Source organism: Podarcis pityusensis, assembly GCF_964106645.2.
Source record: "Podarcis pityusensis genome assembly, chromosome: 12".
Classification (NCBI taxonomy): domain Eukaryota; kingdom Metazoa; phylum Chordata; class Lepidosauria; order Squamata; family Lacertidae; genus Podarcis; species Podarcis pityusensis.
Window position 1 is genome coordinate 9673848 of NC_138037.1, and position 210391 is coordinate 9884238.

At 42.7% G+C, this 210391-nt stretch overlaps 5 protein-coding genes and 3 long non-coding RNA genes across 19 annotated transcripts; 5 read left to right on the forward strand and 3 right to left on the reverse strand.

Moving 5' to 3' along the window:
* Nucleotides 1–14047: 14047 nt before the first annotated feature.
* On the reverse strand, nucleotides 14048–48784 carry TTC21A (tetratricopeptide repeat domain 21A). Of its 2 annotated transcripts, XM_080973989.1 has the most exons (29): nucleotides 48660–48784; nucleotides 47456–47585; nucleotides 47001–47114; nucleotides 46289–46455; nucleotides 44883–45005; nucleotides 43798–43955; nucleotides 42701–42785; nucleotides 42211–42309; nucleotides 41704–41899; nucleotides 40286–40383; nucleotides 38918–39115; nucleotides 37882–38011; nucleotides 36375–36532; nucleotides 35833–36045; nucleotides 34304–34542; nucleotides 32543–32615; nucleotides 32169–32279; nucleotides 30520–30658; nucleotides 29362–29468; nucleotides 28833–29021; nucleotides 28095–28205; nucleotides 26826–26907; nucleotides 26406–26556; nucleotides 18573–18737; nucleotides 16745–16940; nucleotides 15584–15808; nucleotides 15326–15446; nucleotides 14727–14794; nucleotides 14048–14224 (listed from the first exon to the last, which is right to left on the reverse strand). In XM_080973989.1, the coding sequence occupies exons 1-29, from the start codon at nucleotides 48684–48686 to the stop codon at nucleotides 14147–14149; spliced, it is 3951 nt and encodes a 1316-aa protein (XP_080830115.1). In that variant the 5' UTR covers nucleotides 48687–48784; the 3' UTR covers nucleotides 14048–14146. The 2 variants fall into 2 exon arrangements, with proteins under 2 accessions (XP_080830115.1, XP_080830116.1); XM_080973990.1 differs by lacking the exon at nucleotides 18573–18737.
* LOC308459199 lies at nucleotides 14768–19150 on the forward strand. 2 transcript variants are annotated; one of them, XR_013977890.1, is made up of 3 exons: nucleotides 14768–14814; nucleotides 15893–16019; nucleotides 18854–19150. It is a non-coding gene; the product is annotated as an uncharacterized lncRNA (long non-coding RNA). The 2 variants fall into 2 exon arrangements; XR_013977891.1 differs by lacking the exon at nucleotides 18854–19150 and having other exon boundaries at nucleotides 15893–16027.
* On the forward strand, nucleotides 29447–30133 carry LOC308459184. The gene is made up of 2 exons (XR_013977866.1): nucleotides 29447–29586; nucleotides 29966–30133. It is a non-coding gene; the product is annotated as an uncharacterized lncRNA (long non-coding RNA).
* On the forward strand, nucleotides 41465–147710 carry LOC308459007 (sodium channel protein type 5 subunit alpha-like). Of its 3 annotated transcripts, XM_080973970.1 has the most exons (27): nucleotides 41465–41538; nucleotides 100646–104973; nucleotides 106187–106303; nucleotides 108809–108900; nucleotides 109443–109571; nucleotides 111348–111439; nucleotides 112244–112444; nucleotides 114054–114117; nucleotides 116489–116639; nucleotides 119488–119682; nucleotides 122201–122386; nucleotides 122797–122899; nucleotides 125590–125819; nucleotides 126531–126689; nucleotides 127619–128014; nucleotides 129492–129872; nucleotides 130165–130269; nucleotides 133681–133789; nucleotides 134639–134793; nucleotides 137157–137330; nucleotides 137965–138096; nucleotides 138756–138995; nucleotides 139976–140032; nucleotides 142017–142158; nucleotides 143171–143271; nucleotides 144653–144923; nucleotides 145482–147710. In XM_080973970.1, the coding sequence occupies exons 2-27, from the start codon at nucleotides 104707–104709 to the stop codon at nucleotides 146621–146623; spliced, it is 5391 nt and encodes a 1796-aa protein (XP_080830096.1). In that variant the 5' UTR covers nucleotides 41465–41538; nucleotides 100646–104706; the 3' UTR covers nucleotides 146624–147710. The 3 variants fall into 3 exon arrangements, with proteins under 3 accessions (XP_080830096.1, XP_080830098.1, XP_080830097.1); XM_080973972.1 differs by lacking the exons at nucleotides 41465–41538; nucleotides 100646–104973; nucleotides 106187–106303 and having other exon boundaries at nucleotides 107305–108900; XM_080973971.1 differs by lacking the exons at nucleotides 41465–41538; nucleotides 100646–104973; nucleotides 106187–106303 and having other exon boundaries at nucleotides 108794–109571.
* Nucleotides 48982–65301, forward strand: GORASP1 (golgi reassembly stacking protein 1). Of its 2 annotated transcripts, XM_080974200.1 has the most exons (9): nucleotides 48982–49193; nucleotides 55174–55254; nucleotides 57126–57329; nucleotides 57952–58038; nucleotides 59247–59377; nucleotides 61401–61545; nucleotides 61999–62134; nucleotides 62690–62839; nucleotides 63863–65301. In XM_080974200.1, exons 1-9 carry the CDS (start codon nucleotides 49131–49133, stop codon nucleotides 64132–64134), a joined length of 1269 nt encoding a protein of 422 aa, XP_080830326.1. In that variant the 5' UTR covers nucleotides 48982–49130; the 3' UTR covers nucleotides 64135–65301. The 2 variants fall into 2 exon arrangements, with proteins under 2 accessions (XP_080830326.1, XP_080830327.1); XM_080974201.1 differs by lacking the exon at nucleotides 48982–49193 and having other exon boundaries at nucleotides 57133–57329.
* WDR48 (WD repeat domain 48) lies at nucleotides 66693–96808 on the reverse strand. Its single transcript, XM_080974085.1, has 19 exons — nucleotides 96635–96808; nucleotides 87799–87939; nucleotides 86110–86188; nucleotides 85525–85607; nucleotides 85126–85255; nucleotides 84053–84141; nucleotides 82174–82275; nucleotides 81510–81734; nucleotides 80255–80329; nucleotides 79264–79366; nucleotides 78541–78638; nucleotides 77430–77537; nucleotides 75504–75600; nucleotides 74410–74505; nucleotides 73319–73424; nucleotides 71559–71646; nucleotides 70963–71039; nucleotides 70656–70848; nucleotides 66693–68967 (listed from the first exon to the last, which is right to left on the reverse strand). The coding sequence occupies exons 1-19, from the start codon at nucleotides 96680–96682 to the stop codon at nucleotides 68872–68874; spliced, it is 2034 nt and encodes a 677-aa protein (XP_080830211.1). The 5' UTR covers nucleotides 96683–96808; the 3' UTR covers nucleotides 66693–68871.
* On the reverse strand, nucleotides 137926–174595 carry LOC308459194. 4 transcript variants are annotated; one of them, XR_013977883.1, is made up of 4 exons: nucleotides 174273–174595; nucleotides 172777–172965; nucleotides 172006–172172; nucleotides 137926–137974 (listed from the first exon to the last, which is right to left on the reverse strand). It is a non-coding gene; the product is annotated as an uncharacterized lncRNA (long non-coding RNA). The 4 variants fall into 4 exon arrangements; XR_013977884.1 differs by lacking the exon at nucleotides 174273–174595 and adding an exon at nucleotides 173906–174009 and having other exon boundaries at nucleotides 137960–137974; XR_013977885.1 differs by lacking the exon at nucleotides 174273–174595 and adding an exon at nucleotides 173906–174009 and having other exon boundaries at nucleotides 137960–137974; nucleotides 172772–172965.
* On the forward strand, nucleotides 174145–209741 carry LOC308459006 (sodium channel protein type 5 subunit alpha-like). 4 transcript variants are annotated; one of them, XM_080973966.1, is made up of 24 exons: nucleotides 174145–174244; nucleotides 177231–177322; nucleotides 180188–180427; nucleotides 182007–182070; nucleotides 182757–182898; nucleotides 183693–183890; nucleotides 184469–184648; nucleotides 185909–186310; nucleotides 187215–187341; nucleotides 188691–188929; nucleotides 189822–190031; nucleotides 190675–191028; nucleotides 192365–192814; nucleotides 194196–194330; nucleotides 195108–195228; nucleotides 196093–196247; nucleotides 198673–198846; nucleotides 199108–199230; nucleotides 200599–200883; nucleotides 201760–201813; nucleotides 204346–204483; nucleotides 205942–206046; nucleotides 206683–206953; nucleotides 207805–209723. In XM_080973966.1, exons 2-24 carry the CDS (start codon nucleotides 177253–177255, stop codon nucleotides 209034–209036), a joined length of 5469 nt encoding a protein of 1822 aa, XP_080830092.1. In that variant the 5' UTR covers nucleotides 174145–174244; nucleotides 177231–177252; the 3' UTR covers nucleotides 209037–209723. The 4 variants fall into 4 exon arrangements, with proteins under 4 accessions (XP_080830092.1, XP_080830094.1, XP_080830095.1 ...); XM_080973968.1 differs by having other exon boundaries at nucleotides 194199–194330; XM_080973967.1 differs by lacking the exon at nucleotides 174145–174244 and adding an exon at nucleotides 174305–174334 and having other exon boundaries at nucleotides 207805–209741.
* The last annotated feature ends 650 nt before the right edge of the window (nucleotides 209742–210391 follow it).

Genomic DNA, 210391 nt, shown 5'->3' on the forward strand with positions numbered 1-210391 from the left:
CTATACATACGTATATATACACCGTTTTTTATTTAATTTGTGGGAGTCTTTTAAAATAATAAAAAAAAACCTCAGCCTACTTTTTTTTTAAAAAAAAATACTTTGGCACATTTGGGGGTGTGTGTTTTTTTTTTGGTACTGCTTTTTCTATTTTTGTTTTCATTCTTTGGCACTAAAGCAACAATTTTTAGAACATTCCTGCGTTCCTTTGCATACGTCATTTTAAAATGAATGTTGGGAGATTGAGGGTGTTCGAAAACCCTCCTGCCTTCATGATCCTCCCCCCTCTAATTTATTCATTTCTTTGTTTTGTTTTGTTGGTGCCAACTTCCTGCTCCTTCTCACCCCAGGGTGCACTGATTTGTAAATAGATATATATTTTCCCCCTTCTGTACCTTGTATAAAATGTTGCCTGTTCAAACTGTCTTCTTTTTAAAAAAAAGAAAAAGAGAGAGAAAAACCTGAAAAAACAAAATTGGGTATTTATTGACACAATCTGTAATTATCTAATGTATTGATTGAAACTCTTTGGTTTCAACAGCTTTATGTTTGCTTTCTCTCAGTGTGTGTGTGTGTGTGTGAATATATATATATATATATATATATATATATATATATATATATATATAGCTTAACGGTGCCGAAAGGTACCAGTTTAAAATACTTTTATTTTTAACCCCTTTCCCCCAAATTTTCATTTGTAAAACAAAAAAAGCATCCTTTTGCCTACAAGCTGCTGTCTCTCATTTCATACAAGCAATATGAAGAAAATTTCATTACACTTTCAATAAAACAAACTCTTTTTTCGGTTTGGAATATTTGGTGCGTGTGCTCCTTCTCGACATATGGGGGGTGGGTGGGAGAAGCGGATTAGTGGAAATCTAATCTTCCCGGCAAAAGGCCCGGCAGTAGTTGCTTTCACAACTTGCCATTCGGGGCTGCCAATTTCTGGGTTGTGTGTGGGCAGAATGGGGGTGAAGGGTTCTTTGTTCCTAGGTGCTCTAAGAAAAAACTGCCCCTTTATCCCTTATGGGGTACCCAAGAGCCCATATAGAGTCCTTACGTAGGTTTTCTATCGGTAAGAGAAAATAACACAGGCCAACCAGGGAATATTGAGAAGCAAAGCAGCTAGTAAGGCTGATCTTTATTAAACTGTTGCAACAGGGTCCCCTGCTCCCGACCACCCCCCAAAACAATATACATATATACATAACAGAAAGAGGCGGTCTGCAGCAGAAATTTGAGTGTGTTGCTTCTCTCCTGTCTGCTGGGATACCTGATAATGCCTTATCTGATTGCCTTTTCTGGGTAGCCTGGCCATTCTTTTGTGAGGGTAAATACCGTATTTTTCGCTCTATAAGACGCACCAGACCACAACACGCACCTAGTTTTTGGAGGAGGAAAACAAGAAAAAAAATATTCTGAATCTCAGAAGTCAGAACAGCAAGAGGGATTGCTGCGCAGTGAAAGCAGCAATCCTTGCTGTTCTGGCTTCTGTGATAGCTGCGCAGCCTGCATTCACTCCATAAGACGCACACACATTTCCCCTTACTTTTTAGGAGGGGAAAAGTGAGTCTTATAGAGCAAAAAATACGGTACTTAGTTCCTGAATCTGTAGGTATCTGAAGAAGTGTGCATGCACATGAAAGCTCATACCAGTAACAAACTTAGTTGGTCTCTAAGGTGCTACTGGAAGGAATTTTTGTTATTTTGTTTCGACTACGGCAGACCAACATGGCTACCTACCTGTAACTATATCAAATCCTAAACTATGTTTTCAACTTCGTAGACCCACTATTCTGTTCTAACACAGGTCAACCAATCCGGATTAACACCGCTAGTAAATGCGTTGACTTTGCTGCATCGAAGTATTTGATTTATAGATGGGGAAAACGTATTTTTGAGCAGGTTTTCCTCTGGCCAATAAAGCACCGGGTGAATCTGGACTAAAGTCGCCACCCCTTGAACCCCTTGTTGGTTACATTCAGTCCCGCTTGGACTACTGCAATGCGCTCTACGTGGGGCTACCTTTGAAGGTGACCCGGAAACTGCAATTAACCCAGAATGCGGCAGCTAGACTGGTGACTAGGAGCGGCCGCCAGGACCATATAACACCGGTCCTGAGAGATCTGCATTGGCTCCCAGTACGTTTCCGAGCAAAGTGTTGATGCTGACCTTTAAAGCCCTAAATGGCCTCGGTCCTGTATTCCTGAAGGAGCGTCTCCACCCCCATCGTTCAGCCTGGACACTGCGGTCCAGCGCCGAGGGCCTTCTGGCGGTTCCCTCATTGCGAGAAGTGAGATTACAGGGAACCAGACAGAGGGCCTTCTCAGTAGTGGCACCTGCCCTGTGGAACGCCCTCCCTTCAGATGTGAAGGAAATAAGCAGCTATCTTCTTTTTAAAAGACATCTGAAGGCAGCCCTGTTTAGGGAAGTTTTTAATATTTAATGCTGTATTGTTTTTAACACTTGATTGGAAGCCGCCCAGAGTGGCTGGGGAAACTCAGCCAGATGGGAGGGGTATAAATAATAAATTATTATTATTATTATTATTATTATTATTATTCACACGACACACTTAAAACACACGCTCTCCCCCAAGAATCATGGGAACTGTAGTTTCCTAAGGGTGCTAGGAATTGGTAGCTCTGCAGGTAAACTATAGATCCCAAGATTCTTACGAGTGTGTGCTTTAAATGTATGCTGTGTGCACAGCCTTACTTTTCTCCTTGTTCCTGACATGGGCCAGGAGTCAACTTCACCTGCTGAGCAGCAGCCTGAAGGAACAGAAGGCAGAGTGACTCCACCTGCGGGTTTTCAGCCTTCTTGCTCCTGAGGAGAACCAGCTGGCTCCAGCTTTCTTAAGCAGGATTTCCAGCCTCAAATCAGTTGCTGGAAACAACATACGTCGTTCCGGGCCAGAACTTGCTGTTTCTTGAGACCTTGGACCCTCGGCTTTCTTGACCCCCCCTCCCCTGAATCGTCTGACTACGTGAACTGAGATATTGGAGGATGGATGGCAGCTAACAGATTCAGGTTGAATCCTGACAAGACAGAAGTACTCTTTTGGGGGGATGGGCGGGCGGGTGTGGAGGACTCCCTGCTCCTGAATGGGGTAACTGTGCCCCTGAAGGACCAGGTGCGCAGCCTGGGAGTCATTTTGGACTCACAGCTGTCCATGGAGGCACAGGTCAATTCTGTGTCCAGGGCAGCTGTCTACCAGCTCCATCTGGTACACAGGATGAGACCCTACCTGCCCGCAGACTGTCTCGTCAGAGTGGTGCATGCTCTGGTTATCTCCCGCTTGGACTACTGCAATGCACTCTACGTGGGGCTATCTTTGAAGGTGACCTGGAAACTACAACTAATCCAGAATGTGGCAGCTAGACTTGTGACTGGGAGCGGCCACCGAGACCACATAACACTGGTCTTGAAAGACCTACATTGGCTCCCAGTGCGTTTCCGAGCACAATTCAAAGTGTTGGTGCTGACAAAGCCCTAAATGGCCTCGGTCCAGTATACCTGAAGGAGCGTCTCCACCCCCATCGTTCTACCCAGACACTGAGGTCCAGAGCTGAGGGCCTTCTGGCGGTTCCCTCACTGCAAGAAGCCAAGTTACAGGGAACCAGGCAGAGGGCCTCCTCGGTAGTGGCACCCGCCCTGTGGAATGCCCTCCCACCAGATGTCAAAGAGAACAACAACTACCAAACTTTTAGAAACAGATGGGTAGCCGTGTTGGTCTGCCATAGTCGAAATAAAAAAATTCCTTCCTGTAGCACCTTAAAGACCAACTAAGTTAGTTCTTTCTTGGTATAAGCTTTCGTGTGCATGCACACTTCTTCAGATACACTGAAACAGAAGTTACCAGATCCTTCTATATATTGAGAAGGTGGGGAGGGGTATTACTTAGAAGGGTGGTGGGAATCGGAGATTGGCAGATAGCTGAGATGAGCCTGTTGACGACTCTTAACGACTGTAATAGGTCTTACAGGAAAAGGCAAGGGGTGAGAAGGTGAGAAATGGCTTAGTCATGTATAATGAGATAAGAATCCGATGTCTCTGTTCAGACCAGGTTTCTCCATTGTTTTAAGTTTGGTAATGAGTTGTAATTCAGCAGCTTCTCTTTCCAGTCTATTTCTGAAATTCCTTTGTAGTAAAACAGCTACTTTGAGATCTTGTATAGAATGTCCTGGAAAGAGAAGCTGCTGAATTACAACTCATTACCAAACTTAAAACAATGGAGAAACCTGGTCTGAACAGAGACATCGGATTCTTATCTCATTATACATGACTAAGCCATTTCTCACCTTCTCACCCCTTGCCTTTTCCTGTAAGACCTATTACAGTCGTTAAGAGTCGTCAACAGGCTCATCTCAGCTATCTGCCAATCTCCGATTCCCACCACCCTTCTAAGTAATACCCCTCCCCACCTTCTCAATATATAGAAGGATCTGGTAACTTCTGTTTCAGTGTATCTGAAGAAGTGTGCATGCACACGAAAGCTTATACCAAGAACTAACTTAGTTGGTCTTTAAGGTGCTACAGGAAGGAATTTTTTTATTTAAACTTTTAGAAGACATCTGAAGGCAGCCCTGTTTAGGGAAGCTTTTAATGTTTGATGTATTACTGTATTTTAATATTTGATTGGAAGCCGCCCAGAGTGGCTGGGGAAGCCCAGCCAGATGGGCAGGGTATAAATAATAAATTACTATTTTTATTATAAATTATTATATTCCTGACCTTAGGACAGGACTGAACCTTGTATACGGACTCTGCCTCCAGGAAAGTACCCCTCTGAGACTTCGGATGGTTGGCTGGCTGGCTTCTCCCTCCTCTGAGCTCTGCCACGGCTGAGGAGTACAGGACATTGACATTCCCGAGTTTAGTACTGGATTTTGAGGTTAAGGCTTAGGGAGTGCAGAGGGGAAATAAGAGAATTTCCAGAACTAGAATAATTGCACAGGGTAAGCACCAATATGTGCTTTAGCTACCACAGGCCCAACGCCACCTAAAAGCTGACTGAAGGTTCCTCCTTGGATAAATGTTTTGACAATTCTGGAGCTGGATTTGGCAGCCAGATTTTTGTCGCAGCTCTGCCCTGTCTTACGCCAGTTTTTGTATCTGCAGAAAAAACGAAGAGCAGTGGGATTCAATACCTGAAGAGCCCTAGGCAGACAGCAGTTAAATTAGCAGAGGAGATTAGAATCGCAAAGCGTGTGGTGTTCTGCAAATAATCTTGTGCCCCAAAATTGAATTAGCAGTATACTCCAGGACTGGGTCATGCCTGTATTTCAATGCAGGCTGCAGATTAAGAGGTCTTCTCCGAAAGGAAAGAGAAAAGGCAGCTAGGGATGGGTTTTGGAGACTGTAGAAGAGGGGAAGAAAGAGTGGGGGGTCCAGGATAGCCTGTGATGGCAATTGCAGGGTAAAGGTAAAGGGACCCCTGACCATTAGGTCCAGTCATGGCCGATTCTGGGGTTGCGGCGCTCATCTCGCTTTACTGGCCGAGGGAGCCGGCGTACAGCTTCCGGGTCATGTGGCCAGCATGACTAAGCCGCTTCTGGCGAACCAGAGCAGCGCACGGAAACGCCGTTTACCTTCCCGCCGGAGCGGTACCTATTTATCTACTTGCACTTTGACGTGCTTTCGAACTGCTAGGTTGGCAGGAGCAGGGACCGAGCAACGGGAGCTCACCCTGTTGCGGAGATTCGAACCGCAACCTTCTGATTGGCAAGCCCTAGGCTCTGTGGTTTAACCCACAGCGCCACCCGCGTCCCAATGGCAGTGTGTGCGTGCGTTTCAAATTGGAAAAGAACAAAATGCAGGATTTCCCCTGCAATGTGTAATGAATTTGTGGAATCTCCTGCCGTTACTTGTGGCAAAATCCATTCCATTTGGCCCTTTTTCAAACCACGTAAGTGGAGTAGGTCGATCAACAGTGATTAGCCATGACTGATAAGAGAGCCAGGGTTCGAATGCCCATTTGGCCGTGAAGCTCGCTGGGTGGCCTTGGACCAGTTGCGGGTGGCACTGTGGGTTAAACCACAGAGCCTTGGGTTTGCTGATCAGAAGGTCGGTGGTTCAAACCCCGTGACGGGGTGAGCTCCCGTTGCTCGGTCCCTGCTCCTGCCAACCTAGCAGTTCGAAAGCACGTCAAAGTTGTTACGGTAAAATCTGGGTGCGGGGCTACTCTGCCACCCAGCTCGTCGGACTAAGTCCGCGGGTCCCTGCGGAAGAAAAATGAGCTCAGCCGGAGACAGGAGCAAACTGCAGAAGATCCAAGTTTATTGCGCAACAGGTTCAAGGCGAGATTGAACAGCGAGAAAGGGGTGACATGAACTTTTGAAATTTCCCTCCATGTCCCAGAATACAGTGCAAAATACATCCCAGTTACATCATGAATACATTAAGAAGAGGTTGGGTTACACAGATTACATCACGAATACATTAGGAAGAGGTTGGGTTACACCGGATTAACATATGGAGGAGGGAGGGGGGAATATGCAGAGCTGGAGATATGCGCAGATAAGCACATCCTGAGAAGACAATGGTCCATGTATGCATAGTCTGTCACCTGGCATCACCCGGAGGAAGGGCTTGGCAGAGCGATTTGACAGGATTAGGGTCTTGACACCTTGCTTGAGGGATTATGGAGGACAGGGGAGGTGTCATGGAGTCCTAGAGCAAATTGGCACGTTGATTTTCTATGAATTTTATAGATTTCAGTCCCTTTTGACATTGACAATTGGAAATAAATGGATATATTGTAGCGAAGAAGAAGGTGAAGAAGACATGCCCCCCCCCTTCCGTATCAAAGTGCAAGTAGATAAATAGGCACCGCTCCGGCGGGAAGTTAAACGACGTTTCCCTGTGCTACTCTGGTTCGCCAGAAGTGGCTTAGTCATGCTGGCCACATGACCCGGAAGCTGTACGCCGGCTCCCTCGGCCAATAAAGCAACATGAGCGCCACAACCCCAGAGTCGGTCACGACTGGACCTAATGGTCAGGGGTCCCTTTACCTTTAAAACCACACAATCTCTATGTGGAGTAGGTCAATCAACAGTGATTAGCCATTACTGATAAGAGAGCCAGGACTTGAATCCCCGTTTGGCCGTGAAGCTCACTGGGCGGCCTTGGGCCAGTCGCTGCCTCTCAGCCTAACCTACCTCACAGGGCTGTTGCTGGTCTCCTTGGAGGAAAAGGTGAGTTATCAATTTAAATACATAAATAAAGGAAACCCCCCTGTTGAGACACAGTATTATCTCCGTATACCAGGTGCTGGAGACAGTGAGAGAGGAGAATCTTGCTGTGCACTGTTGGAAACAGGATGCTAGACTAGACAGATCTTTGGGACTGTACTCCAAAGAGTCTAGCCATAATCCCATTTGTGAGTGTGCCGTCGCCTAAGAGAGAAGTAGCTGGATTTGTTAAGCTCCTGTTCTCTTCCCCGCGCAGCATTTTGTTCTGACAAGGAGGTTGAAGCTTCTTGAAAACAATCCAGTGGCTGAAATCATTTCTGGGTGGCCAGGCTCGGGGAACAAGCGTTACTGTTAACAGAGTCCCCCCCCCCCTTCTCTCCTTCCCGCCCCCCCCCTTTATATAACGTATTAAACTTGCTGGCGCCTTCTGACAAGTCACAGAATGCAGCATTCAGGTCTCTGCAGATTGATGCCATGCAGCAAACAGTAGGTGGCCAGGGGAAAAGAGAGCATCAGAGAGTTCACCCCCCACTTGGTGCCAGGAGAAAGAGAGGAGGAAAAAGAAGACACGGCTGCCCCACGATTAAATGCATGCTTTTCCAAGCACAATCTTGCAATCATGGAACTTTAGAGTTAGAAGGCACACTCTCAAGAGTCATCTAGTCTAACTGTCTGCAAAGCAGGAATATATTAAGGGACGTGTTTGAGTAATGGAACACTTTACGTATTGATAGTGTATCAGTAATGCGTGTTGTATCTGACTGTGCTTCCTAGGTAGGGACAGGAGAACCTGTCAATTTTGGTTTCTCTGTGTTTCACATTTTTTTGAAGTTCAGTTCTCCAGCAGTTTGTGATTTGGTTTTTTTTTAAAAAGAAGTCCTCATGGAAATTCATTTTAGTGCAAATCTCTCCCATTATACAGTTTTGCAAAGCAGATGTCCTTAATCTAACGCTTTTCTTCTTCTTTTTGCATGTTGTCTTCACTGATATATTGGCTTTTATACAGACTTGGGGTACCTATTGCTTGGCTTACAAACTGCATTGCAAAATTATGAAAAAGTGCAGATTTCAAAGGATGGCTATGTTTCAGTCCATGTGTTAATATAGAAAGAGCAAATTAGGGAAGTTCCCCTTAAAATATGAACTGAACTCATTTCCTCCTCCCTCCCTCTTCCAAGACTGGGTTACATTCTGTATGCCTGCCCCTCTCCAGGCAAAATTCCGCTGTCAAGATAACGCAGTTCTGCACTTCAGAATGCATCCTGCAAGTTAGCAGTCTGGTTCATTTGAATAATTATTTCTGGCTGCATGATTTGATTGGCCTTTCAGGCTGCTTTGTGTTAAAGTCTCTGTAGGGATGGCTGTATGTGGGCCACTTTCCCCCAACTTAAGTTTCAGAAAACAAGCGGACAAATTTCCTTGCTTTTTCTAGCAGGGTCTGAAATGGATTTTCCTTATCTATTTGGACAAAATTGCTAGTGTCAATGTATGTTGTTCTTTTAAAGAAATAAATCTTTATTGTCACTCGTTCCAAAGGCGTTTCTAGGGTGTTTGTTACCTAAGGAGCTGAATTTGAGTCCTCTGGGTGCCTGATTTCTACACATCACCTTAGGTGCGTTCATCATGTTTCAGAGCCAAATAAAAGTGACAAGTAGTCTTTGCTCAATAAGGGGTTTATATAAAGCAAGGGCTGCCAGGGTAGGGATGGGACTGTGATCTGGCTCACAGGAGGACTCAGGGGCCTGGTTCATACCTGCATGTACATATACAGTATACTAGATCACAGCATGCTGAAAATTATCCTTTTCTAATGATACGTTGTAGAGGGGCTGTGTTCACTGCACTTGAGCTGGTGCTTTGCTCTCACTCTGAACTGCCTTTGTGCCACTGTGACGTGTTCAGATCTGAATGGCTGTGTGGCCCTGGAACATCATCATGTCTGCAATGTGATTCCTGATCTGCTGCAGCAGTGAACAGGCCCGAAAACATGCAAGAAGAAAAATATTTGATGCATGGGGGCAGGGGTTCAGAGAATTCTTTGTGTTTTTGAAGCCCCTTTCTTCTGTTTACCAGTTCCATCTGGTACGCAGGCTGAGACCCTACCTGCCCGTGGACTGTCTCGCCAGAGTGGCGCATGCTCTGGTTATCATCCGCTTGGACTACTGCAATGCGCTCTATGTGGGGTTACCTTTGAAGGTGACCTGGAAACTACAACTAATCCAGAATGTGGCAGCTAGACTGGTGACTGGGAGCAGACACCAGGACCACATAACGTTGGTCCTAAAGGATCTACATTGGCTCCCGAATGATGGAAACCTGGAAGGGAGTGTCCCAGTTTTCGAACGATTTCCGGAAGCCGAACATCCGGCGCGGCTCCTGATTGGCTGCAGGACGGACTCCCGGAACGCATTCTGTTCGAGGACCAAGGTACAGTTGTACTGTGTTATTTAATTAGATTGAGCAATATTAAGCAAGCACTGAAGCCAACACAAATTCAGCTCATTTTGTGGGGTTGTTTTGGTAGAATGTAACTTTGGGAGTTTCCATATATTTGGGATTGATGTTTGGTAGTGTCTAAGTTCCCCTCATCCTGATCACACTGTCTCCAGTCTCTATTGACTCCGAGGCTGAGATTCAACAGGTGTGCAGATAGCTTTCCTTTTTTTGGCTTCTACAGATAAGGGGAAGCTGTCAAACTCTAGAACCTCAAAAGGCACTAATAGCCTCGCCTGCTCCCCAAGGCAACCATCCAACTCGGTTTAGAGAGCTGCAGGTATTTTTGCTATCCTTGCATCAGCTATGCGCCTCTTTGCTTGAAGTAACCATAGGAACAATTTATATTTGCTTCAGCGTTGCCATGGTAATGTACTGGGCAACTCCCAGCTACACGCCCAACCTTCTGTAGCAGGGATTGTTAAAAAGTCCTGCTCCTCCCGCAAACCATGAAGAAATCCATTTACCAATAACAGATGTCTGTCTCCCCACCTCCACCCCCCCCTCTCTCAAGAACAAAGAAGGAAGGAAGAGCACATCTTGTCCGACAGCGGATTAAATGTACAGGAGTAATACATTTAAATAATAGTAGTAATTTAGGGATCTTCAGTGGCCTCTAACGGCCACAATAATGAAGCACATTGTGCTGTAGTATAAATAATATTAATTGCCAAAGAGCAACCAAGATCCTTATGCCGGGGTCAAAAACTAAGGGTGCCTCCATGTGGATAATTCAGATGTCACAACTGGGGGATTGGAAAACGGTTTTTAATTTAGCAGGTTTTTTCATAATAATAATAATAATAATAATAATAATAATAATTTATTATTTATACCCCGCCCATCTGGCTGGGCTTCCCCGGCCACTCTGGGCGGCTTCCAAAAGAATATTAAAATACTATAATACATCAAACATTAAAAGCTTCCCGAAACAGGGCTGCCTTCAGATGTCTTCTAAAAGCCTGGTAGTTGTTGTTCTCTTTGACATCTGGTGGGAGGGTGTTCCACAGGGAAGGCGCCACTACCGAGAAGGCCCTCTGCCTGGTTCCCTGTAACTTGGCTTCTCGCAGTGAGGGAACCGCCAGAAGGCCCTCGGTGCTGGACCTCAGTGTCCGGGTAGAACGATGGGGGTGGAGACGCTCCTTGGTAAATCCATATTATTATTATTATTATTGATTTTTTAAATGGTTCAATATGGTAAATCCATATTAAATGTGGGGGGAGGGATACAGACTGTCATTTTGTTGCGGATGTCGCTGTGCCTCAGTGCAAAAGACTTGCATACCTGAAGAGCGCCGATTGCACCATGCGCACCTGCCTGGCCTGTCCCCAGCAACTCCTCCTGTTCCCTGGTCAAACAGCTGCGTTTGCCTCTGGTCCTGCCAACTGCTGGCACACAGGCCCTGGTAGGCTGCCCACTGCTAAATGTGACCAAGGGGCCGGAAAATGCTCATTCCTGTCTTAAAATATTCAAGGTGCTTCTGAAATCTTTGAGATGGGTTTACCCTCTAAAACTGCTGGACCACAACCTGTTTGCTAGGGCACTAAGCAATGATCTTAATCGAAATCTCTAGGCACATTCGCTAGAGTTCAAGCCCTACTGCGATCAGGAGGTTCTTCAGGTCAGGAGGGGTGCAGGCAGGAGCTCCCATTGATTCCTTCCCATTTTAAAAAGGTGGATTTGAGGGTGTCCAGTAGACATCCTCTTAATCCATTCTGAACTGACCAGTTACAGATTAGGTTTAGGAAAGTCCACCTTTCACTAAATATTATCAATCCTGGGATAATATTTGGAAGCAAGGCAATGAATCCTCATTAATTCAGTTCCCCGTCATTCCCAAACACATAGCAGTGGAGTGAAGTATAACTCAGTGTGGCACCTGTATATATCATTCAGTCTTGATGTTTCTATTTTATGTTAAGATTTAAGGAGTACTTTTGTGTAGTGATATCGCCACCTAGTGGCATGAGTTGGACATGGCATCCTTTTTTCACGCTACGCAGACATTTGTGCATAACATCTTTGAAGCAATTTTAGTGGGTTAAAAAAAAAATTAGAAAAACTGTTTTGAGGTGTTCAATCCTTTCCCCAGCTGCTCTCTTCCCACTTCAAACTGCCCTCAAGTGATTTTAGCTCCCGTGATGAGCTTTAAAGTGTGTACTTGCTCTTGCAAGCACATTTCTTTCTCTCACCGTCCCCTGCCTGACACATAGCTACTTCCCAAAGCAGATTTCTGAGTTTAAAGAGACACTGGGGTACTGCAGCATGTGGTTTGGCTTTGAGAAAGCCTTAAACTGTAAAAAATGGTAGGCAAACTAAGCCCTGGGGGCCGGATCTGGCCCAAGCACCTTCTAAATCCGGCCCGTGGACAGTCCAGGAATCAGCGTGTTTTTACATGAGTAGAATGTGTCCTTTTTATAAAAAAATGCACCTCTGGGTTATTTGTGGGGCCTGCCTGGTGTTTTTATAATAATAATAATTTATTATTTATACCCCACCCATCTGGCTGAGTTTCCCCAGCCACTCTGGGCGGTTCCCAATCAAGTGTTAAAAACAGTACAGCATTAAATATTAAAAACTTCCCTAAACATGAGTAGAATATGTGCTTTTATTTAAAATGCATCTCTGGGTTATTTGTGGGGCATAGGAATTTGTTCATTTATTTTTTCATAGTCCAGGCCCCCCCCCCCCCCGGTCTGAGGGACAGTGGACCGCCCCCTGCTGAAAAAGTTTGCTGACCCCTGCTGTAAAGGTTCTGTAACTGGGATAAATGAAACCACTCAGACAAATGTGCAAAATGTTATCATCATGTTTGCATAATTTGTTGGGGTACATATTTTATTGTGCAATCTAGAATTTGATTCAGAAGGAAATCTCTGACTTCCTGAATGGCGGGCTGGGCAACAGATCTAGGGAAAGGAAAGAAATGGAAAAGGACTGGGACCTATGCTAACGTACAAACTTGTGCATGCTTACTTGGAAGTAAGGTACCTCAAGGCAAATCCACTTTTTAAAAAGCAGCTTCACTTTATGCAGTTTGGAAAGTGATGGGGAAATGCACTGAAAACTGTAGAATGAATTAATCATTAATTTGTTTGGCTGGTAAGGCTATTCCACTTCGATTTTGTAACTGTTCACCTAAAGGTGTGAATGTGATTAACAGGTGTCTGAAAATGCATGTATCCTACAGGTACGTTCATTGAAGAGATGGGATTGGCCACAGCCTCCTGTATTCTTCCTGGCAAAAATCAGCTGTTGTAGTGTACTGTGCAGAAGGGCCTTTGGTATGCTTGGAAAAGTGAATTTTTCTGCTTTCCAAAGGGCGCCAGTGCTCAATTCTTAAAGGCAGACAGAAAGAAAAACAGCAAGAAAGCGAAGTTTAATTTAAGGGCTGAGGGCCTCCCACTGCAGGCTTCCAATGGCATTGCCTCAGGGTTTGGGGATCTGTAATCCCCTTTTATGTACAAACAACAATCTCTTGCAGCTTTGGGCCCCTAAAGCTGCCATCTGATTTCCTTTTTAACAGATGAAGAGAGGATTGCTCAGGCTGAAAATGAAGCTGAATGGCCACACTTAATATCAGTCATGACAAGTTTGAAAGCCAGGATCCAGTGCCTAAGCATTTGTCCTAAACAGTGATGGTTATAATGTCAAGTATCAATTCTTGGATACTCTAGGAATCATCTAGACCAGGTTAAGCACTTTTACATCCTACCTATTTTAATCAGAAACCTTAACTTTCTGAAGCTAACAGCAGTTGGAACTAAAAACACGTTCATTCCCCCCCCCCCCTTCTTTTTCATAGCTCGTTTCAACACTATTCATAAATGGAAAAGTGGTCTGGTGAAGGGAGATTTAAATTTGAAGGCTATCCATTCAAATTCAGGGCAAGAGAAGGGACTTCCCAAATGGTTTAGCCCTCTTCACACTGCACCACCTTAGCACCTGTTCCTAGGATTCTTCAGGTCATGTGCTTTAAATGTCATGTGCTTTAAATGTAAGGTGTGTATGGAGCATCCTTTCTCAACCTTGGATCCCCAGCTGTTATAGGACTACAACTCCCATCATCCATAGCTAGCAGGACCAGTGGTCATGGATGATGGGAGTTGTAGTCCAACAACATCTGGGGACCCAAGGCTGAGAAACACTGGATGGAGCATCAGGCAGCTTGACAGGCAAAATGCAAGGCACTCTGCCATGGTCAGGGGACCAAGGCAGCCCATTCAAACAAAAGTCACGGTTTGAATCCTAATTGGATAGGCTTATTTAGCAATCGTAGCTAAAGCCAATTTCCTTCCCAGTAAGCTACTTTGGCAAAGGGCTACTGCAGCTTGTAATACTACCAATTAAGCTGTTTTAAACTGCACAAGACAACTTTATTGAAAATTATGGTGTTACGTTCAAACTCCACTGACAGAGTTTTAGATAGCGCAGGAGTGATATAATCAACACTCTAAGGTTTAATTGCTGTTTGAGCCTTTTCCAAAATTTCTTCTCTAATTTTTGGATATTCTGGGCATGCCTTCAGAACCTTTAATAAACAAGAAATTAATGATTAGCTTTTAAAAAAATGTTGTAAATAAATATCTTAACACATTTTAAAAACTCTCTTAATATTAATCAACCACAATTTGGCAGCTATCAAACTCTGCATCTGATCCAGGCTAATCTCCATGAAATCAATGGAGCAAGTTAGTCCTGACTTAAGTCTCACTGATATCAATGACAACTAAGTGCAACTTGCTATAGATCCAGCCTTGTGTTCCTAGGAACAAAGAAGCTTGCCGTTTTTCTCAAAAAGATCAGGAAAGGCAGACTAGCTTCATTGAAAGTCAGTTTTTAGCAGCTATGTGAAACTGCAAGAAAGTGTTGGACATACCCTTAGTTTTGTGCTGGGCGGAGGGGTTCCAGAGCAAAATCATAGTGGGTTGCATGACTGCAAAATCAAGGGCAATAGGGTGCCCTGAGAGTAAAAACTGAAAATGCTGGTCTATAGCAAGCACTGTTTACAGATTTATGTTTGGAGAACTTACATCATGGCACACATCTATTGCTTCCACGTATCTCTTATCTTTTAGATAGTTGAAAGCAAGTTTAAATCCTACAGCAAGAGAGGAAAAGGTTAGTGTTCTGCCTAATATCAATTGCTAACTAAAAACAAAATAGTAAATGATGGACGCGGTGAAAAGATTTTGTGGGAAGGGCAGTTAATGTCTTCAGTGCTTTTTAAAAATAATCTGAAGATAACTGTCATGCATAACATCAGAAACCTATACAATGACTAGTTAATGTTGCAATCCTTTACACAGATGGGAGCTGGGCTTTACTTCTACCTAGATATACACAGGATTGCACTGTAAGAATCATAAACCTGGCAAATTAAACAAGCAGAAACTAGATCAAAATATTTTATTAAACTGGAGAGTTATAAAATGTACTGTTCAATATGTATGGTGGTAACTGGTATAAGAAATAATATTACTGATAACAGGAATAATATTACTGTTTTAGTATTTTGCACATGTACTTCTGTTTCTGCTAGACTCTCAATTTTCCACAACTGGTTGAGATCAATTTCACTGTTGCCTCAGCACAAAGATATAGAACCAAAGCAATAACTTTTTTTACTTACCAACAGTAGGATTTGCTTGGTGACTATGTTTCCAAGCTAATTCATAATTGGCTGCAGCATCTTTGTAGGCCTTTTCCTTTTCTGCGATATATCCCAAGCATTCATAAGCTTTAGAGCACGACTTAAAAGAAAAAAAAATATAGTGCAAAAACAAATCACTCATGGGCTGTTAGTATTTTCTTTAAGCATTTTTTCTCTCTAAGAGCACAATCCAGAGGAAAGTGCTTCTGCCACTATAATAGACTCCCAGCCTCTTACCTTATTGTGCCGCAAGCAGCGCTTCACTAGCTCAATTGCACAGTCAAACTTCCCACATGCAGTGTAGCTGTCTGCCAACAAAATCCAACACTTCTCTAAGTCATCAGCTTCTGTCAAACTCCATTTTGCTTTCATCAAGCGCTTCAGCTGGTTCCTGGCTTTGAGTGGCTGCTTAAGAAGCATGTATGCTTGAGACACTGCTAAAACGGCTGAAACGCTGTCCCTCTGATTTAGATATATAAAAGACAAGTTTTGTTTTTAAAATGAACAATTCAGCTAACTGTCATCACTTTTCTTTTATAATCACAGATTATTTTGCATATGAAATCTATGAAGTAAGAGAACACCAGTGTCTTGGCTTTCTAACAGTGAGGAGCCTACCAGACTAAGGGTAGCAACAGATTATGCATCCCGTCTGAATAAACTGAAGATTTAGGTGCATTACGTAAATGGGCATAAAGTAGTGGTGTGAAGAAAATATACCGTATTTTCCGGTGTATAAGACGACTGGGCGTATAAGATGACCCCCCCCCCAACTTTTCCAGTTAAAATATAGAGTTTGGGATATACTCGCCGTATAAGACTACCCCTCTTCCAATGCACACCAAATAAAAATTTAAAAAACCAATCTCCAGTCCGGCTCAGAAATCCACTCCACTTCCCAGTGGCTGGGGGCTTCTGGGGCCATTTTTCAAGCATATTTCTGCTTCATCTAGAGAGTTTGGTGTCCTCTGATTTAATTTGCTGTCGTTTTATCCTTTGGTGGGGAGCTGCTGCAGGAACTGCTGTTGTAGCCGGCGTATAAGACGACCCCTGACTTTTGAGAAGATTTTCCTGGGTTAAAAAGTAGTCTTATACGCCAGAAAATACAGTATGTGCGGAAAAAATAAAATGTTGCTACCTCACGCAAAAGAAACTGCATGGTGTAGCTTGTCATTATACAGAAGCCTTCCCCAACCTGAGGCCCTCCAGTTATTTTAGACTACAACTCCCATAATCCCTAAGGAGTCTCATCTATGAGATAGCAATATACTACAGTTTCTGGTGTCAAACATCCATAGGAATATCCAGTGTTTTTTTTACTGTTAGCCAGCAGCCACTACCATGAATATAAATGTCCTCTCCAAGCTGCTTACCACTCATGGAAGAAACTATCTTTACCTCATTTTGGCACATTTCAGTAAATACTTTCAGGGCCTTCTCCACATTATGTGTCTCTCTCGTGGCCATTAAGCAGTAGCTCTGTAACATCTCTACTTGATTCTGCCCTTCTTGTGAGTGAGGATAAAACTCTTTGAGAAGCTTCTCGGCTGTACGTATGCCATGCTGTTCAGATTCTTTCTTTTCCTTCAGATTACTAGCAAGAAGAAAACAGTTTCTGTTTCCTAGGCTATCAAAGACCTTCTCTTGACTCTATAAGAATAGTATGACCATTATTTGATTTAGATTAAAGCATTTACATACACCTATATCCTAATCTAGGGAACTGCTATGAGTTCAGCAGAAGGCTACATACAAGTTGCTTCCTCCCTCTCCCAATACCTCGGGTTAAGTACTTAATTCGTTCCACAGGTCCGTCCTTAACCTGAAACTGTTCTTAACCTGAAGCACCACTTTAGCTAATGGGGCCTCCTGCTGCTGCAGCGCTGCCGGAGCACGATTTCTGTTCTCATCCTGAAGCAAAGTTCTTAAACTGAAGCACTATTTCTGGAAGGCGGAGGAAGTCCCAAAGAGGCCGGATGTGCAACGGGCTTTGTTTAAGCTGCTCAGTATGCCCACCTAACAGCTAATTGCAGGGTAGCGCAACAGCAACAGTCGCTTTCCCATGCAGCCTCCAGCTGGCCCCAGCAGAGGCGAAGGAAGGGGAGTGCGGTGGGTGCAGCCACCCCAGGTGTCATGATTGAGTGGGGTAACAAAATGGCAGGCTAATGGGCAGTACACCTCATGCCTGGCGGCAGCAGCTCTTCCAACCCAGCGGCAGAGAGCAACCCTCCTCAGCTGTGGTCACAGCAGCTCCGTTGTTGGGTCATATCTGACCTGGCTGCGGAGAGCAGGAGGAGAGTAATAATAATAATAATAATAATAATTTGTTGTTTAGTTGTGTCTGACTCTTCATGACCCCATGGACCAGAGCACACCAGGCATTCCTGTCTTCCACTGCCTCCCGCAGTTTGGTCAAACACATGCCGGTAGCTTCAACACTGTCCAACCATCTCGTCCTCTGTCGTCCCCTTCTCCTTGTGCCCTCCATCTTTCCCAACATCAGGGTCTTTTCCACGGAGTCTTCTCTTCTCATGAGGTGGTCAAAGTATTGGAGTCTCAGCTTCACAATCTGTCCATCCAGTGAGCACTCAGGGCTGATTTCCTTAAGAATGGATAGGTTTGATCTTCTTGCAGTCCATCAGACTCTCAAGAGTCTCCTCCAGCGCCATAATTCAAAAGCACCAATTCTTCAGCGATCAGCCTTCTTTATGGTCCAGCTCTCATTTCCATACATCACTACTGGGAAAACCATAGCTTTAACTATATGGACCTTTGTTGGCAAGGTGATGTCTCTGCTATAATAATAATAATAATAATAATAATAATAATTTATTATTGGTTTCCCCAGCCACTATGGGCGGCTTCCAACAAAGACCAAAAATACACTAAGAGTGAGCAGCAGTAACCCAACCACTCTCTTACCCTGAACTGTGGGGCATGGGGGGTGCCTGCCCTGGGCAGCGTGGGCATATGCTCCACCACTGGGCCCCCAAGTTTCAATTCTAGTTTTGGATATTTTTGAATACAGTATTTTTGGTATGGATTGAAGAGGGAGCGGCAGAGAAGACTTTTAAAGGGTATTTAGAGGGTGCTCCCTACTTTATGTGATTTCACTTAAGTGCACAGGGGTCCAGAATGGAATCCCTGTGTAAACGAGGGGATGCCTGTACTTCAAGTTGACTTTCAGAATGTGATTGTTATATTCTGTTACAGGACTTTTCCTTACCTAGTATCCATGGTATTCTGGTTTCCTAAAGTCTCTCTGCCTATTATGTCATTGTCAGGATTTAGGCATATCTGAATCATATGGCCAAGGGCTTTCTGGCCCCAGTCACTATCCTTACGTGCTTTGTTGAAGAACTTCAGTGCCTGATTGGGCTGCATCATGTGCCTGTTTGTGGGGAGAAAGTATTGAAGACCTAGGTGAAATGTGAGACCCTTAAAATATCAGTCTTGTTAACAAGCATATATCCACATATTCTTCTTCCCTGCCAAATCCAATCTAAGGGTTTAGTGCAAGGTGACGGCCTCAATTCAATAAAGAGGAAAGTGTGCTTAAGCTGCAAGCAATCATAGGACTCAGATGCACTTAATTCTGTGCTGAACTGGTCAGAAGAGGCGAGAAATTTCCTATTGCGGGACCATGAGAAAAAAAAGGAGGTAAGACTTTATTTAAGCCAAAGGAAATTCTAGGCACAACAAATCCAGTGTGTGCAATTGAAAAGTGTGTAAAAGTAAGAGTGGTCAAATTCTCAAGCATACTTCCAAGTGGGGAAACAAAGTAGCTCACTAGTTTGAAAAAACAAAAAGGATACTGTCAGGGGTTCAGGAGCAGAGGCAAGGGCAAGGGAGGAAACAGAGAGCGAGGGAGAGGAGGCAGAAGAAAAGATGAGTGATGACGACGACCCGAGATCTCCGAGTCTTTCCAGTGAATCAGAAGATTCACAGAAAGGAGCACCAGTGGCCAGGGCAAGGGGGGAGCCTAGGGGGACACCCCAGGAAGATAGAGCCAGAGGGGACTCAGAGGGGAGCAGTTGGAAATCAGGACCAGCGTCACCGCCAGAGAGCAGGGAAGAGGAAGGGCGCCAGGGATCAAGCGCTGGCAGCTCACAACAGGGGGGAGGGCACGAGTCAGGAGTGGCCACACCTCCATCGGGGAGCGAAGAAACGGTCAGACGGAAGGTGGAAGGTTGGGCGCGCGTGCCAAGTTCAAATGCACAGGAAGGTGGCGCAGTAGGCAGCCCGGAAAGGGAGCCAGGTCCTAAAGCCCGCCGAAAGGAGGGAGAAGAGTCAGGGGGGTCAGCGTCAGCGTCAGAGGAATCCCGGAAGGAAGAGACCCCGGGGGGCAGAGGGACCCAGAGAAGAACAGTCAGGCGGAAAAGGTGGAGCAAGGCTAGGATATTAAGTTGGTGTACAAGGGGCGGAGACTCAGATGGAGCTTCGCCGATCTAACCATGAGACGTAGAGTTGCACGCAGCAGCTTGAGAATGGAAACTGCAACTCAATAAAGACTTTTATTTAATGATCGCTGGCTAGCGTGATCCTCTGTGAGCTAGGATCTGGAAGCAGCTCTGACAGTAAGCTCCATCCCAAGATTGTGGGCATCTACGTCCTCGCGGAGAGGAGAGAAAGCGGGTGCCTACTAGCGAGCTCACGAACGGCAGACAACATGACGGCCGAACAGCAGATAGTGGAACTCAGAGAAGCAGTGACACGACTGAATGCCGAGGCTCTTGCATCCAGGAAGAGAGAGGAGGACGCAGCTGCCGCCTACAGGGATCTCCAGGTCAGGTTGGAAGTGCTTACGAAGCAAGGGCAACTGACACCCAAACCGGAGGGGATTGGGTTGGGGAGACGAACAGGCGGTCTGGTCTCTCACTTCGATGGGAATTTGCAACAGTACCCCAACTTTAGAGCAGATGTAATGTGTGCACTGCAACTGCTGAACAAAGACTTTAGAGATGAGCAAGAGAAGGTGGGATTCATCATGTCCCATTTGCATGGAGATGCTAAAGCATGGCTGCGCAATTTGTGGAGAGATAATGATCCGGCGCTCCAAAATGCGGATGCCTTTATTAAAGCGATGGATGGGTGCTTTTTATCAAGCATTGACGTGGATCTTGCTCGGCGGGAGATACATGGACTGAAGCAAGGGAGGGCCAGCGTAAGGCAGTACCATGCCCGCTTTTTCGCTTTGGTCAGTGCCCTGGAATGGGACAGGGATTCGGCTCCTGTAAGAGACCTGTTTTGGGAGGGATTGCACGGCTCGGTTAAAGATGAAATTGCGAGGGGGGAGAGACCCCGGACCACGCAGGAGATCGTTCAGAGGGCGCTGGCGGTGGGGGTGCGGCTGGAAGGACGTCCGTGGAGCAGGGACGAAGGGCGTGGAGGGCGCGAACCAGCCAGGGGCTCCTCCTTCCTTCCCAGAGAAGCAGCGCGTGCGCAATCCACGCCTCCGCCAGGAGGAGGAGCGGAACCTATGGAGGTTGGAGGTGCAAGGGCTCAGTCAGCAGCCAGAGCCCTAGCACCGGCAGCAGTGAAAGCGAAGCCTCCTAGAGGGAACAGGAAGTGTTACATCTGCGATGATCCACAGCATATGGCGAAAGAGTGTCCCCAGAGGCTCCACAAGCACACTGCAGCCTCAGCAATGGTAACTGCAGCAACGCAGCAAGGACAACCACAGCAGGGAAACGAAGGAGTCTGGTTGGAGGAAGAGGCACTGGGGCCCAACCAGACGTGTCAGTGAAGCAGTCCCCAGAGATTTTACAGCCCATGGACCCCCTCCCGCCCAAACCGGTAGTGAAGCTCACCGCGTCGCTCCAGCTGCCCAATGGAATCACCATGGACGTGCCAATCACCATTGACTCCGGAAGCAATGCGGACTTTATAGGGCAGGACTTTGTCGACCGGCACGCTATACAGTTGCTGCCTGCCACGCTGCCCCTGCAGGTTGTCACGGTGGATGGCAGGGAGCTGCTAGGGGGGGCAAGTGGTGAAGCAGACGCCACCAATGGTGATGCGACTTGGGAATCACAGGGAAATCATCAGCTTCAATGTCACTCAACTATCGGACACGCCCATTGTATTGGGCATGAGTTGGCTGGACAAGCACAGCCCGACGCTGGCTTGGTACCAGAGGCAGCTGACCTTCGGCTCTTCCTTTTGCGCTGAACACTGCATCGTGCCCAGGCAGGAAGGAGGGGAAGAGGAGTCACAGCTGCAGCTAGGCACGCTGCAAGCGGTCCCCCACAAGTACGCAGAATTTTTGGAGGTTTTCTGCGAGAAAGAGGCAGACAGGCTACCCCCCCACAGACCATATGACTGCAAAATTGACCTGCTGCCGGGGGCGGCGCTACCCAAAGGGAAGCTGTATTCCATGTCTGAGGACGAACTGCAGGAACTCAAAGAGTTCATAGATCATAATTTGGAGCGCGGTTTCATCCGAGAGTCCAAGGCAGCGGGGGGCAGTCCGGTATTCTTTGTTAAGAAGCGGGACACGCCCCAAAAAAGACTTGTAGTGGACTTTCGCATCTTGAACAGTGTGACCAAGCCATCGGACTTCCCCATGCCCCGAATCGACGACCTCCTCGCAAAGGTACGGAAGGGCAGAGTGTTCACCAAGTTGGACCTGCGAGGGGCATACAACCTCATTCGCATGCGGGAGGGAGATGAGTGGAAGACAGCCATGTTCACGCCCCTGGGCACCTACGAATATAGAGTTATGCCTTTTGGATTGCAAAATGGCTCCCACGTTTTTCAAGCTTTCATGCATCACGTGTTGGCGGGGCTCCTCTACAAGACGTGCGTCTGTTTCTTGGATGACATCCTGATCTTTTCGGAATCGCAGCAGGAGCATGACAGACACGTCAAGGAAGTGCTGAGCAGGCTACAGCAACATAGGCTTTACGCCAAGCTGGAGAAGTGCCAATTCGACGTGACCGAGGTGGATTTCCTGGGCTACAAGTTGTCTGATAAAGGGCTCGCCATGGACAGCGCCAAGGTCCGAGCAGTGTTGGATTGGAAAAGCCCACGCAACCGGAAGGAGGTCCAACGGTTTGTCGGTTTTGCGAACTTCTATCGCAAGTTTATCAAAGGCTTTGCGATGCAGACAGCGGCCATCACGGACACGCTCAGCTCCAAGAAAAAGAAGTTCATCTGGACAGAGCAGGCGGAGCAGTCCTTTCAGGCACTCAAGCGTCTCTTCGCGTCGGAAGAGCAGCTGCTTCATGTCAACCCCAGCAGGCCGATGAGGGTGGAGACAGACGCTTCGGACAGAGCCGTGGGAGCAGTCCTGCTGCAGAAAGACCCGCAGGGGGTTTGGAGGCCGGGAGCGTTTTACTCAAGGAAGCTCAGCAAGTCCGAACAGAACTACACCATCTGGGACAGGGAGTTGCTGGCCATTCATGCAGCGTTCAAAGCGTGGAGGCACTTCCTGATCGGCGCCAAGCACACGGTGCAGGTCTGCACGGACCACAAGAATCTAGAGCACTGGCGCACGGCACAGTTCCTGAACCAGAGGCAGATACGTTGGGCTGAGTTCTTTGCGAATTTCGACTTCCGAATAGAGTATGTCCCGGGGGACACCAACATCATGGCGGATGCTCTCTCCCGTAAGCCACAGTATCTGGAGGAGGCAACGCCAGCGGCCGCCATGCACATCTTCGCACCGACAGTGTGGGCGTGCGCGGCGGCAACAGTTGACCTGGATGCGGTGCGACGAGCGTTGCAGGATGACTCCTTCGCGCAAGCAAAGATGGCAGAGGTGCACAGGGGCACGGCAGCGACCGACGAGTTCCAGCTGCGAGATGGTTTGCTCATCCGTAAAGGGGCCATCTACGTGCCGGGAGACGAACTTCGCGCCAAGGTACTGCAGCAGCTGCACGACGCGCCCACTGCCGGGCACTTTGGCAAGGAGAAGACGGTGGAATTAGTAGCCAGAGACTTCTGGTGGCCCGGAATGAGAGGGGAAGTCGCGGACTACGTGGCGAGGTGTGACACCTGCCAGAGGTCCAAACCAGTGCACAGACCGCCGGCCGGACTGCTGGAACCGCTGCAAACTCCGTTCGAGCCATGGGAGAGAGTGGCCCTGGACTTTGTCACGGATCTGCCCAGCTCGAGGGGCAAGACGGCTGTGCTGGTGGTGGTGGATTTGTTCTCCAAGATGGCACATTTCATTCCGTGTGCGAAGGTGGCCACGGCGGAACAAACCGCCAAACTGTTCATAGACCACGTGTTCAAGGTTCACGGTCTGCCGCGGTCTATTCTGTCCGACCGAGGGCGACAGTTCATCTCAAACTTCTGGCAGAGGCTGATGGGCTTCCTGAACGTCAAGATCAACCTGGCGTCGGCTAGACACCCGCAGACCAACGGGCAAGCGGAGCGGGTCAATGCCATCATGCAGCAGTACCTGAGATGTTATGCGAATCAACAGCCTGCGACGTGGGTGGATTACCTGCCTCTCGCCGAGTTCGCCTACAACAACACGAAGCACGTGTCCACGGGGGTCACGCCGTTCTTCGCCAACAACGGGAGGCACCCTAGAACCTTCCCGGGACTGGAAAGAATGGGGGAGGGGGAGCCGCAGACAGCAGATGCGTTCGCGTCGGAGTTGCAGGAGGTCCACGATCAGCTGCGGCGGCACCTGGAGCTGGCTAAACACGCATACAAGGTACAAGCGGACAAACACAGAAGGGTTGGCGAAGAGATCCATGTGGGAGACTGGGTCTGGTTAGCAGCCCACGCAGTGCCGGCCAGGTCGTTGGCGAAGAAGAAACTAGGGCATAAACAACTGGGGCCCTACCAAGTCGACGAACAGGTCAACCCGGTGGCTTTCAGGCTGGCTCTTCCGGAGGGTTCCAGAATGCATCCGGTGTTCCACAGATCGGTGCTCACTCCCTACAAGGCACCTCACAGGTTTCAGGAACCAGGAACGGCACCGGGTCCGCTCCGAGAGAGAACCGGGCAAGGGGGAGTGGCACAGGAGGAGCGCATCAACGAAGTCACGGAGATTTTGGACTCCAGATGGGGGGAAGAGGGGGTAGAATACCTTCTCGCCAAGGAGGGCACCCCGGCCAGTGCCAACAGCTGGGTGCCGGGCTACGCTTTAGACGAACCTCTGCTCAAAGAAGAGTTTCATGCCCTCTTCCCACATAGGCCAATGCCAGCAGACTTTTTCGACGACTGGCTTTTCACGCCCACGCTTTCAGCCAGCACGTTCCGGGGGTTCGACTCGGACGAGGAACCGACACGAGACGCCCGTTCCCCAGAGGGGTCACCCTCGGGATCTGCTTCAGAACCCTCGTATTGGTGGGATGATCGACCAGAGGAGCAGTTCCGCAGAAGGTGGCTGGAGGGTCCAGGACGAGCAACGTCTCCAGAAGGCAACGAAGGAGAGACGGACATGGACGTTTTCGGGGACGACCCGGGTTTCGAGCACGGCGGCACAGAGATGGAAGCGGAGGTGACCGTCGTCAACGAGAGCAGGGAGGAAGAACCGGAAGACTTCAGATGGCGGCCCGCCACGGGAAGCGAACTGTATCCGACATTCGTCCCCCTGACACGGCAGCACCCAGATCCCGCACCGGAAGGAGGGGAGGGGGGAAGAGGGGGCTTCGAGGGGGGGATGGATGTCAGGGGTTCAGGAGCAGAGGCAAGGGCAAGGGAGGAAACAGAGAGCGAGGGAGAGGAGGCAGAAGAAAAGATGAGTGATGACGACGACCCGAGATCTCCGAGTCTTTCCAGTGAATCAGAAGATTCACAGAAAGGAGCACCAGTGGCCAGGGCAAGGGGGGAGCCTAGGGGGACACCCCAGGAAGATAGAGCCAGAGGGGACTCAGAGGGGAGCAGTTGGAAATCAGGACCAGCGTCACCGCCAGAGAGCAGGGAAGAGGAAGGGCGCCAGGGATCAAGCGCTGGCAGCTCACAACAGGGGGGAGGGCACGAGTCAGGAGTGGCCACACCTCCATCGGGGAGCGAAGAAACGGTCAGACGGAAGGTGGAAGGTTGGGCGCGCGTGCCAAGTTCAAATGCACAGGAAGGTGGCGCAGTAGGCAGCCCGGAAAGGGAGCCAGGTCCTAAAGCCCGCCGAAAGGAGGGAGAAGAGTCAGGGGGGTCAGCGTCAGCGTCAGAGGAATCCCGGAAGGAAGAGACCCCGGGGGGCAGAGGGACCCAGAGAAGAACAGTCAGGCGGAAAAGGTGGAGCAAGGCTAGGATATTAAGTTGGTGTACAAGGGGCGGAGACTCAGATGGAGCTTCGCCGATCTAACCATGAGACGTAGAGTTGCACGCAGCAGCTTGAGAATGGAAACTGCAACTCAATAAAGACTTTTATTTAATGATCGCTGGCTAGCGTGATCCTCTGTGAGCTAGGATCTGGAAGCAGCTCTGACAGATACGTTTATTAAGGAGACTGTACAATGAGTTTCCTTGGTTTATTTGTGCAGAGCTATTGCACAGGATTTAAGGACCGTATCAGATGAGGCACAAGAGATTCATGGTTAGGAACTTTCACAATAGGAACATTAACAAAAACATCGCAGCTGCAAGGACCTGGAACTGGAACCACAGCACAACTTTGTATAAAACAAAACACCTTTCCACCTGTACTATTTTTCTGATGCAAACCACCCCTCCCAGCTCACAGGTAAGCATATTTCTAGCCTGGTTTGAGGGCTTGGCAATACTTGATCATGCAATTTTTTCAGAGCTTCCACAAGATAGCCATTGGGCCTCAAAACACTGGCCATTCTTCCCATTTAATCCAACTACCCATTTGCGAAATCATGACTCATTTGCATTCTTAAGCCCATGTCTGGAAGCACCCTATGTTTTCACTCACAGAAAGAGGACAAATAGCAACTTGGAGATGGAGAGTACTTGCAGTGCAGAACAGCACAGGAAGAAAGAGCCACTAAATTGTCTCCCACAGTGCTATGGTTATATTCCAAACTCCCTTCTCCCCAGTAGCTTCTAAGCAGCAATAGATCTTTATCATGGATCACCCTCATCATTTCTGATTGGGCCTTTGTGACTCCCATTAGTACTGGTTTCTATGATTTACCAGCAATAAAGTCCCATGCAGTAGTTATAACCGGGATCCAAAGCTGTTCGAGATGATTTTCTCTTGGCCAGTTCAAAAAAGTGTGTTGCTTCATCAAGTTTACCACTTCTTCTCAGTAAATCAATCAAATTCTCCATGACCAAGAAGTTATCTAAAAGCACATAATTTTAAAAATATGTATTTCCAACTTATTTCACAGATAATTTGTTCACATGTAAGAGTCTGAAAGAAGAAACACTCTTCTGTTGAGAAATGAAGAAACAAACAAATCTGCATTTTGTCATGCACCCATCCAGCCACAGACACCCTTTCATCAAAATGCTCCTGTTTACTGTATTTATCTCATGAGATGCTTTAGAGGCCCTTTTTATGCCCCCCCCCAAAAAAAACCCCCTCCAGTATATAAATGCTACAAAATACCTGGAGATTTCTCCAGAACATTCCGGTACAGACTTATAGCTTCTTCGTATGCCTCTTTTCTGAACATAAGGTTGGCCATCATCTAGAAAAGAAACAGCTATTTCACACTCAGACCAAATGGTATCAATGCTTCAGAAAGGGCCAGATTTTTGACTTTTCACAAGTCATAAATACGTTTATGAAAATCCAGCCTTCCAGGATGGAGATGGAACAATGAGGACTCCTAATCTTAGCCCTGTGTTAGTATCAGGGTGATTCAAGGGATTGAGGGATGATTCAAATGTGATCAATTTCTTACATGGACAGCACTTCTCGACTGTAAAACAAGTGAAAACCATACACATTCACATGTGACAGGTTCCACTGCTTATACACATATTTCACTGCTTATACACATAGCATGCATGCACAACATACCCAGGAAAATATGAATGTTGTCACAAAACATGAAATAGCTCAGTTGTTTAGAGCACAGTGCTCAAAATGCCAAGGTTGCTGGTTCTGTCCCCATATGAGGCAGCTGCATATTTGGTTGGACTAGATGATACGCAGGGTCCCTTCCAATTCTACAAGTCTATGATTCTATGTGGTTTGTATTTTTCCCCCAACACATATGCTATCAAAGTAAGTACAGTAGTTCATCGTGTTTACAAAGGCCCTACGTTCCCATGCATATGTGTGACAGACTTGACCATGTTTGTTTATGCTTGTCTGTATGCATTAATTTCTTCTTCCCCACTCATCGCCCTTATGATCTGAAAGTGTATTTCTATAACTCCATCTGCAATCTCCATCCTTAGCTGCTGATTGGCAACCCACCAATAAGTCTTCTCTGACCCACCGTTTTCATACATGAGGGACAATACAAAAAATTAAATATCTCTTTAGGCAGCGATTTTCTTCAGTAGTGGTTCCCTGCACTGTTAAAGGCCTTTCCCAAAGCAAACTCTGATATAAAATAGCTCCTTCTGCTCTTTAAAGCACCTGTAATAGATGCATGAGGTGCAGTATCCAGGAAGGGGAAGCACTGTTTGGTATCTGAAAGACATCACAATGTTTGAGCATGCTCTGTGTCACTAATATGTTAGTCAAAATTGTGTAGTTTAATGTGAATCCTCCTATCCCTTCCACACAGTTGCATAGGTGTGTAGAAACAGTTGGGCTTTACTTCAGAAGCTTTTCAAAACCCCTCCTACCTGGTGGCTCATAAAGATATACAGTACACCAGCAAAGCTTAAGTTTAGTGGAAGAAAGAATAACAGTGTTTACCATTGTTCCAATTTCATTACTCTCGTCATCTTGAAGCAGGAGAGTACAATAATGCTCACACTGCTCTGTATCTTCTTGCATCAAATACAGCTGAGCTAATTCCAACATTATCTGAAAATAAAATGGAAAAGTATTTTAAGCAGCAATGGATCTTTGGTAATGATCATTTTGGTAATGATCTTTGTGGCAGATGTTTGTAGTCCTCATTCCATAGAACTCACTCCCTGTCTATAAAATGGGTTTTTTAAATAAAAAAATGAAGGACAGATAACTGGTGATCGGCATCAGTGGGCCTCAGCATGCCAGTATCAGCCCATTTGCCAATGCCCCCAACATCTGACACTCTCTGGGTGGTCACTGGAGGGACTGGACTAGGGTCTGAAGGCTTAGGCCTCACTTTAGAATTTGCACCTTCAGTCCTACGTAATCCATTTTCCCTGTTTGATCCACTAACATGTTTTGAATACACACACTAGGACTTTGTTGTAAATTGCTTTGAGTTGCCTTTGGCAAGAAAAAGCAACCAATACATTTAATAAATAACAAGATGAATCCTAGTCTCTTTGAAAGTTGAGGCATAGATAAATGATCTGGAGCATGCAGAATGAAATGAATCAAACATTTGTTTATTGCAATAATCCCAACAACCAGAAAGGCTGGGTAGGGAACGTTTTACTCAACCTTAGTACAGACATTCCTTTGCATTCCTTTCAGTTGGAGACTGAAGATCATGTTTACCTTACTATCAGTTGGAACGCAGGATAGAGCTTCCGTGTAGTACTTCAAAGCTTTTTCATATTCCTTCTCTGCTTGGTAGAACTTGGCAAACTGTACACAGATCATTAACAACACCTGTTTCTGGGAAGGAATCAATTCAGGCTGCTCTACACGGACACGCTTCAGTATCCTTTGCTGGATGTCATATGCCTTAAAAATGAACAAATATACCAAGTGAAGGCATTGTGGGGTATACCTATCCTAGCATCTTTATTAGATATTGTATACAAGAATGAGGACTGCTGAATAAGCATTCTATTTAGTGCTTTGTACTACTTCCTTCCAGTTGGTCTACTTCTGTATCTGAAGTATACTGTAAGTTACACAGTCTTTAAACTGTATTAGAATTAGTTAATTAGTATAAAAAGTTTCTACTTAATTCAAACTTGGGTTAAAAACCCAAGTCTATTTATTATTTATATTTATTTCAGAAACAACTTTAGAATCATCCCCAGGAGTACATGAGGCTTATACAACATTGGTTTTCTACCATGTTCAGAGTATCCAGAACAACTTCTCCTCTTTTAGTTGTCTCACAAATCTTTGCTAGTAACATCAGGTTCCTAACATCCTTCTTCATTGATGGCAGATCATCAACTGCAAAATTAAACAAAGCAATCATTATTTTATACCAGTATGGTGTTTCGACCATCAGTAAAACACTGGCTATGATTTTTCTGCAGTGCAAAAGTTTAATGACCAACAATACTCCTAGGTAAGGAACGCGGGTGGCGCTGTGGGTAAAACCTCAGCGCCTAGGACTTGCTGATCGCATGGTCGGCGGTTCGAATCCCCGCGGCGGGGTGAGCTCCCGTCGTTCGGTCCCAGCTCCTGCCCACCTAGCAGTTCGAAAGCACAGTTAAGTGCAAGTAGATAAATAGGTACCGCTTTCTAGCGGGAAGGTAAACGGCGTTCCGTGTGCTGCGCTGGTGCTGGCTCGCCAGAGCAGCTTCGTCACGCTGGCCACATGACCCGGAAGTGTCTGCGGACAGCGCTGGCTTCCGGCCTCTAGAGTGAGATGAGCGCACAACCCTAGAGTCTGTCAAGACTGGCCCGTACGGGCAGGGGTACCTTTACCTTTACCTTACTCCTAGGTAGTAGCTAGAAAGAAAAACATTTTACTGGAATTGTTATGGTTTAAGGGCTGGACAAGTAATTTTGTACAGATGTGCTGAAAGAACTGGTGAGAACTTAGGAAGCTGAACTGATATTGCCTTGGAACATAGGAGCCAACTCCTAGGGGCTGAGGAGTCTTTGCCCCCCAATAAAATATTTGAGGGGGCTGCCCCCACAAAGTTGATGGGCATTGCCATTCAAATGGTGTGTTCTCTCTAGAGGATACTTGCATCATTAGCATTTGACTGGTGTCAGGCATACCCAAAAAGGAGTAATACCACACACAGTGACATGAATTATTATTCATCCCTTGTGGAACAAGTGTCAACACACTGCTCTGCAAACAGTAGGATTGTTTAATATCTGGTCATAAACAAGTGGCCAATCAGGATCTTTCAATGTGACAGCACTAGGGTGTCATTTCGCTGGGGCTGTTCCTCTCCAAATGTCTAGGCATGCAGAAAATACGTTTATGCTTTAAGTCAAGATGAAAGCTCCAGTGGAAGATTCCCAAAAGAGAGAGAGACGTTACCAGGGTCATGATCTAGTGCTTGGTTTAGAACTTTCTCTGCTTTGCCAAATTTTTTGAGCTTCAACAGGAGATCGGCAAGATCATGGCACAAGAAGTCCTGCTCACTCATTTTTAGAGCAACTTCATAGTAATTGACAGCCTGAAATAAATTAGTACATGTGAACAGATTAACTTCAGCTATGAGTTACAAATGAAACACATATTTTGTGATATTTGCAAGTCTTAGAGCTGTGCTGCTTATACTGGTTTGTTACATTCTGCTGCAGATTTAATGTTCTCCAATGTAAGAAAAACTTCCTGCATGGGGGGAAAAAATAATATCAGGGAGAGGGCTAGGTTAAAATACATCTCCCTGATAGGATTTTTAAAATGGGGAAGCATTCAAACACACAGCCACCAACCACTAGCCTGATGTGACAAAGCCCAGTAAGAGCTATACCAAATTCTTGTGTTTGTGTAGCTTAGATCTATTTTTTCTTTTCTTTTGAAACTGAGTAGACATCCCCAGTTGTCTCCTGGGATACACACACATAGTTGAATCAATGTATAAATTCCTTATTTGGCACCTTGGAACTCCGAAACCAAGCAGACTGATCCCAGGCCATGTCTCAAAATACACATCTGAATACAGACTGCTGTAAAAACTCTATTCATTGGACGGATCAAGAGAAGACAGCAGGCTGCTTGCTTCCCTGGCTTGGACCTGAACAATTTTTAGCAAAAAGAACTACCGTATTTTTCGCTCCATAGGACGCACTTTTTCCCCTCCAAAAATGAAGGGGAAATGTGTGTGCGTCCTATGGAGCGAATGCAGGCTTTCGCTGAAGCCTGGAGAGCGAGAGGCATCGGTGCGCACCGACCCCTCTCGCTCTCCAGGCTTCAGGAAGCTATCCGCAAGCCTTGCAAGCCCGGTGGGAGTTCCCGCGGGCTCACAAGGCTTGCAGGCAGCAGCCTGCAGCCCCGGCGAGTGTCAGCAAGCCTTGCGCGCCCGGCAGGAGGTCCCGCCGAGCGCGCGAGGCTTGGGGCAGCAGCCTGTCGCCCGAAGCACGGGGAGCCCTCCGGAGGGCTCCCCGTGCTTCGGGCGAGTGTCTGCAAGCCTTGCGCGCCCGGCAGGAGGTCCCACCGAGCGCGCAAGGCTTGGGGCGGCAGCCTGTCGCCCGAAGCACGGGGAGCCCTCCGGAGGGCTCCCCGTGCTTCGGGCGAGTGTCCGCAAGCCTTGCGCGCCCGGCAGGAGGTCCCGCCGAGCGCGCAAGGCTTGGGGCGGCAGCCTGTCGCCCGAAGCACGGGGAGCCCTCCGGAGGGCTCCCCGTGCTTCGGGCGAGTGTCTGCAAGCCTTGCGCGCCCGGCAGGAGGTCCCGCCGAGCGCGCAAGGCTTGGGGCGGCAGCCTGTCGCCCGAAGCACGGGGAGCCCTCCGGAGGACTCCCCGTGCTTCGGGCGAGTGTCTGCAAGCCTCGCGCGCCCGGTGGGAGGTCCCGCCGAGCGCGCGAGGCTTGGGGCGGTAGCCTGCAGCCCGAAGCACGCGAGGCTTGGGGCGGCAGCTGGGGGGGGGATAATTTTTTTTATTCATCCCCCCCCCCCCAAAAAACGAGGTGCGTCCTATGGGCCGGTGCGTCCTATAGAACGAAAAATACGGTATCTATTTCTCAACCTTGTTATACTGATGGGTGGACACGAAAGCTTTCCCAATTTTCCTTGCTACTGTTGCATCCAAAGGATTCTTCTTCTGAGCTGCTTCATAAACTTCCAAAGCTTTCTCAGGCTATAATAAGTGACAGAAAAATTGCAGTTATTTTTGTAATATTAATATAGTTATTTTTGGAGTTTTTGTTTGGTGTTCTTCAGTGATGAGTAGATTGATCCTATGCATGTTTACTTGCAAGTCAGGCCTACTGAGTTCAACAGGTATAACTGTCAAGTAAAAATGCACAGGACTACAGTCTTAGTTTCAATTTCATTTGGGAGTTGGGGTAGCATTTTAGTTTTTTTAGGTATGAAATTTGCATTTTATCACTCTTCACTAACCTCTTGAATATTCATGTAGGCATCCCCCAAGAGAAGGCTTGTATGAGGACTTGGCATATTTTCACACAACTCACTAGATAAAAAAATGGAATGTCATTTAAGAAATGACAAACAGACTCAGTATACACAAAATGATTTTGAAGCTTCAAACTTTTAAATTGGCATAGCAGCCTTAACTGTAATAGTCCCTAAAATGGATACAGCTACAGATTATGAACCCCCAAACACCAGAATAAAGCCAGTAAATTACCCTTCAAACATAACCTGTGTTTGCAGGATCAGATATATGCGAGGTCACTTTGCACCACATCCTGAGGAAGTGAGCAACTGGTGCTCCACTTATAGTACATTAAAGCCTCATTCATACCTGCATATGCATAATTCCACTTCTCTACACTTGATGACTGTCTGCTGAATATGTGAACTGACTCTGGGGGAAAGTGTTATGTTTAAGGTCATACAAAAATGATCAAAGGGCTGCAACATCTCCCCTTTGAGATGTTCCAACATTTGGGGCTTTGTAGTTTTGAGGGGGGGGGAATGAAGATGGGTATATGATAAAGGCACTGTACTCTGTTCGGCACAAGCTAAAAACATTCTTGTTTTGAGAAGTCTACTCAGATGCTAACAAAGTTGAGGTGAATTTTAAACTGCTTTAGTGTTTTTACTTTTGAATACATTTTATACATATTTTTCTTTATTTTATTGTTTTACCTTTTTGTAAACTGCTTTGAGGGTGTGTGTTTTATTTACAATCAAGCAGTGTATAAAATTTATAAAATAAAACAAAAAATGATAGAGGGGTATAAAATTACACATGGTTTGGAGAAAGTAGGTAGAGATAATCTTTTCTTCCTCTTTAGTAATACTAGAACCAGTGATCATCCAATAAAGTAAGATATTTTAAGAGTAAAAAAGCACATATTCCCGTTTCCCGAGTGCTAAGAGCTCCTAGCAATGGTGCTGAATCAGAAGAAGGAATCTCTGAAAGGTAAGTAGATGAGGGCTTTCCTCCCCAATACATTGCTGTGTTAGGAATAGAGGTTTGCCTGAAGAACAGATGTTTTTCCTCTTCATCACAAATACTCTCCAACAATTCTCTGCTGAAAACAGGGATGTCCCATTCCATAGTGATAATTTTACTCTTTGTACCCAAACCATCTGACTGGGTTGTCCCAGCCACTCTGGGTGGCTTCCAACATATATAAAAAAACATAATAAAACATTTTTTAAAACCGTTCCTATACAGGAATGCCTTCAGACAGCTTGAGGGTCAGATAACTCCATACCCTCCAACATTTCTCCAGTGAAAATAGGGATGATCTAAGGAAAAGCAGGACATTCCGGGATCAAATCAGAAACTGGGATGGCTTCTCTAAATCAGGATGTCACTGGAAAATAGGGATACTTGGAGGGTCTGTATCACAGTGCTGTACTTGGAGAAGGAAAATCTGTCCTCCCAACACAGTGGTTTGATGGGGAAGAATCGCCCCCTGCTACACTACTGTTTGAAAGAAGGATGAGGCTGTGGGGCTGTCTGAGTGAATGTGGTCTGTGTGTATTAGCCATGCCCATCACTGGCATGTGATCCTCAGAGCAGTGGCTAACTTTGCAGGCCTTGAACTGCAAAGGTTAGGCACCTCTGTTCTAAAAGGTTCTGATAGTCTCTCAAATAATCCTTGCCCTAATGCTCTGGATTCATTCCTGCCCCTCAAGCAAAATATGAAAAAGAATACTTGCAAAAAGCAAAATTAACATTACCAATAGCATCCAATATACAGTCTCTTATCCTTTCGAACTTGAAGGTATATCTGAGCCATTTTTTCCTTAACCTCAGTGTAATACGGCTGGCATGGTGTGACATTCCTCAGCATAGTTAGGGCTGAATCAACTTCCCCTTTGCTGAGAGCCAAATCTACATTAGCAACCATGACGCGGGTTTCTTCTGATGTCCCATTAAATTCAATAATGGCATCTTGCATTATCTTAGTAGCTTCATGCTAGAATGTTAAAACAATACATGGAAATTCTTCAAAAACTTAAATGCTACATAGAAAAGGTAATGCTACTGCTGCTGCTAATAATAATAATAATAATAATAATAATAGGAATTAACATTTATATAGCAGTTTTTGAACACTCAAAACCCTCCATATACATTAATCTCAGTCAACTTTATAACAGCTCTGTAAAGCAAATCAGTATTACTGTCACCATATTGCAGAGAACTGAAGCTGAGAGTGGTTTGGTGAGCGAGTTCATGAAAGGCAAAATTTGAACTGGAGACTTCCTGGTTCAAACCTCAGCTTTTACCTATTATTTTAATCATTGTATTCCTTATATGCTTTCCCCTAATACAAGGCAAATTACTGATCTATTTGAGTCCCATGAACAAAGATTCAAATATTCAGAAAGAAATCATGTGACTCTCTCGCATGATGGTGGACTCTCCTTCATTGGAGGTTTTTAAGCAGAGATTGGATGGCTACCTGTCATGGATGCTTTAGTTGAGATTCCTGCATTGTAAAGGTAAAGGGACCCCTAACTGTTAGGTGCAGTCGCGGACAACTCTGGGGTTGCGGCGCTCATCTCACTTTATGGGCCGTGGGAGCCAGCATACAGCTTCCGGGTCATGTGGCCAGCATGACTAAGCCATTTCTGGCGAACCAGAGCAATGCACGGAAACGCCATTTACCTTCCCGCCGGAGCGGTACCTATTTATCTACTTGCACTGCGTTCTTTTGCACTGCTAGGTTGGCAGGAGCAGGGACCGAGCAACGGGAGCTCACCCCATCGCAGGGATTCGAACCGCCGACCTTCTGATTGGCAAGCCTTAGGCTCCGTGGTTTAACCCACAGCGCCACCCGCGTCCCATCTCCTGCACTGTAGCAATCTGCAATTCTATGGTTCTATCTAAATTGCTGCCTTTTTGAAATGGGAGTTCCAAAAGACAATGGTATAATGAACTGCCTGACGCAAGTCCTTCCCATTGTGTCCTGAATCTGCTACCAGTGAATGGGCTCAGGACAGATAAGCCCATTAGGTTTTGAATAAAACTGCAGGATCTGATTCAACATCTAGCAGAAATCATTTCCAATAATCTTCCCTTCAAAGAACATAAAAGAACATCTGAAGTTATGTAATTGCTAGTTTCTCCAGTTTATTTTTGACCAGTTTACTTTTAAATTGAGTGAGTTCATCAGGTTTGCTCTTTACCCCAGAGGGTCTTGCTTCCTTTAAAAATATTAGACATTGCATTTACTGAGCAGATAATATATAGAACTTCTTACCAGTTCCCCATTGAATCGAAGAGCTTCAGCGAGTTCCAGATAGATGGAGACTTGTTCACTTATAACTATACGGGGGCCCTGGCCTTTCTTAGCTTCCCCTTTCATTTGCGGTAAACTGATAAGCATTTTTAAGACTTTTATGGCTTCAGGATACTCTCCAGCTTTATTCAGTGCTCTAGCCCTGATGAAGTGATACCATGGAGAATCACGAAGCTGCCCAAAATATGAAAAAAGTGACATTAGTAAGAACATCCAATGCAAACTTCATCCTAAATTTTTTCATCCTAAAATTGCTTCATAAATAAAACTAAAATAGATAAATAAAACATAAATAATAAATAAAACATAAATAATTCATACATAAAACATAAATAATAAAACTTCATCCTAAAATTGCATGTGAGATGGTCACATGCATGTAGAGTAACAAGGAAAAGGCTTGTAAGCTTGGTACTCACAAGCAGACCCACAGGCAAGGCCAGAGAAAAGGGAAAGACTGTTCTCACAAGCATTTACATTGTTCCTTTTGGGCTCCATCTTACCTGAAAATTGTAGCTGACTCCTATTTCAAGTGAGTGGACACATTCTTTGATGTTTCCTTGAGAGAGGTGGATCTGGGCCATAAGAAGATTGGCATCTGTTGATGTCGGATCCAATTCTAAACAACGCTGCAGAGTACCCTGGGCAGTTTCTAGTTCTCCTGCAAAATAGCCTAACATGTTGTTTTGCTCTCAACATGCCATTTTTTTACAAAAACCAAGTTATACTTTACTTAATCTTATGTAGGCCTTCCTGAGCAAGCACAACAGTTTACTAACTTGATCCCATGCTATTCAGTGTGGTTAAGGTGAAGACAGATGGAATATTTTGGGAGCAGTAATGAACAATGGTGATTACAATATGTACTGTTTCGTCTGCTGAGATCTGAAAACTCGGTTCTGCATGTCTGTAGCATTTTCAGTTTGAACTCGAGTAAAAACAACCGTGAAAGGTGTGTTGGTAGCTTAGTTCCTATGATATGACCAACCAACTCCTGGAGCAGTTTTGCAACTGTTTTTAAACATTTACAGGTTTTGTTTTTAATAAAGCAAAGGATAAGTTTGTAAAGAAATATACACATGGTGTTTTTTTTTTTAAAAAGTAGACAGCCTGCTCAAAAGCATGAGGGAGCATGACTGATGGGTGAACAAGCATCTTACATAGGAAGCTGCTGTACATCCAATCAGATCAATGGTCCATCTAGCTCAGTACTGTCTACACCAGGCTTCTTCAACCTTGGCCCTTCAGATGTTTTGAGACTACAGTTCTCATCATCCCTGACCACTGGTCCTGCTAGCTAGGGATCATGGGAGTTGTAGGCCAAAATCATCTGGAGGGCCAAGGTTGAGGAAGCCTGGTCTGCACTAACTGGCAGCAGCTCTTCAGGGTTTAAGATAAGAGTTTCCACCTCAGGTATTGAACCTGAGACCTTATGCATACAAAGCAGATGTTCTACCACTGAGCTACAGTCCTTACCCAAATAGCATACATAAATACCAGATTAGCTGGAATGACATGCAAATTGCAAAGATGGGTTCACACCCTGAGTGCTCTTTTAAATACTGTCTTCTTCATATTTATTGTTCGTGAGAATTGAGATTTGTGCTATCCCCCATCCAGTAGTGCAAGGTGAGCTGTGAGCTCAGTTGGGAACTGGACCAACCCCTCATTTTTAATGTGGTTTTGTTCTCTTGGGGATTGTGTAGTGTATAGCTCTGACTCTTCCCCTTTGTCTTTGATCTTTGTATCCCCAAGTCAAGGATCAGAAGCATTATTGCTTCTTAGCTTAATAAGAAGCTTGGACTTCTTAATTCAGTTGCAGTTAAATTCTTTTAAACTGTTTGTAATATTGTGTTTTAATTGCTGTAACCCACCCTAGGAACTTAAGATGAAGGGCAGGAAACAACAGTAATCGTTAAAAGCTCATTCCCTGCAAGCAACTCCCAGCAACCTAAAATCCAGAAGCATTTTTTACTTTTTTCTTGAGTAGACACTCAGAACTCAATTTACCTGATAAATATTTAACCTGTGCCATTAGATAAAGAGGCTCAATCATTCCAGGGGTGGCTTTCACAAGTGGATTCAAAATTATAGTTACTTGCTTAAGAAGTGAAGATAAGACTTGACCTGGTAACCGAGGCTACAAAGAGAAAGTGAAATTGCATTATTTTCCAGAAAAATAAAATACAGAGTACAATTAATGTATTTGGTAAACAATCCCCAAGTCTAGCCCAGAGGTCATGGTACTTATGAACTTCAATCTGCCTACCCATTGCACATGATTTCTATGAATATATCTGAGTGCTTATGGGAACATTTATGTAGTTCCTTCTGCTGCTATCAGTAATTGTTATGTAGTGATTCATTATGAGTTATTGTGTTGTCATTTTTAAAGGGTTTTTAAAGGGTTGTGCCTTTTTATAGATTCTTTTTAGCTTTATTTGATTTTGTCATAAACCACCCTGTGGTTTGTGAGAAGGGTAGTATATAAATAATCTAATTCTGGGCACCCCACAACTGCTTGGGTGAAGCGGGGAGAAACAGCAGGGCAGCTGGAATGTAGCTAGCAAAGGAAACAGAAATCTCACAAGCATCAGACTGGGAAAGATGCTTACTGAGAGAAGTGGTGCTTCTGTGAATCCTAGCACAGTTTTCCTGCCTCGTGCTGGTAAATAGAGAGAGGTTGCAGTGCTCATGGTCAGGATTTTGGTTGTTGCGGGACTGCTATCTTTGCAAGTGCCTGCCTCTCCCAGCTCCACAAATAACTCTGCTCTGGTACAGTCTACTTTTGTAGTGTTTGTACAATCTTGCTTTGCGTAGCATCCTGAAATGGTTTTAAATTACTGACAAGAACAGGAAATTTTAGGTATACCTGAAAAATAAGCAGGATGGCATCCCACACAATCACATCCTACTTCAAACACTGACTATAAATCTCCAGCTCTCTCCTCACAAGCAAATCCATCATGTAAAAGGCTGCCACCTTTCAACCCCCAATAAATCCTACTATTTAGCAAAATAGGGAGTGCAAAACTCAAGTTTCTACCTGCTTGGGACAGAAGACCAAATATTCTTTCACAATTTCAATCATAAACATGGGATTCAGCTTTTCATAGTATTCAATGCTTAGAGGAAGTCCATGCAAAGCAGAACAATGAAGTTCTGCAGCTTCGTTGAGAAAGGCACAGGCAGCCTGATCATTGTTTTTCCTTGAAGCAATCACACCTTGAAGATAAGCTAGAAGCTGTGAGAAAACAGCACACAGAATTTTTAATGAACAAGAGATTTGTTTTAAGTTCAACCCAAAGCTTCCCTTCAGATAATCTACGAGAATATGCAGAACTGCAGATGTACAAATAAACTAGGGTTTGGGAACTGGGAGGGCAGGTTCATCTCTCTCCTACTTCATGTGTGGAGAGGACCCACCCAACCCTTCACTTTCCGCTTAGGTCATTAGCTCAGGCTGGATTTTAAGTCAGGAAGCACCTAAACTTGCTTTGTTAAACTAGTTTCAATCATGGTCCTCAAAATGAATTAAAAGCACCCCTGCGTTCTTCTGATCAAGGTTGGCAAAGACTGTAGAGGGAGATACGATAATAGACACTTTCCCAGTCCTTAGAAGCTGATATATTTTACATCCACACAATAATATATGGCGAAGTCATGCAAAAGTGCTAAAGAGCAAATATACTTATGGATTTATCATTATGCACATAAATGCCTTTATTGTACAGCAGCCCACAGTGCCACCTAAGATGCAGAAATTATTGTGTGACAAGAGTACAATTTGATGGTTTGCAAAGCAGGCATTGTATCCATCCAAAAATAGCAGAGAATGTCTTTGCCACTAAATGTTATGGGGAAATTACAACTCTAATAATGTACCGGGAAGACTAGCTGAGAGGCATATTTCTCTAAAAGAAGCCAGGGATGAGAACAAGGTCATTCCCTGCCCCACCAATTAGGGCATTCCAGCATTCCTTTACATCATGCCGGATTTCAGCAAACTAATGTGCCAAGCTGAAGATGTGCTGGGAACAAACGCACTATTAAATAGTTATACACATGATCTCCCCTATGGTAGGACTTCTGAGCACAGCCAACAAGAAGAGAGTTGAATGCAATTGAACAGACTTCTATCTAATAAAACTGGTGACCTGAGGTAGGTGGGGATTAACATGACCAGTGGTATTCTTTGGCCAAATTCATCCCAGGGGCTGTTAGCTGCCGACCCTTCTGAAATTTTTGGAGCCTAGCAATATTAAGCAGGGTGGAAAATACAGTAGAAGAGACTGCAGTGACCGCCGCCTGAAGAAACACACAATTACATGGGGTTGGGCAGGTGTTCACCTGCATTTGACAATTCATGGTAAGCATACACATAAGAAATCAAAGGAAATAAGTGTAATCTAACTGAAGATTTTCCCGTAGACTGCTGAACTTCCTTTAGAAACTCCAGTTGATTCTCTGCTTCTTCTATTTTCCCTCCAAGCACCTGGCACCATATAGATCCTGAAAAGTAAATATCAGCAATAAATTACATGTTCGTAAGTATGATTAAATGTACTTTGAATTACAACCACAAATGTTAAATTGTAAATCGCTAAGGGGATGAGGGGTCATATTGGGAAAGTATCATGAATTTGAGTAGGGTAGAGCTGTGGCCTCGCACCCAATGCTACCTTAAAGTGCAGCAGCTTCTTTTTGCAGTGTCACAGTTAAAATAGCCCCTTACAATTGGACTTCATTAATTCTGATTTTGACCCCATCCTCCTACCTGTTGAGTTATATGAGAGCAACACTGGGACTAAGAAGTAGGAAACTGACAGTCAGTCAGTTCTACTCCCTGGATTTGTTGGAAGAAAGTAGGCAGGTGGGGGTTAGCTAAGGGCTGGCTGAGCTTGGTGGGGCAGAGCCCTATTTGCTCTAACAGACCAGCCACCAGTGCAGTTCACTAATCTTATTAACTGTTTGGGCAGTCTTGAGCTAGAAGTTGTTGCCAAATTACGTATTACTAGCTTCAAGTCACATGTCCCTGCCTGGATGAATCACACTCTTTACACACACTGAGCTCTTCATTAAATGCTAGAGACTCATTCCAGTCTTTCTCCATCAAAACTATAAAGTGAGAAAATTCTCAGGAGAGACTGCTATGGTCCTAACAAGATGGTCTATGTCTAAGAACATAAATCTTTCTGGGTAGTGGATCTTCTTTGCACAGTGGGTGAGCAAATGCATAACCTCCTCTGCTTTCAGCATGCACATAGTATAGCATCTGATCTGAAAAATCTTCATGTAAGACTGTATGAATAAGGGGACAAATTGGTTCTTATGCCCCCTTTTTTTGAGGGGAAGAATGATCAGGCCAACACACATATGGCCCCACACACTGAGCATCCCATCAGATGTCACTATTGTATACAGTGGTACCTCAGGTTAAGTACTTAATTCGTTCCGGAGGTTTGTACTTAACTTGAAACTGTTCTTAACCTGAAGCACCACTTTAGCTAATGGGGCCTCCTGCTGCCGCCACGCCACCAGAGCCCAATTTCTGTTCTTATCCTGAAGCAAAGTGCTTAACCTTAAGCACTATTTCTGGGTTAACAGAGTCTGTAACCTGAAGCGTATGTAACCTGAAGCATATGTAACTCGAGGTACCACTGTATAGTAGATGACAGATGTGTATCCACTCCTCCAGAGTCCAGGTAACTCCATGCACCAGACCTAAAAGTGACTTGAGGTTGGCACATGGTCCAAGGGTTTATATTTTATTAGGTTGAAGAAAGACAAATACTAAATTAAACTAAAAAGAAAAAATCCTTAACAGCCTACCTGTCATTGAATCTGCAGTGTTTTCATTCAACTCAGAGGCTTTTGCATACCATTCAGATGCTTCCTTCCAACACCCTTGAAGGATTAGCAGATATCCTAACTCATTCGCATAATGTGCATTACTAGATACTAGGTTGCTACCTGAGTCTTTAACAAACTCATACACTTCCCGGAGGATATTTTGATTCTTCCCGCACTAAACAGAACATAATTTAAAGGGCAAAAAATTAATGTCATGCTCATGAAGCACATATATGATCAAAAATGCCATGTGGTGGGATGGAAGTATTGAAAATGCATAATTACATTTGTTCATTATGTGAAAAAAACCCTAAGCATTATCAATTTATACAGCTAGCTAGTAAATTAGATTTCCCCACACATTTGTAAGACTTTCTTGGGGGGGGGCACCCACAATATTTCAAATGGGGAAGGCACCAAAGATAGGAAAGAAAACAAATTATTACTAAGCAAGATAGGTCATAGTAGTGGTAAACATGCCCTTACCAGTCTGCTGATTACAAGGATTTTTTGAAGGTGAAGTTCGGATCTTTGGGGCTCCTTCAACTCCAAAGCAACAATAAATTCTCTAAGCATTTGCAGTGCCTGCATTAAAAAGTTTAATATTTTAAAATCAGAGACACTGCCACTTATTTTATATCTAATACACTGAATGGCATAACAAGTAGTGAGTTAGCCAAAGGTGAAAAACTATGTACACATTTTAAACATAAGAGTTAGGCACTTGATTTTAAAAACAAAATCTGGGATTTTGAGTCCAATTCTTCACATTACGCTACATATTAGTATCTATGAAGCAAAACATATCCTCAAGTATAGATATGCTTAATATAAAGAGTACACAAAGGCAACATTACTAATGATAAGCTACCCATCAAATCATTGTGGGCAAAGAGCACCATGAAGACTACATTTGTTTAAAAATTCTAGGACACCAATTTTATATTCCAAATGTCAAAAAATATATAACACTCACCAAAACTTTATTCCCAGTAATAGCAAGATGATTTACAACCATGTACTGGAGTCCATCTATATCATTTGGATCCTTGCTTAGGATTCTTAAACAAGAATTTGTTCAAAAGTATTAAGAGAGAAAAGTAAATTATAGCATAAATGACTTATTTATGCTATTTTAATTTCAATTATGCCTATTATTGAACAAAAGAAAATCTATGATTAATTAAAAGCTACATACTTATTGCTACAGAGTCACACTCAGATAAAGGAGAAAACAAGTTTAAGGTTTAGAAAGACAGGATTTATCTCATAATTTTAAAAGACAAATTGGATAGTGGGAAAGATTGTTTTAGGGCAAAAATGGATTTTGTGACTTATCAACATCTGCTGAAAGTGGAAAGAGTTAGAAGACTTAGGAGCACCAGGAAGGCAATGTTAGCTGAAGCCCAGAACACAGTAGCCAGCACAGTCTGTAATTGTGCAGGTACTGGGGACACCTACTGGCCATTATGTTGAACATCCATAAGAATTAGGATTATATTTTAAATAACCACTTTATAGGGAAAGAACCAAAGGTCAATGGAGGAGCACAAGCGTTGCATGTAAAACATTCCAGGTTCAATCTCTGACATCTCTAGGACTAGGAAAGACTCCTGTCTTCCCAAACTGCTGCCCTCCAGATGCTTTAACTGACAGCTCTCATCATCCCTGACCACTGCCATCTCTCCCATTAGCCAAAGACTTGGAGAAGCAGATATGTCTCCTGCTGCCAGCCATGAAGATCCTGAGACTCCCTGGTGAAGCTGCTTCCAGAGGATTCTCCAGAAGGGCCCTCAGAGTGGGTTCCAGCCTGAGTGCCAGCAGATAAGCCCCTGGTGGAGTCTAAGGGAAAACCAAGCCACCCACTATCCCTCAAAAGGGCAGATGCCTCAAGATTCATACCCAGCCTGCAGGGTCACAACGAAGTATGTGCCTGAGATTCCAAAGTCACCATGCTAGTCAGGAATACAGGACTCATAGTGAGAGGCAGCTTCCTATACAAAGGTTGACCAACCTGTTTACAAATGAAATGGCACATCTCAATTTCTTCCGTTGCTGAAAATCATCTCCTACCGTTTACTTTCTTCTGCAGTTTGCTCCCAGTCCTGTGATGCTAAATGTAGTCTCATCTTGATGACAATGGCTGGTGTAAATAAAGGGAAAGTAACTACTAACTGGCTAATTATTTCCAGAGCTCCGGAGTAATTCTGTTGCACCATGAAATATTTTGCCTACAGAAAGTGGGAAGGGGGGCAAGGAGAGAAAAAATACATATGATTTGAAAGAGACACTTGAGTGGATGTATGCCACCGCAGTCAACACAAGATATATACCACTTTCTGTGGCCAGTTCATAAGGGAGTCACATCACATTCACCTATCCTGGATTTTGCCAGCAAAATCAATCCAATACAGTTTTGTAGTCAGAAGGCCAGTGAGAGATGCCTATGGCAGAAGTTTCATTTTTTAAAAAACAAGTATGGAGTATACATGCTGTCACCACTGCGGCAAATAAGAAGTGGAATTTCAGTCAATCACATTTTATCCTTTTAAAGAATATTGGAACTTTTTTTAAGAGGTTTTAAAAATGTTTTTGTTTTATCTCTTATTTCCCATCCTGGGCTCCTCTGGGCAGCGTATTAATAAAAATAATGGCAGCCCATTTTTTCATCATGGCCTCATCAAATGATATTTTTAGAACTAGATGGTTATTTTGTTGGTATGTTGGCTTGTATGTTCCTTGGTTAAAATTTGATATGTTTTAACTGCTTTAACTGTGAAAGTTTATGAGTTTGTACATGGTTCTAAACCATTTTAAGAGGCAACTTTGCTTAAAGAGTGATCTAAAGTCTTTTAAATAAACAAGCAAATATATAATCAAATGACATTTGGTCATCTCTGTTCTACTCAGACCAAACCTCCTAAATTTGGCTTTGTAGGATATATCCAGGCAATCTGACATAGAGTTAGTGACAGATATTACCACTGATTTCAATGGGCTTCAGTGCAGCTAGCTCTGCATAGGATCAAGTTAAAGGATTTTGGAGTTGGATTTGCAGTACCCCAAGGTTTCAGCCTCCAGGGATATAGTTCTAACCACTTGGTTATCCTGTCTAAAAGGAGAGAGAATGATAGCAAAGCTAAAAGTAAATTATCTACCTTTCCCATCATCCCAAATATTTCTGTATTGTCTTGAATCCCTTCATCCAAATATTTTATAGCCTTCTTTGCAGCATGAGCTTTGTCACTAGTAACATATATCCATCCTTTCAAAACTAGTCCCTGCAGAGGTGGAAAAAACAAACACCTCCTCAGCAAAGTAATGAAACTCTTCAATTACAGCATTAGTATGTCAATAGAATGTCAATTTAATAGTTCACATACAATTGCTTTTTTCAGATACAAAAGTTAAACGCAATTAGAAACCAAATATATAAGAAACCTTAGGACACTGGTGTTTTCTGATAAAATATAACTAAGAACAAATACCATCCTTCCGCCAAGACAATTCACATCACAAAGTGCCCTGTTGGATCAGATCAAGGGCTACTCTGAAGTAGCATTCTGGGCTAGTCAAAAACTCTGGGAAGTCCATAAGCAACTGCATTCACCACCTGTATGTTCCCAGTCTTTATGAACTTTAATGTTTCATTTAGCTTTTACAGCCGGGTGATAACCATTGATAAAAGGTTGATAACTCCATGAAATTTCCCAACCCCTTTCAAAGCTAAGTAGAAAAAGGGGTGCTTTCATTTAACAAACAAAACCAATTTTAATTTAATTTGCATTTGTACCAAAGTGGAGAAATCCACTTTGTGAGATTTGGCTTCATCACTTTCAGTTCAATCATGAGCTGTCTAGTTAAACTAGGGTGATGATAGTTAAGATTTTTTAAGAATGAAGGACCTGGTATGAAAACATGGAAGTACCAAGTTGTTATCCTCCTCTGCACACTTACCAGGGAGCTTGCATTTAACTCACTGGGAATTACTGCTGTGTATACGTTTATAAGATAATGCAGTTTATCGACTGATTCACGTTGATGTGAAAGAACAGGTCTGATTTCATAATAAGCAATGAGAAACACAGTGAAGATTAGGTAGTACACTGGCCCCAGTTCAGAAGGCCGATCACATATATTTCAGCTGACTTCCTCAACTGAACAGATGGTTGGCACTGTCAGCTTTGCCAGCACTGAACATCTGTCACAGTGGGAAGGGTGAAGGAGATGTCTAGAGTCACTCTCTGGCCTTCCTGAAACAGAAGTGCTGACAGTTTGGTGCTGTCAGAACTGACAATGTTTACCATCTGTTTGGTAGTCGGTACACATTCCAGGGTGACTATGCATACAACCTTGAGTGCTGGATGCAGATATCTCCCTGCTCCCAGCTCCTTTTTGTGTGCTTGAGTCCTTCTGATCCAGAAGGGCAATGCATGAGGAAGGCTGTCTTTGAACAAGGATGACACTTGCAAGGTTATAACTATGCTTTTCTGGCTTACATTCTATGAAGTATTGAATAGGTCTGGCACATTTCAATGTTCAGTGAATAGCCTGATCACTTTACCTCTCTTGCTCCATTAGACACTTTCAGCATTCTGTCAACATACTCCTTTGCTTTATCATTTTTATTCAGGAGCCACAGAAACATTCCAGCATAATACAATGCATTACTTCCGGCCGTCTTCCGCGCTTCCTTTAATTTGGTTTCCAAGTCCAAAAGAGCAGAAGTATCTGAAAGTAAACAGGACGGGTAGTGGTATATGCTACCCTTGTTATCCACTTGTCTGGTTTTCACGTATCACACAAGATACGCCAACAAATAAGCTCCTAGGGCTGATTCAAGGAAAACAATTTGGGGAGGAAAGTTACATCATGAAGTGTGCAAGGTATGAAATACTTAGAGAATTGCAAGTCTTTTTTCATGTTATGTTCTAAATGTGAAAACTGTTTAAGTCAAATTGCATTTGAAACTGACGGAACTTCTAAAACTCTAGGTCTTGGTTGTTATTCCCAAAGTGTAGTTAATTTTAAGTGTAACTAGCAAAACTGTGCACTGAAGTTTTACATTTCTTTCCTGGACTTGTGTCTTCTGCCAACCTTCCATACTCAAGATGGCAGGATCATACCCTCTTTTTGATTTATTTATTTTTTTACATTACCCCTGCCCTCAATTTTTGTTTGATTGATTTTAATACTGTTATTGTAAACACCGAATCTCTCATTTCTGACAACTTGTGATGAATGGCACAAAATGTATTTAATAGCACAGAACTTACCAACATTTTCACATCTTTTGTGCGCATAAATGAGACCCAGGAGGCAACATAAGGAAACATCTACATGGCGCTTCCGGGCATTCTCTAGTAGTACAATGCCTTCTTGAATTCGGCCTGCAAGGATGTAATACAATTGACTCATGGGAGTGCCAGATTTTTATGGTGGGTTATGAGAATGGTAAAACAATACCAGAGATATGCAAGCATGGTGCGCTTTCTGTTTTCACTTCCACACCTCAGTCTGGGGTGAGTTCCTAATGTGAAACTTAGTGTTTCCTAGCCTTTGATATGCTCAGGTTTCATCTTTTTTAAAACTTTCCAGTTCTCAAGTTACCTCGGTATGCAGAACTCAGATGCATTAAAAAAACACCCTCATTTAGCTCAATTAGGCTTTTACATTGTATTTTGTTTCTAGAAAGATGCACTTTCAAAGTTTATTGATTTAAAGTATTTACCAAGAAGCAATGTTCCAAAACCCTTGAAAAACAACAGCACTGGATCATTAGCATGTTTTGCCAGTTCAATGTTTGTCACTTGAACAACATAGTTGAAGTATTTTTCTTGAGCATAGTATAGAATTTTAGCCTTGAGGGGGAGAGAAAGAGAAAATCATTGCTTGCTTGCTTATTATGCATTTCATAAAAATTATATACCAGTTTTGTAAAATTCCTCAAAGCAGTTTAGAAAAAGAATAAAACAATAACATTATTAGTAAACAATTAAAGCTTTCAAAAAATTAAAACCAGCAATAAACTAAAAACACACCAGCATTCTAGGTAACTGGGCAGGCTTGCCCAAACAAATATGTTTAGTATGTGCTAAAGTGTACAGTGAAGGCACCTGCCCAGTATCAATAGGCAGGGGGTTCCAACGTGTAGGTACAGCCACACTAAAATGATGATTTATTACAGATGTGGAATGGGTATTATGTGGCACCTGTAACAGTGCTAGTTCCCCAGACTGTAGTGGTTGAGAAGGCAAATATAAGGTGATCTCACAGGTTTCAAGTTATTATGGGCATTATATATTAATAGTCCTGACCCTGTAGAAAATTGACAGCCAATGCAGATCTCCGAGCACAAATGTTATATACTGGCAAGGTCTCACTCCTTTCAGCAATCGCAGTGCAACATTCTGCACTAACTGCAGCTTCTGGTTAATTATTGTTACTAATTGAACACACCGCCCTATACTCGGGGGTCTCATGGTTGGTTTCTGCTAAGGTGGTGGCTATGGGAGGAGCAAGACCTTTCTGTCGCAGGATCAGGATGTATATGTGTGCCAATAAACGGTGTATCATAAAGACACCGCAGTCTCCGCTGCCCCACAGGCCAAGGAACCCAGACCCTGGGCATTCGCCTTGGACCGCTGGAATCTCGCCCCGCTCAGGTGGGGAGGCTCAGCACAATGGATACAGGGCAGCGCATGGTGTACGCAGTGCGCCCTCTCCGCTTTCTCTTCACAACAACCCTGTGAGGTAGGCAAGGCACAGCAAAGGAGGGGTCGGGGCGGGCGAAAGTCCGCGTGAGAGCCATTTGGCGAGCCGTCTACAGGAAAGGCAGGATTTTAAACCTCCCACGAATTCATAACGGGGCCTGGCACCAGCCGCAGCCAAGCCGTGAGGCGAGTTCTCTCCCTTTGGGATGGGAAAGGGAGTACCAGGGCCTGAGGGTCTTCGTCAGCCATGGCCGCCGACAGCAACCGCCTGGGCAACGTTCGAAACGCCAACCGCCACAACGGCACGCGCCGCCTTCCCTTCTCAAGACGAGCACCTAGAGCAGCCAACCGCCGCCCGGCGTGCGTGGTTACCTGCGGTCACGCCCCTTCCCGCTCCCCGTTGCTAAGCTCCCGGTCCTCCTCGTCATCTTTCTCGAGGCGCGAAGACCCCGCCTCCCTCTGGTTACGACTGGTAGCCTGTCCGCGCGGGCCGTCACGTGGAGGGGGACGCCCTCAGCCTATAGAGCGCGAGCGCGTCGGCTTGCTCTGTGGTCAGCTGCGTCCCTCCGCCAACCTCCTGCCCTCCCTGCGCATGCTCAGTCGGCGCTGCAGCGTTGGAACTTGGCGGCGGCGGCTGAGGGAGGATGAGGATGGCGTCGCCGGTGTCGCCTCCGAGCTCCTGAGGTGGCCCTCATGGGGCTGGGCTCCAGCTCCGAAGTCCCCGACGGGGGCTCCGAGGGATATCACGTGCACGGGGTAAGGGCGAGCTCCCCGGACGCGGTCGCTGAAGCAGCTGGAGGAGGAAGCAGCCCGGCTTATGTTCGTGACGGGGCGTTCGCCTTCCTCCTCCCAGTTGTTGTCATTCAGTATTACTGCCTTATCCCATGGAGCTCGCAGGAGAGGCAGCGTGGCGTAGTGGTTAAGAGCGGTGGACCCGTAATCTGGTGAACAGGGTTCGCTTCTCCGCTCCTCCACATGCAGCTGCTAGGTGACCTTGGGTCAGCCATGGATTGGATTGTTTGCATGGGTTATCGGGCAAGTGCATTTTGCATTCTGAGTGCCCCATCTTCTCTGACCTGAGGAAGGGCCATAGCTCAGTGGTAGAACATCTATCATGAATGCAGAAGGACCCATGTATTGATCCCTGGCATCTCCAGGTAGGGAGCCAGTGTGGTGTAGTGGTTAAGAGCGGTGGACTCCTAATTTGGTGAACCGGGTTCGCGTCCCCGCTCCTCCACATGCAGCTGCTGGGTGACCTTGGGTCAGTCATACTTCTCTGAAATCTCTCAGCCCCACTCACCTCACAGAGTGTTTGTTGTGGGGGAGGAAGGGAAAGGAGAATGTTAGCCGCTTTGAGACTCCTTCGTGTAGTGATAAAGCGGGATATCAAATCCAAACTACTACTCCTCCTCCTCCTCCTCTTCTTCTTCTTCTTCTTCTTCTTCTTCTGGATTCTCCTTCCTTGGAGGTTTTTAAGCAGAGGTTTTGGATGGCCACCTGTCATGGATCCTTTAGCTGAGATTCCTGAATCGCAGGGGGTTGGACTGGATGACGCTCGGGGCCCCTTCCAACTCTACAATTGCTGAGGGAGGTCCTGAACACAGGAGTAAATTCTTTAGAAACAGATTTGTGGCAGATATGTCCATCAATGGCTACCAGTCATGTTGGAGGCTATGGCCTGCTTCCATGGTCAGAGGCAGTACAGTGGTACCTCGGGTTACAGACGCTTCAGGTTACAGACTCCGCTAAGCCAGAAATAGTACCTTGGGTTAAGAACTTTGCCTCAGGATGAGAACAGAAATCGCATGATGGCAGTGCGGCGGCAGCGGGAGGCCCCATTAGCTAAAGTAGTACCTCAGATTAAGAACAGTTTCAGGTTAAGAATGGACCTCCGGAACGAATTAAGTTCTTAACCCGAGGTACCACTGTAATGCCTTTGAACAGCAGTTTCTGGAAACCACAGGAAGGGAGAGATGCCCTTGTGCTCAGGTCCTGCTTGCCGGTTCCCCATACACATCTGGTTGGCTACCATGAGAACAGGACACTGGACTAGATGGGCCATTGGTCCTGATCCATTAGGGCTGCTCTTTATGTTCTTAAGAGCAGGTTGTGTATTGGGTATGAGATTTTGCACAAATTTTGGGATCACCTTGGTGCCAGATTTTAATGGAGTGCTTATGAATAGGTGTAATGTATGCTTAGAAAGCCTCTGAGAGCCAGTGGTTAAGAGCGGTAGTCTTGTAATCTGGCGAGCCAGGTTCAATTTCCCGCTCCTCCACATGCAGCTGCTGGGTGACCTTGGGCTAGTCACACTTCTCTGAAGTCTCTCAGCCCCACTCACCTCACAGAGTGTTTGTTGTGGGGGAGGAAGGGAAAGGAGAATGTTAGCCACTTTGAGACTCCTTTGGGTAGTGATAAAGGGGGATATCAAATCCAAACTCCTCCTCCTCTTCTTCTCCGTCGCGGTTTGTTACAGCCAGGTGGAACCTCCACGCGCAGAGGCAGTCTATCAGAGTGCCAGCGTGCTGGATCCTCCTGGAAAAGACCCTCTGAGGCCCGTGGATTCCAGCATTCGACTCATAGCTGTCAATCTTCCCTTTTTTGCGGGAAATTCCCTTTATTTCAGCGCTGCTTCCCACTGCTATCCCGGATTGTTATATATCCTCAGACTGTCCCTGGGACAGGTGAGGCAGCTGATCCCTTATTTTCAAATCTGAAAGTTGACAGCTATGATTCGACTTCCCACAGCAGCCAACCAGATGCCCACAAGCGCAGGGAAGGCGGGCAGCACCCCTCTCCCACTGTTTCTTCCTTTCTTCCTTTTCCTTTCTGTGCTTACTAAGGTGGAGGCTTCATGTAGCCATTGTGGTTGGTAGCCATTGACAGATGAATCCTCTTGAGCGCTCCCCCCCCCCCCACGCACCCAATACCCCTGCCATAGCTGTGTTTTGTAGTGGTGAAATTGTTTACTGATTTCCATTATTTATAGGCTGGCCTATAACATAAAAAAGGTCTCTGGCTCACGGGATAAAAGCAATGCAATAACTGCACTAAAAATACAATAAGCGCAACATTAAAGCATTCCCCAATTAAGATGGCCATGCATTACTTGAATTCCGTGTAAATTCCACACGTTGAAAGAAATGTGTTCTTTTATCTCCAGAAATTGATGGATGTATCTTGAGTTGTGAGTAGTGTTAGAAACTGAAATATGAAAGCTAGGAGCTAAGTGGCACCTTAAACCTAGGTTATGGGCGCAACAACGGAATGTCGGCGTACTTTTTTATAACTAGAATACAAAGCTGAAAATGAATGAGCTGCAGCTAAAATCTTATATTCATTTTTCACATGGTCTAGTCCTCATCTGACAAGTGCACAAAACAAAGCCGTGCTTTCCCTGCCTCCCCCCCCCCCGCAATATTCTTAAGAGGGTCTCTGCTCCAGTCCTCAGAGAATACCTGGAAGTGGGGAGGCAGAAAAAGGTCCTCCTTTCCTTCCACTCTGCAGTTTTAATCTGAAATCTTAGGCGCAGTACTGCGCCGATAGAGCTCAAAAACTGCTTGCACTAATGAAATTCCTTGTTGCAAAATGCACCTAGAACAATGGGAGTTTGAACGCTGGTTGTGAGAGAGCACAGCTAACTGTTAAACTTTATCCACACCATGCATGATTCATTTTCATCATAATGTCATCTTAATGCTGTGGTTTTGGGTTATGGTGGGGCTGGATCAATGGGAGCTTTGGTCGTATTCAAATGAACAGTTTTTCAGTTTAAATGAAAACCTCATCCATTTAAAAAGAAGTTATAAGGTCCTTATTCATGGAGGGAGGGGTTTACCAGTTCTCACTGGTTATCAGCTGTAAAATGAAACCTCCATGTTCACAAAGGCTGAGAACACACAGCAGGGGTATGCTTTTGCTTGTAGATGTCAGAGACATTTGACTGGCCTAGAATGCTACATCAGAGGAACTATTATCAGGGCATCAGGGCCCTGTCAAGGTGGTTCACATCATTTAACAAAATAATACAATACAAATTTCATATAAAAACCAGCAGTACAGTAGAATGAAAGGGCAGGGGGAATAATAACAGAAATCAAGACATTGATTGGTTAAAAGCAGATGTAAACAGATAAGGTTTTCCAGAGCCTGTTATAGGACAATCATTGAGAGAACCAAGTACAGTTCCCATGGGTAGGAATTCTGTAATGATGGAATCACCACTGAGAAGGCCCTCACTCTGGTACCCACAGATCTGATGGATTTTATCACCAGGTCTGCAAGCAAGGCCTCTGTGGTCAATCTTAAGGGCAGGGCAGGCTCATATGGATGCAGATGGTCCTTCCAGCTGCTTAGTGCTTAAAAAGTAACAGCTAGTGAATTTGAAGCACACTTTACCAACCTGTGCAGTTGGTAATTCATGTTAATGTATATAAATTATTGTACTGGATTGGTCTCCCCTTCCACCTGCTCAGTACTCCTGCCCTGTGAATGTTCTAGAATGGTATGCACTGTCTCTTCAAATATGTTCCTGTGGGAGAGTATGGTTAACATGTCTAGCTTGGAATGAACTGTGGTGCACTCTGATTTGCCTGTTCTGTGCAGAAGTGATGAACTACGAATGCACAAAGTTCTGCTGCATTCAATTTTATTTTTATTTTTCAGGGAGAGCTGTGTAAATAAGGTCTCTCCCCAGGGCTGTGCATATGCTGTTCAAAGTCTTGTGGAATCTGTTTTGTGTTGCAGAACATGGCACACTGAGAACAGAAGCTTTCAGTAATCTTTAAACCAGTTCTTACATTTTTTTTGTTTGTGGAGGGAACCTTAAAAAAAATGGGGCTCAGACACATATGGGGGAATAGGAAAATGCTTCCACTGGTTAAGGGATGAAGTGCTATTTCCTTGTCCAGCACTCTCACCCATAGTTATTTATTTTTGCCCTGTGACACCCCTTGGCACATAGCCTGACTATCCAGTTATGATACTCTTTCCTCTTCTGTTTGTGTGCAAAAATCTTTGGTTCCTTTGGAAACCAAGAGCTCTGGAGAAAAATAAACTGTTGAAAATAACTTCATGCAGATGTGCACTGCATAATTCTAACAGAATGTATATTCCCAAAGGAGCTAAGCCTTGCCCCTATGTTTTTTAAAAGTCTGCTGAAAACAGTGTTGCTTCAGTGGCCATTCTTAAAGTAAAATCTCTAAATGTGGTGTTTATTGCGGGATTAGTGCTCCTCATGCATGCAAGTTTTCTTTTTTGCTTTGCAGTATCCACACATGGTTGGTATCAAACTGCACAAAATACACAAGAGAAAATCTTGTATTAAAAAAACCCTTTGTTGCCAACAAGCCATTTGGAATAGCTCTCCACTGCTCATTTGCAATATTAAGTCTCTGTTTGGAAGCACTGTATGTCTTGCCTTCCAGCTGCTTTTACTATTTCAAAATGGTACATTCTGATGCTTCTCTTACCATTCACTATATCTTAAAACAAAATTTGTAAGCCAGTTTGAATGAATGTTTAACATAGAAAAATGAGATATAAATACATATAATAGAATGGGTTGGGCCACATTAATTGCACATAGGCCTTATTAAAATCAATGTGATGGGTTGGTTGTGGCTTAAGTCCCGTTGGTTTTAATGAGAATTAAGTGCAACTAACTTATGTGCAGCTGGATCCAGCCTCTGTAGTGCTTAGCTATGCTTGCAGTTTTTTCTGTTTGTTACACAGTCTTAGCAAATCACATTTGTACACGTTGTCATTCAGTAAACCTACCACAAACAGCTTCTGATTGTAGGTGAATAATCTCGAGAGCACAAGAACTACATTGTTTTATTGTTAAAGCTAAGCACGTCTTTCTACTTGACAGTTGGTGTCTGGCTGAGAAATTACTTGGGATCCCTTGTGTAAGCCACACTGTGCTTCCTGTGGGTGCAATATATATTGGTATTTCCTGGTTGCCGTTGGAAATAGGTGGACCGTGCATTTCTTTGTAATGTCTGCCCAGCCCATCTGTGCAACAAAAGACTTATTTAGATAAAATTGAATTGTGAGGTAGACCAGTCCGGTGATCCCAACTTTGCCTGCAGAGCTTGAAAGCATATCAAGCATGGAGGCAGCAGCAGATTGGTATTTCACAGTTGGTGTTTTGTACACAGCTTATACCTGGTCTCCTCTTTGAAGGAAGAGCTTAAAAGTTTCTCCCTGTGACTTGCACTGCATAGTACTATCTCTGTGCTGTGCACTTTGTCTTCCACGGGTTTCCTCTTTGATTGTTGTGAAACTGCATCTCTTAGATGCATGTGTTATTTTGGGAAGTGATGTAACTGAGTGGTGGAGCACCAGTTTCAATTCCCAGCAGCTCCAGTTAGCACTGGGAGAGACTCCTGCCTGACACTCCATGGAGCCACTGACCATCAGTGTAGACAATACTAAGCTAGATGGACCGCATGTCTGCTTTTCCAAGTTCCTTTTGGCTTCTGTTTGGCTAGGGAGGAGAGGGGTTCTGAGCAATACATCTATCATGTTTGTTAGGATGGTTGGCTGTGGTATTTTCTTTTTGCTCTAGGCCAGTATAACCTCTCCCAACTGCCGAAAGACAAGTCTCTTATTGTCAGCTCATAAGAATGCTTGGTATGAATACTTTTTGCATTACATAATTTAGAAAACGTGTGCTTCCACTGACATTTTTTTCATTTGGTTCATCTATATGTAAAACTCTGTCATTTTTCAGGTTCAGGAAAACTCCCCTGCTCAGCAGGCTGGATTGGAGCCGTTCTTTGATTTCATCCTCACAATAGGACACACCAGACTGGTAAGTAGCTTAACAAAAGTCACTGGGTTTTTTTTAATGCTGAGCTCTAGCAGGTAAGTATGTTGCTGGTGTGCTATAAATAAGTGCATCCAAAAGCATGACCTGAAGGTACATGAAGCTGCCACTTTTCTGAAGCTAAGTAGATCTGCTCAGTGCTTGGATGACAGATTTCTGCCCCCCCCCCCCCCAAAAAAAAATAAATGATAGCATGTATGTTGCCTTGAACTCTGTGGTGGAAGAAAGTTGGTGCATAAGTGGAACTAATGAATTACTGTAATAAATGAAAACTAGGAGTCAGCAAGTAGAACTGCCGGATAGGCACAGACCACTTGGGAGATATGGGCTGTGGTTCTGCCCAGCTGCTCCTGTTTCCCTTCTGAAAAACATAGAAGGACTGTACACTGTTGTAGGTTCATCTGCTTGGAAGTTGAGTCATAAGGGAGGCTGCCCCTATGCAGGGCTTGGTTGGTCATAGTACCTGTGACTCAGAATGGCAGAGCGTGAACTTGCAAGCAGGTCCTTCCCACTGATGGCCATGGAAGCATATGAAATGGCTGGCTGTGAGTGTCCTGTATGAACAAAGGTTTCAGGTTTTTTACTAACTTGTGCTTCTGAGTTTGCATGAGATTAAGAATGGTTCTGTGATTAGGCGTCTTTAAAAAAAATCTGTTCAAGTAGCAGAATTCCATCCTTTACATATGTCTGTTTGTCTTGGAAGTTCTGATCGTGGATGTAACGGACAGGCCATATTGGGGTCTGGAAAGGAGATTTCTCCCGATATCAGAGATGCCCCAACTTCTCCTCTAGTAAATGGCTGGGTACACTTGCTCAAGTTGGGAATCTGTTTGTGCTGCAAACATCTCTTGTTCATCAGAGCTGGTGGGTGTGTTGCGCTGTGGAGGGAAGGGAAGGGAAGGAAAGGAGGGTGTTGACCTGTTATCACGTCACAAAACTAGTTTTCAGCACTTGTTCAAATATCACCCTGTAAATAATTAACATGTTTGAAGCTTCTTGGCCCACGTATTATTATGGCTACCAAATATACTTCGTTTCATTGGATAAAGGCATGGCAAATGGTGATGTTTATTTTTTTGCACATTTCTTTTATGACCTAATCATGCTTGAGTAGAAGCAACTCCTGTTTATTTCAGAGGGATTTGCTTTGAAATAAGTACCTCTATTGTTAAATGTCCTAATTGCTGCATGACTAAAAGCTCACAAATGGGACATAAAGGCCACAGCCCTCCTCCTGTTGTGATCCCCAGAACCTTGTATTCAGAGGTACTGGTAAATTGCCTTAGCTATATGGGACCTCTGTTTTCAGTTGGGGCTGTTCTTTTAAAAATAAACTTAACAGAATTTATTGCCTCAAGAAGTGCTGAATTTATTTTTATTGCTGTTCTCCTCCAGTGCATTCTCTTGGAAAAGCAGGCAGGAGATATGTTTAATGAATTAATAAAATAAATTCATCTTAAGTTAGTGGCCATAGCACATCTTGTGGCTGTCAGTTCCATAAGGTATTAGGAAATATCCACTTTATGGAAGGCAAGTTGATACTTCAACCTCAATTTCTGCAGCTGCTGGCCTGCCCCTCCACATAGCCTCTGTGAATCTTTAAACTGGTTTCAGCCCTGTTTAGGGAAGTTTTGAATGTTTGATGTTTTATAGTGATTTTGCTATTCTGCTGGGAGCCACCCAGTGTGGCTGGGGAAACTTATAAAATCATTTAAAAAATCATAAAATCATAAAAAAAACAAATTATAAATATATTTTGTGGTTGTTACTGTTGGCGGCGGCGGCCTAGCAGTCTGTTGGCTACTGTCCAGAAACAAACCTCTTACATTTCCTTTCCTTCCTTTCTTTTTTTTGAGAACAAAGAAGGGGACATCTTAAAAGATTTGCTGAAAGCCAATGTTGAGAAGGCTGTGAAATTGGAGGTGTACAACATTAAAACGATGAAAGTGCGTGAAGTGGAGGTGGTCCCCAGCAACATGTGGGGAGGGCAGGGGCTCCTGGGAGCCAGCGTGAGGTTCTGTAGCTTCCAAAGAGCCAATGAGCATGTGTGGCATGTGCTGGTAAGTAGGAAAAGATGGTTGTGCATTTTTACTATACTTCCTTACTCTGTCACTTTGAATTTAGGTTTTGCTTGTTTTATCCCAAGAAAGAATCCTTCAGCAAAGAGTTTTGTGGCACCTTAAAGACTAACCAGTTTTATTGCAAAATATAGTGTTAGCCTTTAAGGTGCCACAAGATCCTTTCCTGTTTTTGCTGCAACAAACTAACATGGGAACCCCTCTGGTGAGCAGATTTTGAGATGGTCAGCTCTGGGCTTATTTTCTTCGTCCTGCTCCCCTTTCATGGTGATATTTTTTGAATAAAAGCATTCCTCTCCTGCAGGGAAACATTTCCACATTGACTTGACTGCACATTGCAGAGCATTCTAGGGTGCACGAGATGGTGCCCATTTTCCTCCTCCCCAGGAAAAAGTGTTTTCCTAGCATGCGCTCACCTCTGCCATGCTGGGAGTGTCTGGTGACAGTGGACAGCTTTCCTGGAATTGGTCTGCTATTATCTCTTATTGAGGATGAGCTTGCAAGGGTTTCTGGGAACATTGTTTGCAAACAACTGGATATAGGCTTTTTGCTGCTTGATTTGTTGACTAGGTGTAGGTAACATAACTGATCAATGTCTCCCTAGGATGTGGAACCGGCTTCCCCAGCAGCGCTGGCTGGCCTGAAGCCGCACACTGATTATATTGTTGGATCGGATCAGATACTGCAGGAGGTAAAGTGAGTCATCAATTGCACCATTGGCTGAAAGGGGGGGGGGGGCTAGACAGTTTTCAGTGATTGCTGCTGCAATCTCATAGCCACTTACCTGGGAGAAAGCCCCATTTAATTCAGTTTCAGAGTAGATATGCCTATAATTGCACTATGATCATTGCAGCAAGTATTCCCCAGACTTAAGCTATTCTACACATGCAGTCTCCTTCCCAGTCTTTGCTTTGGGACTAGATATAAATTTCTCTGTGCAAATTGTGTAGCTGTCTTTAAATATTCACCCACTCTTGTTCTCAAGGGCTGGGAAAGCTGAATGCAGAAATAAAGAGAAGTTGGATCCCTCTCTACAGATATTTCAGTTAAACCCAGGGTGGAGAATTGGCCCAACTCTGCATGCCGTTTTGACAGATGGTTGGGGCTGGGAGGGCAGCAAGGGAAAAGAGGAGCCAAATCGAAAAAGCACTGAATTCAAGTTGAGGATGCAAAGGAAGAGTTCAGAGTTTGTTACCAATCCTCCCATTTGAATTTGGCTTTGTCTGTCTTGCACTTGACGTCAGGTGACAGCATGGCTTGGCTGAAATGACCTGGCACACTGAATAAGGCCCCTTGGGCTGGGGAGTTCTGCACTGCTGAGCTAAAGGTGTTTAGCACAGAGGATTGATGGCAGTAGCGGTGAGGTTTAAAACCAACAGTCCTATAAGGAGTTACATCCACTCCTGCCCAATACCATTTCATGGGTGATCTTTCTACTTTCCCCAAGCACCTGCTGCCCCCTCCTGCATTTGCATCCTGCCCTACACAGCAATAATGGTGGAACCTGTGGCCCTCTAGATGTTGAACTCCAACTACCATCAATCCTAACCTGCATGGTCAGTGATCTGGGATGAGAATTGTAGTGCAGCAACATCTGAAGGGCCACAGATTCACCATTCTGGCTTTAATTGCTTCATATCTTGTCCTCTGTTCTGCCCTGTCCATAGCACATGGAAGCTTGACAGATTAATGCAATGACCTGTTTCCTGCTGCTTTGTACTTTGGCAGCTACCTATAGGACACCTTGTGAGGGGGATATCCAAAGGACATGCTGCTAATTCTAGTCAGTCATTCTTTGTCCTACACAGCAACAGGACACCTGGAAATCATGTAATGGCAGGCAGGGAGATGTTCTAGAATGCAGCTGTTGGGTTGATGACAGTCTTCTTTTTCTCTCAGTCCGAAGATTTTTTCTCATTGATTGAAACCCATGAGGGGAAGCCGTTGAAACTGATGGTCTATAACACAGAAGCTGATTCCTGTCGAGAGGTTTTTGTAACCCCCAATGGAGCCTGGGGTGGAGAAGGAAGGTATGGATTTGTGAGTGACAGGATAGTCTGTAAATGAGGTAAAGGCTCACTTATCACAGTATGCTTTCCTGTACATTGCTGTGAAGATGTTTAGCCCCATGGGATCCACAGTGTGGGAGAATTATGCACCCTAGAAGGCCATTACAGTTCCTGTGTTTCATGTTATCACAGTTGAACACTTGCCTTGGCACCAACACAACACAGAAGCAACAGTTCTCACCCAGGGGTTTACCTTCTTTGCATTTTAATGCAATGTAAAAGACAGATGAGGGTCCAAGGTGTGTGTTGATTGATGTGTCAGGGATGGAGCAGAGGAAGGGTAGCAGGCAGCCTAGAAACAAAATCCGAGGTGTTGGTGGTGCTTCAATAAGAGGTGGGGTAGCAGTTCAGAAATAGGCCAGTGATAAAGGTGTGCAACCGAGGGGCCATATTTTCTCTACTGGTCTTGGCAACTGCACCCAGCCCCTGATCCTAGCTGCCATATTTCCGTATGGTCCTTTGCATGTGGTGTGAGCTAGGTAAAGGTAAAGGGATCCCTGACCATTAGGTCCAGTCGTGACCGACTGGGGTTGCGGCGCTCATCTCGCTTTATTGGCCGAGGGAACCAGCGTACAGCTTCCGGGTCATGTGGCCAGCATGACTAAGCTGCTTCTGGTGAACCAGAGCAGCACACGGAAACGCCGTTTACCTTCCCGCCGGAGCGGTACCTATTTATCTACTTGCGCTTTGATGTGCTTTCAAACTGCTAGGCTGGCAGGAGCAGGGACCGAGCAACGGGAGCTCACCCCGTCGTGGGGATTCGAACCGCCGACCTTCTGATCGGCAAGTCCTAGGCTCTGTGGTTTAACCCACAGCGCCACCCGCGTCCCCAGGTGTGAGCTAATTCACATTAATTGATACTGAGCCTTAAGCAGTGTGGAGGGACCTTTTGTGAAATACAGGTGTGTATGAACTAGGTGGGGGAAGCTGCCCCTAATAGTCCCCCACCCACCCCATTCCCTGCTTTTGAGCTAAGAGCCAAGAGGAAGTGTGCATGTGCTGGATTTTGGAGTTTCTACCCCCTTGCCAACCTGTATTTTCCTGCAAGTTTAGGGCAGACTGTCTCCTTTTCCTATCCTGTTGCCATTCAGGCTTCAGTAAGTAGGGGACTCAATTCATGAATATGTATTTTAGTCCTCTGTGAATGACCAAGGGGCAGCCTGACCCTTTATAAATAATTCCAGTTTACTCAGCTTTCATTTCCTAGGTTACTGCAGTACATGAGCTGAGGGAAGTCTGTCATCCCACAAGGGAGTTGGGGAAATCTGGCAGTAATTTTAACACTTGATTCAAATTTCCCAAGGTAAACAGCACCTTTATTGGTTATGTGCCACTCATTCTGTTGGTTAGACAGAGCCACCTGCCAATCAGAACACACTGGGTCAAGAGTCTTTAAAACTGGAATGTTGCCAGCATTCCGTTGCCCCTCTGACCACCCACAATGCTATGCTACTGGGAAAAGTCCTTTTTGTAAGTTTCTGCATTAGGATAAAGAGACTTGAAATGTTTCTTTCGTGCAGCATTCTGCCTTTTCCCTTTTGACACCCTAAAACCTTAACAAAAAATCCTCTTGAAAGTGGCTGCTGAGGTATGGTGTGACTGCTTACCAGACACAGTGCCTCCCTGCAATGCCCAGGTCTCTTTGGTGCCATGGTATTTATTTGTGCTGAGGGAAAAGTGGAGGAAAGCAAGCTGCCCTGCTTCCTGGGGGCAAGTGCAGACTGGAAGCTTCGTAACTAATATACATCACTTATAGCCTTAAGACTTGTCTCTGCCCAAAGTTAGAGGGACCAAGGAGGGCCGCACACTCCAGTTTAGAGAGATAGGAGCTGCTCCTGCTCTCGGGGGGGGGGGGTCTCTTGGGTTCTCCTTTACAACTTCTACTTGTGATCTGAGTCAAATGGGCTTCTGTCAGTTACTTTGAAAACAAAATTTTCAAGGGTGCAAGCTTGTTTCTTTTTCTTTTATTTACCTTCTTGTGCAGTTTAGGGTGCGGCATTGGATATGGCTATTTGCACAGAATTCCAACACAGCCTTCTATACCAAAGAAAAAGGCAGAAGCTGGTCCTCCTTCTCCTTTGCCCTTGGGAGACACACCTCCTGAACCACCAACCAATGGCTATACAGAGGTAGGCATTTCACAGTGAAAGATGACTGCAGTGTTTGTGGGTGCTGCTATTTTTAATATGCAAAGGGCAGGGCGCAGCTGCTGTAATACTCCCAGGAATTATGGGCAGCTCACATACCGTCTCTCCACCTACTCACTTTTGTTCCTTCCTCCAGAGGGCCATGACGTGTCCCACTTACCTGCCTGGAAGCTAGGTTACATTCTTCTTGAGCATCTGTGGACACCATTGTTTAGGGTTTGCTGGGCTGATTGGCTTGCATTGCACTTCTGGGTCAGAGGGGAAAGCAGCATTTCCCCCTTGGAAACTCTGCCCAGGTTGAGGTTATAATATAAGCCTCTGGCCCCCTAATGAGGTCGTGTCATCTGCCCACTTTGTAGTTGCTTTGCTTAGTGATAATGAATGTGTTCCTTGTTCTGAAGCATGCAACTCTTTCTGTTTTATAAATTATTTCAGGCTCCTCTGTTAGCACCAAACTCCCAAAGCGAAGAACCTGCAAGCTTAGAGTACAGCACAGATCAAAGTGTAAATATGTATTCAGTAGAAAATTCTCTTCAGCCTCCTCCTCCTGTGCAGAGAGTCATGGATCCAGGTAATCTGTTCACCTGTTGACCGTTAGAGCATAAAAGTTGGGTGACTGGTTTTTATATGCAGGTTCATATGTGCAGAAATTCTGTAATGAAGAAGCTGTGTTGACTATGAATTTGCAGAATGTAGTCTGCTTATGGGGAGAGGAACAATGCAGGACACTGATGGGAATAGTAACTTGACTGTGGTGCTGTCCAACTCTTGCAGTGACAGGATCCTTCAGAATCTCACCTACCACCCCATGAATCATAAGCCTACGAACAGAGATGGGTGTGGGGGGTTAGGAATACCTTTGCCAAGGCACTTGTCAAAGTAAGAATGACTTCATGCCGTAATTCCAGAAGGGTCAGGTAACACCTTCCACTGATTTCAGCATATTTGTATCAGGCTGTTCATGGCTAACAAAGGGGTAAGCAGAAGTCTCTTGATGGCATTTGCATTCTAAGTTAAAAGTCATTTTGTTGGTAGCTAGGAACAGGAAATAAATTTCACCTTTAAACAATTTATTTCTCTTGTAAATTATTGGCTGTACTTTTCTCTCTTCCCCATTGCTTTCCAGGTTTTATAGATATGTCTGGAGCTTCTTTTCCTGAATTAATTGACTTAGTGAAAACAGTCAAGGTGCCTTCCTCTGCTTCTTTCAACTTGCCAGACACTGTTGCAGCAACTGATAGCTTGGTATCTAACAACGGAATTGATTCACACTTTGGTAAGCAAGCACTTTGGTAATTCAAATACAAATTTAAATTAAACACAAAAGATTACAGCATTTACTACAGTCATACCTCTGGTTGCGAACGTGATCCATGCGGGAGGCACATTTGCAACCCGCAGAGTTCACAGCCTGAAGCGCTGCGTCTGCGCACGTTCGTGACACGATTCAGCACTTCTGCGCATGATGTCATTGTGCTTCTGTGGATGTGCCGAAACCTGGAAGTAACCCATTCCGGTACTTCCGGGTTCTGCGCGGTCCGCAACCTGAAAACGCGCAACCCGCAGCGTTTGCAACCCGAGGTATGACTGTACATGGGTCTTAGTAAAACTTGTCAATTTTTAGTCTGCTTTTTGCTCAGATTTGAAAGTTTGAAGTGTTTATAATGAGAAAGTAAAGTTAAGTAAGAAGTATGCAAATCCACAACCAACATATTGATTGTGTGATCACCTTTAATACCTCCTTACTAAATTCTGGTTACTGACAACAATTTTTTAGAAAAATAAACAAAGAATCTTCTGGCATCATAAAGGCTAAGGACAATATGAAATATTAGTGTATTCAGGGTAGCCCTGTTGAAATCAATGTTAGAATTAGAGAAGAGAAAAGGGTGCCTCAGAGCCTAGGGATTTGTTTTCAGTGCCAGGATCTAACTGAGCTGAGTATTGTTTCATGCAAAAGTGCACTTCTGGTTCCTTTCTTCATTCCAGCAGACTAATTTAGCTGAGAAAATTGTTATAGTTAAAAACCTTGCTCATCTACTGCAAGTCACAGAGCAATCTACTGGAATCTGATCTGCTGTCCTATTTTAAGTAAGCTAGTTAAAATCTGATGTGTTTGTTGGGTAACCATGGAAGAAGACACAATTGCTCATAATTTAGCAGAGTTAATTCTAGAGAGTACATGGTAGCTTAGTTACTGATTTCATGTTGCTTTCTTCAGTCACCTGCAGGGGCTTCATGTTTTGAGAATTACAGGCATTGTTTTTTCTGTAATTAGATTTTGACTTCTGCTTTTCAGACCAGGCCTCTATTCCAGTTTCAGAAGATTCATTATCTTATGCAGAGGGCTCAAGTCCTCAGCCAGAGCTGGATGCAGCGCCTTCAGTTTCTGTTTTGCCATCCCTTCCTGTGGATATCTCTGTAAATGCAACATCTAAAGCTGATGGTGGTGCTCAAGAAACACTTCTGCTTTTAGATGGGACTGAGAGCCCGCAAATGACCAAAGCTTTACAACCCGACAGTGAAGATGAAAAGGCCAAGGAATTGACAGAAGAAACTGCACAGATCTAGTGCTAAAAGTGGCAACACTTGCTATCAGCTGTAAGGACATTGGTACCAGACAATAAGGCTTTTGATACCCAGTGACATCCATTGTGTTGCTATATTACAGTAATACTGCAAGAATTCAAGCTGTTTCCAGTGACCTTGAGCCAGCCTTTCATTATCTGATAGGTTTCAACATCTGCAACTACTGCTCAGCAATAACACTGATAATTTGACTTGGAATAAGTTCTTTAAAAATGCTGTTTTGTGTGAAGAGTTTGCTGTCTGCCCAAAAGCTAATAGCAAGACTTTTAGTTGTTTTTTTTAAAAAATGCAGCTAGCAAGCACACAGTGCCTTGATTTTAGCAGAACCTTTTAGCCCTCTTTCTAGGTTTCAATTTTAATTGTGACAGCTGTTCACTTTGATTTTATATGTCAAAATATTTAATGTTTAAGATTCCCAAATGACGCTTTACAATTTGACTCTCTCTGGGCACCCATGTAGAAGAGACGAATGTGTTTTCAACTTCCAAGGCTGCAATCCAGGTTACAGTGCTTCCTTGCAGAAGAGCTGCTACAGTACTCTTAACTCCATCCCTGGCACATGCAGGTGGGATGGCATAGCCCCCACAATCCTCCTCCTTTAGTCAATGCCACATTAAAGTTATCTGGGAGACAGGGAGGTGCATGACGACCTCTTGACTATAGATATGCCAAAAAGGTAGGAAATGAACCCAAACAGCTACTTCATTCTCCTGTTGGATACCTTACTTGTTAGAAAGCTCTCTTGAAAGAATAGTTTCAAGGTGAACGTAAGCAACTTATAGTTTTATACTTGGGGTTAGATGTGGCTGAAATAGTTCTTCTGAGCCTCTGCAAATTAAAGGTGACGATTCTAAACATGCATGCATGGTAAAATAATTGAATTTCAATTTTTCTTTTCAAAGTGTGTTCTAATGACAGGTATGTGTTGACTTGAGCAAAGAAGCTAATATCATGTAGGATTGTACCCGATGGCGGGACTGTTGCTTTTTAGGGAGGCTGATTTCTCTCCTGAGCTCTGAACACGGCTTTATTCAACATGAATAACAGATGTTCTATATCACACTAGCTGCGTTGAATGGTATATTTCAAAATGGTTTTTGATTCTCTGCTTCTGATTGTTGAAGATTAAAAATAAACCATTTTGGAAAATACTTGTTAAAAGTACTCCCTGCAGAAGTTAAGTTTTGGTCCTGCTTATTATTCACTAGCTCCCAGAATAATGTGCAGTCTAAACTCTCGATCTGCCACAATAGGTGTCTTGATGTAGCTCAGCCGGAGCAAGTCCCCCACCCACTGTAACCTAAGTTGGTGCAAAGTCATCACCCCCAAGGGAAATGACCAGGGCAAGGAGATACATCTATTCCAAACCCTTTTCAGGTCAGTCTCCTGATCTAGAGCCCAAACTCCCACCCACACTCATCAGCCAGCAGTAGCACCTTCCAAAGTGTTCTATTCAGAGTTTGGATAGGAATAAGAACTCCTTAGAGCCAGGATTATCTTGTACACCTTATATTTCATGGTTTCAGAACTTGGAGAACTAGGCATATATATATATAATAAATATGCGCACTCACCTCTCGACTGGCAGGCAGTCAAAATTTTGAGCAGGTAGGTATACCTGATGGGCAAGGGTACAGCCTTTGCCAGTTCAACTTGTGCTTAAGCAAGTAACTGAATAGTCAAAAATAAGCAAGGGAAGAGGAAGAGGAAAAAACAACTTGTAGCACAGCACTCTATGCCAGCAAATCCCTGGGGCCAAGTCCCAAGAGGCCCTAATGGTTGCTGTATAAGGGTAGCACAGATGGAGAACGAGAAGATGGTATGGGCTTAGGAGAAGGAAATAGGAAAATTAGGGGAGGGGAGGTTGATCCTCAAATCTATGTATCCAATAGCCTTCCCCCACCAACTTGTCACTTGAGAGGTGTTGGGTTCAAAAAACGGTTGAGGTAGCTGTGCTCCTGGTGAAATGGGATGTGATGCCCAAAAGAGCCACCCACCCAGGGGGCCCTGGCAAAGAGTGACCTGCAGTTGAACTGCTATGGGGGTTGCCCACCAGGCATCCCCCTTGAAAGTTTGACTTCCTGCCAGTGGAGAGCTGGGCACTGACAACCCACACAGGATCCTCCTCCTCCACTACTGAAGAACAAAAAAAAAATGGATAGTCCCAGTTGTTGAGTTTAGTATTTGTCAACACAGACAAGCAGCAGCTCTCCTGAGATTGTTGGGTCTTTCCCAATCTATGTAGAGATGCCAGAGACTGGACCTGGGACCTTCTGCCTGCATAGCTAGTGCTCAAACACAACCGAAAAAAGCAGCACAGAGACCAACTTTGTAGGCTGACTTGAGGACTAAGCAGAAATACTCTTAATATACATACATATCTGACACAGTGGTGCAGTTGACAGGGCAAGTGTGCAAAAGGTCCACAGTTATGTGCGCTAATTTTGGTTTCAGGAACTTTGAAGAGCTTTCTGGCAATACCTGGCCAAGGAATTTATGATCACATATTTAAAACAAAAATGACCAAAGCTGCTTAGGAATGTTAGCTAAAGATTTTTATTATTATTTCTATACAATTGTTCAATACATGTTCATCCTTTTGGCATTACAGGCCCTCTGTCAACCTTTCCTGAAACTACATTGCTGGGATTGTAGAAAATAAAAAGTTTAGAATCTTGGCTGATTTTTTAAAAACACACACAAAAGGGAAAGGAAGAGGGGAGAGTTAAAGTTAACTTTCAATGAAGACATGGAGAGCACAAAATTTAAAATTAGGTCGATAAGAACAAAGCCCCTCTCCAATATTAATCAATTCAGGACAAATTTACAGTTGTTTAACCAATGAATTTACTAACTTCACTAAAGTGTGCAGTGCAGCACAGATGTGGCAAACTAGATTGCTGTACACACAAATGGGATTTACAAATGGAAAATGATGTCAAGATGGGAAAGGCGCATGCAAGCTTAATTTCTAACCAGATCTTGTTTAGAGCAGTGCTTCGTGTCATCTGGAGCACAAGCGACAATGGTTTAGGGACAACCCAAAGCTTATCTTTTTGTAACATGGCAGTTGCTTTGACAATCTGATGTGTATAAAAGCAAGTGCTCCATGGGGTACTCAACCACCCCAAGACAAAAGCTAAGAGGAAAATATCCAAAAGGTGCTGTAATGTTGCATTTTGTCTTTCTACCACAGTTGGCGTGGGAGGGTGGGGGAAGGACACATAATCCTCGAAACACCCATAAAAGGCAGTCAAATGACTCGTAAGTATCAGACTCTGGATATTTTCCATTTGGTTGGTGCAACATTCATTTGTGGATAATTACCAGATGACATGGGAAGTATTAAAAGCATGCCACCGGCCTGCATGTTGCTCAGTTTTAAGCAGCTCCCATGCTGCAAAAAAAGTGCTGGCATTAGGGCTTACCAGTTGTCTTTCAACAGTGAAGTAAAACCAAGATGTTTTGCAGGCTATAGCTTACATCTAGCTGCCACCATTAAGGAAGAGAGGAGTGCTCATCTAGCAGGCAGGGACCTAACTTTACTATACTGCCTCTTTTAAAAAGGCACTTGTGCTTCTGTTTCAAATAAAAACCACTTTACAATATTTTGTTATCGGGATGTTTGTTTTCCAGTTGAACTTTGAATTCAAACTCAGCTTTTCTTGCCCAGAAGATCGAATTGTTCCCCTGCTCCTGCTTACAGTAAGTTAGATTCTACAAGAGTATGAGAATATGAAAAAGCTGTAAAATGTATTTTTTCTTTTTAAGAAATGGTTGAAAAGAAAAGCTAAGCTGTATACAGCTTGCAACATCAACAAAAACATCCAAAAAAATGCATATAAAAACCATAGGAGGAAAATCTGCAACTCCTTTTCCCCCCATCATGACTATTACTACAAGTTTCTAGAATGCGCCACGATGTTAAAACGTAGAGCACAATTGCTTGGAATTGTTATCAATGAGCCACCTTAGGGGGGAAAACGGAACTACAGAAGTTACATTTTTAAAACTCTAGTTAAAGGGCTTGAAATATTCCATTATGATGCACTGCACCATTGTACTGACCCTATTATCACACAATCTACTGATTTTTGCTCCGATCACAGCTGAAAGACAATCAACAAGCCTCAAGGGATTTAACCCTTTTGGCTTACGTTACAGAGACTGTTTTACTCAACTGTACAATAGCGTTGTCTCCTCTAGGAAATCTGTCTCGAGAAGTGGCCAAAATTGACTCTTCATGGAAAAGTATGCACTGTTTACATGGAATGTATTAACAAAGTACAGCACATGCAGTTTTTTACACGGTGAACGAGTTTAGCAACAGGGCTGAGAAACCTTTTTCACAACAAGCTTGAGCGGATGGCGGTATGATAAAACCTTGGAAATGAAAACCGAAATAAGAACCCCCCCCCAACAGACAGCTGCACTGGATCACCTGGTCGCTGTACACCTCACAAAACAGGAACCACGCAAGGGCTTCTCATGCCACTCCCACTTGTACCTTGGTAAGGACAGGCTTTAGTTTTAGGTCATAGAGATTTGTCTAGATTACAGATTTATTAGTCACTTCAATTCAAGTAGATTCTGTCCACACTGAGGCATTAGAAGTGTCAGATCTACCTTAGGGTTTCAGTCGGCTTCTAGAGCGCTACAGCTGGAACCAGGACAGGAAGCTCAAGTAAGTTAATAAACCGGTTGGGCCCGCCACTTGGCTCACGTCGACTTCTGGCGGTAGTGCAGAGTCAAGTCGCCACCACTCTTCCATATGAAGTGTTTGACGGTTCGAAGGTCCATATTTGGATCCAATACCTGTTCACACAAAACCAATTGGGTTTTTCCATCAGACTCTGATCCCTCTTAAGTTTTTATTCCCTGGCACATATAGACATCCATTCTCTCCCTCCCTCCCCCGCCCCCTTAAACATCTCTCGGATGGTACACCTGTATGTACCTAGGCATACAGGCACAGGCCTCAGGATAGCTCAGATGATTAGAGTGGTGGTGATAACACCAAGGTTGCAGGTTCGATCTCCATAAGGGACAGCTGCAAATTCTTGCCTTGCAGGGGGTTTGACTAGGTGATACTTAGGGTCCCTTCCAGCTCTATGATTCTATATCCAACTATCTGTTATGAAAGAAGCAATATCCATGTGTCTCCCCTCTCAAGCATGCGTCTTTTATTTCCCTGTCAGCCATTAGAAGGCTTGTGCGACGACTGCAGCCCAAATTTTGGCCACAGAAGCTCATTTTATGTGCCAGAAGCCCCCAAATTCAGCAATCGCCCAGGTACATAGGCTGTTGGGCTTTGCAAAAGCAGCAACATCATCTTGCTTATGACAGGTTTTTCCTGTTCAGGCTGCATATTTCAGCTACATTACATGACCCAGAGGACGTTCAAAGGCATTCAGATTCCCAAGTCTGCTTTAAGGTAGCAAAGCACAAATTGCTTTCTAATAGCCATCGATGAATGTAAACTTTAAGAATCTTGGAGTAAAGGAGCATCTCCACCCCCATCATTTAACCCGGACAGTGAGATCCAGCGCCAAGGGCCTTCTGGCGGTTCCCTCATTGCGAGAAGTAAGGTTACAGGGAACCAGACAGAGGGCCTTCTCGTTAGTGGCGCCCACCCTGTGGAACACCCTTCCTTCAGATGTGAAGGAAATAAGTAGCTATCCCAGTTTTAAAAGACATCCGAAGGCAGCCCTGTTTAGGGATGTTTTTAATATTTAACACTGTATTGTTTTTAATACTTGATTGGGAGCCGCCCAGAGTGGCTGGGGAAACTCAGCCAGATGGGCGGGGTATAAATAATAAATTATTATTATTATTATTATTATTATTATTATTATTATTATTATTCAAAATGGAACTTGCATCATGGCAGCCAAGGAAGATGAACCATTGTTTTTAAAGCACACAACTAAATGAAAATACTTTGCAGTGTGATAAATGTACTGACGGGGGGCTGTCTGACACCACACCTTGTCTACTAACAACTTGTGTGAGACTGAGGAACTCTACTTGAGGATTTCAAAGCGGTTGGTTCTCTGAGTGCCTTTGGGACTCCAAATTAATTTTACAAGAGGGAATTTGCCAGGGAACCCCTTTTTGGGTCCCACTGATGGTTGAGGCTCTCTACTGCAAGAAGACATGCAAAGTGAGGTGTTGGTACCCACTGGAGAATCTTCTCCCACCCTGGAGAGGTGGATAATTTCAACCACTGGGAGACAACACAGTTATTCAGGACAAAAGCGAACCTGTTTTGGTTTGAGCCCATTTTTGAATTCTCAGAATGTGACAGGTTACGTGCTCCAATGCCACAAACACAACCCCGGCTTTTCTTCTTCTCCAAAATCATTTCATAGGACTTCAAGACCACCACCACCCCACCAGCCAACATATCCTGCCTTCCTTCCAAGGAACTCAGAATGGCATACAACGTTGTGTCCACTCCACTGAATTCTTAAAACCACCAGAAAGGTAGGCAATGAGGATACCTGGTCCTGGCACAGAAGTTCAATTTTCTCTTCTGCTAAAACAGCAATGTCCTCCTCTTTTTCTTGTTCCCCAGCCTTTTCATTATTGGAAGAGCTAGTTGTCTGAGATTCATTGTCCAGATTTATTATTTTTTCATAAACATGCTCCATCACCTTCCTAACTTGCAACATGTCGCTGGCTGACAGTCGATCCCTGTGGAAACAAAGTGTATTTGTGGTTGAGACACGAAGTCTTAGCCGATTGTGGCTCATTATTCCATGCTCCTGGAAACCAAGAGCAGTTTTGTAATTTATTTTATATACTTACTTCTTTAACGTTTTTGCTCCAGATGAGGAATGAGGTTGGAGGTAGAAAGGAATCTTATTAAATTTTGGCATATTCTTCTACAAAATAAAAAAGCAGAAACTGTAACAAGCACATTTACTTACTCCTTAAATGATAAATTAATCTTCTCATTTGCATGAGTTTTTCTTTGTCATTGTTCCCCAGCTTGTTGTTGTTTTTATAGCTAAAACTAAACGATGTTTCACTGCCTTAGTTAGTCACAAGAGAAATTTCAGTAGCATTCCTGCCAGCTTAAGTGCAACTCAGCAACTGAAATCATTTAATTTACTTTCAGATAAGGAAACAAGAGAAATAAAATCACAACTAAAGCTGTAAATAAGACGAATCATTTTTAAACTTGCAAAATGCTCTCAGCATATTCCACGTACCTGAAACAGAAGCATGGCCCTTAACAGCCAATTTTTTATTTTATTTTTAATTAAGAGCAAAAGTCTACACCAGTTTGGTCTACAACTCCCACCAGCCCCACTGGAGTTGCAGTCCAAAACCAGCCTGGCAAAGGCTGCTCTAGATTCTCTCTCTTTCCTGCAAGTCTAGAATATCGAAAAGAAACTTACATCCACAGTGATGTCAATTACCCATTGTGGCACTGTTTCGTTAAGGAGCATGGATTCAGTCTCACCCCCGGAATCCCGACATAGCAACCTAATTGGAAAGAGTTTCAAAACGTGGTACATTGATAGATTAATGCGGGGTGGGAAAAAATCTTTTAAGATGTCATCTCTGCACAAAAACCAACAGCAAGTGTATGAAAACAAGGAAATACCATTGGAAGTAACAAGGTATATAGTCTGATAGACAAAGGCAAATGCGTTTTAAGACATGCTGGGATGAATTTGTGCCCACGGCTAGTGGCACATGTCCTGCATTGAATTATACTTGGGAATGCTTTAAGTTACATGTCTGAGTTTGCTTCCTTAGCACAGGCAATTAAAGTCCAGTCCAAAGCTACCAACTGCCTCATCTTACTACAATACCTTGAAGGGACGTCAACTTTTAGGACAAAGAGCAAGGTTAAGTCTAATCATATATTTTCCTTCTTGGTCAGGAATGGGTTAACTCCTGTGGTATGTAAGAAGACAGCACATAAAATGTGGTATCAAGAAGGGAGGAAGGGTCCCACTCCACAGATTTTTATTTTGGCTTCTTAGAACCTATGGAATGCTTCAACTGTTAGCTTGCACCTAAAGTCCATCTGCATGGCTAGGTACCGGTGTAAGAGATAAAACAAAAACCAACAGTTAAAGGTGAATAAGATATCCCCAGGAAGTCCTAAAATAAATAAGTAGCCAAGCAGAGCATGCAAAAAAAAAGCAAAACACTTGGGGTATAATAAATGAACCAGTATTCTCCTGTGACAAATCCTTCAGTGGGACAGACTAGGTTTTGATCACAAAAATCAAAAGGGTAGCACTCTTTAACAGAATAGCCACCCTTCTCCCGACCATCCACTTAATTAGCTGATCAGCCTTGCCGCTGAAAGCCCTTCCAGTGACAACTTGCTTTCCTAGGATGTCCCTTCATGGCTCCTGCTACAGAGGGGAGTGGCCACTGAGAGGCAAACTAATTCCCATGCCTCTCCTACTGCTTGGGGAGGGAATTAAGGGGTTCTCCCCACCGCACAAATTGTGCGGATCAGAAATAGTATTTCAAAAGAGAGAGGGAAAATTTGCTTCCTAGGAGGCTGCAAAACCGCTGATCTCCAATTAGGTGTCAAGACGATTGGGGAGGGAGAGTGGTTGGGGCCACTTCTTACCTCGTGAGGAATGGTCTGCCTTCTGACATGGGAGCACAGGAGGAGAACTCATTCTTGACTTCTTGTGTAGTGAGAAAGGGTGTGAGCCTTTGGGATGGCACCATGAACAATATCTTAATAAAGCGTTTAAACTCCTTGAGACAATTTATGAAAACATGCCTTGCTCCTTCACCGTTTATATGCAGAGAGAATAAAGGACATTTGAAGAGAGGAAAGTGCCCCTTGACAATCAACTTGCTTTGGGTTTAAAAGGTAATGCTGCTTATTATATATTTTCTTAGTGGTCCTTAAAACAACCCTGTGAACATAGATCCCCTATGGCAGATGGACAAGCTGACTATCTGTGGCTTCCCTAAGGCCATCTAATGGCAGAGGTGAGATTGGAGTCATGGCACTGTCACTAAGTCGCACTATCAAAGAATTCAAGTTTGCTCATCGTTTGCTTTTCCAAATCCTGTCACACGGTTACAACCAATAAGCCAGTAACCTAAACGTGAGACGGCAGACGTGCTCCCCTCTCCACCCCAACTTCCCCAGAATTCTTTTTCAGAATTTTTGTACCTAAACAAAGTGCGTCCTCCAGCTTCGCCAAAAATAACTGGCGTGTGCGGTGGCACTTGGAAGTATCCGTTTCCCTTCTGTACTCTGTTCTCCTGCTCGCCGTTCACTATTATAGGAAGGGGAGAAATGGACCACACAGTAATAAGACCACACAGTAGTAATTCAATTCAAAACAAGCATGTTCCATTTTCATCACCAAAAGAGATTTATGAAATTTGTTTCATTTTTCTTTTACTTTACAAGATTTATGCACCGCTTAAAGCCTCAAAGCAATCTACAAAAAGAATAAAACAAAATTATGAGCAAAAACAGTTCAAAACAACTAATTAAAACATTAAAATAAAATAAAATCAAGGATCGGCTAAAACCAGATTAGCACATGTATCTGGATAGTCTGGCCTGAACATTTATTTTTTTTAGCAGGAGCTGAAAGGAGTACAGTGGTACCTGTGTGGTGTCAATAGGAAGGGAGTTCCAAAGTGCAGGCACCGCTACACTAAAAGATCAATTTCTTACAAAGGTGGAACAAGTATTACGTGGCACCTGCAACTAGTGTCAGTTCTGCAGAGTGAAGCAGTCAATTGGGTATATATAAGATAAAGTGATCTCGCAAGTAAACTGGTCCAAGGGCTTTTATATACTAATAGTAAAACCTTGAACTGTAAGCAAACAGGCAGGTCTCTGAAAGGATGTCTCATATGCTGGCAGGATCTCACCCCTGTTAGCAACCATGCTGCAGTATTCTGCACTAGCGGGAGCTTCCGGATCAAGTGCAAGGGAAGCCTCGCATAGAACACGGTGCAGTAATCCAATCCTGAATTAACCATTGCACAAAAACTGCTGTGGCCAAGCTGTCATACCAGTTGCAGCTGGTGAAAAGTGCTTCTAGCCACTGGGGCTATCTAGGTCTCCAGCGACAAAGCTGGATCGAGAACTGGCACCCAGCTACCTTTTCTTTTGCTAGTAGGATCAGATGTGGATTATACTCCGTATTTACGTATCAAAGCTTACTATACGTACAGGAAGGCATTGCCAATATGCTAAGAGAAAGGAAAGTCTAACCTTTCCACGCAGCACAAAGAATCACTCACCATGGTTCATCTCATTTTCTTCTTCATCCATAGGATTGATGTGGGTTCTAGGCCAATACTCTAAGAGAGCTTGCAGTAAGAGCCCTCCCAGGTTCACTGCATTTTGTAACACAGAAGGGAAAGAAAACAAGAATTTGTCGCCGGTATTTATAAAAGTTAGAAATGAATTTTTTAATTAAAAAAACTAGCATGTTATTAGTATTAGTTACAGACATTTTTAAGGCTGCCATCCAAAGAACCATGCAGCTGGTTCCACATACCCACGGGGGCTGTTTTGGCCTTGTTTTTCTGGACAGAAAAACAGCCCCTCCCAACATAAACCTCTTTGGAAACCGAGGGAACTTTCAAAAGCAGGTTTATGATATAGCACGGGACTTTGCTATTCAAAGAGGCAAACCCACAGGATGGGCTCAGGTCCCTGTATGCACTGAGGTAGCTCTTTGGATCTGGACCTTAGTTCATACTTTCTAATTGAAAGCTCAAAAGGAGCCTTCACTGAAGGGCACTTGTTGAAAACTGAAGTACTGATGCTGCAAACTGGTTTGCTTGCAAGATCAGGGTAATGGCTTGCATTCAATGAAGTGCTAATTAACTCACTCCACCAGTGCAAGGATATAAGCTTGTGCAACAGATTTTCCTCCTCCCTCCTCCCCACTAAATCTGTTCAGGGGGTTCCCCCAACCGTCTGGAGCAGATATGGGGGGGGCACTGGACACACACAGGAAGGAAGAGGGGTGACGTGTAAATCCCTGAGCTTATGGAATGAGTTCATTGAATACCGCCCCAAATTTCCACTCCATGCAGAGGATGAGCTGGTGACAGTCTCACAGATTACACTGCTACAAGTAGTGCAGAACTGTGGACCAAGACAGGCTAGGCAATTTGAGCCTCGCAAGGGTTAAGTTTTCAAAGAAAACCAAGCCAACACAAACTGCCACAGCAAGAAGTCTGAATTAAAAAGAAAAAGAAAAAAATCTCTCAAGCATTTGACAGGGTGTAGGGAGATCGCCCAATAGGTTTATATACACTTTTCAGAAACATGGAAAGGTAAAGGAGTTTTGTTGTTTAATGAAATAATGTCAACGCACACTCACATTTTGGATCAGAGCCATCTGGACTGCTAAAGCCAGCATCTTTTGCTGAGACCCAAGCTGCAAAGCAGTCACTCTCATCTAAAGTAATTGTCAACATCTGTCAAAACAAGACCGTTGGGAGGAATGCAGTATGAATACTGTATTAAGAACGAAACCTACACATTCAAACCTACAGAAAACTTTGACAAGCACACTTTGATTATACAAGGATTACATGCAGATGACAACATCTGTCATCTCATCATTACATTAGTATCTGTGTATTAGTTTTACAAGGCCATACAGCAAGATCTTTGAACAGTTGTTCACTACATTTCCACAGTAATTAGTATTCATCAACATGCTGAATACAAATTCTCAAACAAATGTGTGCCTCATTTTCAACTGCGAACAACAAAAGAAATGGTTTCAAACACTAATGCTGCTGAAAATAAAAAACAAAGACATTATCAATCCCATGGGGATTGGTCATCCGATCCCTGCCAGAAGCAAGAGGGAAGATGATGGGAAGTGATGTCAAGCCTTGCTTTTGGCAAGGATCTTCCTCTGTAGCCCAGTTTAAACCCGAATGAAAAATGGTATCATAGTGATTGACAGGTGATTCGATAAGGAAGCTTTGAGATTAAAAAATGCTTGTGGAAGGAATTTGGCACACCTTTTGGAACTAACAATGCAGACTCCAAAGAGGTACTTGACTATATTTAGTTACTTTCAAGAGAGCTACCATCTCAAACCAAAGGCATATGACCAATGTGCTTCAAACCACCGCTCTTCCTCAGGGACTCTCTTGAACATCAGATTGCAAACTGGTATCTACACACAACTTCAACCTCTGCTTCATTTAAAACACACCCTTTTTTTCCTTGTGCACCTAGACATTTTGTCCCTTCCTCTTGCAGGAAACATATGTATACAATATGCATAATCCAATTTCATATATTTAAAATTGAAGTAACTGTTCTGAAAAAACAGAGAGCCCAGGAGCACATGATAAGAGATGTGTAACATTATGTATAGTGTGGTTTGGGAGAAGTTTTTCTCCCTCTCTCTAGAACTTGGGAACATCTAACTAAGTTGAACGTTGCAAGATTCAGGACAGAAAGAAGACAGTACAGTCGTACCTTGGTTTTCAAACAGCTTAGTTCTCAAATGTTTTGGCTCCCGAACGCTGCAAACCCTGGAAGTGATTGTTCCAGTTTGCGATCTATATTTGGAAGCTGAACATCCAATGGGGCTTCCGCAGCTTCCGACTGGCTGCAGGAGCTTCGCACTTTGGTTTCCAAACGTTTTGGAAGTCGAACAGATTTCTGGAACAGATTCCCTTCAGCTTCCAAGGTACGACTGTACTTCCTTCACAAAGCATACAGTTCAACTATGAAATTCGCTCCTCCAGGATGTAGTGTACGCCATCGACTTGGGTGGCTTTAAAATATTCATGGAGGACAAGGCTATCACTGACTACTAGCCATGATGGCCATATTCCACCTCCACTCTCAGCAGTGTGTCTCGGTACAGCAAATGCTGGGTATCACAAGAGGAGAGAGAGCTGATGTGCTTATGTCTTGCTTTGCAGGCTTCCCAGGGGCACCTGGGTGGTGAATGTGAGAACAGTATGCTGAACTACATGGGCCTTTGACCTTATCCGGTAGAGGTCCTTTGAAAGGGTGCGTAAGACCCTTGCCAAGCCTAATTAGGCCCACAGTCTCCTAACCACAATGTCTCAGCCCAATGCACCACGCAGGGCTGTTCTAAAAATTACATTGCGGCTGTCACCATATATATATACACACACACCACACACACACACACACACACATATATATATATATATACACACACACACACACACACACACAGCCTTGAGCGCCAAAGGAAGGAGCTATAAATCACCTCAACAACACTGAAATTAATTAAAGTGTGCCTTACCCCAGTTTTTAAGTCTACTGAAAACCAATTTGGCACGTAAACCATTTTAAACCTTTTCTTAATTTCTTCTTCAAAGTCCACTTTCCCAAGGTCTTCTACTTTACATGCCTGTATGTAAGACAACAACAACAGAAAAGGTTATGCAGCACAGATGTACCACATATCATCAACAAACTTGCACTCCCTGGCAGAGTTTGTTTTGAATGCTCTCTCATGTTTAGGATGAGTTGCATCCAATTGCGCCACTCAGACCAATAGCAAAGAGCTCCATTAGAGGAATGGGGAAGAAAGCAGCTTTCAACATTTCTTCCACTCCCTTGCAGCCCTCTGAGTCCCCAAACCTTTTGAAGTCGGGTCCGCAATCCTCCAAAATAGTTTTAGAGCAGGCACATGCCCTACTTCCAAGAGACTGTGATCTACCCCCACTATAAATAAACTGGCAGTGATCTACCCATTGGACTGACCAAAGTTGTTGAGCTTTTTTTGGGGAAGGAGAGGAATTGATCAAAATTCCTTTCCCCCACCACCCAAGTTCCCCTGATGGAGCAGCCTTGCTATCAGTTGAGCGATGCAACCACCCATTTCCAATTTGTTTAAAATACACACCCAATGGGGCTTCAAGAAAAAGCAAGGAAAACTAGCTCTCTTAAAACACCCTAGCAGTTACTGTAAATTACTGCTATAAGAGGCATCGCTACTGACCTTTCTCCAGGAACTTGCTCAGAAGTAATTTACTGCCTGATAGGTTGGAACGGTGGTTTTTTGAAGGAGAGAGGAAGAAATGTGCTCTAAGATAATTTAGAGCTTCTGTTTTTAAGCAAGGGATTAATGAGTTTATTGATTTAATCAGGAAGTACTTCTCTTTTTACAAAAGCTAATGGAGAGCTATGAAGAAGCATGAACTATTAAAAAATGGCCAAAAACCAGCTGCAAAAGATGTTCCCACCCCAAACGGCCCTTTTGTTCTTCCAAAGCAGCACCTGATGGATCCCATCCTAAAGGGGATCTACCAATCCAAGCTACACGGGAAACATGAATCCACTGTATATGAAGAAGCAGTTAATACAAGACAACCTAATCACACATATTTGACCAGTCACTTGGCACCTACCTTCAACACGTCCCAGTACGCCACGTTGTTGTTTGTGTCTTTGGTTAATATGTGTCTTTTGTCATTGAGAATGTGGCACTGAATAATACTAGCACCCCCTAGGGAAAAAGAAAAAAGAAAGGGAGGGGGAACCCAAGTAAATCAGACCATCCCTGCAGATCTCTCAGTCTGTAAAAGTGTTTAACACAGAAAGATACACACAAAGCCTGTGTGGGAAAGGACCAGTCAAAAGAAAAAAAGGAAGATGCCATTTTGAATTGTTTTTAATTTGTCATTACTCAGATGGAACAGGAATAATTAATATTCTGCATCTCTGGAAGCACCATGCAGAATTTTATATGGTGTCTGGGTGCAGTACCTGGTGCCTAGGCCTGGAATCCTGAATTGGCAAGTTTTTACTTTAAAGTGGTGGTGGTGTGGTGGGGAGACACATAAAACAAACCACAGAACAAGGTTCCCATCAGTCATAGTGAGAGATAGTTTCTGCCTGACAGGACCCAAATGTTGACGAGCCGCACTTCTGTACTTTGCAGGACTCTCTAGCCCCCTTTGCTTAGTCCCAACCAATGTAGATGACAAAAGCCCTGATGCTCAAAGGAACAGATTGATCATTTACACAAGATTTTGCAGAAAGATTAAATCTGGATCAAGTACTGTTTATTTCTCTGCCCCCTGATGCCCCAAAGCACTACTTTTAAGTAATTCCCCCAGTGTTAATCGCACCTTTAATAACTTGGTCAGGCTGTGTACAAAGGGGTGTGATTGGGTTGGTACAGTCGTTGTCATAGTCCCCTGAAGCTCTAAAGTTGTGAATTCCTTTCAAAGTCTAAAAAATAAATAAAATGAAAGCAAGGGGAGAAGAAGTAAAAGGATCATAATTAGATTCCACTACACAATATGGCCTCTGCCCCCTTCTTCAAAGGATCTTTCTCCACCTTGGGGGAATGATTTGTCCAGTTTCCATCATGGCCCTTGTGAAAAAACTACAAATATTCGGACAACATCATGCCACAAGTAGAGGACCTGATGAATCAAGGTGCAAAACTGGTCCAGAAGGCAGAAGCATCAAGCTTCACTCATGCCACACTCTTCTATGCAAAGTGCGTAAAGCAGATGAGTCAGTAAAGGTAAAGGGTAAAGGGACCCCCGACCATTAGGTCCAGTCGTGACCAACTCTGGGGTTGCAGTGCTCACCTCGCTTTACTGGCTGAGGGAGTCGGCGTACAGCTTCTGGGTCAGGTGGCCAGCATGACTAAGCCACTTTTGGCGAAGCAGAGCAGCGCACGGAAACACCATTTACCTTCCCGCCGGACATGCTTTCAAACTGCTAGGTTGGCAGGAGCAGGGACCGAGCAACGGGAGCTCACCCCGTCGCGGGGATTCGAACCGCCGACCTTCTGATCGGCAAGTCCCAGGCTCTGTGGTTTAACCCACAGCGCCACCCGCCATCCTAGATGAGTCAGTAGGTGATATCTAATGTTAGTCAGCCTCAGAGTAGGCCACTTATTTAAATGGGTCTACTTGTGAGTTTGACCAACACTGGATATTGCCCAGTGATGGATGCATGTATATTTTGGTATGGTGGACAGAGTTCCATTTATAGATGAGGGATTCTACAACTTTGCTCAAGTGAGCTTCCCAAGATTATCAAGGAAGGATCAACTATGTACAACTGGGCATATGTAAATTTACACAGGTTTAATTCATTTCTTACCCACTTATTCACAGATGATTTTGTTGTTGCAACCCAGAGTGCTGGAGGAGGGTCAGCTGATCGATCTAGCTCCATCTGAACAATCAAGAAATGAGAAGTGTTACATCATCTTTCTACTGGTGCACACCCATACAATATACAGTATACTCCTTCATACCAAGTGGAACATAGAATCATAGAATTTTAGTGCTGAAAGGGGCCACATGTTTCACTAGGAGTAAGAAGGAACAGAACCCAGGGCAGAACTAGGCTTCAGGTTAAAATAAAAAAATCAACAGTTCCAGTACAATTGGCAAATTTGCTTTTGAAATTCAGGTGTCAGGTTTCTATATGCATAGTGTACAGATGTATTTAAAAACTGAATTTACAGATGAGATTTATCACAACACACAGTACTGTTCTAACACCTACTATATGTTCCTGCTTATCTTCCTTAAAATTGACAACCCATCTCACAGAGATAAAGGCTCCATCTCAGAGGGCGGCATGGTATTTTTTATTAAAGCTTTACTTTCTAGATGTGTTTTCCAAAGACTGAGCAGATTTCAGCAACCCTGTATTTCTAGTTTGGTTGTACACTGTCATTACTCTATGATGGTAAGTGGTTGAAGTATTGTGGAACACATCCGAAGGTTGGCCTTGTTATTAAGTTACAGGAGTTAACATATCCAAATTTAGAAAAATAATAGTCTATATTTAAGCCACAGCCACAGCAAAATTATTAATTTCAAAAAACAATATGAATAAAGCAACATTTGTCATAAAAAACCACCACGTTTATGTTAAAAAATGCCCAGTATTTATGTCTCATCTCCTTACAGATGCAAACAGTGAGGAAGGTTCTCATTTATGGAATATACACCTTTAGGTGGCGGGCGAAAACATTCCTCTTTAACTAGGCCTTTGGCTGATTAACATCCTCAACCCTTTTTAATGTGTTTGTGGGAGGGGGTGGGGAAAGAGGGGGGGGGTTACTGTTCCGTTGTTCTTCTTTTTATTATTTATTTTGTGTTTTTATATTGTTTTTATGCTGTGGACTGCCTTGAGATCTATGGATGAAGGGCGGTATAAAAATTGAATAAATAATAATAACTACGCCCTCTCCACAAATGATGTCCCAAGTTGTATTATGCATTTCTACACTTGCCACCCAGAACAGTCAAGCTGTATCTGATGGAAACAAAAGGAGGTTGCAGCTCTACTGATAGTAAGTTTTACCAAGATGTATATGAAAAAAAATTGTTATGTGTATTACCTTAAGGACAGGTGCCTTTTCTTCACAAATGAGCACCCGAATATCAGGATTTCGTAGATCTGTACAGTATATCTTTCTGTCTCTTCCACCTGAATATACGTGAGTGAAGGCTTCATTGACTTGAAGTGCCCATACACCCTCATCATGGACTCTGTATGTAGCTATACATCTCTGCTGACCAAGGGACCAGAGTCTGATAGTCCCATCAGAGCTGCCGGAAAGACACTGTAACAAGAATGGTTGTTCAATTTAAAACAATTACATATCCAATAAAACAGTGAGTAAATGTTTAGTTCTCTAAAGTCAACATGCAAGTCCAGTTTTCCTTCCGTTCAATCTGTTTTTCCTATAGAATGTTACAGTTTCATTTTACAACATAAATAAAGCACACAAAAAACTTATGCCAAACAATTCTTTTTTAAACCCGCCCCCCCCCCCACTTTTAGCTTGTTGGTTCTAGCAAAGTATTTAATTACAGTTGATGTTTGCTCAAATATGAAACAAAATGCATTGTGTTTGTTTCAACAGATTTCTTATTAAGAACTCAAAGCCGATCTTGCGGAATAAGCAATGCAAAGGGCTGAGAGGATATTATTGCACCACAGAGAGAAATCTTCCCCGTACAGCTAGTAGCCTTCACAGTAATGTGATATCAAATGCATACCTGTGTGCCATCTCTGTTCAGTAGCAAAGCTTTAACATTGTCTGTGTGCCCCTTGAGTTTCATAAGCTTTGCACAGGTTCTTGGATCCCAAACCCTTAATACCTGTTGAGGGGGAAAAAAACCTCTGATATATTACAATGGTATTGTGATCCAAACTCATTTTCTAATTTTTAAAGGGCCTTCACACTAAAGCCAATTCAATTTAGGTTTCTTGAATAGGCACCAGACTCTTTGACTCTTTTAGAAAGTACAGTGGTACCTCTGGTTGCGAACGGGATCCATTCCGGAACCCCGTTCTCAACCTGAAAGGAACGCAACCCGCGTCTGCACACGCGCGGGTCACAATTCGCCGCTTCTGCGCATGATGTCATTTTGTGCGTCTGCGCGTGCGCAAGTGGCGAAACCCAGAAGTAACCCTTTCTGGTACTTCCGGATCGCCGCGGGGCGCAACCTGAAAAAACGTATCATGAAGCAAACGTAACAAGAGGTATGACTGTACAACAATGGCAGGCTCCCCACTACCCGAAATCATAGCCTCATGATTCCCAATGCCTGGAAGGTAGGGGAGAGAAAGAATAGTTGGGTTCTGCTAAATGGCCTCCTACAATGGAGTGCTCTTCCGGCAATGAAGTCAAACCACTGTGTTAGCAGCACTGAAGTGACCTTCCCAAGGGGCAAGCCTGGGCAGTGTGCATGGAGGTCCTGGGCTACCCAGATGACAAGACAGAGGTGGGGAACCTCAGTCCTGGGGACAGAATGTGGGGCTCTCAATATGTCACACCATCACGGGTCCAGCTCCATGCCCTACTCAATTGCTTTTGCCTTGCTTGAAAACCAACTATGATGATGCCTCCTGCTTGCCTAGATGGAGAGATGGGTGGGCAGGTGTAGAAACTTCTGACAAGTGTGCCTGGAATGTAGCATAATGTCCATAGGTAAGAGTTTCACATCCAATGATCTGCACACCTTGGCCTCACCCAAAACTGGCATGAGGCCCCCAGAAGCTCTCCCGCAATGGAATGGAATCCTATAGCAGAAAAAGGTTTCTTATCCTTAACTGGAGGCAGCATGGGTCAGCAAGATGTCATCCTCAATAGTTTCTAAACGACTACTATTCTGTGGGTGTTTATATGTGTGTATGTGCACTTACATGTACAACTTTGGCATCCGTCTGTTTTGAGAGACAATGGAGTGCTCTTCCGGCAATGAAGTCAAACCACTGCGTTAGCAGCACTGAAGTGACCTTCCCAAGGGGCAAGCCTAGGCAGTGTGCATGGAGGTCCTGGGCTACCCAGATGACAAGACACCCCTCTCGACCTGGCTGATGTGGTCCAAAGGAAAGCAGAGCAATACGTTTGGCACAAGATTGGCTGCAGGAGTTGCCAGAAGGTGTACAAGGTGCGTCCCACCATCTTAGGGTCTCTGTTCCGGATTTGTGTAGAATTTACTCCTTAGCCTTTTCTTCTCTCAAAGATATCCACAGACATATTTTGTTTTGTATGTGTGTAGGGATAACAATTGTACTGTAACTACTAAACTCCCTCAGCCCATTATATCGGAGGAATACTTTCAGAAGGAAGAGGACCAAGTGCAGGCACTTCAGCACCAGGCTATGGGATAAACTTCTCCAGCAGCTTAGTGGGATAAGGCTGTATTATAAACCCTCCAGCTCCAATAAGTATCCTGTTGGATTGGACAAAATGTCTGCCTAACAACATCAAGCGCAGTCTTCCCAGAGTATGGGAATGTTTAATAAAATAATTGTTCAGGACAGATATTCCTGTTCAGACACTGGAACACTGAAAGATTTGAAATTTATATAGAAGCTGTGTGCAATCTTTTCACCAAGCCAGTGTGTCTGCGTTTGTGTCTTGCTTACCTTTTCAGTGGACCCTGATACAATTACTGTTCCCATCTGATTCATGGCAAGACTGTAGATAGAATCTTTGTTCCCACTGAGGGAAGAAGCTATTGAAAACAAATCAAACATCGTTTTGGATGAATATTTCAAACTAAGAAAGAGCAAGAACTTGGAGTAACCAATTTAAGTAGTGTTTGGCATTAAGAATTTACATTTTGCTGCCACAATACATTTTTCAGCCCATCATTTCCTCTCTTTATAATGGTCACACTATACTTGGAAATGCTTTATTGGGCTGCTGTTAGAGCAATGCAATACCCTCTGCAATGTGTTTTCACCATGCTACAGAAGCAAAGTATATTAAGGGCTGTAATTTGAGGTAAACGTTTTAAAAAGTCAATTCTCATCACACATGGTAAGGTAGCTGAGAGCTACAAGTTTGTACCTTTACCCCGGTGGGAACACTAAGATCCCAACAGAGAACTTGATTTTCTCCCATATAAGTAAATGGCTGGCAGACATTAAGACACACTGAAACAAGTGAATTTGACATTGTTACAAACTTCCCCACCTCACCCACTCTCAGGTGGCCTGGCATCTACTCAAACAGAAGCCCATGAAGACTATGTGTTTCTACAGCCAGAACCATTGTAGGCAACTTCTGTCCAGGTTCCAGGAATATATGGGTCCAGCTAGTGTCCCTGTCATTAATGGAAACACTTTCTTGTATTTTATTTGCTTCCTTCTATTTATAGCTCATCTTTCTTGCATTATGGGACCTAGGGTGGAATACATGCCATTCCTAGCAGTCACCCATCTAGGTACTGACCAGACCCACTTAGCTTTGCCTTACATGTCTTCGGACCATATCCTTTTATATCACTTAACTAATATTGTTAAGTTTAAAAACTGACCTTTGAACGCTGACTGGAGTCATTTCTAACTGCCTGTTGAGGCTTACTCTATCAGTTTTGTTTCAGCAGTGAACTATTGCTCCAGAAAGTTGTGGGGTTGCAAAATATCCCCCCCTCCATGGCAGTAAAAATTGCTTTGCACAGATCAGCATAAGCTTAAATCCTTTGGGTACTTACTCGTGACAGTGTTATTTGAGGCAGTCAGTGCTGTTAGCGTATTTACATCCCAGAGGAATATCTGTCTGTCCAGCCCAGCAGATGCCACCAGCTCTTTATCTTTTGCATATGCCAAGGCTTTCACATAATCCTAAAATAAGTAAATGGATATGACAAAAAGGAACTTTAGAACACTGGCACTACTGATTTGACAATCGCAGTCATTACCGTATTTCCCCCTCCATAAGACGCCCCCATGTATAAGACACCCCCTATTTTGGGGGACTCAGATTTAAGAAAATGGCCTCGGCACTATACGTGTATAAGACGCCTCCTAATTTTTATTAGGGAAAAAACCTAGTGTTATACACAGAGAAATATGGTACTTATTATTTATGGCATTTCTATGCTTCCTGTTACCTTGTGGGTCCTTAGTGTTGACATGCAAAATCCCTTATGTGCATTCCATACTTTAACAGTAGTATCGGATGAAGCAGATATCACTACAAAGGAAAAAAAGTTACAATGGGTTATGTTTCTGTGGGAACTAGCAAAGAGAATCTGTCCATCCTTCAAGAACTAGAATTTGCATTTACTTGCAAGTAGCTCATATGAAATGATACAAGAGCTGGTATATTCACAGCTCTGGAACTCCCTCTGGTGGGACCCACAAGACCACCTCCCGTCATAGCACCTGGTGCCAGCTAAACACGTGCCAGGCATTTTCCTATTGATTTTTAATTAATTTCCTATGATATTTCTGCCATTGCATCATTAATGTCTTACTTTGCTATATTTGTGATAAGCGGCTTTTGGAAACTACAGTACTTCAAGTTCTTTTGTAAAGCAGTAGACTATAAACCTACTAAGGTACTTCACAAGGTTGTTGTAAGATTACTAAGACAGTGCATGTCTTTGAGAACACAGAAAAACACCATATAAATTAGGATTTACCAATATACATGTAACTCAAAAGAATCATGCAGTGTTTTAAAAGGCACTTACACGTTTTGCCATTGCAGCAGAGTACAATATCATTCACCCAGTCCGTATGATGTTCCATAGATGCTATATAAGGGTCTTGCTAGAATTAAAAAAAAAACCCAACACAATTGTGAGTCCTTGCTCCTGTTCCATGGGGCCATTTTTTGCTGTGTTCAGAGCAATTTTTATTTTAAATTTAAAATACAAAAGAAATAAGAGCAGCAATTAAACACTAAATCAAACCATAAACCATAACTTTGATCTCAAGATTACTAGAGTAAGGAAAATAATTAATATGATCTAGCATCACCACCAGATTTCAGTTACAGAAGTGGGAGGGGAGGGAGAAATCGCACATCATTTGACAAATTTGCTTTCAAACATTTCATTTGCTCTTGCTCAGGCATAGAAAAATAGCTTGTATGTTATTACTGTATCCCAGATTTTTAAACAAAAAACAAAATCATTCTGACAGGGTGGGGGTGGTCAGAGCAATTATTTTAACAGCATAATTGATTTAGTGAATCTTACTCAGGATGCTCAAGAAAGAAGCCAGAATTTAGCTCTCAACAAACCACTCTAATTATTTTTAAAAGCTATTTGCTAAAACTCCAGGGAATGAGAACACCTTTTGGATTTGAAGGAAACTGCTCTTTTCAGTATTAGCCAGCATCACCTCCCCAAGTCCTTCGGTCTCTTCACTTTCTGGATGGGACTGGACTAACTCACTATTAGCCAGGTACCAGGAGCTTGGTAAGACCACAGCAGATGACAGGAAAGTAAGGAGTGAAGCAATGGGTCACTCAACCAGTTTCAGAAATAGGACAGCAATAGTGAAAACTTGTCAATGTACCTGTACTTTGAGAATTTTAGTTGCAAACCACTTTGGGAGCCAAAATGAGTTGAAAGGGGGTACCATATTTTTTGCTCTATAAGACTCACTTTTTCCCTCCTAAAAAGTAAGTGGAAATGTGTGCGCGTCTTATGGAGGCTGCACAGCTATCCCAGAAGCCAGAACAGCAAGAGGGATCGCTGCGCAGTGAAAGCAGTGATCCCTCTTGTTGTTCTGGCTTCTGAGATTCAGAATATTTTTTTTCTTGTTTTCCTCCTCCAAAAACTAGGTGCTTCTTATGGTCTGGTGCGTCTTATAGAGCGAAGAATATGGTATATTCCCAAAGGAGCTAAGCCTTGCCCCTATGTTTTTTAAAAGTCTGCTGAAAACAGTGTTGCTTCAGTGGCCATTCTTAAAGCAAAATCTCTAAATGTGGTGTTTATTGTGGGATTAGTGCTCCTCATGCATGCAAGTTTTCTTTTTTGCTTTGCAGTATCCACACATGGTTGGTATCAAACTGCACAAAATACACAGAGAAAATCCTGTATTAAAAAAACCCTTTGTTGCCAACAAGCCATTTGGAATAGCTCTCCACTGCTCATTAGCAATATTAAGTCCCTGTTTGGAAGCACTGTATATCTTGCCTTCCATAAATACAAACAAGAGAATTTCGTTTTACACCAAATTAGGCAAATGTTATTGTGACTGTGCTTTCTTATCTAAAAAAATTGAAGATGCTAATGTACTTGGTAAGAATGATTTGCAGTGTTTGCCGATACAACACAAGAGTGGCCTTTAACGGTGTAAGATACTCTTCATTGGCTGCATCTAACATTCTAAGCCCATCTTTTAAAGCAAAGCTTCTGTGTTTGGTTTACCTTGTGCTGGTTGATGCTCCATATCCTGATGATGGAGTCTCGGCCTGCTGTAAAAAGTCTGTTTAGCGCTGGGTCCAGCTGCAGTGCATTTACCCCATTTCGATTGTACTTCTCCACCTCATCTCTAATTACATAGGAGACCTAAGATGTGTTGACAGAAATCCAATTAAAGCATTAAGAAGCCTCAGATAGAAGTATTTTGTTTTGCCCACTCATTTTCAACAAAACTTTCCATTAATTTAAAAAATCATCATCAGGAACACATCAACATCCAATGCACCATACACAAGCAACTAAGATATTAGAGAAATGGGAGACAGAGAGCGCCTTTGCCCCAAGTCCATTAAATAATGCTGGAAGGAGGAGGAAAGATTATTCCTCATCTTTCTATTATTTATGGAAATGACATAATGGAGCAAGAAAAATGCATTTGCAGTTGACAACAGCGAACACATTATATTTACACAGAGTTAGCAAATGTTGACTGGTTTTGCACTACTATATGATCACACTGCTCAGCTCTTCAGAGTGGGAGAACTGCATACACCAAGGGGGGTGGACTTCAAGCTTGTGGGATCTACCATGTCTTTTCATTAGAATCCAAGGTCCATTAATTTGATCCAGCTGCAAAATAGTGACCTAGCCAAGTGGACATAAGTAAAGAATTAAGGGCCACGATGAGTCCTGGAATTTGCAAGCAGCCCCAGGACTAAGCTCCCAAATCCTTTCACAAAAATATCCACACCTGGTTTTCTGTGAAGCTTTCTTTTTCAGCAATCTATCTTAGCAGTGGTTTTCAACCAGTGTGCCGTGGCACTTGGATGATAGTCAGGGGTGCCAAGGGCACCACTGGCCTCTGTCCCTCTTTCCTTCCTCTGATGTGCTCTCTGCCTCCCAAAGGCTTGCAGAGCTGTTTGTTGCAGCAGTCCTGGCTACAAGCTCCCCAGGCAAATGGTGCCTCTGGGGCTGGCCGGGGGATGCTTCCCACACCCCTGTATGGCAGTGTGAGGAGGCACCTCTCTTTGGGGCAGAGGAGGGCAGTTCAGAGACCAGAGGCAGCAGCTGTGGCTGCCCAGAGGACTCCCAAAAAGAGAAGGCTGAGGGGAAATGCCACAAGGGAGGGTGTTTGAGAAAGGGTGAGAGGCTGCCAGAATGTAGTTGGTCAAGGGAGCTGTGGACTCAAAAAAGTTGAAAAACTATGGTGTAGGGAGATTTTTTTTCTGTTGTTGCTAGGGTTAGACAAACCAGTAGATGCCGATCTACCTTATTGTCACCTTTGGCGTACAACAACAGTGATAACTAGACTAAGGCACTCCTTTAGAACAGCTTATAAAAAGCAGATTGATAAGTGGAATCTTATGCACCTTTATTCAGAAGATTCACCCAGTTCAACAGTTCTTACATCCAACTTAAAGCATAGAGGATTACAACTCGGAAGGTTGTAATCCTTCAATAAACCTTCTTCACTGAAGGTTTTTAAGCAGAGGTTGGATGGTCATCTGTCATGGATACTTTATTATTATTTTTTTTATAGAAATTTATTGGGTTTTACAATAACAATACACATAATAAACAATGTAACATATATCTTGACATAATTTCACATTTTCTTTGGACTTCCTCACATCTCCCGCTCCCACTTTCATCGTTATAGCATTTTGTCAGCAATTTATTATCTTATTTGCAATCTTATATCCCTTCTATGTTTCATAATCTTCTACTTCTCAAAAAGAGTTATATTTTCTCAATCTCACTTATTTTCTTCAAGTCATCTAAGTTTAGTGGTGCTCAGTTATATTGATCTAGCATCCTGTTTAGCATTCACTCAAATTGCAATGTTTTTGTAAATAGTTCTTAAATTTCTTCCAATCCTCCTCAGTCCTCTCTTCTCCCAGGTATCTGTCATGGATACTTTAGATGAGATTCCTGCATTGCAAGAGGTTGCATTAGATGACACTTAGGGTCCCTTCCATCTTTGCAATTCTATGAGTCTGTGACAATTCCACTTACAAAAGCTAGCCCATTGTTTTCCACAAGAAACTAAGCATTCATATGTTAGGTCTACAACTTGAATGCTAAATGTACTACTTACAAATATTAGGAATAATCAACCCCCAAAATTGAGTCAAGAGCACTAATTTCAGCCCAAAGACAGAATGATTTCAAGCATCAAAAGATGCTTGTGTGTGTGTTTTCGCCTCTGGAAAATTATATGATTTATCACTTTCGTGCAGTAAAAACAGCTTACCTCTGCAGGAGTTAGATTTCAAAGGATGATTTGGCATTTTGCAAGCAGATGGTACTGATACATATAATGTGTCGTTCACACAAAGTTGTACACTAAGTTTTGCAATTCATATGCCTGAAGTATTCCATACCAGTATATAAAACAGATTACAGTGGTACCTCGGGTTAAGAACTTAATTCGTTCTGGAGGTCCGTTCTCAACCTGAAACTGTTCTTAACCTGAGGTACCACTTTACCTAATGGGGCGTCCCGCTGCCGCCGTCACGCGATTTCTATTCTCATCCTGAAGCAAAGTTTCTGGGTTAGCGGAGTCTGTAACCTGAAGCGTCTGTAACCCGAGGTACCACTGTATTGTTATCCAGGATTAAGAATTGCAAACTCTACTCCTTTCAGCTTTGAGAACAGGCAATAAAAAATATGCTATGCATCAGAATCTTGATGAGTGCCTCTCAGTTCAACTTTCATGGAAGCAAAGCCACACAGGGGGATGAGAACCAGGGGACAGAAGGGCTCACTAGCAGAGTGATATTCTCAAATAGAAAACTGCATCTAGGTTCTATGTTGCATAGGTCAACAAGAAGTATGACTCATGAGTGTTTTTTGCTTGGGGCTCAGACAGGTAAGTGAACAATCCCCAATGAGAATATTATCTGTTACTAGAATCTATCTACTCAAATGTTGCCCAGAGCTGTATGCAAGGATCAAGAAGAACAGACATTTCTGCACATTCATCAAGATTGTGTTAACTGAAATGTCTAACCACAGAAAGACAGACATTTGGCTGGGTTTAAACAACCAATTGTTAGCTAAGGCCTCCTACAGCATGGTCTGGAGGCACACAAGGAAGCTACCTTGCCTAAGCAAAGATAGGGTGGGTCTGATTGACACCTGGATGGAAGACCATGTAGGAATCCCATGAATGCTACTTTGAGTTCCATGACTGAAGAAAGGTGGGCTATACATTGGGGCCAGTTCACTAAAGCCTTTTCAGTTATCCAGTAGGCAATTTAATTCAATAAATGATATTAATCCTAGTTCACCATTTGCAGTTAACCATTGTTGTTAAGGAGCCACACAGAGAATACCAATATTATAAAGGGCACTTCACCACCCACAAGTACTGCTAATTCTGAAAGGAAACAGTTTGGGAATATAAGTAGCAGCAAGAATGACCATGCTATGCAACTGCAACTACAACACAGGTTCCACCATGTGGGTGCAATGCAATTTGAAAGCGGCTGAAGTCTCAACTCAATTGCCAATTCCCCCTCGAATGACTGGGAGATGCCTTCTTCATGGAAGGTCATGTGTACTGCAGCAGGGAAGGAAAACCTGCTCCCATCAGCCTATTTTCTACTGCACTTTGTTGGCTTCTATTTGTATTTTAAATTGTTGTTATCCACTCTGATATAACTTATAATGATACAGACTGTTTAATTTTCTCTCCTTGCCACCCAAAAATATGGGAGAAAGGGGGTGGCAGAAAGAGGGGGGAAAATGAATGCCACAACCTCTATGAGCTCAACCCTGACCAGCATACAGTCTTTGACAGATTAGTTACTTTTGAAGCAATATGGTATGGTACATGAAAGGTTCCTCACCCCTGCTCTCTAGGTTTACCTGTCTCAAAGCTGAGAAACTTCCAAACAAAAAGGATCACGGGGCATTAGGCAGGTCCTCACAAGCATCGGTTTGCTTTGATCACAACATTTGGAGTAGTTGAAGATATGTGCCCTTTTGGTCTGTATGCTAACATTATTTAATTCCCATTTTATTTATTACAACATTTATTTTCCACCTTTCCTCCAAGGAGCTCAAGGTGATGTAGATGCTCCCCCCCCCCATTCTATTCTCACAATATCCTTGTGACATAGGTTAGGCTGAGAGAGGGTGACCTGGGCAGCCTTATGGCCAAGCAGGGATTTGAACCTTATCTTCCAGGTCCTAGTCCAATACTCTAACCACTACACCATATGGGCTCTTATTGAAGGAAATGCAAATGATCTAAATCTTAACCATTTCACGCAATTTCCAAAATCTAAAATTTGCTGATGGATTCAGCAATTATGTTTTATAGTTACAATTACTACTATAATGGTGTATTCCATAATAGGGAAAGAAGCCATTAAGCCCCATTTACTTTAGCGTAAGTGTCTGAGAATTGTAGCAAATTGCTGCTGCTGAGAATATGCATCAGTAATGTGCAATTTTCTTATTATTGAGACCTTACGTCACCTGCTCATTTAAGGATTATGAGAAAGATATTTTAAATACATTCCTGTATTATCTAAAGCTTTGGTTAGTAATCAGGTCTGCCAGAGTGCTACAAAAAACGGCTACAGTAAGACCAAAGACTCCAAATGCCACACTACTACTTCAATTCCTCTAGCATGTGTAGATGGTTCTGGAGAGAGGCAAGAATTTATCTCATTTGTGCTGTGGTATAGACAAGGAAGGAAACAGTAGGAATATCTCCTGCAATTTCTCATAGGAATGCAAACTTTGACAACAAAATGCAAGAAGAAAAGAAATTTTAAAGAATTTCACTATGTTATTTTAAAATATTAATAAAAAATATGTTAAGTACTTCAAAAGCAGAATACAGTCCAAAGTGTGTCCATAGCTGGTTAAAGACAACAAAGGAGTTAAAGATCTGCTGAAGTAGAAGGAGGAGATTGCAGAGAAGCCAAATGATTTGCATCTGTATTCACAGCTGAACGTATAGGGCAGATACCTATGCCTGATTTGACGTTCTTAGAGAGTTTAAAGAACTGGGATGAATTGAAGTGACAATTATTAAACTCTAGGCTTTATCAACATATAAAAAAGTAAGATATCATTGAGTTCATCTGAGAGTTCTTAAAGAGCTGAAATGTAAAACTGCTGATCTTTTAACAAAAATATGCAACCTGTCCCTAAGATGGCTTCAGTGCCTGATCACTGGAAAACGGCTAACATAACTACTTTCTAAAGCTGTTTTTATATATGCTGTAAGCCACCCAGAGTGGCTGGGGCAACCCAGCCAGATGGGCGGAGTAGTAATATTTATTATTATTATTAACCATACTTAGCATGGCATGTACAATTCAGGAGGTGAACTTATAGAGGTAGAAACAATGCAGAAAAGGACAACCAAAATGCTGCAGCAACTCCATTATAATTAATTAATGTACTACTTATATGCCAAAATGGCTTTGAAGTGGTTTACAACCATCAAATCAATGAATTATTAAAATATACAGTGCTATTAAAACACCCTTAATTAAAATAAATAATAAAACAGTTTAGAAACATAATTAAAACATTTTAAAAACAGTTAAAACAATAAATTCACAATTAAATTCAGGGAAATGCTTGGCTAAACAGGTGCGTTTTCAGGAGCTGGTGGAATGTCAACACTTATGGTGCCTCCTGTATTTCAGCAGCGTGGGCATTCCACAAACACAGTTGCTACCAGTAGAAAAGCCCATCTTTATGTTACCACTAGCCAATGATAATCAGGTCATGGCAAAACTAACTGGGCTCCATTAGCTGATCTCCTTATGTGCAACCTCTCATGACTCAGGTTTAATGGAAAAACAGAGCTGACATCAGTATACTGGTGACACTGTGACCCAAACCTCCTGATGACTGCTCCCAATGGCTTCATAGGGATGTTAAAAAGCTTTGGGAGAAGAGGTTACAATGCTGGGGCGAGTTTTGGATTTAGAAAAAAAGATAGAGGTTTATAAATAATTCACTCTTCCCTTCCTGTCATAACACTAGAACCAGGATGGCTCAGGACCGCAATACCTCAAGGACCGCCTCTTCTCACATGAACCTACCCTGAGTCCCTGAGATTATCTTCTGAGGCCCTCCTTCATGTGCCTCCTCCTTAAGAGGTCCGGAGGGTAGCAACACAAAAACGGGCCTTCTCTGCAGTGGCTCCCTGTCTATAGAATGCTCTCCCCAGGGAAGTTCGCCTGGCACCTTCATTATATACCTTTAGGCGCCAGGCAAAAATGTTCCTTTTTAACCAGGCCTTTAGTTGATCTGATTTACATCCTATGCCCATTTTAATTGTGTGTGGGGTTTTTTGGGGGGGGGGGGCGTTATTGCTTTTGGTTACATTTTATATGTTGCGGTCTTGTGAACCGCCTTGAGAGATCCGGGTATAAGGCGGTGTATAAGTGAATGAATAATAATAATAATAATAATAATAATAATAATAATAGAAGCAGAGGTCATCCAATAAAGCTGAATGGTGAGAGATTAAGGATGGGCAAAGGGAAGTAATTCTTGATACAACACATTGTCATACTATGAAATTTGCTCCTACAATATGTGGTGATAGAAATTAACTTGGACAGCTTTAAAAGGCAAGAGGCAAAGGAACACATCCTTCTATATCAAGGCATTTCAGTTTCTAAAAACTCATTGTCATATAGGCAACTGGATTCCATATTGTGATGTCACTGTGTTGTTGGAAGGATGATGGGATAACTGAGCCAGTCATGGCCAATTGTTATCAGCTATTGTGCTGCATGGCAATAAGGATTTGAACCCAGTTCTCCCTGATCCTTGTTGTTTAGTCGTTTAGTCGTGTCCGACTCTTCGTGACCCCATGAACCAGAGCACGCCAGGCACTCCTGTCTTCCACTGCCTCCCGCAGTTTGGTCAGACTCATGTTTGTAGCTTCGAGAACACCGTCTTCGAGAACACCCGATCCTAGCCTAGCCCATTACCATTGCACCACACGGGTCTGCTACATAAACTTTTCAATAAACTGAGCCATAATGAGGAAATAATTGACAGATATGAAAAGAGATAAGTTGAGGGTGTCTGTGGAGAACCCCCCCCCAAAAAAACCCCTCAAATTGTTAGTTTAGCTATGGGATACATTATCGTCACAGAAACATTTAACCCCCTTGTGGGGCTTAAAAATCTATTCACACTAAAATTTTATTTTTCCTCTATTCCAAACTCCTAGAATAAAAAGCAACTCAGAAGAGTGGAAAGATCAACCATGGAAACTGATCATTGCCAGCAATTTTTATGTACATAACCACATTCTTGAGCCTCTTTGTGAAGAACATTCAGAATTCAACAAGCAGAGTTCCCCTTACATGACAAGTCTAGCCAGAGTGGATCAACAAGGCCCACAGCCTACATTAGCCAGTCTGTTTCCATCAGCTACAGAGGTGTCTGGAACCTAGACTATTATGCCCAACACATATACGTAGGAAGCTGCCTAGTAATAATCACATTAATTCTCCATTTAACTTGGTATTGTCCAAACTGACTGGATTTCAGACAGGAGTCTTCCCCAGTCCCACCTGGAGATAATGAGAACTGAACACAGAATCTTTTGCATGAACACCAGATGCTCTACCACTACTGAGTGACAGTCTTTTCCCCAAGCTACAACTGAAGCTACATTTCCCCTCTGCGCAGATTTTAATTGTAAGTCATCTCTGAGGAACCAATCTTGGCCAAAAAGTACAGTGAGAACAGACACACACATAAACACTACTCAAAAGGAGATAGCAGACATTAGTGGTAGAGTTCCAAACTGTAGCCTCAAACTGTCAGCAGTAAAGATCACACTTTTTCAATGCTCTCACAATTAAAGCAGTACCTTCATGTAATGTTTAATTAACATTTAACTTTCACCTCTACTCCAAGGAGCCCTGGGACATGTACATGGTTCTACTCACCCCCACTTTTTGTCACAACAACCCTGTGAGGCAGGTTCGACAAGGACACAGTGACTGACCCAAAGCCACCCAAAACAAAAAAATTCCTTCCAGTAGCACCTTAAAGACCAACTAAGTTAGTTCTTGGTATGAGCTTTCGTGTGCAAGCACACTTCTTCAGATATACAAGAAGTGTGCTTGCACACGAAAGCTCATACCAAGAACTAACTTAGTTGGTCTTTAAGGTGCTACTGGAAGGAATTTTTTTGTTTTGACTATGACAGACCAACACGGCTACCTATCTGTAACCAAAGCCACCCAGTGAGTTCTATGCCCAAGTAAAGATCTGACCTTGGATCGTCCCAGCACTAGCTACTACACCCACACGGGCCCTACACCTATTCGCTACGGTGTGTGGAGAAGGTGTTTGGGCTTTGGTGTTTTTAACACCGGGGGCGCAGCTGGCGGAAACCGCGCGCTGAAATACTAACACCCACAGGCAGAGCCCTGAAGCGGAAAAGGCCAAAGCATCACAATCTCGTTATTTCCGACGCGCGGGACAAGACGATGACCACTTCGCAAAGGGGGTCCCTAAAGCAGCTTCTTCCGATCTCTCCCGCCGTTAAAGCGTCAGCAGCTGAGGACGGGGAGGAGAAAGCCAGGGTCTTGCGGCAATTTCTCTAGCTCCCAGAATATCTTTCCCAAGCAGAGGCCGCTCCGCCCTTCATCCCTCCCCCACCCGGCTTCTTCCCGCGCTTCCTCCAACCCGTCCCCTTCCTCATCCCGGCCCCCGCCTTTATCGCCGTTTCCCCCGGCCTTTCTCCCTCCAGCGAGGCCGCGGGACCCCCGCGCTCTCCTCCTCCGCCCTTCGGCCAAGCCTCCCCCTCCAACCGGCACCGCTTCACTCCCTTCACCTGCACTTTCCGCCGCCCCGCCGTGTTCTGTCGGTGATGAGCCGCCATCTTGCATGTTGACACTCTGTCGTCACGTCCGAGCAGGGGGTGGACAGGGAAAGGAGAGGCTGGAGGCGCTCCGGAAGTCCCGCCTCAGGAGGCTCCTGCTCCTGCTGCTACTGATGCAGCCGCACCCCTTTCAAATCTCGGGCGGCGGGGCGAGTCACAGGAGTGGAAGGGACGAAGGACGTTAGTGGAAGGGGCGTGGCTTGCGCGGTTGCCATGGCGGCCGTTATTGTGAGGGATGTCGGCGAACCGGGCGAGGAAGGAGGAGTACTTGGTCTCGCGAGATTTGCGGGGGCTGGTCTAATCAGTAGGGAGAGAAGGTGACAGTTGGAAACGTTGCTCGCGCTGCTCCTTCTCTCTGCCCCACCCCCCACCGAGATGATAAAAGGGCGCGAGGTTCGGCTGTGTGGTACCTCAGTCAGAGCTCGGCTTTCCCCGGCTTTCTCATGTTTGCCCATATCACATTCCGTTCCACGTTGCCCACACCTTATGGTTATTCATCTGTACGATTCACCTCAGAACCAGCAGGGCGCTGCACGCTTATGTATTTATTTTGGTGTATTAATCGCCCAGTCCCATGCCTCAGGGTGGGCAATACAAGTGCCTCTAACAATAAAGTTAAATTGAGCTTATCGAAGTTCCCTCACCTTTTCATTAGTTGAGTACCCAAAAGTCAGCACAAAGACATCATAAAATAACCCCCCAAGATTATTGCCCTTTGCTGACTGTATTATCAATATTGCAGCAATTATTAAGTCACTTTTTAGAGTGAAAAGGCTGTGTACACATTACTGATTAGAAACACAGCTAGTGCTTTCTTTTTCCTCAGATTAGATTGAAGCTGGTTTGGAGAAGAATGCACTGAAACAGTAGTTCAAAGAAACCACAGGATAGATACAGAATATGGCTAATTGTACACTGCTTTGCAAACCGGCCATGAAAGTGTTCTGGATCCATTTTGCCGACAGTTTAAAATTGGGGCATGGGGGTAGAAGAACCATGACAATGCAAAATATATAAAATGATCATCCAGCAGCACTTTAAGAAGGACCAAGTCGTTCCCACCACACTAAATGATGAGCAACACCATAAGAGGCAACGTTAATTAACCAAAGGCCAAAGCCTGGCGTCCAAAAACTGACAAATATGGAGCCAGGCATGTCTTCCTGGAAAGAGCATTCAACAAGTGGGGCAGCCACAGAAAATGCCGCCTTCTTTACATCCCTCAGGTGGGGCATGCAGAGAAGGGCCTCTGATGAAAACTGCAGGGTCAGGGTTTGTTCATGGGGTGGGAGAGGCAGTCCTTGAAATATTGCGGTCCTGTGTATGGTGTATCAAGAAGCAGTATGGTGTATCAAGAGGGAGGCAGTCTTGTGGCATCTTAAAGACTAAGGCAGGGTCTGCAACCCGCGGGGAGGAGGCGCATTGTGCGCCCCGACACTCCCCACTGTGGCGGGCGCTGTACTGGCTGTGACGTCGCATGGGGCCGGTGCGTGCGTTAGTTACGCACCGTCCCGACGTCACCTTCCCGCCTGCCCGCCCGCTACATTGTAAGGGGCATGTACGCTGGTCACTGCATTGAAAGGGGGCATGTACGCTGGTCACTGTTTTGAAGGGGAGTGAAGAACACACACACACAAAAAGGTAACTTGTTAATTTAACGTTTATTTCTATGAGGAGGAGTAATTCTGAGCGGTCAAACAAAGAAATAATAAAAAAGTGACAAAAAAGTTATTTTTATAATGACGAGTTTTGCGGCTCCCAGGTTTTTTTTCTTCGGAAACGGGTCCAAGTGGCTCTTTTTGTCTTAAAGGTTGCAGACCCCTGGACTAAGGGGTTGCCAACATAATGCCCACAAGGTCCCCTTCCTTCAACAAAGTGCAGTTTATCAGAAGCACTGCGTTGTAGCCAAGACAATTGGTTGCAAGTGTGTGCTTGGTTGTCGGATACCCACAATGGTTTCTCCAATCTGCAAGTGGGCTCCAGAAGATTGCCCACCCCCAGTTACTTTTGGTATAAGCTTTCACGAACCTTCCACCAGATGCAAAGTTGAGGTATTATAAAAGTTAAGGTATTATAATAGGATGGCTGGGTGGGATTGCAAGAGAGAAATGAAATATGCAAAGTGCAGAGTGATCATTACATTAGTATCAGTGGCCATTCACAAAACAGTTGTTACTGATAACACAGACATTCTGGTATTGGTAAGCTAATTGACACATTCAAAGAAAATATCTTTATGCTGATTCAAGCAATCGGAGGTAGAATTGGATCACTTGGTGAACTGTAATAAGCAGTTTCACACTGCATGCACTCTTTGAGGTTTCTTTGGGAATGGTCACTCACTCCTAGTGTCCAGGGAGAATGAAATGCAATTTCTGATATTTGTGTAAAGGACTCTCCTGTTTTTGCCATGCAGAATGCGGAAAGGCATTACTAGGTGATTATGGCATATTTCACAATGGAAGAGGAGCAGCAGGATAAATCCCTGATTTGGATGACACCATTAGGTCTCTACAGCCACAGCACGCACTGCAACCTTCTAACAGTTTGACTTCATCCCCAAAGGCGTACTCCTCCATTGTCTCCCAAGACAGATAGATGTCAACAATTAGATCCTGTAACAGTGTTGCCAAGAGATAGGCTGGACACAGCTTAGTAGAAGGAGGTTTTGCATACAATGAATTGCTAATGGCCTCTTGCACCCTACCTCACCCCATTTAATCCTGCATAGAGACCACAAAAAGGGCTTATCTACTGATTTTAAGGCATCTGCTGATCTTACGGCATGGGCAAGAAGGCATAGTTGCACCTTGCTCACTAGAAAGAGAGTTACACAAGCAAATTACACTTCTGCTGTGGCACAAAAATAGGTCAATCATTAACACCTTTTTTTGTTTGTTTGTTTGGTAATCATAGTTTATTATACCCCATAGTTAGTTTTTTTGAATAGACATATTTGCATTTCTGTAGCATGGCCATGATTAATTTGATGTTTAGAACATTAGCCATGGTCTGAATGGGCACAAAGAGATGGCAAGGATTATTGTGTTGTGCAAATTTCCCCATTTATTAAGTGCATACTTGTCCATTTAAAAGACCAAAGAATACTTTAATGCTTATTTGTCTTAAAATACAGCCTTAATGTGTACTTGTCTTAAAAGCTGTTCGCATCCTGTTATTCTCTAAACAGGCATTTAAAATATACACCATCTTGCATCTTTGTATGGTACAATGGAAGGAAACAGGAACCACTTTTTATTCTGAAACATACTTTATCAATTAAAGTGTAGATAAGAGTCAGAGTATATCATCAGCTTATCTGGGAAATCTTTATTACTAACTTCTGTGGCCGTAAATGCCAGCAAACATTTGTGAGCATTGTGGGGGGAAACAGCAGCTGTGTATGAAAAGCTGTGCTCTCTATTCCCGACATGTTTAGAAACGAACTCTCAAGGAATGTGGTATTTACCATTTCTGTCTGTATAGATCACCATAATTTTTTTATTAATATGTTGAAGTCAAATTAGTAGGCAAGATTATGACTAAAATAATAACATGCAACAGTGTAAACTTTTAAATCACCATCTCATATATGTGTGTGTGTGTGTGTGTGTGTGTGTGTGTGTGTGTTCTCTTTTCCCCATCTAGGTTCTATGCCAGGCTTCCTCAACCTTGGCCCTCCAGATGTTTTGGCCCACCACTCCCATGATTCCTGGCTAGCAGGACCAGTGGTCAGAGATGATGGGAATTGTAGTCTCAAAACATCTGGAGGACCAAGGTTGAGGAAGCCTGTTCTAGGCCATGGAAAACCAAGCAGACAATTTAGTTGGGTCTGTTGGCTGCTTGTGGGAGAAAAGGACAAATCAAGGGGATTGTTCAAAGAGAGTCTTTCAAGTACACAAAACCCTACCCACTTTCTGTTGTTTTTTCTTTTATATTTACCCCATGGTACTTACTTCTGAGTAGCTATTTCACTGTGTTAGCAACAAAAATAAAATAACAAAGTATAAACAGAACTATAGCCTGTAATTTTATTTTGGTTTTCAAAGACATTATGTTGGGCTACTGTGCTTGCTGAATGACCAGAAAAAGTGCTCTAGCTTGCCCCTTTCCCTAGCAGGGGTTTATACACAAAATCAGCAGGTCCATATTTTCATGTTATGGAGCTAAAAACAACTGAATAGGATAGCAACTGAGTCCTATTCAAGGGCTGGAGGCTATTCAATAAGCCAAGAGTTGGGTCATTCAATATCCATATAGCAAATGATGTGTATATTTTTTGGTAATTTCCTTAACAATTATATATATTGCAACCTTGCATTCTAATCCATGGTCTCAGTGGAAATTACATTTCGGTATGTGTGTATAGGATTGTGCAATTAGTCTATACAGTGCTGTTAATTGACAGTTGAATTGCAGTGTACCAAGCCCAATGTAAGAAGAAAGGCTCTATAGATGCTTATGGGTATCTCCTGCCATGCATTCAGAACCGCACTTACAAATGAAGAAAGGTCCTGCTCAGCTCTTTAAATCTCATCCTGCTACCTTCCTTCTATAGCATACAGATTAATCCCTATCTACATCAAAGAGATCTTTTAAAGCAAGAAAAGAAATATTCTATTAATATCAAAGTAGTTGGAATGGCACTGAAAATTAATGTTACGTAATAGAAAATATTGGCTCACTAAGTACATATTTAAGAGACTGCAAGACAGATTGTTACCTAATTGCTCTTTTCCCTTGGTTCTGGTGAGCAAAACCTTTTTGTGTCATTAGCTTCACAGTGTTTCAACAGATGAAATAACTTGTGCCTTTTAGAAGTTGATAATGTAGAATTACTACCATCTCCATTTACTTTCTCATATTATTTTGTTTCCTGTATAATCTCTTGGGATCCAATTTATTTATCTCAAGCCAGAAAGCATGCTCCTCCTCCTTGACATTCCCATTCCATCACAAGTCTGTACAAATTACAGTTTCAGCTTAAAAGAAAGCACGGAAGAAATTTCTAAAGAATAATGTGGAATCTGACAAAGTAAGGTGAACTGTTTGCTATTTTGGAAAACTTGGAGGAAAGTGTGCTGTATTCTAATGAAATTGATGCTGTTGCACAGTAAAATGTAAGTAATCTTGTTGGCAATGAGAATGAACTGGAAAATGTGAGAAAATTACAGGAAACTGTTGAAAATGTCTTCATTTTTTATTTCACAAAAGTATGGTCGTTTGTATCTGATAGGAATGCTGCTATTTATTTATTTTTTTTAAGTTCTTGCTTATGAAGAATTATGTAGAATTCTGAGAAGGCAGTGTGAAGTTACTGATTCAATGTACCGGTATGCCTTACAGGCATGGCACATAAATTTTGTGGTCAGGAATAAAACACCTGGGAAACATGCAATTGACTGTTCTGGTTTCATTGTTTGTGAAGGGTTTAGAGTTGTACTAAATTGTACAGATTTACTAGATTCTTACAATAAGAAAGAGTTGTGTTATTATTGTCCACCTTCTTTTGAGCATACATCCTTTTCCACCCCACCCCTATAGCTGGCAAACACCCTGGCTTTCTTATGTTTCAGCTGTAAACTCTAGGATTAAAGCTGAATCCATTGTATTGGTGAAGTATCAATGCATCTCTCTGCAAGCTATCTTTTTCAAATTCATTACAAAAACATTTATTCTTGGTTTTAACTCGAAATTCTTTTATGTTTTGGGACTCAGCTTTTTGTTTAGAAGCTTCTCTAAGAATCGGTGGCTGAAGCACACCTGTTCTGTTGTGTTTTTTAATGCATTTACTCTGAAGTATATTATTCTGTCCCCTATTTCTGAGTTGCCCCTTGATATGCATTTGAGGGGCAAAAGATAAAAAGGAAGAAATCAAACCAGTTGGCTTATAAGTGAAGATACCAGCATGCCATTTCAAACAGAAAGGTGGCATGTCAACTCACAAGTGTGTTTTACATTTTCATGGGTGCCATGCTCCAACTTGCTGTTTTGAGTATTCATTATCAGTCTTGGTTTTTCTGAAGTATCATTTAATTGTTTCACCTGAAAAAATTGTTTTTAGTTTACAGTAGGGTGGTCCAACACATGACTCGGGGGCTACATGCAGTCCTTAAGGCTGTTTTTGGTGGCCCTCAGCAACCTTCAGGACTTCTTAAAATGGTTTGATTAGCTGCCCTTTTTTGTTGTTGCTGTGAGGTGCACATGAAAACAAACAGCAAAGGCATTTGTAATGTCTCCCTCAACCCAGTGGCAGAGGAAGGGGTCTGCCCCAGGTGCCAGCCAGGGGGTGACATCGCCACGGGCGGGCACCTCCCCCTTGTAACACTCGCACAGATGGGCACTGCCCTATTGGGACGATGCTCGATGCTCGCACGGGCGGACGCTCCCCCTTGGGACGCTCAGGCAGGCAGGCGCCGCCCCAAAAGGATACTTGGGCGGGCAGGCGCCTCCCCCTTGGGACGCTCACACGTGTGACGTGTGACGCCCCCGCATGCAACATGCCACTCCCCCACATGCGACATGCCACACCCCACGTGCGACGTGGCACGCCCTTGCCACCCCACGTACCAAAGCCCCTTCCTCCGCAACTACCTCAAGCCCTGGGAGGCCAAACGGACTATCCCTCCCCGCCTCTAACATTGCCTGGGGCTGCTCTGTGTATATATAGGCAGCAACAAAATATTCATAGCAATAATAATGTATTAATGCAAGAGAGGTATTGCCCTCACCCCCTGGTATTGGACAACTGGATACCTCCACGTATATATTTAAGGCTACAGCCCTGTACAGTATGAATTTTCCTGGGAGTAAGTCTCAGTGAACTTAACAACATTTTCTTATGAGTAGGCACATATAAGGCTTGCACATTCTGACCTGAGCAGGGCTTAATCCCAGGTCAGCAGGCACGGAGTTGTGATCCTGTTTTACAGATCGCAGCCTAACAACTTGATTTAGTGCAAACATACTAGGGAGTAGGTTTAGGAGTGCTTACCTTTAATATATTTATTGCTTATACATTATTATTTATTAACTATATTGTGAAAACTTTAATTAACAATATGGAAATTTAATTCAGTATGTGGCCTGCCAGGTTCTGTGTCAAAGTACTTTTGTGGCTCACGTGGTCAGAAAGGTTGGACCACCCTAGTTTACAGTAAGGTTTCTCACCAGATAATGTGTGCCGCTAATTCCAGCGTCAAATTATGTATAAGACTGGCAACCACATATTCTTTGTTACTTATCTGCCTTGTTCACATGTAAAATGGTGGTGAGGCCTGATTTTAGCCCATAATGGTAGGTGCAACATTTTTTCTATGGAAATTTTCTACTACTATATTTATTCACAAAAAAGTGTTTTTAACTCTGCTGGGGGTTCTCTCCCTCTGGAGAGTGTGCAAAGCCCTGCATTTTGAATCTAAGCACCCAGCTGATACATTTGTTAATTACCCACACGTGTGTCAGATCTATTTTTCACCTTCACATACAAGTCTGTTTCAAAAATCTGTACAGTACAGTATTGTAAGAAGTTTGGGGTTTCCTAGAAATTCATGAAGGGTTCCTCAATAATGCTAATGGCAAGATAACCTACAAGATAGCTTTGTCTACTGCTGTTGATTTTCTGTGTAATGTACAGTTTCATTCTCCGTTCACAAAAAAATGTTTTGAGTCACTTTAAGCTGGGAGTTGATCTAGCTAAGTCATATTCAGAGTAGGCACTTTTACATCAGTGGACTTGTTACTAAAGTTCTGAACTGGCCTAATTCAGACATCTTTAGTTATTATATAAATATGCATGTGAAATGGGAACAGATTGGAAAAAGTGGTATATACATTTTAGAAATAAATAATTTGCACCACTCTAATGTATTGTGGGGTCCGTTAAATATTGTTTATCATGTGTGCAGTTTTGCTGATACCATGGTATCAACTGACCCTCCCAAATCTTCTGTTATTATGGGACTTTTACTATCTGTGTTATTCCTTTTGTAATCAGAATATTTGTTTGTTCCCAGTGCAAGAAGATGCCAAATTTTTCTTTTTCAATGGCTAGTAATTTCCTTCGGTTTACTCCTGAGACCTTGGATCAAATTAAAAAGAGAATTGCTGAGAAGAAAGCAAAGCATGCCAAGGCCACAGAGGAGGGCAATAGTCAAGAGCAAGAAGAAAATATTCAACCACAGCTTGATCTGAAAGTTTTTAAAAAGCTACCTATTCTATATGGAAAACCCCCTCCTTGGCTCATTGGAGAACCACTGGAAGATGTTGACCCCTATTACAAGGATCGTGAGGTGATACAGTTTCTTTAAAGTAAATTGTAAGAATTTTTGTTACATAAAATGTTTTTGTGAACCAAAAACAAAAATGCTACAGTTTCTTCTTGTGTAGCAATCAAAGTAGAAATTGCAAATGAATTTCAGAACAGGTCTGAAAACATTAATTAATTTAATAAATATGATCAAATCTTTAAGCATAGTATCTGGGATTTAATTAAAAAGTCTGTTCTTTGTTAACATTGCTATAAATGTTCATGTACATCTTGGACAGAATACCCATTTAAATGGTACCATGTGCACATTAAAGCAGATCTGTGGACAGGAGCCTAAATGTTCAGTGTTAATTTTTCAGATAACAAGCTGTAGCAATGTGTACAGTTATGAACATTTAACTTTTAATTTTCATGGCACTTACATGCACTTCATTATGTTCAACATTATAACCAGTAGACCCAGGCAAAATATATTTTTCAGTGAACATGCTATGAATAAGCATACGCAGTCAGAATGATTTGTTGTGCATTTGAGATAAACTTCATACGAAATAATCTCTGCTGAAGTACTACATTTGTATTAATTCATTAAATTAAGATTTTAATGGAGGCCATAAAATCAGTGTCTTTGTCACTGTGATAATGCACTGTCTTATGCTGGATGAGATTGTGTGCATTCTCTCATCTGGTATAACATGAGGATGCAGTATCACCTTACTTCATTTGTAGCCGTGCCTGCTGTTTTTGTTTGCTATCAGCAATCAGAAGTATCTTCAACCCACTGGCCTCTTAATAAAAATAGAGGTAGAATCATTCCATAACTTAAGCAAATTAATAAAACAGCAGAGCAACACCAACTTCCAAACTCCCATTATTTATTTTGCAAATGAATTCCATGGCACGACTCTGATCTGAATCAGGGGCTGATGATTTATTTCATTGCAAAAAGCAGTAAACCGAGATAAAAGCACTGATCTGTGCCATCCTTGTGTGTTTGGCCTTCAGTGAACGGCTACCACTACCCAGTCTTTTATGCAGCTCCTTGTCATAACGATGGGTCTCCTGAGTGATGTATAAATAGAATGAGTTGTACTTCTGTGTTTGTCTACTTTCATCTGCAGTCCATATTGTTCTCCCCAGTCAATCTTTATGAAGTTGCAGTGTGTTTATATTTGTAGACAGTAGGTCTATCATGAGCATGTTATATTTAAAAAGCATTTCCATCTATTTTACAGACTTTTATGGTGCTATCAGCCAGGAACAGAATCTTTCGGTTTTCTGCCACCAAAGCCTTGTTTTTTTTCAGTCCTTTCCATCCACTGAGAAGACTAGCTGTGAAAATTTTGATACACACATATCCTTCCAATGGGTTTCCTTCATTCTTAATCTCTTATACAGAATCACAGAGAACTGTTAAGTTATACATGTATATATGAGCTTTAATATATATTTCTTAGGATTCCGGAGAGTGACTAATCATTTATTCTATTTTTAATATTTTGTTGGAAGCCACCCAGAGTGGCTGGAGAGACATGGGTGGGGTAAAAATATTTATTTATTTATTTATTATTATTATTATTATTATTATTATTATTATTATTATCCTGTGTTCTGCAACTTTGCTATGGTCCACTATTGCAGTTCAAAACAAAATTTCAACTGTGTTACTAAGAAGAAAGAGTACAATTTATTATTTAGACCTACAGAAGATCTTGCTAGGCCAGATCCCCTTGTAATTTTCAGTGACAGTTATAATCAGCTGGTGCTCAGCAGGTTGAAGATCTCAGTGTCCTTTCTGTGCTTGAACACATGGCTTATAATTATCTGTTTTGTTTAGATACCTATTTGGACTGCCTGTATTAATTTATATGTTTAAATCAGGATTGATGGAATATTATTATTCTTAATGCCACCTGACAATGTTTATTATTATTATTATTTGCTTTTCTCTTTTTTCTATTATACTCACAAATTAAAAACTGAAATAAAAAAAGAAAATGAGATGGTGCAAATGCACCTTTAGGAAAACTGACCATCAGCCATTCTCCTGTGGTGAGTCCATACAATATGAGAGCCACTTGTTTTGCTGGCCCTGTATATTAAGATCCCTTGTCTTGCAGTCATGTTTCATAAAGGTAAATGTAGAGGGACCCCTGACCATTAGGTCCAGTCGTGACCGACTCTGGGGTTGCGGCGCTCATCTCGCTTTATTGGCCGAGGGAGCTGGCGTACAGCTTCTGGGTCATGTGGCCAGCATGACTAAGCCGCTCCTGGCGAACCAGAGCAGCACACAGAAACGCCGTTTACCTTCCCGCTGGAGCGCTACCTATTTATCTACTTGCATTTTGGTGTGCTTTAGAACTGCTAGGTTGGCAGGAGCAGGGACCGAGCAACGGGAGCTCACCCTGTTGCGGGGATTCGAACCACCGACCTTCTGATCGGCAAGCCTTAGGCTCTGTGGCTTAACCCACAGCGCCACCCACTTCCCCATAAAGGTAGAGGGACCCCTGACCATTAGGTCCATGTTTCATATTATAGTTAAATGATCAGAGCTAGTGTAACATGATCCCTTCACCTCAAAACATACAACCCCAAATTATAAACAGTACATGCCCCAAGTGTGCAACTGTAGGCTAGAAATTGGGTTGCTTATGCAACTTTGTTCCATATTCCCTTCACTTCACCCAGAAGTTCATACCCATCTTTAATACCTTGGTTTATTCTATACTGGACACACTAGCCCTGTTTTGAAGGTATGAAATGTGCAGGTAAGGAGGGGAGCTTTCCTACACTCAACATCCACACAGGCAGCAGAAGGTCTGAATGTTGTGGGGTTGGGCATATGGTGAGCTGGCCTGATTTGGACTATGACTAAAAGTGGCAACCATTGCCCCACTGGCGTACAAAGGGGGGGGCACCATTTGGGGAAAGGGTGCTATCGTGGCCGCCACCCCAGGATGCGTGCCGCACGCCGCACAACCACGGACATGCGTCACACCCCCGTGGGTGACACGCCCCGCCCCCTAAATCTTCTTTTGTACTTTCAAGAGCTCTTGTTTGGGTTAGACATGGTTCTTGTTTGTTGTTGTTGTTGTTTAGTCGTTTAGGCATGTCCGACTCTTCGTGACCCATGGACCAGAGCACGCCAGGCACTTCTGTCTTCCACTGCCTCCCGCAGTTTGGTGAGACTCATGTTTGTAGCTTCAAGAAGACTGTCCAACCATCTCGTCCTCTGTCGTCCCCTTCTCCTTGTGCCCTCCATCTTTCCCAACATCAGGGTCTTTTCCAGGGAGTCTTCTCTTCTCATGAGGCGGCCAAAGTACTGGAGCCTCAGCTTCACAATCTGTCCTTCCAGTGAGCACTCAGGGCTGATTTCCTTAAGAATGGATAGGTTTGTTCTTCTTGCAGTCCATGGGACTCTCAAGAGTCTCCTCCAGCACCATAATTCAAAAGCATCAATTCTTCGGTTACCCAGAGAATAAAGGCAAGACTGTCTACTGTTAAAAGGCTGAAAGGAGATTTCTTCCGATCAACCTCAAGTACTTGAAAATGTGCACGGGAACTACCTTGTATCATTCCTGATGCTGACTATAGCCTAAGGTTCATAACAGTTACTATGCTGAATAAACAAGAAACAAGCAAAGTTAAACTAAAGAAAATGCATTATTTTTAGATTTTTCCTTTTAATTTAAGAGCATGATAGTAAGTAGCATTAATCACATTTATTTTGGTTACTCATATTTTACCACAAACTGTTGAATATTTATTTGTTTGTTTGTTTAATTTATATACCACCTTATACCTGGAGTTATACCCCTTATTTTTCAGTGAAACACTATTTCCTTAACACATCATGTACATTATTCATAGCATTCATAACATGTGTGGTTCTCGTTAACTGTATTTTTATGACTTTAAACAAGCCTCCAGAAAATTACGAAATCGCTGAGTAAGTATCACTCCACACTTCATGTACAATCTATGGACTGAATGAGAATCAACCCATTGGAAGGCAGGAATAAACACAAAAGGGATGCCTGCTTGTAACTGGGAAATACTAGAGGTGCACCTGATATTCAAATAGGTGCACTGAGGTCTACTCAGGTCTAACTTGAGTGGGGGTGAGGAAGTGAATTAGCAGCAAAATAATGCTCATTTGTGCACAAGCCCTAAGTCTCCTATTATACTGTCTTGCTTGGAACTGCAAAAGTAAGGGGAGGGTGAGTCAAACAGCTGCTCATATGTGACTGATGGGATGTATTTTGCTTTCTGGATCATACAATGTGCAAGCCTTATCTAGCAGTTGGCTCAGAGATGGAAATAAATAAATATTATACAGTAATCGTATAATGAAATCTAACCACACCTTTGCCTACAATGCCATCATAGCACTTCCATTTTTCCTTGGGCTTCATGTGGGAAGTAGCACATGAGTAGCCTTGATTCCCTCCACACTGGTAATGATTTTGTTTCTCTGGCTTTGATTTTCAGGTATATTTTCACAGTTATTTATACAGTTGAATTTGCAGTAAAAATAGTTGCAAGGGGATTTGTTTTGAATGAATTCACCTATCTTCGAGATCCCTGGAACGTTTTGGATTTATTTGTTTTAATTATGACGTAAGTTTCGGTGTTTCTTCTTTGCAGTTTATAATTTTTCATACAGGAGAAAAACTAGAGCTAGAATTCTGCTAGCTTTGCATGTGAAGATGCTGCTGACCTTGGGAGCATTTAAACATATAAGGTGGGAATCGCCTAACAAGTTCTGTCATTGTAAGCCCTGTGTGAAAACTTCTGCTTGCGTAACAGGGCTTTCCCTTCCTTTCCTTCCCATCACAACTCTGACACACCCCAAAATTGGCTCAGGCAATGTGGGGAGAACCCCCAGAACAGTGGGGGAGGGGAAGGAGAGGAGGATAGCTACGTCTGGCAACCTGCACTACTTGCATTGACAGGATGTTCACCGTAGGATGATGCTGAATTTCACCCATTGTGGATGTAGTTCGACTTGTTAATCTACTAATTCTAGCTACTATTAGACTTCATGTTGTGCCCTTTGGATGAGGAGTGTTTTGGACTTGTGTCAAATTTTAACTATACGTTATAGAAATATCCGCACAATTTTGAACAGCCAGTGTGGTGTAGTGGTTAAGAGCGGTAGTCTCGTAATCTGGGGAACCGGGTTCGCGTCTCCGCTCCTCCACACGCAGCTTCTGGGTGACCTTGGGCTAGTCACACTTCTCTGAAATCTCTCAGCCCCACTCACCTCACAGAGTGTTTGTTGTGGGGGAGGAAGGGAAAGGAGAATGTAAGCCGCTTTGAGACTCCTTAAAGGGAGTGAAAGGCAGGATAACAAATCCAAACTCTTCTTCTTCTTATGAAACGGCCAGTCACTTAAACTATATGTGGAGGTTTGTTTCAGTATAAACTGAATGCTAGTATAGCGTGTGGTGGAATGGAATGGTCTGTGGCCCTGCCCTCCCTGAGTTTACATACACACAAAATGGGACCTTGTGCATGCAAAGTATCTGCTTCACCACTGAGTGAGTATGGCCCTTTCCCAAAAACAATAAACACACATGAAGCTTCTTTATCCAAAATCAGATGATAGGTCTTTCTAACCCACTGCTGCATGCTCCTGGCAAGCAATAGCTCTGCTTGAGTTTCCTGCTCCTTGAGATTCCCACCCTCCCGGAAGTGTGTGAGATTGAACCCAGAGCCTTTGGAATATTTTTTTAAAAAAATAATATTTATTGCTTTTAAACCTTACAAAAGGAAGGGGAAAAAAAGAAAAAAGAAAAGAAGAAGAAATGCAAAGGAGAAAACAATACAATACAATATATAAACAATACAGAACACAACATTAACATTAACATTAACACGTTAAACAAAACAAAAGCAAATACAATTGAAAAAAACACACTTTCTTTCTCTATTTTCTGTCATGTAATTATCTTAACATATTTTAACCTTATTTTCCATTAATACTATAATACTTATTTATGCTTGATTCCTTAAAACATTTCTACTAAAGCCGTATAATTCCCTTCCAACATTTTTCTAACACTCATTAATTTTACATTATTTCCATATATAGATTTTAAGCTTTTTCCAATATTCTTCCACCGTCTCTTCTCCCTGGTCTCGGGTTCAGCCAGTCATTTCCGTCAATTCCATATAGCCCATCATATACAGAGCCTTTGGAATATTAATGCTGTGTCCTACCCCTCAGTTGTAGCCCACATGCCACACTAATAGCCCATTGTATGGGGGAAGCAGGGATTGGTGGGGGCAGGTAAGAATATGTGTGCAGAATACAAACTATAGCTACCAGTAGCATTGTCTTATAAAATGATGAGTCTGTCGATATCTTTTTTCATATTTTGAAATTTTCAGGTACGCAGCTTTGGCTTTGCCTTTTAGTAGCATTTCAGCTATCCGAATTTTCAGGGTTCTGAGAACTTTAAAAGCTGTTTCTGTAATCCCAGGTGAGAGGCTCTTTTTCTTGCTTTGTCTGTTTGTTCAGTTACTAAATTTGTCTTCCACCTTTCACTCAAGGAATTCAAACTAACCCAAATAAGAAACAGTTAAAAACAATCTATTATGAAAATTCAATGAAACAGTAAGTCACAAAAGAGAAAATTCTGACAACACCACAATTTATAGATTAAGGTTACCAGATTTTTTTTTCAATGAATCCAGGGACACTTTTCAACTTCAGTAGGAATGATAGGATTTTGTCAGGGGACTGATTTGTAAATCCAGGGACTGTACCCGAGAAACAGGGACGTTTGGTAACCTTATTATAGATCAAAGCTGAACTTTAAATGGTACCAGAAGACTATAGCCTATAGGGAGCTTGTTCAAATTCTGGTGCACTTCCAAAAACAAATCAGGAGACAGACACTATCAGAAGGTGAGACACTGTTATGCACTCCCATCTCCCCACCCCTAAAGCACATTGCAATAGTTGGACTTCAGGACTATGCTTTCCATAGCGTAGACCCATTAGATGTCAAAGCGATAAACAACTACCTGACATTCAGAAGACATCTTAAGGCAGCCCTGTTCAGGGAAGTTTTTAATGTGTGATTTTACTGTATTTTTGGTTTCTGTGGAAGCCGCCCAGAGTGGCTGGGGAAACCCAGCCAGATGGGCGGGGTACAAATAATAAATTATTATTATTATTATTATTATTATTATTATTATTATTATTGAGAAACATAATTCAAAAGGGCTGTAGTTTTTGTCCTCTGTTATCAGTCTGTATAATATTTACTCTTTGTTCATAGGACTGAAAGTCATTATAGCTTCACTTCTTCAGTCTGTCAAGAAGCTTGCTAATGTGATGCTGTTGACAGTTTTCTGCTTGGCTGTCTTTGCCCTGGTTGGCCTCCAACTCTTCATGGGCAACTTAAAATATAAATGTGTCCATGCTTCTTACTTGAATAAGAGCATCAGCAAGGAGGAGTCATGCACATTACAGGATTCAGGTAAAAACACCTTCCTTTAAATCTGTAGCATATTGCTTACATAACCCTGGTACTTTTTGTACTGCCAAAACAGTGTTTTACTTTACTTTATAAATTAATACAAGAGCATCCCATGCACCATATTATTATGTGGTTTTGAAGTTTCATTGAACCATGTTGAGTCAGATTTAGACTTTATATTTTGCTAGCATCTTTATTTGTGTAAGAAGTAATAGTAACAATAATAATGCTGTCATATGACTTGAGCTGAATTATGTACGGCACACAGACCAACAGCACAATTCAGCCCAATGCAGACCTGGATTTTTATTTTTTTTAGAGGGTCTGGAGAGAGAGTTCCAAAGTTGTGGAACCACCACCTGGAAAGCCCTATTCCTAATCCCTCCCCATATAATCTGGGGCTTGCCATTCACTGGTTCCTCAACCAATCCTCCATCTGCATCTTTCTAACTCAGCCAGCCCATGACATAGCAACTTCCAGCTTGATTTCTCTTCTCTTTCTTCCATGTGGGATATAAAGGGGAAGGAGATTGGAATTCACTTATTGAACTTAGTCTATCCAGCCTTGGCATGAGTAACCTAGCCCTATTGATGAATTCCTCTGAGGAGTCAAGGACCCCAGTGCATCCCATGGTAGTGATTCTGCCTCTTTTGGAGCAATCGCCTTCTGGCAGAAGGAAAGAGAGTTTAAGGAGACATCCTGAGGGGCAGTCAGAATGCTACTGAGATGGATGACATTCTGGTGAGGTGGGGCCTTCTTCTGACTCCCTCCCCAACTGGTGACTGAAAGCAGATCTCTTCCCTCCACTCCACAGAGAGTGAATTTTCTTCTGCTATCTTTGGGACTGGTACTCTTTTGGGGGAGCCACCTGGGCTTCAGTATTGACTTATGTGAAACAATGCAAGCGTAGAGTGTATGCATCAGCCAACATGTCCTTCAGCAAGCAGGCACTGCAGGAGGTGGTTCAACAACAGGGTGGGGGGAGGCCACAGGAGAGCCTACTCAGCTGGGCACCCCTAAGAATATGCCATCCATGAATCTCCTCCTCCACTCCAAAAGAATAGAATGTTGGACTTGCATTCATTTTCTGCAGGACATGGAGGAAAGCCAATGCTCTCAGTGCTTAGGGTGACTGCAGTAGGCGGATGAATTGGGTTAAAATGTAAGTACAGTAGTATGTAGTAAAATGAGGCAAGGAGGGTGTGTCCAGGGGTATGTTCCCTGTTGGTTTTTCTGTTCCTGTTCTATTCTGTTTGCCATGATTGCATACTGTTGTGGAAACTGGGGTGGTTTACTCTTAGGGTGTCATCAATCTGCATATCTTGCCTAGTGAAGTGAGTGGGAGACACAACCCATATGTGGGTCCCCTCCATCCACTGCAGAAAATGAACTTCTCACAAAAAGTCCAGCATTCTATTCTCTCAATCAGATCAGGGGATACTGCTGCAGGGTCTGATGGACCAATTTCATATGGCTTGGTGGGTCAGACACAGGTTAGCCACCTGACTGGGAGTTTGTTATTCAGCTGATAACTACATCCATTGTATTATGAGGTAGGAAGAGGCTTTAAATGACTATTACTTTTGCTTCCAAAATGTTTGCTTCCAGAAGTATATCAGAAAAAGAATTCTTCTACTGATGTATTGCTGTGTGGATACACCTCACATCCCAAGTAAGTGTAACTGAGGACCAAACTAGACAAGATGTTAATTGTTAAAGCTATAAATGGCTTTAGCCCTATATACTTAAAGAAGCGTCTTCACCCCGTCATTCAGCCTGGACACTGAGATATAGCTCCGAAGACCTTCTAGTGGTTCCCTCACTGCAAGAAGTGAGGTTACAGGGAACCAGGCCTTCTCGGTGATGGCAACCACCCTGTGGAACACCCTCCCATCAGATGTCAAGGAGATAAGTAACTATACAACCTTTAGAAGGCATCTGAAGGCAGCCCTGTACAAAGACGTATTTTATGTTTGAAGTTTTACTATGTTTCTGTATATGCTAGAAGCCACCCAGAATGGCTGGGGCAACCCAGTCAGATGCACAGGGTGGTACTACTACTACTAATGTTAATACAATTAACAATAAAAACAATTAACATGCTTAGTTTTAAAATTTAATCAGCAGCCATGCATGACTGGGAATTAATAATTTCCTTCTATGCTGCAGACCCGATAAAAATCACCCTGACTCTGTTGGTGGAGGAGTTTATCTATAGTGGGTTTTCCCCTCATTCTGAAAGGCAGAATTTATGCAGACGGAGACCCCCTAACAGTTCTAGTCCCTGCCTTCATTGGCCTAATAAGAGTAAAAACAAAACTCTACTCCTTACCCCAATTCTTAGCTAGGGAGGAAAGTGTATCAATCATCTCTTTCCCTTCCCTTCAGATTCTGAAATACCTTCAGGTCAAAAGACATGACTAAATAAGATCAGGCACAATAAAAGGTCCTTCTGCCTTGAGTGTGCCTTCCCCAGAGGATTCCCTGGCAGGAAGGGGTCAAGAAAACTGATCCACCTCCAACAAACTCCACTTAATCAATGTACCTTATTGACCAGGCTCCCCCTTCAATAGTAGATGGATCTGACTTCTGAAAATGTATCAGAAGCAAAGGAAGAGTGGTGCTAGATCAGGCCAAAGGTCTATCTAGAAACAGTGTCCAGCATGTCTTTCACAACAGCCAACCCAATGTCTTTGGGAATCATCCTCTCCTGCTGTTGTTCAGAGGCATGCTGCCTCTAATACCTGATGTAGGATCATAGAATCATAGAATCATAGAGTTGGAAGAGACCACAAGGGCCATCGAGTCCAACCCCCTGCCAAGCAGGAAACACCATCAGAGCACTCCTGACATATGGTTGTCAAGCCTCTGCTTAAAGACCTCCAAAGAAGGAGACTCCACCACACTCCTTGGCAGCAAATTCCACTGTCGAACAGCTCTTACTGTCAGGAAGTTCTTCCTAATGTTTAGGTGGAGAGCCATCATGACTAGTCGTTCGGTCAGATCTTCCACTGGGGAGAAAAAAGAAGAGGAGGAAGTATGTAGGATAAACTTTCCCTGTCACTCTAGTCATATCTAGAAGAGAGTCTCCAAGAATCTAGAACAGGCTTCCTTAACCTCAGCTCTCCAGATGATTTGAGACTACAATTCCCATCATCCTTGACCACTGGTCCTGCTGGCTAGGGATCATGGGAGTTGTAGACTAAAAACATCTGGAGGGCCGAGGTTGAGGAAGCCTGATCTAGAAGAACATTTACATGTCACATCTATGAAGTCATCTGGACATTCTTCCTAATATGGTAAAAGTGGGAGAAAGTCTTACACGCCAAAGCAGGTTTCAAGGAACATGTTATCTTTGTACAAGCAAGCATTCACCAGAGACTATCCCCAACCACTCACAGAAAAGCCTCTGACCTTTTCTTGGTCCTCTCAAAATAAGGTGACGGACCACTCAGTTATTACCTACCTTCATCTTTTCCTCAGAGCTGCAACACAACTTAACTCACAAACAGTGCAAAGGTTCCCCTCATGGGATCTCCACAAGGTATTCTGGGCTTTAAGTAAAACAACAACACCTCATTGAGCCACTGAAATAAGTCTCTCAAGGTCACTCCTTATCACAATTACATCTGCCAGATGATTCTTAGAACTAGGGGTACTGTCTAATAAGAAGCAAATCCTTCACTCAGACCTTTCTGCCTCCACCCTATATAGTTACTGCTCCCACACGGACTTTGAGATAGGATGGGCTAGTCTCTGTCCTATGCCATTATGCCTTTAATAGCTTTCTCTGAACATATAAAACTTTTCTGTAGCAGGGGAATAAAATTATAACTTATCACAGGGGCCAGTAAAAATGTTGATAACGTTGATTTGATTTTAATAAACTCTGTTCAGTATTGACGTTGAGACTGTAACAAAACCTAGAAGATTAAGTATGTTTGAGAAAGATGTGAATGTCCAGGTTCCACTTGTGAGGTAAGCAGTCAGAGAGATCTTTTACTTGAAAGTTATCAGTAACATAATGTATTCTCTTTTATAAGTGAAACTGAATGTAAAAACGGAACCTATTATTGCGTGAAATATGGAGAAAATCCTGATGATGGATACACCAGTTTCGATCATTTTGGATGGGCCTTTCTATCATTGTTCCGACTGATGACACAGGATAGTTGGGAAATCCTCTATCGGCAGGTAAAACTTTTTTTAAAAAAATGTACTGTTGGTATCTACTCGAAGGGTAAATTTCCTTTAACATAGCAGGAACATTTGGGTTATGGCTCCACCTTCTGGTCAAGTCAGAAATGAACACTTCGGAAGTATACTGGAAGTACCATGATGCTTCCATGGACTTCCATACAGGAAACATACCCTTTAACATTTCTCAGATGAAAATAGGAACATTTTTCACTCCCTCCCACAACTGAGCCTCTTCAAACCCCTGCCCCCATGTTTTTGTGTCCCCCCCTCGCCCCACGGAGCATTCCCTATTTGAAGAAGGGTGAGTGTCGTCACCACTGCACCAACAGAACACACACCACCATCCTGAGAAAACACCTTAATCCAAATTTTATTTTATTTTATTCTTTGGTGGAGTTACAAAAAACAACCCACACACCAATAAATACATTTTAGACAAGGGCAAGATTAGGCACAGATGTGCAAAACTTTTTAATCATCATCATCAATACCCCTTGTGCCCCACTCCTGCCCAGGACAGCAATGCCTGTACCTCAGAGCTGGCAAATCACGCAGGGCTGAGCCTCGGTAGTGGCAGCCTTTTCTCCTCTTCTCCCGTTCTCCAGCAGCTGCTATGAACTGCTCAAAGGAGGAGGTTGTCAGTGGCAGCCAGGGAGAGCCAGGGAGAGGCAACAGGATGCTCCTTCGTAGCTGCCACTGCTGCTGCCACCACTGCTCAGGACAAACACTAGCTTATTCTCCTCTCCGAGCTCAGCACTCTGAGGAAACAGGGACCTTCCAGGAAAATTGGGACACTTGGAGGGTATGAAAATTAAGCCCAGGAATTTAAGGAGAAACTTAGAAGCAAGCAACAGAGATCAGCAACAGAAAAACCCCATCAGGAACAGAAAGCTTACTTCCAATACTAACACTGAACAGTTTAATAGGGGGAAAGACCTATAGTATTCTTCTTTTTTTAAGTGCAGACAATTTACACTGAAGGTACACTGAAGGAAATCTACGCTTCATGTTGGTACCAACCGTACTATTTCACTTTGGCTAGCAGGGATGGTATGTTGGGACATAGCAAAGCTAATCCCAATAGGGTGGGTCCATTGACTGCACCTCTGTGTAATTTATCATGGAGAGACCTGCTGCAGGACCCTCCTTCCAAATGCAGCCTCTGCCTCTGCATAATTATCAATTGTGTAGTGATAAATGAAAGTGTTTGGAGAAGCCCATTCAGCTTCTGTACAAGCCTTATGAAGAGCACCATTAGTAGTGAAAGCCACAGAAGCAACTGCAGCCCTAGTGGAATGAGTGATCAATCAAAGAGTAAATGTAAAGCTGTCAGAATCTTATGACAGTCCCGTGAAGGGAACCTGTGTGCCATGGGAAGACACTTCAGCATAGCACCTCTAAGAAAACATATAACTAGAAGTATAGAAGGAAGGAGAATTAGGTTTAGAAAGAATAGAGGAAATCGGGTCCACCCTTAAAGAGGGTGTGAGACCTGGACAACCAACACCCTGTGTTGTGGGTGGGTACAATTGGTAAGCCACAACACCTGATTGGTAGGTCCCTCGAAGCTGGGTACAATCTGGCCAATGGGACGCAGTCCAAATGGTTCGAGGAACCTATATATACCTATGCACATGACCCAGAGCTTCCTCTTTCGGTGCATGCATTCGGAACACCTGCCCACCTCTCCCTACTTTTAGGGCTTTGCGCTTGACCTTGCTATGCTGTTGTGTGTCGTCCGTCGTTGGGATAGGGGCACGGCAGGAATTTTTCCCACTTGGCTGATTGGCTGTTGCCATTTGGGTTTCGCCTGCCGCGTAGCAAATCGTCACAACTTGTAAGGTTGCAGATAGGCTCTGGTTCAGGTGATAGGGATGGGAGAAAGCTCTTGCCATCCCTATGTGAAGGGTATTCCATTAAAGTAATCCAGAGACTCGAAGGTTTGGTCAACCCCTGTGAGGGGGTTGTGCCCGTGCCTGAGTCCAGGGGGACATTTGGGTGGCGGAGTTAGCCCGTTCCGGGCTTTCCGCTTATCCAGGTGTTCACCCTTGTCTGACCTATGCTGGAACCCTGGGTCAGCGCTACCTGCCTAGGCAGGGAGCTAGTCAAAACAGAGCCTATGCAACCAGTCACTTTTCTGTAATCAATAAAGTTGTGGCTTAAATTCTGCCAAAAACCAAACGAAAAATTTGAGTCAGGTGTTAATTTATTTAGGGGGGAGGTTTCTGGGTCTGAACATGCAAATGGCTACAGCCTGCCTCTTCAAGGTATTTGTGTGAAGGTCCTTCCAAAGGCCATTTTGCAGGAATGATAGTAGGTCAGCCACAGATGTCCTCTTAACAGACACCTTGTTTTTGATACACCAAGCACGAACAACCTTCCACCTTGCTTGTTGGATGCAAATGCTCAATGGACATCAGTTGAAATGACCTCCTATGAGGTCATTGTGCCTTTCCTTCTCCCATATCATCCATCCCGAGTTTTGTGATTGATGTTAGGAGGAATCCTTCTCATCAATTTGGTGGGCTTGGCCTGCTATAGGATGATGCGTGAGGGGGATTTTTCTGTTGTTATGTGCATGTGTGCGCCCCCCAACTCAGGCTTCCCCTTTTCATGGATGCCTTGATTGCAGAGACTTTGATGGGTATCCACTGGCAGGTAAAAACAATTTTATTATCTCAGATTTTTGGAGTTAACTAGGAGACAACAGTGGTTGCTTGACCTGATGCCGTTGCTCTATTACTATTCTATTAATTGGATTATTTTAACATTTGCTTTTATTCTCTGATCATTGTTTTGCTGAAAGACAATACATGACAAGTTATGTATTTCATGCTTGCAGGTTATCAGAACATCTGGGAAATCTTACTGCATCTTTTTTGTGATAATCATCTTTTTGTGCTCATTTTATCTATTTAATTTAATCCTGGCTGTTGTAACAATGGCATATGAAGAGCAAAACAAAGCAACACTTGCACACACAAAGGCAAGGGAGATGTTACTTCGTGAAGCCAAAGAACTACTAAAAAAGGAAAAGGTTTGTAAATCTTTTTTTAAAAAAAATATTATTATATACTTAGCCTAATTGTTTTTATTGTTGTTGCTGTTGTTAACAATAGAAATAAAGTATGTATAATTCTATTGTTGTATCTTCATCCATGATAATTACTACTTAACTATGGCTGAAGTTCCAATAACAGAATTTAATATTTAATACTTATTAAATTTCTGTAGGGGAAGAGGAAAAACATTGCAACATTAACATGTGAATGAAATACATTAATAGATTTTATGATGGTGGCAGTAAAAATGCTCTAAGCTTTTGACTGCAATCGGTGATGCAATGGTCTGGAATGTGATTCTCCACTTTGCACTGTTATTGCTGTTTGTCATAGACTGCGCTTTTTATCTATTTACTTAGAAAAATTAAAAATTGCTTTCAAAATAAATATTTTCAAAAATTTACATAGTACAGGATGGCTTGCAAACATGGGCGCAGAACAATCCAAACTCTGGGTATAGAGCAGTATATAAATTCAATAAATAATAATAAAACTGGATGTGGGTGGCGCTGTGGTCTAAACCACAGAGCCTAGGACTTGCCGATCAGAAGGTCGGTGGTTCGAATCCCCGTGACGGGATGAGCTCCCGTTGCTCGGTCCCTGCTCCTGCCAACCTAGCAGTTCGAAAGCACGTCAAAGTGCAAGTAGATAAATAGGTACCACTCCGGCGGGAAGGTAAACGGCATTTCTGTGCACTGCTCTGGTTCGCCAGAAGCGGCTTAGTTATGCTGGCCACATGACCCGGCTCCCTCGACCAATAAAACGAGATGAGCGCCGCAACCTCAGAGTCGGCCACAACTGGACCTAATGGTCAGGGGTCCCTTTACCTTTACCTTTAATAATAAAACTACAGGAAGCCCAAGGAATTGTTTAAACCCATGTAATCTAAGCCCAGGTAAATTATGCTGGTGTGATCTACCCTTATTCCAAACAGCATTCAAGAGTGGGGCTATGAGCTGGCCCAAGCCTAGCAGAGGGAAACAAGCTTTTAAATTATGCCAGTGTAACTTCTACAGGGTTGCTAGGTCATGTGATAGAGCTGAATGGATTTTGGAATGCCAAAAAATATCCCCTTTTCTGGACTTGTCTCAGCCGAACCTCAGCTGAGCTATATCTCTGGCTGAGCAAGGATGAGGGATTTCAACTGGCATAGCTTTGCCTATTCCAAACTCTGCTCATACCTGTAGATCTTGGGTTTGAATTTCTTGCTTAATTAAGCGAAAAACCTTAAGAATACAAAACTATGCCTTGAAGAAATATCTTCAAGGAACGATATGCCTTCTAAAGTTTAAAAGTATCTTCAGGAATTCAAAAATGAAAGTTGTTTGGAGGAGATATCCAATAATTCAAAATGAAAGCTTTAAATTCAGGGTATAAAGTTTGAAAGTAGCTAGCTCAATATCAGTTTCAAAGAAATATTCTTCAGGTGCCTGTAAATCAGAGGTGGGAACCTTTTCTGGCCTTTGCACCAAATTCGTATCTCCCTTCCCTGTGGCAGACAAAATCTGACAGGTGGACAGGGCAACTAATCTGTCAATCACTACAACATCAAGTCACTACAATTTCAGGTGACGCTGTGCTTTGGAGTCCCAGTTCTTGGGACTACAAAGCACAGAGCAGCACTGTTTGAAAGCACGTTTGCTCTTTGCAAAAGGGGTTTTGAGGCTTTCCCCCACTCTCCTGTTTGAGCATCCATCACAGTAGCTTTTCAAGCAGGAGCATGATGGTGTCTGATAGCCTCTTTGCTGTTTGTTCCCTGCTTCAGTTTGAGCCTCTGTAGGAAGTGTGCATGTGCACAGAAACCTTAACCACATCTGGGAGTGATAATACCCAAGTTAGAAGGTCCAAACTGCTCCTACCTCATGGTTCCGGTTTCTTCAGAGCAGGGGACATAATTAAGTTGCTCTCCTACATTGCTGAAGTCAATGGTGGTTCTGACTATCTTGGTCTCAGTGGTGGGGCAAAGAATAATCTGTCCCTGAATGCACTCACCTCCAGAGCAGCAACAGAATAAATAACACTATCCCAGTCAGGTAATCAAGGCTACATCTGTCATATTATGGATTGTGATAGGGCCTCTTTTGCAAACAGTAGTGCAAAAAGTCTGTATACTGCTCTTGGATTATGTTCTTAGGTAGTATAACTGCTCTGTTTTGGGGCAGAACTAGATATTGTTGCTGAGATAATGTTTCCAATAGTCCTAAATGCTCACAAGTTGCTTAATGAAACTAACAGTTCTTACAAACATGCACAGAGCCTGTGTTGCAAAGATTGAAAAATATACGCCTGATCACAGAGGCACAAAACTATCAGTGACTTCCTCTAAAAAAGTGTTTTCTTCTCGATGTTGGTTTGGGGAAGGAGATTTTGTCTATTTGGTCTCAGAGGAGGCCTCTCTCGATGAGAAGAACAGGCTTTTACAAGATCAGTATTTCCTCATTTTGATTACCAGTTATGGGCTAATTGCGCTTACTTGAACATGGTCTATTCCAGGAGTTGGCTTCCCAAAGACAAATTGCATCCTTGGATGAAAACACTGAAATGTCAAGTGTGGAATTCAAAAATAAAAAAATGGGGAAAAGCAAGAGGAAGAAGAAACCGAAAGACAAAGAGCCAAAAACTTATGGAGAAGATGAAACCCTGTTTTATACACCACCTGATAAAAGTCAAAAGGAGCTTGTAAGTTTTAGCTGCAACAGCTTTGGTTGGCATCTTTTTGTATGTAAATTTGGAAGTGCCAAATAGAGCTTTATTAAATATGAACCCAAAAATTTGGTATCTCCTCCAAACTGATGCTAAAAATTTCTACTCATTTTTTGCAAGTCTTTCTCTTCTAGCATTTCCATGACATCAGAAATATAATGTTGCACACTGCCCCAATCATGACAGTAATTTACAAATTAGCTAACTCTGGCACTAGCTATTTTGAGAAGGACTTATACTATTAACCAGCTTTCGTTTTTAGATTTCTTTAAGGGTACGTTATTCTGTCTGCTGCTACATTAATTCATTGGGAATTGTGTAAGTAAATGGAGAGATAATCGTGTTACTTTAAATATTCATTTTGGATTTGTTTTCTGCACCCAAAGAAGGAGCTGTTAATGTCCTATCACCTACCCGTTGACACTCCTGATGATCCATTTCAAAGACAACGGTTAACAAGTGCTGCTAATGTCATCAGCAAAACCATGGGTGAGTTAAAAGTAAATAAAATAAAGTTTTAAAGAGGTTGGGGGTAACTTCTTCAGTGTTTTTAAGTATTTTGTAAAAGATAATCATATCCAAATCAGTATTCCTTAAAACTTGAGAACAGTATATATTGAAAATTATGCTGAAAAACTAGGAGAGTAATTGTCTCAGGAGTGAGGGCCACTCACTTGAAAGCCCTGGCTCCCCTCCCCTCAAAATCTTCACATTTAAATAAATCATGAAAAAATGTTTACAAATTGGGGTTTGTTTTTGTTTTGCTGAGCCTTTAGCATTTATTGTCGTCATGTTTTCATATTAATTTCAACAGTCAGAAGAATATATAGTAGCACTTCACTCATCATAGTTTGGACCAAATATGGAACTCATTGCTTTCCTTACCTTAGTTTGTGTTCATGGTTTTTGTTGTTTACTTGGATTATGATGACACTGAGATTGTAACTCCAGTATGGGTATGTTTTGCAGCCTGGAATGTCAACAGTGAACTTGGTTCTGATGTTGATCTTTACTATTCCATCTGAAAAACTGGCCTGCAAATTCAAATTATCTGCTCCCAGAATAAATGATGAAACGGCATAAATGATGTAAGGAGGGAACTGTAGCCCAAGATAGGAAAAGAGGTAGTAAGGAAACACCTAGCTACTTTAAATTAATTCAGAACTCCAAGGCTGGATGAGCTGCATCCAAGGGCACTAAAGGAGCTTGCGGATGTAATCTCAGAGCCTTTGTAAACTCAGACCTTTGAGAATTCTTGGTGAACAGGTGAGGTCCCAGCAGACTGGAGGTGGGCAAATGTAGTCCCCATCTTCAAAAAGGGGGAAGAAAATAAGACCCAGGTAACTATTGATCAGTGAGCTTGACATTGATACCAGGAAAGGTCCTAGAACACATAATTCAACAGTTGGTCTGTGAGCACCTAGAAAAGGATGCTGTGATTACTAAGACCCAACATGGGTTTCTCAAAAATAAAGTCATGCTAGATGAATCTCATTTCTTTATTTGATGGAGTTACAAGCTTGGTGGATCAGGGGAATGCTGTGGACATGTATATCTTGGTTTCAGTAAGTCTCTTCTTGACAAAGTCCCCCATGACATTCTTGCAAGGAAGCTGATAAAATGTGGATTGAATAAGGTAACTACCTTTATGTCAGAGGCATGACTTTTGCCCAGATTTATTGTGCAGTGTAGTCTGGAGTTTTTCCAATGCTTTCTGGGGTTCCTCTGTTCAGGGTCACTCTTCTACAGTGTGCAAAGTTTCTTGCACATAATTGTGTGTTCATACAGTCTGCTGCTGCATGTTAGGATTTGTGGGATGATCTAATGTGTCCCAAACTGGTATTAGAAGTCCGACAGAACAGCACTATGTCAACTCAGTCACAGGTTCTATTGAATTCAGTGACTGTCTTAGGTATGCAAGGTTTGGATTGTTGCAGAGTAAAAGGAAGAAGAGGGGAGAAAAAGATTGAAAGAGTGGTTTGTGTAGGACAAGGGATTTGAGGGAACTTGTGCAGATCCTTTTCAAGTCAAGCCAAGAAGACATGGTCCCCCGCTTTAATCAATGGATTGACAGCACTTGAATGGATTGCTATAGAAACAGACTTTGTTTGGATAAATACTGTCAGGGGTTCAGGAGCAGAGGCACAGGAAAGGGAGGAAATAGAGAGCGAGGGGCAGGAGTCCGAAGGTAATGTTAGCGATGACAGCGGTCCGAGGTCTCTGAGTCTTTCCAGCGAATCGGAAGATTCACAGAAAGGGGCTCCCATGGTCAGAGCAAGGGGGGTGCCGAGGGGGACACCCCAGGAAGAAGGGGCCAGAGGGGACTCAGAGAGAAGCAGTTGGAAATCAGGACCAGCGTCCACACCAGAGTGCAGTAGGGGGGAGGAGTCCCAGGCATCGGGATCAGGCGGCGCACTGCCAGTGGGAGGACATGAGTCAGGATTGGCCACGCCTCCATCGGGGAGCGAGGAAACGGTCGAGAGGAAGGTTGAAGGCTGGGCGCGCGCGCCAAGTTCAAATGTACAGGAGGGCGGTGCAGTTGGCAGCCAGGATAGGGAGCCAGGTCCCAAAGCCCGCCGAAAAGACGGGGAGGAGTCAGGGGGGTCAACGTCAGCGTCAGAAGAATCCAGGAAGGAAGGGACCCCGGGGGGTAGCAGGACCCAGAGGAGAAAGGAGAGACGGAAGAGGTGGAGTAAGGCTAGAATCTTAAACTGGTGTACAGGGGGCGGAGACTCAGATGGAGCTTCGCCGATCTAACCATGAGACGTAGAGTTGCACGCAGCAGCTTGAGAATGGAAACTGTAACTCAATAAAGACTTTTGTTTAATGATCGCTGGCTAGCGTGATCCTCTGTGAGCTAGGATCTGGAAGCAGCTCTGACAAATACGTATATTCATATATGTAGTAGGACAATAATATTACATATCTGTATAATAATGTATGGAAGCGTACATGTACTGTGCTATATCTTTTTTCTTATTGCACTTTTTATTTATTTTTCATATGCACTTTTTCTCTTTTCTCTATTTTGTACAACTGACATTTTCTTAATATTTTTTTTTGTAAGTCAGAGGGGTGTGTGTGTGTGTGTGTGTGTAAAGAATTACCTATGTTTTACCTGAAATTGTTCTCATTTCATAACTCAGTGTGCCTGTAATTATGTTCCTTTTCTTGTTTAGAATGGGAAGAATCAAAACTGGAATTCCCTCCATGCTTGAAAACTGCTGCCCATAAATATCTCATCTGGCAATGTTGCCCACTCTGGTTGCAAATAAAGAAAATGGTGAAGAAAGTAATGATAAACCCTTTTACTGAACTATTTATTACTCTGTGTATTATAGTGAACACTGTTTTAATGACATTCGAAAGAGTTCCAGAAACAAAGAACGTGGTTTCCACAGGAAACAAAGTAAGTGAAGCCAAATCCTTATTAAGCTACATGCCAAGAATTACTTTTTTATTGTTTTACTGTTGGAGAATTTTGGAGTGCCTTTGAACTAAAATTGGTGCCTAGAAATTACGTTTAGTGCATACCTAAAAAAATGTGTTCATACAAACCCTTTCTTCTCTAGTGGGTACTAGGACACACCATCAAGTGGGATTGCGTTTCACCTGTTGCTTGAGGCAAGAAAAGCAATTATCAGTCCACAGGAAGCTCTCTCTTACCCTCTTCCTTGGAATGTCAGCTGAAATATCAGTTCATTTTCCTGCCTCACTTGAAGCAGTTTTATATTTCCCTTGTGCTCTATTCTGGCCTGTTATTTCACTCATTGTTGTTATTATTATTATCTGTCAGTTCTGTCTGTGCTTGAGGGTTAGAGTTTCTGTGCGAATCTCATAGTAAGATTGAGAGAGTTAAATTCTGCCCCCGCCCTGCAGGCCATCATGTACCTTGATGTGTGTGTCCTTTTTCCTTCATACCTTTTCACCCTTAATTAGTTACATTTGTGATCAGACACTCTTTCCCATGTTAATGGTTTTCTGGTGCTGGTTGGGGCTAATGGAAATTGGAGTCCAGTATCATCTGGAGGGCCACAGATTAGCCACCCCTTCCCTAAAGGCATAGCTTGAATTTAACATATGGCACATTTATCGTGTTCTGACATAATTTCTCTTGCAGGTTTTCACTGCCATTTTTACAGCTGAAATGATCCTCAAAATAATTGCTCTTGATCCCTACTACTATTTTCAAGAGGCTTGGAATATTTTTGACTGCCTTTTGGCTATTTTAGGTATAATAAGCTTGATCACGAAGCGTCCCCTATCAATTTTCAGAATGGTAATGATGAATCTCCTGTTATAGTCACTTTAAATCTTCCACATTAAATCTATGGAATGTAGGGCTTACTTTCCTTGACACATTTATTTATTTATTTATTTATTTTATTAATAGTGAGTATATGTGGCAAAATCAGTAATTTCAATAAATTATGAGCAGATGACAATCAAATTGAGGAAACACTTAGAATATAGGGTTGTCATGAAATCTCTGAGATGCTTTAAAATACATTTTTACCTGTTCAAGGGAAAATAAAATAGTAAATTATATTGGTCACACGCACACTAGACATTTACATCACACGATTTCTCCCAAAGAATCATGGGAATTGTAGTTTATAATTCCCAGCACTTTACCAAACTACAGTTCCCATGATACTTTGGGAGAAATCATATGCTTTAAATGCATTATATAGATATGACCATTGGAATTTAAATTGCATTTTCTGCTTGGTTTATGATACTGTGTGACAATGAATCCTAAGACAGCATTTTATTTTAATGAAATAAGAATAGAACAGGAGCACAATCATAGACACACCCTTTTAAGGGTTTTCTTTTGAATACAGGATTGTCATGAAATAAGTCTATTTCATTAGAGTGCATGCTTGAATGCATCTTACTTTAGAGGAAGAAATTTGCATGCTGAAGCAAACTTCCATACTCCTTCTCTGGACCAGGAACTGCAAATTCAATGCATATTAGATGCATATTCAAATTCAGGTTTCATCTATCTGCACTACATTATTTTTGAATGGTTGCACATCACAAAGTGTATTTATAGCTTCCTTTTGATGCAAATATGCTTAATTACATACAAATCATGCTGGTAGAACAATTTCTCTATTTTTAATAATACTGGAAAATCAAGACTTAACTTTGTCCTTTTTTGCTGCTATTCTCTCCCTATCCCCTGCCCCCACCCTACAGCTGAGAATTTTCAAATTGTCCAAGTTTTGGCCAGCATTAAATAAGCTCATGAAAATAATGTGGAAATCAGTGGGCCCACTAAGCAACCTCACGCTTGTTCTGATTTTTACCGTATTCATTTTTGCTGTGGTTGGCAAGCAGGGCTTTAGCCAAAGTTACAAAACATTTCGAGAAACATGTGAGAACAAAACGCAAATCTGTAACAGTGACAGTACTAATGCCACCGATAAATGTAAATTACGATGGCATATGGAAGACTTCTTACATTCATTCCTTGTTATATTTCGAATTCTCTGTGGAGAGTGGATCGAAACGATGTGGGGCTGTATGAAAGCTGCTGGGGAAGGATGGTGCATTTTTCTGTTCATGCTGGTCCTGCTTTTAGGAAACCTAGTGGTAAGTTTTCAAAGAATTTCCTTCTTCTATCGGACATATTTAAAATTATTTCTTCAGTAGGATTGTTTTCATGAACGTTCGACACAATTTAGCTACATCAGGCAGTGGTAAAACCACACCTTAAGAAACCTTCCCTGGATTCAGAAAACCTAATTAACTTCTGACCAGGTGCTAATCTCCCTTTACTGAACAAGGTTCTGGAGTGGTCGCAGACCAGATCTTGACGCTTTTGGAAGAAACGAATTTTCCGTATCCATTTCAATCAGGTTTTAGGCCCGGTTTGGGCCAGAAACTGCTTTGGTCGCCCTGTATGATAACCTCTGTCACAAGAGAGACAAAGCATACATGTCCCTGTTAAATCTTCTTGACCTCTCAGTGACTTTCAATACAATTGACCATGATATCCTTCTGTAGCAACTGTCCAAACTAGCGGTGGGTGGCACGCTTTGCAGTGGTTCCGGTCCGACTTGGGTAAACATTTCCAAATAGTGTTGTTTGGGAGTGTTCTTCAGCCTTGTGGAGCCTTCAATGTGGGGTTCTTCAGTGTTCAGTTTTAGCCCCTATTTAGTTATTTAGTATCTACATGAAACCACTGAATGGAGTTATCCAGAGGTTTGGAGTATGTTGTCAGCAATATGCTGATGACACACAGCTCTACTTTTCCTTTACATCTGCAGACAAGGCAGTGGATGTGCTGGACTGCCTCAGCAATGGATTAGATGAGAGACAACAAACTGAAGCTCAATGCAGATGAGACTGAGGCACTGTTAGAGGGTGGCTCCCTAGACACTCATTTTCCTGTTCAGGAGATCAGCTGATAGCAATGCCATTAAAAACACAAAGAGGGTCAAGTACTGGGCCATTAAAAACAATTCACCATACAGATGTTGTCGGTCTTTCCCCCAGCTGAGAAGTGGACAGAAACAGAAGACTTGAGAGGGGGAGGTTGGCATGGGTAACAGGGGACGTGATGTCACCACAGGAAAAAATATGTCATTTTAAAATAGAGGTTTGGGAGCAGAAATTTTGGGAAGGAGAAGGGACCAGAACTCCATGCAGCATTGGCTGAAGGAAGCTGCATGCAGAGACCTGGGAGCATGATTGGCTGTTGCTTTGAACCCAAGCTTGCTGAAGCTATGGGAGAAGCAACAAGAGGTACTCCCTCTGTTGGATATTCACTATTTGATGGACTGATCCAACACCCTCCACCAAAACTCAGGTTGTGTGTGAAATAAACCATATTTCATAAAGACATGACAATCTCCCCTGTGCCTCATTCCCAAGGAACACAAACCCTGGTTAAGTGCCAAGACCCCTGGAATCCTCCTATCAGCAGAGATTGGAATGGCCTGTACAATACTGAATGAATGGGAAGTCCTTTTTCTCTGGAAAAAACAGGAAGCAGTTGAAATGTGTTACTTTCCAAAATACCCTTTCCGCTCTCACTGTTTGCTTCATTTGGTTACTTTTCATTCAGGTCCTCAACCTCTTTATCGCTTTACTCCTGAGTTCCTTTAGTAGCAGTGATTCAGAAACTGAGGTAGATGAAGAGCAAGCTAAGCCTCATGTGATCCTTGCTCACAGGGGGTTGCAATTTGTCAAACATCTGCTGTGGGACCGCTGTTGCAATGCCCTTGTGCAAAAGCTGAAGAAAGCAAGAACCAAGACCAAGGAGGTGACCATCCCAAAGGACAGTGCCACTGAGCCGAGGAAAGGGGTCCAGGAAAACTATGCTAGTGGTAAACATTTGGAGAAGCTGCCGGTGGATCATTTTATGACAGACTTTAATACATTTGTCTGTGCTCCCCTTGCTGAAATGGAGACTTTTGGTGAGGAAGAAATTGATTGCAGCAAAGAGGTAAGAAACAGGCCCCACAAATGAACATTTCTGGTAGACAGCTGGTATAGATAAGCCTAGCCAAGAGGCTATAAATCATTCCAAGTATACACCATTACTATATGCTTCCATTGTGGCTGATCCATGTTACATATATTGGAATATTATACATTATTAAGTTTGTAAATGTCTTTGTTAACTGATGAACAGGATTCCATTTCTGTTTGTATACAAAGGCTTTGAAAACTAGTAGTCTAGCTTCTTGTGTGAGGTGTTAGGAACAAAATATCTTTACTTTCATACTTTTCCCTAGGAGAACAACTTGCAAAAGAGAAGAGAGAAATTCAAAAGGTCAAGACAAATGCTGTCTTCTGATATTTCCGAAAGTACCAATGTTTGGTCTTTGAATGTTCCTAAGGTAAAGCAAAGGAAAATTATCATTATAGCTCTATTGCTTGCTGAGGGTGGCATTCTACATTTCCAGGAAAGTGGTATATTCTACTTCTTCTTTTTTATAGTGTGTTCCACTTTTATATTGCGCAAGTATTTTTGCTTCTCCCCCTGAAAAACAAAGGACACCTAGTTTGGGGGTAGGTATTTTCTCTGAGGTTGGGAAAGCAGTCTTCATTTCTGTGTCTGGAGAAGGGGACTCACTGCTTGATCATCCTGTATTTGGGTTGGTGAGCTGTAGAAGAGCTCACCATATTTTATAAGCTCTTGGCAAAAAAGGAACATTTCTCCTAATATGCACATTTTTGTAAACAACTTCACCATATATAATGCATTTTTATATGCTATTTTCACAAATACAGTCGTACCTTGGTTGTAGAATGATTTGGTACTCAGACGTTTTGGCTCCCGAACGCTGTAAACCCGGAAGTGCGTGTCCTGGTTTGTGAACATTTTTTGGAAGCCAAATGTCCAATGTGGCTTCCAGGAAGCTCCTGCAGTCAATCGGAAGCTGCGCCTTGGTTTTTGAACCATTCCAGGAGTTGAATGGACTCCTAGACCGGATTAAGTTCAACAACCAAGGTACCACTGTATTAGCGGTGGAGGAAGCCGCTCGTGCTTCTGGGGCAGTGCGCCCAGGGGCAGTGCGAGCTGCACATAGGGGCAGGGTGCACTGCGGGGCCTCCGGAGTCTGCCTGCCTCCTCCCACTCAGCCGCCCTACAGCTGGGGGGGGGGAGGCAGGGGGGCGGACCGTTTGGGCAGCACAGAGCTTGCGCGCGCCCAAGCCACTGCGTCTCTCCCAGGAGCACGCTGCAGGCCCCGCAGTGAGTGCTGCCTGGCATTTTGTCACCCCCCTCGGTGGTGGCGGTGGTCACACCCAGCACACCCCCTTCGTCCGCCCCTATACTGTATATACATTTTAGTACACTTCTTTTTGGTTGGAGAACTGCCTTGCAAAATTTGGAGAAATGTGAATTTCAAAGGATAGCTGTGTTTTGGTGCATGTATTGTTTCAGGAAGTAAAAATCATATTTCAATGTTAATCCAAACAAATTTCTCTCCCACATCTGTGGTGGTGCCCAGTCAGTGGATTGCTCTCCCTATTGAAGTATAACCGGCACAACTATTACAAACATTTTGGCTTAAGTTCAAAACTCACTTAATGGCCCTGGCATTTTAAAGTTTGTCTGTTCCTCTTGTTTTTTAAACTGCCTCTAGTGCTTTTATTTGTTATTAGGTTATCTTTAATTCTTTTATTTTGGATATGTTTTATATTTATATACTTCATCCTGGTATCTTTTGTAGATGAAGCATGGTCTAGAATAATTCTTAATAAATAAGTTGATTGCAAAAAGTGTTTGGATCACAAAAAGCTTGCAGGAGAAGGTTAAGCTTCCCTTTCCCCAATGCTGCTGCTGCAATCAAATTTGTGTCCCCCTGAGGCTGCATTTCAACAATAGAAGAATAAATAGTAATACTGTTGCAAGCCATCCCAATCTTCGAGCGGTGTGAGATTCCAGGAGTTTCAGGCGCATAGCAGGGTTCATATTTCCTTCAGATGAGGGACAGTGGAGACTGTGGTGTCTTTATGATATATGGCTTGATTACACATATATACTACCTCAGCCTACAATGTTCATAGCAGCAACACCCCAAAAGTGTCTTGCTTCTCCCTTAGCCATATTCACGGATTCAAGCAGAAATCAGGCATGACTCTCTCTCTGGTTTCCTAGTCTGCTGCTTCCAGACTCTAGCTTCTAGCTCACATAACTCTACTCTCATCTCTCACCTTTGTCTTCCTAAGAACCAGCCAGTTAAAGAAGGGGGCACCACCCATTAGGCCACTGGTGCAGAGCCACTTCCTTTGTTTTCTTAATGGCCTGTTACTTCACCAAGAAGTATTCTAGCTAATACAGATTGGCAGCAGCTCTCCAGAGTTTTACAAAAGAGTATTTCCCAGCCCAGTTTGGCGATATTGGAGATCAGGCACAGGACCTTCTCACTGGATGACAGTCCATTAAGTGGGTTATCATTACCACATGGCATCCAAAGGCAAGAAATGCATGCAAATTCAAAGAAATAGGACTGTTATGCTTTATATTTCCACAGTCCATTTCCTGCCTTTATCCATCTGATTTTCTTTCCCAGTCTCTGCTCTCCCTTCAATCCTTTAGCTACTGTTGCATGTTTCTGTCAAACTAGTAATCATTTTCTGAGTTTCTCCCTCATTATTGTTCATTGTGTGTGATTTTAGGTATTTCCCCCCTATCAGATCAGGTTTCAGTTCCCCACCTCTCAGCATCTTGCCTTACCGACCATCTTTCAGTCAGCAGCAACTATAGCAGCTCTGTTGGCAAATGGGGTATCACTGAGAAATGCTAAGTGTCTGCTTGGTCCACACCTGATACTTTTACCAAGCATTACTTGTACCCTTTTAAAATGTGGCTCTTTTATAGGAGGTGTTAGTAGGTTGTTGTTTTTATTCTGATTATATACACTATGTTGTGATCTTTTCTGTGAACTGCCCTGAGACCTCCGGGTATAGGGCAGTATATACTGTAAACTCAATAAACAGTATTTACTGTAAACTCAATAAAAAGATCCCTCTGTGGGCCGGATCGCTCATGGGCGCATGATTTTCGGCATCTGCGTCTGTGCAGACACAATTTCCGGCACCAAGGAAGCGAGTCCCCGCGCTGCGCCAATTTAGCGCAGCGCACGAGCGGGCATCTCATTTCAGGGGCGGCTCGGGGGCCGGTCAAACGATCTCCACGGGCCACTTCCGGCCCATGGGCCTTAGGTTGCTGACCCCTGATCCAGAGAGAAAGGGACTGTTGGTCTCACCTGAAAGGTGTTTCTCCTGGATAGTAGTCCATCAAGGCCTCGTCCTACATGTGCAAAAGGGCAGCTGCCATTCTGCAATTTATTTCTGCATTGCTTTTAATTTATTATTAAACTGGTTGAAGTTGTTTGCTTAATGCATTTTTTATACTCTATATCATCAGCATGTGTTATTCTAATGTATTTTCTATATTCAGGATTAATTTTCTGTGCCTTTTGTGTTTGTGCTTGTGTTTTCTCTTTATTTTTCTGTCTTGCTTTTGAGTATAATACATCCTTCTGTTCTTGTCATGAAATGTACTGGGAAGATATAGAGCTGGGCAGTCCTACTTCCTCATATTTTACATTCATTTCCCTTCAGATGCTAAGTGTTGATGATTGCCCACTTGATGGACTATAATGCTAGAGAAACGCCTTCAGATGAGACCAGCGGTCCCTTCTGCATGCAAAGCATTCCATTGAGCCACCACCCTTCCCCATCATCGGTCAGTTACATTAAGAGGATACTGTTTTTTCTTGTTTTGTTTTCATGTTCAGAGCGTGGATCTTGAGAGCAGCTGTTCTGAGGCCAGCACGGTAGATGAGAGGTCTCCCATCTGCATTTTCCCTATAGTCAAGAAGGAGCCTGTGGCCTGTTTTCCACAAGGTGACAGACTAGCTTTATTGGCATATAATATGATTTTTTAATTTATAATTTATTTGTGATAGTCAGTTCTTTTTTTGGGTAAGGTGATCAACAGAGCAGTAGCTGCCCAATTACAGATGAACCTAGATGAAGCAGATTATCTAGACCCATTTCATTGTGGCTTCAGTCCTGGGCACAGTACTGAAACAGTCTTGGTTACTCTGATTGATGAGGGAAGACCAGGAGTGCTATTCATCTCTTGGCCACGTTGACCATTGACCAAGGTATCCTGACACAGCTCTGGGGGGGTATTATCGTGGTTCTTCTCCTACCTACAGGGGTGCTACCAGAGAATACAATTCAGGGACTTTTGTCTGGCCCCATGATATCACTATTATGGAGAACCACTAGGTTCTATCTTGTCCTCTGTGTGCTTAACATCACTCTCAAGCCACTGGGAGGACTCATCCAGGGATTTGGGGCACAAAGTTACCAATATGAGGATGACATTTATTGGGGTGGATCTAAGGAAATTCATTTCTGATCTACTCTCAATCTAATTATTCTGGCCTTTATATGGCGACCAGCCATTGGCAACTGGGAAGCTGGTAGTTTTTTGCAACTTTATCTTCTCATGAGCAAATATTCCAGTGTGTCAGTTCACACAAGAAACTCTTCCTCTGCACTCTGTGGATGTGCTGCTTGTACTAGTTACATAGAAGGCCACCAGGAGAATGTTCCAGGGATAGGAAGAAAAGAGGAAATAATTTGCTATTTTCTCCTGCAAAGATGCTAAATGTTAAAAAGACTGGTTTCCTACTGATTCTCAGAACACTGATAATTTCTGTATTTGATTTCTCTTTATTTCAGTGTTGGTCAAGTTCTTCCCATGTTGCACAGTGAATACTGATAAATTTCCAGGCAACACTTGGTGGAGGTTTAGAAAAACCTGCTACAGAATTGTAAAACATAGTTGGTTTGAATCTTTTATCATATTTATGATATTACTGAGCAGTGGTGTTCTGGTAAGCTTACTATGATATCCTTAAAATAAGAGTATTATTAATTTTTTGGCCTTGTGTTCAGCTCTGAATTTTCTTTTTTCCTATAGTTGCTGAAATCTGTTTAATAGGATGCATAGCTGTCAAGTGTCCCTTATTTGAAGGGACAGTCCCTTATTCCAGCGCCATGTCCCGCTGCTGTCCCTTATTGATAGATGTCCCTTAAATGTCCCTTAAATGATGTCCCTTAAATTTCAAAGGAAGCAGCTCCTCTCCTTCCTTCCCTGCCGGCCAGGGAGGAGGGAGGCTCCAACTGTGTTGCTTGGCTGTGTTGCTCACCCAATAAGAAGTCTAAGAATGACTGGGGGGTGGAGCTTGCATGCCTTGTGTGCGGCTAGTTAATGCAAGCTGAGGGGTTTTTTGAATGCTGGACGCCATTTTGTTGCACGTGCTGCTGCAAACTTTGCAGTGCAAGGCCAGGCCGGGGAGCCATCTTAAGTTGAGGCTGCATAGGCCTTGTGGTGCATGTGATTCAGATTCTATTCAGTTGAACCTCTGGTTACAAAGTTGGTTGGACAGTGTTCTCGAAGCTATCAGCATGAGTTTGACCAGACTGCAGGAGGACAGGAAGACTGGAGTGCCTGGAACAGGTGAGGCTGCAGGTCCCTTATTTTGGCTGCTGGTCCCTTATTTTCAAGGCTGCTGGTCCCTTATTTTCAAATCTGTAAGTTGACAGCTATGATAGGATAGGTGATTTTTTTAAAAAAATGTATTCCTTGATATTATATAATCATGCCTAGTGTATTCCATTTTATTGGTGCATGAGTAATAGTGCAAACATTCTTAGATAAACAATGGCCAAAATCCAAAGAACCATGCAGCTAGATCCAAAGGAATTTTTGACTTGTTCTTCTTGAACAGTAACCCTTCATTTTACATGACAATCCATTTTTTAAAGTGGATAGGAGGTTCTATCAGACAAAATAATGCTGGGCACTTAAAGCAGCTCTTTAGATTCCAGCTGATAAAAGTGAGGCTTGCTTGTTTTTTAAAGTATTTTTAAAAGTATATGTTTATATTTTTAAGAGTATTTTATAAAAGATCCCAGTTAATTGATTGCTGGGATTTCCTTCAGAACTTTCCAGATATATTGCACTAGGTTTCACTGGTATGAACTAAATGGAATCTTTATTAATGGTATAGAAACTCAGACATGCTGGGTATAAAGTAATAAAGCATTTTTATTCCAAGCCCCCACAACAGACTTGCATATGAAAAAAAAGTTCATTTATATGGGCCATATATGTAAACTCAAATGGATCTCACCCAGTCCTTAGCTTCTGTTGCTACACAGATGGCCAGAACTCTGAGCACAGGCTAGAAGTTGGTGGTCACTGAAGAGTGGTATGCCACACCCAAACTTTGTACAGTCTAGTTTCTTCCTCCAAATCAGGATTTTATATAACCACTAGCCAAAGTCCAGTTGGCCATATGAACAATCTGCTATTTCAAGATACAGGTAGGTAGTCGTGTTGGTCTGTCGTAGTTGAAACAAAATAAAAAAAATCCTTCTAGTAGCACCTTAGAGACCAACTAAGTTTGTTATTGATATGAGCTTTCGTGTGCATGCACACTTCTTCTAAGGTGCTACTGGAAGGAATTTTTTTATTTTAAGATAAACATCCTATTGGTAAACAACCCCATAGCTGTGGATCATAGTATGCTCAATTTTGTAGCTTGAAATGGCCATATAAGAGATTGTGGCATGCTTCAGTTGTGTGCATGGCACATGATACAATGTTCCTGTTATATAACAATCTAATGCATACTAACCCCTTAACCTATATTTCCACCAGTTATTCAATCTTTGATACATAATCCCAGCATTTATGCAATGCTCATGCCTTCTATATATTGCCTATTAGGGCTATGGGGCTTGCCAGTTCATGACTAGGGTTTTTCCTTTTGCAGGCTTTTATGTGTAATCAGTTGGGTTCAAAGCAATGGAGAGCTATAGCTAGAATCTTACATCCAGTATAGGCATAATTATTAAGGACCCCTAGGCCAATACTATGGTCCTAAGAACCATCTTTGATGTCAAAATGCTACACTTTGACAAATAATTTAGGCCTACGATTTCTACATTGTCATTTAATTTTACTACATACTTGGCAAAAAATGTTGTTGAATCTTGAACATGGGAGCAGGGTTCACACAGTGAACTTCAGAGATCAATGTTGTAGTACTTCTTAAACTTTAATCAGCTGGAAGAAGCCCTTCCCCAATGAATGCTAAGTGAGTGGGCTGCACCCTTTTTCATCACATTGCACAAATTTTAAATATCCCACTAGTGAATTCTAAATCACATCTGATTTCTGAAATACTAGATCTTTGAAGACATCTACCTTGCTGAGAGAAAGAACATAAAAATCATACTGGAATATGCAGATATATTTTTCTTCTACATCTTTTTCCTGGAGATGCTTCTGAAATGGGTGGCTTATGGCTTCAGAAAATATTTCACCAATGCTTGGTGTTGGCTTGATTTCTTTATTGTATGTGTAAGTATCAGATTTAATCTTACAGTCCTGCATGTTGCTGTAATGTACAATTATGTGAAGTAGCTACTGCCTCAGAGATCCATGTAGTAAATGGGCCAGCCTCACAGTTAGGTAGCATGAGCAAGCCACCCCGGGCAGCTGATTTTGGGAATTTGTGCCAGGTAGCAAAATAATGTGGTTAGCCCTAGGAACACTATGTATTTTGACTTGCTTTGGGGGGGGGGTGTGTGCGTGCTGTCCCATCTCAGGCAACATAATGTTGATTTAAATCAATGATCAGTGTCAGTGTCCCTGATCTTTGACATAGGGAAGACAATTGGTGGAGGAAAGGCAGGGTCAAGGGGAGGGGAATCTAATACATTCTGGATTCCACAGAGGGGTTGCTTGATAAACAAATCAGCATGGAAAGAATTCCCTGAAGACACAATGTTTGAAAACCGTAACTCCACATCAAGAATGGCGCATGGGAAACCACTTAAACGAAATTGTATTAATTTGGAAATAATTTGTATAAATGAGTTAACATTTGGAAAATCAATAAAAAATAATTGGCATAAGAAAACCATAACTCCAAAGATATGTTTTACAAGTAAACAGCCTGTGTTTTTCCTTTCTTTTTCTTTTTTTATCACAGGTTTCCTTTCCTGCAAAAACAACTGGAACAAAGGGAAGAGATCTGTGTGATAGCCATGTCTCCACAAAATCTCTCAGAACTTTAAGAGCCCTGAGACCTCTTCGCGCATTGTCCAGATTTAAAGGGATAAAGGTACTAAATACAGTTTTTCTGTTACATGTCCCACAAAGCTAAGGCTGTGTTGAGCTGGTAGTAGGGATGGCAAAATCTATCCCATTTTGTTCCATTCTAATCCATCCAATTATTAGATAAAAATTAGATAATTTTTAGATAATTCCAGGGAAATCCTAAACAACCCAAACATAAAAAGAGTCACAAAATGCACACATAACAAAACAAAACAAGTAGTATTTAGGACTCTGTTTTTCCTATTTTAACACTATAAAGCTGCTTGGACATGAAGTCATTTCCTGCATCATTTCAAAAAGTGTTTTGAAGCTTCTCCAAGCACACACAATTGGTAAAACAATTGAGAGGCATCTTGCCTGGTACCCCTACTTTAAAGGCGGTCTTTTAATTTTGATTTTATGAATGGAAAACTGAGTTAGTGACTTGCTCAAGACTACCTTTTGACCTGGGATTTGGACCCACTTCCCCATAGCAAATTCTGGCACCATATTCACTCAATTGGTGGTGCTCATTTGTAAATCAGGAAAAAGATCCATACTTAATCGTGTAATTGCCACATGATTATCAGATTGCTCGGTTACGTGCTATCATTGCTTAGAGCCATTGGTGGACTGATTCTATTCAGTGAATAACTGATTGTGTGTTTCATTTTCTCATTTAAGGTTGTAGTGAATGCACTCGCAGGAGCTGTCCCTTCGATTGGAAATGTGCTGCTTGTCTGTGTTGTTCTCTGGCTCCCATTTAACATCCTAGGAGTACAACTGTTTGGAGGAAAATTTTCGAAATGCAGTGATGCATCTTTAAAAAATAAAAATGTCTGTGAAAGTCAGAATTCCGAATGGACTAATACGAATGTCAACTTTGATCATGTTGGGATGGGGTATCTGGCTCTCCTCCAGGTGGTATGTTCAATCACACATAGTTTCTTTGGCAAGAGAACAACCTTGGCAAGCCACATATGTGCAGCCAAAGAATAACAGATAGAAAATTTCTAAAGAATTCAGAATTTGCTTCTGATATTCAGTTTTGAAGGATTTTTTTTTTAAAAAGAAAAAATACACAGGGAGCAACCTTAAATATTAAGAAATATTGCTGATTGCTGTTAAACTGCACATTGAGATTTCCAGTTTGAAGCTAATCCATGATCTGAAGCTGAAACTAGCTCCATGATCCAGGGCTTCACAATGCCTGTGTTCTAAAATGCTACAGAGGATGTACTATTATATTTCTGAAGTATATCTCTCTCCAATAGAAGACCTGTACAAACCTGAAGTGTAGAGAACGCGCAAGGGGAGGGATGGTAGTGTGAGCATGCTAGCTCCACCACTACTGCAGTGTTGTTCCTTGATTTGTGAAAGGTGACTGTGCAAAGAGGGAAGGTTCCTGTATCTGGAGGCACTCAATGTATTTTGGAACCCTCATTTTTCAATGTTCCAAAATGTGCATTTTGAAGGGGATGTTTCCTCTGGTCTGGTTTTTTTGGGACAATTATTATATTGGCAATGGAAAGTCTGTTTCTGTGCCCCTGAACAGTGTAAGATAACAAAATAAAAATATTTTTTTTTATATAGGCAGGCACCTTCTATGCCAACTTTTAAATGCTTGCTGAAAACCTTTTATTCCTCCAGGAATTGCCTGTGCAGGCAATTAAGAGTACATCTCTCACAGTGGTCTATTGGTGTTTGTACAGTGTCTTTATCCATGCATGAGGCAGGCATGTGGATAGACAAATATAGCTGCACCTGTCAAGTCTAGTGCATCCCTTAGCATACTCCTCAGGAGGGTGGCAAGCCAAATGGGTGTTAGACTGTCAGACAGACTAGGAAAAACAATTTACAGAATACTTCCGTAACTTGGTTTGTTTATATATATATATTGCCAGGCAACCTTTAAGGGCTGGATGGAGATTATGTATGCTGCAGTAGATGCACCTTCAAAAGTAAGCCATGAAAAGTTACAGCATTTGTCCTTTTTAGATGCTTTGCTTCATTTTTATTGACCGGTTACACTATTGAGTTGTATCATTCTATGTACTTTTAGAATTGTTACAGCTTTCACCCCAAAGAATCTTGGGAACTGGAGTTTGGTGAGGTTGCTTACAGTTGCAAGATAGGGATGGGATGGAGGACATTTCTCCTTGCAGACCACATTTTAAACTGTTTTTCTCCCAGTGGGTGTTATTCCAGCCTGAATTAAAACACCTCATTTTTACACTCAAAAATGTTTACTTTTAGTTTGTGAAATTAAAATTATTCAGCCCTGAAAGAAACATCTCCCTGCATATCTCTGAGTAAGCTACCTAAGTAGAAGGAAGCAGGCTCAAAACAGTAACTCCTGGAGAGATGTTGTAGACAGCTTTCTCTGATAGTGAGTAATTGCAAAATTACAACTATGAACTGGAAGTGCTTCATCCTATGATGATTATAGTCTTGTACTATCTAGAACAGTTTATCTGAAATTTTGCCAATACCCTTGCAGCAGAAAGGAAATATTAGTTTGCTGCTGTCACCATCAGTTCCTATGCCTGCAAATGGGTTCGGTGGTATAATTAATCAAATTCTCTATTACTTTTTTATTTTATTTCAAGCTGTCTCAGTTCCTCAAGTTCCTCAGTAAACGAAGTTCTACATGCCTATGGGAGAGGACACTGGGGAGCAACTGCCAATAGCCATATTCAGTCACCCATTCCAGAAATCAGGGGTGCCAACTTGAATAAAATATTGGGGGGTGCAAAGTAAGCCCTGCCCTGCATAATCACATGATGCGGTACATGGACACCACTTGAATGGCAGTGTCCATCAACTGGGGCAGCAGCCCCCTCAATTCCCCTGGCTCTCTAATTCCCCAGGCTCATCACCCACTATTCCACCATGCACCCCAAAACATCCAAATAAATACATGTCAAGCTAAAGACCTATATTGCTTAAAAGACTTCTACAAAAATGACAGCCCCGTATCAAATACCTAGGAAATACCTATCAGGAGTGAACATAGGCCATTAGTACCAAAATGTATGGGAAACCACCCTATTAGAAAAGTTAACCAACAAACTTAAACCAGCATAGGGGCAAGCAAAGGAGGACGCATGCACCCCACTGTGGTACCCCTTTATCACATACACAGCACAACAAGACAATGACCTATGCCCCCCCAACAGCATATGAATCAGTATGGTTAACCTGACCCAACAACCTACCCTCACACACATACATACAAACATGCCCCACTGCAATCAGCTGAATGCAACCAACCAAGCTCTGGCCTCTGGATGCCAGCAAAAACAAATAACTATATAAATAAAGGACCTACCCATGAGACGCTGACACAAAAACCACGCACAAACGCTATACAGCAGAATGAAAAGATCATTATCTCCCCAACCCTCTCCCTCCTATCTTCCGTCCCCACAATGCCTAGTACAATAGTGTCTCATACTGAATGTAAATGAACTGTGAAAAAGAAGAAAGTGAAGATGCTTTATGTACATTTCCTTGCTTATTTGTTTTCTATCACAAAAAAATCTTCAATAAAAACTAATTTAAGAAACACAGAAACATCTCTCACATTACTTCCTGAATCCCCAGAGCACCTGGGAACCCAGCAAGCTCTGTAAATCTCTGGAGGTGACCTGTTCTAATTGGTCCTCCACCATTTTGGATATAGCTAGCTGTATGTCTAGTCATGATTACCTTATTTCAGTAACCAGAGTACCAGGGCACTAGTTCAGGTGTAGAACCGTGAGTAGTTCAGCATGTGTCCTTTTATACATTGCCTACTGTGTCTCACAAGGTGTATCTAATTACATAGCGTCCATTTATGCTTTTAAACAAATCAAACAGGGCAATGAAATATTCATGATAAATTAAGAATTGACATAATTAAGTCACAAAAAAGGCGTTTCTTGTCTTTCTACTTTATTTCAGGAAAATGAACAGCCAAGTTTTGAAAATAATGTGTGGGCATATCTCTATTTTGTGGCTTTTATCATATTTGGATCGTTCTTCATGCTAAACCTCTTCATTGGAGTTGTTATTGACAATTTCAACCAACAAAGGAAAAAGATAAGTACTCACATGAGTTACAAAATATTTCACTCCCATAAAGATTGTATAATAGTTGGATAGAAATGGTGAAAGCTTTGTGTTCAGTACAGTGTTGTAATAGACTGCAGCTGATAATGTCTAAGGCATTGTTAGTCCAAGGCCAAAATCAGAAAGAAAGTAATCCTCAGTACCACTTGTCCTGTTCAGGAGATATCAGATTACATTACATGGGAACCAGAAAAGAATCATAGAATTGTAGAGTTGGAAGGGATCACGAGGGTCATATAGTCCAAACCCCTGCAATGCAGGAATCTTTTGCCCAACGTGGGGCTCAAACCCATGACTCTAAGATTAAGTGATTAAGAGTCTCATGCTTTGCTGACTGAGCTACCCCACAGTAGCTTGCCTGGCTGGGTCATAAGGAAAGTCTTTATGAATTTCCTTATCTTTCCTCCAAGGTGCTCAAGATTGTGCACATGGTTCTGCCCCTCCCTAGTTTATCCTGTGCGGTAGTTTAGTCTGAAAGATGGTGGATATCTCAAGGTCACCCAGTGAGCTTCATGACTGAGTAAGGAGTGACACTAAAAAATGGATTTCCTTTTGACTGATTAGTAGAAAGCAAGAAAAATAGCTTTAGGAAGGAGTATTCATAGATCCCGAAAAAGAGGGTAAGGGGTATCCATCTAGAACATTGAAACTTCTGGTTCTCTCATTGTTTTGCCACAATTGTGATGCCCTACAATTCATGGCATAGAAAACTTGTGGAACTGTTTTCATTTCATATAGACCTTATATTTTAGACAGTGGTGCTCATAGTTGGTGGTAGTGGTGGAAGCAGCATGAACCACCACTGATTTTGAAGGATATCCAGTCATAGTCTTCACCTCCATAACTGTGACTACAGATGGTAATGTAGTAAATAGCTTTACCAGTTAAATTTCCCGTAGTGCTAGAAAGTACTTAGTTGGATTTGCATAAAAGCTTGATATCTTCAGACAGGAAGATGCATTTTGTATTTATTTCCTTATACCTAGGGGGAGAACTCATTTTTATGTCAGACGAACAGAAGAAATATTATAATGCATTAAAAAAACTTGGTAACAAGAAACCACTTAAGCCCGTTCCACGGCCACAGGTAAGACAGCCACTAACAATAAGTGCATTTCCTTGTTTGGTTTTGGAATTAACTTGGAATTACCTTTCAAAATCTAGTATAACAAGTTATTTAGCGGTCAACATTTTGCCTTTTGCTTTCATAGTGAGAATTCTTTACTTATTTCAATAGGTTTACTCTGTGTAAGACGAAAGAAATTAAGCAAAATTAGAAAAATTATAGTAGTGAAGAAAATGCATTTTTAAACAAAGGCTCATATAACTTGACTTGCTCTTCTAACAAGCATTATATCAGTGATTGCCGCCAGTTTTGTTTTGTTTAAAAATATGTTATGCAACCAGATAATTAATGCCACCATCAAAATATAAACAGGAAAATCACATCAATTTTATCATTACGTTTGTCTGCTTGGCAAGCAATCCCCAGATTCCCAGCTTTTATTAATTTTTGAGGAAGTTTCTAGGATTTTTAAAATCTGAGATATGAGGCACAATGTTCAGACACTATTCTTCTCAATTTTTATTAGCAATTTGACTGCTCCACCTTTTCAGTGTTTTGCTTCCTCACCCTCACCCCCTGAAAAAAGTGGGAGAGATGTACTTGTGGGATGTGGGTGTCAGCTTGTAGTTTTTCTGGTACTGGGGGCTGCTCTCTGTTGTTAGACAGCGTTTATGGAATCAATATTGTGTATGGGAAAGCAGTACTATGTGGACTTCACAGCCAAGACCAGCAGGACATAGCTGACTTCCCATGGTAAGCCTGAGGTCATCTGGGGTGGGGAGGAAGCAGCAGCAGTGATGGTACTCTTATTTTGTGTTATGTCATGTCCCCTGCCATGGCATGTTGTGTTATGCCACATTCTTATGGCAACCATTTTGTGACTGGTGCCCAAAAGGTGCCTGCTCGTCTGAAAAGGTTGTTGATTCCTGCAATAGCCCCTTTTCATATTAACCCACATGATCCAGATATGAAAGTCATAAGAAGAGAAAAGGACCAAACAAGGTGTTTAGTCCAGAATTCTAGCTTGTGCAATTCAATAAATAGTGAAATAATGCAAACTAGGGAACTATATTCTACATGTAAAACATGTATCTGCATATCTTTATCTAACTACAAGAAAATTACTTTCCTGTCCTAAATACTGTGCTCAAGTAAAAATCTGTCCCTATAGCCTATTAAAAGACAATTTTCTGGTTCTCTTGCAAAAGATTCCTCCCCTCTTCTTCTTTCATTCATAGCTATAAATTTGTTTATAATATAAGCAAATACAAGTTAAAGCAAAATTTAAAACCCCCCAGTGAGAAACAGTATAGAGTTATGTCATTTGCCTCAAAGAAAAGGGGAAATCATTAGTGAGTCAGTGGTGCCAATTCTTCTTGCTTTTTTCCCCCTTTTGCCACAGAACACGTACCAAGGACTTCTTTTTGACATTGTAAACAAGAAAGCATTTGATATTTTCATTATAAGTCTAATTTTATTGAATGTGGTGATCATGGCAGCAGAACATGAAGACGAAGGGGAAGCTGTTAAGAGCCTTCTTGAAAATATAAATCTTGTATTTGTCGCTATCTTTACTGGAGAGTGCATCATCAAAATGTTGGCTTTGAGACTGTATTTCTTCAAAGACGGTTGGAATATATTTGATTTTGTGGTTGTGATTCTTTCAATACTTAGTAAGTAAAAAAAAAAAAGTTCATGTACATCAGAGTTATTTCTTGTCGGCAATAAGCAAATGCAAAAATGTGAGCTTGGACCAAGTCTGCATACCTAAGAAGTTGCCAATTGTATTAAATTATGTAGATCAAGGAATCTGTGTGGTTGCAAGAATGTCATGCGGTGTAGAATATGGTCTGAGAGATGGATGTCCAGATTGAGTAAATAGACATGCTCCATTTGCCGAATCCTCATGCTTGCTCATAGATCCAAGACCTGCCTGCTCATGAGATGGGCTAATACAGGTGGCAGAACACCAAGAGATGTTGCCCCTACAGCATCCCAGATGCCACTTGTAGTGGTAGTGGCAGGAGATCTTGTGCACTCTGTGAGATCTTGCAAGAGCTCCATCACATCTCACTGGAGCCAGCCACTGTTGTCCTCTAAACAGGCATTCAGATAACAATTATTTTAGTGCAGCCTAAATATAGACCTAAATATTTAATTTTGGCTTAGCTTAAACTGGAAATAAAAATGCATTGTTGCTGAATTTTTCAAAAAATGAATTATTTTAATAGGTTCTGCAGCTGGACAACTTCGAAAAGCGCTTGATTTCCCTCCTACAATCCTGAGAATAATTCGAGTAGCCCGTGTTAGTCGACTACTGAGACTTATCAGAGGAGCCAGAGGGCTTCGGACCCTCCTTTTTGCATTACTGATGTCCCTTCCTTCTCTCACCAACATTGGGCTTCTCCTTTTTCTGATCATGTTTATTTATGCTATTTTTGGTATGTCTAACTTTGCCTGTGCAAGTTGGCAAGGTGGGATTGACAACATTTTCAACTTCCAAACCTTTGGCAGCAGTATGCTTTGTCTCTTCCAAATAACCACATCTGCTGGCTGGCATGACCTTCTCAACCCAATGCTGAACACTGAGAACATCACTTGTGCTCCCAATTTAGGTGGAAATGGTCCCTGCGTAAACAGGAGTGTGGCAATTGCCTATTTTGTAAGCTACATCATTATATCATTCCTCATTGTAGTTAACATGTACATTGCTGTCATCATAGAGAACTTGAATGTTGCCACGGAGGAAAGCACAGAACCTCTAGGCGACGATGATTTTGAAATTTTTTATGAGATTTGGGCAAAATTTGATCCTCGCGCAACCCAATTTATTTCTTACTTCGCACTTTCAGACTTTGCTGATGCTCTAGCAGAACCTTTACGCATACCCAAACCAAACAGGCAACAGCTGATGTTAATGGACCTTCCTATGGTAAACGGAAATAAAATCCACTGCTTGGATATTTTGTTTGCTTTTACCAAAAGGGTATTGGGAGAATATGGGGACATGGGTCCACTTGAGACCCAGATAGAAGAAAAGTATCCAGAGAAGATTGCCAATGAACCCATTATAACGACTCCCAAGCGAAAAGAGGAGGAATCTGCTGCCATTATCCAGAGGGCTTTCAGGATGTATCTCCTTCACCAAGCAGTGAAAGAAGTCTGTCAGGAAACCTGCAACAGCCCCCCCTTGGAACACATACAAAAGGAGGAAGGTGGGTCTGCAGTCACACTTAGTGAAAACGAAGACAGTCAGTCAAGTAACTCCCACAGCCCATCTCCCGTATCTATTCCTCCGTCTTACAGTAATGTCACAGGCACCACTAATGACATTATTCAAGTGAAGATCACAGACACTAGTGAACCCAAGTGATTTACAGTTCGCTATTTTTCTTGTCACAATACAATTTTCCAGGAAGTGTAACACTACAAAAATATTTCCATCATTATAGCCACCTTTATTTACCACTTTTAACTGTGAAGCTTTCCCATTTGTGTATCCTCTTGATGCTCTTAGCAGGAATAAATATTGCAACTGGAAAGTCTTCAATAATAGTTAAAGGAGAAAAGATTTGTACATTTACTGCTTAGCTTTATTAACTGATTGGTTAGCATGTTATTTTGGTAGCTGTTAGGGCCACCATCAAAAAACATGAGCCATGGACTCCTCTTTATCTATGAATGCTTTGTGGTTGCCCCCCCCCCCTTTATTCAAAAATACATTTTGGGACCAGGAAAGAGTCCAGTTGCCCAGAATAGTTTATCATGAGACGTGGGCCTTGTGGTGCAACATGGCTACAACAAACTGTCAGATTCAGCTCCTTTGCAGAGAAAGACAAAAGCAAAGGTGAACCTGTAGCCAGTAAAAGCTGGTCTTCTAATTGTACAGACTGGCTAGTAAACCATACCTAGAGGTTTTTGTACAGATCAAGGAGCATCACCGGACTTGCTCTATTTTGTGACTGGTCTCTCCTGTTCATTATTTGGCCAGAGCTTGCTGATAGTGCACAGATTCAATCCCTGAACGACATCCTTCAGGTAACCAGTTCAAGATATGTTGTGGTTGTTTAAGACTGAGTTTTGTTTTAAAGAAGTATCAAGATAAGGCATGGTGAGTCAATCCATTTGAGTCTAAATTGATTCTTATTGAATATATCATGGCTGCCCCTCCCATTACATGCCCACACATGGAAGTAATTTTTATACTATGTAACTGTTAAATTGTGTGGGGAAAATTATAATTCCTGCAAAACACAACAGCGATCACATATTTCTACTCATACAAGTCTGGCTGCATGTGTTCACACAATGTTTTAAAATAAGTGGGATTACTTACATCAATGTGATACATATGTACACACACTGTACAAGTAAGCAAATAAATGTACTTGCCTAATGTATATTATAAAATGATATTTCACAAACTATAGCAATTAAATAAAAACAATTGGATTTTCAGACTTGTTGGCTGTTCTTGGTGGAAAATGTAGGTGCTGGAAACGTTTGTTCATAAATGGATTCACGCAACATTGTCTGGGGCAAGGGGCAGGAGAATAGCAAGGTTACAGTGTCAGATTTCTACAGAGCCCTGGGTGTACATGAACTAGTTGGTCTGGAGACACAGACTTACAAGGGATATGGGGGAGCTGTCCATTTAGGGAAGACTGGCACTAATTCTGGAACACAATTGCTGAAACCATTGGAGAAGCTTTCCATACAGAAAATAAGGCAAGAAACAAGGAGCTGGATAAGACAGCGAGGCAACAACTGAAGGCTCTTGTAGTAGACCTTGCAGCCTGTATCAGCTGGCAAGTCCTGACAGTGGGGAAAAGTCTATTGCCTGGGAGAAATAACATCCATAGAGTGGCTCCCTCTTACAGCATGAGCATGTCCTTCATTTAATTCTGAAGTCCCTTATTAACTAACTGCACTGGTTTTGGAAGCAAAATGAAGCAAAATTCTCCAGCTCTGATCTTTCTCCACCAGCAAGTAGACACTGCCTGTATCACTTCTGTGTCTGAATCCCAACCGTTTTCAAAGCACAGTCCCCACTGACACTTCTATGGACTTTGGGGTGCTCAAGACCTGCTATATGTGGCCATATGCTTTTTTCCACCTTGCAAAAGTGGTTGTTGAACGCTAGGTGTGAAATATGTTGTAAAAAGTGACAGCTGCACAACAGCCAAAACACCTTTAGGTGGCAGTATCTTCTAATATTTTAAAACATTAAAAGCTTTTAGTGCCCAGCACACCCCACAATTTCCCAATTGCTGAAATAACGTTTTGGGAAACTTTTTGCTCCACCATTGATTTTGGTAGTGGTCTCTGCATTTATTTACTAAACTCGAAAAGTCCCCAAGAGGCAAATGTCCCCACTTCCATCCTGAAGTTCCCTGCACTAGCTACACCTATTATTAAAAAAAAAAAGACATATCTTCACTACCAAATTATGCAAATTTTATATCACTTGCATTTTAATTGCTTCTCTCAATGAATCCTTGGAAATGTAGTTGATGAAAGGTTGAAAATTCTTTGCTGGTTCCATAGTACCAGAATTTTGGTGGAAAAAGGGGATAACTAGTAAACATAGTAGAGTTCATGGATAAGTTATGAACTGAGAACTTCCTGGCCTATAGCATCTACATGTGACACAGGAAATCCATAATTCACATCTTCCAAAGCCAGTCTGTCGGTCTAAGAATTTACATTCTACCCTTCTAAAAGCAGGCCCCAGGAGTGCAACCCGCTAAACTCCTTTCTTTAGTTATGGCCATCTGTACCCCAAACAGCATGTTATCTGTAAATGTATGTCATGGCAGTCTGACAATTCATTTCATGGGGCATGTGTGGTGAGCAGGAAGGTGCTTCAGGATGATTTGAAGCAGGAAAACTAGACAAGAAAAAACTACAGTCTTCATATCCCACTATAATATTAGGAAACCTGAAACCATGTGGGCAGGCAGATCAGGGTTACAAGTCCTGGGGAAACAACTTTGCATTATCTCCCTTGGTTTCTGAGACACCTTTCTTTAGAATTTAGATCAAGAGTATAAAAGTGTTAATTCTTCAAAGTTGTGTAGGGAGAAGGAGGAATCTTGTAGAAGAGGATGCATTGTGCATTCAAAAGCCATTTATTCTTCATAACACCTCTCTAGGAAATGGCATCAATTATTTTATATAAAGATGCCATATCAGTTACTTGTGCCTGTCTTCATTAAAACTCAAAGGGCCACAGACCCTTGAAGAGCTAATGAAATTTGCTAATGAAATTTGCAGCATGTGGTTAATAAAATATACAGGGAACTTTACCATAACTCATATACTATGGTTTAGGACAGGGATTATTCATTGTGAAGATTGTTATCCAGCTACAGCTAAATGCAGCAATTAGAGATGGAATTTTTATTATTTATTGCTCTCCCTCCCCACCCCCAAGTATACTTTCTAGTTTATCTTAATATGCCATCAGCCAAGCACTATCTGCCCTTCTTAAAGATATGCTTCCCACCACAGAGGTGGATTTAGGGGGGTGCGACCAGTTTGGTCTCACTGGGTGCCCATAATATAATAATAATAATTTAGTATTTATAGCCCGCCCATCCAGCTGGGTTACCCCAGCCACTCTGGGTGGCTTCCAACAGATTAAAAACAGAGTAAAACATTAAAAACTTCCCTAAACAGGACTGACTTCAGATGTCTTCTAAATGTCAGATAGTTGTTTTTTTCCTTGACATCTGATGGAAAGGCATTCCACAGGGCGGGCGCCACTACTGAGAAGGCCTTGGTGCCAGAATTCCATTTAGAATGGAGAGCGAGAAGCGGGGAGAGGGGTGGTGCCGCCAAATTTTGGCATTGCACAGGGTGCCACTAAAATCTGAGACCCCAAAGTCTGCCAGCGCCCCCAACCTATTTCCTTATGAGTAATCCCTGTTTGACTCACTAACTCATTGCAACTTGTGCTTGTAACACTGTGTGCAATGCCTTGGGCGTAAGTGGAGTGAGATCCCAGAACACCCCCTTTGATGCTATGGCATCAATCCATGTTGCCTGTGCCTTTTAAACTTACCCAGGAGTCAGGCTGGGAGATACACCTTGACAACATTTTATGCCAGCCTTCACCAGCCTGGTGAACCAACACTCTTTTTCAGAGTGGAAAGTTTTGTTTGAAAAGCGGTGCTCTTTTTGAAAAATAAAACCTCTCTTTTGCTGCAAAATCCCAAACCCATCCTCTTTTCTTGGCAAAACATTTGCCAGATGAGGGGGATGGGATCAGGCCGGGCACTTTACTGTGGCTTGCCTACTTCAGAGAGGATGCAGAGATGATGCATAATATTACACTATGGATACAATGTCTACTTTAAAGGAGGCAATCAGAGGCAATATGCAGAGTGTAGTCCTTTCCCCCATCTCTCCATCTCTTGCCAAGAGGATTGTGCTGCGCAGAAATGAGCCGAACATTTGTTTCTGCCCTTTCCTGAAAGATTACTCAAAGGGTTTCAAACCATTTATTGAAAACGGGACTCCTGTTTCGGCACAGGCATAGAACATCTGCCTTTCTCCTGCCCTTTTAATTTATTTCATCGCATGTATGTAGCACTTGATTGTAAAAAACAACCAAACTCAAATCAGTTTAGAAAAAGAACTAAGCAATGAAATTACCAGTAAAAAAAGTTTTTAACACTATCTAAAACTTTCCCCCCAAAATTCCCCCCCTAAAAAGCAGGTTAAAATGTCAGCATTCTACATATATGGATTGTTATGTACTGAGGTTCTCACCCTGGGCCAGCAGGGGGAATACTGTAGATAGTTTTCACTCACGTCCACATATGCAAATAAGGGATCGAAAGTGACGTTCAGTGATTGGATAGTTACAGAAAATGGTTACTGTTGCGTTCTAGTGGAGCTCTATATAAGCAGGCTGGCTGAACTCTTCAGTTCAGTTCTGTTCTGGCCTGTGAATAAACAAGAGCTGTTTGAAGAATCGCTGTGTCGTCTGATATGTTCATCCACAACTTAACATGGATAGGCTTGCCTAAACAAAAATGTTTTTAGCAGGCACTGAAAAAAGTACAGCGAAGGTGCCAGTGGGCAGGGAGTGCTGCTACACTAAAAGATTGATTTCTTACAATTAGGTTTTACACAAAATAATTGGAAGCTCTCTTTCAATGTATCATAGCTGTGGCTTGTTTTACACACATATGTTCATATGCTCTCTTGTTCTTTGAACGCCTGCTTCCCCTACTACTAGTATTATTATTAAGTAGCTTCTGTATGAACAGGAAACACATCTTTCTCTCCTGGAAGCCATTTGCACAAAGAATATCAAGCCAGATCCTAAGATCCTCTCCCACAGATAAATGCCCAGGTCTTTGCATCTGGAACCTGCAAGCCTTTCCAGTAACCTGAGCATTTCATTGGCGCATGTTTGATTGTTCTGGAGTAACATTTTTTCAGTAGTACTTTTGTTCTTTGAGGGTTTGGGGGGGGGCGTAAACCATCACAAATGGGCAGGAGGGGCAGGATATAAATGTTTTAAGTGACACCTGATGAATTTAAATGTGATTTTAGAAATATGCTTCAAAGGCTTGCTTGATGCTTCTCTTTAATCTGCACCCAGCCACGCACATTGCCTTACCGTATCTCTAAAGGGTCCCTGATGCTCTTCTGACATGCAATAGATTGCTTTCCTTCTCTAAGAGAAGGAAAGACTCACCCCTCCTTGCTGCTTTCTGCTTAAGTAGGTGTTGAGCAAATTACCCCACACTATTCTAGCATGCATTAGGCCATTAAAGAGCTGAACATTCCTTTTGTAACCAAATGATTTCATCATGCGTTTGTATTTGCCATTTCCTGTTACTCTTTAAAGTGAGTTCCTGTTACCCTGTACTTAAAATGGTTTATATGCAGATGTGTAACTTCTGCGAATGAACATAATGCGTGTCTAAATCAATTCATTGGGGTAATAATAATAATAAGTGATCAAATCACGTTCTGTACATTAGTAATACTAAGAACAATTTCCATTTAAGATCTATTATCCCTTTTTGCAATCAGATTAATTTTTTTTTTTGGTTAAGTCAGCTTGATATTGCTTTCTTAATTTTGATTCTCAGAGCTCTTAACATAATTCAATTAAATCACCAAGTTGAGCAGAATAAAGAAGGGTACTGTTTTCAATGGATTGTAATGGAGAGCAAAATATGTCCCACAATTCATAATGTGTTTTATTACTGAAGGTAGCTGGTCATTTTCTGATGAAAGTCACTTCCAACCAGTTAGCTTTGTAAAAAAAAAAAAAAAAAAAAAGAAGATTCCACACCAGTATGATTGGTTATTGTTGTTATTGTTTCTCTTTTACCTTCCTCATCGTTGGAGAGGAAATAGGACCCCCATCCTCTACTCCCTTGCTGGACGAAGAACCTGATAAATTGCTGTATATAGTTACCTCCCAGTTATTCCAAGAAACTTCCCATGACATAGTTTCTTGAGTTTATTGAAGTTAAATAGACTAGAAGAAGTGAAGCAGAGGGACGTATCAGATGCATGTGTTTCCCACCTGTGTGGACCAGAAAACTGCCTGCTAAAAAAACAACTACAGATGCTGCTAAAACTTTTATAATCTCTGACATATTTACACAGTCCTATGGGTGAGGAATGTTTTTATTTATTTATTTATTTCAGCATCACTCCTAGTTTAGATGGGGGTGCCCTGCATTGATTTGGAAGTGGTTTCCATATTGGCCAGGCCATCCTTTCTGCAGGAACAAGCCAAGTAGTACTTGCCGTGGCATTATTTTGAGAGGCTCCTATGAGCCTGAAACATGATCCTCGGGATCCCCTGCAAACTTGCAGAGGATTCCGGGGGCATCCTTCCAGTTTGGGGTGGACCAACTTATTTGGACATATCTTTGGAATGCATTTGCCAGTTGCCTGGCAACTCAACTCAGCCGTCAAGTGAAACTGTCAGTAGAGGCCCTTAGAGAAATTAAGAGACAGGTGAGTTCTGACTGGGGACTTGCTGGATATAAGACTCATAGGAATATAAGAAGCTTCCTCAGAACATGGCGTAGCCAGGGGAGTGCAGGGGAGGTAGCTGCCACCCCTAAAACAGGTAAATAAATAAAAATACTTAACTAACTGACCATTTGTGTTGCAGATAACTCAGTCCCCCCACCCCCAACATAAATCCTGGCTACGCCCATGCCTCAAACTGGCCTCTCCCTCTCTGGCATTTGTATGGCACACCATAACGCAAAGTACTCTGAATGCTTCCATATTTTAAGCAAAAACCTAAGTTATTGAGAAGGGCTGGGTGAACAAAAAGAATATTCACCTGGCACTAAACAAACCACAAGAAAAGGACCAGGCAAGGCTCTCATAGAAGGAAATCCCATAACTGGGGTGCCAATACTGAAAAGGCCCTCTCCTTTTGTTTTGGCACGGGCACTCTGAGCACAGCCTCTGAAAAGGATCCTAAGGTTCAGGTACGTATGTGTGGGAGAAGGTAATCTTTCAGGTAATCTGGTCCCAAGCTTCTTACTGGTTGAAAGGTGAAGACCAGCACTCTAAGTTGGGCCCAGAAATGGAACGGAAGCAGTGCAGCTGACAAAGCAGAAGTATAATAGGGTCAAACTGCCCAATCCCATAGAATAATCTTACAGCCCTATTCTGGATCAAATGCAGTTCCTGGATTATTTTTGAAGGCAGACCATACGCATATATTGAAATTGTGTAAAAGGGAAGTGTTGGTTATTCAGCACATGACTATCTACCTGACATCTACCTGTTTTGGCTCTCTGGGGTCTCAGGCAAATGTCTGTCCCATCAACTCCTACCTGATTCTTTTAACCAAGGATGTAAGAAATGTAGCTCAGGACCTTCTGTCTTCACTGCTACATATTCCACACCACACATTACACAGCAGAGATGTAATTTGGATGCCCCAGTGCTTAAGGTAAAGGTAAAGGGACCCCTGACCATTAGGTCCAGTCGTGACCGACTCTGGGGTTGCGGTGCTCATCTCGCTCTATATGCCGAGGGAGCCGGCGTTTGTCCGCAGACAGCTTCCAGGTCATGTGGCCAGCATGATTAAGCCGCTTGTGGCGAACCAGAGCAGCGCATGGAAACGCTGTTTACCTTCCTGCCAGAGCGGTACCTATTGATCTACTTGCACTTTGACGTGCTTTTGAACTGCTAGGTTGGCAGGAGCAGGGACCAAGCAACAGGAGCTCACCCCGTTGCGGGGATTCGAACCGCTGACCTTCTGATCAGCAAGTCCTAGGCTCTGTGGTTTAACCCACAGCGCCACCCGCGTCCCTTGCCCCAGTGCTTAGCAAACCCTTAATTAGCTAGGAGCAGCAAAGCTAAGGAAGATGTGTCTTCAATCTTTCCCCCAAGTCATTTTTGCAATCAGGCAGCAGGAGAGGGCTGTTGCCTTTTGTGCCTTGTTGGTGTGATCCCCATAAACACCTTGGTCTGATCTAGAAGGCCTTTTCTTATGCTCTTACTTTTCTTGTGTTTGCGTTTGAGAAACCCTGCACTTTCAGAAACATCTGGAAAGGCTTTATCTCTGATAGAACTCCACAGCTTCCTTCGTACGGGTTTTGCTGTAAATAGCCGTGCATTAGTTTTAATGAGCACTGCTCTTTGCAAGCAGTAAGCATATATACAATACTGAAAGGTTTCCCATCTTTAAGAATTAATTCCTCTATCAAATGTCCATTACCATCCATTCAGTATTTACTTTGTCCATTTCGTTTAAGCTGCTCTCTGTGCCATATCTACCCCCAAAGGGGATTGCCTAGCCTCTTAGAGTCATCTCTCTGTTCCTGCATTCTGCAAACTCAACCCAAAATGTCTTACTCTCTCTTTTTGTTGGAGTGGTAGAGGACAACAGTTGGCTCATCTCTGTTGTCCAAAGATCAGCATTATTAATATTTGTAGTTCACTGTTCTCAGATATGTGCTCCTCAATTTTACCTAGATTGCCTCCTTCAATATGTGTCTACTTGTACTCTCATTTCATCAGCGGACTCCCTGCTCTGTAAATTCTGCCGTCTAAAATTTGGCACAGAGCATGCAAGACAGGACTTTTTGGGCTGTGGCACCTCAATTGTGGAATGCACTGCCTCTGAGGCTCACTTGGCTCTATCACTGTTTGACTTGTGAATGGTGAAAATATGCAAGGCTTTGGGGAAATTATTGTAAATTGGAAACTATACAGCCTGCTGTTGTTGTTTTTCCTGCTCGCCACCTTATTACTGTGGTTCTTCAATACTCTCATTGCAATATGACACCACGCTATCATACCTTCATTTTTACACTTCGAAAGTTATTCTGTTCAGGCCGTGATTGCTGTGCTAAACCTTCACTCAATTCCATACACAAACCCCCCCATAAAAATGCCAGTATCTGGCATCAGTTGGAAGTATGAAGGGGATGGTTACATCACAAAGAAGCAAATCTAATTGAGCACATTGCCAGCACTATAGTGCAACAAAAGCAGGACCAAAAAAACCATCGCCACCAAACTCCTGGCACCGATTGCTAATGAAGCAGTACAACTGCCCTGAAGCTTTTGCAAGTATTGAATGCAGGCAGGGCCAGCCCAATACATTTTGGCACCTGAGGCAAACCACAAAATGGCTCCCCCTCTCTGCCAGGGAAGGGTGAGTGAAGATCTACGTCAGGGAGCAGGGGAAGAATAAAGAACTACATTGGGATCTGCTTCCTCTGGGCTTCTGCTGCTTGAGGTGGTCGTCTCACCTTGCTTCATGGGCGAGCCAGTCCTGAATGTAGGATCACATATAAGCACCTAATAACACCAACAACACAAATAATCACGAAAGCACAATAAAAAGGATGTATAGAGGGACCCTTAATGTTTCTTCCATTGACTATTACATGTGCACCTTGTTCTTCCTCCCTAAGAACTCAGCACAACATACAGGGATTGTTCTATTTTACCTTATAATAACAACCTTGTGAAAGTCACTACCGTGGTACCTCAGGTTAAGTACTTAATTCGTTCCGGACATCCGTTCTTAACCTGAAACTGTTCTTAACCTGAAGCACCACTTTAGCTAATGGGGCCTCCCGCTGCCGCTGCGCCGGCGGAGCACAATTTCTGTTCTCATCCTGAAGCAAAGTTCTTAACCCAAGGTACTATTTCTGGGTTCGCGGAGTCTGTAACCTGAAGCGTATGTAACCCGAGGTACCACTGTACATCATTTTTGATTGGGGATTTCAACCTGGGCTACCCTAGTCCAAATCTAACCACCATATTGGCTATCCAGTCATCCAGTTCTCTGCATTGTTGCAACCCCTTTGGAACACTGGGTAGTGTTTTTCTGCAGGGACTGAATTAGAGGAGGAGTCACCCAAAGAGTGCTGAGCCACACACCCCTCTGAACCATAGTTTTCTCTCATCTTTGTACTGAGCTGCAAACTCATGGGGTAATTGCAATGAGAAGCCAATTTTATGCAGGAGAGAAAAATCCGCATAGAATTTCTCCAAAGAAGCCTTTAGACCTGTCCCTTATTCAAAGTCCTATATTCATTATTCCTTTTCCTCAAGTCAAAAACACTTGCAGAGATAATTATCCAGCCAATCATGCAATCAATGCACCATCAGGCAATCGCCCAGTTTGTCATTACCTGATTATAATCACTTTCCAAGTATGGATGCAGGAACAATTAACAGCCAGTTTTCTTCCAAAGTCTCAATTCCCAAACATGCAGACAAAAATAGTCCCATGGAGTACTCCTTCTTGTTGTAGTAGTAACATAAGCCATAGCAAACTGGCAGTGCAATCATGAGAACAGCATCAGTCTGCATGCTTGTGTGTCGGAATTGAAACACACAAAGCTTCATTCCGCTATTAATCTTTCAGGCTGAATTCTTTAACCTAAGACTGCCAGAATTTTAGGGTTCTAGATTCTGGTAGGTAGCTGTGTTGGTCTGATGCAGTCGAAATATATAAAGAAATAAAAAAATGTCCAGTAGCACCTTAGAGACCAACTAAGTTTGTTCCTGGTATAAGCTTTCGTGTGCATGTATAAACTAGAAAGCTTATACCAAGAACAAACTTAGTTGGGCTCGAAGGTGCTACTGGACAATTTTTTTTAGAATTTCTGAGGTCAGTTCAAATAAGCAATTGCTTATTTGTGATCTTGGTCATCTAGCACACAATCTGCAATGAAAAATGCTTGAGTTCATTTGCAGCTTTCTAGTTTAGGAAACCAAGATTAGTAAAGGGATGTGACAGTGGTATATAAAATGGGGTAGAAGAGAAACTAGATAGAGAAAAGTGTAATAATGCTCTCATAATGCTAGAACTCGGGGCCATCTGATGTAACTGAATGATAAAGGATCCGGGACATACAAAAGATGTACTTCATGCACACAGGACATAGCTAAATTGTGGAATAGATGCACAGATTCAAAGGCCGGTCAAGTTATTTTGACACTTAAGGCAGAAAATCCCACAAGTACCTCTCCCCTTCCTGACACGAAATGTATGGCAATCATAAATGAAGCAACTAATAATTTACTACCCCTTTCATTACACCACAAAAACAACTGTATGGAGCAGCGGCGTAGCGTGGGTTGTCAGCACCCGGGGCAAGGCAAGTAATTTGCACCCCCTAACCCGGGGCAAGGCAAGTAATTTGCGCCCCCTAACCCGGGGCAAGGCAAGTAATTTGCGCCCCCTAACCCGGGGCAAGGCAAGTAATTTGCGCCCCCTAACCCCTAACCTGCCGCCGCTGCCAGCTTCTTCTTGCTGCTGCCTGGGCTGGTCTGGTGTGGTTCTCTCCCGCACTCAGCGCTGCGCTGGGCGGCTGCTGCACTGTCCCTCCCCCAGATAGTCCCTCGCTCTCTCTCCGCACCGCACGCCTGGCACCCACCCCCTCCACAGTGGGCGGCGACCCAGTGGCTCGGATCGGATTTGCACAGCCAGCACTGCAGTGAGAGAGAGTGAGTGAGTGCGGCTGGCCCCCCCTGCACCCCCCACGCTACGCCACTGGTATGGAGAAACCTTCCCCCTACACCTAATTAGGGCTGGCCCAGATAAGGCAGCTTCTTATGTCCAGGCACACTGTAGGACGTTACCACTTGGAACTATTCTTCTGTAGCCACCCAGAAGTCAGATTAAAAATTTGGGTAGCTGGAACTACACCTTGAAAGGGAGCAAACTGAGTTTGTCCAAGAAGTCATTTGATTGGTCTGAATGTGCTGCCTATTCTAGGTGCTCTTAATTTGACATTAAAAAATGGGAGCGCCTGATCACCTCATCTGTCTCCTGAGAAATCTCTATGTGGGACAAGAAGCTACAGTTAGAACTGGATATGGAACAACTGATTGGTTCAAAATTGGGAAAGGAGTATGACAAGGCTGTATATTGTCTCCCTGCTTATTTAACTTATATGCAGAATTCATCATGCGAAAGGCTGGGCTGGATGAATCCCAAGCCGGAATTAAGATTGCCGGAAGAAATATCAACAACCTCAGATATGCAGATGACACAACCTTGATGGCAGAAAGTGAGGAGGAATTAAAGTACCTTTTCATGAGGGTGAAAGAGGAGAGCGCAAAATATGGTCTGAAGCTCAACATCAAAAAAACGAAGATCATGGCCACTGGGCCCATCACCTCCTGGCAAATAGAAGGGGAAGAAATGGAGGCAGTGAGAGATTTTACTTTCTTGGGCTTCATGATCACTGCAGATGGTGACAGCAGTCACAAAATTAAAAGATGCCTGCTTCTTGGGAGAAAAGCAATGACAAACCTAGACAGCATCTTAAAAAGCAGAGACATCACCTTGCCAACAAAGGTCCGTATAGTTAAAGCTATGGTTTTCCCAGTAGCGATGTATGGAAGTGAGAGCTGGACCATAAAGAAGGCTGATTGCCGAAGAATGGATGCTTTTGAATTATGGTGCTGGAGGAGACTCTTGAGAGTCCTATGGACTGCAAGAAGATCAAACCTATCCATTCTTAAGGAAATCAGCCCTGAGTGCTCACTGGAAGGACAGATCCTGAAGCCTAGGCTCCAATACTTTGGCTACCTCATGAGAAGAGAAGACTCCCTGGAAAAGACCCTGATGTTAGGAAAGATGGAGGGCACAAGGAGAAGGGGACGACAGAGGATGAGATGGTTGGATAGTGTTCTCGAAGCTACCAGCATGAGTTTGACCAAACTGCAGGTGGCAGTGGAAGACAGGAGTGCCTGGCGTGCTCTGGTCCATGGGGTCATGAAGAGTCGGACACGACTAAACGACTAAACAACAACGAGCCAAGACAGTGATGCCAGTGGCTGAGTAAATCTAGCTCAATGCCATGTGGATTAATTCAACAGCATGGTTGAGGTTTCCCCAAAGCTTTCCTGGAACATCAGTCCAATCTACCCTACAACAATACCTGTAGAGAAAGTGTGGTACAGTGGCCAAAGTGTTGGACTTTGACTGCAGAGAACAGGGTTCAAATTTCTGCTAGTCTTTGAAGCTGGCTAACCTTGAATAACCCTCAGCTTCACCTCCTTCACAGGGCAGTCATGAAAATAGGATGAGACAAGCCTGGGTACCTCTCCCCTCTTTGGAAAGCCAGGAGTCAAATGTGAAAAATATATCCAGAAGTATTTCTTCATAGCACCATTTATCATTATTGATAGTGGGGTGGCCCCATGCATGCATGATGCCCAGAGCAACTGCCCCCATTGTCCCTCCCCAAGAGACTGGTCTTCATCTTCAACCACAATGAACCCTAAGCAAATGCAGCCAGTTCAATATTTTCACTCCCATTCTCTTTTTTCCTCTTCACCCCATACTATTCGACTTTAGACCCGCATTATCCTGTAAAGTGCCATGCATAGTGATGGTGAAGACTCATTTGCCCAGTCAAGGATCCTAGAGTCTTATCTAAAGCGGTTGATGATGCAGTTTAGTATCCCAGCTCAATCATCCTTCCTTGAGTGTTTGCTGACCTGAATCCCAAGGCTCTGTGATCCCATTTCTTTTCCTCACATCCCCAGATTACTGTGTACTTGCTATGAAACTATAAGTTTTGTTCAACTTTGCCAAATGGCCACTTCGCACAACTGGCTAGTGTTTTCCCCTTATCCGCTAGATGTTCCACGGTCCACACTGCCATGCTTAGTTTTCTTTAGAAGAGAGAGTACAGTGGAGATGTAAGGAGTTAGCAAGAAGAAACTTTCTAAAGCACAGAATCTTTCTTTCTTTGTTTCTCCTTTTCTTGAACGTTGACACCTTGCGCTGTCTTCTTTCCTCGTCTTGCACCCTGGTTCACCAATGGAAGGGAGTCCAGTACAAGATATTGTGAATTACCTAGTGTGAATTTGCTGCGTTAAATTCATTTAACATGGTAGGTGGGTGATACAAAGAGATTTTTTTGTGGCTCTTGTGCATGCCTGCATGACTTTCTTCACTTTCTTTTGTTACCTGTTTAATTTGCCCTGAGCTTTGGGAATGATTTGTTGAATGGTGCAGGAATCTGAAGCTGGTGAGACACTCAAAGATCCCAACAGTGTTGAAGCTCAAGGCTTATCCCCTTGGATCCAGGGTGTAGAATTTTGAAACATTTCAAAAGTTCCAAAAGCATGCTTTCTTTTGAGCTTGCCTATTCTTTTAAAATAAACACGTTAAAAAAGATCCATTGGTGCAAGGCGACGGTGTCTCGCTCTCTACAGGGCTAAAAGAATGTCTCCAAGGAAAAGCCAAAGAGGAGCCTTCCCAACTCTGCTTACTCAGGTTACAGTTTTCCCCAGGAGAATGTGCAAAACCGCATTAGCCACTTTCAGCATCTAAACAAACACTCACTCTTCCCTCCCTTTCTCAACACACACCCCACAGACAAATGACTCTCTCTCTCTCTCTCAAACTGAGCTCTGAAACCGTGGAGAAGAAATTGCTCAAAGAAAAAATGGTAAAAAGGTTGCAGCAACAATGAATGGGATTTTTCTCATCGTTGGGAGACACTGGGATGAAATTGGTGTCCATTTGGACTTAAGTAAAGCCTAGAGACCTCATTTAGAAAGCCAGGAAAAACATGTAAGTCTCTTTTGTGGTTTATAATTTCCCTCCTTTCCCCAAGAGGGAGAGGGGATGTTTAGCACCAAGAACATTTTCGCATCTTGGCGCATTTTTGATAACCAAAGCTCTTTTTAGATTCATCTGGGGTGAAATCTTTATTTTCTTTTTTAAAAAACCCACCAACTGTAAAAACTTCTTTGTTTCATGGAGGAAAAGAGGGAGAATCATAATTTGCTTTTGAATATAGTGTTATTGATTTCCAGTTCCTTGGGGTTGAATTAAGGGTTGGAATGAATGTAATTTCCTTTATGGGTGAGAGGTAATCAACTAAATTAATTAACTTATCGCTAGAATTTGGAAATCTGATACCACCGGGTCAATAAATGGATTGATCTAACAACCCAGAAAATGTTCATTATACATACCTATCAAACAGTAGATTATTATTATTAATATTATTAAAATGGGTTTATTTCAGGAGACAATGAGATTGAAAGGTGGGGTGAAAGGTTAGAATCTTATTTAAATGTGTAACTCATAAAGTATACTGTGAATTTAATTGGATGTGGTTCTAGTATTAACAAGAGTAAGAATGAATTTTTGCATGCTCTCTAGCTCTTCAAAGCATCTTTTCTTTTAAAAAAGAAATGAAACAACCACAACTTCATAGTGTTCCATGTGTAGTTGCACCATAGATAAGCTATTATGACAACTGCACTTACATTTTCATCAGTTGTCTAATTATTCCTAGCATAGGGTATGGTTTTTCTATTGCCAGTATTTATTGGGTGACATTATCTGTGAGCCTCTACTATGAACCCAATGTATTGATCGTAGATGGCTACAATCAGTTCCACCCTAACTGATGTATGTGTGAACTTAGATATTCTCTTCCAGAGTTATGCAATCTCTTTCATTGAATCTTCTTTGCTGTTCTGTTGTACGGTCACACTGTTTGGAGAGATTCTTTTGGGACTCTTCATAGTATTCCTGGGCTTACACCAAATTGAATGGTATTATCTGTAAAACTGGCTAACTCATGGGTGAACTCTCAACTCCAAATTGTTTAGGAATATGTTTTATATCACCACGGCTCATATAAAAACTTTTGCTTCTCTCCACTGTGAACACTGTCTGTTTAACCACACTTTCTGCTTCAAGCTTTGTAACCAGTTATTGATCCCTAAGAGAACAGGACCTCCAATGCTATGACTGTTAAATCTTCTTAAGATTTTTTGCAAGGGATTATTATTATTATTATTATTATTATTATTATTATTATTATTATTTTACATTTCCCTCCCCAAAATCAAAGTGTATGCTGTCTGTTGGAGCACACATAGAATTCCAGGTTGATAAGGCAGGATTTCCTTTTCATTTACTTAAAAACAAACTGGAAGGAGACTATACCAGCAGAACACATAACCAGCAGAATAAAACAGCAATGCAGTTGTTTGCCGATGCCCCACTGATCCTTTTTGGCAAGGATTTAATTAACACATTTTTTGATATGTGTTATAAGCAGTGGCACACGAGACAGCCTTGCAATGGCAGAGCTGAGTTTATCTGGAAAGGTATGGTGTCAGGTGAGATGGTAGCATAGGAGCTCTGGGGTGGTGGCCCCCAGGTCACCACTACCGGCCCTGCTGGGAGGATGCCTCTGCCCACCCCCTCCCAAAGCCACTGCTGGTTACAGCCTTAACAGTGCTTCCTATTGCTTTGAGATAATGCACAATTGGCTGTGAACTTTGGATATACTGTTTGAGCACAATGGCTTAACCAGGGATTTTGTAAATGAGAATGTTGGCGAGAAATATAAATTTGATAAAGAGGCGTCTATAGCCAAAAGTAATAATATCAGAAAAGCCATTAATCTTATAGCAAAGAAGAAATAAGAATAAGGCATCAACGTTCACAATCTGTTTACCGAATGACAATGAGACATTCCTAAATTTTAGGGAGTCAGCATCTAATGCCTTCTGGGTCAAATTCAGCCGGCAGACGGTACCAAGTCCAACAACTGTTAACTTATGTTCCCTCTTCTCCTTGACCTTTTGCACGAATCAGGCAGCAAGAGGGGGGGGGGGGCAAAGGAATTATAGGTGTACAATGTACTCGCTGAAGGGCATTGCCAGCACATTTCACTGTGAGAATTTGAGTTTGGGGTTCTTGGCTTATCAGTCCTAACAGCTTCTTCGTAACGTTCTTTATCAGCAAGCTAGTTGTGAAACAATGTGCAACTGCCACATGAATGATGAACAAGAATTGTTCAAGTTTCAACTGCTGAAAGTTGAGTAAGCTAGAGATGATGGTAGATCAGCTGTTCTATCCCATGTTATCACATATTTTTTAGACAACTTTGTTCTGATCTCTGGTTTATTCTCCTGAGCTGCCAAATAATTCATTAGTAAATATTCTACACATTCCACTTTAGAATCCGAAAGTCCCGAACAGCCACACAATTTCATCTTCTGTGTCTATGGTTCACTTTAGAGGATGACAAATGCTTAGCCTGCGATGGGTTTTCAGAGGGAAAAGCTCTTAGAAGAGGCTGGCAGACCGAGATGATTGCTTCGTAATTTAGCATCAGGTTTCCCGGAAGGTTTCCGTGCTGGTGGTGGCTCTTGGAGATGGCAATCTAATTTCGTTATGGTGAATCAGCATGGAATAAGCAATTGCATTTGTATTTCATGCTCCCTCCCTCCCTCCCTCCAAGAAGTACTACAGAGTGGGTTTCCCTACAGCACAGGTGGGGAGTCTGTGGCCCTTCAGATGTTGCTGAACTCTCCCGTAATCCCTCACCACGGGGCAGGCTGACTGTGGCTTATGGGAGTTGGAGTCCAACACCATCTGGAGGGCCCACCAGAATTCCTTGGGCCTTGCTCAAAAGCAATTCAATTAAAGTGATTGTAGCTGGATAGGGAAAACAGGGTCTTCTATTCCCCCCCCCTGATAAGGCTATGGGATGATGTTCCAGAAGACATTCCATACCATACTTCCCTTCTAACTTGTCAAGACATTTATGAAACTTTTTGTAGGCTATTTGAGATTAGGCTATTTGGTTTTATGGTTTGGCTTTCGAATAAGATAATGCTGATGTTCAGTCCTATTTTTTTGGCTTATCGGGAGCACGTGGTTTTAAGGGTGTAAATAGAGATAGGCAACTCAGTCTATTTCTGGTCCATGTTATTTTTGCATGTGTTCATGAATAAGGATGTTCCACCCCACCCCAGTTCTACAGTAATTTGTGATAAAAAAATATTCATGAAAATTCATTTATAAAAACACATTTAAAAAGGATTTTCTCCCAAAATATGCATTTTTGAACATTATATCTTTTGAGTTGAGAACTAATTTAGGACATTCAGGAAGTATGAAAGCCAGTGGATAATTGAGTTTTGAGCTGCACATTAGTTTGGGAGGTGCAGACTGAGAACATACCTATCAAGAAAACCTGGTTTCTGCACCCTGCATAAATTAGGTATGGCAAGAATGACTGCTGATGTGTGCTTTTTTAGTGTAAACTCCATTGCATTCCATATTTAAAACCACCGCAAGAACTCTTACATGGAACCACCTCTTTCATCCTGAAAACACAACCATTGTTTGCAAACTTTATCCTTTAATTCCTTCAGTTCTCAACTTCAACCAAAACAAAGTCTTTTTAAACTGTATTGCTCACTTATAATCCTTCCCACTTCCATTCCATTCCTCCTCCTGCTGTTTCACCTACTTCCTTTGCATTTCCCAGTTGCACCCTCTCCCACTATCTAAATATAGCCAGATAAAATTGTTTTTTTAGTTACTGTAAACCCCAGGACACCTCACAGAACTCTGTATGCATGGGGGCCCTGCTGTCTCCGGGAACTACACACCCTTCTCTCCCTTCCTCTACTTTTGGTTCTGAGCTGGTAAGTTCTGATCAGCACTGGCAGGGGTTGGAAGGGAGATATGGGAGGAGATAGGAAATATGGAAGAGAGTGCCCAGACTGGGGTTGGAAAGAAACTTCACAAGTGAAACAGCCCTTCAATGGACAGAGAAGATTGAGTGCCATCTCAAGACAATTAAACAATTGCATTAACATTGAAGACAGCAAGAAGTGCTTAACTGTATGGATTAAACCACTCAGATTTCACATGGGGTAGAGCGAAAACAACAGTGTCCAAAAATTGAAAATCTAGTGAGTTTCCCCATTTTGCTACTCAAAAATTGTGCAGAATTTGTATCTTGTAAATGAAGTTTTACTGCAATGTTTCATGTACAAGTGCTTTTAGCCTTATGGACTTTTTCTTGATTATTTTGGCAGGCATGAAACATTAAGTCTCTGAGCTGCCAAATACTGTCAAATAATAAATCCCACTGTATACGGACTAGCTAATGCTGTCAGACGCTAAATGCCGCTGCACGTGAGTTATTAACTGCTGTCAAATAATGTATAGGATTACATATCCACTATCAATTACTGTCAGACATGAAATAAGGAACTCAAATACAACAGAAGATCCAATGTAGATATCAACTACTTGGAGCATATGCAGCAAATATTCAATCTCTCGGAGGATATCAAGAAAATATTTAACACAGGAGAAATGTCGGGGAGTGAATTTATATCATGTCAAAAAACACGATCATCGTGTTTTGTACTGAACCCAGGTGCCCCAGTCTAAAGATTTAAGGGGAACAGTACCTTCAGAGCACTTCCTTCCACTTGTCAACAAATCGCTGAATTCATTTTTAAATTGTATTGAAATTATGTTTTCGGTTATAAAAAATTTTATACTGCATTTTATTTTTGTGAGCCTCCCAGAGAACCTCTGTTATTGGGTGGCTGCATAAATGAAGCAAGTAAATTAATAAATTATTGGTGAGGGTTGGGAAGAGATCCTGAAATGTGAAAATGCAGGAAGCTGGAACAGACTTTTAGCCCAGCATCGTCTTCCCATTAGTGGCCAGAAAGTTCAAGGAAGCCCACCATCAGGCCATGAAGCTGGGAGGCCTCACCTGGTGTTGAGTTGCTTCCCAAGAACTACATCTTTCTTTAAAGGCACAGTGCTGATGAACATGGAAGTACCATAGAACTATGAGGCTTAGTAGACCTCTCCTCCTCCATGAAATTCTAACTTCCTCTTTCAAGTAATTTAAGCGACTGGCCATTATCACATCATGCAACAGCAAACTGATTATGTAATGCATTAAGAAGCATTTCCTTTTGTTTGTCAAGAATTGCCTACCAGTCAGTTTCAATGGATGATCCCTTCCACCCTAAGTTCTAGTATTATGGGATCGGGCATGTGCCTTCACCTCCTCCGGAAAGCTGCCCAGAAGGAAAAGATGGTTATCCACTTCTCCTGTGGCGTACAGAGAGAATACCGTTTCCTAGACCCTCTTGTATATTTAGCATAGAATATTATGTGTGTCGTGGGATGCGGGTGGCGCTGTGGATTAAACCACAGAGCCTAGGACTTGCCGATCAGAAGGTCGGCGGTTCGAATCCCCGCGACGGGGTGAGCTCCTATTGTTTGGTCCCAGCTCCTGCCCACCTAGCAGTTCGAAAGCACGTCAAAGTGCAAGTAGATAAATAGGTACCGCTCCGGCGGGAAGGTAAACGGTGTTTCCATGCGCTGCTCTGGTTCGCCAGAAGTGGCTTAGTCATTCTGGCCACATGACCCGGAAGCTGTACGCCGGCTCCCTCGGCTAAAAAAGCGAGATGAGCGCCGCAACCCCAGAGTCGGCCATGACTGGACCTAATGGTCAGGGGTCTCTTTACCTTTACCTATTATGTGTGTGGAAACCTATTTCCTTCATCTCTAACAGCAGGATCAAGGACCAAATGTTTCCTATTTTTTAAATAGGCATTCATTGTCTTCTTCCCCCACTTGACTAGAAGCTATCGTTGTCTCCATTACTTTTTCAGACCAAGGGCCACATTCCCATCTGAGCAACCTTCCATGCCAGTGGTAGTTGTGGCGGCGGCCGGGGGGGGGGGGGAGGAGGGATAACACCCACCCACATTTATTGTGTAGCAGTATTTGCAGATCAAGTACTTCTAGGGAGTACCTGATCTCAGACAAATCCACCACAGGAAAGATGCATCCTGGTTACTATGAAAAAAAGAAGGGCAAACTATGGCGATTCCAATGACTAGAAAATGAGAAAGATGCAGGAAAAGTGCACTAAAGGAGATGAGAAAACAGAAGCTTGTTAGAGTCACAGAGATTCCTATTACTTGGTGTCTAAACAACTCATCTGTCAATCAGAGCTTCACTCATTGGCGAAAACACTTAAAGATAGATCATCTCACAGAGATCTGCACATTTTGCTCCATAGCTTCCTTTGTAGGAGAGCTAAAGGCATACTTAACACACACACATGAAGACTGAGAGTCTGGGCCTCTGCTGGCAGTGGGCCTGGTACATTAGTACCTCCTGTATCTACCTCTCAGTGGTCCTGCTTGGCATAAAATGAGAAATTCTCCAGATAACTTAAATAGCAGCCCTGCTCTCCCTGTATAGCCTTTGAGTGCATATGGTCACTTGGCTGAAATGAGATGTTCTTCCACACATCCCGTAGGTGATTCTAGCAGCTTTTAAGTCATCCAGCACTCAGTACAGAGGCTACTCATGCTCTGCAAGAGATTACGCTACACACATACTCTTGAGATCAGCACAGCTATTGGTTCCTTCCATGGGAAGCTAAAAAGGCTCCCATTCCAGGTAACACCCAGGTATGCTGGGGAAGGGTAAGAGCTCTTTAAGCTGTAAACCTGGTCACATAATAATGACTAGGACTGGCATTATACACAACCCTACATCACTTCGCAGCACTGGGCATGAGGCTGTAAGTCTGCTAAATATTTTGGAAAGTTGTTTGTTCGCTATATATTTGGACACTGCTGAAGACATCGTAACCTAATTTTACATTATGGTTCCTGAGATACAGTTTGGATACAGTTGGATACCATTTTGATACAGTTGGGTACGGTTGGATACCATTTTAAATTAAGATGGTGGATGGAAACCTTCAAAACTGCCCTGGTTATTTGGTTTCTTAGAAATCCTGAGCAATGCTGGGTACAAGGCTCCTAGCGTATGTTATAATAGTGTATAACATATTGCCTGACAGGGCTCTTTGCATTAGACAAAAATGCACACTAAGGTTCTCAAGGTGCTAAATTCTGCATCCAGTATTAAATGACTAGATCCGTGTGGCAACTGGGAGGATTCTCAGAGCAAAATGACATAGTTGTGCATATGGTTAGGTTTTCAAAACCAAATTGTGACCCTTTTATGCTGGGCATGCTTTGACAGAAGCACCGCAGCTGCTAACAAGCTACTATTGGGCAGGTGCCTGCAACATTTGGCAAAGGGAGCAGAGCAGCAATTATACTATTCCCTCTGTGCTCTGCGGAGGAGTGCTATCAATCCATACATAATTCAAACTAGCTTTCCTTTGCCCCACTATCATTTGTCTCGAACAATGCGAACTGCAGTAAATCTCAACAGATTTCCTTGGTGGTTGTATTTGGAAGAGAATATATTCAGGGCTGATGTAATATGCACTTGAAGAAATATCAAAACAATGTGCCAAGGAAACCCAAATTTTGCATCCAGAGAACAACATCTCTAGGAAACTGTAGTCATTTTTTCTTTTTTTTTGAGGGTGTGTGCAATTTTTTCCCAAACTTCCACAATTCTTTGCCTTTTTATTTCCTGACTGATAGTTGCTTTGATACCATTTTTAATTGGTCTATATCTTAGGAACTTTATTCCTAGCCAATCAGAAATCCCATAGTGAACATGATGTCATGGTTAGCTTTTAATCTATGACAAAGTCAGTCAAGAATGAGGGCAATCTTCTTCGATCAGTATACAGTAATCCTGGGATTCAGAAGTCACCCACCTCTAAAGAGGGAAATCCCATTGAGAGCTCTTGATAGAACTACAATGACTTTGTTTAGCCACTTTTTAAAGCTATCTAAGTCACTGGGTATCACTTTTGGCAGTGTGTTCAATGGGACTTATTTGCACCTAAGTGTGTACAGTGGTTGCACCATTAATTATCCGTTGTGTGGAAAAGTACCTCATTTTATCTGTTCTGAATCTGTGCAGTTGAGGCTGCATCATATGCAACTGAGTCATTGTCCTTTACTGAGATCAATGGGGATCTTCCAAGAATACCTCTGGGGTATGAAAGTTAATTTGTGTGGCCATTTCTTTCTTTCTGACCGTTTTACACTTTACGGGAATTGTCTATAGTCTGGATAATATTTGAGGCTTCCCCTTTCTGCAATGAAAACTTTCCTTGGTTTTATTAAATTGTAAGCGAATGTGCACTTAACGAGAAACAATTCCTTCCTATGCCACATTAGCAACACTAAACCACTTTTTATGACTTTAAGATTTCAGTTGGTGTCCTTATCTAGTCATCTCCTCCTTTGCTTTGCTGTTCAGAAAGTGTTTCCCAACCGTGTGGCCAAACAGATAATAGCTTCACAGTGAATTTTGCAACGAGGAGTAAGTTCTGCTTATGAGAAGAATGCAAAAATGGCTGACTTGACATTGCTGGGAGCTAACAACTTCCGCCGCTTCACTCCCGAATCCTTGGTTGCCATTGAGAAACGCATTGTGGCCAAGAAAGCATGCAGAGACCCACCCCCTGCAGAGAAGCCACGCCCTCAGCTTGACCTACAGGTATTCCAGAAGCTGCCTGCCCTGTATGGAAACCCTCCTCTGGAGCTCATTGGAGAACCACTTGAGGATCTTGACCCCTACTATCATGATCATAAGGTGAAGAAATGTTTTGTGGCCCATAGGCTTTGGTAATATAATGAGAAGGGGGCGGGAACTGCATTATTGATTGGATTTATTTGAAAGAAACAAGGTGATCGTAGGAAGGTGGAGAGTTGTGTGCTTTTTAAATAATTCTAATAGAGCTTCATTAACATTGCAGATTTCCTTATGACAGTGTATTCTCCTTGATTTCTAGCGCAGCGTTGAGCAGACTTTAGCCTTAGCTGATAACTACAATCCTGGAGGGAGACTGAGAAGAATCCCCTATTGGCTGACAGGACTGTCGCATCACAATTCAGCTTCTCCAGTTAGCGCTGGTCAATCTGCAGTTATTCTACTAGGTTTTCATTCTCTTTCCTGTGCTTTTTGACAGTTCCACCCCTTCATTTTTTATATGTTGTAAGCTGCCGTGCACATGGTTTGAACTTTGGAAAGACGGCGTACAAATAAATGATTGATTGTCACATATCAGCCCCTAGAATCCTGCTAGCCCTTTAAGGGGAGCAAGTTAGGAAGACAGGGGAACCTGTTCCTCCAGCAGCTTTCACAGTCTCTCTCCTGCCTTTCATGAACACTCCTGACACCTCTTTTGTAGCCTACTTTTTAAAAAGACCTCCCAAATTCATTCCCCGTAATTGATATACTTAGGGACAGAGCGCATCATGTGATATTAGCATTAACTGACATAGAACAATGTTTCCAGTTAATGTATTTCCACCCACAGACATTTATGGTGTTGAACAAAGGGAAGGCCATCTTCCGATTTACAGCCACACGTGCTTTGTACATCTTTAGCCCTTTTCATCCAATCAGACGAATGGTAATTAAGCTTTTGGTACATTCATATCCTTTACGTGAAGAAGAAGTGCAAGAGCAACAGACCTCTCCTGTTCATTGTTCCTCAGCAAGTGCAATTCAGAGTATGCTGCCTCTGACCAGGAAACCTGCATTTATCTCTCATGGCTACTGGCTATTCATGAACCAATCCTCCATTCATTCATTTATCTATTTTATAGCCTTCTGATCCAGAGGCCACCTGCACATCACATGGCAATGGATCCCATTATGGTAGGGTTAACCAACAAGGTGGCCTCCAGATGTTTTGGACTTCAGGTCCCATCAGTCTCAGACAGCATGGCTAATGATCAAGATTGATGGGTACTGTAGCCCAACAACATCTGGAGAGCATAACATTGGCTAATCCTGCATTAAGTTGATGGTGTTTTTTTGTATATGTGTGTGTTTGTGTGTGTGTGTAAAGAATCCCTCTTTGTTGTTGTTGTTCAGGACAAATATGCATCTAACCAATTTCACTGGTTGGCCTTGAGTTCCAGTATTGAGAGAAATATCTTCTCTCCCAATGTCACACTGCTGCCATTCAGTCAAATTCTGTTGTAATTCAGGAAGAGAGATACGAGATGTATTCACACCTGGAACACAACTCCTTGTAAGGCAGTCTTCCCTAGGATGGTACGCTCCAGATTCTTTAGACCAGTGTTTCCCAACCTTGGGTCTCCAGCTGTTTTTGGACTATAACTCCCATCATCCCTAACTAGCAAGACCGGTCATCAGGGATGATGGGATTTGTAGTCCAAAAACAGCTGGAGACCCAATGTTAGGGAACACTGCTTTAGACTACAACTTCAATAATCCCCAGGGCCTTGGCTATGCTGGTGGGGCTGATGAAAACATCTAGATGGTACCATGTTGTGGAAGGCTGTCATAGGGTGTGTGAAAAGTTGTGCTACTTCTACAAACCTAATATTTTTATGGGGATAATATTAGCAGTTTGTGGATGCTCAACATTACGCCAAGGGAAGGGTGGGGGACCCCCCCCCCCACATTTGAAACTGAGAATCCGCAGCAAATGCTAGTGTAAAGTTTTTCAATTGTCATTTTCCTTAACTCCTGTTACTTACATTGTTCACTATGTTTATTATGGTCACTATTTTCACCAATTGCGTCTTCATGGCTCTTGCGGACGTGCAGTCAAATAGCAGTGAGACTTCCTCCACGAAGTATGTTGAGTAAGTAACTTTGGTGATATTGTTCCTTCTATTCCGACTATATTCTCCTAATACAGGACCTAAAAATGCAGAACACACTGTGGAAAAATGTGTCTTATGCAAGGATTAATTCATATGCTCCTCGTTTGAGTTTATTTCAAGCTTGGATGCCTTTATCTGGGGACTATTACACACAGCTAGGGATGTCAGAGAATGCTGAAGAAAATGGAAACAGGAGCAGAAATGGCTAATGTTCGCTTATTCAGTGCAGTGAATATGGTCAGTATTGAGTGCTGTTGCTGTTTTCAGTCCACAAACAATATGTAATGGAAAAGCAACTTCAACACTGATTTTAAATTCATAATCTAAAATCATGTATCCAACAAAGTAATATTCAAAATGCCCTCTGACCAAGCTGCTATCACTTTTTTTGTTGTTGTAGAAAATTGGTTTACTCTTAGTATGCCTTTGTTAAGGTCAACCCACAGTCTTTTCCTCTATATTTTAAAAAAGGAGTTATTACAGTTTATTAGTCCCTTATAATACCTCGAAACAGAAAAGGACCAAATATCACATGAATGCTCACATTCCATTACTCTATGGGGAGTTGGCAAATCGGCATACATTTAAAACTGAAAACATTGGGGTAAGCCAGAGGAATGTATCTTATGATTGTTACCTTACTTTATGTGTTGACCTTGTTTCCCTGTATACTTTCACTCCCCAGGTATACTTTCACGGCCATTTATTCCTTCGAATGTCTAATCAAGATATTGGCAAGAGGCTTTTGCTTGAATGAGTTCACCTTCCTTCGAGACCCATGGAACTGGCTGGATTTCAGTGTTATCGTGATGGCGTAAGCATCAGTGTTTGCTGCAATTAAATAATTTCCTTTCAAGAAATTGGACAGTGGTGGCTAAAAGGGACATTTAAAAACAACAACATAGCATGCACTTATTCCCCTTCCATGTTTAGAGTATTTACTATATTTTCCCATGTATAAGACTGTATCCCCCCCCCCCCCCAATTTTTTAAGTTTAAAATTGGAGGTCGTCTTATACACGGAATGTTGCAATTAATTATTTCTTACTTTTGGGCTCAAAAAATAGGAGTCGTCTTATGCATGGGGGCGTCTTATACATGGAAAAATGTTAGTCTTGACTCTGGTCTCTGAGCCTAAAAGAAGTTTGAATTCATTTCTGGGTAAAAAGCACATATAAAAGCTATTAGAGGAAGGAGAGAAAGCTCTTATCGAGGCAGCTGCCATTCATATCATCACGAAATGCTTTCTAGTCCTCTACATTTCGCTCATGAAGATTTTGTTGCACTGCCGTAAAACTTGGGATTCCCCCCAAATGCTGAAATAGTTATTCATCAGCTTCTCCAGCCTAATATTTTTGCAGACATTAGGACCAGAGATTGGCTTCTCAGGAAGTTGAATTCTGTTCCCCATTACTACATTCTGCACTCTCTGTATATTATGCCCGATTCCTCTCCATGCAGCGCCGGTACTAAAAGGACAGTGCTTTGAGAGCCTTGCCTGCAGGCAGCACTAACACACCATTAATTGCAAATGGCTCCTAATAGAGGATTGCAGGTCCCTGGAGGAAGCGTGTGTCTCGCTTCCATCCTGTTTGGGACTCAGCAGGCAGAGAGCTGATCCAATCCCCTGGTCCACTCTCCTCTGAAGATAAGATACTTCTTCGCTGAGGGTTTTTGACTCCCATGTTGCTTAAGGTGTTAGAACTGCCCATTCTACCACATATTTTGCAATCGTTGGCCCCAAAATGTGTGGTAAAATTATCCTCCTCACCCTTGCCTTGCTGAGGTGGTGCAAGTGACCACACTACTCTGCAGTAGGGGATTGGCAAATCTGTTAATTTTAGCTTCTCTCAAAATGCCATTGATAACTTTCCCCAGAGCTGTACTTTTGTGCTGAGAAACTGTTTCATGTTCAGACTTCTGACTGTGGAACCATATTGTAGTTTAAGCCCAGAAGCTCTGCTGAGGGGAATAAAAATCTGCTCATAGTCCCTCAGCCTGAGGTAAAGTTCTGAGCCTAATACCTAGACGGTGCCATGATTGGCCAGGAAGTGCCCAGAAATCTTTGGAAAGAGATGTGGAAGTAACAATATTCCTTTATAAATCTGAGGTAAAAGGCCACCATTTGAGCCGAATACCTAAAATAGAAGACGGCCCAGGAAATGTCCCAAGCTCTTGAGAGGAACGCTGGGGTAGAAAAGTAAAAAATACATCAGTAAAATAGTCACATGTCGCTTGAATACACTGAGATAAAGGCCAATGTCTATGGATAGGCCTCTGTGTAGGCCTGAAGGAAAACCAAAGTTCTGGTCTTGGCTAATACAAGCATGGAAGATTGCCTAGATGTCTTGTTTTGAAGGAAGGGGTGGCCGTGGGGAGAGGAAAATATGAAACAAAACCAAAATCAGGCCCCAAAGGCTACCTCCTGCTATAGGCCTCAGCCTGAAGTAAGAGCCCCTCAAAAAAAAGAAAAGAAAAGAAAAGAAAAAGGCTCATGTAATGATTACAGTGGTACCTTGGTTTGCATACGCTTTGGATTGCAAAAACGTCAAACCCAGAAGTGCGTATCCCGGTTTGCAACCTTTTTTTGGATTACAACCCATTTTTTTGGGATTATGAACAAAGAATTTTGGAGCACCTTCGGCAAAAGCGCGCCTTGGGTTACAACCTGTTTTGGTTTACAAACAGACCTCCGGAATGGATTATGGTTGTAAACCAAGGTACCACTGTATTTACAAACATTTAGCAAAAATGAAACTAGCTCTGGCTAGGCCGAGTCAAATCTTTCCTACCACCCTTCTCACTATATTTGCACTTCCAAACTGATTGTTGCTAATTAATATTAATTAATTTTAAATTAAAATTGATTTTAATTTTAAATTAATATTATACAGTGGTACCTCGGGTTACATACGCTTCAGGTTACAGACTCCGCTAACCCAGAAATAGTGCTTCAGGTTAAGAACTTTGCTTCAGGATAAGAACAGAAATTGTGCTCCGGTGGTGTGGCGGCAGCAGGAGGTCCCATAGGCTAAAGTGGTGCTTCAGGTTAAGAACAGTTTCAGGTTAAGAACAGATCTCTGGAATGAATTAAGTACTTAACCCGAGGTACCACTGTATTATATAATATATATATTGTTGTATATACAACAAAGGTCCTTCCGGATCTTTGTTGCATATACAGTGATGCCTCGCAAGACGAAATTAATTCGTTCCGCGAGTTTTTTCGTCTTGCGGTTTTTTTCGTCTTGCGAAGCACGGTGTCGGAAAAGTTTTGGAAAAGCTTCAAAAATCACCAAAGTCTTCAAAAACCTCAAAAAAGGCTACCACACCACGTGCTATGAGTTGCTCCTCGAAGTCAAGTCGCAACTGTATTAACGGTTTTAAGAAAAAGGAAACAAACTTGCAAGACGTTTCCGCCTTGCGAAGCAAGCCCATAGCGAAAACCGTCTTGCGAAGCAACTCAAAAAACGGAAAACCCTTTCGTTTTGCGAGTTTCCCGTCTTGCGAGGCATTCGTCTTGCGAGGTACCACTGTACAGTGCTTTGCACGGTAGAGTTGCTAAGGCTGTAGACCAGCTCCTGGATTTTAAGCCTGCATTGCAGGGGGTTGGACTAGATGACCCTGAGAGCCCTTTCCAACACTACAGTTCCATGATTCTAAGGGCTGTCCCTCTGCTTCTGCCAGGCCACTGGTTTTCTGGACAGTGAGAAAGAACTTAATGTCCCCCACCCTACTTGCTGATATCAGACTCCATGGGGGGGGGGGCGGTCCATGTACCAGCCCTTTAGAGGGCATTTTAGTCCTGGGCAGGTGGCAGCGCCACTTCTTCTTCTTCTTTTTTTAAAAAATATTTTATTAAGGATTTTCTTGTTTTACAGAAGTAGGTGTAATGCCTCGTATTTTTTCTTTCATGTAACATTTTTACAAATCCGTTTCATTTGTTGAGGCATTAGGGGGAGAAGAAAAAAGAAAAGAAAAAGAAAAAAAGAAAGGGGGGTGGAGGGAGGGAAGATGGGTGGAGGTGGGGTCGGGTGGCGGTGTTTCTATTATGCTTAATGTATGTAGAGTTTGGTGTCAGCGTTGCTTGTGCTGTTCACTTGTGTTCCTTTGGTGGTGAGAGAGGTTGGGGTTGGCCTAGGGTGTTAGGGTGTGATTGTTTGTTTGTGATGGGCTGTGGTGATCTTTGTTTTCGTGTGTGAGTGGGGTGGGTGGGTGTTTTGGATCAGGTTAGCCATATTGATTTGTATGCCGTTGGTGGATTATTGTCATTGTCCTGTTGGGCTGTGTATGTGATAAAGGGGAAGGCGTCTTCTTCTGTTCGTCCCCGTGTCAGTTTCAGTTTATTAGTTAATTTTTCTAGTAGGGCTGTTTCCCATACTATTTGGTACCATTGGTCCATGCTTACTCCTGACAGGTCTCTCCAGTGTCTGGTTATGGTGTTTCTGGCTGCTGAAAGTAGGTGGGTTATGAGTTCTTTGTGATGAGCAGCGCCACTTCTGAATGGCAACAAATTGTACCTGCAGTGGCCATGTGATCAACTGCGGTGTTCATTTACCTAGAATGTAAGGCCTCCCCAAGTTATACACCTATAGGTCAGGGCATGGATTTGGGGGTAAATGGAAGATGCCAAGCAGCCGCTGTAAAATGGAAGCCGGGCTCTGCTTCCATTTAAGAGCAGCATAGCTGCCCACTGCCATTAAAATGCCTTTCATGGGCACAGCGAGGAGTATGTTGAGCAGAGCTACAGTTGGATCAGGCTAATAATAATAATAATAATAATAATAATAATAATAATAATTTATTATTTATTATTTATACCCCACCCATCTGGCTGGGCTTCCCCAGCCACTCTGGACGGCTTCCAACAAAATATTAAAATATAGTAATGCATGAAAAGCTTCCCTAAACAGGGCTGTCTTCAGATGTCTTCTAAAAGTCTGGTAGTTGTTGTTCTCTTTGACATCTGGTGGGAGGGCGTTCCACAGGGCAGGTGCCACTACTGAGAAGGCTGGTTAGGGGATCAGTGTTGCTGCTGTAACCCCTCCCCAAAGTTTGTATTTTTTAAAAACTTATTTCACATTTTGATTTTACAGACTTTTGGGAGAGTTTATTGATATGGGCGGTGTTTCTGTCCTTCGGATGTTCCGGGTGCTGAGAGCTTTAAAAACCGTTTCCATTATCCCAGGTATGAAAAATCTCTGAATTCTTTCTGACAGCAATCAGGTTGCATTTGCCCTTGCAAAGTTCAAATCTATGTGTCAATGGCACATCAGATGCATATATTTCAATGGTATTCATTTATCAGAGACAATCGTGTTGCAGCTGTTCCTTTGGGCGGCACATATAGGAAGGCTTGCTAGCTTTTTGTCTGGATGAATTGCTATAGCTGTTGTTTTCCAGGCTTGAGCCTCACCCCATGCCCAGTTCTCTAGAAGTGAATCTTTAGGTTAGGAATGATGCATCTTGAGGCTCGTGCATATGCATCAATGCACCTAGATGCATTTTTGTTATTGTAATGCATTTCAAATCGCTTTTAATGTTGTGTTTTAAATGGTTGTAACCTGCCCTGGGACCTAAGGGTGAAGGATGACTAAATATTATATAATAATAATATAATAATCTTATAATGCACCCTGTGACCTTTGGGCAGGTAATAAATGTTGGGCATGCCCAGCCATTTCACATGCTGCACCTGCCGATGTTTATTTTGAACTGTTCATATATTAAAAGATTAGTGTTTCCTTAGAATATCAATAATGAAAAGGAAAAACACTCTACTTTTAAATTAGTGTAGCAAGAGAGGCAATCTGAATGTTTAATACAGGAAGCATTGTGTAATAGTGGGGGACAAAACTGGACTTGACATGATTCTTTCTTAGGTAGACATAAAATATGTTCACAAGTGTACCTATTTTTATCTGTGAAATACTAGAATACCGTACATAAATATACATGTATCCTGTACTGTGTTGCAAGTTGCTGGTAAACTGAGATGCTTCCAAACAGGGGCTTAATTTGCAAATGGGGTATTGGCAACTGTTTGTTGTTGGGTTGTTGTTTTTTGCTTACTGGATTTCCCCCGGAAAGGGAAAATCTGGAATGAATGGGAGAATTATGGGTTAGCCAATGACATTATGCAAACACTGGGGGGGGGGGGGGGGAAACAGCCCTGCATGCATGAGGAGCATGCTGGGGATGGGGAAGAACCCGAAACTTTCATGAGGACAAAATAAAAACCTATCGTATTTTTCTGTTCACTTCAATGTGGGTGGGTGAGGGAGCTGATTTTGAAAACACCCCTAAAATGTTGTTTTGAAAACTTCCAAATGCAGGTGTCCCGTAGGTTATCTTCCCTAAGCGGATGAAATACCTTCATCATTTGAAGGTGTTAAAAAATAATAATAATAAAAATGTTAGCTTGCTGTACCACCTGTAGAGAAAATCAATTGCTTCATGTCCTGTTGCAAACAGTTATGGTTAGTGATTGTTCATTTGATATTATTTTTATACAAAGCAAAACATGCTGGCTGGCTGCCCATTTACAAATCATACAAACTGTGCTGAAAATTCAAGCCCACTGATTACAGATCCGGATGCTGTATAGGTTTGCTCCCAACAATGAACAGATTTTCTCTGTTCCATCCATCTGTTGTTTTTATTTATTAAATGGAGCACATAAAACAATTTACTAAGTGCTGCACACAGAATATTTAGGAAAGCGTGGGTTTATTTGCACTACATTCCACTATGTTTCACTTTGAGTTTACCTCAGATAAGTTCTAAAATTAGTATCAGAACTGGTGTATGCTTGTATCGTGCATTGGTGTTTGACACAGTTTTCACTTAACAGTGAATGTGCATTGATTAAATGCAACATATATGCATATTGATTATATCAGCACAATCTGAATCAAATATATTGCTGTAATTTAGGGGGCAACCCAAACCCCTTATGGGTACTACAGGGGCAGCGCTTAATGGATGCAAGCTGTAAATCATAGCAAATTGTGTATTTGCAGCAATCTGAACAATATCCAGAGTTCAGAAATGAAAGGATGACAATTTGTTAATGCACAGTGAGTAATTTTGGTTGGAGAAAATTAAGCAATGACACGTTTAATGTGGCAAATTATAAGCAGTCTAGTCATTCATCCCATCGATAGAAGAAAACAAGGACATGAATGGACTTTTTGCTATCAGTGTCAAGGCACAATCCTGGGCATCTAATCACATTGCTTAATCATTTTAGTTATTAAAAACAGACCGCTAATGCCTATAGATCACTTACTATCCTGCACAGCAATTTCTGCTTTCAGAGTGGATATGACACACCAAATTTGTGTTTATTTTTTTTAAAAAAGCTAGCAGTTTTGTACTCAGCTATTGCTTAGGAATTCTAAGAAACAAAAAAATAATTTTGAAATCAGTGGGTAAAATCAGTGCAATTTTGAAAAGTTCAGTCTGCCATCTTGATTCAAAATGGTCACCAACTATATCCAAACATAGACGAAAATGTGCTTCTTGATCTCAGAAACCATCATGCAAAAACTGGTTTCAAAATTTTTAGAGGTGTCCAAATGCATAGTGAGCAGACAAGCAACTTTCCAAAATATATAGTAGACAGTGAATGAACAACATTGGGTACATGTCAACATATATAGGCATATTTCAGACAATAAAGATGGACATGGCAGTGTATTACATTTTACTATTATTAGCAGCTTCTTTTTTAGTTCAAGGGTTTAAATAATGTTTTTGAGAAGCATACTTGCTGCTACTTTATTCCCTTAAAAGATACCTCTTGTCCCCTCAAAACATACATGTTTTGAAACTGAGCTGCTGGAAATTTGCTCAGACAACCCTGCCTTCCCCCAAGTGGTATCCATAATACATTTTCTTTCTATTTATTTTTATCAAATCTACCAAAAATAGTTCATCACACAGATGAATGAGTGGCAAAACTAACTCTAGGTCAATTTGGGCATTCCAAATTGTTCTGCAGGTACTTTGATTTTGAATTTAATATGTCATTCATTTCCCCCCTCTGCAGGTCTGAAAGTCATTGTAGGTGCCCTAATCCAGTCTGTTAAGAAACTTGCAGATGTTATGATCCTGACTGTTTTCTGCCTGAGTGTGTTTGCCCTCATTGGTCTTCAACTCTTTAAAGGACATTTGAGACACAAATGTGTCAAGAACTACACGGAATATATCAGCCAGAGCATATCCAATGAAACATCCTTTTCATCTAAACAGAACTTGACTCCGTATGAGAATTTTACCAATAGCCCAGGTAAATGCTGTCCTCAGATCTTTGCAAAATAATGGATTTATTCCATCTTCTGTCTCCAGGTTTGAAATGGGCTCTAGCAAACAAAACACACGAGTCTGCCACTTCAGACTGTTACTCCTAAGAATAGTGAGATTTATAAGTATCAGATAAGTGCTTTGGTAGGTTTGCCATGTGGGTGGCATTGGGATAAATCCTTTTTGGATTATTGCAATCTTACTTTCAAACTCCCAAGTGTGCTTCCATGAGTGGTGTGATTGTAACTGAACCCCGTGCCTTAACTTGCACAGGATGAGAGTCCAAGGAATTGAGGTGGTAACTGATCAAGTACTAAGTCTCACTGACAAATTAAAAATGAACAAATCACCAAGTCCTGGTTGCATCCACCGAAGAGTTCTTTAACAATTCCTACGTAAAAAGGCTATTGTCTAACAAAAATAAGAACATAAGAAGGAGGCCCCTGCTCAGTGGAGAATGTTGGGCCTTCAAATTTCAGTGGTGTGATGCCGAAATTCAGCATCCCCCGCCTCTTGCCTTCCATTCTAAATCATTATTGCAGCACCCTCTCGGCTCAATAGCCAGTGTGGGTAAACCTGTCATGCTCCCCTAAATTTGCCTCTGCCATGCTGGATCAGGCAAAAGGGCCATCAAGTCCAACGCTCCGTTCTCACAGTGGCTCACTGTGTAACTCTAAGTGGCTCACTAAGTGTAACTCTGACACCCAGCAACTAGTATTTACAGGCACAGTGTGCCTCCAACAGTGGAGGTAGAACATAACCTCATGGCTAGTAGCCATCAAAAAGACTTAACCTCCATGAATTGATCTAATTCTCTGTTTAAGTCATCCAGGTCGTGGTCATCACTACATCTAGTGGGTGGGAATACCATAGGTTAAACTATGTGTGAAGAAGTATTTGTTTTGCCCTGCCTAGAATCTCCTAATGTTCAGCTTCACTGGACAGGATGCTAGTCATCCAAATGTGCAGCAGTTGTGTAAAAGGCAAAATCCAGTATCATAATGCCATTATTCAAATCCGTGGCGTGACCACACTGGTAACCATATTGTGCACAAATGATGCCGTCCCCCTTGCTGTCCCCACTGAAGCCTCGCTTCCTGGGGTTGCATGGCTGCAGCTTCCAAGTTCTGACAATATTGCATGGAGGCAGTGGTGTTGTTGCCAGTTTTCCTTAAAATTAGCTCCAAAATGTCCTTGTGATTTTGCCAAAGCTCGACAACTTAACACCATTGGCCAAAAAAGTTCAATAACTTTTGTGTCCAGATTTTCACTTTTTGAAATATGGCAACCCTAGTTTAGTTTAGTGCATGAGCAACAGGAAACCTTGGGCTCAATCACTCTTCCTTCCCCTCCCCTCCTTTAGCACAGATGTGATTAGAAGCACCCACTTCTGGTTTTAAACTAAACCGTTTCACATTATATCAGAACTGGAGGAACAGTGGTTAGTTTAAACCGTGGTTTGTTGATGAGCCAGGTCGATAACCATGGGTTTTGACAAAACGACTGGCTGTTTTAGAACCTCTACTTATCTGGAACCATATTTATCCTTGACTCTTTTGTTGCAGTGAATTACATACATAAGAATGACACTGAAGATTATTTATTGTGCAGCAATGCTTCAGATGGTGGGTAAGTTTACATAATACCTGTTATGAGTGTGTTTAATATCTGTTATTCACTCCGAATATTTATTTACTTTCTGCTTACTTACCTCCCCTCCTCCCAAAACTGTGGCCCAAATTCTCAAATTCAATTTTTGTGTGTTCAAAGTAAAATGTGATCTTCTCATCATTTTTGCATGTGGAACATTGTGAATGTGCCCCTGTGTGGTGAGATCTGAAATTTACCATTTTCAGTTTGAAGCTGCAGTTCTATTGCAAGGGTGGGGAACGATTTCCAGCCCAAGGGCCACAAATTCCATTCTGTCCAACCTACTGGGAGCCACAGCTCTGCTGAATGTAGGAGCCATGTTTTTGAAAGAAAAAAAATATTCACATATTTTCAAGTCTCTCCATATACAGTGGTACCTCGGGTTAAGTACTTAATTCGTTCCGGAGGTCAGTTCTTAACCTGAAGCACCACTTTAGCTAATGGGGCCTCCTGCTGCCGGTGTGCCGGCGCTGCACAATTTCTGTACTCATCCTGAAGCAAAGTTCTTAACCCGAGGTACTATTTCTGGGTTCGCGGAGTCTGTAACCTGAAGCGTATGTAACCTGAAGCGTATGTAACCCGAGGTACCACTATATTGGCAGAACTTTCTCTTCATACTTAAATGCTGGAGAATTTTACCACTGAAATACAGTTGTTATTTGCAGTTCCTGCCCGCCGAAATACGTATGTCTGAAGGTTGGAGAAAATCCTGACTTTGGGTACACAAGCTTTGATACGTTTGGCTGGGCCTTCCTTTCCCTGTTCCGCCTCATGACGCAGGATTACTGGGAACGCCTCTATCAACAGGTATATGCTTCAATTCTTTTGAAACAAATTGCATGGGGAAACTGCCATAGTCCTTTGAAGCGGCTTGCTCTGCCTACCTTTTACAGCTCCCGTCATAGCTATACAAGTAGCAGAATGATATGCTAGAGTCTACCAAGCGGAATCCTGGGGTGATAATATGAGATGGAAATGTTGTCACAGAGTCCTGAGCTGGTAGAATAAACTGTGCCACCTCAGAGTGCAGAAGGGGGATCACAGTTATGAATGTTCCTTCTTGTAAAAAAATGTCAAAATATTGTTAGCCATCTAAGGGTTCTCTTGGGTCCAAAGGGCAGGAATCTGAGAGGAGATATGATAGCCACCTTCAAATATCTCAAAGGCTGCCACTGAAGATGGAGCAAGCTTGTTTTGTCTTGCTCTAGAGGGTAGGACCCGAACCAGGGAATTAAATTTACAAGAAAGGAGATTCCGAATGAACATCAGGAAGAACTTTCCGACAGTAAGAGCTGTTCAACAGTGGAACAGACCACCTTGGGAGGTTGTGGACTCTCCTTCCTTGGCAGTTTTTAAGCAAAGCTTGGATCGTGCATAGCATAGAATTTCATGTGTCATTTTTAGATTTAATGTTGTTTCTTTCGTCATCTTTATTTTGGTTAATGAATTACTGTATTATTATTTTTTAGTGTGGTTCATATTTTCTATATGATTTCAAAGGCCTTTTTCCCTTTAACATATGGGAAACTGGTAATGAAAACCTTAAAATTTTGTAAACACCACAACCAAAAGAATGATTACTGTATTCTTTCTGACTACAGACTCTCAGAGCATCTGGGAAGATCTATATGCTGTTTTTCATGCTGGTCATATTTCTGGGATCATTCTACCTGGTCAACTTGATCTTGGCCGTGGTCACGATGGCCTACGAAGAACAGAGCACAGCCACTATTGCTGAAACAGAAGCAAAAGAAAGGAAATTTCGTGAAGCCATGGAGATGCTGAAGAAAGAGCAGGAGGTTCATATATTGCCCCATTGCTAATCTACAACTACCTCCATTTCCCCAGAAACATAGTTTATAGCAGTAGTTATATATAGTATGTATACAATAAAACATAAAACACTGTTAAAAACAATACAAAATGGTAATTAAAATGACCGACTAATCAAATGTTTTTTAACAGCTACATAGGTCTGCTGGCATAAAAAAAGCTCTTTAGAATGGGGAAAGCATAAATTGAACATGGGATGGGATCTAAACATGGTCAAAGCAAGAACTTGCCACTTAATTATGATGCTTCCATAGGAGATTAAGCACCAGCTTCCATGTTTCATGTATCCAAAAACTAGGAACTCAGACTTGAAACATAGCTAACACCTGCTAGGCAAGAAAAATCCGTCAAGACAAAAATCCTTTTAGAAAAACACCGTGATTTACTTTAAAATCATGAAGGTTGTGAGTAATTTGGATATCCAATGCAAACTGTTATCTGTGAATGGGCAGTTGTCATACCAAAAAGTATTTTTTTATTATTATTATTATCTCATATGAAGACATAATGGTACAATGTGCACTTCTCTTTTTCTTCATTCTAGGAATTAGCTGCAAAAGAAAACGACAGCATGTCTCATAGCTCATTTGAAGTGTCACCTATAGGTTCTAAAGAGGTCAAAGAACGAAGCAACAGAATGAAAAAGTTGTCTTTGGGGATGGAAGATTATGCGGAAGATCCCAAAACCCCAAAATCACAGTCTAGTGACAGCTATCGGAAACCGGTAGTTATTTCATAAGGCTTTTGTTGTTGTTTAGTCGTTTAGTCGTGTCTGACTCTTCGTGACCCTATGGACCAGAGCACGCCAGGCACTCTTGTCTTCCATTGCCTCCCGCAGTTTGGTCAAACTCATGCTGGTAGCTTCGAGAACACTGTCCAACCATCTCATCCTCTGTCATCCCCTTCTCCTTGTGCCCTCAATCTTTCCCAACATCAGGGTCTTTTCCAGGGAGTCTCCTCTTCTCATGAGGTGGCCAAAGTACAGGAGCCTCAGCTTCAGGATCTGTCCTTCCAGTCAGCACTCAGGGATGATTTCCTTCAGAATGGATAGGTTCGATCTTCTTTGTAGTCAGTGGGACTCTCAAGAGTCTCCTCCAGCACCATAATTCAAAAGCATCAATTCTTTGGCGATCAGCCTTCTTTATGGTCCAGCTCTCACTTCCATACATCACTACTGGGAAAACCATAGCTTTAACCAACCATTATTTCTTTTCACTTTTAATTGCACTCTAACTTGTCTTCATAGATGGAGGAGTTTAAATGAAGGGAGAAAAAAGGTTTTAACTAAGACACTTAATTTTAATCAGCATTTGCCAACCCTAAATCTACATGAATGTTTGTAGCAAATTTACATTTTAGAAAGTATATATATTCTACAACAGTAGGAAACCAATCTATGCATAAAGCTTTATATGTGATGTATTTGTTTTTCCTTTACTCTTAGCAGTTCTCAGTAATAGGTCACTAGTAGGTCACAACAATAAAAAATATCAAACCCTGTCCATAAATCAACTAACAGCCATAGAATAAATCAGTTGCAGTGTCATCTGTCTGAATAAAGGTGTTACAAAATTGTAATCCTCCTTGGTGGTCCTAGTAGGTTCACATGGCAGTAAGTATGAGAATTAACAGAGGCTTATAAATAGCAAGTTCCTTGGTTCCTGTGACTGGTAAGGAAGCCATAAGTGATCAACAGACTTAAGTACTAGTGGAAAATTTTGTGGAGTAGTTAACTGGGAGACGGGAGTGTATGTGCAAGACTGAGTTAATGAGAAGCAGGCTATCACTCCTAACAAGCTGCCAATTCTGAACGCAGAGTGCTTTTTATTAACAGGAAGGCACAAGGCCAGTCATAAAGTTTTCTGCTGCAATTGGTAGGATTTCTGTAAGTGACTCTTACACCCAACATTAAATGTATTTAGTACAGAGCATGTCAAAGTCTGCATTACTCTTGCTATTATTTTCCTTCTTTTGATCCCGGCAGTCTCTCATTAGCCACAATTACGGTCCTAGTTCAAACCCAACCAAACGCCGACCAAGTCATGGAAGTGTATTCAATTTCCATGTATCCAGCCGAGATGTTGCTTCAAGGGCTGAGTTTGGGGAGGATGAATCTAGCAGCATTGGGGAGACGGAGATCCAACACAGCACACTGCTGGCTGCCCGAATGGGAAGGCGTCCAAGCATCCAAAGTCAAACCAGCTACAGTCCTCGCCTGACAGCTCCAAACTACATGCAGCCCGGCAGATGGGCCACTGGAGACGATTGCAATGGGATGGTTTCATTGATGGGGGGCAGTGGAACAAGGCCGTTTAACATGGATCCCATTTCCAATGAAGGGTCATTACTTCCTCCAGTTATGGAAAATCCTGGGAAAGGAGATCTGGTGAGTTGAGACAGATGCAATTTTCTGATTGGTGGCTTCCCCCCAGTTGTCTAGGATGCAGTAATCAATTTTTGCTATATATGTTTTCTGTACCTAGAGGAAAAATGATTCCACCCCTAAAAATTATCCTCAGATTACTTCCCTACAGATGATGATGATTTAAATTTCTTCCCCAGCCTTCATCATTAGTCCCAGGGCAATTTGCAACTCTCTCTCTCTCTTTATATATATATATACAAACAAACAACAACAACAACAACAATTAAGATTATTATCCTCTAATCACTTCTCTGGGAGTAAACCTCATTGAACTCAATGGGATTTACTTCCAAATAGGCATTCACAGAATCTCACTGTAAATGTATTTGTGAATAGTGGGCATGGAGGGTGGGGAGCGTTACCAAAAAGTTTGGGGGCAGGGGCAGACTTAAAGAAGAAGGAGTAGTAAGAGCTAAGAGGTGAGAGCCCTGTGGTATGAATAAATAGCAAATATTTTCTTTCTGCACCATAGTGCATCCATTCTCTTTTAGGTAAGGACTGCTGTGCAGCTCTAAAGCTAAGATTCCAAAGGCACACCCATATTGAAGACTAACAAATGCATTATGACAGAAGCTTTCATGGACTACAGCCTGCTTCATCAAATGCATGAAGTGTTGTCCTGAGTTGCATGTAAACTGGGTGAGGAAGGAACTAATAAATAGTGAAGTGAGAGGAAAATGAAACTTAGAATGACTGAACAATAATACTCATTGTCACTCGACATTTCCTCCGAATGTATTAAGACTGTGTGGTCTGCTGAATTTTGCAATAATCATATTTACGTTCATATCTGTTACTCTTACTGCCTGAGATTGAAGCACATAAAGCTTCCATAACTAGACATGTTGTTTACATCTTTAAACAGACTACTTCTTGTGATGAAGCCAACAAGAGGTTCCAAACTCAGCGTCTCTCAGTAGATTATTATAATCACCCACTTCAAAGACAAAGGGCAGCAAGTGCAGTCAGCATCATTACCAGTGCGCTGGAAGGTATGTTGTTGCATATTCATGGGCGCCAATATAGTGGTTGGATACCAAGGTTAAGGACATGCTTTAAATGCCATAAATGGGCGGATTTAGCACTTGCACTTGGGTCTATGTATTGTTCCTGTGTTGCATATCACCTTTAAATAGGGATTCAGGGCTGGCCCAGCCTTGAGGCAAGATGAGACGACTGCTTCAGGTGGCAGGAATCACAGGGGTAGCCGATCCCAATGTAGACCTTTACTGTCCCTTTGTTCCTGATGTGGGAGTTGGGGCTACGGGTTTGTTTTGTTCTGGTTCTGGTTTTTCATATGAATTTTGTATGTTTGTATGTTTTTTGCTGTAAGCCATCCTGAGATTTTCATATAAAGGGCAGTATACAAATTTAAGAAATAAAAATAATAAAATAAATGTAGATCTTCTCTCACCCTTTCCCCACTGGTAGGGCGGGAAGTGCCATTTAGGGATTTTCAAGGTAACTAGCTAGCACTTTGGGATCAGAAACAGATAGGAAGCTAGTGAAATTGGAATAGCAATACAGTCACATGAGCTGTAGCTCAGTGGTCAAAGAAACATGCCCTCTATGTGGAGAGCCCCAGGTTCATCCCAGGTGTCTTCATGAAGAGCTAGGCAAGATTCCTGAAAGCCACTGAACCTGCTGGACAAAGCTTCTGACATAAAATAGTTTCCTATGGTCTTACAAAGAACTGGCCCATGGGATTGTTAGGAGTTCGGCCTACACTCGAGTAGGACCCTGGCAGAGACACATGCCCGACTGGCAAGTTCTCTCCCTCCTGGTCGATCGTTCGGGAGCTTCAAAAGCTTTCTTCAGCCTGAACATCACAGCGACTGATGCCAACTGACACCGGCACACTTAGGAATCCGCAGAGTTTGCGCAGTTGCATAATAGACCTCAGCAACTCAGCATTTTGGCTAATCTACTTTATTTACATATAAACACACACGGAGCACTGCAACATGGCTCCCTCTCTCTCTAGCATCAGACAGCAAAGAGAAAAAGAACAAAGGACAATAGTCCCACTTCACGGAACACAGTAACACAAACATCCTGACTCCGTCACTTCCCACTCTGTGGAGTCAAAACATATACCATCATGTGAAAGACAACAATCCCATGACTGCAATCATGGAGCAGGAATTCTAACAGAGATATCAATTACAATAGTCCTTGATCGTACATTTTTAAAAAGAATTCTGCTGGAGCATCAACAGATTCAGTAGGAGTTGTTCTCACAAGTACTTATTGATCCCACTTCCTGACCATAAGCGCGTGTTTCTAAATCTTTTTTTTTATGGGGAGGGGGGGACCTTACTTTATTGTGTTTAATGTTTAGAACTTGAAGAATCTAATCAGAAGTGCCCCCGCTTCTTGAAGAACTTGGCTGCAAAGTATCTTGTGTGGAACTTTTGCCCACTGTGGTTGAAGATAAAGAAGAATGTGGGCGTTTTTGTTATGGATCCATTTACGGACCTCACAATCACAGTTTGCATTGTGATGAATACTCTATTTATGGCGCTAGAACACTATAAAATGTCCCCTGATTTCGAGGCCATGCTTGGGATAGGCAACAAGGTAAGCGAATTCTGGCAAGCAGGATGTTCTGCATCAGCATGTAATAAGCTTTTATGCATTTGTTATTATTATCGTATCGATTTCTGACAGCATTCACCCTTCCCCAAAAGGTATAAGGTTCAATGACTCTCACCTATCACTATCTGAAGAAAATTCTTTATTAATTTATTTCTGTTAACTATGACAAACGGTTATATCTCTTGGTATTAGCATACCTAGATATTTAATAGATTTTGAACAAATCTGGAATTTATATTCCTTGGATGAATGGGTAATCAGGTTTTGACTTATTTGCATCAGTTCTGATTTGGAGCAATTTACAGAGTAACCAGATACTTTACCAAAAGCACCTATTGTTTGCATCAAGATGGGAATACTAGCCTGAATAGTACGAAATAAACAAAAGAATATCGTCTGCAAATGAAACTAAATTATATTTAATATTGTAAATCTCACAATGTTGTCTAATAGCGCAAGCCAAAGGAAAGGTGGCAGACATGCTGCCATTCACTTTGACTCTAGGAGTGGCTGCCAGGAAAAAGCCACATGCTCTTCTTATATGCCCAGGGAGCGGACTGAGCCCACCCTCCAGGAGTGGCCCACCCCCTTGCCCACTCACAATTGGCTGATTGAGCGAGCTGGCAGGATCTGTTGGCTGGGCAGCAAACTCAGCCCAAGGACCTCCTTTGCTGCCCGGGACACAGCCCAAGGGGCCTCCCTTGTCTGATTGTGAAGGGTGATGGAGGGAGTGCCAGACCGCAATGGAGCCCCCCAGGAAGGATTTGCGGACTTCTCAAAATGCCTGTTTGTCATGTGAACTGTCCCTAACCCCGGCATGAGGAGAGAGGATTCTGGAACATGCAGATTTGACGTCTCCACTTCTATTTTGCAGATTTTCACCGGAATTTTCACTGCAGAAGTGATCCTGAAAATCATTGCGCTGGATCCCTATTATTATTTTCAGCAGCGCTCAAATATCTTTGACAGTGTGATTGTCTTCATAAGCATCATTGAACTGAGCAGTGAACCCAAAGAGAATAAGGCATCAGGGAAAAAAGGCAGCAGGAAAGGAAATTTTACAGTTTTACGGACCTTGAGGCTGGTAATTCCTCGCTCTCTTTTTTCCTCTTCCTTCCTTTCTTTTTTCATGGACATATAGGACAGGATTTCCCACGAGCTACATCTCTTGCAGAAGATCACTATTGATTATACATCTGTGGAGCACTGTGAAAGATTTAACTTGCTAATCTCCAGATGTGCCCTGTGAGGGATGTTATTTTCAGATAGAGGAAATTGAGGGCAAGAAGCAGCAACTTCCCCAAGGCCACCCGGTGCATTCCGGACCAGGAAGGGAGTTGAAAATACTTGCCCAAGGCCAGCCCCTGTGCTGTGCTGCTTGGGAGAGACATGAAGGAGACAAGCTATCAGTGGCCACTAGACACAATGGCCAAATATTACTTCCAGCATCGCAGAGACCATGCCTCTAAATACTGGTTGCTAGGGAAAAATGAGTGGGAGTGTGTTACTGCATTCATGTTCTGCTCTGGGGCTTCCCCATAGGCACTTGTTTGGCTGCTGAGGGTCGGACATAATAAATAACAATATGTTCAAAAGAGAACGAAAAGGCAAGATGAAGCTGAAAAGAAGGATAAACAGAGTTAGAACTGAAGGCTACAAAAAATAGAAACTGCCAAACTGTTCTGTTCTTTGGTTATCTAACAATACAATACTTTCCTCCCTAACAGATGCGAGTCTTCAAGTTGGCGAAGTCTTGGCCAACCTTAAACACCCTTATTAAGATAATTTTAAACTCAGTGGATGCTCTGGGCAACCTCACCCTCGTTCTGGCCATTATCGTCTTTATCTTCGCTGTATTTGGAATGCAGCTATTTGGGGGCAACTATAAGACTCATTGTAAGAAATTGGCCGATGACTGCAGACTACGATGGCATATGCAAGATTTTTTCCACTCCTTCCTTGTTATTTTCCGAATTTTGTGTGGAGAATGGATTGAAACCATGTGGGGTTGCATGGTGGTCAATGAGCAATCAATGTGCTTGCTTGTCTTCTTGCTGGTCATGGTGATTGGAAATTTAGTGGTGAGTTTACAGATACCTTTTGGTTTCCCCTCCCCTTTTTATCAAAATTTTGCTTTGCTGTTAATGAAAAGGGGAAATGTGTTTGAAAAGTCCATCCTCATGCTATATCTTTAAAATAAGACAAGTACGTGGAATGGTAGTATTCCAGAAAATCTGTCCTGGGCTGCTTCTGTCAGGTTCTTGGAATCACAAGTGGGGAGGGTGATGTTGTACTCAGGTCCTGCTTGCAGGTTTCCCATGGGCATCTGGTTGGTTACTGTGCGAACAGGAGGCTAGACTAGATGGGCCATTGACCTGATCTAGGAGGGCCCTTCTACTGTTCTTATAGGGACGTGGGTGACACTGTGGTATAAACCAGAGAGCCAAGGGCTTGCCGATCAGAAGGTCACCGGTTCAAATCCCCGCGACGGGGTGAGCTCCCGTTCTTCAGTCCCAGCTCCTGCCCACCTAGCACTTCGAAAGCACATCAAAGTGCAAGTAGATAAATAGGTACCACTCCGGCGGGAAGGTAAACGGCGTTTCTGTGTGCTGCTCTGGTTTCGCCAGAAGCAGCTTAGTCATGCTGGCCACATGACTCAGAAACTGTCTGCGGACAAACGCCGGCTCCCTCGGCCAGTAAAGTGAGATGAGCGCCGCAACCCCAGAGTCATCCGCGACTGGACCTTACTGTTCTTATGTTCTCACATCTTTCAGTCTTTTCTCAAGCCATTGGGAAATGAAATGAAATTCCATAATAAGGAGACAGGAGAAGGAAGTAAAGCATCTTACCTGCCTCTCACTCTTACCTGGCTTTGTAGGCAGATTTTCTGCTCCAATTTGTCGATATTTGTTCATTCCACCTATGCTCTAAAACTAGTTTGCAAAGAATTAATAAGAATGAAAACAGATGTATCATTTTAAGAGTAGACAATGCATACAACTAGGGTAAAATGTGCATTAAAAAGCATATGTTAATCAAGCTAACATAAAAATGCATTATATTACAGAAAATTGATTTCCAGAAATGCATATATTAGGCAAAATTGCATACAAAGTGTGTATATCACAATAAATTTACACTAAACTGCTGATGAATTTTCATGGTGTTTTTTTTAAAAAAATAAAACCCCCCATACACGTCAATTGATGTGCAAATGTGGAGAACTGAACTTAAGGTTGACAAAATGAGAAACTGGGAGAAACCAAAATTGGCAAATTTTGCCTATCCCTGGCTGTTGGTTGGTTTCCTTGTCCCGGTCACACCAGAATTGGGTGTTTCCATTTCTCTTCAGAAAAAAAAAACAAAACAATTATGCTAGAAATGTTGTTAAACATTTGCTGTTTCCATTGCTTTGAGGTGCTCAATTTGTTCATCGCCCTGCTGCTGAACTCGTTCAGCACTGACAACCTCCTCCAACTCCCGGAAGAAGACCGAGAAACGAACAACCTTAAAATTGCCTTCGCTCGGATCCACCGAGGGCTGCATGCAGCAAAACAGGCAATGTTGGCTTTTTGTTTCAAAGCTCTTGGGTACAAGCGGAAGGCAGCTCAGAAGAAAATAAAATGTGAATCTGAGAAGAACGGGCTGGAGCTTCGAAAAGATCTCCCGAACTTCAAGGAGAGTCATGGTAACAGAGAGATCGAGAAGAACGGGGAGAGGTGCTCAGTTCATATCCCGGATGATTTCATCAGCAACCCCAATGTGTTTGTCTGTGTTCCCATTGCTGCCCCCGAGTCCGATAGCGAGGGTTCTGAAGATGCTGATGAGAAGCAGGGGGCAGCCGTGGAGACAGAATATACAGAGAAGGTAAGGAGTCAGCTGAAGGCCACATTGCCATGTTCAAGGAAAGGCGGACAAATATTGCAGCGGACAGAAATGGAGACAGCCATATTAATGTCAGTCCTCAATATTCTGTCCCACTTTCTGAACATTCTGTCACACTGTAGAATTAATGAGAAGCAGAACCAATGATGTGATTGTGCTGATAGGAGGTCACCTCATGAGGAACAAGATTAGCTTCTGCCCTAACAGTGTTACCAGCTGCATTCCCTCACCTTTGCTCATAGGCTGTTTCAATGCAGTCCTGTGTGCCATTTTCCTCCTCCTCCTCCTCCTATCATCATCATCATCATCCCCACATTTCCTTCAATAAGCTCAATATGGAATACACCCTTTTTTGCTCTTAATTGTTCACCTCATTTCCTAGCACAGCTTCCTTCCACCCCCTGCCCATTCCGAAGAAATTTGACTGATCACATCATGATCAGTCCTCCTCCTCCTCCTCCTCCTATCATCATCATCATCATCCCCACATTTCCTTCAATAAGCTCAATATGGAATACACCCTTTTTTGCTCTTAATTGTTCACCTCATTTCCTAGCACAGCTTCCTTCCACCCCCTGCCCATTCCGAAGAAATTTGACTGATCACATCATGAAACATCATGACGCTAATCTAACCTGGTAACTTTTGTAAACAAAACCACATTGGTGGCTGCAGCCAATCAGATTAAGAGGCAGTGTCGGGCAAGTGAGGCTGAGGATCAGGGCGGAGAAGGAAAATGGCACTGAGAAGAAGCAATAACCAGGGAAACAAAAGTGCATTTCCCTTGTGTGCTGTAGCTACTCCACCTAGAGACCTGGTACAGGCTACTCATACACAACGTGACCCAATAGGCCCACCACAGCTCACCAACAATGAACCGTGGTTCAGGAAGCACTTGATAAAGCTGTTGGTTTTGCTGCCTGCTGGAAGGCCAAACTATATGTGATGCTGGGAGATCAGGGGCTGTGGGGGTTCTGATAAGGAATGTAGTGGGAGGGGAAGAGGCCTTATCTTTTTCCTGAATGCTTGCATGAAAATGTCCTCTTCCAGTGCTATTTGCCCTGCGAGGCACAACATACGACTACATTATGGATACCTGTATGTTTCCCTCTGCGAGGCAAATACCAGCTTGGGCAAGAGATTTTCACTGGGAAATAGTGCAGGGGGAAATTCTGCCACAGTCCCAATTAGAATCCACTCCCCTACAGATGACATTAATTTTGTTTGAGTCACAGAAATACATCTCTCTTTAGCTCCCATGGCTTTAACTAGCAGTAGGAGGGAAAGGCCCCCCCCCCCAAAAAAAACCACACAAATACAACTGGCATGATCCTGAGTGCAGATGAATGTGGCTTATCTTCAGCAGGAAAACCAGCTGCGATTGAGAGGAGAGCGGAGCAAGAGTTCCGATGCCTGGAGCCGAACATCTGAAATCTCCTCTCCTGGGGAAACAAGTATGCATTGGAAAGCTGGGTCCTCCTCACCAAAACAAAAAGAGGTAAAAGTTATTCACCAATAAAGAAAAGCAAAAGCAGATAATGATAATCCAGATGATAAAATGCCCTGATTGCAGAACTGGGTAAAAAAGAAAGGTTGCATTAAAATCAGGACGAAACAAACAACGTCACAACTCTAATTGAAACGTCACCATTCAATATGTTGAATTGAAACCCAAGCAGGTTGTTTTGAGTATCTTCCTTTGACTGTTTGGTTAGTTAGTTTGCTTGCTTGCCTGCCTGCCTGCTTGTTTTGAGGGGTAAGGCATGCTGATTCAGAGCCTTTGAACCTCTTTTGGTGCTGAAATGGATATTGTAGATCAGAAATTTGTATGTGTTACATTAATCACACAGCAAGCGTGTCACTGATTTTGTTTTATTTAATACCAGGCATCAAAACCATACCATGTGGGGAGATGAGGTTTAACCCTTTAACCCTTATGACCGTGGCTAAAATACATCCCTCCCAGTGCAAAGATTAGCCTTAGGAAAAAATCCTCCTATTGACTCCGGTGACTAATTGTTGCACTGTGGTGCAGGGAGGTTGGGTTTGGTCAGGATTTCACCTAGGAATTGAAAGGTTAAATCTCCCATTCCCATGCACCGTGGTCCTGATGTGAAAATCACTCCTCCCAATATGCCAAGCATTAAATTTCTTAAAATCCACATGTGGCTGCTAACTACATTAATATAAAATTCTAGTTGCACTCCTGTTAGGCAAAACCGACAGACAATGCCTGGTAAACAAGAAAACTCAAGGCTCTATTTTTCTTTTGCAGAGAGCTGACATTATTAGCTGCTCAGAAGGCAGCACCGTGGACCTAGCAAACTCAGAAGAATTCCTGAAGCAGATCCCTGAACTAGCTGAGGACTCGGAGCCAGATAATTGTTTTCCCGAAAGTAAGGATGCACTTTATCAATTTATTCAAGGCAGGGCTACATAATTTCAGAATCACGGGGCTGCAACCCAAAATGGCCAGCCTGTGATTCTTGTCTTCTTTTGGATGCTTCCACTTGCTGACAATGATGTAAGCGAGAGCAGTGATGGGAAGGGGGGGGGGGATCACCAGTGTTATGGAAATTACTGGGGGGGGCACATCTTTAAAGTTAAATATTACAAATATTATGCCTGAATGTGTCCTGTCGACTTGATGGCTCGGGGAGGTTGCCTAGCTTTAGGAATAATATAAAATCATCTCCTTTCCCAGTTTCCTCCATTTCAAAGCTATTTTCCCCTTGAAAAAGGAATCCAGGAAGTTCCCAGAGGTGACAATTGCTGGGCTCATTGTTAGCCAAAGGAAGCCAAATCTTATCACCTGACTCGCCTCAGGCTCCAGACATGCAAAGGAACTTCTATTGCCCTGCCATGTCTGCTTATGCTAGTCTTGTACCAAGGACTTGTCTGAACATGTTTGCCAAGGTTAACCCCTCCCCTTTTGTGACATGTCAGTGATGTAGCAATGATGTAGCAATGACGCTGTGCGAACTGTGTTCTGGGATATGGTGAGAAAGTTTTAAAAGTCTTTGTCACCCCATCTTCGGGGTTCAAATTTGCTCTTTGAACCTATTGCGCAATAAACTTTGGTCTACAGCTATTTGCTGGGTGACTGAGCAGCCTCACACCTAGATTTTTCCGTAACACCAGCTTTCATTAATTGCAGGATGCATGCTAAAAGTCAGTCCCCTTGCCAGTACTGTTTAACTTGTACAAGGGTTGTACTAACCCCATAATGTGGTTTATTATTTATTGTGTGTCTCTTTCAGAATTTGCTCAGCGTTATCCTTGGTGTATGGTGAACACTGAAAAGTTTCCAGGCAGATTATGGTGGAACCTAAGAAAGACATGCTACCGAATTGTAGAGCACAACTGGTTTGAAAGCTTCATTGTGTTCATGATTCTGCTGAGCAGCGGAGCTCTGGTATGTTAATCTGATTCTCACATGCAAAACTCTGTGGCTTAAGTGGCACACTGGACAGAGCAGAGAAAAGAAAGATGATATTTCTAAACCACCACCCCATTCCAAGATGAAATAATGCTGGCAAACACAGGGGGCATATTTTACTGATTTGGGAATTTGAGCTCTAGCCAGATGGTATTAAGCACCATTGATCAGTACAATCCTATGCATGTCTGCTCTGATATGAATCCCATTGAGTTCAATGGGAACTCACTTCCAGGTAAGAGTGCATAGGATTGCAGTGAGAATGAAGCCTGACTGGGTGCTTGGATCAGGTTTTCAGTTTGGGGAAATACTCATGCACCTCTATCACCACCACCATTGGATATATATTTAACCTGGGAACACTGTTTGGAAGGCCAAATTTCTCTGAGATTATGGTGGACCCATTATTCTTTTACCAGCATGGCACGTGCCACCATATCAAGATTCCTTTCTGTACTGTATTTCACCAGTCAAGTGTTTTAGTAGTTTTAATGTGCTCGTTAGTTTAATGAATTACTGTATATAATCATGTCACCTGCTGGTTAGTTGTTGTATGTAGGGCTGCCTATACGTCTGGGTTTTCCCGGACATAGAAGGGATTGGGCTCTCAGAAATTGTGTCTGGGGAAAATTTCCGATAAGGGTTAAAATGACTGGGGAAACCCAGACGTATGGCAACCCAATGCAGCCTCCCCAACAGCTCCAGTCACAGATGCAGCAGCAAAAGTAAGGCAGAAAAGGAAGCAAATGCCTAAGTGAGTGGGATAGGGGACGGACGGACACACGCCTGGCTAGAGCCTGGCTGGGCAGGTGCCCCTCACTTCTGTCGAGGCAGGCGGAGTAAGTCCTTGAGGGGACCCACGCCTCCAATCTGGCCCTTCCCTTGCCCTTGCAGAGTGCTGAGACAGACAGGGAGCTCCTGGGTGGGCCTTAGGGTCCCTGCGGCTCCTGGGAATGTTGCCTCAACATTCTCTGAGAGGGGTCGGTGCTGGGACACCTCACTATGGGGAAACTAGGAGACTCCAAGTGTGCGCACACCAGCCTTCAGGGAAAAAGGAGTCCAGCTGCAGTGCCATGCTCCGCTTCGCCTGCTGAGCTGGGGCGGATGGGCCTTCTTTGTTGGCTGCCTCACTGGCCCAGGACGGCCTCACCCCAGCAGGCAGCCCGAGGTGCCCATTGAGCCTCCCTGTGGGATCGCTGAGACGCACCCTGGCTGTCCTTCCTGTGTCTGGTGCACTACAAAGTGCATCTGGCCAGAGAAGACACGACGTCTGCTGTGTGCCAGACTCAGCCGCATGCCCGGTGGGAAGAGCAGCAAGGCAACCCGGGGAGGAATACAGAGGCTTGGGATTGGCTGGAAATTGTGCCTCCCATCTCACCAAACCCCAAACAGCTGGAGGCTTTGGGGAGCAGTGCTCACCCCAAGCCATGCTTGTGCCAGCTGCATGCTGGGGCAGCCTTGGAGCAAAGAGGGCAACACAGTCTTGGCGCCTCGGCTGAGCCCAGTGCACCAGTGGCTTCGCCACAGGATGCAAGTCAAAAGCCAGGCAGGCCTGCCAACACGTTTACCATCAATTTATTTATGGCAAATCCCCCCCCCCCCAAAAAGCCCATCAACTTTGGTGTCTGGATTTTCACCTTTTGAAATATGGCAGCCCTATTGTATACCACTCTGGAATCTTCAGTGAAGAAGAACAGCTAATAAAGACAACAAATAACTAAATAAATATTGATGAATACATGTGCACATTCTCCTCCTGGAGAGGAGGAAGGCATTACATCATAGAAATGTAGAATTGGAAAGGACCATGAGGGTCATCTAGTCCAACCCCCTGCACTGCAGGAATATTTCGTCCAACGTGGGGCTCGAACCCACGACACTGAGATTAAGAGGCTCATTCTCTACCGACTGAGCTATCCCACTTAATGGTTGGAAAGAACTGAAAACCATCACAAAATGTCACATTGACAGTGGTCCAGGTAAAATCTGGAAATCAGCATGGAAGAATAGCAAGTTTTTGCTAATAGATTGGTATTGTTCCACAACCTGGGTAAGATAGTTTGGAACAAACAAAATCCAGGAAAAATTCAGGTGCAGAGAATTTTAAGCGTCCCTACTTTATTGTAAGCCATCCTGAGTATTTTATGTTATGGGTTGCCAGTGTAGTAACATCACTGCATTTAGTACATGATTGCCTGGGATCACTCATTTGTCGTGTCCTGTGCCCCCCAGTTCTCATGGAGATATATATATGTTTGGCACAGCTCCAGTATTTTGGTTATGCAGTAGGATTGGAAAATTGCAGTACATTCACACAATTAAAGAAAGATTGTAAAGAAGTCTGCAAATTAAAAATTCTGCTTGATCAGTAGCAAGATACATCTTAACTTTCTTATTCCAGGCATTTGAAGATATACACTTGAGTGAGAGACCAAATGTTAAAATCATGCTGGATTATGCCGACAAATTGTTCACTTACATCTTTATCCTGGAGATGCTGTTGAAGTGGGTGGCTTATGGATTCCACAAATATTTCACAAATGTTTGGTGCTGGCTTGATTTCATAATTGTAGATGTAAGTGTTGCCTTTGAACCATTCTGTGGAATGGGTGCTGTTAGCTTTCAAGGTATAGCGACTGGGCTTTCTTGTACTCTCCTTGCCTGAGGGGAAGCCCTGCAATTTGTGTAAAACGGTTTTATGCTTTTGTTTTGAAGCGGTGCTTTAGCATGTATGAAAAACGTTTGTGCATGGCAAGGATGCAGATTAAGAAACATAGTGAAATTGTTCCTTTGTGCTTTTGCTACTGAACATCTCCCCTCGCTACTTTTTCTGCAGGTCTCCTTAGTAACCCTCGTAGCAACTTTGGCTGGACAATCTGACATGGGTCCCATAAAGTCTCTCAGAACCCTAAGAGCTTTGAGGCCATTAAGAGCCCTGTCACGATTTGAAGGGATGAGGGTAAGTTGAATGAACGCCATCACTGAACATTAGCCCTATGAAAAGGCCTTTGGTTTGTAAATTGTTTCTTTTGAAGGCTACTGTGATGAAGGGATGGTAAAGGAGATTGGAACAGGGATTCCCATTTGGCACATCAAAGATTCCTGCGAGTCATGAGAGTTTTATGAACATGTTCTATATTATTGGCAATACAGGCCTTTTTTTCAGCCAGAACTCACCGAAACTCAGTTCCAGCCCCTCTCAGGTGGGTGCCATTGCCATTCTAAGAGAACAAGGGAGGCACTTGTGGTGAGTTCCAGCACCCCTTTTTCTAGAAAAATAGCAGTGGCAATAGATGTCCAGGAGACATCTTTGTTACCCACAACACAGTAGTTAACTTTGACGGTAAATAGTATGGAAACATTAGAGTATGAGGACCATGGGAGTGGATTTAAGGGTGCAGAGATCAAACCATGTTCTTCAAATTACTTTATCAGATTTACTTCAAGGGGAAGAGCAGCCTGTTGCTGTGATACAGAAGACATTCATGCTAGCACACGTTTCAAAATGGCACCAGGCTATCTCCATGGAATGTAGCACCATCACGTTCTTGAAATAAGTCACCTCTTCACTGAGGTGTCCCATCACCTGCAATAGCTCCCTACTGTGTTCTGTGTGCAACATAGGGTGCTATTTCTCATCTCTAAAGCATTTTACCACTTGGTTCAAATATACCCAGGAGACCACCCCTTCTCTATGCCCCATCATGATCTCTAACACTGCATGAGAACACCGACTTGAATCTATCATGCTTGGACTGAGTCTAGATGGCAGTGGAAAGGACTAGTAAACTTATTAAGGTGCCCTTTCAACATGAACATGCTTTGTTGAGATTAAATATACTTCTGCTGATCTGATCTGACATAGCTTTCCTATGAATGGGTTTGAGTAGGGGCATTCAGTATGCAGTCTGAATCCACAATTAATATTTGGGGGGGGGGGGAGGAGAGAGGTTGAAAGGCACAGTTTATTGCCCTGGAATCTTTTTTCCTTCTTGTTATTTAGATATATTATGGTGAAGTTCATGGATTTATTTTTTTACAAAAATAATTTTATAAGTTGTGCATCTTTGTTTTGTATGTATTGCGGTATTTTATGCATTGTGACTTGCTGATATTTTTATGGATTATAATTTGGTAGTTATTTATTACAATTGTTAAAAGTAAATCTCTGTTTAAAGATTGTTTGCTGATATTTAATTTCATTGTGTACTATTATATTCTGGTGGGTTATTGAATATTAATTTATTTAAGGTAAGATGTTTTTATTATGACTTTTAAAAAATCATTTCATTCCCTTTCTCTTTCCCCTCTTCCCCACCTTTCAAAGGTGGTGGTCAATGCCTTGGTGGGCGCCATCCCATCTATTATGAATGTTCTTCTGGTCTGCCTCATTTTCTGGCTCATCTTCAGCATTGTGGGAGTCAACTTGTTTGCAGGAAAGTTTGGAAAATGCGTTAACATGACTGAAGCAAATGCCACCATAAATGAGACCATAATTACTAACTTCAGTGACTGTAAGGAGCACAACAGGACCGATGGGATGTTATACTGGATTACAGTTAAAGTGAATTTTGATAATGTTGGCTCTGGCTACCTGGCTCTTCTCCAAGTGGTAGGTCTTATAGCACAATGCATCTGTCTCCGCATTCTCATTCTCTCTTTCCTTTCTACCTTCACTGTTGGTGCTGTTGCCTTTAGTGATACCTAAAAGCAAGACTTTTATGATAGCTGCTGTTGCTGCAATAACTCCCTCAGTGTATAGGTTCATCCTTGCTTCAAAAGCCATTCTCTTTCTTTCTAAGTAACACTTGTTCTTCTGAGTCTATAATAACTATAGCCATAAGTTAATTATGTACATCGTATAGAGAATTTTGTCACTGAATGGTCTATAAATCTTTATAGCTACAAACAAACAAACAAACAAACAAACAAACAAACAAACACAACTACTTTCTAATCCTTTGTTTTGTGGCAAGTTGTTTAAAAATACATGTTAAATATTGAACATTCTCTGCTCAAAACATTAGTAATATCCTCTAAGGACTCCAGGAATGCCCTTTGGACCTGGTGGCGTGTTACTTTGCCTGTTAGATCTCAAACACCACCTTTTGCCATCTCTGCTTGATTTAGCCAAACTCATTTGGAGTTTGGCTAAATCAATTTAGTTTATCAACTAAAGATGTCAGGGACTGAATCTAAGGGTCTTGTGTGCAAAGCATGCTTTCTATCACTGAAGTTTGGCTAGCTCATCAATGCTGGTGCCTCACAGCCTGAGCTGAGCAGGACTGGCGTCATATTTAAGAAACCAGCATCCTTTGGGTCACTGGCCTATATTTACTCAAAGGCAGGTGTGGATATCTGCACAATATATTCTGAGTGAAGACTGATGCAAAGAATTCAAAAAGATTCACTAGGTTTTTCCCACCCTCTTTCAGCACACCTATTGACGTACCTTAATCGTATTTATATTAGTCTGTTTTTTCTCTAGGCAACTTTCAAAGGTTGGATGGATATAATGTACGCAGCAGCAGATTCAACTGATGTAAGTCACAGAAATGCACATGCTCATTCTTCTCTTCTTTTCACCTGCTCAGTGGTGTAATAGTAATGTAAGGGAATCCGCTCAAGAGTAAAACTAAATTAATGTCAGTGTGTATGACATGTTGCTCTGAGAGGCCTTCTGCTGGTTCCCTCACAGTGAGAAGTGAAGTTACAGGGAACCAGGCAGAGGGCCTTCTTGGTAGTGGTACCCTCCCTGTGGAACGCCCTCCCATCAAATATCAAGGAGATAAATAACTATGCAACTTTTAGAAGACATCTGAAGGCAGTCCTGTATAGGGAAGCTTTTTAATGTTTCATGTTTTGTTTCTGTATATGCTGTAAGTATATACACCCAGTCAGAGGAGTGGGGTACAAACAATAAATTATTATTATTATTATTATTATTATTATTATTATTATTATGGCTGCCACTGAAAATGACAGTTGTGTGTCTAGCTCAGGCTTATCCAGTCTAATGTCCTCCATTTCTCTCAGTAACATCTGGTAGAATTCACCCTTGTTTTGCCATCAAAGTGTTCTTTATTTCCCAGAACCACCCACCACGGCAGCCAGTGATTTGGAGCAAGGCAGGGTAACATTTAGCACAACATGATCTAATGTGGCCCTTAGAGTGCCTAAGTGTGATCATTTTCATAGAACAAAGTTGTAAATAAAGGGGTTAAATTGGGCAGACAGCCTGGGAGGTCAGCTTTGTACATAGCAGTCTTGCTCCTGCAGTGTCAATTAACTGTAATTATCAAACACTTGCCTTTTCAAGACCCAGCAAAAGGTCTCGCTAGCCTGCCTTCAGCACAGGCAAAAAACAGTCTTTCAAGTATTGTTAAGGAAAACCCAAACAGGAGACAAATCAATTTTGCACCACGCAGTACGAGATCCTGAAGGGCCAATTCAAAACAGGCATAATGGAGCTGTAAAGTTCTCAGACTGGGGTTGTACTTTTATGTGGGGCACCACTGTTTCCTTAAATTCCAGTATAATATGGTTAGGCTTTCCCACAGTGATCGGTTTTATACAGGGGTGGGCTTTCCGACAAACGTGTTGTGCGAAGGCAGGGAACCAAACTAGGCATAGCAAAGGAGCTCTGTGAACAGTCTCTCTTGGAAGTTGTGACTGAGAGTGACAGCAGCTGCTTAAAGCTCCTCCCCACAGATTTCCCATCTGGAGTGGGGAAACTGGGAAATCTATATAACATTTCCTCCACAGTAAAAAATAGGTCCGGGAGAGGAATACAACACAGATATATATTAGGAGGGTAATGGGTAGCCAGGGCTGAAAATGTAAGTTGCAGTTTCTCTCAGTTTCTCAGTTTTCCAATCTTAAGTTCTGTTCTTCATATTTCCACATAAGTTTCCGTTTTTTGCAAAAACCCTCCTGAAAATTCATCAGCAAATTTCTCCTAATGTACACAGGTTTGTGTGCAAGTTTGCCTAAGATACAGTGGTGCCTCGCAAGACGAAATTAATTCGTTCTGCGAGTTTTTTTGTCTTGCGGATTTTTCGTCTTGCGAAGCACGTTTTCCCAAAGTCTTCAAAATCACCAAAGTCTTCAAAAACCTCAAAAAAGGCTATCACACCGCGTGCTATGAGTTGCTCCTCGAAGTCACCCTGGGTATTAATGGTTTTAAGAAAAAGGAAACAAACTTGCAAGACGTTTTCGTTTTTTTCGTTTTTCGTCTTGTAAAGCAAGCCCATAGGGAAATTCGTCTTGCGAAGCAACTCAAAAAACGAAAAACTCTTTCGTCTTGCGAGTTTTTCGTCTTGCGAGGCATTCGTCTTGCGAGGTACCACTGTATACAGTTTTGCGAAGCAATTTCCCCAAATATAATGCATGTTTGTTTGTTATTTTAATGAATATAAGCATTTTTATATTCCCAGTTTAACCTAGTATGTGCATATTGTTTTTACACGTGTTGGAGATCTGTATTGCCAAATTTGGAGAAGCGTGAATTTTGAAGGATGGCTGTGTTTCAGTTTGCATATTGTTTTGGAAACTGCAAATTACAAAGGTTTGCCTTTAAATGCAAACTGAACCAACCTTTCCCCCCATCGGCAGTAACATGTTAAGCTTTCCTTGCCCCATGAAAGGTACATGGCACAGTTCTACTGCTGCAGCAAAAGAGGTTTGCTCCTGTAAGCAGTCTGGATGGGAGCCTGTCTGGGCCTCTCCATATATAAACTGCTCTGACTGTCTTGGTGAAAGAATGAGCTATAAGCAGATTCATCATAAGTGACTTACTGTGGCAATGGGAAGAGATTTATAAATGAGCCAGAGGGCAACTTCAGTGATCCCATGATAAATGTCTACTTCCCTCTTGCAAACCTCTCTGGATAATTGCTCAGAGACAGTGCTGTAGCTGCTTAGCTCCAAAGGCAGCCACCATCTCTTGGTACGGCAACCAATGAGGAAAATGTTAACAAGGGGTCGCCACAAACCTGCCCACTTTAATTGCCTTTCTCTCCTTTTCCCCTTTTCTTTTCTCAGTCATGTTTCAATGTGCTTTTCGTATTTGCAGGTGGAATACCAGCCCAAATGGGAAGCTAACAAATATATGTACATCTATTTTGTGGTTTTTATCATCTGTGGCTCCTTCTTCACTCTGAACCTTTTCGTTGGCGTCATTATTGATAATTTTAATCAGCAAAAGAAAAAGGTAAGTATCTAGGAAGTGTTTCTGTTTCCTTACGCCTGCTGAAAGTGAACCTTTGAAGAATCAGACTAGTTAGATGGGTACCTTCTATTGGACCAGCCTCCATTAGTGAAAGAAAATTCATGCTTTTGATGGGGAAACTCTGACCTTTATTAGGGTTAATTAGACTCAGCAGGCCTTTCTGTTGGGCCCACAGGCTGTATCGGGAGAACCACGCCCACCTGCCAGTCACCTGACATCATATAACAGCTAAAAAGATCCCTTATCTCTGACTGAAGCACTGAAGCATTAAGTTAAGATATAAACCTCTTTGAGGAAAAAAGGCAGCAGAAAGATTAGGGATGTAAGAAGGCAGTGATTTCCATTCCAACCTGTATCCTTCACAGTCTGTGCCATTTCTGTTCTACTGCAGTTCAGTTTCTTCGAAATTCTATGTTATTCCCCTTGCTGCCCACTCACGTTCATTTCAGTGTAAAGGAAATGAAACAATGTTTGTTGTTGTTTAGTCGTTTAGTCGTGTCCAACTCTCCCGCAGTTTGGTCAAACTCATGCTGGTAGCTTCGAGAACACTGTCCAACCATCTCGTCCTCTGTCGTCCCCTTCTCCTTGTGCCCTCAATCTTTTTACCCATCATCAGGGTCTTTTCCAGGGAGTCTTCTCTTCTCATGAGGTGGCCAAAGTATTGGAGCCTCGGCTTCAGGACCTGTCCTTCCAGTGAGCACTCAGGGCTGATTTCCTTAAGAATGGATACGTTTGATCTTCTGGCAGTCCATGGGACTCTCAAGAGTCTCCTCCAGCACCATAATTCAAAAGCATCAATTCTTCGGCGATCAGCCTTCTTTATGGTCCAGTTCTCACTTCCATACATCACTACTGGGAAAACCATAGCTTTAACTATACGGACCTTTGTTGGCAAGGTGATGTCTTTGCTTTTTAAGATACTGTCTAGGTTTGTCATTGCTTTTCTCCCAAGAAGCAGGCGTCTTTTAATTTCAGTGTTTAGGGAATGTTTAGGGAAGTTTTTAATGCTTGAGGTTTTTGCGTGCTTTTAATTCTGTTAGGAGTTGCCCAGAGTGGTTGAGGTATAAATTTATTATTATTATTATTATTATTATTATTATTATTAACAAAAATGCAAACAGATACCAATTGAATTCATTGACTGATTTCCGTTTCTGATCCCAGTTGAATGCATGAAACTAAGCCCTTTACATATCTTCTTCCTTTTTTGTTGGAATTCTCCAACATCCCTAAAGCATCTCTTATCCCAAATGGGGAAATCAGCCCTGTGCTTCCTCTTTGGTGGCAAAAGGCAGCATTAGAACAGGAGGTGCATGTTTCTGAACACCAGTTGTGCAGGAAACTGCAGGAGGGGAGAGTGCTCTGGTGCCCAGGCCCCTCTTGTGGCCAAACAATATATAATCTGCACCCAATAATGTTAGTTGTCTTATCTCCTTGCAGTTTGGTGGAGAAGACATCTTCATGACGGAGGAACAAAAAAAATATTATAATGCCATGAAAAAACTGGGGTCCAAGAAACCTCAAAAACCCATCCCACGGCCAGTGGTGAGTACATGTCAACTGTTCTAGACGAAAGACTTCCAATAGGTGAACAGAAATGTAAAAAGGAATAAGGCTGCTAATGTATGATTAATAGACTGATTGAGGCAGAGGAAACTTAGTTGGCGAATACAAAGTTTAATCTTGGGACTGAGAATTAAGAGCACTCTGGTATGTTATTGCAATAGGGAATTAAATGGAAATATTAAAGGCAGTGAGTGAATGCTTCCGTTGGATAAATTGTAAGCAATCTCACATTTCCTTCAGTACATTGGAAGAAGTGACGGGGCTCAGGGTGCTTCCAGATGTGAGTTTATTGTGGAAGCAATGCAGCTCAGACATGCAAGGATTTTCATGGCATCAGCACAGCATCATTCTCATCAAAATGCCAGAATATCCTCTCTCTTTTTTACACTTAACTCGAAATTCCACTTGCTGTGGGAAGGCCCCCAATAGCAAATGAAAGACACCTCTTTCCACTTGAAAGGGATATTTGATTCTTCTTTCTTTCTTTCTTTCTTTCTTTTTGGTTTAAGCAAATTTTGATGTAAGTTGTTGTCTGACTAAATTATTGAAGGATAACAGGTAGCTATGTATTGATTCTACACAAATCCTGGAGAATCTTTCTCCCCTTGCCTTTAGAACAAATACCAAGGATTCCTCTTCGACATTGTAACTCGCCAAGCTTTCGATGTTGCCATCATGGCCCTCATCTGCCTTAATATGGTCACGATGATGGTGGAGTCAGACGACCAGTCTGAAGAGAAGACATATGTTCTTAACAAAATAAACATCCTCTTCATCGTTGTCTTCACAATAGAGTGTGTCATGAAGCTGGTGGCTCTGAGATACTACTACTTCACCAACGGATGGAACATTTTTGACCTGGTGGTCGTGATCATGTCAATTGTTGGTAAGTCGCTACAGAACAATGTGTTCTTGCCTAGCTCTTAGCAACCCAACCAGAGTTGAAGCATTTTAAACCTCATCACATACACCACACATTTGAATTACCGTATTTTTCGCTCTATAAGACGCACAAGACGCACCTAGTTTTTGGAGGAGGAAAACAAGAAAAAAAATGTTCTGAATCTCAGAAGCCAGAACAGCAAGAGGAATCGCTGCTCAGTGAAAGCAGCAATCCCTCTTGCTGTTCTGGCTTCTGGGATAGCTGCGCAGCCTGCATTCGCGCCATAAGACGCACACACATTTCCCCTTACTTTTTAGGAGGGAAAAAGTGAGTCTTATAGAGCAAAAAATACGGTACCTGACTTCCTCCAAAGAATCCAATAAATGGTAATTTGTTAAGGGTGCTGGAATTGTAGCTCTGCCAGGGGGCAAACAACAGTTCTGATAATTCTTTAGGTACAGCCACATATGTCAAATATGATGTAAATGTATGGTGTCCTAGGAACACCTGGGAGCTGTGGCCAAAGAGGGATGTGTCCCCTGAGGTTGCCATATGGAGTCCACCAGAGAGGAAACCCTGAGAAATTGGATTTTCAAAGTGCTCAACTCTAGCTGAACTGTGCCCAAAATTAAATACATGGCATTTTAGAACTATGACTCCCACTTTCAAAACTATGTTTTAAAAGCCCCTAGGAAGGAATCAGACACCAGCAACAATATTGAATTAGGAATACAATAGAAAATGCAGAGGTGACCCCTTGCTGGACTTCTTTTAACTTTAAACAATTAAGGATTAGCCTGCTCAGCAGCCATTTAGTTCATTCAAGATTTTTGTTGCTTATTTCTCCCCTTCAGGCAGCCTGCTTTCCGGCATTGTGGTTTCATTTTCGCCTACACTTTTCCGGGTGATACGTCTGGTGCGAATAGGGCGAATACTCCGCCTGATCCGATCCGCCAGAGGGATCAGGACTCTTCTCTTTGCCTTGATGATGTCCCTCCCTGCCTTGTTCAACATTGGCCTCCTGCTTTTCCTAGTCATGTTCATTTACGCCATTTTTGGCATGGCCAACTTTGCCTACGTCAAAAAGGAGGCTGGGATTGATGACATGTTCAACTTTGAGACCTTTGCCAACAGCATGCTCTGCCTCTTTGAAATCACGACGTCTGCCGGCTGGGATGGACTCCTCAGCCCCATATTGAACACTGGGCCTCCATTCTGTGACCCGAACCTCGGCATGACATCAACTTTCTCCAAGGGTGATTGTGGCAGCCCCGCAGTGGGAATTCTGTTCTTTGTTACTTACATAATTATATCCTTTCTCATAGTTGTAAATATGTACATTGCAGTTATTCTGGAGAACTTCAACGTTGCCACAGAAGAGAGCACTGAACCTTTAGGTGACGATGACTTCGAAATGTTTTATGAGGTGTGGGAGAAGTTTGACCCTAAAGCTACCCAGTTTATTTCATTCTCCGAACTTTCTAACTTCGCTCATGCGCTGGCAGAGCCCTTGCGCATACAGAAGCCAAACGTGCTTGAGCTGATGGCCATGGATCTTCCCATGGTAACTGGGGATAGGATCCACTGCTTGGACATCCTCTTTGCTTTCACCAAAAGGGTTCTTGGAGACTCGGGAGAGATGGACACCCTTAAGCAACAAATGGAGGAGAAATTCATGGCAACAAACCCGTCCAAGGCTTCTTACGAACCAATCACCACCACGCTCAGGTGGAAATACGAGGAGGCGTCTGCCGCTGTTATACAGAAGGCCTTCCGGAGTCATTTGCTCCAGCGTTCCATGAAGCAGGCCTCTTTCTTACACCGACACAAAACCAGCGATGGAGATATCCTTGACGAAGATGCTCCGGAACAAGAAGGTCTCCTTGCGCAGCTAATGAATGAAAACTATATCACAGACACAGACAAGTCCCACACAACATCCTTGGAATCTATTCCTCCATCCTACCGCAGTGTTACTGGAGAACTTGATGATGCTTTTGAGGGGGAAGTGGCAGAGTCTCCTAAAAACGACAAAGCTAGAGATGGCCAGCTGTTTACAGACAAAGGCAAGAGGTCTAACGTGTAGATGCTTTAAACAGACACAGTGCCACTCAGACACCAAGCAATGGTTCTCTTATTGAGGAATCCAAGAAGACTCCACCCCTCAAATTATGAACACCTGCCATTATTTTTACCATACTACCTTTATCACTGCTCATTTTTTCCTAGCTGCATGATAAGGGAAGGATGTGTGAAAGGCTATCATAATCTTTATGTTAGAATCATCTCTCGGACATGGGTATCATTGCTGTGATGACTGTGATTCTTTCCTTACTGCACCGAAGTGAGCTTAAGCCCACGGAGAATATAACTTGCTGGCCCCTATGGGACCAGAGTATGGTTTTTCTGGTCTGGAAATAGAGGGCTCCTTTGATGCACCAGCCAAGAAGTTTGGCAAGTGTTTACCTTTCCCCTGTGTTGGTGGTTCACGCAGGTTCTTATTTCAGATTTCTAATTTGGTGGGGAGTCTTCTATACGTCTCACGGAACCTGGGAGTGCAAGCAAGGGCAGGGAGTGCTCATTGCCAGCAGGAAACACGAGAAATGCACTTACCAGTGCATTCTGGGTCAGTGGATTGAGCCAGAGGAAATTAAGAACTGCATTCTTCCTGTCTGCAGTGGAAGAACATCCAGACTTTAAGGCTGAGCCCTCTGCTGCCAGAAGATTTCCTTCCCGTCCAATTAAGTCTGGAAAGTGGGATTCTTTGGGGGGGTAGAATTGGGGGGGGGTAGAATTGGGGCCTGGAAGAGCCAGTGTGGTGTAGTGGTTAAGAGCGGTAGTCTCGTAATCTGGGGAACCGGGTTCGCGTCTCCGCTCCTCCACATGCAGCTGCTGGGTGCCCTTGGGCCAGTCACACTTCTTTGAAGTCTCTCAGCCCCACTCACCTCACAGAGTGTTTGTTGTGGGGGAGGAAGGGAAAGGAGAATGTTAGCCGCTTTGAGACTCCTTAAAGGGAGTGAAAGGTGGGATATCAAATCCAAACTCTTCTTCTTCTTCTTCTTCTTCTTCTTTGGGCCCCACCCTGCTGCTGATTGGGCTGCAGCTGTGTGCAGTGGGTCTGAGTTTAAATTGTTTGATTCGAACCCAGTCCCAATGGATCCCAGTTATCCTAATTTGAGGTAGGCCTGTTCTGAATTGAGGCAGAAGGGTAGGGAGCAAGTTGCTCATCTAGGGCTGCTGTACGTCCCGAATTTCCTGGACATAGCTGAAATACGGCAACCGGAATCACTGTCAGGGTGGAAATCACTAAAATGTCTAGGGAAATGTTGGAAGTCTACATTTTGGCGAATCTCCTTAAAAATAGTTTTAAAACTTGATTTCTTTTTCTTTTTCTTTTTTTCTTTTGCAAAAGCAGCTCAAGAACTTTGGGCAGTACTTAAA

Coding starts and splice junctions, on each gene's coding strand:
- LOC308459007 (XM_080973970.1), top strand. CDS start 104,707: ATGCCAAATTTTTCTTTTTCAATGGCTAGTAATTTCCTTCGGTTTACT. Junction 104,974..106,186: donor CCTATTACAAGGATCGTGAG/GTGATACAGTTT, acceptor TCTATTTTACAG/ACTTTTATGGTGCTATCAGC. Junction 143,272..144,652: donor AGCCCGTTCCACGGCCACAG/GTAAGACAGCCA, acceptor CTTTTGCCACAG/AACACGTACCAAGGACTTCT.
- TTC21A (XM_080973989.1), bottom strand. CDS start 48,686: ATGGCTGACGAAGACCCTCAGGCCCTG. Junction 42,786..43,797: donor ACTGCAGAAGAAAGTAAACG/GTAGGAGATGAT, acceptor TTCTTGTTTAAG/AATCCTAAGCAAGGATCCAA. Junction 42,310..42,700: donor TTACTGGGAATAAAGTTTTG/GTGAGTGTTATA, acceptor TTTTTAATGCAG/GCACTGCAAATGCTTAGAGA.
- WDR48 (XM_080974085.1), bottom strand. CDS start 96,682: ATGGCGGCTCATCACCGACAGAACACGGCGGGGCGGCGGAAAGTGCAG. Junction 85,608..86,109: donor CTGCTGCAATGGCAAAACGT/GTAAGTGCCTTT, acceptor TTTCCTTTGTAG/TGATATCTGCTTCATCCGAT. Junction 79,367..80,254: donor AATCATCTGTGAATAAGTGG/GTAAGAAATGAA, acceptor TTTATTTTTTAG/ACTTTGAAAGGAATTCACAA.
- LOC308459006 (XM_080973966.1), top strand. CDS start 177,253: ATGGGCGGTGTTTCTGTCCTTCGGATGTTCCGGGTGCTGAGAGCTTTA. Junction 191,029..192,364: donor TGGTGATTGGAAATTTAGTG/GTGAGTTTACAG, acceptor CATTGCTTTGAG/GTGCTCAATTTGTTCATCGC. Junction 196,248..198,672: donor TGCTGAGCAGCGGAGCTCTG/GTATGTTAATCT, acceptor TTCTTATTCCAG/GCATTTGAAGATATACACTT.
- GORASP1 (XM_080974200.1), top strand. CDS start 49,131: ATGGGGCTGGGCTCCAGCTCCGAAGTCCCCGACGGGGGCTCCGAGGGA. Junction 55,255..57,125: donor CAATAGGACACACCAGACTG/GTAAGTAGCTTA, acceptor CTTTTTTTTGAG/AACAAAGAAGGGGACATCTT. Junction 62,840..63,862: donor CGGAATTGATTCACACTTTG/GTAAGCAAGCAC, acceptor TCTGCTTTTCAG/ACCAGGCCTCTATTCCAGTT.